The 288,358-nt window shown below is 41.3% G+C and overlaps 3 protein-coding genes, 2 long non-coding RNA genes and 2 other non-coding genes across 13 annotated transcripts in view; 4 read left to right on the top strand and 3 right to left on the bottom strand.

The window, feature by feature from the left end:
• LOC119908198 overlaps window positions 1-32 on the bottom strand; it is a 137-nt gene extending 105 nt beyond the window's left edge. The window contains exon 1 of the small nucleolar RNA XR_005445225.1: window positions 1-32. This exon is cut by the window's left edge and continues 105 nt beyond it. This is a non-coding gene — a small nucleolar RNA (small nucleolar RNA SNORA16B/SNORA16A family).
• LOC119906968 overlaps window positions 1-953 on the bottom strand; it is a 2,113-nt gene extending 1,160 nt beyond the window's left edge. Inside the window, exons 1-2 of the long non-coding RNA XR_005445062.1 lie at window positions 868-953; window positions 83-145 (exon numbers count right to left, since the gene is read on the bottom strand). This is a non-coding gene — a long non-coding RNA (uncharacterized LOC119906968). The remainder of the gene's footprint in view (window positions 1-82; window positions 146-867) is intronic.
• A 212-nt stretch (window positions 954-1,165) lies between these two features.
• rab42a (RAB42, member RAS oncogene family a) lies at window positions 1,166-4,497 on the top strand. The gene is made up of 2 exons (XM_038724452.1): window positions 1,166-1,954; window positions 3,433-4,497. Exons 1-2 carry the CDS (start codon window positions 1,740-1,742, stop codon window positions 3,872-3,874), a joined length of 657 nt encoding a protein of 218 aa, XP_038580380.1. The 5' UTR covers window positions 1,166-1,739; the 3' UTR covers window positions 3,875-4,497.
• A 4,432-nt stretch (window positions 4,498-8,929) lies between these two features.
• On the bottom strand, window positions 8,930-9,790 carry LOC119906969. The gene is made up of 2 exons (XR_005445063.1): window positions 9,688-9,790; window positions 8,930-9,217 (listed from the first exon to the last, which is right to left on the bottom strand). It is a non-coding gene; the product is annotated as an uncharacterized LOC119906969 (long non-coding RNA).
• LOC119908212 lies at window positions 9,076-9,210 on the top strand. Its single transcript, XR_005445239.1, has one exon. It is a non-coding gene; the product is annotated as a U11 spliceosomal RNA (small nuclear RNA).
• On the top strand, window positions 9,742-25,251 carry gmeb1 (glucocorticoid modulatory element binding protein 1). 4 transcript variants are annotated; one of them, XM_038724449.1, is made up of 11 exons: window positions 9,845-9,859; window positions 15,431-15,480; window positions 16,599-16,788; window positions 17,038-17,090; window positions 17,223-17,338; window positions 19,335-19,438; window positions 19,911-20,059; window positions 20,822-20,941; window positions 21,050-21,187; window positions 21,518-21,655; window positions 22,887-25,251. In XM_038724449.1, exons 3-11 carry the CDS (start codon window positions 16,661-16,663, stop codon window positions 23,738-23,740), a joined length of 1,800 nt encoding a protein of 599 aa, XP_038580377.1. In that variant the 5' UTR covers window positions 9,845-9,859; window positions 15,431-15,480; window positions 16,599-16,660; the 3' UTR covers window positions 23,741-25,251. The 4 variants fall into 4 exon arrangements, with proteins under 4 accessions (XP_038580379.1, XP_038580376.1, XP_038580377.1 ...); XM_038724450.1 differs by lacking the exon at window positions 9,845-9,859 and adding an exon at window positions 15,211-15,271; XM_038724451.1 differs by lacking the exon at window positions 15,431-15,480 and having other exon boundaries at window positions 9,742-9,859; window positions 21,533-21,655.
• A 32,201-nt stretch (window positions 25,252-57,452) lies between these two features.
• Window positions 57,453-251,063, top strand: ptprua (protein tyrosine phosphatase receptor type Ua). Of its 4 annotated transcripts, XM_038724915.1 has the most exons (31): window positions 57,453-57,696; window positions 111,582-111,710; window positions 155,128-155,399; window positions 167,522-167,603; window positions 173,834-173,949; window positions 177,119-177,290; window positions 178,988-179,281; window positions 187,977-188,297; window positions 191,076-191,185; window positions 194,132-194,333; window positions 197,128-197,230; window positions 199,041-199,320; window positions 201,865-201,901; window positions 208,664-208,802; window positions 211,059-211,088; window positions 211,522-211,682; window positions 212,009-212,196; window positions 215,999-216,071; window positions 218,160-218,236; window positions 220,576-220,593; window positions 224,088-224,124; window positions 229,287-229,384; window positions 231,452-231,568; window positions 231,736-231,890; window positions 235,092-235,227; window positions 236,596-236,745; window positions 239,156-239,470; window positions 243,772-243,897; window positions 246,914-247,071; window positions 247,782-247,917; window positions 250,046-251,063. In XM_038724915.1, exons 1-31 carry the CDS (start codon window positions 57,627-57,629, stop codon window positions 250,106-250,108), a joined length of 4,365 nt encoding a protein of 1,454 aa, XP_038580843.1. In that variant the 5' UTR covers window positions 57,453-57,626; the 3' UTR covers window positions 250,109-251,063. The 4 variants fall into 4 exon arrangements, with proteins under 4 accessions (XP_038580843.1, XP_038580846.1, XP_038580845.1 ...); XM_038724918.1 differs by lacking the exon at window positions 211,059-211,088; XM_038724917.1 differs by lacking the exon at window positions 220,576-220,593.
• The last annotated feature ends 37,295 nt before the right edge of the window (window positions 251,064-288,358 follow it).

Genomic DNA, 288,358 nt, shown 5'->3' with positions numbered 1-288,358 from the left:
TGAGAGCATGAACGGCTTCGATAGGAGCCGGTTACTTAGACACGATATGAAGTCCTGACAAGAGAAAACAAAAAACCCTGACCTGCAGTCTATACAGATAGCCATGATTAGAGGGGCTGGGCAGAGCTCCAATTATGGGTTGACCCTGTGGAGAAAAGACAAAAGCCAGTCATTGTATATTCTAGTGATATACGATGAAGCCAGCGCAATTAGAAAATCATCGTTATTTTGATGAAGTCATTTAAAATTTTAACACTATAGTATTGACTGTTAGGAGGTAAGGTAACGTTAGCACTATTACGTTGCCTCCATCGCCAGGTTGTGTTTTGTAATTACACGTAAGGTCAGTTACCATCTGAGTAACGTTAGGAGTTAAACGTTTACGCTCATCGGGCTAGGTACACTAATGTACCAGTAAAGTAGTTAACTGTTTTAAGGGAACAAAATTATGAACCAGTTTCTTAAGGACGGGCTGAAAGTTAACCACGTGGTTCACGAGCATTAGCGCTAACATTTAGCTCGGCTAACGTTCGCTTGGGCGAAAAAAAAAGAAAAAAAGACTAACGTTAGGTTATAACGTTAGTCTTTTCTTTTTTTTTTAATAAGACAAGCCCAGCTTGATGCAACTTGGGTTATCGTAAACGCAATTTTACCTTCGTGTGGTTACTCATCCTGAAGCATTACCTGGTCTTATAACTACAGTAGCTAATTCACATAAACTAATGTCAGTTTAACAGTTAACAGCTAGTGTTGATTACTTACGTAGCTTCGGCTAGACAAAACCTTAAGTACATTAAACTCTTCAGTAAGACAAACGCATGCTTGTAGATATAAATTGAGTTAAAGAAACACTAGTTGGGGCCTTACCCGTGTTCTGAGTTTGCGCTACTTTTCCTCTTGGAAGACTTGAAGTGAAAGAGAGCGAGCGAAGGGAGCGTCGCGTTCTTTTATACACACTAGCGCCGAGCAGCAGCCCGTTGATTGGCCCGTATAGCTCACATGGATCCCTTGCATGATGGGATATGTATTTTTACACTCACTTTAGGAACCCTTGCTGTCTTTTTGTTTTATTGTCACGTTATTGACACATTAATACTTATACAAACAGATATTCTGACATTTCGCCAAACACATTTTTCTTTCACAGAGAAAGATAGAACTGAATAAATTGTGTAGGCCTGTAAAGACAAAAATATAGCCTACTGACATGACCGTGCTCAGCTTGAGCTGAAGCCTCATAACCTACTTCAGAACCACGGACAGCAACTGCGACCAACCACTGACCAACAACAACAGTGCAGTGTCAAACTCCCCCCAAAAAAACAGTTACGAAATATTGCCCTGATGTGTCAAGCACGCGGAAAGAATCTGCTAAAATTTCACACTGTAGAAAAACGTCTCCCGGTCATGGGTCTGTTGCTAACTTGCGGCTAAGTCCGAGTGTAAATATGCGGCTATATATATAAAACACTGAATTAGCATATGCTTTCTTACGGCTTAAAATACCACTACGGCTTATCCCTGACTCTTTTATAACGTTTCTGCCCCATTCACGGCTGCAGCAGGGTTATAGTTGTAACATCCCGTGTGGAGGTAAATCTATCACATGATTGCTGAGGTCTCTCTGTGCTCCTCGTCTCCTCCTGAGCAGAAGGCAGCAGCAGGAGCCGCAGCAGCAGCAGGGGCTTCATGTAAACACGCCGCGCACAGGGCTTTGTTTCACACACACTAGTCATGCCATGGATATTTTGTGGCAATACCAGTTCAGGATCATTTTACTCGGGGATTCGACGGTGGGGAAGTCGTCGTTGCTGAAGCGCTTCACGGACGGGATTTACAGCGATGTGGCGGATCCTACGGTCGGGGTAGATTTTTATGCCCGCTCGCTTGATATCGAGCCCGGCGTGAAAATTAAGCTCCAGCTCTGGGACACGGCTGGTCAGGAACGATTCAGGTACTAAACAGAATTTCAAAAAAAAAAAAAACGAGCCTGAATAAAATGTCTCTGAATTAAATGTAACGACCATTCCTCGCAGAATATATTTGTTGTTAAATAATTGAGAGGCCTTGGTTTGCTGTCGCTGTTGGCTGCTAGGTACTATAAAATGCTTAATTTAAATAAAGGCCCTTTCCTCTCTCATTGTGATGTAATGAAGTGAGTGTAGTCAGTGGAGAAAAGGGTCGATTATATAGGCCTCAATCTTATGATGCCCTGGCCTATATAGAAACAGTCAAAATCGAGTTGCATCATTGCATTCATTCACGGATGATGGGCAGCCTCCTCATATTTAGGCCCCAGTTTGATTTCCTGAGATACTGACTCCACAGTCTACAGGGCAACACAAAAGGATGACAACTTTATACCCAAATGTAGTTTTTGCATTCATCTGCCCTGTTGCTTGTGCTGTTTCATGTGTCCCCGCTGTCATAGGTAATTTCCTTCTCTGTCTGGAGAAGCAGCTCTGCTCTTAGATCTGCTTTCCCTTTTGAAGCCCAAGCTTCAGAGGGTGTTTTCCGTCAGGCTTCACCACACTAAAGTCTTTCACTTCTGTTTTAAATGACTGTGAGACATGTTTGGAAAATCAATCAGCAATTTTTAAACCACCATGTGCACAGATTAAGGCTTGTGTAGCCTATATGTATAAATGTGTAAGTGGATCTAGCCTATGTGGTTAATTGATTCATTTCAGTTCAGTACTGTCATTCATCCCCAGCAGGGCAATTAAAGTGCAAATGTGTTTGGTCATATTTAGCACATTTTGAGGCCCTGTCTTTTAAATGTTCCGATACCTTTTTGATTTCAATCAACATAGTGCATACGGAATGCATATGCCTACATTGGACAAGTTGGTTTTGAGGGCGCTGGGAAAAATATAATGAAGGTGCCGTTTGCAGTCTGCAGTGTGCACTGCACATGGTGGGTGCTTAAAGGCGACAGGATATATACAGAAAACATAGATAATGCACAGAGATTGGAACTACTTTGCAACCTGGACGTTCAAACATTTACAAAATTGCAAAAGCAGTGGAAAATTCGATTATCCTTGCAGTGTGTGTGATTTTGAGTTAGTTGTGGTTGCTGTAAATAGAGTGAAGGAGAATATGGATCTTATCAGAGCTGTGGACTTGACTCACAAAAATGAGGACATGAGACTTGACTTGGACTCGACATGGACGTGCTTTGACAAGACTAGGGGTTAGACTTTTCCTCACTGACTTGAGACTTGACTTGGCTTGACTGACTTGAGACTTTCTCCAAAAGACTAAACCGGTCTGGAGCTTCCATACAGTGGTTTCAGGATAGTGGCAGCCTTGCTGACAGGTCGCTGTAGTGTGTCCATCAAAGCTGTCCAAAATGTTCAGAAGTGTTCATTCAAAATTCTTTTGCCTCGAATTACTAACATGTCAATTTACCACATTTCTGCCCCCTAGGTCCATCACAACATCATACTACCGTAACTCTGTGGGCGGGCTACTAGTCTTTGATCTCACCAATCGCAAGACCTTTGACCATGTGAGGGAGTGGCACAAGGAGGTGAGCGAGCACATCCTGCCTCACCACATGGTCTACATCCTCATCGGCCATAAGAGTGACCTCAACAAGGACCGCAAGGTGAGTCGGGACGAGGCGGAGCAGCTGGCGGCCGAGATGGGCATCCGCTACGTGGAGACGTCGGCCAAGTGCAACAGCAATGTGGACCGGGCCTTCGAGCTGCTGACCAGAGACATCTACGAGCTGATGAAGATGGGGGAGATCGCCACCCGCGATGGCTGGGACGGGGTGAAGAGTGGCCTCACAGCCAAGGTCCTCTACCCGGCCGAGGACGAAGAGGAACTTGCTACCGCAACCGCTGAAAAGGGCTGCCACTGCTGACTCAGAACTCTCTGTCCAAACACTGTCCCGTCACACCAAGAGCTCACCTCGTTTCACAGCTGTCCATTGAAACCAAGTCACTCAGGCTCAGCACCCTGTGATATCACCATCCATCACTCCCTCACCTTGTGCTTGTGCCCCCTCTGTGTGTGGGTTCTTCCGACAACTGGGATTCTTTTCTAACAGGGGGCTATTGTACATCCTGATGTGTATCTTATAGGCAAGTTGTATCTCTATATTCATGTGGTGTAGCATGAGCCAACCTGTGTCGGGCCTTGTTAGGCTCTGAAAACACAGAGTGGAGGTGATCAGGTGTTGGGGTTTAGAGTTCAGCCGATACTCCTTTTCACAGCCCTGGAGTTAATGAACTTCTGAGTATACTGACGGTCCAGATAAATCCATGGACTGTGACTTACTGGTCTGGCATTTGTTGTGGGTTTCTACCTGTCAAAGTGTGTGTGATTCTTTGCCTGAAATCTTTTGTGACTGCAAGCTTGTAAATAATAGTGAAATCTATAGAGATGAAAGCTTAAAGGTCACTGAAAGCTCTTTAATTGATAGTGTCAACAGACACAGTGCACTCTTCAATAAGTGTCACCATATTAAATCAATGTGCTCCTCCTGCTACTGTAAGCTGTGTGTGCACTTATGCCAAACTGACTGAAACCTTTCTGTGAATAGATGAGTAACGTTTTTGTAAAAAATATAAAGATTGTTTCTAGTTTAGGTGTATACATAAAGTTAGGCCACTGTAATTAGGGTAGGTGGTCCTATTTAGGTATTTGTATCATAGCATCAACAGGAGCAAGACAAATGCGTCACCTCTCAGTCATCAGACCTTCTAATGATTTTCTCAGCAGTAGATCAGACAGAGATGTGTTTGATTAAGAACAAAAGGGAGTTTGAATTTCACCTGCAGTCGGCAACAGCTTAGACAAACCGCTGTTTCTTTTGTTCAAAGCTCAATTCACAAAAATAATGTTCCATTCAGCTCTCAGCAGATGATGGATGCTAACACATTAAATCCAATGGTGTGGAAATATGTGCTGCTTCTGTGGGCCTATAAATTCTGCTGTGTTCCAGAGTAGGTAGTAGCCTGGAGAAAAACCAGGCTTCAAGTAGAAAACCTGGGCAACATGGTAAATTAGAATTTCTTTCACCGTGGTTATAACAGTCCTTCAAACCCACTACAGGTCAGTTTATCTCCGAGCTCAGAAGTCCAGGCAACATGCCATGGAGCCACCTGCATGACAAAATGCTCAATTTTGCTCGATGCAGTTTGCAAGGCAGGTGGATAGGTCCACATTGTGTGGAATAAATACTACTGATAATGATAATAATAATAGTAATAAATAAGAAAATTGACATCTGTCTCTTTTCTGTGTATTAAATGCAGAGCTGAACCCAAGAGGCGATTAGCCTAGCTTAGCATTAAAACTGAACAGCTAGCTTGGCTCCCTCTGTTGTTTAAAGACAGGCCTACCAGGCAGCAACTCTAAAGCTCAAGAATTCACACATTACAATATAATGCCTCAGAGTGTTGGAAAGCAGTTTGATCCGTACACAAACAGAAATCTAAGTGCCACATAATTAGGCTAGAAGTTGTGCTGACAGACTTTCTACTTTCCTGCGCTAGCCGGAGACACTTGACAGAAGTGACAAAACTGTTGTTCGTTTTTTTTACATTTCTGTTTGGGTACAAATAAAACAAATGGGATCCAGCGTGTTTCTCAGTAAGCTTTAGAGCTGTGTTTTTTTCCCTTTGTACTGAGCTAGGCTAGTTCCCCGGCTCCTGCTTCCAGTCTTCATGCTATGCTATGCTAGTCACCTTCTGACTGGGATCAATCTTCTCATCTAACTCTCATGAAGAAGCGTGAATTTCCAAAATGTTGAAATATGTTCTTAAGCTATAAAAAAAAGCCTGTTCTTACTCGAACAAATCTGGCAGCAATGATCGCCTACATTAGTTAACTTTCAGCCAGGACTTTCACTGAACTTAAAATAAATCTGTGCTTAAAGTTGTTGAAATTCTTTGTTAACATAGTAATAGTGACCCTCCATTGACATAACTAAACTTAAGCTTTCATATGAGTATTTGGGATTTGCCAGCTTGTGACACTAATAATGCCTGCTGTGATGAAGCCTGTGATGGTCAGCTTGCTGTTCTGAGCAGTGAGCTGTATTTACGATGAATGCACGTCCGCGCACACGACTTTCAAACACAGCAGTAACAACCTCTGATCCAGAGGATCATGAATGCTTTCAAGTCTCCAGAAGCTGTTGGCTGCAGACACTATTAATCTGTTGTCTACAGGCCTGGAGCGTACAATAGACTACAGTACACTTTTCCTGGGAACTAAACTCACTGCTAGTTCACCTTTCACCAGCATCTCACCAATATATCCGTTCACACACGCTAAAGATTATGCATTCTACAGTTTTTACTTTGCCTTCATGTGACCTGTATTGGTGATCCAGTAGATATACCATACAGTTTGCGGATGCAGCTTGGTAAGGGATGTATTTTACTACATTTAAACCATCCCTTTATTTTTACATGTCTGTACAGATTCAAACTGTAAGCTTCCTGGTAACCCACCAGATCGGTTTGTTTGACAATCAGATGTTAGCATTTTGTGTTCTTGGTGCAGATGAGGACTTCACCACCGGGGTGCTATGCCTTGAAATTTAACTAAATGTCCTTGCAATGTCCAAAATCACCATTTGACAACCAGTCTGTACTACTAAATACTACAACTACCTTCCTCACTTGTGTCTCTCATCTAAACAGGGTTCAACTGTATGATGTTGTTTGAGTTTGTATGTTAATACTGTGCTGTTAGCAAACCGGTGAGCACGATTCCCATTCCTCAGCACTGCACATCAGAAGGGCCCATTGCACGGCAAGGTGTGATGTGAGGTGTGAAGATGGCAGCCTCAGAAAGCAGTTGGAAAGCAGTGGTTAAATTCAAAGGACAACATTGGAAATATACCAAGAAGAAATGGCACTTCATGGGAAGAAATAAGCTTGTTTCTCATCAGCCATAACTAGAAGCGAACGCTTACATGCTTACGTTAAATCTGAGACTTGAGTGGAAATAATATTACAGCAGGATCTACAATATCTACAATATGACCCATAAAACCGAGGATATTTAAGCCTACAACAAGCTCAGCTGCCTCTGAGTCTGTCAAAACTGCAAAGACAAAAATATTAAACATTCAGACTTAACATGTACGGGCCACTTAACCACTTACTGTGTGTTTTTTTTTTTATTAACACGCTATTGATGATGTATTGTGTTTCAGATACTGCACATTTCCTCCATCGATAGTGGGTTAGTTGCTGTTTTGTGCACACAAGGGGACACTGAGATTCTGTTTCAACAAAATCAGACAAACATTGGATTTAGAGGCGAAAAGCCGCCAGGCTGCGTAAGCACCAGTGGAGATACTGCATAACTGTGTCTGTGGCTGAACAGAGAACGAGCAGCTCATTGTCATTGCTTTCAATTGTCAATTTTAGTTGGTTTTGGACTATTTAAGGTAAAGAAATATGTTATTTTATGTTAATTTCTGCACTATGAATTTGCTGTGACCAGGAAGACACACAGTCAAATCAAGAAAACATCAGGAAGATGTTAATCTTTGAAATTTACCATATTTTTCATAGTTGAACTAAAACAGAATAAAGAAGCCACAAGTAATCATTTTCTCATGCCACTCACAGAAAGAAAATACATAATCAAATTCCCCAAAATGTTGAATTAATGGTGTTTTTATGTTGTCCACAGGAATGATCAAACCAACCCACTGATAGGGCTTCTGTACCAGACATCATCAGTAGCTGTTAGGCCTTGCACATAGCTCAAAACTGTTCCGCTCCTGATCCCCATGGTCACATTTCACAGCTTTATTGAATAAATGTTATTTATTTTATATATTATGTATAATTGCCTTTTATTTGATGTGATTTTATTGATTGGTTAACAAAAATAAATAGATGTCCGATGAATAACGTTTGGACTCATGGTTTGTTGTTTTTCAGCAAGGGTTTGGCGCCCTCTTCTGACAGACTGAGGGAGGATCATCATGACCTAGTTACTCTGATAAAAATTTAGATTTGGACAAGAGATGTAGAGGACCCGATGGAGATATTGCTACAATCAGTTAAAAGAGGAAAAAAGCAAAAAAATAAAAATAAAATAGAAATAAAATAGATTATTTATTAACAGGGAGCTCTGGTTTGGCAGTGGATGTAATCTAAAATAAACATGTTTTATTTATCTGGTGTCAGTTGTCTATATAAAAAAAAAACAATAGTCTATGATGCCTATAATCTTTGTATTGCCTCTAAAAGAACTTGGCAATACCAAGTGTTTTTTCTTTTTAGCAACATGAATTCCTTGCTGCTTTATGCCTCCAAAGTATCAGCATCGTAGCCACTAGATATTCCACTGAGGTCATGTCCTCAGTATTGTGTCTGGGGATATGAACATGAAACGAAGCTTATATTTACAACTGCACACAAATTACAGATTGTCGCCTGTTAAGGGTAATTCTGTAAAATTGTAAATTTAATCAATATGTAGAAACGGCATTTGCCCCACAGAATGATATCCTGACAGTGTTAGGAAGACTTAAAAACAGCATTTAGGGGAACAGAAGGTATAGGCCATATAATGGAACAGAATAAAATGTTAATACAAACATATTATATATTATTTATTTCGGCCCTGTACGTGATTTTTCTTTTTCATTGTCTTTAATATGGACTAACTATGTACGGCGTACTGAGAGAGAGAGAGAAAGAGACGAATTTCCAAAAGCGAAATCCCCACTGTAAGACTTTTGTTTTTCTAGGTGCCCGTCGATTTCCCCACATTCTTGAACGCAGCACTAGTCGAAGTGCGCAAAGCAACCAATATGAAAGCCAACGCTGTTAGTTTACCCCGCCCCTTTTTTCCCATCATGCTCTTCGGCTGTCAAACATGCACGTCCAAATATGCTCAAGTGTCGACGATTACTGACTAATGACTGCATACTTCAATATAATGCTTGTTGACGTATATTTATTATCATTTGCACTATGCCACGCACAGTAGAAGACGCAAACACAGAGGCACTTTCACAGCTCCCAAACCTCTGAGTGAGGAACATGTTGCCACCGGTCAGGAGGTGGGATGTTCAGAGTCATCGTTAAAAAGGGCTTCTGCTATGTTTGGCACAGGAGGGGTGGGGATAAACCACCCTTCTTGCGGAATCGCCATCAAGAGATTTCGGAAGCACAATTTTTAAAGCAGGGGCTGCTGGTGATCATTTCTCCTGGCGCCCCGTCCTTACCTGTACAAAGAAAAACAAAAATTAACGGAAGCTTCGGGAGGACATGTGTTGATACTCCCAGGCCCCCATAGTGTTTGCAAACCCGTCATAAACGAACTGCAACTTTCCATGACCTCAGTGATTTCACAAAATGTTAAATAGGTATGAAACGAAATGACCACCTCGCTTAAAATGTTGAAAACGAATGAATCTATAATGTATAATTCAACAAACAACAAGTACCCTACCCTGGTAGATTTATGGCAGAAATTAAGCCTTCAGTTGGATGGTCGGTGCTTTACCCGCACTGCTCTATGCTTCACTATTCATAAATGTCATAGAATTTATTCAAATACGACATTATAATGCCACTTTTCCCACCAATGAACGCAAATTGGGATACAAGCTGGATATACGATAATCTTTAAATATACACACACAAAACCCTGAAGGTGTCACCGAATACGACATACTATTATATGACATCCTACTCTTGTCTCTCTTCCATATGATAAAGTTACTTTGGTCACAGTTGAAAGTCAGTGTTTACAGGAGCGTGATAACAAGGCGAGCGCTGTTCAGCAGGAAGTCAAGCTATACCAGCCAAGTGCGCATGCGCCGCAGCTCACCACAATCTAGGGCTGCGTTTCTCATCATAAAACGGTAAGGACAAGCTAATTCTTTACTATGTGATTTTAAATAGACTTGGCTGTAAAATATCAACCGCTCTTACGACACAAACGGTAGTTTTAGCCGGAGGTTTCGGGTATATTGCGGAGGGGGTTCAGCCAGCCTGGCTCGTACAGAATGGAGGGGCAACGCCGTCGCCGTGCCGTTGTTTGCTGTACGTGCCGCCGCACAGGGAGACGTCATTTTGAGGGGGAGCGGAGAGTTAAAATGCAGAGTTACGAAGGGACGTACGGTTCAGAGACAAGCGGCACGTAACCGTCACACTGTAAATGCACAGCTTTACCAGTCTCGGACTGTATAGTTCACAATATTGTCCAGTTTCCCACACATCAAGTTACGCCCTTGCGTTAGCCATAATGGCTACCACCGAGCCTAGTCTGAGTAGCTGTGTGGTTCTCAAAAGAGAAAAACAGTCAGCTGCCCACTGCAGCCGTGATAACCCACCGAAATTTGGGAAATAGGAGTGATTTATCGGCAACATAAAGGATGGATTTAGCTCTAGTAACTGAATGGTCTACTGACCCCACGTTAGTTAGCGCCCTCCTAAATCACGCAAACCGCGGTTTCTATTCCACAATACGCGGGGGAAACACTAACGTTGCGTTCTGCTCGAAAGATCTGACAGTTTACAAACACTGGGGCTGCATCATTGGGCTGTATCGGTTTAGTACAGATAAATACCCGACAGAACACGGTTTATTACAATTTATCAATCGTTATGGTCTTGTGAGAAATGTAGTCCCAATGTGCACACCACGAATTAGTTAATTTAAAAAAAGACTTATTAACGCATTTAATAATGCAGTTAGACAATTTAATAAGACAGTGTCTGACGAAATGTTAGTGAAACAAGTACGTTAAGTTAGCCCAGTGTTAGGTACAAATGAGTAACGTTACCGGTTGATAGAAGTTAACGTAATATTGTAGATTCCTACTGATAAATTCACATATTTGCTCTATTAGTGGTTGTTACTCTTTCTCAGTTGACAAGAGAACGTTAACATTAAAATGACACATTTCTTAACGAGGTTTGGTTTATGGTTTTGTATGCTAATGTGGAGTGAAACATATTTAGCTGACAACTTTTACAGCATTTAGTATCATTTGCTTCCCCAACCGAACTAATTGGGTTACAACATGTGAACTAAACACTTTGTCTTGGTACAGTAACGTTAGGTCAGTTACATGTTTTTAAAAAGCATTACTGTGTTGCATTTTTTATTTCAAAATGTTAGGGCGCCGTTCTGACTTCATAACTTGGGATAAATAAATAGTTGATTTACCTATATTTGAATCTTCTATTATATAAAGGACATATCGAGCTTGCTGAAAAACATATTGGTCTAGCACCTAAATCTTATTACATTTAGATATTTTAACAACATGTGGCACCATGGCCATCCTGTTAAAAACTTAAACATTACTGTTTAAATGTCTTTTCAGTGCATGATTGCTACTAAAATTACATTTATAGGAATCATCTGTCCCTCACTCTAATCAGATATTTGTTTTATGAAATCATTTAATAGCATGTATTGATATATATACTTGATATTTGGTAATTTCATTAAACTATGATAGAAAAATGTGTAACAGGGTGGACAAAACACCAACAAATGACAACACCTGATGTGATTTAATGGATTTTATTAATTCTAACATGAATAAGTCCTTTGGATGAGGGACGAAACTTCTTCCAGTATCTTCAACCAAGTCCAGTTGCCCTTGACTTTAACCTTCGTTGGATAACTATGACCTGGATGACTGAGAATCTTCATAAACCACATGAATAAACTTGGCATATTATGGACCAAGGAAGAACTGTAAGAACACAAAGAGGAAAATAACTTAAGGGTGCATTTCAAGTGTTCTTATTGTACCCCAAGTAGTCTTGTAGATATTTCCATTTGGACAGAGCGCTTGTGAGTGCCTGTCTCTGGTATAAGACACAGAAGTTGCTCATCTGCATACCAGCGGACATCTCTGGGTGGTGTTGGCCAGAAGTTCAACCCATTGCTTGAATTATAAGCTCCTACTTGTTCATGATAATGCCGGGGTACACGTCATCCTTATAACTGACAACACACCACTCTCCACTGTACTTCCTGTCAACTGCCTCTGGTGGCCACGGCGTGTCTCTGTTCTCCATTTACGGTGTCACTGGAACTCCATCCAGAGTAGCTACTTTCAGCTCAAGGTGGGCACAATCCAGACTATCATGCTGCCTCTGACAGAAACAACTGATGCCCCTGTACTTGATTTGCCCTGGTCAGAGACTGATTACTTGTGCATCCTCATTGGGCCCTTAACAGGAGTCTAAGCAGGGACCTGAGGTGAGAAGAGATGATATACAGTAGTACGAGATAATATTAAAAATATTCTACCAATCTCAACAGCAGTAAATGTATGAGAGCCACATAAACTGACAACAAAGCAGGCTGTGTGTGTGCTCGTATTAGAGCGAGAGACAGACAGACAGAGAGAGAGAGGGAGGTACTTGACTACTTGTGAATGTTTTTGCAGGGGTGAGCTACATCTTTACCTCTGTCTTTGCTTGAACTTCATCTTCACAGACAAAGAAGAGCTTCACTGTCGATTCCAGTCCCCTCAGTTGTTTAAATAGAGTTAAGGAATCCGGAACATCTTTCTCCAAGCGCACAATCTGGTCAGCTGACCACGTCAGTGACCCATCTGATGCTATCTGGAGCTCCTTTGCCATGGCTGGCCTCAAAGAAATTCAATGACAGGTCTTACAAACCCTGACTTTAATGGCTCAGTGGACAGAGGGTGGACGTTAGGGGTGGGAATCACCAGAGGCCCCTCGATACGATATTATCACGATACTTATGTCACGATACGATATTATTGAGATTTTAAACATATTGCAGTTTATAGCAATATTTTACCTTTTTCCCAACTTCAAATTGTGTCCCCAAAGGAAAACTCTTTTTCTAGTGGAATGAAAAAGCAATTTTAGTAGTGTCAAAAAACAAACTTCTCATGTACAATTTATATAATAAAAGATCGATACTTGACGTTCGTGTTACGATACGATATTGCCTTGCAAAATATTGCGATACTATGCTGTATCGATTTTTTCCACCCACCCCTAGTAGACGTTGCTATAGGGTTGTACTGTGTTTCTGGCCCATCACTGAAGAAATGAAGCCTCTCCACCTTTGGGTACTTGGTCTTCACCATCTTCAGGACAGGCTCCAGGTGGGACCAGATTGCCAGTGGGTCATGTTGTCGTGAGGACAAGATAGAACAGAATGATACTGGTGTCTGTTCAGTGGTGTACAGTGCCGCTATCCCCCAAAAGTGCACAGACTGGATCTCATTGTCTCTGCACCTCCTTTTTAAGGGTTACAGTCTTCCTCTCTCCCTCATCCGTCCTTTCAACAGACCATTGTACAACTTGTACAATTTTCTCTGTTGGTGCTTTCAAACTCGGGTAAGTGATGAGACAGCACTCAGTCACCATAAGTGCAGGCTTTGATTCCCGTGGCACAAACAACACAGTCAACCATCTCGTTAAGGTTCTTGGAGTCCACAAACACATGGCTGTAGAGGGTGTCAGCCATGAACTGAAGGTTTTTGTGCGTTTTGCACTGGCACGTGACCCTATCAGCGTCGGAAGGGGCCACAACTCAAAAAGGGCAGACGTTTACAAATCAGACAGTATGAGACATTGTCTGAGTTTTCAGATGCAAATCTCCTCTGAAGATCCTTCAATGTGTAAGTAAGCAGTCACTTCTGCGTCCTCTTCTTCCTCACAGTTGTGGTCTGCTTGCGCCCAGTTGCCATACCACTCACATCGTTGCGAAGAAAGAAGGTATGGATACAGGCTTTACTCTCCGCTCTCCTTAAACTCTTCTTTCTCTGAAAAGTGGTCAGGTCTGCGTCCCAGTTCAACTTCACCCTCTTCTTGGAGAATCCAAGAGCACTACAGATGAATGACTGGAGTCTGTATTTTTAAGTAGCCGTTTGTTTCACCCTTTCTTTTCATGAGGCTTGTAGGACTCAGCAGTGTCCGCAAAACCCCCGGAAAAATAAGGGTCTTGCGTACATGTGGAGTGATCTTCTGATTGCGTACATGTGGAGTGATCTTCTGATTCTGTAGCATCCCATTCACCACTTCCCGTGGAGACGAGTAGCTGGTCTTCCACCTTGAGTATCTTTTTTTTAGTACTTTTAATTGTCTCTTATCTCTCTCTCCAGTTGGGCCTCCTGTTGGAGCTTTCTCCTCCCATTTCTTTCCCTCTTTTCACCTTGAAGATGTTGCCTAAAACACACCCACGCCCCCCACACACACAGAGGAAACAAATGATAATAAATCCTGACTTATATTAAATACCACAAAGCTGTTTACAAAAAGTCTTAAAAACAGCAGTGTAATGTTTTCTCAATGTAAAGGATACTGTATTTCCTATTACAAGCTCTAACCTTGGCTCTGGCTGACTATCTGGAGGTGCAGAGCTCTGTGATTCCCTGACTCTGGATACTTTAGCCCTTGGCTGCTCCCTCCATTTCTTCCTCCTTGACCTTTTCTCTCTCTCACAGACCTCACTGATACAAGTCTTTATGACTTTCTCTCTGTCCCTTCTCCATTTTCTTTCTTTTTCTCAAGGTTTTGCTGCCTTTTCTTTGGGTCAGCATTACGGTGTGCTCTGTAATGCCGTCATTCAGCCGCACTTAGTGGGGGTGCTATTTCTAAACAAAAGCATGTATTTCTTTTAGTATACATATATCTTATACATAATAATATACAACATAATATTCACATATCATTGTTAACCAAAGTCCTTATAGGCAAGTCCCGTCACTCAGCAGCCACTTGGTAAAGTCTCTAGGAAGTTGTTTTGGACCAACAAGATCAGGCCTCTATCTAAATGAATGGGTACAGAGCCATTGAAACTGCATGTAGGGCCTATAGAATCACCAGTAAAATATGATAAAATGCTGAAAAAGTTTGATGACTTTGCCAAGGACTTTGTTCAAGGACAAATGTGTGCAACGGTGTTCACCATTCAGCTTGGATTGATTCAGGAATCATCTCTGCGGGGAAAAGCCGGCAGCAATCCTTCCTCCAGCGCACGATCATGTTTGGATTCAGATCGTGCACGAAGAAGAGGGGCTATTCTCAAATGCGTCTATGTCAATAGCCTCTTTCCTACAGAGATCCCGCAATAAACACGGAAAGAATATCTGGCAATAGGCCGCATTCGCACATTCATACTAAACCGAGGATTGTGGCATAATCCCGCAGCCATGTGTGCTTTCACATTCCAGAACCAGCGGCGTAGACCGGTAGGCTACGTGTTATAGCCAACTTGCTTGCTGGTGGTCCATCGAGTCCGATGATGACATCCCTCCTCAATACCGGTGTGTTGTTTGATGACTATAGTCCAATTCTTGATCCACAGGTTTTATTGCACGTTGGGCTTATAAAGTCTGTGTTAGTGGGGGCAGGCATAGCAGTGTCTTTTCTGTTGGTTTCTCACATTACGCTCCATTTCCAGCTGTTTTCTGCCTTTGTTGCAGAGCTCCCGCCAGCTGGAACGGTGGATGGCAGCTGGTTCCAGTCTTAAGAGGTCAATACAACATTTCTTCAGTGATGTTTTTTAGCTGGTCTTTGTACCGCTTCTTCTCACCACCTGCAGACCGGCGACCCAGATGAAGCTGTCCATACAGGACTTAACGTGGCAGGAGTTGTTGAGGCATTCTGATAACGTGCCCAAGCCAGCGCAGTTGAAGTTCAGTGACTGTGGCCTCTATGCTCTTGCAGTTTGTCCTCGCAAGAATTAGAACATGAGGATTCTGTTGTGAATTTCGTGGTCAATGTTGCAGCCCTCAGTCAGGATGCTGCCCAGGTATTTGAGAGTGGTAGATGTGCTATGGTAAAGACGGGCGTAGTGTGTAAGGGGTTTATAGCCTTCAACACCGGCATGACAGCAGCACAGTTGATTTTCCCTCCACTGATGTGATTTTGATTAAATAGATTTTGACCAGGAAAATTATTTAATAACATACACGGCAAAATTCTTGAACCAAAGCTTTTAAAATGTAAAAAAAAAAAAAAAAAACTTAGAAGCCTATTGCAGTGTGTTCATAATAAACAAAAATCATGCCCTTACATGAAAAAACAAATGGAACCAGTATTTGTCCACATTTAGAAACAATATGATCTGTACTGGGGACGCAAATGGCACCACAGCGTATGTCTGTGGAAAAATGTCAGGCTTCCTTATGTCCAAACTAACAATAAATTGCTTTTTTATTGACAGGCACTTTGCAGCTTGTGTAGACAACTGATTATAGAGTATAAATATACTAGAATTAACCAGAAAGAGGACAAAACCTAGACGATCAAACAAAAAGGAACAACTAAATGAAAAGGGGCATTTAGCTACGGTAATCCAATAGCCTAGCGACCACTTCTTTTACAGTCAACACTATGAATGTAATGAAGTAACACTGGGGCAGACAACATGTATAGACAAAACAAAATGCATAACGGCTGCAGCCCACAAACAAACATACTCAAATATGCTCATTTACTCTCAGCTGTGAGTTTGTGAAGTGAAAGCTGAGTGCAGTGTCGCCTCACTGGACACGGTGCGCTGCCTTCCTGCAGCTGCAGACACACCAGTAGCTGTCATGGTATGTTTTCTTTTGTTTTAAAAAAAAAAATGTATTCATCCTTTTTCAGATGAACAAACTGGATAGCTGTTATATGAAAGCGGCCCTCCTCTGTAGTCTACTCTGAGTGTGATGGCGACCCCTGAGGAGGTCACAGTGTCCATGGGGGAGGTAGTAATGGTGAAGGGTGAGGGCGAAGAAGACCCCGATGACCCTAATAAGACTCAGGTCATCCTCCAGCTCCAGCCAATTACCACTGGGTATGTACTGAAGCCAAGTGTGACCTGACTGAGACTAGGCTAGGTCAAACTACAGTTCAGGGTGCAGTTCAGAACATTGTAACACAGCAAACAAAGATAATGGGATTCCAGATGATAGGCCACTCTTAGGTTTTAATTACAGTGGGATAAAGGGTTACTACTCATAAGTAGATACTTAGATACAAGACAAACCGTATCCTCAATACCACCAAGAAGAAATGTGAAAATACAAACTGTTTTTCTTTTCAGAGACGAATCCGCCGAAACAGATGCTGCTGTGATGGCTGTTGAAGCACATCCAGGTAAAAGATGAGAGATCTAGTCATAATGATGTTTGGACATTACGTTTGTTTTTGCAGATGACATTACAAAAAGCACATTTTCCTCCAGTCTCCTCATGTTTAAATGTTGTCTGCACCTTTTCATTCTTTCAGAGCAAACGGAGGGAGATGACGTCGAAATTGGCTTACCCATAACATGCGGCGACAGTAAAGCTGTGTTGCTAGTGAAGAAATTTGTGTGCCCGGGAATCAATGTAAAATGTGTGAAGGTTGGTATTCCACAGTGAAGCAAAATGGCAGCAGCAGAGGCAGCAGGGTTTCACTATTGGTCTTTTGAGTCTCGTCTTCCACATGCAGTTACATTTTGAGTGGAAATGAGTCACAAGACCCATAAACTCTAATATTAAAACACAAACAGATGGTGAGGAAACTATAACACATGGCTGTTGCCAAATATGACTGTACTTAGCTAAATGGCAACTAGGTCATTCAGTAGTCAGTCACTCTGCAGGAAATAAACATGCACTACTTCTGGAGTCCCAGAATAACGATCGATCAAGCTGAACCTGTAAAGAGCAGCCTAGCATAACCAATGTTCAGAACTAAAAGAAAAATTGAGCACCAAGACCCATATAAGAAAATACGAAACGGTAAGAAATAATTTAGGCTGCTGTCACTATTGCATACATTGCGTATTCAAACTAAGAGGATATAGGACAGGGCTATTCAATTTCACATTCTATTGGGCTGGATTTTAAAACTAGGACACAGAGATGGGCCAGACATTTTATCACGGGTGTGGGTCGGTATCATTAGGATTTTATTGACACACTTGTATTCCTTACTGGTTCAGTTTTTTATTGATACCCTTATCAGTCCTATTTATAATTAAATAATTGCCTTTAAAATATATATTATTTGAAACAAGAATTTAATATTTTATTAAGTAAATGTTTCTAGAGCAGCAGCAGGATTTACAACAGCAAAGTCACTAATATCTCACAGGAAACAAATCTAACATGCCAGTAATATAAATCACGTTCCTGACAACAGGATGCTGAGTGAAGTTTAGAAAGAATGAACAACTCAGTCCCTCCTGTCCTCCTCTTCCTCCCTCTGCTGCTGCTGGTAGAGAGGAGGGTCTGTCTCAGCCACCAGCTGAGTTTATAATGTGCCATATTTTTATGTACGTGGCAAACTAAGCTGAACAGTTACTGAAGACAGGCCGCTTTGACTTTAGCTTGTTTGTAACAATAAGCTATTAGCCGAACTAGCGCTGTGCCTGTGTAAAACACACAGCTGCGGTGGTTGAGAGACTGAGCAGATTAAAATGCTTATTAAACAGGTGTGTTGGTAAAGTATTAACGGACGTAGTTATTGTCAACGTCGGTAATGTCCACCGATCAGCTGGCTGACCTCGCTCCGTGTGCGCGCGTGTGGAGTGGAGGCGCTCTGCAGAGACACAGAGGAGGGGAGAGAGAATGCAGGTCATGCAGTCGTTATTGTTGAGCCCTAGATTGGCGGTGATCGACCTGTGAAACTCAACAAAGATGAGAAGGAAACGATATAGCTCAGTCTTTGGCTACTTCCAAACACTGTATGTAGTTTACTTTTTTGTCATTTATCAGATTATGTATGCTGGGCCACATGGAGGTTGCTTCAGGGCCGGATTGGGCCCACGGGCTGCCAATTGAGTAGGGCTGATGTAGGATATTCACACAGGTGCAATTGTGTAAGTAATGTAAGTATATTTGTAATGACACTAAAATAAATTGATAGTGACAGTATACAGAGGAGAAATGCAGGGAGAGAGAGGGGTATGACATGGAAATGAACCGGGGATGTTGCAGTTACATGGTATCATTCAGCCACTGGACTCACTCACCGACATCACATGGTTTTTACTTGTGGTCTTGATGGACACCACATGTCCCCACAATTTAACACACAGCAGATATGTAGGTCGACTGATTGTCCGACAGCAATGATGTAATTAACGGCCCCGAGATAATGATCGGATTAGTGTCCAAAAGTGCTTTCATTTTGTGGGTGAGCTCACTATATAGTTCTCTACTATAACTCTCTAGATAGAGAGCAGGGAGTAGTGAATGAGTGGTGATTTCGGACACAGCCCATTACTTTTTTTAATTGTTTTATTGAAGGCCAATATGAGTACACCAATATCATTTATCATCTCTGCTGTGACAGTCGACATTGCACTCAATGAACTCAACGTGGTCCCTTAAGTAATACTCTCTCCACTAGTATGAAGACCAGCTGATCAGCCCGAAGCAGTTTGTGCACATTTCTGGGAAAGCCACTCTGAAAGACTGGAAGAGAGCCATCAGGATGGGTGGCATCATGCTAAGGTGAGGGGACTTATATTTGGGTTAGTGAGCTAAAAGCAATATTTGAATTTTCTGACTGCTGGTTGGTTGCACTACACAACATTATAATTAGTCACGCAAACTCTTACATATGTACTGATGCTGACATAACGAGCAGAGATGTGACTGATAGAGCCTGAATAAAAATCCAAAACATAGACAAGATCAAATATTCTGTGTAGCTTTACATGAGCAAACAAACTAGACATTAAAAGTATCATATTAGGGATTCAATGAATATTGTAACTGCTCCTGCATACTTATTGACGCTGTGGTGACAAGCTGTTTAACCAAGTTTTACTTTAGTTTACAGCTGCACTAATCAATAGTTCTATATTAACAGTGTATAAAATGACTGGATGTATTGTGAAAGGTGTTGCTTGTAGTGATGAATGGCCATTTCTCCTCTTCCACTGACTAACTGTTTGATGCCCTTCCTAACTCTGCTCTCCAGAAAAATGATGGATTCGGGTCAGCTGGACTTCTACCAGCACAGCACGCTGTGTACCAATACATGTCGGAGCACCAAGTTTGACCTTTTAATCAACAACACAAGGTTCCCTCCTGACGGCACTGGACTCACCACACCCACGTCCTCTCAAGGTAAGAACATGGCAAGGTCAGGGCTTGACAAATGCCAGTTTAGTAAAAAACAATCTGATATCAGCCAGTAGGGCTATGTAATGTTTTTTGTTTTTTTAGTGATTCAGATTTTGCATTATTAATCTTTTGTCAGATTATGTCATATTATATGAGTAACGCTAAACATTTGTCATAAAGGATCGGGTATTTTATGATTCTTGGTTAAAAGGCAAAATCCAAAGTTGTCTTTGTTGTTCTAGACATGCAGGGCTAGCATTAGCTGATGGGGCATTATGACTATGACTGGGGAATTCTTATGCACCAGATGCAGGAAATGCTTCATGTCAGAAAGACTTCCTTGCATGACAGTATTTCGACACATTGGTTACATTTTGATCTGTCACTTCTGTCTCTTTTTAAGGTAAGCTTGGAAGCATGTAAGCCATATTGTAAACACTATACAAGTGTGGAAGACTCTCCAGGGGCCACTAGGACCTGTAAGGCGAGGGTCACAGTAGGGCTGAGCTTGCTTGCACGTTAATGTCAGCTCACCAGTATTGGCCATATGAGTTATAATTACAGTGTTGTTTTGTAGACCACAATGGCTGAGGCTATATAGCATATAGTTACATATTCTGTAAGCTACAGGTGGCATGCCTGTTACACTTTTACATCATTTGATAGTGACAGATAGACAGGAGGAAAGAGCTAGCCTATTACATGATCTTCATATGTTTTTCTCATGTCCAATCTTAATGTGTGTTTGCTTTTGTAAATTTGCAGCTCAGGTGATGCTGGGTAATGGCGGGACAGTGGGCGAGGACAGAGCAGAGGTTCTGACCGGGAAGGCGGACTGGAGCTCACTGGAGTCCGCAGACAAGAAGGAATCGAATGAGATCTCAGGTCTGAGAGAGCACACAGATTATTCCTTTCCCTGTAAAGATAACTTCTGTTAGTGATCACACGCACAGTGTGCATTAATGACTCTGGGATTTGTCTGTGTGTCCACAGAGGACACGCTGAACTTCTGGAAGGGCATCGCTGATGTGGGTTTGCTGGGTGAAGTGGTGACAAACATCAGTACAGAGCTGCTGGAGCTGCTGAACGGCGTGCAGCAGCGCCGGGAGTCGGCTGCCTTACAGGACACAGGTACGGAACGAAGCTAATGTGTACTGGCGGCTGGGAACTGCATCATCAGAACAGACCACTTGTGTAGGACTTAGGGCCCGCTTGAATGTGCATAAACAAGAAACAAATGGAAGGAAAGAACAAATTCAGCTGCTGTTGGAAGCTGATGGATGAAAAACCAAGATCAGGAAGCTTTTAGAATGGCTACTGTTGGTTTCTGGAACTGTAATGATTGACTACTTTATGATAGATTGTTTACAACAGCTTGACTGAGTGTTTACAACAGCTGAATTTGTTCCTCCTTTCTGACTGACCAAGTGACCCTTTGATTGATTGCCGCACTGATCCCAGATTCCTGTCTGGTAGAGGTGGCGGTGCTCAGTAACCTTGCCCAAGTGTTCGGCCTGCTCGACTCAGTCAAGAAGATCCTGGAGAGGAGGAAGCAGCAGACGGATCCCAGCCAGGAGCAGATCCTCAGCACGCTCGCCAGTGAGTACAGCACGAAGGTCCACTCTGGTTAGAAGCATCAGAGGAATCAGATCAGCCCCCAACAAGCAGAACTAAAAATAATAGAGTGTTAACACACCTGAGGAATGAGACAGACTAATACATACAACCTCTTGCATGGTAAAGCAAGCTCTGTATTCCACAGAGTGTATTTGAGGCAGAGATACATAGAAGGGTTAGTTAACAATGCTGCCAACATGTTTTTTATTGTTATACGTGCGCCCCAAACTACAGCTTTGACAGTCCACACGACAGATACAGTATCGCTGCCAGGTCACAGCGGATTAGGAGGAAACTCGCCTAAAGTTTAACAGCACACTTTGTTTTTCGTTCAGTTTCGCTTCCCATGTAATTGCACACAATTATTCTTTTTTTTTTTTGCCGCTTGGAATGAAAATGACACATGTACGTGTTTCCCCTGTAATAGCCCTGCACTCATCAGCTCTTCGCCGAAACATCACCTTCTGTCAACACTAATTAGACTAATTCTAAGGCACAAGCCCGTGTACATAAATACTCCAACTCCCAATGTGTATTTCGGCTAGAAACATCCAAGTTTAAAATTAGGTTTTGTGGACCAGTATCAGCAGAAAGAAGCTGAAGATGTGTTGAGAAAACTGACTCTCTAGCCTGCAGCCTAAAAAATGATAATAATAATAAGTTACTTTAGACAATAAGGTACAGTGTTTGCATCTGACTAGCTTCTTTGAGGCTTGACGGTATATAAGTGTTTGTAGTATTATTATTGTTTAGAGTTGTCTGACGTGCCAAACTGATGGATGTGATTTCTATGTTAAGCAACATTGAGGATATCATTAAAAGAGCCTGCCTCGCGACTCTATTCATATTTTGAGTATACTGAACAATAACCTCTCCTTAAATTTGGGATGGATAGTTTTAAGGATTCTGCAAAACATTATGCATTTTGGATACTCTATGCAGTATTCATCATACATGTATACAGTACATACATTTTGCAGTGAAATGCTTACAAATGTCTTAGAGCTTACGAATGCATTGAGACAAAAACTAGTATCAATATTGAAATTCCTGCTAAACAGTCATCAACAAGACCTGAAATGACTCTTAAAGGTATGAAACATTACTAAAAAGTCAGGTGTTTGTGTGAGTTTGGACGCATGGCGTTTTTTGGGTGCTCAGTCGTTGATTTTACTCAACCCTCACTGTCCATACTGTTGTGTGTTCTGCGTAGACCTGGAGGTGCAGTTGGAAGAACAGAGGAAGCAGCAGCAGGTGCGAGCTCTCCTGTCCTGCCCACAGCCTGCCAAAAACAAAACTCCCACCAAGCGCCAGACCAAGCGGCCTCGCCTCCAGAGGCCCGCCTCCACCACCACCCTCCTGACCTCCCCCATCAACCAGCAGGCCGCTCTGCAGCCCCAGCAGTTCACCGTTCTTTCCCCCATCTCGCTGTCCTCCGTGGGTCAGCCGTTCACCATGGCAGGCCTGCCCATCGCCACCCTGGCCCAGTCCTCCAACACGGTCACCTTGCTCCCCGCCGGCTCACAGCTCTTCACCCGCTACATGGTGACCGGAGACGGGAAGACGGACACCATCACCTTGCACCCGTCGTCGGGCCTCACGCTGGTGGGCACCACCGCCATGCAAGACTCCAGCCAGCTGGGCACGATGATGAGCCCCTTAGAGCTGGTGCACCTGAGCCAACAAGCGGGCGGCGCAGAGGTGGTGCCCATAGAAGGCCAGGTGGTGGACGGCACCATGCTGGTGCAGCAGGAGGTGATGCAGGGCGAGGGGGAGGCCAGCCAGGAGCACACGGTCATCGAGATCAACCCGGCTCCGATGGAGCAGGCGGTGGGAGTGATGGAGCTGCAGCTGACCGGGGAGTCGGGCAGAGGCGAGGACGCCATGGTGGTCCAGAGCGGCATGGAGGTGACGATGGCTGCAGGGGGGGAGGAGACACAGTGCCAAATGCAGGAGGCGCAGACTGAAGGGGTTCAGGGGCTGCAGCTGGATGCCAGTGGACAGCTATCAGGTGTACAGATAGTGGTGATAGAAGAAAATACTCAGGAAGAAAACAAGGTCAAATGAGACTCACCTATTTAATCCAGCAGAGCAGGTATGGACTTGTTGAATGACAGATTGTGAAACTGTAACTACACAGAATTTCCAAATCCACAAATTGCCTTGGCCTAAGACCAAGCACTAGGGTAGCCATTCTTTCTTTTTTTGGTGTGTGTGTGTGTGTGTACATGCTCCTCTCAACCCTTTTGTTGATTTGTATTGAAACAAAGAGGCACCACAACAAAGAATATACTGTATGCTTCTGTTTGTTTTGTATGTAAAGGATAATTCTGGTTTATTACTTGGGTCTAATATTTGTAATTTTGGCTATAATTTCTTGCTCTAACATGACACTGTACTCAGCAAATGAATTACTGGGATGTGAGAACGTGTCAATGTTTTTAAAATGAAGTCAGATGGGGCAAGGAATACACGACAGACAGATTTTTAACAAATCTCCACGTTAGGCGCACTTTTGGAAGGAAAACGTCCATTGTCATCCATTGAAGTTTTTTGAGTTAGGGACCCCTGGTTCAGGTAATCTGGCTAAACTGTTGGCTAGTTTACAAACCGGTCTGATCGTCTGACTGCTTGCGTTTCATGCTCTGTCTCACCTTAGTAAAGATGATATAGCTGGATTCCCCGATCTCAGCAATGACCTTGGTCAGAATAATGTCATCAAAACCTATAAATATGATGGCCAAAATTACAGAAATACCTGGTAAGTGGTTACCTGAATTATCCTTCAGGCCTCTGCGAACAACCCGTGGATACGAGAATGCACTGTAACTGAAAAGTCTACAGTTTAATGGTGCAGTCAGTTCACATCCTCTTTACACTGACTCAGTAGCAGCAGGCTGCAAGTCACGGCCGTCTTCTCTTGAACAGACTTATTACCAAGAACAGTGTTGGTGTCGCTTGAGGTTGGGATTAATTGCACTGTTGTGTTGTAATGTTGCATCCAAGCTGTATTGTTTTTTGCACTGTACGTCGTCCTGTTAGGACTACAGGAAGATGTTTGCAACAACACCTGCTCTCTAAACATTTCTTTAGAATCTGAACCCACTTTTGGGTGGTTTTTTTGTGCGTAGTTAAATGGAAACAGACTGAACTCCTCTCACTGGAATTGCATTGTTTGTGCACCTAACTCTCTCAGTGGTTTTTCACAGACTCCATTTACTTTCTTTATTGTGATCATCTATTGTTTTATCTCAGTATGATAGGTAGTGTGAGCTACTGGGCTGATTGTTTAAGTCAATATATAAAAATATATATATACTTAATGTCAAACTTGGTATGCCTGTATTTTACACCTGTGAAGTAGTGTCATATTTATTAATTTACAAAGTGAAGAAAATGGCCTCCCTGTTTAAGGTGCAAACTTGGGTTAATTTATGCTCTTGGCTTGTAGTTCACACCAACAAAGACCTGTTCAAGACTTGTGCATTTCCAATAATTTAATTTAACAAATGAGGGTATTTGCATACTGACTTTGTAATGTGTTTTAATATCAGATTAAAACAGAAAAACAAGTGTGACAGGGTGTGTCAGTGTTTCACCACCAGAGAGCGCTGTGTGCTCACTCCACAACGGGCTGAAACTGGAGATGAGGGTACCAGCTGCGTTAATAGCAGGGGAAAATAGTCTGCTGGTTCTGTAATCTCTGACTTCTCCATGTGTCGGGCTTATTGCAGTATACAGTGTAATCTGCACCGTGGTGGCTGCTGTCCGTGATGGGCAGGCCTCTCTGGAGGCTGAGCCGTGCTGACAGGGCACCAGAGCTTGGTGGTTATTACATTTCCATCTTCTTGTAGCCCCTAATGCTCCCAGACAGGGGAAGGCAGGAGGATTTAGGTTATACAAGCACAAGAACAGGCACACACACACACACACACAAAGCAGAGGGGCTGAAATGGAGACCTGGTTGGAGGTGCAGGTTGGAGTACAAAAAGGACACATCCCGACATTAGCAGCTGAGTGGGAAGCCGCCGGGGTCGGGTGAGGGTTAAGAGGTTGAGAAACCGAACCGCAGGGGTCATTGTGGTGTAGGAGGGATTTGGGGATATGCTGTCAGAGTAAATTACAGAGGTGTTCCATAGGCTGTAGATTGGGCTTCCTCACATGTCGCACCAGACAAAGACAACAAGCCCAACAGGAGCATCAGTTACATGTAACAAAGGTCTCAAAGACTGCTGGGGGTTTGAGAGGCTGTTGAAAGAGAGGCCAGCACGGCTGACATTTTGGAAGAATCACTTCGGCTTTAGCAGGTTCAGCTGAGAATAGATACACGCGCGTGACATCTTGTAGTCTGTAGATGTTAAAGGCAGGACGGCTTCGAGGTCTATCTATAGCACCGGAGGAAGACAGGCTCATAAACAAGCTCTGTCATCATATCCCAGCAGATCAAAAACAAACGCTTGACAAAAATGAAGTGACATACAGGTGTGTTAAGTTGGGGAAGGGTTTTAGTTGGTTTTGAATCCTGTTCATTAATTCATTAAAAGTTTCAGGATCTTTTTTTTTTTTTTTAAGATCACTTTTAAATCTGCACATTTATTCTGGGGTTTAACCCAGTTCACTACCAGGCTAGTTTAGAAGGGTTAGGCTCCTTCTACGCTAGCCTGGTAGTGAACTGGGATTGTTACTAGGGCTTCACTTATTAAATTTCAAATTTGTAATCGCAATCCACATTCACACACAGTGATATAAATATATGTTTGAAGAATTAGTTGGTTTTTTTTTTAAGCTTTAATATTTTTGGATTGATGATACCAGTAGCTTTAATACTGTACTTTGCTGATGCTAACCAGTCCCAAAAGACACTCGGCAACTGTATTCTTGTTAGGATGGAAGTCTGTGGAACAGCATTTAAACTTCAACTTAAACTAATAAATTAATCAGCAAAGAAAGAAAGAAAAGGACTCCACAGCAATTCTGTCCCCATGAAATCACAATCGACGTCTGAGTGTTTTTATATGTGTTGTGCTTGCGTTATGCCAGTATCAGTCCCAACAATGTCATTTCCTGGGAAAACACCTGTTCAGTTTCTCATTAATGCAATTATCTAATCAACCAATCACATGGCAGTTGCTTCAATGCATTTAGGGGTGTGGTCCTGGTCAAGACAATCTCCTGAACTCCAAACTGAATGTCAGAATGGGAAAGAAAGGTGATTTAAGCAATTTTGAGCGTGGCATTATTGTTGGTGCCAGACGGGCCGGTCTGAGTATTTCACAATCTGCTCAGTTACTGGGATTTTCACGCACAACCATTTCTAGGGTTTACAAAGAATGGTGTAAAAGGGAAAAACATCCAGTATGCGGCAGTCCTGTGGGCGAAAATGCCTCGTTGATGCTAGAGGTCAGAGGAGAATGGGCCGACTGATTCAAGCTGATAGAAGAGCAACTTTGACTGAAATAACCACTCGTTACAACCGAGGTATGCAGCAAAGCATTTGTGAAGCCACAACACGCACAACCTTGAGGCGGATGGGCTACAACAGCAGAAGACCCCACCGGGTACCACTCATCTCCACTACAAATAGGAAAAAGAGGCTACAATTTGCAAGAGCTCACCAAAATTGGACAGTTGAAGACTGGAAAAATGTTGCCTGGTCTGATGAGTCTCGATTTCTGTTGAGACATTCAGATGGTAGAGTCAGAATTTGGCGTAAACAGAATGAGAACATGGATCCATCATGCCTTGTTACCACTGTGCAGGCTGCTGCTGGTGGTGTAATGGTGTGGGGGATGTTTTCTTGGCACACTTTAGGCTCCTTAGTGCCAATTGGGCATGGTTTAAATGCCACGGCCTACCTGAGCATTGTTTCTGACCATGTCCATCCCTTTATGGCCACCATGTACCCATCCTCTGATGGCTACTTCCAGCAGGATAAGGCACCATGTCACAAAGCTCCAATCATTTCAAATTGGTTTCTAACATGACAATGAGTTCACTGTACTAAAATGGCCCCCACAGTCACCAGATCTCAACCCAATAGAGCATCTTTGGGATGTGGTGGAACGGGAGCTTCGTGCCCTGGATGTGCATCCCACAAATCTCCATCAACTGCAAGATGCTATCCATCAATATGGGCCAACATTTCTAAAGAATGCTTTCAGCACCTTGTTGAATCAATGCCACGTAGAATTAAGGCAGTTCTGAAGGCGAAAGGGGGACAAACACAGTATTAGTATGGTGTTCCTAATAATCCTTTAGGTGAGTGTAGATGACTCATCCTGCACTTGGGGGTGTATTTTGATTTAGCGTCCAATGAAACTTTCTAAATTTTATTATTTATTTATTATTTATTATTATAATTTTTATGGATAGTTATTTTCTGGTTCTCCCTCTGATGTCCTCTGGCTGCTCTGCCTCAACCTTTGATGATTTACAGAATTTCCTGATGGTAACTTTGTATCGAGTGAATGAGCAGCTCTTTAAGACTCAACTAAGCAGGATTTAAACCTTTCTTATCAGTCTTAAGTGCCAATTATAGAGAAGCAGTGATGGCTGGAGCTGCTGCCAATAGATTTAATAGACCATCTTCACCCTTACTTTTATTCCCTGTAGTATACAGTTTACTGATGTAACACTACACAATTTCTGGGTAACAAAAAAAATGTAGACAGCAGTTCCTCACTGCCTCTTGGGGTTGCCAGATCACAAGGTTGCCAGGTGCAGCTGTAGGGCAGAGTGAGGCAGGTACCACTGGAATTTGAAGAGTAAAAACATTTGCCACTGTCAAGTGAAAAAACACAAAGCCCCGCTGGTGGCCCCAAGAGGATGAAATGTTCCTTACATTCTACGGTTCAAAAATATACTGTAGATGAAATTATTCTCAGAGCCTTACCGGTAGTGAGTCTAAATGTAAATGTTAAAGGTTAATTCCAGTTACTTACAACTTGGGTGTTAGTTTTGTAGTTTTGACCATATTTCCATCAGTTGTGTTGACGCTGTACTCATCGTAATGATGTCAGAGATTCGGGAACATGCTGACATTGCTATAACGAACAGGACAAACACAGAGACAGGACAAAACAAGCCATCAGTTTATCAAGATTATCTAAACCAATAAACAAGCCGTCATTGTACAGGTGGCAATTACTTCGGTAAGTACAATGTAATTATAATTACAGAAAAACATAAAAGCGTAATTATCCTTGTTTTTCCTGAAATTTACATTGTAAGAAAGTGGAGTAAGTCATGCAAAGTCCAAAATGAAAAAGGTTCATCCTCTGGGGATCAATGTGATTGTTTGATATTTCATCAACAGAAGTGGACCTTTTTGCCTGATGGTTGTGCCAGAGGAAAGATAAGTATATTTCATGGCGCTTTGCTCATTATGTTTTAATATCCCTTAAGAACAAATTAAAATTTTGTCCTTATTCATAATCCAAAACCGAATTATTTCTCTGGGGACCATGAATATGCACAGCACATGTAATGTGTCCAGGCCATGAAGTATGATTTTAAGTAAGCTAACAAAGGCTAAATTGTTGGTCAAGGGGACCCAATGGTGGTCCTTAACAAGAGGAAAAATAGTCACCACTATCATCAGAAAGATTCACCCAGTGAGGAACATGAACTCACATTTGTCCATGTTATTCTGCTCTGAAGTTAATACAACAGACCGACTCTCCTCTGTAAATCCAGTTATCATTTCCAAACTAAAACATCTAATGAAGTATTGATATTTCTTTAGCAAACATCTAGAGGAAGATTTAGATGCTCTAATCCTGGAACACTTAGTCATTCCTTCTGACAGCAACACAAAAGACAGCCAACTGAAAGTAACGCAATACAGCCACATCCACAGCACTTGACGTTATATTAGCTTACCATAGCATTGTAACATTATGTAAATATTGTATATATCCACATTTTATATCTTGTTTGTATTTTATATTTTTAATCTGATATTTATATACTTCTATATATACAACTTTCTATTATTACTTAAAGTATTTCTGATTCTGATTATAAATGTTGGCGGGCCAGCCTGCATGTTTTTGTAGTTTTGTTGACGAAATGAGCACTGATGCAGCGTCTTCTGCATTGGCCAATCACAGATTTTGAAGTGCATTTTTGATACATTACTCTGTAACATGAGATGTAAAATCAAACACAGTTGAATAATCTGCTGTGCCGTGTGTGCTGTGCCGTGTGTTTTCATCTAATCAGCCTTCAAACTCATGGATCTGTTACTCAAACCGGCCTTCTTGGACTGCATCTGAAGTCTCAATGGTACTGAAATAACATGCCCTAACGCATTACTGTTTTCAGGCTGAACACTTGTTATGAATATGATATTAAGGTGATGTGGGAATAAAATAATAATAATAACTGTTGAATCTGAAACAAAAGAGTCAAAACATCTACATGAATATAAAAAACATGGAAAACACTTTTAAATCAAATGCTAATACACATTTGAAAAAGGACCTGCAGTATCAGTCTGACACTACTAAAACTACTGACACAAGAAGAGGAGCTGCTGGTGGGCTGTTAATCCAAGCTACTGTATCATCCCAAACACTCCACTCTGTCTTGCTTGAAGGGATTTCTGGCTCTGAGGACAGCTGTGTTTACAGTGCAGACAAAGAGGATTGTCGACCTTGTCTGATTTTTTTGGGTAACTGAGGCTGTGAAGAGAACTAATAAAACTCTGGCAGCCTGTGCCACCATGTGCCACCCCATCTCCTCACTGTGCCAGCCATGTTGGCTTGCGCCAGCAACAGAAGGTGCGACTTCCCTTCTCCCGGGCCTCGACAAGCAGGCAGAGAGAGAGGAGGGCCCCGTGAGCGATGACGGGCGCCCGGCTGATGGACAGAGGTGTTAACCCCATCATCAGGCGGGGAGAGATAGCTGCGCTCTTGTTTACACACACTGAGGCCGGATTGTCACCTTGTCTGTCAGGGAAACATCCTATCTGCAGCCTCTTATCTCGCCGTGAGACAGCCAGCTACTCTGCTGGAGAGACCTGCTGCAGCTTCACATCACCATAAATCATTTCCCTCAGCCATACCATTGTTGCTTTTCATGTTATTTTTCCCTTCACTCCTCCAGATACTATAAACTCTTCCTCTGTCCTCATATAACTTCCTCTCATTTGCACATTCCAAACTCTCCAGTATTAGTTGTCAGTGACCCTGTGCCCTAATACGCCCGTGAGGCACTGAAGTGTATACATTTCCATAAAATCTGCTCTGTGAGATGAAATCTTATCATGACGACACTGGTTATAAGCATATTGGTCCTTTTGGAAGTGTGCAGCCTATTCATTAAACAATGTTGTAAATGTCATCTCTGCTTTTAAATTGTGCCGTTTGTAAATCTTTACGTAGTATTCAGACTGTTTAAAGTGGTTCTTGAGCGTTCGACTGAAGTTCTGAAGGACTACTGAACACTACAATTCGCAATATTCGCTTTTGTTGCATTTATTTGTTAGCCTAAACTTGAGCACTTGAGGAAAAACATCAGGCTCCAAAAAAATACACCAGGCGGGTTCAAATGAATTAAAATAACGCTCTGCAGGAAGGAGGCACGCAGGAGTAAATGAAGCACGCACTGCAGTGCAGTTTAAAGAGCCTCAGGCAGTGTGGCTGTGCTGCTGTGGTGATGGACAGTTATTCTGGATATAGATTTCAAGGACCGAGGGGGCGAGAGCAGCAGAGAGAGGAGTCCCAGGAGCTGAACATTTTCATAAATTGATGACTACTATTGTAGGAAGCCTAAGTGTAGAAACAAATTGATGAGCGGGGAAGATGAGGATTTCGAAAAGAGCTGAGGCTTGACTGCCTCTCATTCTCTCGTTAAAATGCTGGAGATAAAATGTTATCAACTGCAGAGTGGGACTTCCCACATACAATTAAATAAGACCAATTTGTGTGTAGAGTGGTGTCAGACAGATAAGACTGAAACAGCAGATAGAGAGCAGAGGAGAAGAAGAGAAGTTATTGAAGTCATGGTGTTGTGGCCAGTTAGAGGAGCCGGGAAGGTCTATTCCTGTATGCATGAATGCCTGTATGAGTGCACATTTCTGGATGCATTTTTGTGCACATATGTTTTTCGCTTCTTAGTCACAATGAACCTGCTCAAGCACAGAAGCATGTGATGCCCTTAAATAATTGAGCAAACAAAAGTGTTGGCTGTCACCTGAAAAATATTTCAAAGCATCAACAAAGCTTTGGACAGTCAGTCCTGTATGTCTTGTCAAATTACTAAGCCTCAGTAAAAAACAATTTTATATATTTTCCAAAACATAAACTGTATTGATTCTCATGGTGTTAAGGGGCACACTGAAATAGCAACTACTCCAGAATACAGTACAGAAAAAAAGGAGAGTGAGATCCACTATAGGCTGCCATAGAAAATTAAACACAAGTGACAAACATGCAAGAAGCATAAAATGTAAAGAAAAATCTCCAGACACACTATTGGCTCAGTGAGGTTTCACTTACAGACACAGTGGTGCTTTGAGCTTAATACAACCTGATATTCATTTAGTATATCTGATATTCATTTAGTATATTATGGTATTATATTATAGTTAGCATGATAACATCCTCACCACGACGATGTTTAGCAGGTACAATGTTTACCATCCAGCGCCATCTTAGTTAAGCGCGTCAGTATGCTAACATTTGCTAAGCCGCACTAAACACAAAGTGCAGCTGAGGATGATGGGAATGCTTTGCAGGTATTTGGCCATAAACCAAAGTACTTGAGAAACTGAAGCCTTAACTTAGCTTTTCATCTAGCGCTGATGACAGCGCTAGATGAAAAGTTAAGGCTCGATCAGTTCATCTCAAGAGGATTATGACTGTATCAAATTGCATGGCAATCCATTCAAAAGTTGGGACATTTCACTCAAAACTACAAATGAAAGAAAGGTCAGGCAATCACCAAAGCGAGATGTTAAGACTTTTAACACCTATTCGTGCAAGCTGACAACAGGACTGTTTGTGCAGTCTGTTTATTTGTCACAATGACAGATACTATACGCATGTTGGCTGTAGCTAGTTAGCAACATGCATACATTGCTAGCTAGTGTGCTATGTTTCTGTGACAGCTCAGCCTTTGAATTATATCAAGACTGACGAGGAAGCCCAGCTTTCCTCCAGACCCATTTCCTTTTCTTCTGATTCCCATGTGTACATGAACTGAAGTCATAAGGTTCAGAAATGATTAGCAAGAGATGAGAGAACACTCTTAAACTGCACAAGTAGCAAAAAGCAACAACATGCTGCTTTAGTTGTAGACTCATAAGCACCATAGCTGTTTTCCTCCAAGCTTTTTCTCATTTAAATCTTACAGATGGGAAGTTTCTCTACCTCATAATTCTCTCTTCATCCATGTTTTTAAAAGTCAAGAAAATTTAATTTAGATAGCTCAATTTCATAAATCACAATTTGCCTTTAGGGCTTTATAATCTGTACAGCATACTACACGGTCTGTCCTTAGACACTTGATTCAAACGAGAAAAAACCCTTTTAACAAGGGGAAAAATGGATGAAACCTCAGGAAGAGCAACAAACTCCCAAGACCGACAAAAAAGAAATAGGTGTCGTGTCCAGAACAACAGAAAATCAGTTATGATGACAAAATGTAGATTGTGAAAGAGGTAAAAGTGAAGATGGGGGATACGGGAGGACGCAGTTTGGTGGCTCTTAAAAATATTAAATTATAAACTCCCAGACCTCCTAGCACGTCACCTCGAAAGCAGAAAATGTGCATCAGTCAAAACCTGATCGAAGCGAGCGCCAACGTCAATCATTTGACGGAGGCGGGTGGTGTGAAACGATGTGCTGTTTCAAGTGGAAAAGATGTGATTTACAGCCTGTCGCCCTGACGTGACGTGTGATGTTTGAGCACGATGAGTGGAGATCACAAAATGGGGGTGCAGCAGAGAATCCAATCCACTCTATTCATCACTCTATTTAGTGAAATTTTGGTGTTGGCTATGGTTATAAGTGGAAACCCCCCTTCTCAAACAGAATGTGACACATCAAAAGCTGAAAAACCAAATGTCTCCTGGACAGCAGTGAGTTGAAGTTCCTGCCAAGGAAAGCTTGTCTCGCCAACCATGGCTGAGCTTATTTTCACCACCACCCAAATACTTCCTGCTGTGTTCAAAGTCAGAGCTCACTCCTCCCAAACTATGAAAAATAAAATAAAACAGAGGTCCTAGTTGCGAGGTAGGGTTTGAAGTCAAATAAAGGGCTGATGCCCACACAGCCAACAGACTTTCCAACATTACTTTCAGAAGATTGTATGGTTTCAGTCGGACCCAGCATGGTATGTGGGCATGTTGAATGTTCAGACAGGTGCCATGAAAAGAGTATGGGGATTGTCAACAGCCAAACTAACATGTTCCCATCTTGGTAGCTAAAATGCACTGAGGAAGGTAATGAAGAATAACCAAAATTTTGACTTCACACAAGAGAATAGAGCATAAGGAACTGCAAAACAAAAAAAATGTAATTTTAGTAAGGAAGGAGAGAAGGCACATTTGTTTCCTGTCACAAGCTGATCCAGCCTCATCTCACGACTGAACTTTGACCTCTGAAGTCTGTCTGGCCACTTTTAGAGAGAGTGTGATTGACCCATTGCTAAGGAACTATTGATTGTTTATATCCGTATGAGTGCGAGGGCAGGGATAGGGGGCAACACCAATAAAGTATTTTAGAAAAGCGTTCTAGTCATACTAGCTCCTGCATGCAACCCTGTACATTACTTTGTGGCTCGGCTGTTTTTCCACCACAGGGTAAAAGTAAAATTGACCTTGCCAGATCTGGTCAGACCATATCCTAAAGGTGCTTTCAACATTGGTGTTCTGTATTTTAGATGGATGATAAGGCATTCAGGCAAGCTTCTGCTCCACTAGCTTCTATAACACAATGCAATCTCTCATTCATCTCTTGTCTCTTTCATCTGTCTTTCTGAAAAAGTGAAGTTGTTCCTGGGGTCCCCGCGACCCTGTACGCCAGATAAGCGGTTGATGACGGATGGATGGTTCCTGGGGTTTACTTTCCATATTCCAGGACAAATCGCCATCCACTACAGTACCTGCTATTAGAAATGAAAACCTTTGTGGCTTTAACAAAGTTAAACAATGTTTACTTTGAGAGCACAGAAAACAACATTCATGAAAATCTTTTGTCGAGACTTTTTTTAGCCAGTGGAGTGCCTCCCTGCTGTCCATTAGTAAAAAATGCAGGTTCAAGTCATTTCCGCATTGACTTCACTTCTTTTAGACTGTGTACATATATATATACATTTATAGACTGTAAAGCCTAAATGCTTTTTTTATTATTATGCTTTATTATATATATATATATATATATATATATATATATAGAGAGAGAGAGAGAGAGAGAGAGAGAGAGATTGAGAGAGAGAGAGAGAGAGAGAAAGAGACTGTGAAGACTGTTATTATGCCAAAAAATAATTTTTTTTAAATAGTTATTCAATCGGTGATGTCCGATTGTAAATACAAAAGAAAATTTGAAAGTGAATGCATTAGTATTACATAAAAATACCCTCACCATACACACACTGCCATGAGGGACTGATATTCTTAATGCTATTCGATCAACCTGGTTGGCCACTATAATGAGGCAAGGGAGATGGAGGCCGGTTCCTTTCACAGGTCAGCGGACTGACAAAGCCCAGTGTCCTGGTCTGGTACAGGGGTGCTGTCTGCTTGCTGGGGTTTGTCTGGGCTTCATGTGCCTGTGTGGGAGTGATCTGTATTCACCTTCACTGCGCTGTGGCCCTCCACTGTTTAATATGGGCCCGCTGTAGCCTCCCCGCCATCACCTGGCACTGCAGAGTTCATTCTCAGCGTGTGTTTTTATCAGCACCCCTGGGGGCATATGTAATTGCTCAGTGCTGATGAGAACAGCCCCAGCTCAAAGTACCATCTCATACTGCAATTACTCCCATGGAAGTGCAGGGAAAAAACAGGTGAAAATAAAGAAACAACCCAGTGCCACGTTGCAGGTGAAAGACTACATCCCTACCTCCCCCTGCTGAGCCAAGCCAGGGCTGATGAAGGACCAAAAGTCAGCCATCTCCTTGGGGATAAAGAGTTTTTAAGCTGTTAATCCTCCGTCTGTGGATGATTGAGGTGAACATCTGTCATTAGAAGCCTTTTATTTTAAAGTTTCCAAAGCTAACGGTTGTCTGTGTTTGTGTGTGGGTGTGTGTGGGGGGCAGCGTAGCCGTGGCAAGACAATAAAGGTGATAGACTTTAGAGGAACTTCCTGTGTCCTGTGTGTGAGTTGTACACACAAAAAGGGGAATCTGAGTGATGCTCTTGCCCAGAGTATGACAGCTCGCCGCTCCTCCGCTTATGAAAATAAATGCTGACGAGTGGTGAACTGGCTGAGGTGCTCGGGTGTCAGCCAGGGTAGAGAGATGGCTCCATGCTGACAGGCTGACGCGCCTGGTTTGCATTAAGATGCATGACGCAGGCCTTCGTCCTCGGCCCCCCTATCCAGCTTCTGTGGCCCCTTGGTTGCTGGTGGGGGGTAGGTGGAGGGGGGACTGAGCCGAGGCTCATAACCAAGGCAACATGTCCCTATCAGTATTCCACTGTGACAGGTGCTGATGCTGCCCTGATGTTACCCTTATACTGCAAGACTTGAGCCTGTCTTTGTTAGTCTGTCATTGCACTTTTCTTCTGACATCCATAACTTTTGCTTTGAGGCTGTCTTTGCGTGTGTGATTTTTTTTTTCATTCTAAGTGACTCAGCATGAATGTTGCTGAATATTTAAAGTGGCCCGCTGCCAGCTGCTTTTGTCCACATGCCCTTAAAGTCTAATAACTTGACCTATGCTTATGTTAGGAGATTTCCTAGGCACAAAACCTATTATACAACTAATTCAAAATATGCCAACACCAATTTTGATGCATTTCCTGTCAGTTTCTAGCCAGTGAGAAATAACCAGTAATGATAAAAAACAGGACTAAGAATCTACCGACATGCTAGCAGCTTTGTGAGGATATACTTAAAGGCTACACAGCGGTGCTCTGAGCTAAATGCTAATGTTAGCATGATCACAGTGAGAACACTAAGATACGTATGTTCACAAGGGAAAATGTTTACCATGTTCACCATCTTAGGATAGCACGGGAGAGAAATATTACAGGTTAGACTATTAAGGCAGGGCGATTTGTACGAGATAGAATGAAACCCTCCTGCTCTGTTATCCCTCAGCCTGTCTGTCATGTTATGTTCCACTACCCAAACAGAAAATGTGAGTGGCAGCGTTGCTACGATACGCCTGACAGCGGCTTTCAACGGCTCTGACAGAGCGCGGGATCTGTCATTGCGTTTGCCTATTGTTCATTGACGTGACTACACATTGTAGAGCCAGAATTTGTCTGGTAAATGTAGCTGGTTCCTTGATTTGATTGTGTATGGTATGGATAGGACTTCTTCTCACAACCAAGTATGTGGGCATTCTTGCGTTCTATCTTTAGATAAGATGGTTATTTAGTTCACAATGCAATAGCCACATAAAGCTGGGTACATGGGTGATGTTCTATGGTGGGTTAGGAATATATGTATATTTTTTGCTATCTAAGTTAGATAGCGTGCTTATACTCATACTTATGTTGTTATTTTTCAAAAATAGGTTTGGCTACTCAGTAAGGCCATCAACTGATATATAATTGGTACTGTAGAAAATGCAACCAATAATATTATTGGCAGTTATTAATGATCATATGCTCTGCTGTTTTAAAACTAGTTATTTCTTACAGTTTTGATCTGATAAGGTTACCATACTGCCAGAACCACATAGTTTTCTGTGCTTCTGCTGTTCTTGTTACAGTCATCTGTTCATCAGCTCTGGTCTGGACCTGAAATGCACTGGAGAAAGAGTGTTCCAAAGGCTGTGAACATGTCCTGTAAATGTCCCCCATCCTCAGATGTAAAAGTAGTGGAACGTTATCATTCCAGGTCACAATTCCAAGACGGGAATGTCAATTAATATTGGAAATAGTGATTACAAGCTGTACAGTAAGAGTGATGCAGTGGTGCGATGCTAAATATAATAATCATATGTGCAATGTATCTTCAATAGAACTGAACGGGAGAAGGAGCAAATGTGAAAGTGTAATGTGACCATACCTTTAGCTGTGGGTTGTGGATGGATTTACAGGCTTTTACAGTGAATCGACATTTGAGATGCCACCATCACTGGAGAGGAGAGACATTTTGTCAGATTCAAAGTGTTAATGTCTTCTACCAGCTGCACAACAAACTGCTATGCTATCTCAAGCTATTTAAGATTCTACAATGCCAGCAAGAATATTTTTGTCACACATACAAGAGGTTGGCCATGATAGTTCAAATCTATACATAACAGCATCTACATTGAGGGAGCGCTACTCTGCCTCTGGCTGACTATTACTAGACCATCTGACCTGAATTTGGCTCACGATGAACACATCTTTTGCCAAAGGAAAAACAACTCTCCGTCTTACAAGTTTTTTCGTCAGCATTGTGGCAGTTTCACGTAGCCCTTTTCTTTTCTTTTCTGACAGGCAATATTACTGGGCTGCAGGGACGCCCTGTCACCACAATTTTAGACAAACATTTTTAGGCTGGTTAAAGTTATAAACTTAATAGGTGCTGGGGGATTTTTAGTGTGCAGTGTAGATGGACAAGCAGTACATTTTTGTTGGCATCCACCTGCTGCTTAAACCTTACTCTGCTGCTTGAAAATACTATTTTAACACTGTCGCGTTGAAGATATAACTTAAAAAAGCACTGGCATCAGAATGACTCATTATGCAGAATTCTCCATTTCAAAATAATGTACAGTGTATTATATTATTGGATTATAATAACTTATCCGTTAATGTGTAATTACTTTAATGTTGCAGCTGGTAAAAGTGAGGATAATTTCTATTACTTTATATACTACAGCGTAGCTTGTGAATTTCCCTACAGGGATCAATAAAGCCTTATCTTATCAGATTTTAACCTATAATATGACATCATAGTTTATTTGTATTTTGTATTATTAATCTGAATCTGGAAAGTAACTATAACTAAAGTTAGTAAATAAATATAGTGCAGTAGAATATTTTCCTTTGAATTGTAGTGGAGTGCAAATGTAAAGCAGCTAAAAGTGGAAATACTCAAGTAAAGAACAAGTTCCTCAAAACTGATTTACCTTTGCCTAGTTGGATAAGAAGAGTTCAGTATATGAAAATGACACACCGTGAGCCTATATCATATTTGTTTCTTCAGCCATTTGTAAATCTTGAAGATCCCTCGGAAACAGTTGAATGTCAACAAGCATTAGGAGTGACATCATATCTGAATCATTCACATCTGGCCCCCAAAAATGACATATACCAGCTTTTCTATTCTATTCTATAGAAACAGTCATTCCATCAAGCTGGAGCAGGAGGTTGTTCAGTGTGTCTCACCGAAAGTGCTTTTACGGTTATTAAGGAAAGGTAAATATTTTCTGGTTTTCCCTCTAATGTCCTCTGGCTGCTCTGCCTCAACTCTGTGATTTATGAAGTTTCGTGGTGTACAGATAGCTGTACTTGCATGTAAGCTTCTGTAATAATGTTAGAGGTGTAAACACCATTACACCCCCGTAGTACCACGCCTCCAGTCCGGGCAAAATCAGCAATAGGATGGCTAGCTGCACAGCTAATTGAGCCGCTAGTGGCAGCTGCTGTTAGCAGTAAAGTTAGTGGCTAAAGTAACTTGTAACATACAAACTAAGTGTGACAATATCTTCCCCATTAAATAAGATTCAGTTTCACCAAAACCAGTGTATAAAGTTGTGTTTTTGTACAGTAATCAGCGAGGCCTAGTATTGCATAGCAGGCTTTATTTCCACATCGATTCAGCGCTGTGCAGCTAGTAGGGATGGGTATCACTACTCAATACCTTTATGGTATCGAGCGAAACAGCCTAGTATCGAGTAGTATCAAAACGTCTCCAGTCAAACCAGTACTTCATTTGATACTTTTTGTAACCAGACTGCAGCCAAACACGTAAGTGCCTGCACCCAGTGCTTACTTTGTAAATTATTAGGTGCCTTCAATTTCTTTAATCTTTAATTTCTGTAATGTAATTTATTTGCTTTTAAATCATGACTGTCCTCAATCAGTAACAAGTTAGCGTTCCTTGCCTCAAATGTGAACCTCAAAAAAAAAGTGTGAACCTCACTTTTCTAATCATATTGCATGGGGAAATATGGTGACGTCACATCTCTTACTTACTTGCTCTACTGCCATTAGAAGTGGTTATGCTCTTTTAAGGCTAGAGACTGTTACGTTGGTGTAGGTGTAGGTGTAGGTTTGTTGTGGTTTACAGGTTTGGAGGGACTCTGATTGTCATCCGTGCATATATTAGGAGCTAACACTACAAGACTCAGGAGGTCACCAAGGTCATAAAGTATCCTATTACATTTTTTGGTAGTTTTAATGCATACATGTGTGACAGTTTCTCCATTACCATGAAAAGTTTAATCGAGGGGGCCACACCTCCCTAGGACGCTACAAGTTTAGAGATATTAAGGGGGGTGAGCAGAGAGAGGTGAGGTGAAAATGGTGACAAGGTACATGAAGGTGTTCTTAAAGCAACGGGAAGTTACTCTGTAGTTTGCTTATCAGCACAATCACCAGTAACAGAAGCAGCGTAAGCCCTTGGCTGAGCGGTCATAACTCACTCAAATCTGAATGACAGACATGATACACTTAGTTTTGCATTCAGACTTTTACACACATATGATTGTTTGCGAATAAACATCCAAAATAAGCTTAGAAATCACGGAAAAACTTTAGAACTTGCCCTCACATTTTTAGGTTTTCCTCAGTATCAAAGTAAACCAGTGACAATTGTCTGTACATCCACTGCTGCTGCATACTGTGCTACTTTTATCTGTGTCACATTGTAAACAAATACAGGCAAAAATACAGTCTGACTGTCCCACCCACATGCTCACCTGTTCCCCCTTTGCTCATTATCCCTGCATGTACTATATATACTGGCCCATTTCCACCTGTCCACAACACATCTCCTTATGTGTTGTTCACAAAGCTTTCCAGCCACTTCCTCTGCCTGCTTGTTACCTGTTTGCATGATCTTCTGCCTGTACCTTGGATCTTTGTTTGCCTGCCTGTTTCCCTGACTCCTTCCTGCCTTTTGATTTTGAGTAAAGACTTCAATCCCTGTCTGCTTGGTTTTTGAATTGTGCTTTGGGGTGTTACACCACAGGTAGATTGCAAATAGCATAGTGCTGCCTTAACTAATGAAATGAATCTCAAACAACATAGTCTTATCTCTTCTCTTAGTGTCATCACTTTACAGGTCTTTTAAAACTAAATGTATTCTGTAAATCATTTACTGCATGTCCCCAGCCAGATGTTGCCACCCCCAGTCTGCTTCTCTTCCCTGCTACCAGAAGAATGTACTCTGCTGACTAGGCCTAATGTCATTAAACTCCATTAAAAGTGATAAGTAGCTGTGTAATACTGCTATGTTAGGACAACTGCAGCTCACATGCTGCTCTGTTTGATATATAAGGGCAGTAGCCTGTGTCTCTGTATCCATTACACACACCAACCACAATGGTCCTGTGGCCAATATTTTCAAGTGAAGTGTTCTTTGAGGGATTGTGCATGGACATTCATCATAAGAGCTGGCTTGTACTTGATGTGGATATGCATGCAGCAGAGAGTACACAGTTGGAAAGATGCAGCCAAAACAACAGGGTGTATTTGATTTGTACAACACTGTGTACTATCTGAAAACTGAAAAAACAACAACAGAGAAACGCAGGTGGTGTTTCTGCACTACATTTTAGGACTTGCTGTGAAAAGAGGACCCAGAAACACTGGCTGATTCAAATTCTATTTGCATTAGAATATGTTAGTGATGAACAAGCTAGTAACGTTTGTTTTGTGACATTTATTGGGTTCCTGATCACAGGTGTGTTACACAGTAATTTCGTCAGTAAAACAAAACGCATAATGCAGATTGCAGTATCTTAGATTATCATATAACATTATTGATCCCCAGAGGATAAACTAGTTTGGTCACCCTTGCACAGTCACAAACAAAAAAAGAAACACAAATAAGACAAGTCTCAGTAGACAAGGTCATACTGGCACAACAACAGTAATAACACTGACACACAGATTAATAAATATTATGAGAGGACATTAGTGTAGCTCAGGAGCCTGCTAAACCACTACATTAAAAAATGATATATTAATACAATAAATCAATAAAGTGTTGCATCTAAAGATGGGACCAAGATAACAGACAATAAACATGAAGTTAAACCTGCAATAACTTTTTGATTGATTTATTGATTTATTTTAAGCCACTTGGGGAAGTTGAAACAAGTTGTAAACACAACACTGACATCCTTACCTCCACAAATTATACACATCAAAGTCTATTTCCAGTTATTGGCGTGTCCCAGTGCTTAATTTGTAAATTATTAAGTGCCGGTTCGCGTGAAATGTTCCGCCCGCCGAAAATGATTAACTAATAATTTATGATCAAATAATTAATTAGGCTATTTAAAACGCATGGTTAACCTGCACATTGTTTTAAAAGGCGAACAGAAACCAATATTTGCTACCAAATCAAATAATAAATAAGGAAATCCATTACCCTATTAGGCTGGATGAAATCTGTGATTTTGTTTGTGCCGCTACTAGCATAACAAACCAGAATCTCCGAACAAACTTTCACAGACTGAGTTGCATTGTGGGTAATGTAGGCGCCAGGTTTTGAGAAGAAAAATCTCAATCTTACATCAGACAGTTCTCAGGTCTGTTCCATTTCAACACTTATGTGATATGGTGGAATGACCTTTGGCACCAATTCTTGCATTATCTACGTGAACCATCTGTCTGACGGCACATGACGCCATTTGAGCTGATGTTTTATATTCTGTTGTTAAATGACCATCACCACTAAATGAGTAATTTGAAAGTACTATGAATTGCTTTAAATACTAAGTAACTAGTTTGCATACAGGTATGGTCTGCTGGTGTCTAGGTTGGTGCACTCAGTTCTTATTAAAATGATTAATTTACTGGTTTTATTCAGGGTTTAAAAGTATGTCACATCACTAATCATTCCTACATAAGGTATATGTAATGTTTCATGTTCTATAAGCATTAGTACACTTATAAGAATCACTGTCTATAGCACTTAATTACCACCCTCATCCTTCCATCCCTAACACACCAGTTTTATTTTCCCTTTTGACACTGATTAAATTCCCCCACAAACCTAATTCAGGTTTATTGGAAAATGAATGTGTGGGAATGAAAACATTGTCCACAAAATGCTCTGTAATTACAGTGCTCGCTCAATACAACAGACTACTGAGTGGGCTTTTTGCCACGCTAACTGAGCTACAAATGTCTGTATGCTTTAGATTGTGTCACACTCTGCTCACTCAGGAAAATGTACCACTTATTTTTAAAATCCACATTTAATTGGTCATGATCTTAACAAGAGACTGTGCGAGAAAGGTCAGCTCAGAAATGTCAGTTGTGTTTGGAGCTTTTTGTGCTTTGCTTGAGAAAAACATTAATAGATGGAATAAAAGTTCTCGATGCCATTTGATTTTGTCTAGTGTGAGTGGAAATGTTCAGCATAATTCATGCAGTCTAACAGCTGAAGTAGATTGTGAGGAAACTGCGTATATTTGACTATTTTGTATTTAAGTAAGCCAAACCATCCAGTAATACATCATTTGGTTCAATCAATACATTCCACTTGTATTTAGTGAATGTATGTATTTATCCTGTTTTAACTGACAACAATTTAAAACACGTACTTTCACAAATTGCCTTACTTGCTCTTTATTTCTAAAACTAACTTCAAAATGGACAAAAGCTCATCAATACAAAGTTCATCGACCCTAAAAAGCTAGGTCAATTTCTATGTAAGGAAGGAATATGGCTGAACGTAAATAATTGGATTATATAACAGGTTTAAAGCTTTATAGCTGACTCCTACACATTGACTTTTGACTTGTGTCCTGTTGATGTAAGCCCACTTACCTTGGCATTTGGACACCAGCAGCCATGTGGAAAGGTATTGTAAGCTGCAATATGGAACATTTATCCACAAATTTAATGAATAAAACATTTTATTCATGAGTCCCAATGTCCCTCTGACCCTGCGTTTTAAAGCCCAAACTTGCTTTTCAGTGATATTATAACATTTTGGGGCATGCTGTGGTGTGTCCATGGACAGTTGTGCATTACAACACTGTTTTCTAAATGAAGAGAATGACATTTAAACCCATTTTTAACAAATAACTATGACTGATAGGCCTCTACTGAACAGTGGTTGTACATATGACAATGGTCCAGGATCAAGGCTAAGCTTTTACCTGCATTAAAAAGTGGTCCCTGTTATACCACTGGTCATCGCCATTGTGAAGTTGACTCAATGTAATTTTAATAAATTGAGTTTTAATAAATTGGTTAATTAAGCAATAGCTCATGACAGGCCATGGTATACGCATATTATATCACAGTTAAGGGGGGTTGATCAGGCCGACGTGAAGGTTGCCAAGTATGGCAAAAAGAAAGTAGGCAAATAGAAGAACTACAATTTGACTTTTGACATTTCTTTTTGAATACAAAAAGTAGTTCCACCAGGCTGCCGGTGATGGTTGCTAAGCAACATACATCAAAGGCTAGAATTATTAGAACCTTTTATTTATATGTATGTACGTTGATGTTTGATGTGCAGCCACTAAAAACTGTCCAGCGTCAATAGATTGACTTTGGTAACTTGAATTTATATGATAATATGCTTAATTGCTACTGTGTGCCGGCGGCCAGCAGTGCATAAAATAATAACAATTTAATATTATACCTACCATAAAGGGCGGAATTGCGTCTCTCCTTGAGCAATAGTCTTTGAACAGGCTATTGAAACTTAAACTTTGTTTGTTCAAATATCACAGACATCTGGGACAAATCCACTAACAAGGACCACGCCAATGTTAGATTTTATAGTAGTTTATTTTGATGAATAGTTATAAAAGGAGGGGTCGAGAGGGGAGGGGGATGAACAGGGGTCTAGAGAAGAGGGATGAACGGGGTCGAGGCGAGAAGGGGTCGAGGATTGAGGAATGAAGGGGTCGAGGAGAGAAGGGATCGGGAGAAGAGGGATGAAGGGGTCGAGAAAAGAGGGATAAAGGGGTTGAGGAGGTTGTTTAGGGTTTGGTGGCCAGAGCGACAAGGAACCCGAGGGGTCGAGATTCAGGGTGGGGGCTTGTCTCGATAAGCAGCTTGGTCTTATGAACCCCCCTCTGGTTCCTGTTGTAGAAGAAGACGAAATGATTACTTGGCAGAATTATGGATTTTAGCGGTGGTAGGAAGTCTTTCATGGTGGGATGAAGCCGAAGCGCCCAGGGGACACCCACTCAAACGCGGGGAGAACATGCAAACTCTGTGCAGAAAGGCCTGGGCTGAGCGAGGTCTAACTCAGAACCTTCTGCTGCACGACCGAAGTGCTGGCCGCTGGGCCACCGTGCTGCCCATTAAAAGAGGTGAACAAGCAGGGTTTGGGTGGGAGGGATGTGAGAACTGAGAAACGAGAGAGAAAACGGGTTAGACAGCTTATATACGTGAGCGCATGTGACTGGATTTGAGAAGCTCAGGTGGACGGAATGAATGAAGTACGGGTGGTTGATTAGAGGAATTGAAGGAAGCGCAGGTGTTAGAATAAGTGAGAGAGGCGTGGTCCTGTTCCTGAACCTCAGTTTACATAACTCCATTAGTGGACTGCTGTGTGGGTGTATTTGTGCGTTTTCGTGTGTGTGAGAGAGGGAAATGTTTAATCACGTAATAAGCAATGATTTCTCTCCGTATCTCTCTCCATTATTTTTTTATTTATTATTCTGTATCAGATCAATTTTAACCAGGTGTAAATGGGGCGTGAGACCCCCATGGAGCTCAGATTATTATTAACTTGAACCCTGTTTGTCGCCGCGTGATACGGATCTGTGCAAAGGAATTCGACGTCATACCCGTTGTATGCGCTGTGGGTCTGTTTGAGTCGTTCATTTGTCACGTGACAGATCGGCTACAGGACTGTGGTAAGCAGGCAGCACAGGAAACAGAACTGATTAGTTCACGACTCATAGCAACTGTGGGTCTCTAGGTTTGAGTCGTTCATTTGTCACATTATAGTTTTAACACAGCCGTATCTTAACTTTAGTCCTGCTAGTATTTACAACAGCAACAGCTTGGGAGAGTTGTTCTGGGTCCGCTCCACTTCAGAGCCCTGACAGGGTTCTACCGGGAGCCGAATAACCTCCGAGGTCGTCTCCTCTCCAAAACAAACTGACCCAGTCATTAAAACATAGCCGCATAGCAACGTTAACGTTGGCTCTGTGGTGTGTTACAGCTAACAGCTGATCCAGGTCCGCCAGAGAATGCAGTGTACCGCCGGAGTAGCGGTGATTGCATATAGACAACATATATTCTGTTGTTTACATGGTTTGAATTTAGCTGTGGGCCCAGGGTTTATATAATGATGATATACAGTAAGCAAGAGGTGAATTTGTGCATTATACTTCAAATAAAGCAAGCCAGGAAGCCTTCCGTGTTTGAGAACGACTCAAAAAAGATTAGTTCATTTTAGTGAACGAGATTTGAAGATTCGAGTCTGTCAAAAGAGTTAAACTTGCCATCACTACTATGAACCAATCCGATTGTATACCTACCTGTTTTATAAAATGGTGATGTATCATTATATTTGTTTTGTGATCCTTATTGTCAGATACTCCTCTAGTAAGGCATTCAGTGAAAGTCGGGGTCACATGCAGATATCAAATAATTTGAAGGGAAAAAATGTGATCAAAATCAGGCCTTTTTTTATACGGAAGCCTATTTGATTTTTCAAACAGGAAAAGCACAGGTGTAACTAACAGCACAAACAATGGTTCTATCTCACACGGGCTCCGCCCTCTACTGGACATCAACTTTATTGCCAGGTATGTGTACACATACAAGGAATTTGACTCAGGTTTGTACATTGCTCATGATGTGCTCACTAAACAAAATTACCATAACACAATAATAAAATAATAATAAAATAAAATCAGACACAAACTACAGTATAGACAACACTAATATACACACTATGAACAAAACAATATAGACATATTGACAAATATTGCAGTGATCAGAGTGCAAAGGATGCAAGAGTAAACTATTATTCTCATTATGTACATGTTGAATGTGGATATGATATACAGGTACACATACATGCATCCATGTACACATGTACACAGTGTGATGGAGCATAGTGCAAAGGATGCTGGAAAAAATAAATAAGACCTATGACCTTATGACCTGAGGTAGGTGTATTGGTATACAGTATATATTCAATATGACATGGTATGAACAGCCCTGAAATAGAGAATGGTGAATAAATAAATTATAAGTGGAAACCAGTAAACAGGTGCTGATTGTTCCTGACGCTGTGAGTCAGAAATCAGCTGTTCATCAGAGTGATGGCTTGTGGGAGGAAACTGTTCCTGAGTCTGATGGTTTGGGAGTACAGTGCTCTGTAGCGCCTACCAGAGGGGAGAAGCTGGAACAGATTTTGTCTGGGGTGAGATGGATCTGCAGTGATGTTTCCTTCCCGTTTCCTGACTCTGGAAATGTATAAGTCCTGAATGGAGGGCAGGTTGGCACCAATTATTTTTTCTGCAGTCCTGACTGTCCGTTGTAGTCTGCTCCAGTCCTTTTTGGTGGCAGATCCAAACCAGACAGTGATGGAGGTGCAGAGAACAGACTGGATGATGGCTGTGCAGAACTGGATCAGCAAGTCCTTAGGCAGGTTGAACTTCCTGAGCTGAAAGTACATCCTCTGCTGGGCCTTCTTCATGATGGTGTCAGTGTTGGGCTCCCACTTCAGGTCCTGGGATATTGTGGACAGCAGACACAAGGCTGTTGAGTATGGTGATGGGGGGCAGAGTAGGGGGGGATCCTCCTGAAGTCCACGGTCATCTCTTCAGTTTTGAGCGTGTTAAGCTCCAGGTTGTTCTGACCGCACCAGAGAGCCAGCTGATCAACCTCCCGTCTGTAGGCCGACTACACTGACGCAGTGTCGTTGGCTGCAAAGTTGTTATTTAGCTTTTCAGCATAGCACCTCTTTGCAGCTTTGATCTCTTTAGTCAGCGTGTTCCTGGCCTGGTTGTACAAGACTCTGTCCCCGCTTCTGAAGACCTCCTCTTTGGTCTGACGAAGCTGTGAACCAGGGTTTTTGGTTATTGTGTGTGCGGAAGGTTTTAGTCGGCACACACGTCCTCACAAAAACTGATGTCAGATGTCACAGTGTCAGTTAGTTCGTCCAGGTCAGTGCAGTCAAAGCAGGCCTGTAACTCCAGCTTTGACTCGTTGGTCCATCTTTTAACAGTCTTTACAACAGGTTTAGCAGATTTCACTTTTTGCCTGTGTGTCGGGAGAAGATGAACCAGACAGTGATCAGAGAGTCCCAAGGCTGCACGGGGAACAGAGCGATAGGCGTCCTTTAATGTTGTGTAGCAGTGGTCCAGTGTTACACACTCGTCAGAACACCTGCTGTCTCTGAAAGCCCACCACGTCCCAGGCTTGGAGAACGGCGGTGGCTGACCTCATGTTGAGGGCTGGCCCCCAACAGAGCGGGTGGAGACTGCACAACAATGTGGTTCAGCAGATCTGAGCTCGCTTCGGGAGAGCGGAGGTGGATCCGTTTTGCCAACACCCGCTGCCCGCTGTGGTTCTCAATTCAGCCACAGGACAGCCCACCCTTGGGGATGGACACATTACACACACGTCATTGCCAGAAGGGCTGTTGTTTGTGTTCCCCTCCACCCCATCTCATCCCTCCAGTTAGGTGAGGCGGGAACGGTCATTTCGTCATTCTGGTAGAAGCCCTGGCCTTGCTGTAAAGACGGATCTGCCTACCTGTTCGGTGGGAGACGTTTTCTCTTTCCTGCAAGGTCTGATGGAGAAGGGTCTGTCGCGCTGCAGCTATCTCTCCTGTCACAGGGGGTTTGGTGACAGAACAGTCTTCACCCACTCCCTCGTGATGCGCTTTCTGCAGGGTGTGAGAAGGCAGCGACCAGTGTCGTGTCTCTCAGCGCCTCAGTAGGACTTGCTGCTTGTGTTGGTGCCTCTAATATCTGCACCTTATGAGCCCCTAGAGCAGTCCTCATTAAAAATGCTATCTCTTGAACAACCCTGCGCCTTGCTCTCACCTCTGTTATGAAGGTGAGTGAGCTGTGTGCCTGTCGGTTCACCCCAGCTGCATGCTGGTTCTTGGTGTCCACAGTGCAGCCAGATTGAGACAACACACCTCCTTTGTTCTTAAGAGTATAAGGAGCATGTTCAGGTCCAGGACAATAAATCTGGATGCTTTCTACCCCCCTACCCAACTTAGGGTGCAGGGAGGTGAGAGTGCATCTATTGTCCATGTGTGCTAGGCTAACGTCCTATGTAAAGCACACAGCCCCCATTCGATGCACTAGTCAGCTGTTTGTCTGTTTCAGTGATAGTGAGGTCAGTAAAACCCTGTCCAAGAAGAGCCTGGCCAGCTGGCTTTGTGAGGGAATCTCCCAAGCCTGTCCATGGGTTGAAGCAGACCCATCCTTAGCGGTGCGTGCACATTCCACTCGGAAGTGTGGAAGTGTCTGCGACCCTTTTTCAGCGGGGTGTGTGTCGAAGAGATCTGCACAATGGCACCTTGGCCTTTACTGTGCCCGATTGTGCGTTTCTATCTCTTGGATATGTCGGGCTCCTTCTCAGGATCCAGCTAGCAAGTGCGACCTAGGATCTGAAAAAATGAGGATCTGGTGACTACTGGGTGTAGAGGTGGAACATACTCTGGCAGTGCCTGAAGTTTTAGTGAGAAGTCAGAGCAGTGCAGGTATTAATGGTCAGGCCAAGCCCCTATCGGTCCAGCGACCTTCTCAGGGGTGTCCCACCATTCTGTCACTAGGTGATGTGGTGGTCGGGGCTTTGGCTGGCCTGTGGCAGACCGGGTTGGTGTGGTGGACTTTGGCTTGTCAAGCCTAGGGCGGACAGTCATCGGGCTCCACCCACTGTACCCATAGAGTCCAGTAGAGGGCAGAGCCTGTGTGAGATAGAACAAAAAAATTACGATATGGTAACCCTAGTTCTATAAGCACAGGCGGAGCCCTCCACCGATGAGCCCTGCCGCTGTCTGCTGAAGAGGCGATCAGATGCTGAGGCAGTAGGGACACTATTTAGGCAGTATTTATACCTCACACACGTATCAGTAGTGACGTCCTATTGGTCGGCTACGTGCACGATAAAATTTCAGTGGGCTAGTGCGTGTGTGTGATTGGAGGAGGTAGCTCCGCCTGTGCTTATAGAACTAGGGATTCCATATCGTAACCTTCGTTCTGTTCCATTTATCTATCCCTGTAAGACATCCAAGTTAGCTAGCCTGAATAATAGCAGGGCCTTGAAACTGGAACCCCTCAGTGGAATGCATTATTAATGTTATTAAGTACATCTGTGCTTTGTCTGCTGTATAAAAAGACCTATCTCTGTGATTTTCTAAATTATTTCTTGAGTTAATTAACACAGCCTCCTTTGTCTTTTTGTTAAGTATATGATGCAGCCTTGATGAAGAACACTTGCACCATGGAACTATTTAATGCCTTGTCTATTTTTATTTTTTTAGGACACATTTCATGCATTATAGCTTATATAACAAGCACATTATCTTTGTATTAAACCTTTACTGTGATTCCCTGTAAACATGTTAAGTTATTCAGACTGTAAATGAACAGATGTGCCAAACACGTCAGTCAGACGTAAGGGCAGAGAAGGGTTTTCTGGCACAACTTCACCTACTTCTAAAGTGCATGGACAAGGCTAAGTTTTTACAGAAGAGGCCTTAAAGGTGGTGTAAGAATTTCTAATTCAATGCACGTCTTTTTGTCAGATTCAGTGAAGATCTCCTCACGGTTCGCTAGCTGTCCGTTCTGTGTGCACACTGAAAATAAATCTGGTGTGTGAACTCACACACATCACTATTCCAGCAGTTCCAGCCATGATTTGTGTGTCAGGTAACATTAAATGACTTGCCCTTACATTCTAGTTTGTCAAGATATATTTTTATTGTTGTTAGCTAACCCACAAATTTCTTTAAATTTTCTTATTTTTTTTATGAAGTGTTATTTAAAGAAAGAGTAGGAAGAGCAACATCAAAATGACTAAACCACATAATTGAGAGATATTTAATTACAACTATAAAAACTCATTAATTGAGAAGTCCTATAAGAAGTCATATAGTCAGTCTAGTAAGGGCAAATTTAATCCTCCCCCACAGAAAACAGCAAATACAAAGGCAATGTCAGACTGAAAATATAATAAAATATATAGTACTGGAGTGATAGCAAAATGGACATTCAGATGAATATTAGATGGTGCTTACCTCATCCTCAGGCTGGATGGTGATTCAAGGACAACTCAAGATGAGTGACAAAGACAGACTGGAAATGCAACCGCCTGAAGCTCACAATACTACAGAAGAGATTTAACTATTTGGAATTATGGGACACCCAGTACATAACAATTGTTGTCATCTGTCTTGTCTCTTTCAGACACTGAAGGCCGATAGTCGCTGCAGTTGAAAGCCACCCTGCACAATTTGTAAAAGAATCACCACCACACTGCTGACCAACTTTAGAACTGCTGCTCAAACAGCAATCATACAAGTCTTTTGACCAGCCACTTGTTTTCTGTGCTGAGGGGGGAAAAAGTTTTCTGTGCTGAGGGGGGAAAAAGTGGAGAGCGTTTTGTACACTTTCAAGAGCAAACTTGGAGTGAGCAACATTGCAGTCTTAACCAAGACCCCTTCTAACTTGTGTGTCTGTGTTTGTGATTGGTAAGGAGTGGCACTGCATGAAAATTGATGAGTGAATCACTGTTTGTAATGCATAATAATGTAAAGAGTCCGGTCTAGACCTGCTCTATATGAAAAGTGCCTTGAGAAAACTTATGTTATGACTTGACGCTACATAAATAAAATTTAATTGAATTGTTTATTTATACTCTGTATAAGCAATTGCAGTCTACTATGCAGTTATTTAAGTCTTAGCTGTCATTGGCTTTTGACAGTGTCCATCTTAAGTTCATTTCAAGTGAAGCGAAGCGAACGCGGAAGTCCCTTAAAACTGCATTCTATCGAACAGCCTCTGGTTGTAAAAAGAAGTCAGGCTCCATTAGAAATGATGGTAAAATGACCCTACTTTTCAGCTGATTTATTACCTCAGTAAACACTTTCCTAATGAGTTTATGGTCTCAGTCGCTAGTTTCAAGTCTTCTTTAATACAATATGATGTTCATTTAGTAAAGTATGGTCTGTTTAGAGGAAAATAGACCTTAAAGCAGAGTATGCTTCAGGGTGGGACTATCTGTGCTAGAGTGACTTATAGAAAAAGCTTATTAGGAGTTGGCTGTTCATTTTCTCTGCTGAGTACATTTAATTAGGCCTGTTTTTGCCAGACAAAATTATCAGCCCCTGTTAGTGGGGTTTGACAGAGCTAAAGTTAGCGACTAGCTGTTGAACATAGTGGAGCATTTAACATCTATTAATCAATTAATACCGCTTTAAAAGTATCATCACTAATGTCATGTAGCACTAATTAAGGTTTTATGCTTTTGTTACCAATCAATAATTTAAAAAAAAAACATTTAAATGGACAAAAAAATCCCCTATCTTTATAACAGTGCAGTAATAAATAGCTTAAGTACCCTACCTGGCCCCATGGAGACTCTATATTTTTAAGGTCCCAGTTGCACATGACAGCTGTGCATTATGATGATTCATTTTTGTGACAGGGCTATTCTTTTAATGACCACAAGAGCTAAAAATGCAAGAGTCAAATCTATCAACAATAGACTACATGTATCACAATACTGGCAGTCTGTAAAAGGTGCACACAGTGCTAATGTCCCGCTGGCGGAACAGTGGTCGGTAAAAGGTCAAAATCTCCATCAGCCTATGAATGTTTTTGTCCGCTCATCATTAACAGGGTAGAGATGTGAATGTAGCAGCAATATGAAAAGACTGTTACTGTACAAACAGTGCTGTTGGGGCGACTGCAGTTAACTCACCAAACTTTACTTCCCTGCATTCTCAAAACCCCGGGCATTTGCATTATTTCAACCCACCAACACTACTCCCTAAAAACAGGTGCATGCACAACTGCGCTGAATGCCCAGTGCTTGCATAATTGAGACCATCTTTTCTCACTGCGCACTATAATAGCTGGGGAAAATGAGCAACCAAAACACATTCATGAGAAAGGTACTGTTTATGTGGAGTTCTCAGTGCCAGTTCAGATTTGTCAAGACAAAGTCTTTGCAGACTCTGCAAGGCAGATTTTAAATACAAATCTCTGGGTTGTTGAGGAAAGCACATTCCAGTGTGACTGTTTTAGCATGCGGTGGATTAAAGTGAGACCACTTTAACATGAAAAATAGTGTTGATACTAAAATACCAACAGATCCGATCTATGCATGACTATTCATCAGTAACAAGGGAAAACGGAGGCTAGCTATGCTGCTGCCCTGATGAATTATGAAACAGCCTAGACCTTTAGTTGACCTGTGACTTATATCTACTGAGCTGCTTGTATACAGAACATATTGTGGATAACAAAACCATTGCTAAAGGCCTGACTCAAGCACTGCATGCAAAAAATGCCACTACAGCAGCCAGGCATCCGCTTGCTTAAAACCTTCCTCTGCAACCCTTCATTTACCTTTCCGCTCATATTAAATCACTCCAAATGTAACACATACACCAAAACAACTGTAGCAGTGGACTTCTGTTAGGTTGACCTCAGCTGTGTGCATTCAAGGGAGAAGACAGCGCCGAAACCAAAGCATAATACTCTGCAGTGCACCAATATGTGACATAGTGCAGGGAATATCTGCCTTTGTATTCATGGACTAGATAGGCTAATATTAAAGTAAAATATATATATTTTTTTTACATTTTTTAAAATTAATATTATAATTATAAATTCTAAGGGGCAATTAATTAGTGATTAATGAGCTAATTAATGACAAAAAATGATTTATGATGTTGTTAGCCAATTATAGTTAGTTAGTTAGACAAATATCTGATTTGAGTACTGGTTGTGTTACGTATTATTATTCAGATCATGGGGTAATGTACAAAGTGCTGAGGTCACAGGACTACCTGTTACTGAGAGTTTTCAAAGTGTGATCATTGTCCATGACCAAAACTGGACCCATTAAACAGTGACAGCTAAAGGCAGGGCTAGCAGGAAAAGAACTAGTTCCTAGGACGTGTTGTCCAACCATGTTAGAAGGCAAGTGTTTATAAGTTTTCCACATTAATTAGCCACATTCATCTTTTAAATGTGGGGATTTTGGCACATGCTTTGGGCAACGTTTAATGGAAGACACTGATACTGTTGCAAAAAGTGCCAGAAATAGTGTAAATTGTGTAAAGAATGAAAAAATTGAGCTAGAGAGAGGAGTTCACACCCTACTTACCTTCTCACACCCACAAACCTGGCAAATTGCTGCTTTAAATGAGTATTCTTGTTGCATTGGCAATTTAGGAAGGTTACAGAAATGTCTAACATAGCCCCACCTCTGATTCCAACAACAGGAACGTGTGTGGACAGATTTAACAACGGTTTAACATTCAACCATTTGACAAGCATCCCAACTCCTTAGCCAAACCCCCATGCTTTGTAAAATGCAGGACAAACACAGCTTCCAAGTGGAAGAGACACAGCTTAAATGGCCAGAATTAACAGTGAATTAACAGTCAGTGACTCAGTGTTTGTTTAGTCTAAACGGTATGACATTCTGTAGTCAGTTGTGCACCACAGAACTTGATGTCAGTCAAGTCACCTCAATAGTTACAGTCTAGTAGGCAGAGTCTGAATAATATAAACCCTACAAATCCAGTATTTTAAGCCTGGAAAAGAATAAAATTATGCTTCCCTGCAGATATAATTTCTATATCTTAATATATATATAACTTATATTTCTGTTTCTACTTGTGGGTGTTGATGATGATCACCAGCTAGACCTTACCACCTTTTATAGTTTCCAGCTGGTGTCATAGCTGACATGAAATACAGCTGAATTAATATGAGCAAATTAACAGGATATATAACATGTAATATAAGCACTTTATGAGCAAGCTGTTAACATAAGCGCGTAGGAAGTTATTAGATTTGAAGGGCATGTGGACCACTATATTGCTGACACCAATATATCAACCTCTCCCAATAGTTTAGAAATTCACATTGAATTATTACAGCCTGGCAAATGAAGCAAGCTCACAATATGCCCCCCGCTACCATCCTCTGAGAAATAAATATCTCCAGGACACAAGTTAAAAGCCCTGAAGCTACAAGATCAATATTTCATAGGCAGGAGGTGATAAAGAGTCTTGATCCAGCTCTTCCTGTCTTTGAAGCAGCCAGTAGTCCAGCAGTGAGCTCCAGGATGGCTCGATGCCATTTGAAGCCACAGCCAAGTGGATTTGGGCCACTGCACAAATTTAACAGGTACTATATAGGAAAGAGTTGGCTGCGCTTCACGCTGCAGAGTGTTGATAATTTTGGAAATAAAAGCCTGGGTGACCATCACAGGATGTATGCGGAGCTATTTATCCACCGACTATCAAAGTGTGGCCCTATCACTTTGAAACGACCCTGTGGAGAATTGAAGGCCAGGGGATAAAAGTACCCTGCACAGGCTGGGTCATTACATTACTGTTCAGCCATTTTAACTGCCAAGGCTGCTCAGGCCCAAGTTGCTGGAGTCCAAATCAATACCAAGTCCAGCAGTTCAAGTTTCAAATCCAAACATCATTATCTAGTATGTTGTATATTGGCATTCATTTGTTGCTACAAACTTCACTAAATAATTATAGTGGGTTTTATACCTGGTTTATTCCTCTTTTGTGTAGTTGCCCCAGACTAACAGTGTTAACATTCCTCATTTACTTTCAGATATAGAGTGACAGTTGGCTGCACACATCCACTTATGATGTTGTTTTGCCATGCCATAGCTATGTGTGTGTGTGTGTGTGTGTGTGTGTGTGTGTGTGTGTGTTCCATAGAGATAAAATGGTAAAGGTAAAGTAAAATGGCAGTGGTAATAATATTAATCAAAATCAGAAAGAGCTTTATAGTTGGAGATGGAGAGAGCAGCCCAGAGACTGGAAAACATTTACATAACAGCAGTTTGGAATTTTTTTTTTTAGCATATTTCATAATTTTGCAACAAAAACGTGTGTAATGTATTATGCCTGGCCAAAGCGCACTTTTTTATTGCGTCACCTGTTGACCTGGTGATCATTTTCTATTTATCTGAGGTGTGTCTCTAGGTGTGTGCAGCAGGATGGACCTTCCCTGTGAATTTCACTTTCACTATAACTTATATAGTGTAGGCTTCAGTATCACTTTTACCAACCTAAAAATTTTAATCTAATACTGGTACTGGGAGACCCACTGCCTTGCAAGCATGCTTTGCATGCGTGGTCCCCAACCCCCTTGGACTTGGACCCTAATTGGAGTAGCAGGTGCTGAGTGTGTGGCCCAAAGGCTGCTTTAAATGAGTTTATGTTGGTATGTGGTAGTCTGATTGTTTGCAAATGTTTTAATATTGTATGCACTACTAAAGCACACGATGAGAGCCTGCCACTCTTGCATTGTTACTTAATCCTGAGTTAAAATGTAGTTTTAAGGACCTTTTTATTTTAGTTTATCTTGTGCTGTGTATTTTTCTTCTCAAAATGTTTTGTTTCCTTGTTTAACCTGGTAACCTGGTACTATTCTTCCACAGACCACTGGTTAGGACCAGATCAAATCAAATCCCAGTTAAGTGAAGATCAAAATAGACAATAAGCAGAAATCAGTGCTTCAGAATAGAAAGAAATATAGAACAAACTTTCCTTTCTGAATACACTTTTAAACAAGGTGACACCTGTTTAATAAACATTAATTAAAGCGAACCCAGTGGGCAAGATCAGAGGTCGGGGTCAGCTGCGGGACAAGACTGCTGTGCTGGAGCTGTAAAAAGGGATTCAGCAGCCAACTTTGCTAAAGGCATTTCATCTGTGGCTTGAAACCAAGCTGTCCAGGTACGCCACTCTGCTGTCACCAAACAGCGTGTTAAATACTGAAAACAGTGAGAGTAAACAGCTACTGCTCTATCATAATAATAAAAAAAAAACTGCCATCAAGCATGGACTCTGATTTAGTAGCCTTTGGCAAGGTGTTACTCCATTATACTCCAGCACAAGTGAGTCAGACTTTAATCAGGTGGTTTTAGCACAATAGTGGGGGAAACTGCCAAAAAAGGAGTCTGTGTGGAAGCCAGAAATGCACTTAAAGGGAACATTGAGGGAAAAAGTCCCCTCTTATGTGACAGTGTGGTGTCCTGCTGTATGTCTAATATTTCGACGACTCGATTTAATAGCTTAAGCAAGGGTTTTGTGAGTGTATGGGAGTGTGATCCACCCCCCTGCCACATGGAGGCGCCGCAGACCCGCATTCTCGCGTCCCACCTGCTGGCTTGTCCGTGCAAAAAGTAGCGGAGCCGTTACAGGAAAAGTGGGTGGGGTGGGGGGAGGGGGGGGGGCGGCTCTTTTTGAACGCTTTAGCTCGAGATCAGATGCTCCCTGTGCGGGCTGTGGAGAGAGCAGGCAGGCAACGCTTCTGCAGTGGGATTCAGCGATGAACGCAGCTGAGCGCGCAACTTCTCTCCGGTCCTGCTGTTGCTGCCACCGCTGCTGGAGTTTTCTTTAGGATTTTCTCCCTGTCACAAAACGAGCTGGACTTTACTTCTCCTGCCAACATGTATTCAGCAGCACTGCTACTGGTGCTGGCCGTCAGGATCTACGCAGACAGTATGGAGGGACCAACAGGTAAAAGAAGGAAAAAATAATTGTTTGTCAGTGTGGATCTGTGGAGACCCACAGCGCGCACCAGTAAATCTCACTTGCTGTTCCAAAGTTATTCGTCAGGGTCTGAAGTCGCTCTTTCCCCACAGCCTAGACACATATTGTGGGTTTTCACAACTTAAAAAGTTGTCTCAGAGTGTGTGTTCGGCTGCATTTAGTGGTGTGAACTTTCTCCTTTGCGCATGCAGTGAAACGTTAATATTCCAGGGGGCATGGAAAATGGAAATTGCCTGCACCCTCAGTATAATCATAGCATCATTTCATTACACGACTCATTGGTATTCGTGGTTACTAGATTTTCTGAGGACATTCAGTTCCTCAAGATCAAATCTGCAAAGTTAAGAAAAACTAAGCTTCATAAGGAAAGTGGATTCGTTATTTGCACCCTGAACACTCTCTCCCCCTCTTTCACTCTGTGCCTCTCCATCTCTGTCCAGTGCACTCAGCATCATGACGTTTACTGTCATGTTTTTATTGTTCATGCATCAGTACGTGGCAACACCATTCTCTACTCCAATGTGTCATCCCAGAAAATGTAAATTACATCCTAGTAATTAAGTCATCCATCTTTGAGTTTTTTATTGCTGATGTATATGAAATGGGCTGCTAACTGCATGTGTATGTTAATAGTATTGATGGAACATCTTGCATAATTGTGTTGCTGATGCGGGGGAAGATTTGGTTGACTGGTTCAGTATAAAAATCAGCCATCAGAGGCGTTTGGGAGCAACATTTGGAGTGAACAAATCAAGAGAAGTGTGTTTTCTGCTGCTACAAAGCAATACAGTGGAGATGAATTAGTAATGTCAGTGTTGTGCCCCAAATAAAAGCACTGGCAGCTGATCCAAATATTCTCTGTGTGTGTGTCAATCAAACTCTGATAGACAGAAGTAGAAGTGTTGGCAGGGAGGACAACTGAGATTTTAAGCCATAATACCTGAACTCCACAGAGCCTACTGTATCTGAGTTCAAATCCTTTTAACTTGGCCTGTGGCCAGTTCAACATTTGAATGGCTCAAGCAGTTTCTGAAGATTTCTGAGGCCTCTGAACCTCATCGTTTGTGGAATACAGTAGAACAAAATACCTCTAGTCACATGTGCCAAGTTGTCTGAAGTGAAAGTGCCAGTTGGTTTGTCTCAAGAATGCTTTGCAACTCGTGTAAGCTCTGTAGCTACGGTATAAATACTCTGGTGCATGGGTATCAGTTACACAGCTACCAAAACCAGTTGCTGAACAGACGTACACTGAGCCCCTCCCTGCTCTTCAGGATCAAGTTGGTTCTGCAGGCAAGATTTAATGTAACAAGCCAACTGTCTTATCAGATTACACAGAACAACGACGGTCTCATCACCAGTTGGCATACATTCAGCTTGTTTGTTGGAAATGAATTCTGTTGTCAAGAATGGACACTGCTGTGAAATAATTTCCACATAGTCAAGACAAAGATGGTCTCAACTACTTATGTTTTGGGCTGTGGATAAAACCTCAGTATTTTTTTCAGTAGCAACTGAAATATGTTTGAAGCATGTAGAAAAGTACAGAAAGTTGGTATGAAATGTCTGGTCAGATTCTTGTTTCCTGATTTTAAATCAAAATCTTGCCAGTTTTTGACTAATCTATTTCATTTCCACAAAGATCTTGTATGGCTGCTTTTTGTAGTAAAGTATCATAAGTAGCCATTATTAGTTGTAACGTATTCAGATGTCTTGTTTTATCTTGTAAGTGCTACTGATTTTACTTTATATTAACAGTCAAAAGTCCAAATATGTTCTATCTACCATTGCAGAAGACTAAGGAAACTACTATAAAATATTCACATTGAGAGCTGGAACCAGAGAATTTTGACATTAATACCAAAATAGTTGTTGATTAATTTTCAGTCCATTGACTAATGGATTAATTAATTCATTTTTGCAGTTCAAACTAGTAGTAAAAACTTCAACCACACCGAGGCCTGCCTGTGTCAGATCTGTAGTCTCTGCTATTGCATTGGTATCATTAGGTACACATGGTTTGTCTACAGTTTCTTTGGCCTAATGCTTTACCTTAGTTTGAGGAATCTAAACTTCTTTTAACAAAGTTTTAAATTTAAAGAAATATGCAATCCATCAGAAATAATAATAAGAGCTTTGACTAAATAAAATATACCTTTACAGTTAGAAAAGATGCCTGGTTTAGAGCAGAGAGTTCTGATTAAAGAATAAGTTAACAAGCCCAAAGTTTATGCACGGCTGCGTTGTGGAAAGTTGCATCATTTGATGCGCGTGAACTGATGAAGCCAGGTTGTGGTAATCCACGGAGCCTGTATGACAAAATTCAGATTTTCTTTTTGAAAAGTACATTTTCAAGGGAATTGTAAGGCATTATTAGATGATAGGAAATGAGGGACGAATAACATACAACACTGGTCCCTTGGGACATTCATGGCCTACAGTGCACCTCAGGATGCTGTTTTTGAAAGGGTTGACATGCGTGGATGCTTAGAAATTGGACCGTGGTGTATCCTGATGAGCGGTCAACCCTTGTTATCACGCGTCAAGACACCGCCAGTCTGCGGGCTTTCACATAAAACAATGGATACAGTTAATTTGACGTGCATCATATGCCTCATGTGTTGCATTTCAGAATGAGACCAAGCATTGGTTGAAAGCTTTCAATAGTACTTTTGCGTTACTTGTTGCTACTTGATGCTACGGACACATTTTGGTTGGTACTTTAGGTTTAGGCTCTAGGTATTCTTCAAAGACTAAGCCTTGCAGTTTAGTGACATTGTGTGGCAGGACCTGTGGGTATTGATGATAAAAGATTTCCCTTTGCTGCCTTTTGGGGCTGCCAAGAAGTAGTGTCGTGCAGCTTTAATGCTGAGAGGGGAAAAAAGAGAAGGCATTGTGCTACCCTTCACTTTAAATTCCCTTGTATTAAGGCAAATGATCCAGTATCAACGTGGAGTTGATCCTGCCTGTTAATTCAGCTCTATGGTTTCACCTACAGAATGGGTGATTGTTGAGGTGAGGTGAAACCGGCTGTCTTGTTTAAGTGCACCTGGCCTCTTGGGTACACGTGGGTACCGAGGAGTAAGAGGAAGAAGGTAATTTAATCATAGAATGAAACCATGTGACCGAACCTAAATACTGAGTGTCACTGACACGCAACTCCAAACACTCGGAGATGGGAGGGTAGCCACACTGAAATAGGCGCTGACACGAGAAGGTGGGCTGTCACAGGCTGCTGGGACTATGCAGAGAGGATCCTCGGTGTGTATCCGGCTCGGTGTTAATCTAACAGAAAATAGCCCGTCACACACAGCTCTCCTGGGGCAAATGTGGAGGCTGTAAATGGAGAAAATGGAGCGTATGCTCACACAAAAGGCAATGATGAAATGCGGTTGTACTGGAGGCAATAACACAAGATTCTTTAAAAGAACAATGGTGAATTGTATAATGGCTACACGTTGTTCAAGAAAATGAGTACGCTCTGTAATTATCGTTCATGATAATGAGATGGCAGAGGAACAAGGGTTGTTTCGACACCCATTTTATAAAGGACGTAAAATCGCAGAAATGTATCAATATAACCCAGTCCACATTGTTTACCAGACAGTTACAAGCCCTCATAGCTTTCAGACTAAATTTCAGAAGCAACAGACTAGACAACCTACTTTTAATAGTCTGCTTAGCTGAAGAAAAATTGGTGCAATTACTGTAAGCTTGAAATTGATAAAAATGATCAATGTGAAATGATAAAGCTAGGCCCACATTGCATTCCTCGCCTTTCTGATGCAGGACTAGATTGACTGCATGTTAAAAACATTCTAAATGAGCCTGTTTTTCTTCAGTTTTAATGGATGGGTCAAGCATATGGGCCCGTATGCATAGACATATTCAGTCAGCCAAAGCAGCCTGACAGACGGAGCCAGTGAGAGCAAAGCAGCCTGGCTGAGGTGGAAGTCGGTGAGGCCTTTGGAGAAATTTGAATTGCTTCTGCTGTTTGTCATTCTGTTCGTCTCAGATCGTTTTAGTGGCATTGTGGCTAAAGCAAACTTACAAAGGTGTTCAACAGAATTACAATTTTTACTTTTAACCATCACTCCTGAAGACTTCATGGGATTTTAGAAGTTCTGAGGCCTGTTAATAGCTGTGAGATTTGGCAAACTTAAGCCTTTTGTGTAACTGCTGTGTGATCACTTCTGCTTATCTAAAAATGGTTTCCTCTTATCATTGAGGGAAGAGTCAGGGCAGCTGTTGTTCAACTGAAGTCAATCTTCTCCAAGAGAGTTAAGTTGGTGAAATGTTGCCTCCAACAGACCCTGTGCCTCTCTAAGCTGAATTCTTGCTCCTCCTATGCCATCTATTTACAAGACTTCAGTAGTCATCATTTGTCAGTGTATTGGGCAATAACATCAGCATTATATGTTACAAATTTGATTGATTACTTGTAAACCCATACCCAGCAGTGTATGGCTTTACAATTTGAAATTTACTGTCAAGGTCCGGGACATGCTAGCATGACGCAGGGACTGGAGGTGGGTGGGTGGGATGTCATATTATGATCAACCACATTGGAAAAGCTGCCCACATCATTGGTAATTTCAAATCAAAAATTTGTGAAAAATATCTCCAAGTTTGTGTAAAGAACTGAGTCAAAAAACTGCTGGAAAAGTTGGCTGCAAAGCCACCATCACTGGCAGTTATATCTAATGTAAAATAAACTCCAATGCTAACACTCATAACTGATTCAGCTATTTTAAAAGGAGCTATTCACAGTTTCTCTATATTTGGTTTAACTCCAAATATGTAACACCAGAGAGTAAGCTTAGCCTATTTAAATGATGTAACTACAAGGCTAGCAGTGGGGGTAACCATGCGTGAACACCCCCAAGCTGGAACAACAGGAGTTTTTTTTTTTGTTCTTCCCATTACCAACATTACCTGAATACAGCGCTAGCCTCTACAAAACAAGGTGAAATACGGCTCCTGGGACCAAAGTTGTATTAAACACATTAGGGATAAAGCGATTGCCTGATTTTACTATTAACCGTGCTGTTGTTGTGGTTAATTAATCGTAAAGTGTTTCTGTTGCACGGAACGAAACTGCACAAAACGAAAATAAAAAGTTACATGAGTGGTGCACCAGCTTAAAGTGCCGCGCTTATGAGAGACATGGAGGCTACTGCTGTACACTGGCTAAACTCTGGCAGATGGACCAAACCAGGGCATTATTTAAGAGGTGACGGATCACTTGTTCAAAAACTTGCCGTTAAAAGGTTGCTGCTATAGGAGCGAATACCTACACCAAATTTGATTCAGCACCTGTGGGATCACCACCCAGCTTTGCACGCCCAAGTTAAGGTAATACATAATAAGTGAGTTAAATAACGTGGCAAGTTGGTTGGGAATCAAATCAAAAATTACAATCAATGCCGGAGTAGTGAGAGTCGAGCTTTCAGTGCAGTGTAAACAAACAGCAGCATGTAACCTTTCAAACCCACCGCAACGACAGCACTGCCATGAGGCCCATTAATTTCAATGGCTTGTGCCACGCCACGGAGGTTTGTTGCTGCGTCGAGCAACACACACCGCATCGCTTGGCAAGCTTGCGTACACACCGCTGTCAGCATAGTTGAACCTTTGCACTGAATCCAGCTTCCAGCCAGAAGAACGTAGTCCTCTCAAGACCTTCAGTCACTGAAAATTCAACGCCAGGTTTAAAACACTAACATAACATCAGGAGCTTATAAACTTCCAGGACTACCAATTAACTGCATTTCAGTTATTAATAATATAATTTTCACTAAAACTTATACGTATGGATGAGAGTTGATGGCAACAGTTTATTCCCCTCCTTAATAATAATTTCCCCTGGGGGATAAGTGAAGTTAATATTAGTCTTATATTAATAATAATACTTAAATGTTATAGACTGTAATGTAATTAAATATTAAAAAATGAACTTAAGCAATCACTAGTGTTGTTAAATTAATTAATGCATAATAATCGTGATAATCGTGAAACTGTGATTATTTCTCTGACTATATATCGTACCAACAAAATCTATAATCGTTGCATCCCTTATACTTTTCGTTTTCTTAGCTGGCTTGCTAACATGTGTGTGAACCCTGCATCTTTACTGTGCATAAAGTGCTGCTGGGTTTAACCACCAGGGTAGCTCACTAGCTAAGCTAACAACTAAACTAGCTGTTCATAGTAAATATCCAAACTCTGGGCCGTCTGCTTGTTAAACCACGTCTTCTTCATGTCTGTCTGTTTTTCTTTGTTAACATATCTTAATATAGAAGATAAGAAATGATGCAGGCTTTGGAATGGTTTAAAAACACCTTTGACTGATATTTGTTACATTTGATTTTTCTGACTACTTCAGGTAATTGTTCAGCAGGGCCTGTGTTGGAAACCAGATGTTGGTCATTCACGGTGGTAGGATTCCAACCGTTCCCGACCATTATCGCCCTGTGCAATATGCTTGTGACGTCGATCTACCTGTGCTGCTGCTGCTCACACATGCCTGTCACCACCATGTGTTGTTAATGGAGCTGACAGTGCTGCCAGACTACCTTGGCCTCGACCCACGAGGCTTCTTTGTGGAGAGAACCAGGACCGGCTTCGCCTCTCCAGGTGTTAGAAATGTGTTTTATCCCCCACCCACCCATCAACAACAAATCATTATTGAGCAGATGGAGGAGTGCCAGCAGGCGCCGCACTGCCTGTCAAGCTGATCGCTAAACGTGTTTAAACAATAAAGCTAATTTGCTCACTTTAAACATCCTCACGTGTTGGTGAAAGCCCGTTGGGATTCAATTTAGATTATTTTAAAGGAAGCTGCTGGGTTTGTGATTGCTGTTGTTCACTCTTCCTTCAGTGACTTATTCCTTTGCTTACACAGCTTTTATTACAACAAGTTCCATACTGATCTGACGTATGAAATGCTTCATGAAACTAGTAAAATGGCTGGAGAGAATAAACGCACATAGCATGAATGCATCATCTGCTGGTGGAATTTGGATGTTGGAATCTGCTGTCTGCTGCAGGTATACAGAGTGCTGCTAATTGTGTGATTATAGAGTCTCAGAGAACTGACCTGCTGCCAGGGCAACAAAAGCAAATGGGTTTAAAGCATCCATACTTTTCAACTACTCTGACATCAGCTTACATTTTATCAAATGTTCCAAGTGCCCGAGATCCCTCTCTGCACTCCTCCAACCTTCCTTCTTCTGCATAAGAGCTCACCGTCTGCCACAGATCATGTCTAAAAATGTCCACAGAGCAATGAGAGTGTGACGATTGTGCTTTGAAAGCAGCCACATAGGCAGCTTACCCGATTGCAAGTAATTGCACTGACAACAGTATCTGGCTCTGAAAACTTGACTACAACCTCTTAATTCCTCAGCCTCAAGAAAGCAAATATCATCAAGCCAGTCAGGAACACTTGTCTCGTCAAATCTGAAGGAATGAATCTTGAATAATTTCACCTTAAAACACTCAAACATCGTTCGGTAACGGTGGTGATTTGCCTTGCATTCTGGGCCGTTTTTTTTTTTTTTTTTTTGCTTTGGTGGTGTATATTGATTTTCACTAAGTGAGAACACTTGAGCTGTGTCTCAATTATAAAAACAACACAGTAATTCTAAGCAGGTTTTGAGTATGAAGAGCATTTACACTACAAAAGTGACGAAACTAAGCATAAGCATACCCCCCCAAAAAAGCCAGTATGCATTATAAATCTGTTAAATTTTTATGTGTGCCTTTGATAGACACAATTGTCCCACAATTGATAGCACAAAGAATACAGAGGTGCTGTCCAGAGCTGCAACACATTAAAACACATTACAGAGGTGAGACAAGGGCAAGAAAGATTTTAGCGCAACAACAACTGTCTCTATGAATTAATTTAAAATTAAGTTTCATTCACATGTATTTTTGGCATTGTATCAGTGTAGAATATTGGATAAGGATAGACATGGCATCATTCATCATCTTTACCTCGAAACAATTGAAATGATAAACATATGGAATAAATTTGATGTAAATTATAAAGCAAAACAGAAATATAACGTAAATTTAAAGACAAAGTTCAGAAACAAAGTAAAAGAAAGCAGAAATGCCTCATCACAAGTGTACAGTTTTTGTTTTTTATTGTTTATTATTTTCAGGGATTTAAAATACGATTTAACTAATTTACAATAAATCTATGGGATAAGTTTGAAATTTACATAAAATTTAGTTAACTAGCCCTACTTAGAGGAAGTAGACAAAGTGGTTGAGGGAAAGTGGGTAACCAGAACGTAAATTAGCACTTCATCAAAATTTAAAACCCTGGAATGCACTCAACATCACAGATTGATGATGGATAACGGTGTGGAGTGTTTGAGGGGGGATTTTTCCTTTCAAGGATAATTTAATCTGTGGTATTGAAATTACTGCTTGGCCAACGGGTTGCAAATGGCAGGTGAGATTGACGATGTAGAATCCGGTTGGTTGTAGCCACGACTGCGTGCTGGTATTAATGATGAGTTGAGATATGCAGGAGCGTGACTGTTCTGCAGTGATGGCTGCCTGTCCATTTAGTCCAGTCCCGCTCTCTGTCAGATTTGGATCCTGGTGCCATTACGTCCTAGATTTGTCACCGCCGCTGACAACCAGCCGTGAATAATCTTTATGAATATTCATCTATCGCTTGTGCTGCCTAGCCGACGGTGTTTTTACACTCTGCAGCCGAACCAATTGTCCAAGCTATTCCCCGGCCATGAAACCTGTGGTTGGACCTGTCACGACTGATGACAGGTTGATGCGAGTCGTGACGCTGGCAGCAGACAGGAGACTGTCGCTCGGTTATCGCTGCAGCGTGAGATGACCGAGCAGCAGATTCAGCAAACGGGTTCAGAGTTCAGCCGCAGGATGATTTTTGTGGCAGCGCTGTCAGCAAATGTCGCTTTAGATTGAGATGACATCTGGGGCCAAATTGCAGGAATAGCATTCCTCTCGCTTCCTTTCCTCTCTGCTGTTTTCAGCTCTGCTACCTCCCCCTCAACTCTTTATCTCCCAGAGTTTTCTCTCTTGGGCTCACAAGCTCAGTCCCCCGTGTCATTAATGAAGAAGACCACAGTGCTGATAGACTCGAGTTAGATTAACTGCCAAACTACAAACCTGCTACTTCTTATATCTTACCCTTCATTTTCTTAAGATAGAAAAAAATCTGTGATATGGAGCAAGACCCGGGGTGTGTAGGTCCCAAGGTAGCAGTAGATATTACACTTTAAAAAGTAGGCGTTTAAAGTTATCAAACCTGTGGGCCTCCGAGTGTCCCTGTGGCGCACAGAAGATATTAAAAGTTGAAGGGAAACTTGGAAGGAAAAAAAGAGTCAAATTATTAAATAAATAATATGACATGTCCCTCAACGGAGCGAACAAGGGCACTGCGGCAGCGCCTGTTCACCCCTGTCAAGGTTAGCAGTGACCCTCCTGTGCACAGCAGGGGAGGTAATGCAGCATGAGCAGCGACACCTGTGTTCCTGCAATCACTGCGGGGCGTCTTCCTCACCGGCTTCTTCACTTCCTCCCTCTGTAAGTAAATCTGGATCGATGCCAGGTTTTGTGGCTCAATGTGTGCCCGTTTCCGGAGCATCTTACTGAATGAAGTGTATGAGCTCCAGAGTGCAGGCTGAGGCAGTGGGGAGATCTGAGACGACTCCAGAGGTGCACATAACCCCGACCTTTCCTGTGCAGCTGCTCTGTGGTAGGTATTTCATAGACATGTTGTTCGACCACATCAGAAGGCGAAAGTGTTTATAGCTGCCCTGTTCAGCTATCCAAAAAAACTGGTGTCATAGCGAGGGGCAATAACCATTCAAATGCACTGATCCAACCTTTTCTCTCCTGATACCAATTCAAATACCTCAACTCAGGGTATCTGCTTATACCGAGTGCCAATCCTGTACCCGAATTAAAAATCTTCATACCTCACCTACCTCAGCAGGAACTAATAATAATGTGCGGTAACATGGGATCGAAAAGCTGTTGGCAGGTGAAGGGCTTCACAATCTGTAAGCACTTCTGCTGAAGTGTACGTTTACACCAAGCAGTTCCCACTTTGATTGGGAAGAACTGTGTCAGTTTGTAGCAGGATGTGTGGAAGAAGCTGACTTTCCCTGGATAAATATGTTTGAAAACAAAATTAATAAACACTGACGGCGTTGGCGTCCCCACCGGGAATCAAACCTTTAACTCCGGCAGCGTTAATGCTTTCACTTGTTGGCCGTCTTGCGTCTCAATCCATCTGGCCATCCTCTGCTTCTTTTAGAAAGGACTTGGCATGCAGAGTTTTGTTAGTTCCATTTCTTTTCTTCTTTTCCGCTTTCCCTCTTGACTTTTATGTGCAGGGGCCACCTTGGCAATGATTCAGACGATGGTGCTATTTTGGCAGTTCTAAGATTCAATAGCACCTGGGCCTGCATCTGCTGTGTTTGTTTGCCAAACTCCATCTGCATCAGTAGCGAGTACGGGGGTTTCAGCCCCTGTGGCCTCTGAACTCAGACAGATAAACGTAAAGGATTACATTCATGAGCAAGGAGCTGGGGGATCATGCCCTGCATGGGAATGAGCGAGCTGTAGCATCTTTGCATTCACAGAGGAAACCGTTAGCCTAGCCAAGAATGATTGGAGGCATATAGCGCTAAAATCCTCATTCTGTTTTATGAGATGTGTTGCTGTCGGTGCCCAAAGCACGATGTTGTGGATTTTATAAGCTTGCTGTTACAGGAGGAATTGAATCATTGATTCAGTAAACAAGAGCCTCAAGTTTAGGTGCAGCATTTCAGGTGGAGGGGGAGAAAAAGAGGCAAAGAGTGAAGTGAAGGGAGGAGTGTGTGGAGTACTGAGGGGTGTGTGTGTGGGAGGGGTTATTGATTACATCAGTGAAAGCTGTTGGAAAACAGCATGGAAATCAGCTGGTGGTCAGCTTTCTGTCTGTCTTGCAACTTCGAGCACCGCCTTTCATCTTTCCCTCTGCTGTCTGATCTAGCAGGCCCAGCCCGAAGTGGAAGTGACTCGGGGGATGCGTCTCCAGATTGGCCACCGAACATGTGTGTCTCTGTGCTCTCTTGGCCTACACCCCTAATCTCGGCATCAATAGAGTCTGAGCAGATGGAACTGTGGCCTGGGTCGTTGAGCTCCATACACAATAATACTAGGGCATGAAAGGATGATGAGGCTGGCCCAGACAGTGGAGGGATGATGCAGGGATGACCTGCCTAAAACAGATCTACTTTGTTTGCCCTTACATGAGGCATCACTTGACATATGTTGTTTGTGAGTTGGTTTAACCACAGCCTCCTGTATATTGACCTAGAAAAGTGACAAGAGCAGCAGAAAGCTTTCCATCAAAAGGCTGCACTGGTTGATCTTCTTGTTGGTGTTTATGTATCATGAAACTAAAGAAAATTCTAGAAAATAGGTTACTTGTTAAACTGAGTTTTTGAAGATGACGTCACCCATATTTTAGGATAGATGTGGTTTTGTTCAACATTCAGGCTCAGTTCATGCCAAAACAATTCACTTAAGGTAGTTACAATTGGGCGACTGGACTTGGTTGAAGATACTTGAAGACGTACCCTTCCCCTTGATTTTAACCCTCCTTGGAGTACTATGACCTGGATGACTGAGAATCTTCACAGACAAAACAATTTAGGGTTTGAAGTAGGGTTTAGCTTCTGCAGATCATTTTAATGCAAGAACTGTTCCCACAATATTGAGTCTTGAGTTTTATTGATTTTTATGGCCATGGCCTATAGCATGTGTTTGATAAAAGGGAAAAATCTCCGGACTGCAGATACTACAAGCAGCAACTGTAGAAAAACATAATCAGGATATAAATAAAAGTCAGACTCACTGACTTCAGTTACCCAGCAATATTTAGCTAAAATTAGCCAGCATGAGCTAACATTAGTTATTAGTGTCTTGAATTGAGCAAATGTGTGTTTCATTGGTTATTTGTATATATTTTCCTTCATACAAAATCTACATATTGGCTTGTTTTAAGTGCCATACACTGAGTTAACATAACTTTAGTTATTCTCTGAGTTGGTGAAAGTTCTGAGCCATCTAGGAATTGATGTCCTGAGGACAGGTCTGTTAATTTATTGTGCTTACAGGGCTGTAAGTGTAGGTTAAGCTCGGTGTTGTCAGCATAACTGTAAAAAGAAATATTGTACTTATGGATAATTTGGCCTAAAGGGAACATGTAAATGTTGAGGAGACTGGGACCAACTATCAAACCTTGGGGACATGGCAGGAAAAGGCTGTGCTTCAGCAACAGTTTCCTGACTCAGCTGCCAGAGGAAGGTCATTTTTCACTTTTAGTTATGCAAATGTGCTACCTGACATCCCAATTCTGTTCCACCTCCTTTCATATCACATATCATGTACTTAGCAACTAGTTAACATGAACTTGTCAATGGCCTGGAATGCATATGTAGAACGAGGCATGGCATGTTCATCATTGTCACTCCTAAGGGACGGTTTGCACATAAATTGCTTCTGCCTGAATCTGTACAGCCACGCCCTCACCGCTCTGTAGCGAGTCCCAGACATCTCTAATTATATGCACACAAAAGTAGGCTATGTATTGTTTTCATATCTCCACATTCACCCCCCCCCCCCCCCCCCCCCCCCCCCCCCCCCCCCCCCCCCCCCCCCTCCACTCTCATCCCCCTACCACTCGCCAACTCTGTCACCCACTTTCTGCCAGGCCGGAAGACCTGTTGTTAATTAAACCTGCCAATCACAAAAAGAGAATGGGGGAGGGAGAGGAGGAGGAGAGAGAGAGAGAGAGAGAGAGAGAGAGAGTTCTTTACTTTCCAGAAAGTGATTTACGGCGGTGCTTACTTTATGGTAATCGAGTCAGTCACATCTTCATTTTAGAGGCTGCAGCCAAGGACAGTAACAGTTGACTTAAACCGTGTTTGTGTGTGAATGTGTGTATGCGTGCCTTACCCTCAGTCTGTGTACGCATGAGTGCATTTAGGGAGGGTGGAGCAATAAACAGGGGGCGCAGATTAGGAATCCTGTCAAAAGTGACAGCTCATTTTTTATATTGTGTTCAGAGAAAGGAAGCGAGGTTGAGTAACCAGGTCTCCAAAACGAGTGGGAGCCTCCTTTTGCCGACGCGTCCTTGCCGCCTGGGCGACGTCTTTGACCCAATGTGTTGTCCATGTTTAATTAAGAATCCGCTGGAGAGGGATTACAGTACAAGGCAGGGTGAATCTGCAGAGGCAAAGAAGTGAGAGCATAAGTAGAATCACTAATAGAAGGTTTAGTGTGGCCGGTTGGCTGGGCACAGTAGGGGTGGAGTGAGGGTTGAGGGTTCTTGAAAACATCGGCCACCGTGTGAGTGAAGGCTAACAAGTTTGTCATATCCAGGGACTGCCAGCATGTTCTGGGGTAGTTTCCTAGAAATCCTTAGCTAAGCAGTCTCCTGCCTAATTAAGTTGATTTGTTTGTGCTTAATTGGGCTAGAGACTGCTAACCTACTGGACTGCTTACTGCAGCAGACATGTAAGAATGTCCCGCAACAAAACTTACCTTGCAGCCATGTGAGAAAGTGCACACTGACACACAAACACTGACAGACATGCAAAAATAGCTCACTCCACACAGTGTTGAGTGTAAACATTTTTTTTCTCAGATTTGTGTTACTGAAAGGTTTTTCATGTACGCTTGATCTATATACCACCACCACCACCATTACTGAGCCATCATCCACATCACTGCTACTGCTGCTACTATTACTAATACTGTACAAATGTTTTTGCTTATAATAATTCAACTAAAACTACTGATAAGTGCCAATGCTGCTGCTTCTACTACTACTAATTATTCTAATACTTCTACTTCTTATGATGCTAAAGTTGCAAAGCACTGTTGCTGTTGTTGCTACTGCTGATACTCTATCAAATGAATTCTGCTACTACAGCTAATGCTTCTGCTGCTGCTTGCTACTAATCCTACTGTGACTACTACCACAGCACTAATGCTTCCAGTATTACTAATACCACTGCTTGTGTTACTTTTGTTATTAGTACTGCTGTTACTACTATCACAACTAGTGCTCCAAATACCACTTCTGCTATACTACTAATAATCTCCTAATAATACTAATGCTGCTGCCATTACCAATATCATACTTACAGCTACTAACAAGAACCTGCTGCTTTGTGTCATCTGACGGCCGTAGCTCATACTGTCTACGGCAGAAACAATATGTTTCATTTATCGGTAGGTTTGTTGACAGAATCAACTATTTTGATAATCGATTAATTGTCAAAGAAATTTTTCATGCTGGAATGCCACCATTCCTTCTGCCAGTCTCCTAATTGTGAGGATTTTCTGCTTTTCTTTGTCTTATGTGAAAGTAAACTGAATATCTTTGAGTTCTGGACAAATCAAGCAATTTGGAGATGATACCTTGGACTGTGGGAGCTACTGATAGGTGACCAGATGAATTTTCTGACGTTTTTAAGAACAAAAGATTAAACAATGATTTGAAAATATTAGGGTTGGGCCGATAGACGATGCCATCGGCGATGGCTGACAGATGGTCGATGGTATCGGCAGATAAAGTAAAAGTAAAACCCCGCGCCACGGCAAAAATATAATCAAAATTTTTCACGTAATACCGCCATGTGAAAGCAGGTTTTAATCATCACGAACATTATTATTATAAATTTTAAATATGCTTCGTACCTTCCTCGGAATCCCAGACACACAGATACACAAGAGGCCTACACTTCAGGTAAACACACCGGCTTGCCCCGCCTCTCTCTGTCCCCCACCATGCCTGTCTACTCCACTTTCTCCATCAGCAGTACATTTTATAAAGTCGCCTAAAAGACACAGAACTCATCTTTTTTCCATATTTTTCCACTCGCGATCCGTAATCACGGCAGTAGGTGAGCCACTTGTGGGCATGTTAATGACGCAGCCTATCAAACAACCGAAACCAACATCGGCCCCCTGTGCGGTCACTGCTTACGGTCACTTACCTGGTCCGTGCTTGTAAAATATCCACCGCAACTTGTTCTGCCCTACAAAGGCAAAGCGCAGTAACTACACATTTGGTCAAAATTGAGTTAAGACTTGAAATGGGATTTATGACATCTGTTCTGTTTTGTGACAAAGTCTCCTACTTTAATTTTGCCCCGTTTCAGAGAAATGAGAGTGTCAAAATTGCAGTAACTAATTACTAATAACGCTCTGAATGGCTTTGTTTGTTTTCCAAAGGGGACTGTAACATTGTTTGCCCCGATTGTAACGCTCCTTCACACAGAACCAACAAGCCAACCAGCTAATGTTAGCTTACTATAGAGAAACACCATAACACAAACCTGCAGTAAAATCATTGTTGAAACTTGCATTAAAACGCAAATATCCAAAGTGTAAGGAGGATAGCAAAATGTAAACATCTAACGTTAGCAAGGCAAATGACAGCTTTATAATCAGTTAACATTAGCTAACTGAGTTGGTTAGCCAGCCACTTGCAAATCAGACAAACATTTTAGCCTACTGTTACCTGCTCCCTTGAAGGCATTTACTCTGACAGCGTAATCATAATCTGATTTAATCTGATAACATTTATTTATTGTGTAAAATGCTAATGATGGTTGGGGAAATGAAGACAATGAAGATGACATTTTCTTCAAAGTCAATTTCTAAAGAGCAAAACACTTTGGTAAAGGGCCATTGCCATAAAAAACAACTTAATTATGAGGCTTACTACTGAGCAATTTCAACATTAAAAATTGCAAACATGAATAAAACTTTTAAAGCTATTAAAAACAATCAATATGTAGTAAGAAACACAACAAGAAAGTTGAATGAACACATTTAGTTTGTAGATACTGCACTTTGCCTTTGCAATACTGTTTTAGTTGGTGAAGGTCATCCAAATGCAGAGTGCAATATCTGCTATTTGAGGGTCAAAGGGCACATCAGTGGTCCTGGTTTTTATCTATAAAAAATGTCTTCCTAAGAAGGTATGACATGAATGCATTACCACTGATCTAACCACAGCATGTTTGACTGGCTAGTCTCAAAACTTTAAAGGCATTTTTCTCAGTTTCAGTGTTTGCGTAGTCACTGCACTTAGCCTTTGTAGGGCAGCACAGGCCACCAAGTTTTTAACCGAGTGAAGTCTGTGCGCGTTAACACATGCACATAAGTGCCCCCTCTCCCCCGATATCATTGTCCATCCCGATGTTTCAATGTAGACATCGTCTGATGGAAATTTTGTAGACATCGACCAACCCTAGAAAATATATATATATAATGAAAATTGTGCATCCCTAATGTAGGCAGACAAAGTAGTCAAGGTACGGTAGCCCAGACGTGCCAAGTAAATGTGATAAAATGATGCACGTTATATGCCACTTGTGTGTGTTGCTCTTAGTTCATCTACAAGTGCTACCACCACTGCTGCAGCTAGCAATGATACTGCTACTACTATTGCAGATACTCTCTCTTCTAAAGCTTGTGCTACAAGTGTGACTTCCACTACTACCACTAGAACTAATGCCATCGCTGCTAGTGCTGCTAACGCTGCTGCTGATACCACTACTGCTAGTTATCAGTTAAGAATAAGGGCTTCCCATGGACAGATGTTTTTAGTATTGATAAAGTCTACAATTAATTATAGGCAATCAACTTCATCATATATCTGGATCTGTCTAACCATAGCTTGAACACATAAACACCATTAGCAGTGTGTGCTGCTGTGTTGGCCCCCTCCCCTCCGCAGCTTGTCCAGCATTGAACCTGGGATGTGAAGCCCAGGCTCTGCAGTGATGACAGGACCACTGGACACTTGACTTGAACCTCCCACCCTTTTCCTGGTGCATGGCCCCGGGGCTTCGAGGGGATTTTGGCGGTGGGGCTCACCAGAGGGCATCGAGCCTGTTTCCTCTGCCCAAACTCTGATTAGGTGTCTACTGGTGGGGAGAGGCAAAAAAGAAAAAAGGCGAGCATGTGGGTGTATGTGGTTGTGTGAGTTTTGACCTAGCCCGGGGCATGAATAAAAATGGCCGGTAATTGCCTGACTCTGTCACTGAGATCATTACCACAGGTGTTTGAGCCCTTGCGGATGTAGGCGGGGGATGTACGCCTGGAGAGCTTTGACAGGAAAAACAACCTTTTTCCCCAGATTTTTAAAGACTTGGCACGATGTTATAATGATTAGGTAGGTAGGGGTCCTTTCACTGTCACTAAATTTGACAGTTGGTCTTAATGATGCTGACATTTCAAATATGCTTGGGAGAAAATGTTGTTCGGCGCAATTGCCCTCTCCCTTCATGTTTTGAAAAACAAAATCACTGGCATGTGAAATGTGTGTGGTGGAGGAGGAGGAGATGTGGTTGTAGCAGGAACTGGGAGGAGGGCACATGTTTTTTTTTTTCTTTTCTTTTTTTTCTAGTTGATTAGACAGCTGAAATCATCCTTTGTGAAGGCAGTGCAGGCAAGGGAGGGAGGGGAGAAGCTAAACCTCCCAAAGGAAGGCCTTTTGGGTTCATTGCTGCTGGATTGATGGGGGGGTTGTTCTGGGCTCGCTTTCAGGGGCGTGGGCCCATTCAGAGGCGAGACTGAAGGCTCCTGGATTTATTCCGGCCCAGTGGGTAGCTGCAGTGGTGCTGGCGGGCTGTGCTGGAGGATTTAAACCCCTATCGCAACGGCAAAGCAGCATGCTACTCACAAAGAAAACGAGAGCAGGGAAGCAAAACCGTGTACTCTCATTATCAGAGTCTACAGGAGACTGAAACGAAGGAATGGACAGAGAAAGATTGCTGCAGAAAGAGAAGCAGAATTAGCTGAAGGAACAAAGAGTCACCGTGATGGAAAAAGTACAAGATGGAAGAAGAAATAACAGAGCAGAAACTTTGTAATTCCACAGTAACAATATATGTCTTTAGCTGCAGAATGAAGGAAGAGTGAAGAAGAGACAGAGATTAGGAGAGGAGGAAGATGAGAGGGCTACTTGGTGACTGTGTGAGCATAGAGAGCCTGTTGTCCACTGTTTGAACACAGCAGAGACACTGTCTGCAGCTGCATGGTCCCTGTGGCGGAGCTCCATCTGTGGGACTATGTGTAGCAGAATAAACACACATAGGAGTCGCACTAAAGGGAGGGTTCTCATTAATGTGCACAACAGCATAAGGCTCATTTCAGAGACCATTACATCCTGGTAAGAACTGCTCGTTTGTCAAGATAGTGAAGGAATCACGTCTGATTTGTCTTCTTTATTGTGGCGCTACAGTTAATGCGAAGTCGAACCAGTCCACAGAAACTGGGACCACATCATTTCCCCTGTGGAAAATAGTGTCTTTACATACAGAGGGGCAGAGAGAAAGAGAGCGCATTCTATTTATTCTCCAGGCCCTCTGCTGTCTTGGCCTTCTTTCAAGACTTCCAATCACCCAAGGGAGACTCTTCAAGACACTTCATTTTTGTAAAACCAGGTGCGGGAGGCAGGAAGCAGTTTGTGGGTACGCTGTAACTGTGTCTGTCTATATATAAGAGTTCAGTTAGAAATGCCCCTTTCGACTTGGGGATGAGCTCAGCAAGTTTTCTGGGGCATCCTCCCTAAAGTGTTGCCCTCCAAGTAGCACAGTGTACCAGAAGTCCTTTTTAAACGTAGACCTGATGCGGCTGTGGGGCTTTTTCACGGGGGAACGGCTGAATGGGCCTGTCTGCCGGCTTGCTCCAGGGTTACTGATGATAAATGGACAAACTCAAGGACTGTGTCCTGGAGTGACGAGTTTCCCAGGACTGTACAGCGTGACCTTGGAGCAAACGTAAGGAAGATTCACAACTCTGGTCTGATTGATGATCTGTGGACCTGATCTCTCACCTCCAGGCTCAGCGGCTGCAGTAGTAGGACGGCATGTCTCGACTATTAGGCTGATGAATTGGTTTCGCTGATACAGGCCTTTTATTATGAATAAAAATATCCAACGTGTCGTCCACCTGTGCTGCTGTATGTTGGACATGATGCATATTTATTGTGGCATTTATCACTTCACCTGTCAGATGTCTCTATCTTGATTCTATGCAAGCTTATTGTGACATGCCATTCAAGTATGCATTTATATGAATTTGTATCGTTACTACAATGTTGAATCTTATCGAATCTCAGTCCTTTTCAGATACGTTCATCTTTCCACTCTTCTAAGGAATTCAAGCTATTAATAAGTACATATTATCACGTTAACGCATTACTTAATTCTTAAGATAATTCTTATCTCACTGGCTCTACACATACAGTCAATCCATGTGTCACAGGAGGGGCGGGATGTTGATCATCCTGCAAATCACTCACCCAGACAAGCAGCGGAGGGAGGCTTCTGCAGACTACGCTGGATGCAGCGTGTGGGAGAAGTAAGACAGCGCTCCGCGAGTAAGCGGCAGGCGCTCTATTTAACTTAAATTATAATTATAGCTACATTACTTTACCTGACAGGCCTACATCTAGTTTTAGTTGTTGGTGTCCTATTTAGTAAACAGTAGCCTAATAGATTCTGGAAACTCACAAACAGCGAGGATCAGTCTCTCCAATTTCCAATGATTTGCGCTGCGCGTCGCGTACAAAAAGTTCAAGACAATTCAACTTCGGCAGCGGGCGGGCGTGTCCATGAGGCGAGCAGAACCGCAGAACAGTTTCAGGGGAATGCACCCGCTTGTCAGTACACCTTGCTCGACCACTTCACCTCACTCTAACAGGGACACTTCCTACTGAACATAGACTGTTTTTGCTGCTCCCTGACAAAATAAAAATATTTCTGCTGATACCTGTTCAGAAAACCCCCCAAGAAAACTGGTAACTTGTTTTAACAAGCTAGATAAAAGGTAATGCCCTGGCAGTGCAGTGGCAAATAGCTTTGGTTTAATATTTTATTTGATGTTTTGATATTTCATTAATGTTTAAGTTGAGATTTACTACAATACTGCTGGTGAAAAGCACCTTATTTGTTTAAAGTGTTTGCAAACCACGTTATTGCACTTTTGTGTATATAGCAGTACATTTAAATTAAAAGTGCGCAATACACTACTTTAGAATTCCATCCATCCATCATCAACCGTTTATCCTGCTCACAGGGTCGCGGGGGCTGGAGCCAATCCCCGCTGACACCGGGCGAAAGTCGGGGTACACGCTGGACAGATGCGATTAATTGCGGTTAAAAATTTTAATCGTTGCCCAGCACTACTTTACTTATATAAAGGATTGAGGAGAGATAAAAAGTTCGTTAAAAGATTTGCTGGCATCAGAGTTTAATAATCATAGGAATTCAGCCAACCAGGAACAGGATCCAAAAACTGGACTGGCCATTAAACCCAATCTAATCCCTAACCCTAGTTACTATCGCTGGTATCATTGAAGAGAGAGGCTGGGTGTCAAACCGCAATACGTTTATAGTACCTACTGAATACTGAAGTATTGAAAACTGTCAACTTTTTAAAAGCTGGCATCAAATATCTAGTCAGCTTTATAATCTTTACTTTTTTTGATGAGAAAGCTCCTGATTTAAATCACAATTTTGCCCTTTGTTGTCTATTTTCTTCAGACAGTAAATAATAATAATAATAAATAATGTATTGCGGATCAATAATCCATATCCAATCAAATCCTGTTTCAGTTGTGTCTTTTGTGTCACTCTGTGTCCAGAAGGATAAATGTAAGCTGTCATCACTGACAGACCCTTCACAAACAAGAGTGGTGCCCCTGATGTGAGCAGGGGGCTGTAAATATATCAATCAGGTTTATGTTGCATTCATGTCACATCAGATTTACCGAAAATACCGTACGAGCTGCCAAGTGGGATGCTGGGATTATGGTGACATATGCTATGTGAACGCTTCCACATTATAGATCCCAATATCCAACTTTCTATTATCCAGTAATTTCAGCGTCCACTTCACAGGTTTTGTTCTACTTCTCTTGGCCACTGCGCTATTTTCTTTTCTAACTATGTATTTTCCACCTCACTTGCACCTGTGCTGTGTTTGTCATGTCCCAGTCTCCAAACCTGACTCTACGGCTCATGCTGGAATGGGCTTGATTTCTTCAGCCAATGACACAAGTAGACCTGATTGCAAAGACCCTCTGCCATGAATAAGATTGATTTTCACAAATGTTGGGGTATGGGTTTATCGTAGAATGTCACACTATATAATGTATGGTTGTAATGTTTCATGTCCTGTAGTGCTGATTGCCAAGTTTCGAGACTATTGTTGAAATGGATGATAATTATAGTCCTGCTCTGGCAGATCACAGACTTCACTTTATTGAGTGGTGAGTGGAAAATGAGAAAATTTGTGGTGTTTTGTCCCGAACAGCAGCTTTTCTGCCCCCGGAAATACTGAAAGAAAAAAAAAAATGCACCAGCAATCATTGATGCTTCATTAACAAACCGATGATCAGTGCTTCTATTAACGGAGGACGGAGGAAAAAGAGCTGCTGGCCGATAGCTGGCATATCATCCTTCTTGAAAACAAATTACTTTCTCTATGACTCATATACAACATACTCTAATTATAATTATTCTCAAGGGTTCATAGTAATGTGTTATGTTGCTAAGTAGGCTGCCCATTCTGAGAGAGATCCCAAGACTCTGCAACAGTGAACGCTGCCTGTTGCTTTTGAGGCACTGTGGGTTTATTCTAGTCAGTGCTCTAAAGTAAAGACCGGTTTATGAGGGTGGTTATTGCTCCCCCTCTTCCCCATCCCCTCTGATGTTCTAGTAAATTCGACTGACTATCTATAGAGAAGCATCTTCTCTGAGGATTGTGCTCCTCCACAGGGGACCGGGTGTATTTGTAGAAGCGATCTGTCTACTTGAGGAATGTGTCTCCTGAGTGTCTTAACTCTCAATTCTTCTCTTACTGCCAAAATGAAAGAAGACACATAGCGCCGTCTGCCCATTATCCTCAGGGCTTAGTCTCTCCTGTCTTCTTAGATGAGACTTAGGATGTGTGTGCCGATGTGTGTGTACATGTCTGTATCTGTTTATATCTGCATTCAGTGCATGTTTCTGCTTCCGAGGTGACATTCACACCTTGTGTAGCTCTCATAGAGAGCCCCCCACCACCACCTCTGAGATTCAGACATTTAGTGGAAATGTGATCCATTGAGTAACATTAAAAATCTAAGATGTACACTACAAAAATCCCCATTTTGTCAAGTACTTTTTGTCATATTAAACCCCCCAAATCTCACTTTTTAAAAACCTGTTCAATGTAACTCCCAAGCAGTTTTTTGCCTTTATTTGAGAGACCAGCCAAAAAGAGACTGGAAATGTGGGAGAGAGAGGGGGGTGACATGCGGCAAAGGGCTCCGGGGCTGGAATCCAACCTGTTTTAAATGCAAATGAACTTGTTTCAAGAATTTTGTGAAGTTGAGTTTGATTTTGATCTTGATTCCACTGCAGCATTATACCTTATTCTGTGCTCTTTCAAAATACCGACACTCATTTGTAGAACATTTTTGAAAAGTTTTTTGTATTACAAAAGTTTTTTGTACGTGTAAGCATAACATAATAATAAAAAATCTGCTTGCAAGAAACACCAGGTGCACTCATACAGAAACGCTAACTAGACACACATACAAGTGTTGTAGTATTGTTAACAGGATCATTATATAGTGTAAATGCAGTCGTGTAAAACACTTAACCAGACTTCTGCTGCTCTGTTCACAGGCAGCAGTGGCACAGACAGAGAAGGGGAGTGATTATTTGCACATAAGCTGTAGGTATTATAAGGAAATAATGTTTTCCACTAATCTAATGTACGGTCAATTGGCTTGCAACTGTAATGACACCTATTATCTATTTAGAGTCTCCAGTTCATCCAACTTGCCTAATTATGGAGTGTGGGAGAACCAAAGCAGCGGGAGAAAGCCCACACAGCCATGAGGAGACCAATCAAACTCCAATTAAACTCTGAGGCTTTTTGATGTGAAGTGACAGTGCTAACAACAGAGGTGGCACAGTAGAGTATGTGTTTCTAACATGCTAAGACTACGCTTTATGTATTATTTATTTAATCTACCACTTATTTTACTCAAAGAAAATTACGTAAGTCCAAGAATAACAGGGGCACAAGGCCCGCCATAAATAGGGTTGATAATTAATACCAGTGACTCAGCAGTTTCTGAGCGAGGTTCTGAGATTTCTGACTTTCAGAACTCACTTTCAGTCCCGCCTTCTATTGTGAAACAGCCCCACCCCCCCCCCTCCACTCCGCCAGCTACTGGCATTTTCAGCTCGCTGATGGATGGTGCAATGAGTGAGTTTCAGCCACAAAAGCTAAAACGCCTCGTTCGCAAACCAGAAAAGGACAGTGACTAAGCAGCGTTTTATTACAGTATTCATCACAGTATTTTGCATGGTGACATATTACCTCTTAACCTCACATTTCTCTTTGATCTCAGCTACAGTTAGCCAGTGACATTATTGTTTCTATACCATCTGCAGTATATGCAACTTGTGTCAGCAGGGCCTCAGGTCTTACTTTTTGCAAATAGTGGTCAATAGTAGTTAGCTGCTTAATGCAACTTCAAAGCCTAATCTATACAGTGGATCTTTGGGAAACAAAAATTTCACTGACACAAAGTTGGCAACCCTGCAGTGCCGGTGCCCTGTCTGTATGAATAACACATGAAGCCAGAGATGGCTGGTGGCTGTGCTGTTTCCCACGCAAAGCTCACTGCCGCTGGCTTCGCTCAAGGATCAGCTGCTCATTAGAAGTGTCTTGTCGCTAATTGATCAGCGGTGTTGGGCTTGGATGACCACCCCCACCTCAAACCTGGGTCATTTTTCTCCTTTTGGAAAAACTGACTGAAGCGCCAGCACCATCCAAGCAGCACGAAGCCTCAGAACTACAAGCCATAGAAGCAGATAAACAGGAATAGCTGAAGGCGTCTCTTTCTTCCTCCCTTACATGCATGCACATTCTCATTCACTGCACCTCCCCGCAGTCGCACTTTTTTTTTTCTGCCTCCCTATGCTTTCTAATGCTCACAAACACACACACTCTCTCACACACACACACACATGTTTTTTTTTTTACTTTGCCGCTACCCACCCACCAGCCTGCACCTCTTCCCTGTCCTGGTCATCAGTCAGCCTTCCCACCGTGCTGCCGATGTGACAGAGGAGCCGTCAGAGCATCTCAGTCAGAGGCTCTGATGCTGAGCCAGAGTGACAGAGCGACAGGGGGAAATGCGCCAAACAAACAGCCAGTAATATTGCCCTGTCCTTTCACTTACAGCTCTCTGTCAAACCAGAGTGCTGACAGAGTGGGAAAACCTACAGACACCTTTAAACATGCATACACCCAAGCGTGCGCTCACACACATACATAAATAAATACTGTACACAGACAGCTGTTTGCATTATAATTGGATCATTTCAGAGAAGCTTTCATGCTGATGCACATTGAGTGATTTCCTGTAGCTTTTTGCTGCAAAGCTCCATCAGCCGAACGCAAGGATCTATGAATGCCAAAACTGGATCCCTCGCATTCGGTATGTGACTTTGCCATCGTAACCCCCCTCTGAGCCGTACCCAGTTATTTACACAGCTTCGGGTGAGGATTATGTCCACGGGCTCTGATTGTTTCCCATGCATGGCTGGCATTAATGTGTCTGGGTAGCTAAACAGGATGGGTGATGCACAGAGAGGCACAGGCTCTTACCTCAATCAGGGCCTGGATGATCCGGGATTACTGGAGATCGCATCCATTCATTCCCTATGGGCTGCAGCTTGGTCTGTCTCCAAGACGCCCGCCTAGTACTACATGCTAATCACTGCTGAGATGCAGCATCTGGAAACTGACTGTACTAGGAGACTGGGAATGCTTTGGAATGGAGAGTTTTTGCATATAGTTGCCATTTGGGGTTATAACAATGAGGAAAGATGTGCATGTTCAGATTTGGTGACTGGACGCAGTATTCTTGTTGCGGGCAAAATCCGAAAGCCTTGGCCATGTTTCATAAATGGTAGATCAATGAGAGATATGCCTATTTACGTTGTAACTTGGAAGTTTTATAAGCATAGGCTGCAGGAATTGTGAGAACTTCTTGTGCTTCTGCGCCATGAGACATTGCCAATTTTGACAGTGGCTGATTTTTCTGTTATTTAGGGTACAAAATAATTAAACCATGAAGTGCCATTATTGATTTTAATGCGGAAAATCAGTCCCATTCATTTCTAAAATTGTCATTGTCTCCTGGCTGAGTTCTGCCGAACAGTGACAAAAGAGATTAAGAGGCCCTAATTCTCCTCAGAAATCCACTTCAGCCCTACTAGAGAATCTAGCCTGAGGGGTGGAGAAAGCTTTATATCCCTATCACCAGACTGAGCTCCTCTCAGCTTTATGTGTCCCCTGTCTCCCTCCCATTCTGCAATGACAGGTGCATCTGATAGTGTTCACCTGGGGCAAATGACTGAGATTACTTCCTGGACGCCAACTCGGAAGACCTTCTGACCTCCAGACGGGCTCAGTGGGTTCTAAGACATCTGACTGCCTATGAAAGATCCAACCATTTCCATACTAATGTGGGATGTAACTGCATAATTCAACAGAATACACTCCTCTTGGTCCACTGGTAGGTGACCTTTGACCAGGGTGCCCAAGCCGATCTAGCCCCCCACACTTTGGCATCATATTCATGCACAAAGCATTGACTAAGCACAACCTCCACACCAACGTTTTATGACAGAAATCGTTTGTTTCTCTAAGCATTGTCAGTCTTGATTACACTCAAAGCACAAACAGGCCTGTCCAGCAGCATGACTGCAGGCTACAGAGACAAAGATCTGGCTGCTTTCAAAGGTGACATTCATGTTCGTTGAGTCTGCGATGAATTATTCTCCCCTTAGTTAGAACAGAAAATATGCTGTCCGTCTTTAAGTGGGCTGCACGGCTCGTGTCACCAGCATCGGGAATCGTCATAAATCACCTCTCAGATTTGCAAGTATGAATCACAGTGCACAACTCTTTGGATCTCCATACTTTTGGGGTCTCGTGGCCAGATGGAGCAGTTAGCAGGTAGGTAATTTACCCTTCGGCTTGAAGTAACTACTGGGCAGCCTGCATCTAAATTCATCTCCCTTCACCCCCCCCCCCCCTTTATCCCAGAACCTATGGATTTCAAGATTGTGACCAAACAGAGTAATCCCATTTTGACCACCCCATTTGGTCCTGATGTATTTATGTTTTTCATCTCTCTGAGAGTGAGTGATTTGTTTTGTTGTGTCGTGGCTCTGTGCCTGAATAAAGCATTAGCAGGCAGGTTAGCCTAATGCAATGCTCCCTTCTGGAACTTCACTCTGTGATAGCCTAAGGGCACAAACATACGTGAATTAGAAAACACACACACACACACACACAGAATCCAGAGTCTGTTTTAGAAAAGCTGCACGTCTTGCCATCTCTAGCTCTCCCCTCCTTCTCTTTCCTTAATACACACCAAAGCACTTGCAAACAAGCACATGCATAAGCATGAAAAGACTCGCAATGCTGGAACATTATTCTGGGGTGATACATGGACGGTGGCTTTGCGCAGAGCATCTCAACCTCTTGCTCCTGTCTAGCTGTGATGCTAACACGAAGCGAAGTGTTATCTGCCACGCCCCGATCACGAGGCTCCGCCGTCTGCGGGGTGGCATAGCACCAACTGTGCAACCGCGGACAGTGGGTGCAACCTCGAGCAAGGCAGCAGGAGAGAGCCAGACCCAGAAATAATGATGCAGTGCATGTTGCTTCCATTTTTTATTTCTTTTTTCGACATCATTATGCTGCCTGCCTCATGGCCTTTTCCACAGGCAGGCCATTAGTGGGACGTGATGGTGTCCAAATCTTTCTTCAAGTGACAAACATGATTTAATTCTACCGGGTGTTGTATCTCCATTTGAAAAAAAGGATGTGGTCTGGCGCCCAGCACTGGGATACATCATTACAGAGCGAAATGTCTTGTTTCTCCTTCACAGTTTCCAGCGAGGTCCCAAGGTTCCTTGTGTTGTCTGCATAAGATAACAGATACAGTATGCCTTTCACATACACAAAGAAAAACATTCATTACTTCACTATCTACACTGTGTACTGTAAGGCCCGTGAGTGTATTAATATGTGAGGGGGTGGGGTTGGCTTGTTTTTGTTCAGGCATGGCCTGTGCAGAATGTCATCAGACAGCATTAGACAATGTGGGCATGACAGGGGCTTCACTTAATTCCTTGACCCCATTCCTTGATCTTGTTTATTTGTGTTCTTCTGGCTGCTTAGCGGGCCGCTACTGCTGCACAGCAGCTCGAGCTAATGCCGCTCCGTGGGTGTACGTGCCTGCTTTGAGATGCAGAGCGATGAAGAGAAGGAGGTGTCGGGTTATTAAATTATTTCAAACATTATTCCAGCTCGCCTTCTCATCTTTGACGAAGACTGCACAGAAAAGTATGGGAGTAATACACTTTTAAACTCACTCCTGGAATGGAGGATTTAATGCCTGTATTTCAGAACACTAAATCAATACTTCGCCCCACCTTCAAGCTCGGCACAGCAGCTCCTATAGGATATCCATAAATTGAGTGCATAAAGGCGACGAAGTCAAAGCCACCTACTCCCATTAAACCCCATCATGAGGAGGGACAGGTATAGGTCACATTGTCCAAGGGCTGACAGAGATTAATTGAGGCTGCGTGACTTTGTGCACCCGCAGGGCCTCAAGGGGCATCACTGCCCCTGCCCTTAAATAACCTCGCGGTGCCCAGCCACCTTGCCGACAGTAACAGGTGAATATTTTATGAACCGCAGGGATTTGAAAGAAACCGCTAACGATTTCTTTAGGTGGCAGCTAATGGCCTCAGATGTGAGATAGGAGGATTGGAGTTTACTTTCTCTCAAATCAATTTGAAGATTTGGCCATCTATCCCACAGACAGACCGAGGCTGTCTCGATTGCTTGGGCAAACTGAGCATTATGTCAGTCTGCCCTGGTACTTGAGTTTTCCAAACTTCTGAGAATGCAGCTACAGTAAACTCTGTAGGGAAGTGTGGATTTTAAGAAAGGCACAGATGGCTATGCTGGAAGGAAATGCAACGACAAACTGTAATGGAGGCTTGTCATTTGTTTTTCAAGCCTTCAGACTTAGTATCCGTCTGCTAACGTCAACCTGTCTGGCTATGACAAACGCCTGAGTGAAAGCATTTTTTTATGCCTGGGCCTCTTTTATTGTCTGTGGGTACAAAGCATGCAGGGCTTTCATAATTGGACAGGTGATTTTCAGTTACCAGCTTATTTCTGAATCCTTCCCCCTACACACACATAAACTGCGCTGTTACACGTTTGAAGATATACAGCACACCTCTTAAAGAAGTAATAATTTTTTTGTCTCCATCATGTCAGATTTCTCACAGATCACCTGTAAATCTGTGGGGTGGCTTAATAATGATTTCTTAGATTGACCCTCTTGGATTTTCTGTAGGTGACGTGAAAGTTTTGTAGTTTTGACTGAGAACAGGGCAGCATTGCTAAAAAGAAGTTTGAAAGGGCAAGAAACACAAGCAGTCAGTTCATCAATTTTGAACAAACCTGCAGGTTATCCAAACCGGTTTAAAGAGAAGAAATTACTACCCAAATTATATTACTTAATGTAGTTCTGGTCTCACATTTACCTCAAAAGAAAGTGGTTTAGATTTTTTTTTTAAGTTTGGAGGCGGCCTAAACATGCTCAAAAACTCACCACACTTTGCACACACGTCAGACGGCTCAGAATTTTGTATTTTATGGTTCTCACGCATGGGTGTGTCAAAATGGCTCGCTAGCGCCCTCTACAGAGCAGCCCCCGGCCAAAGTTTCACCTATGTGGTACGTGTATCATCTCCAGATGTACAAAAAGCCTCTTGGAACCATTGCCTAAACCCAACAGGAAGTCAGCTATTTTGGATTTTAGGGTCATTTTTGGCGATTTACACACTTTGTACTTTAATGAACTCCTCCTAGGGATTTAGTCCGATCGACCTCAGATTTTTGCTGTGCAGTCTAAACCCATTGACCATTAAAAGTTGTACAAACGGTTATTACCAGTCAGACAGTTTGCCCGTGGCGTGTCGTCGAAAATCGATCATTCGCCATGAAACAGGAAGTTGTCAACTTATACATGCTATACATGACCCGTTTTACACTTTAATTTACTAGTCCTAGCAGGTTGGACATATCATCTTCAAAACTGTCCCAGGAAACCCTGATTACTCTATGTTGTAAAACTATGTGTTCCACTCTTGATCTTGATGTGGTGAGACCACGTCACCATATCGGGTGCTCTGTAGCGCAACATAGGGGACACAGGAAGTGACGTATAAGTCATCCGTGCAGCGTTCGAAGCGTGTGGCAATTCAGAGCTGAACCAGCAGAGCGGCGGAATATACAGCGCGACTGCGTCACACCCCGATGCGCTACACATACGAGGGCCCGCCCAACGCTGCTTGTAGCTTTAATTGGTCTTGAATTGGACCTCTTGGTCTCGTCTCTGGGCTTGTTGCTCTTAACTTTAGACATGTTGGTATTTAACTTGAGGCTTGACAGTGAACTTATTGGTCTTGACTTGGGAATTGATTTGAGTGAAAATAAGACCAGAAACCAGAATTATCTTTGCTCAGGAGAATTACAAAGTTGTTTTTATTTCAAACAAACTCCAAAAAAACTCAAAGGCATCACTTTCTCTGTAACACAATATTTTTCCCAGGAAAAAGCAACCAGATGCAGAGTTTTTAGAGAGCAGCATTGTTAGCTTAATGAACCCGCTGTGAGCAATCTAAGCCCTTCTTGATTTGGCTCACACAGGTTTTATTGAACTATAAATGTTTGGACAGAGGCTGCTCTTTTCCTTTTTCGCCTCTGTGCTACTATTTCAGACTGGCAGACACTGTTGTATAATTTTTCCATTGCAAAGAACAATGTATGCATAAGGAAGAAACTGTGGATTATGATGTGGATTCATGTGTGGATTTGCTGCTGAGTATTTTCACATCTCTCTGATGAACGTGTAGGTTTATGCACTCGTCTAGGTGACGATGTGTGCATATGTGCCACCAAATGGTGTGTGTGTTCGCACATTCTTGTGGTTGTGTGTGTGATTCCATCTGTCTCTGTGTTTGAATAAATGCATGCTTTTTCAAATTGCTCTCCATAAACGTCAGAGCAGAGTACATCAAAAGGCCCATTGCCTCCCCCCAGGCCATTTCACCTACCTGGTGAAATTGCGTACCCCCTAAATCTCAGCGCCTGCTGCTCCATTCAGAGTAAATTACCTTTTGTACACAAAGATGTGGCACGTTGTTGCATGAAAAACATCTTAGGTTTCATCACTCTTTCCGACATCTGAGACGCTCGTCCTTGCTTCTCTCTTTTCCTGTTTTTTTTTTCAACTCTCATTTCCGATCTGATAAGCGGGGTGACGAAACCCGGGAGAGGAAGAGGAAGAGGGGGTGGTTGTCGTCTAGACGCAATGCTTTACAGCTGAGATGGGAGAGGGTGGAGTTGGAATAATTCGGGCACTGTGGGGGGTACAAGGGGAGGAAGGCTCTGTTGGGTTTTCTGAGGTTTGTGGGTGGTAAATGGAGATAATTAGAGACATTTTGGAGGCACAGAGGGGGGCTGAATCAACGGAGGCCGCACCTCCTCTTCTCCATCTTTCCATCCCTTCACACATATGATGAGATGGGGTGTTTGCTGCAGAGAATTGCAGTTTAAATGACAGCAATGCAAATGCAAATAACCTTCTGAAACAAACACCTGCATCCTCGTGTGGCTGCTGTTGTTTTTTGCCCCCATCCACTTCACGTATGGCTAATCACCACTTTTGACTGAGAAGAATGCTGCAGTGATGATAAGCAGTTGGCAAGGGCGCCTCTCCTCCACTAGGGGCAATGTGTGCTCCTGGGAAAATACAGAGCAAGTTTGCTCTTTGAAAAAATTAGAGAAAGACAGGAGAAAGACACTGATGCTGCATTTAGAGGACACTGTAAACAGCAGCTTCTTAATTGTAAACACTTTATTTCAGCTTTCACGCTGGTGCAAATTACTTTTGAACACTGTCCCACTTTCTGGTTGGTGTCACCAAAAAGAGTACTGTGTGGTGTTGAGAATAATATATATCAAATTATTTTTCTAATCAAACCCACCTGCTTTTTGGCTGACTGTTGGTTGACTAATGGAAGTCACGTTTTACTCATACACACTTGCGCCCATGTCAAGTCAACTAACTAAAACAACGGCAAGCCTGCAAATAATGTGTCTAGATAAACCTGTTTCTTATTCATCGTAGATCCTTTTTTGTCAAAAGAAAATGTTCAAAAATAGTGAAAATGTCCATCACAGTTTCCCAGATGCCAAGGTGATGTCTTCAGGTGGCGTGGTATTTCCTACCAACAGTTCAATATCCAAAATGTGAATTAAATTTTTAATTATATACAGTCCCCTCCAAAAGTATTGGAACGGTAAGGCAAATTCCTTTGTTTTTGTAGTTCACTGAAGACATTTTGGTTTAAGATCAAAAGATGAGTATGAGACAAGAGTTCAGAATTTCAGAAAAAGCAGAGTATCCTCACATTTGAGAGGGTTGAGACCATGAATACTGATAAATGACATTGTCTCTTGTTAAGGTCTCTTGTCTCTTGACAGGAAGCCTGTGAGCAACAAAGGGCATGGTCATATTTTCTGGACCTTGATTTTGACAGATGCACAGATGATAGTGATTGATCGTTAAAGCACTGTGTTTAGCGTCCCATTGGAAACAGATTCATCCGATTTTAGTTCCTCTTACAACTAACAATTATTTTCGTTATTGATTAAATTAAAAGTATTTTTTTGATTCATCTTTTTTTTATGTCATATGAGAAATAGTGAAAAAATGCCAAACTGAAGGATCATGTTTAACTTTTATTTGATTTAGTTTATTATCATGCAAGAAGAAATCCTCACATCTTCCCTTACAAAATGATGATTCAATGATTAACTTTTTTCCATTAATTTGATCATCTAATTTTTATTGCTGTAGTTATGATTCACATTTTCTATTCCTGGTCGTTGCACCTTTACCCTTGTTATCGACAAATCATTGCAGCCCTATTTAAAACTATATTAGGCAAGGCATGATTATTTGTACAGCACATTTCAACAACAAGGAAAATCAAAGTGATTTACATGAAGCATAAAAGCAACATAGGGAAATATAAAAAATATTAAGACGTAATATGACTACTTATGACAGAGGGGAAACCATCCATCCATTGTCAACCGCTTATCCTGCGTACAGGGGGGCTGGATCCAATCCCAGCTGACATCGGGCGAAAGACAGGGTACACCCTGGACAGGTCGCCAGAACCCACGTAGACACGGGGAGAACATGCAAACTCCACACAGAAAGGCCGGGGCAACTGGGGTTTGAACCCACCACCGTCTTGCTGTGAGAAAACAGTGCTAACCACTGCATAACCGTGCCACCAGAGGGGAAACCAGTTACATTTAAAATGCATGGAATATCAGATTTTCTTTTTCACGTTACAACGTATATATAATTATCTAATACGTTTCCTCAAATCTACCACAAATCTTCTGTTTAAAAAAAGCTGTTTTGACTTTCCTAGTGAAAGAAGCATTTTCATGTGCAACATGGCTTACCACAGTGCTGTGTTGCATGTGACAGAGTTGCTCTAAAACCTGAACTTATACTCAGACATGTCACTTCAGAAGTTCATGTGGCGTAAGTGTTAAAAACTGAGAAAACCAAACCCTACAGAACCCTTCTCTTGTGGTGGCTCTAGCGCACTACAAACATTCTTAAACACAGCTTAGTTGTCTTTCCGACAGATATTCCCACGTGACTTTCTTTCTTCTTCACTTCCCCTCTTCTCCTGTGTCTTGTTTCTCACTTTAGACATTCTTGACTCTTAAGCTCACTTGAGACTTCCTGTCGCAGCTCTCTTTAGCACATACCCAGTCTGTCATACCTTCATACACCACTCTGTGTGTGTGTGTGTGTGTGTGTGTGTGTGTGTGTGTGATGGACTGAGGTAGTTTTGATCATCGGCGCAGATGATACATCCGTCATCTGTTTGTCTTCTTCTTGCTCCAAGGTGTTTTGCATCACATGGCGGCATATATTGACACACTTTCATATTGTCAATTTCCTGTACATCAGAGTCCTCCATCCGGAGTTTGGATCATGGGAACTTCATAAACAGATCTGCATTTCCTTTACCTTAAACCAACATGGTCTCAAGTGAATTTCTGTGAAGGTTCAGCTGTATATGATAGACCGAATAGTGCTTTTCTTGTTTAGTTTTGGCCTGGCAGAGGTTTGTTTGTTTCTTATGTTCTATTTATTCACATCCCATTTTTTCTTACATGCTCACAAGTTCTGAGACATGGATTCCAGATATGGGTATAAATATGTGTATTATGTACAATGCCCAGGATTAAATAGTAAGCTATTTTTACTTTATGTTAAATAAAAGTCTAGTTTACAGGCCTTAGTTTCCTAGAAAGTAACTGATATCTAACGCTACTTTCTCAACAGGCTTACTACAAAAGAATATGTAATTTAGTTCATAATTGTAGGAGACACTGTTCACTTGGTGTATCATACATGTCTGTATCTGTATATATGAGAGAGAGAGAGAGAGAGAGAGATCACATCTTTCATAATCTCACCTTCGTCATTTTTTCCCAGTTATTTTGTGGCCGATGTCCGTTTATCTCATCACAGCCTGATAATGGAGTAGTATTTTTTTATCATATGTTTTGGTCATACCTTAACTCATAACACATTGGGATTTTTGGCTGCATTATGATAAAATCTTCCGTCTGTTCTATTTACGGAGATCTACGGAATTCTATTTCATTATATTGTGTTCTGTTTTGTGTTTTCGTCCTTTGGTACGTTGTTGCTGCAACAGTTCAATTTCCTCAGGGCGATCATGAATGTTTCATTTTGTCTCATTTCATCCTCCTCTCTCTTTTTCCCTCCAAGTATAAAGTAAAGCTGCATTCTTTTACTCTCCTACGGACTGAGCAGTAGTGGTACAGTGCTTCTGCATCACAGCCGGCACCTGCTGTGCTCTCAGATCATCACACGATGCTGGGGTTTTGCCTGACAAAGCAAGGAGTTTGGGCTGGAAGACTCAATGATCCTAAGGGGAAAATATTTTCAGAGCTAAATATTAATGGACTACAGCAAAGCGAAAAGCATTTACTTGTAAATCTGTAGCATATAAACAAGCTCAAACAACAATTACAAGAAAAGCTTTGTTGTCCATCCAAGATGTTGAAATGGAACTAGCTAAATAGGGAGCACCAGAGCTTATTAAGACAGAGACTATTTGTATGTCATGAAATATTTAACCTTAAATGAGCACTGATTTTTACACATGAAGATCAGTTTACTTGTCATGTTACTGCTACTTTGCCTGTGAAAACAGTTGTATAATGATGATGATGATGATGTCATAGTGATGTCATCATGGTGATCTCAACTTGGGCTTGAGACTTCCATTTCATTACAACAAGCCCACGTTATAAACTGGTAGTTTAAGAGACAGGTGTTTACCAGTACGAGTGAGAGGAGGGGCTGAGCTAATCTCTGCACTGTGCACAGCTCTGCGGTGAAATACGAGTTTACCCATTTCAAATAGTACAAAAATCGAAAATCATTACGTGGCGGTCAGCGTTGATACTGTGGTGGTCCGCCACAAATAAATCATGGTAAACAGAAACACTGAAAACTCATCTGCTATTGCACATTAACAGATGTTCGAATATATATCAAATAAATTCAGTATATCGCCCAGCCCTACTTCATTTTGTCATTGAGGTGCAGAGAGCTGCAGATCTCATCATGTGACATTTAACCCTGACATGACAAATGCAACATTTGAAAAACATGATGCCAGCTCGTGCAAAGTGAGCGCTGGGTTGAAAGGAACAAAATTGGGTTATCATTTAAAAACATAATGAAGTACAGAGCGATTTGCCGTTAATGGGACCAAGTGAACAGATACATATGAAAGGAAATCAAATTAACTTAATGGTTCCCAAGTAATTGCTCCTTCTCTGGGAAATGCTCAATAATGTCTAGAACAACATTGGATGTGATGCAGGCCGAAATCCATTTGTGTATTTATATTTGTAGCAGGTACAACTGCTTGCATTGTCTCTGTGTCTGTTGTACTCATTACATTTGCTATTTCATGTCATTTAATAAGAGCCCAGGGAGAAAAACACCTCATGATTGTTTCTGAAAACAATTTACAAACGACAGATTGTCCTGATACCAGAAAGCATATTTATCCCCAATATGTAAAAAACATCCCCGAGGCTCATGTTTATCTCGCTCCGTGCATTATGTTACTGCTGCTTTTCCAGCAGAATGAGAGTACAAAGTAGTTTCACTTGAGTCAGATGTGAGAGGCGTGAAGAAAGCCTGATAGAGTAAACACTTCCTTGTTCTCCTTTCATGCTCATTTGTACATACTCCAGCTTTACAAAACCACCTTTTTTTCCAAATCGTTTCCTTTTGAATGAAGCCAAGAAACTGGTCAGTAGCTTCAGTAGAACCAGCGTGGGGGGTGGGGGTCTCATTATCCCCTGGGAAACTTTGTGCTAATGCTCTTTTTCATCACTCTCCAAGTGATCAAAAGCTACTCTCCACCAAGCACACTTGTTTCTTCTCTGTTGTGTCTCGTGTTCACTTTACAAATACAAAAAGAGCTCTCTCTACATAGGGTGGACACAAACAACACAGGCACACACACACACACACACACACACACACACACACACACACGTGTTGACTAGCTTTTTCAGTTAGCACCCAGAGATGAAAGAGGCCGAGGCAGAAGGAGAGCTTGGCTGATAAGGCAGATGAAAGCTATGGAAGAACAGACGAAACGAAGGAATAAACTGCTCTTGAAGGAAAATGTTAAGATCAGTAATGTGCCGCCATGCAGTGATTAAGAGGACCCAGGGGTGGTCGGGGTTGTTGGAGGCCAAGGGGTTAGTTTTGTAGGAGCCAGGATCAAGGCCCGACTGACAGCTCCCCAATTCCCCCTCACCCCAACTCATTTCCTCAGTGGTTGGGCACTCCTGGCTCTCTCTCTCTCCCCTCCCTATGATATGCACTTGCAGACACACTCTACTACACAGGGAGCTGATTGTCATTATCATCCACGATCACTCTGCGGGGTTTCAAGGGTCCTTTCTACCCGTCTCCATGCTCCAGTGTCTTGAGTGAAGCCATCTGCTCATGGCTCCTCCGGCTCTGTAGCTGCCTGGTGCTTCTCTGATGCTGTTGAGCTCTTACTGGAAGAAAGGGAAAATGGGGCGACATCCTGTCGCTGCAACTCACACATGTTCAGGTGGTTTGATAGCTGGGACCAGGCCTGGAATTTCCTCGTTTTAGGGGCAAGGCCACTTGTTGTGTTATGAATTGCTTGAGCGTAAAAGGGCCAAATGCCAGGGCAGCAGAGCCATTAAATAAAACAATGATTTTACACCGAAATTATGAATTTAACTTGAGCGTGATGATTTGAAAAATGTGTTTTCAATATTCATAACCATTCATCAGGGACTAAACGGTGCTACTAAATGGTGTGCAATATTCAAGTTTTTTTTTGTTAGTTAGGTTTCATTTGACTGGCCAAGATAACTTACCTAACAGTTTTTGAGCAATTTACAATAATTGGACATAGTCTTACACTACAGCAGCAGTTTTACACTACAGTGGCATTAAGGCCAAACTGAGGGCCATGGCCCCCATAATTTTCCTGCCCTGGCTGGGACAACAAGATGTGATGGCTCAGGTAGGTATGGATAAAGGAGGTCAAATCTAGAATCTTCAATGGATCAGTAATTAAGATCAAGAGTAAGTTGATGGTTATTTCCCCTAAATCACAAAAAAACACAGTTTTTGTAAACTTATCCTTTGCGGTATTTGGTAGTTTCTGTAGCTGGTTTTGAATAGTTTTTGAGACATTTTAAGTTTATCTTCTCCTCACACCGCAATACAAGTCAAATGGCATTCTGTTTCCTCCGCTCAAAGCATTGAAAAAGTTCATTAGATAAATAAAATTAATATTTTTCCAGAAACAATGTCCCGATTAACCAAGATAATCCACAGACGTCAGTTTTTATAGTTTTTATTGTAACAATTTCTCTCGTAGAAAGTCTCCAGGATCCCTCTGGACAGTTAATCCAGCCCTGGCATTATCAACAGAATATCCATACGCTACAAAAGCCTTCTGCACGCCGTTCTTGTAATTACCACTATATGGCTAATGTGTTTCTCCCATTCGCTAGCTTGATATATTGTTAACACTCCATGAGGCGTAAGAGGCAATCTGATCCCCCGTTAAGAGGTTGGATGTTTAATGGGAGGTCACTCTCTCTGTTCTGCCCACCCACACAGACAACCTGAGCAATGGAAGATATATTTTCTTACACTACCTGCAAAGGGCTAGGTGTCGGCAAGATGCCCACTACCTCACCTTGAAAGCACACAGCGTCTCCGAATACACACAAATACACATCAGGGTTAGCTCTGATAAAACTGTGTAGTGCCAGTGTGGGACTATTTTAACAGGGTTTTTTTTTGTCATTCTTTTTGTCTTAATGTAAGAAATGTTCTACCTTTAAAAAGTCTTACTGCCAGCTGCCAACTGTGCTTCAGTCCCATGAAGGTCCAAAAACACCTTAAAAACCAAAAACATTGTCATTTAGATGCTTGAACCGTATAGCCCAGTCACTTACAAACACATAATGACTCACCCTGGAACCAAAGGTTATGTGGTTTGACTTGACGAACGTGTCCTGATTGAGGATCAGTTTAAGGTTACACTTTATTTCCTTCCGTTGGCCCACCTTGTTATTCGGGTGTATCCTACGTTAAAAAAGGGCAGATGCCAAGTGGTGCTAAATGAAGAACAAACTGATATGTTTGCTCTGCGGCCCAGCCTGGATGCTGCTCCTTGGAAAATATTGGCAGCTGTTTGAGAGTGTGAATGTGAAATGAGGATGGACTGTCACGGGTGAGGGGGTGGGGGGGGGGGGGGGGCCTCAGAGGTCCAGCCCAAGTGATGGATAGAGAGCTTTAAAATATTATCTGAACAGAGGCTTAAGTGTCATAATGGATATTACCACGTCATAAACTTTCATTCCTTGCTTAATGCGCCGAACACAGACGCTCTGCGCATGCTTGCACATATTCTCATGTGGATGGGCGCTGCATGCCCATACACACACTTGCACACACAGACTGTCATAAAAGCAGACATACACTCACAGAGGCTCTAGTTAACCTCTACAGAGTCCCACTTGCTCTCTAACTCAGCCCAGATGGCCATGTGGGCTGTGGGCACTGGCCTCTGTATTGGCTTCAATTAATATGCTGCACAAATTCCCAGGCCTTGTAATTCTTTACCTTGCTCTACAGTTTTTTTAACTCCTCCCCAGTGACTCGACAGGCCTGCATATCAGATCTGAACTTCTGTATAAGCACAGCTAAGCACCTAATTATCAGCTTATACTGCCCCGTGAAGGAGGTTATCGTCCGTCGTCAGGGCAGGCGGCGCAGTATGTCGGGGGGCAGGGCTGACATTGGCGTTGCCGTTGTGGTTTCTGAGGGCCCCTGTGAAGGTGTCAAGGCTGGCCAACTGACCACACGAGTGCAAGTCGAGCCGGCCCCTGGCTGTGGAAATTATAGGCTCTGCCATAGAGCCTATGTCTCAGACACACTGGTCTCGCCTCTCTGCCCTTGCTTGTTTTTGATACAATATGTCATGAGCCGCTGTCCATGCCGGGCTGAGTTATACTATATATACTACTGAAGGGCTGCAATCTTTGAAGCACCAAAAAGTTGTTTACAAAGCTGTCTGGAATTGGAACAAGAGAGTCAAAAATATTGAGTAATTTAGCTGGAACGAGTGTGCGATAAATCCGATTAACGTGTTACTTCATTTGAAACATTTACACATAGTGACATTTACACATTTACACACTAAATACTGGCAAGGTAAACCATATTTGTGGTCCCGTTAAATATGTGTGCTGCACTGTTTCCCCAAACCACTACAAAGCTGAATAGTAAGTGCCGTGGACAAGTGGACCAGTGGACTTACACGCTCTTTACTGATGCCCTGGTGATCAGAGGTGGTTGTTGAGTACACAATATCCATACTCAAGGAGGTATCAAGTAATTGCCAAAGAGCTCTGCTAGAAGTTGAAGTGAAGTATTATTTCAAATGATGAATGAATAAAACGGAAGTACACAAATAACAGTTATAATCTATAGCCTTTGTCTGCATCAGGGCAACCATTAGCCTAATCATTTTAATGATATTATGATATGATATGGACTCACTGCTTAGCTAACGCTAACATTGGCTAGTCAACGTTAGAATGGTCAGCCAAAGTTGCTACAGCATTAGGGAACTATGCTAGGCTACATTCTCAATGCCAACTGAGTGATCACGATTATGTTAACTTATCTTATTATTTTTGTCGTTAATTGAATTAGAGGACAGAGGGGGAGGATGGGATTTGCAATAATGTTGGCCCACCTGGTTAACGCCAGAGTGCCAGTTGAGTGCTGCCTAGAGACAGAGAGAATGCATCATGAGGTTATTAAAGTACACACAGCACTCATGTAAACCAACATAATGGGATGTGTTGCTTTTTATGAAAAGATACCAAAGGGATCAGATAGCCTCATGTTTTTATTTTTCTTCTGAACGTGATTCAGATAATAATTTTCCTGTGAAGGATTCATTGAGACTGCATGGGTTTGTACGGGCAAACGTCTTGTTTTCTGTCTTCGTCTCACCAAATCATGAACTGAAAACAATATTTCCCTGAAATGTTTATATATTGGATGCAAAATATTAATACTATAGCGTACTTTCTATTAGTGTAATGGTGTATTAATAGTGAAATTAGCTGCTAAGGTTCTGCAGTGCATGTGTCACAGTTTTACCAGTATATGACGCCACCATTGGTTCGTCTGGATGAATTCATGGAGACAGTATGTTTGTGGCATCCGTGTAGAATAGTTTTTATGTGAAAAGGTTTAAAATAGATTCATTTCCAAATTAGCTACACAGCTGTGAAGAAGTGTCATTCAAAATGTAATTTATCCAAGATAAAGAAGCCAACTGCTAGATATGTTAGCAGCTGTGTGATTAGATGTGTTTACAACACAGTGGTGTACAGATGGGCTAATAGTTGGACAAAAATGTTTGAATTTTCCCCCACAAAACTCTATTAGTGGTAAAATGATGTGCTCCGTGTCAGACACAGCAGAGGGATGAACCTGTTTCCTCAGCTGTGTTGAGACAAATGTTTGGAAGCCTTTCTACTGAGCCACAGCAGCAGCAGACGCTGTATCACATTCTGATGAAATATTGTGTTATCTGGCAGTTATTACATCAGTTGCTACAATCCGGTTAGAGTGGATTTGATATTTTCCAGTTGTGGAAATTGCATTAGGTCATTGAGCCATCAGACCTACGACAGCAGGGCGTTATTATTTGGCTGTCCCTGAGTGGATCCTGTCCACATGGGTCCTGTCCTGACCATTTTTCATTCAGGGAATGCTGTCCTGAAAACACATGAGGGGACTGTTTTCCCCAGTTGCTAGACAGATTTTACGTGGCGCTGCTGTTGTGCGAGAATACCTTTTTATGTCAAAGAGAGGTGTTTTACCTTGGTGAAATCTCTACATTTTCCTCTAATGTCAAAAGAAGAAAAAGCAAGCAATAAATGGCGCTCTTTCTCAGTTCCATTCAGTCAGGTTTTGCTGATACCACATAGTCTGGTATGACCCGTAGCTTATGGTGTCTAATGTTAGATAATAATAGCAAATTGTAGATGGATATTGCTGTGTGTTACTTGATTTCTCTTCTCTGCTAGGCTATTATTGTGCCGCACTTACCATATTCCATAAAAAGGCTGGGGTTATTCATCGCCGTGCGCCCCGTCAAGCTGCAGCTGAAAAACCTTGCCTACCCTTATGGTCATCTGAAGTTTGGGAGTGTTTTAGACAGAGACTCAACAATGTGGTGCTCTGTATGCTCTGCAAATTAGAAATGGCTTATCACATCAGTGCAACTGCTGCACACCAACACTTGCAAAGCGATATCATCCGCTTTGTCATACCGGCAGCAAGACAGCAAAGCAGATCCTGTTGACTTTTTGTCCCCACACAAGCGTGATATATTAGGATTATCAACACAAGGAAGGTGTTTCTGCTAGAAGTAGTCACTTTAATTTGATTTCCTCCCCATGTTAAAACATTATTTCTGCACTGTTGCTGTTATGGAAACATGTGTCACCTAACATTTGGCCGTTTGCAATAGCCAGTGATTATATTACTGTGCATTACTCCAGAGATGAAATAAATCCATGTCATAACCATTTTAAGTTTTAAGTATTTAAATAAAAATACAGATTCTCCAGTTCAGGAAAGGGTTGACGTACAGTGATTGCATTAATCTGTGTCACAGAAATTGTTCTAAATATGAGGTCCAGTATTTTTCTGATCCGGCATCTGACAAATGCCGGATGTATGTCTGTTATTATTATTATTATTATATATAACACAGCACTGATTTTTAAAAACGGCAGTTAGTTATCATTATTCTGACGTGCTTTATGTGTTTCTTTTTCAGGATGATGACTGAATAAAATATTGAAATGTTAATGAGACAAGTTTATGATATTTGTTTTGGATAAATGAATTGCCATGTTAATTGACAGTTATTTATTTTTTTTAAATAATCGCTGGTGCAGCCCTGTTCCAAAAGAGTCTCTTCTTTTCAGCAAATGTAACATAGTCTCGTTACGTGCTTAACAAGACTAAAATAACTCACGCAGCAGCTTGATTGAGCGACATTTGTTCCTAATTTAGCTCAACAGTTACAGATGTTTTAGCTTTTTAAAAATACGAGGTGTATCAATATTCAGTCAAAGGGTAAATTTACTTGTCGCTTCTCATTTTCTACTACTCTTTCTTTCCTTCTTTCTACCACCGTCCCTTTGTTTCCTTCCAAAAATGGAGGTTTCTCTAAATAACTGCAGCTATTTGCCTGCGTGCTGGAATTAAGCAGCTCACAAAAGTCTAGCAACACACTGGAGAGCAATTTCGTCTGCATCTTGGACATTTGGGTAATATTTCTTTATCATAATAAAGGACAGCACTCTCACAACTAAGCCTCTTATTACGAGAGCTCATTTAAATGTATATGGTGCTGAAGGAAGTGCTGCTTATAATGTGATGTAAAGCCTCTTGTTACCGAATACCACTTTGTATTTCCATGTCTGACAGTTCTTACATGTGCGGCTGAATGGTGTAACCTTGTGCTGCTACTCGGCACAAGTGGGGGGGAATAAAAAGTGAGAGCAGAAGACAGAACGGCTTAGAAAAGGGAGTAAACGATGCCACCGGAAGGAAAGGATCAAGTGTTCCACAGGGCATCTGAATCAAAGCCCTCTCTTCTCTGCTCTGCGGAGTGAGAGGGGAGGTGTGAGCAGTAATTAAGTCGAAGCAAAGACAGTGCGACTCTCTCCGAGGAGCACTGATCTCTTTCAAAAAGGGGCTCTCGTCGCTGTGGTTACAGTGCCCTATTGTGAGTTTAGCATATTGTTTGTGCGTGCAAATGTGAGTATGTGCTTGCATACTTTTGCTGAGTGCTACTGTGGTAACAGCTGCTTTTGGGCTTGTGTATATAGTTAAACTTTTTGACATTTGGCTCTCAGAGTGGAGGCATTTCTGCATACGCTCAGTGCCTTAAAATTAAGCACCAGGTGGTACTCTGCTTCGCCTGCAGAGAAGGCTTAATTAAATGTCCTGGATGCAACAAGGTGATCAAAACACAAACCCTCCTCTATGGTGACTTGATAGCATCACACAGTTCCTTGATACTTTTTAGTAGCACATCCACTGCTGGGTAGGTTTTTTAAAACGACTGCCAAACAGTACCTTAGTTACCTAATCAATTAGGTTAATGTTGGTTAACCTATCAATCAATTAGGTTAATGTTGGTTGATATTTGGTTGGTTGATATTTGCTCATCAAGGATATAGAGATAAAAATGCTAACAATTGGATGGTTCCAGCTTCTTAAATGTGATGATTTCTCTCTTTTCCTTGTCTTAATATTTTATTAAGTTGGGTTTGGGACTAGGGGTGGGAATCACCAGAGGCCCCACGATACTTATGTCACGATACGATATTATTGCAATTTTAAACATATTGCAATTTATAGCAATATTTTATTTTATTTTATTTACTTTTTCCCAACTTCAAATTGTGTCCCCAAAGGAAAACTCTTTTTCTAGAGGACTGAAAAAGCAATTTTTGTAGTACCAAAAAACAAACTTCTCATGTACAATTTATATAATAAAATATCGATACTTGACGTTCGTGTTACGATACGATATCGCCTTGCAAAATATCGCGATACTATGCTGTATCGATTTTTTCGATTTCGGACTGTTAGTTGGACAAATTGAGCATCCAAGATCAGTTTGGAAATTGCAATGGTCCTTTTTTTCAACGTGTTATAGAATAAATGATTCCCTGAGAATATAATGGTCAGGTTCATCAGTTATGAAAGTATTCTGTAGTTGTAGTCCAACATTTGCTCCTCCTTAACCAGCTACAACATTAAAATGCTGCACGAGTACTTTTACTTTTGATACAGGACTTGCAGTGGAGCATTTTTTATATTGCTGCTTTTGCTTCGCTAAAGGATCTGAATGCTTCCTCCACCACTGATCACCTTAAAGAACTGTAACTGGTTGGGGTCTAACATAAAAATCACATCAGATTTTTGTAACACTAAAATGCTCTGAGAGGATCCTCTCAGAAAGTTAAGAGGTTTTAACACTCTTTGGACCTGGTCTGGGAAATAACTTGTGGGAGCACACTGTTTGCATAAACGGGTAGTTTTGCTAGAGTGTATTGTCTGGCCATGAGCCCGGTGGGATAGGGTCGGCAGGGAGACTGTGCAGTAAGGGCCCTGTCTCAGTAATGGAGGTCAGGGCCCTGCAGCTGCCTGAAGCACCCAAGGGATGAGCTGCAGCATCAGCGGTGTTGGGGCGTGTGGAGCAATGAAGACAGAGGAGGGGAGGGAGCGCTGTCATCTGAACCTCTGCATCTTTTCGCTTGGTATTCTGGGCACGTTCCCTTTCCCTAGTTGATTTTTTTGTGTATACAGTGTGTAAAAATAAATACTAAAATCTTATGAGTGGCTTACTGAGCGTTCTGTTCCTGTGGCTGACCACCCGCGGTGAATACCAGGACTGAGTGCATAATATATTCTGCAACCAACATAAGCCAATAAATACAATCAGTCTTGCCGCAGTAGAGAGTTGTTTCCTCGTTTGTGGTTTCACATGACTGAGTTCAGTCTGCTCGGCGTGTTTCTAAGCATTTATTTTTACCATTTGATTGTATGGAAATCAACATCAAAGCCACCGGGCAGTTGGTTGTCGTGACATCATGCAATCATGCACGTTGTGTAAATCTATGCACGCCATTACCATAACTGCAAATAACATCCAGCAGATGGATGCAAGCTATTTTTGAGGCTTCTGTATTTTTTGTATGAAGTGTTCGGGACCGGATGGGTTTGACTTCAAGTCGAGCCACACCTTCTCTGAAAATTGTCACATTTTTGAAAGACCATTCATTAATATGTAGCTTCTAATTGGCAAGGAAGGCTTTAATTTCCAAGATGAATACATCATCACTAAACAGAGATATAAAGCTTTCAACTAATGCATTTAGGTCAGTCCTGAAATGAATATTTCTCTGTTGCATGAGACAAAAAAAAAAAATTGACATAACCAGTTAAATCAGCTTTCCACATGAAGGGGAGAGTGTCTCCTCCAGCGCTCTTGATTAAATTTTAAATGTAACTGTAGTTGAGTGTATCTGTCATTTTCCCTCCTTTCTCTGTCAGTGAAGAGGCCCAGCGCTGTAATGCAGGTGCAGAGGAAAAAACCTCCATCTTCTTAATTAGTGTGATTTGAGATTCATCGGACAAGGTCTGTTTTTATTCATCAACCGCTATTCATACGACCCTCTCCTCATGACATCTCCAACAATAGCATTAACTGGCTAAGCGGTTGGAGCGCAGAGCTTCAGATTGCGGGAGATGGAGCCCTGTAATTGATGTCTCTCTGGAGTGTGTGTGTGTGGGGGGGGGGTGATGGAAAGAATAAATGAGAGATGAAAGGAGAGAGCCTGCCCTAATGAAAAGTATCTACTTTGTCCACAGTGGGTGCTTTGTGACTCTCTTCTCCTTCCTAAATAAACAGCTGTCAGAGAATTTATAAACCGTCTCCATGCTGACAAAGGCTGAAGTACATCTCTTAGCAAGAACCTTTTCTCTCTGCCGGTATCTATCTATTTTTCTATCTCACTCGCAGGTAGATCATGTAGCCGCCCTTTTAATCTCGCTGTACACGGACCAGTTCGTCTGTGCCGCAGTGTCGGGTCAGGTTAGTCTGATACTTCAGGAACAAAACTGTGGAAACACGTTTTTTTTTTTTTCTTCTTTTCCTAAACAGGAAACTACTTCAATTTAAAGCACATTAGGTAATCAATGACCTTTATCAACCTCTAATAGGAACTATAGCAAATTCTTTTCCAATTCTTTGGTGCAACTCATTTAGCTGCGTGGATCAGCAACCCTATCAGGTCAGCTGTGGTGACTTTGTGCTATGGGGCAGTAAAAGTCTATCCATTACCCTCTCAAAGATACTGAAAGATGTTAAAGAGCGTTATCGACCTCGGAGAGTACTGGCCTCGGCCTGACCCGGCTACTGGGATTTTCCCGAATTGCAGTTAGGGAGTGGAACCATAGTGGAGAAGTAATGAAACAATTTCACACAGCAGCGTATGCCCTACGGTGCCAATGTTACCATCCCCTCCCAACCCGAGCGGGAGAAGTGCAGCAATCAGTTAGAGGGAAATTTGATTTTAGATATACAGATAGATGTTCACCTTTTGATGCATTTTGTGTTCATAGTGACTTCTGCCCAGTCTGGTCAATCAGAATATGGTACCAAGAAAGCTGCGATAGGAGGGGAACAGAAAGAAAGCGGGATGTGGATAAGAAATGCAGCTTATAGGAGCAGTAGTTGATCATAATTTAATGGAGACTTATGGCCAGGTTCGTCTCAGGTTGGACAGCCATATAGCCATCACCAGACCAATTACTCTACATTTACTGTCTTGTAAAGGTCACAGGAGCACAGTGGTAGAGGCTATCAGTCATAACATGCTTGGATATCTCCAGTCAAATCCCCATAAGATGAAAAATTATGATAAATGACTGCAGCTCTAGCTCCACCGAGTACATTTTGATCTATCTCTCCTCACATACACAGTCTGTTTACTCAGGCAGGTTATCACAGTTGGCAGTGTCAATAAAATCAACCACCATGTTAGCGGGTGGAAACATATGGGAAAAAGACGAGTTCTACATCACGATGCCGGCTCTACGTGGTGGTGTCTGTCAGCCATCGCCGATGGACGATGGCATTGGCCCAACCCTACTCTGATGTACTAATCTAACATTCGGGACCAGATGCATAAGACTTTGAAGGTTCACAAATAAAACTGTGTGCACGCACAAAGACATATGGATACATGCTAGGGATACACCGAATGTTCGGCCACAGAAATTAATTGGATGAAAATAGCAAAAAAAGCACTTTCGGTGTTTGGTCTAATACGTCAAAAGACTGAATAGATTTTACCAAACAATTACATTGACATGTCTGCAGCGTGGAAGCAAGTGTCAGAAAAAGACGCACAAATCGCCATTTGCAGAAACTGAACTGAAACTGAATTGTCTCCTAGCACATCCACCATCTGTGGCTGACTACTTAGAAAAGGCAACAAACGGTCTGAACCGCTTTGAGTGTTTGTGTCACTCGTTTCTGAGAAGGCGATTAAGCTAGCCCCACCGAAATTTGGAGTGCACACATATTTAAGCCTTTATGGTAACTGAAACGGACTAGTGTGAGCTGACAGGCAGTTTAGCGGCTTTATCCTGTCAGTTTCTCTCTTTACAAAGACAAGTGTTGCAGTATGAGAGTCCTACCTGAAGAGAGGCCATTAAAGGTAATGTAATTTACTTTACCGGACCCTCTCGGGCCTCGGACCCACCCACCATAGTCTCTCCCAAATCCTGTGAGAAACTGAGTAAAAAGCACATTTCGACTATTTAATTTATGCAATGGTAAAAAAAAAAAGGCAAAATAAATGGAAAAAAATGTATATGTACTTGTTCAGTGTTCGGCAAATTTCTTCATTATTTGGTTTCGGCTTCGGGAAAGAATTTTCATTTCAGGGCATCCCTAATACACGCTCTTTTCGTCAGATTTATAAAACCATGAGTATTGATGGTTTTGTTTTATATAACATAAATAAACAAGGACATACAAGTCAAACATGCATATCAATACTCCACCAGTGTTTAGACCTGTCAGTGAAAAGAAAGGCAAAGAGATGCGCACTTTCACTAATTGCCCATGTTGCATTGGTGAGGTTCTCCTTATGCACAACTATTATTACACAGTATAACTTACAGAACTCGTGTCATTCATTAATTCATCACAAGTACGTACAAACCATCATTGGTAAGGATCACTCAGTTCAATCATTATCATCAGAAAGATAATTAATGATTTAGTTGATGTCAAACCTTTTTAGATTTTGTATATCAGACATATTGAAAACAGGAAAGAGAAAAAAATAAATAGGTAATAATACATAGGAAAAAAATCCATAATAAATGAGCAAAAGGAACTAAATTAAACAGAATGATGAAAAAAGTCATAAACACATAAGGAAATGATCAGTAATGCATAGTTTATTCATAAATTACATTTTTATTAACCAAAAGAGCAATTCTGTTTCTGAGTATATGTTGTGTTAGATTATGTTTTCAGAAAATCCACGAATGAACATCTTTTCAAGGTCCTTTTATTGCAAATGTTTATTTTTTCATAAACAGCGAGCTTGTCAGTCTTTTATATTAAAAGCACTGGTCTTGGACATGTAAAGTAAAGGTTCTCATTATCCACTATTTTGTAAAGAAAATATTTTATATAGTTTATAGCACTCATATGCAAATAGTCTTTACAATAATGGATAAAATGAAACTTTAACTAGCTGTCTAGTGACCTAATTAAACAATGTTTTAGTACATTATTCCATCTCTCACATACATTGTATTTACTGCTCACAGTCATTATGATCTCAAAAGCGATGGGTATGCATGTTGTATGTCGGACGTACTCTTGAGATGCAGATACTTTCTATTTAAATATTTAGATAGATATATATTAGATAGATATATATTAGGTAGATATTTCAGTTGTTAAAGGTACTCTGTTATGAGTGAGTCTCCGTTTTTTGTTGGTGTCACCTGTGGGAACACACAGGCTGCTTGATTCACAGTCGGTGGTGATAATGTAACAAGGTGCTAATAAAGGCATCGGTTTGTTAGACCTTGAGGATACATTTGGTGTAACACCTAATGTAAACATGACTTTTGTTTGTTCAAAAGTAAACTGCACAGAGCACCTTTAATGTGGCTGAGACATGGTTTTCGTGCGCATGTTCTTGTTGGTTTAATGATGATCTCAATGCAGTTTCAGACTGGGAAGAATAAAATTCACTGAATATTTTATGGCATGATAGACGTCCAAATATTGGCTCTCTGGGACTTTGGTCTGAATGCTGCATATTGCTTTCGGTATTGTCAATCAAAAACCTATATTGGCTGAACTCTACAGTCTACCATGAGTGTTGTTCCTCTTCTACTCCTTGGCAAGGCATCTGAAAATGCAGTTGCTGTTATTAATGGTCTGTGAAGACGTGGTGTATGGGTTATTCTGCTGCTGCCTCACTGTTGATGAGCTATACAGCTGCCCCCCCCCCACCCCCAAGTAAACTTGTCAGGTCTGATGCATTGCCTGCACGCGCTCAAATGCAAATCACGCAGCAGCGGAGCTTTATCTCAAACCAAACAAGAGAAGCGGCAGAACATCCTGGATCCTCAGTCCCAACAGGGCTGCTGTATCTGAGAGGCTCTGATTAAAGTGCCTGCAGAGCGCTGCTGCTGGTTACACAATGTTAGGTGGTGTGCCTGTATGCCTTTTCTTTAATGCAATGCGAAATTAGCTTAGCAGATAGAGCTGCTTTATGAGCAAAGGATGAGATTTTTGGTCAGGTTTCACCCAGTCAAGTTCAAGTCGAGAGAAGATTAGTGACAAGAATGGCACTCTATGTCAAAAGGAAAGATCTGCATTTAACAGGCGTGGTACTCCTGGAGTTTTCCCCTGAGACATGAGGAAAAAAGAGCAGCAAAGGACGTGATAATGAGAGAGGAAGTCCAAGAATATGTTTTTAATCGGGGTTTCAATAGCATTTACAGTTCATGTTCTCCAAATGAGCAGCGAAAGGCAATCTTTCAGACTGGCAGCCATCCATACCAGCTGGGATTTATATCTGTGAGAATCAGTCGCCATTCTGCCCTGCACTATGTAATCACTGTAATAAGATTGAGTGTCCTTGTTAAATGTGTATATACAGATGATTTAAGCCCATCTGAGAACTGCACTGGAGCAGTGTGATCAATAGAAACCCAACCTCAGCCCAGACTTCTTTGATTTCCTCTCGGTGTTTTATAATGTAGAGTTTTGGGTGACGAAGAAAAAAAAATCTTGTTTTCCCCAAATCCTCCTGTCACACATCTGTGATTTGTTTTCATTATTTCCGCCCCTCTTTGGCTTTGCTCTTTCTCTCTCCTTGTCTTTGAGGGCTCTTCACCCAGCCCACTGTTTCTGTCTCGCCCCTCTAATTTATTTCTCCCTCTCCAAGATAAATGCTATGTAAGAGGCTAGTGTTTTCCTCCCTCTCCATCACAATGTATTTATGATGTGCCTGCTGTGCGTGTTGTTATTCAGGGTTGTGGTATTCACTGTAGAAGTGGGCTACGCTGGACAGCAGTACCCCGGGTCCATCACAAGCACTTCAGGCTGGTCTAAACCTTCTCCCATTAATCTCCCCCCAGGGCCTCTTCTAGCTGCCTCACAGCCACTTTGTGCAGCAGACTTATGCTCTTCCTGCTACTTCCTGACTTTGATCTTACACAACCACTGCTAATAGGATTCAATTAACTCCTTCTGTGGCTCTAGAAGGTATCAGACTCCTGACTGGCTTTGAAAAGGCATCTCTTAAAGGGTTGATGCACCCAAAAAACAAAAGCAAAACCCATTTTCTCACTTACTTCCTGTGGTGTCTACATGTTTTGGCACCACAATACAATGGATGGCACCACAATACAATGGATGTCTCTAACCTCTAACAGTATTAAATGACATTACAAATGTTCCCAGGAACAGTTTTCAGTGGAACTACTTTCTGCCGAAGCCCAGTCCCTAAGAAAACAAACCAAATTAAATTCCTAATAAGCGGACTTCTCGGAATCTCTGTGAACACAACCACGCGACCATGGGTCAATTGTTTTTAGGGTCCGTCTTGTTGCCTTAATAATCTACGGCGCATACTGTGTGGATTCTGGCTTGTTACATGTCATACCCCCTGTCCTCTCCTCATGTTTTGAGTCTGTCTCAACTTAACTTAACTATCATAAAAATGCGGAATGGCCAAAATGTAATTAAAAAGGACAATACCTTTGGACAATTTTTTGTAATTTGGATGTACTGACCCATTAATAGCTTAAAGCCACGTACAAACTGGCCTTTTAAGCATTTGCTGAAATCTATTTTGCTACTTTTGCTTCTGAGTAGTTTTAGCTAAGTCTACTGCAAGGTAGGGTAAAGCTGCTTCAACAACACACTGTAGTTTATTTTGACTCGGTCCCACATACACCGTCCTGCTGCCCCAAATCTGTATTTTTTTCCACCTGACCAGCTGTTGTTGCCTCTGAAGAGGCTTCAGTAAGAAAGAATGCACTTGAGATTATTGATAATAAGGACAAATATAGAATAGAAGTTAGAGAAGTGACCTGTTTAATTTAAAAAAAGAAAAAGTTTCCTCTCAGAATTTCTGACATATCGTGTGGGAGCCTCTGAAACAGCATATAAGACTGAAAGCCGTAATGAGATCCTTAGCTGCCTCTTGCAGGCTTTGCCGGCTGTTGAGTAAAATCCCCCCACACCACACAGAGGATTTCTCTGATCAGTGGTATCATATAAAATTTGTGATAAGAAAAACATTTTATGGCTTGCTTATGTGGAATCTGATGACAGATTTCGGATCAGAGCTTTAAAGGGGGGATGTGAACCTCTGGCATTTTAACTGGGTTAAACCGGACACAGTAACCGTAGGAAGGTACAAGTTAGCTGTCTGCTGAGGAACAGAGAAAGCCTCACTGTAACTTTAAACTGTAAATAAATTTGCTGCGCCAGGTAGAAAAAAAGAGCTGAGAATGTGTTGAAGCTAAGACAGGAGGACAAGCCAAACACAGATAACACATTCGAGGCATGCTGTCTAACGACAAGCTCTGGTCTTGTTTGGCAAATTATGTCTCCTACCTTTCAAACGGGAACCTGCCCCGTTCTTGCACCTTTTATTTATTTCTCCCTCTTTGTTCTCTTCCTGAGAAACTTGTCAGCTGTGACAGAGGCTCAGTAAAGTTATCTCGGGCGCTGCCGGCCACGTCTCCAGGTGTTATTGCTGCCCTGCGTGGCGGCGCATTTCTCGGGGACTGTGCCGAACGCCGCTGCTCTATCGCCTCTGATAAGCAATTAAGCATTCTCAAAGCTGAACCTCTCTCACATTCAAGTTATTATTATGTGGAAATCTGAGCAATCTTAGTCCCATGTTGGCCAGATTCCCCGTTGTTGTGATGAACACTAATAATTCTTTCCCACAGTCGTTACCGCTTTAGCCTGTGTGACACTGACAGATTCATTTTAATTTTATTCATTTTTAAGTAAACATCAAAACAGCAAATAACATCAGCTAACCACACACACACTTTTTGCGTACACATTCGAAGAAATGCGCACGCGCACACACACACACACACACACACATATCAGTGAGAATTCAGCAGAATGCATGTGGCTTTTCTAATTACATGGGCTTGCCCTCCTGCTGCCAGAGAAGCTCATTTGGGCACTGAGAGGAACGTGTGCGCTAAAAGCAAAGGAGGCTGGGAAGGATGAGTCTTAATGAGGGGAATCAGTGGAACGTGTCTGATGGTGACATTTCTTCCTGGAACTGGAGGGCTCTCGATGAAAGGCAGGCCTTCACCGCGGGGCCTGCTCCACCGCTCAGCCCTCTCATCCTCAGCTAACCGGGCACGGCGCAGCACAACAAGCAGCCCTCACACAGGAGGCAATTAAAAACTCTGATCTGCTTACACACCCGGAAACACTTGGGTGGCCGCAGGCGGAGGGGAAGCGGGCTGGGGCGGTGGGGACGTTCACTGGAGGTGGGGTGGTGATATTTGTTTGTCAGCAGGAAAGGCGAAAACAGGGGTCCAAAATTAGCAGTCTTAGCGGGTTAACTGCAACATACTAAATATCTTCAGACTCAAAACGTATACATTAATAAAGAAAACAGATGGAGCTTCTAAACAAAACACAAAAAGCAACATTTGGGTAGTAGGCCGAGCGGGATACCGTTAAGTAGAAGCTGGCACTGAGTCAGAGTAGCTCTTTAACAACAGCAGCACTGCTGCCAAGCCGTAATAGGATCTGTTAGTGAAGAGGGTCCTGGGACTGCAGGGGGCTCAGGGTGTTTGGACTTAAACAGGAGTTAGTTTGGGGTTTGACTGTATAAGCTGCAAAAGCATTGACACTAGTGCTAAAACTATAGGACAAATGTCCTAAAGGAAAACTACAAACTTGTATTTTATGTGTGTTGCTCCCTCAATCGGATCCATCAACTGGGATGTCACTGTACACATGAAAGGTTTGCACTGTTTGGACAAGACAAGCCATTTAGAGGGGGCTCTGGGAATGTGATGGGTACGCTTCACTATTTTGTAGTTGGGAGATTATTCAATAAAAATGATCAAAATATTCATCAATGAAGATATAAGCGCTAAAAGGCATATTGTGTCTAAACCAATCAAAAAGAAACATGGATGACAGAGCCAGGCATGACCACAGATTGGTTCTCCCAAATCCAGACTATTCATTTTAAAATTTTCTGAAGTGCACCTGCATTTTCTGACCAATTAAACAAGAACGCACCATTCTTTCCCCTACTTTGACAACCGAGCTGGTGGCTTTAAAAGCCTGTGGTTTGTGTGATAATGGCAGAGTAGTGAATGGAACCATTATAGGCCGGGCTGGGTCACCTTCACAGGCTAAGAGCCAGGCTGTTGTTGTCCTCCATCAGCTGAAGAACCCCCGTCACTGCTCTGGCACTGCTGCCCATTATTTCCGGCTATCTGGGTGACCTGTGGCTGCTGTGTCATTTTCACAGCACAGGGCTAATTGCGCCAAATGGCGGTAGATTTTGAGGGAATAGATGGAGATAGGCAGTCCATCCTGACCGCCCGGTGCCAACCATTAGCTGTAATTTAGTTTATAGCTGCAGAGATTCTCTAGTAGTTTACATTTACAGTGAGCTTGTGGTGATAACTGTCGTACTGAGTGATCATTTCTCCAGTTTTCTCTTATTAGCATGTAACAAATAAAATTTACCTGTAGCTTCAAAAGCTAATAACACTTTTTCTTCTTTCCTCGCTGTAGCTGGCTGTACCTTTGATGAGGACTCAGACCCTGGCTTGTGTGAGTACCGACAGGGCCAAGATGACGACTTTGACTGGCAGCTGATCAGGACCTACAATTGGCCACACCCGACCCCGGATCTTCTACGAGGTAGAATTCAAAGTGTGTCGCAGTTAAGGCTTCTAATGAGCCAGAACGCACCACCTTGGTGGTCTGGTAGCATAAATGCAGCATCAGACTGAGGTCACTGTAAAATGTCACACAAGAATTTACCAGAAATCAACTGATCTTTTGTCATTAACATAACGTGAATATATAGGGGGCTTTTAATTACTAGTTTTTTATTTTCAGACCACTTCAGAACTTACAAATATGAGTTGCTCTGACTTGAAGTGTCATGACTTGAAATGATGAGTTGAATGAAATTAGTATATTAGGAGACGTCCCAGCATGCATTGTTTGAGAGTTAAAACTCTCCAGAGACCCCTCTGTTTTGTAGTTTGACGAAAACCTGATGGAAACCTGCTGTGGGTATTTATTACATGTTAATAGTGTTTTTTTCTTCTCATAATAATGAAAACAGTGGGAACCGTGGTGAAGGTTAATATCATAATTACTCCCAGCGCCTGGCTTTTCAAACCGACAGAATGGAAATGGAAAGCAAATTCTGAGTTTGTCAGTGGAACAAAACCGCTGTTTACTAAACCTGTTTTCTCCAGTTCAGTGAACTTAGCTTGTTTTAGGTTTTCACAACATGTGTGGCAGCTTTGAACTAACTATTCAACTTTAGTTCAGATATATGGAGCTGCAGGGTGTTTAAGATTCAATAAATTATCACATGAATAAAAGTGATATTGTGAAATAAAACTTGAAATGACGTGTTAGAACAACTCAAAGTTCTTTACAAAAGGCATAAAAGGCATTAAGGCAAGATACAAAAGAAACACAAGGCAGTGGGAAAAGGCCCATTTAAATAGGATATTAAAGAGAAAAATAAGCTAAAACAGATATAACAGGAGAACTACAGCACAGTGTGTCAGGAATGAATGAAAAGTCCCAAATGTAATTTAATAAAAGGCAGTGGCAAACATAAGTCTTTTGCTTTGATTTAAAAGAACCCGAGAGTTGGAGTAGACCGAAGTTTTCTGGCAGCGTGTTCCAAAAGCTGAACGCTGCTTCTCTGTGTTGAGTTTTGCCCCTCGGGACAGTAAGCAGACCGGTGCTAGAGAGGTCTGGGGCGGTTCAAAACGTAGCAGCAGAATCAGAAATGTATTTGCACTGTAAACCATTCATTCAGTCCTTTCTAAACCAACAGAAGTCTTTGAACACAGTGGTTCCTCCTGTTCCTTTTAATAGCAGCAAACTCCCAACGCTGATGTGTTTAACTGTTACTGGAGTGAGGATGTACGGTGTCTTAAGTGCACATCTACAATAAAAACAAAGGCTTGTGATATATATCTCCTTTAACATTTAAGAGGCTAGGATGCGTCGCCAAAGTGCCTGCCCTACACCTTTCCAATGTCTAAACAGAGGATGCTGCGTTTCTTAATTTCTGAGACTGAGAAAGTGCTTATCAAGCGAGCACGCCACCTTTCCGCAGTGTTTGGCCTGGTGTGCGGAGGTGTGAAGCAAGCAAAGCAGGCATCATTTCAACATCTATCGCAAGCTTTTTTGTTTTTTTTTTACTTCACACTACTTCTGTCAATTTTTTTGTAGACAAGCAAGTTCAACGCCATTGGACTAGCGTGCATTGTTTTTCGCACCTCGCTCACTGTGACAGCAGGCTTTTGCCCCCGCCTTTGATTGTCTATTAACTCTTTTGCCTTCTGCCTTGCCGGAAGACCCATCGTACAAACTACCCTGTGCCTGAGGAAAATGCCACTCTGTGTTATTTGACCACACAAATATGGAGCCCTTAGACTTGTGAGTCATGATTATGTGAGGAATATAATGGATCTGGACATGTTACCAAGGGAACAGGTGTAAGTAGAGTAAGAAGGTTTACTTGCATTTAATAAGCCAGCCTGATGGCAGTCGTCAGCCCGCGCCCTTTGTTTTGCAGTCGGGTTCCTGCAGCAGGTACTTGGGAATATATATTTTGTAAAAACAAACATGAACCAGAGAAGTGCCGAGTGTCTGAAGATATGTACTATCTAGTCTAGAAATGGAGTTATAAACAATGCTGTTTTGGTACAAACACAACCCACCAGTCTATAAAGCGGGCTTGCGGCAGCTTTTATGTGCTTGTGCTGTTTTTTCAGCGGTTCGTTATGGGAGCTCTGTGAATGTTCAGGATAAAATAATGACACATTTAATGAAAACAAATTTTCTGCAAACTGACTGGGACTGTTTGTGCAGCATTCTGTCAATAACCAGAGGGGAACTGCAAGCCTAAACATCAAGTCTAAAATAATTCCAGAGCAATCAAGCCAGGATAATTGTTTGGTTCTGAATGAAGAGAGTCCAAAGGACTTGCTTTATCAGTGTTTGTGCTGTGAAAGTTACCTTCAGAAGTTACTTGTTTTTGACTAAATTTCTGCCTGGTAACACTGATTGAACCTCTTCATTTTTAAAGGGGGTGAAATCCTTGGTAATAATTTCTGTTTTTGATTTGGATGATTAAAACACTGATCACTTCACAGACATATACTGTAGCCAATTACAGAACATGGGATTAAATTCCTAGGTATTAAAATTAAAATTTTCATTAGAGCAGTATCACAGTTTACAAAATCTTTGGATATGTCGCTATGCTCAAAGTTTGATGTTAACAAATAAGCAGATAGAGAAGACGGAAGAGGAGTGATCAGGAGGGGACAGGGGTTAACACATTTTTGAACTGTCCATTAGACCCTGTTCTGATTTAGCCTGCATCAAGATAGATCCAGATTTGACCCAGCTGAGACTGACTGCAGTCCACTTCCCCCTCACCTAGCATCAGAATGCATCTCAAGAGATGCATTTCCAATCGGATTTTGCCTCCCGACTCACTTTTGATTTATAAGCAATACAAAAAAAAAAAAAAAAAACACACACACTTGCTTAGCTATGCAGCTAGAGAAGAGAGTCATGGTGACTGTTGCCTCAGGGCGGCAACGAACTTCATCACCTTGTGCTGAGTTGTTTGGCAAATAAACTGTGTTTTGGGGTTTGTTTTTCTGTATGCACAGTACAAAATGGACTATGTGGCCCTTCAGTCCAGCCAGAGATGCATTTGTGTTTACTATATCCCCTCCAAATGTGGCGTGAGCAGTCGACACCCAATTGATGCCTGTATTTTGGCTGCTTTCACACAGTTGTTGTGAGCTGTTTACTTGTGAAAGAATCACCCAAGATGCCCTGTGGTGCAAAGAATAAAAGAGTTCATAGATATACAGCAGAACACTGTACGAGCCTTTCTGTCTGCCTCTGTCACTCAAAACTGAAGGTGACCTTACCCAGTGCTGAACTGATTGAGGCTTTGTTGATCTTAAAGCTGCACTAATCAATATTTTTAACCTTAAAAATGGGTCCAGTGTATTCTAGAAATTTCTCTCGTAGTGATGAGCCCATAAATTAAAAAAAAATACATTAGGGTTATTATTATTATATGTATGGCCGCTGGCCCCAGTTTATGTGCTGAAGCCCATCAGACCAAACAGGTTCAGATGATGTTGAGTAAGAACAAAGTGAGCATTAGTAAAGCTGGAGAAACACAGAGAAAGTCACGTTAGCTCGCAGGCTAACGGCGATGTTATGTTATCCGATCGCTTTCCACATTAATTCACCAACTATCGCGACCCATGTTACTATCCTGTGTACCACTGTTGATTTAGCCTGCAAGAAAGGATGTAATGGTAAAAAAGCAAATGTGTAGCGATTTGTTTACTAATGTCTGTACTAAAGCCTATAGTGATGCAGCCAGGAGCAGCCAGCTAACGCTACAGTAGCTCGGACCTGCTGCTTTTTTCTTTGTAACGTTCAGTTTATGTTTATTGTGGTTTTACCAATACTCAGGTACACAGCTTCTCCACCTCTCAGTCACTGTAACTAACGTGACCCACATAACATAAAACACTGCAACAAAACGGTCACAACAAGCCAGAGGAAGAGCCATCCACTATCACTAGTTACTGCGGTCTAAGTGTTCTCATCACAATCTCATCATAATATCCATTCCAGCTAACTAACCGTTTCATTATCATCCAATACATGTAGCTGTGCTGACACTGCTGAGCCTCCCGTGACAGATTCACAGATAGTAAAGATGGTTAACGTTACCGAAAAGCAGCAGGCGAGCTAAAGATGTAGCACGTCGGCTAAATGCAGTAAATGTACCGTGATCATGTAACGAGCATGGATTAGTTCAACCTGCAGTTGATAAAACTATCACTGTAACGTTGCAGTGGGAGTTTCCAGCTCTGTCTGTTCTCCCTGTCTGTCTATAGCTGCTGTCACCCTTTTTGTGGGAGTATTGAGCCGATATGCGGCTGGCTGCACTGAATGAAAGGTACGGCGCCGGTGTTGATCTGCCTCTGATACAGGAACATCGAAGTAACAGAGCCTGAAGATGTCTGGAGAAAAGCCACAGCCTGCATGCTGGTGTTTCTGCGTTTATTGTGGTATTTCTGTATGAAGGCAGTAGTGTTTCGGATTATGCTCATGAGTTCAAGCGAGCACGCTTACGAGCACACACCTGGTTGCAATCTTAGAACCGCACCGCTATTGGCCGCTGGAAACTTCGTAATGCCCCTTTAATTACCTTTTTTGTCTCCTTGGTTTAAGTTTACCAATTAATTACTCAGTTGAGGGCTGTGGCTAACGTTTGATTTCATTATCTATCAATCTGCCAAACATCATCTCAAATAAGTGATCAATCGTTTTGTTTAGAAAATAATCGTCATCCTTGTTCTATCCGTCCATCAGTCCAACACTTTCCCGCGAAGAAACCAGAAAGTAATTACGCCGCTCTCCCTCCTATTTCAACAGCCTCTTGTAGCCGTACTACAATTAGAAGATGATGCAACAAATACTTAAAACAAGATCAACCTGGTAAAAAAATTAAAGAGATGCTGACAAATAGTGCACTTGCTGACCCGCTGTGAAATCTGGCTTTTCTCACAGCAGTCTCTCACTCGAGTGTCTTGAAGAAAGTGTGAACATGCTTTATTTCCACTCTGGTTGAATGTTAATGGATGCTGAAATGGACTTACAGCCTATGTCTGTGTGCTCACCAGGTTCCCTAGAGTGATTTATGTCAAACAACCTCATTACCTTGGACTCTGTTCCAATCACCGAGCTACAGACAGCTTGTGTTCCCACATTCACTCCCTTGCTGCTTTTCTATTTAAGTTCGTCATGCACCTACTACACAAGTGGCCTGCTTCCAATCTGCGCTGACATTTTACATATATGTTTATTTAAAGCAGTCTGTTTTTCTTGGGAAATGCTGTGCACACATCCGAGAGGAAAACATCCAAGTGTGAATGGTGCTGGTTATAGGCCGCTGGCTTGGGTGAATTGTGGTGATAGGTGGAAGGAGCTGGCAGATGTTTGGGATTTCATAATCCATCCGCAGTTACCAAGTGCTTGTTCCGCTGTTCCAGGCACAGCTCCCCCCGGGGCAGGCTGGGTATGTTAAGGAACCTGGGATTGCTGGAGTCTAGCATGGGTCATTGCTGATTACACTTCCTGGTGGTCCTCAGGGGACAGCAGCGCCATGAAAGCAGTTTCCATCTTCTTTTCATCCATTAGAGAAGGTCAATTTCAGCCGGGATGAGCACACGCACGGGTGACTTGGATGCTGCTGGATAAGAGATGAAGCTTTGATGAACAGCTGTGTGAGACCTCATCATCAGAGGAACCTGTTGTGAGCCCACTTATAGATGTCATACATAAACCATAGGCTGTGTTAGGGACTAGTAGCAAGTGCTGTAAAGACATTATCTCCTCCCCTCCGGCATCTAACAAGAACAAAGCTATTCATGGGAACAAAGCTTTTTCTAACCAATCATATGGCAGTCATTTTCTTTCTTGTTTTGGTGTCAGAATAAGACGCCTCCAGAGGAATCTGGAGTGTAGGCAAACAAAACAACACCTTTCAACACGAAGACTGTTTAATGAGATATAACTAGACACCAGGTGGTGTGGAGATTCTTTGACTACTTAGCCAAATGTAATGTTAGCCTAGCTCCGCTAATGCCACTTGAAATTCCACTTGAAACTGATTGCTGATGTTTGTTGTTAACTCTGAAAATGCCACAAACTAATCAACTATAGTATGTGAACAGCAAGCACTTAGGGATGGAAACGCTATAATTTAACTAAGTCTGCTCACTCAAGTACACATTTGACTTGTACTCTAATTACGTAGTAAATTTCAGACACCTTTATACTCAAAACAAATGAAAACCTTATTTAACAATTTAACATTTTCAATGCAGGACTTTTACTTGCCATGCAACCCCATGTACAAAGGGTGGATGGATGGGCTTTTGCTGTGTGGTATTGCTACTTATTTTTAATAAGGGTCACTGAACACAAGCAAGTAAACCCAGTCATTGGTATAAGCAGTGTTAATAGAGACACATATATTGAATCATATTGTGATATGTACTAATATCAACTGAAAAATCATGGTGCAATATTTTGCCCATCCCTACTGTAAAATATTCAATAGTATGGCGTTGGAATATAGATTTTTATCTGTACTGCATAAATGGGGCTCAAGTCTATCTAGTAAAGTGATAAAATTGACCCTGTTGTAAAGTCTCCACATTTGTTTTTCTTCAACATTGCATACATATGTAGTACATTGAATTGATTTGCTGTCAGGTTGCACATGAGCACATCATCTTTGTTAGAGTGTTCATCCCAAGTGTGAAGTCAGATTGTTTTCATACAGCAATGAAAATAGATCTTCGGGTTTACCCTGCAGCTCAGGCAGAATATGGAAGGTCGGAGTTTTCCAAGAGGACCACTGAAGTAACGTTGCAAATATACGTTTTACCTCAAGTTTTTCCAAGGGCTTTAAATTCTTTCAGACGCTAAAGAGACTGCAATTGAGACAACAACTTAGTTTATTGGGCACTAGCAACTCAATAGTATTGATCTGCACCCACCAGCCAGCGGAATACCAATGACATGAAACATTGCAGCTAAAAAGGAACATGTTACGCCCTTCAGCTTTCAGGCTTTTTTTCCCCAGGCTGAATCTCTCAGCCCGCTTGTCAGCATTGTAATGTGGGATGTGAGATACCAAGGCGCAGTGTCTGGAGTGGGAAAGCACACATGATTGCTGTGCATAATAGCCACTGTTTCTGCTGTTCTTGTAATAATAAAATCGAACAGGTTTATGTTTTGCTGGATCCTACGAAGGAGATTCAGAGGCCCTTGAAGGAGATTTTATTGGAGTTAAAATAAATTCAATCCACAGAGTACACCTGAAAAAAAGTGACTATGTTTAAGTCAATATCACCAATAGGGTCCCTTTGAGAACTGGGATCATCTAGAAAGGTTGGTCTAGGTGAAATTCTAAAATGTCATGCATAAAAATGTATCTTAAATATTTCATAGATAGTACTGAAACACATTTGCAATTGATGGATTTTATGCATGTTCTGTTTAGCATATGCACTTTGTTTTCTAAATTAAAATTGGCTGTCGGTTTATTTTACCACAGTTTTATTAAGCACACAAAGTCAATAGCTGGTGTTTGGTTATTAGCAATATGCTAAATTACCTAATTTTGTGTGGACAATCATTTTCAGCTTGAGAATATACCTGTAAATCAATGTGAAATACGACACACTGCTAATAAGAGAGGCCGGTCTAGAAAATTGGGGTAATTATCACTGCAGTGGAAGAATCCTTTAAAAGGCTGCACATTAGGAGCATTTTGACAGCCAAATGGTTACTATACATGCCACATAGCCGCAACACTGGTTCGATTCCAGACAGTGACCTCTGTTGCACACCCAATATGTATTCAAATCTAATGTGAAAAAGGAAATGCTTATGGATTTTTTCATTTCAAAATGTAGGTTGAAAAACATATTCTCGTGGTGAGGAGAACAAACCCTTTCACATTTACAGCAGCGGCGTCGTGCATAGACGTGATGTCTTCAAACACTCAAATTTGCCATTTCAAACAGAGACAGAATGCAAATATCATGTGGCTCCCAGACAGAAAGTCACCATTAATGGCGGCTTTGGTTCGGCATAAATCACCTTTGAGCTATGAATGCTATTGCAAGTCTGGTCCAGTAAAGTTCAGTAAAGCTAAGCAGACTTCTGAGGCTCTTTGCTCTTCAGACTTCCCTCTTGGGGCTTGAACATAATGGTCATTTGCTGAGCAGAACTTCCAACCATTTATGGTTTGTTGCCTCCTCTGTCTGCCCTCTCGCCTGCCCCCACTCTGCTGAGGTTTATTCTGAACAGTGCTAGCTTTGAAGATCCAGGGCCCAGAGTAGAAAAACTAACTAGAGGAGGCACATTAACAGAGCAGTTTCTTTTGATCACGGGACTTGTTTGAATTTGTTAGCATTGTACAGTAGGTCTGTGTTCTGCTGAAGGGCCTATTCACAAATGCAGGTGCCAATCATGTAGGTAGACAATTTCTTATGGTAAAAAATATTTTTTTGTTTTACCCTAACAAAAATCTTTGTCTAACCTTAAGGAAGCTGTTTTACACTATGGGAAATGAATGAATGAATTGCTTTCTTGCCAAGAGTTAAATTAGAAGATCATTACCACTCTCAGGTTGATGTGCTAAATATAGAGCAAAAAGAATGAAAAAACCTGCTTCCAATCTATGCTAAACTAAGCTAAGCTAATCTCGGCCTTGCTCCAGCTCCATACTTAATGCACGGACATGAAGGATTGATCTCACTCTCTGCAAGCAGAAACCTAACCAAATCATATTTAGTAGCAAATCAGAAAACGGTCATTTTTTAGAGCTATATGTATTCAGTACGCATTCTGGAATGAACTGGCAAAGTCATTCTGCCTTCAGAGAGACCAGATCAGAAAATGCTAATAATGGTCATTTTGGAAAATATGTAAATGTTTGAACCATTAGTGTCCCACTTCCTGTCATCTGCAATTAGAAGTCACTAAGATGGAGCCTGGACAGAGCTAAAGTGCTACAAACAACTAGCCATTTTATAATAAGGTACATTGTTAGACACTTTGCATTGGTTTGAACATTCAGGCACATTGGTTAAAATAATCTGAAAGACAATGGTCAATGGACTTTGGCAACAACTGAAGTGATAATTGGTCTTTGGTTTGGTGTTTTGAACTCAATACATGTATTGTACCAACATACTGTAATGTTACACAGTGACTGTAGACTTTTCTTCTACCTTCTTTTTACTGAGTCAATAAATGTGTTGCTGCTTCTTTAAAAGAGAATTTCATCGTGTTTAGAACAGCAAAATGTGCTTTCATGAACTGGATGTTTGCGTCAGACTTTGATTGGCATTAATTGCTGTCACAGACATCAGCAGAATGGACTTTTTTTTCTGGTGAAAAATGTTGTTGACTATTCAGTGTAATACCATGAATTGGGACCCTTTTTTCTTTTCTTTTTTAAAACAGTTCCACTTGTCATTTCAAGTGTTACTTCCTCTGAGGTTCTAAAATCACTTTCCTTTATCAGTCTCTTGGGAAAGTTAAGGGGAGGACATAAACCATGTGTGTGTCTTGAGCCCACTAAATACCACAAACAGACTATAGACAGACTCGAGAAATGAAAACAGGATGGAGAAAATATATACTGGAGGAGAAAAGTCGATGTGTTGTGGGGAGATTTGAGAGTGATAGGCGGAAGGCAAGTGATAGAGCTTTTTTATCAAAGTAGCCAGATTTTTCCATGTGAGACTTTTACCTTCCTGTTGCTTTTCATTCTCTTGTGGCACGTTGAACGATAAAGCCTCAGGACAAACACTGAAATTGCACTACGCGGTTGAAAAAAAAAACAGATGATAAGAAAGTCATCTAAAACTCCTGTCCTCTGTTTCTAAGGCTCGACCCTGATCACCACACATTGTGTGAATCATATGTCATCAAGGAGTAAAAGCACGTTTTTATCGTTGTGAATCAACCGCATCAGTATGATGCGATAGAAATCATGTTGACAGCACATGTTGATTGGCTTATTATGCAGCTAGACATAAATGTGATTAGGCGAGCTCCATCTGATTCACTATTGTCTTTGGAGAACTGCTCCTGACCACTATAATCAGTTTTCAGCAAGATTTCTCAATTCTGCTTTTCATAAAACAACTACATTTTTTGATATATTAAAATGCGAGTGGAAAAAGTAATCATTTGTATGCTTTGACAGGGCAATTATTAGCAGTTGAATCGTCTTCCCCCAAGTGTGCCATTTTTCTAAATGTGTATACTTAATGGGGAAGAACGTTACGTTGTAATGCCACAATAACAGAGGTTCATTTCATTCTAAATCCTAAATTGGTCTACCACATCTGTACACCTTTTAACAGTTCTGTCTCAACTTTGACAACTCCTAACTGCACGCTTTCAATATGTCATGTTCAATCACAGGCATGGTTTGGTATTTTAATTTAAGGTTCCCATTTTGTCCTCACACTTGCAGGGAATTACTCTGTCTCAGCAGCAGGTATAACTATAATGTTTCCGGTTCTTCTGTAATTAACACGAGTTTAATGAAAGGCCTGAAAATAGACAGCAATATTTTGTCTGTGACAGGACTCACTCCTTTGGGACTAGGATGGCAGCTCTCACCCATCTGACTCGCCCTGTTAAGATGGAGCAGGCTGTCATATTGACACCCTTTTTGTACGGTACCTTGATTTGTGAGGTAAAATACACTTAGTCCTAAATCATGTCTCAAATGATTTTCCAGAAAATGTATTATCTTTGTGAAATTTATCAATCATGTCATATAAAATAACATATATGCAATAGCATATATATTTAGAGGATTATCCAAATTGCATTCCTTAATCATCCAATGAGCTAGCTATAGCTTAAAACAGCTGGTTTTGGCTTTTGTTAGCTATGCACTTTTGTTTTTTTTATTTTACGGTTAACTAACCCGCTGGCTAAATTGACATTTGGTGATTTGCTTTCATAGTTTTGTGTAGTTCTGGTTGAAACAGAATGCTTTTGCAGTATGCCACAAAAACTTCCGTTCCATGCCCTTCAGCAGATAAAATCAACTATTATGCATATTACATAGCTTTTAAAATTCGGGACAGCCAAAACACAGCATGATGTCTCTATTTTTACTACTTATTTGAGTTTAATCCCAAGATTCCCAAGCTAACATGTGGCTAGCTAGCTACAATATTATACATTACACACAAAAGCACATGCATTTTTCCCCCTTTTGCATCATTCATTAAATATTCAGTTTGCAATCAAAAATACCAATTCTGTTGAAGTAGTTGATTATGTTAAGCCTACAGTACTAACAGCGGTTCACTTCGAGTTGTTCACAAGCTCAGGACCTGCAAAATAGCTGCCAGCGTGTATGTTAATGTAACCTAAAACCCACTCCTCGTGTCCTCAGAAAACTCATTCTTGCTTGAGTTTTTGAGACTGCAAATGTGGCTCTTGGGTCCGATGCTCACAAGGGGGTCAATCACAGCGCCCTCTCTAAGCTCTCTCCAGTTTATGAAAGGCATTTAGAGTGGATTTGCATTATTTATTAGCTTTGCCTATGCCCTTCAATGTTTGCTTGAGCTTTTAATACCTGGTATTAACAGCAGGCTGCACCACAAGTGACTCTTCCTACAAATAGGTCCCACCGCTCCAAAACGGCCTCTGCTCTCTGTTACTATCACTGATTATTATAATAATGCTCATACTCACTGTTTACTTCTTTCTCGGACCGCCTTATCTCCCGTCTCACACATCAGTTCACACGCTATGCATACACCCACAGACACATAACAAATCTACCACTGACTATTTGTACTTCTATTTTTGAATGTAAACAGCCTAGACAGACACACATAAAATACATTTAACGGTAGTACGGGCTAAGAATAATTAAAAATAGATTTGTATATAAATCCAAATATACAAACTAGATGTCTTTTGTTTGCTGTTGATCTAAATATATACGTGACTTGGCATGGATGCAGGAGCAGGCTTTGATTGGTTTCCACAGACATGTTTTCACATTCTGCATCCCTCCAGGTGTATTTATGGTAACAATGTTCTGGAGTAAAGTGTAAAATATAAGTGCAAACGGATCTCTGTGTGAAATAAGTCACGGTTTTGGGGGAGGACAATGAGTAAGAGGGCCTTCCTCTACTTATAATAAGTGTATAGCACAGTGTTGTGGCTAATAGCTCATCTTCTGATTAAGGTCTTACTCAGGTTAAGCTGCTTACTTGCATTTTCATATCTATACCCCAAATATCCCTGCATACCTAAAATAATTCAAACATCACTGTAGATATACTACTTACTAAGACAGCTAAAAACATGATACGGTGTCTTAGTATTTGAGCTTATATATTTAGGTTTGTAATAACTGGGATTAGGGCAACACTGAGGATGAAGAAATTAATATTTTGAGCTCCTATGTTTGACTTTTTGTTATTAACTGTTATTATTTTATCACTATTTCTTCTGAGAAAATGGCGGCTATGGTATCTCGTACATGAGATGAGGTTATCCTTCCTATCCAAGTCTTCACTATCGTTTTTGTCCCACTTTGACTTTGAAAAATATAAATATAATAATTAAATTAGTGATAAAAGATGAATAAGCATTCAGGCTTTTAGTTGTGTTAAACTGAGAACGTCTTTTTTTTTTCTAATGACACTGCCAGAGCAACAAATAGTTATCTTTGCGGTCATATTAGTGTCCATTGTAGTTTAATTACTTTTGGATTTAATGGCTGTCCTCTACATCTGTCCACTCTAAGGCTGACCTCTGTGTCTTCCTTTTAGTCCAGCTCTTTCCCTCTTACCTCTTCTTCTTCTTCTGCTGCCTGCTTTTGTCTGCCAATTGTTTCTGATATCTCTTTCTCCTCTTTTTTTTTTTTACCCCTTTCTTCATTCTTTCTCTCATTCCTCATCTTCTCCCTTCCCTCAGGTGATGGCAGGCTATCTTTAGGAAATATTTCCATATCCCCTCGCTGCCTCACTGTCTCACTGTCAGTGTAATTGATATATTATATATTATAGGTTTCAGAGCTAGGATGAGACATTTGCATATAATGGGCTGATAACTGATGTAATAATGAAAGCCTAGAGCCATGTGCACGAAGGATGAGGCTTGCGAGACTAATGACCATTTAAATAATGCACAATAAGTGATATTTTCCAGCCAGATCAAAACCTCCAGAGCGCTGTAGTGATCAAAAGGAGAATACACAGAGAATCTACAGTTTGACTGAACTCCAGAACAAAGTCAAAATCCTACTAAAAACTTTGTCGACTCCTTAACTCCTTTAACTGGCACCTGCTGAGACCACAGGATCTCTGACCCCTGGACCTGAAAGACCCAGCACAAACATTTCAAAACTACCAAAACTGAGTTTCTTTTTGAAGCCCAAAGGTCTCAGAGAGTCAAGAGTTCTGTCACTAACGGAAATAAACTGCTTTGTGAACCCTGTCAACCTAAACATGACTGAAACTGCTACAAGTAATCTGGTGACAGAGGCAACCCCTTGCATTAAGGATAGTATTTTTGGCCTACATCAGCTGTCATGGATGTGCTACTTGAAACTATGTTTGTTCATGCCGCTGGTTTATATTTTTTACTTACTAACTAAAGTGAGCCAGAAAGTGTTAATGTTTTTTTTTGCACAACAGGTTTTGGATTCAATATGTTTGCCAGATTCTAACAAAGCAGTGGTGTCAGTCGCCCACTGTTCATATCACACTGTGTGTTTGTAACTGAAATTTAATTAGACAAAAAAACAAATGTGGTGAATGCTTTCACAGTTAACTGCACTGAAGGGCTGTGGCATTTAATTCTCCGTAAAAGTCTTGTTTTAGCACTGCTAGCACGGAGTTTGTGACATTGCACATGGGCTAATTACCACCAACCCTCCCAAGATGGTAAAGCAGCTATGTCTGGTGGGTGGGAGGGTGTGTGATGTTAATGTTGGTACTGCTTTACTGACGAGCAACTTTCCTTAACCCTGCCTCAGTCGACTCAGCTGTTCCCTCACTGCGTGAACAAGCCCCCTCTGGTCTGTCGGCCAACTAAACTTTAGTTTTGCCTTGCTCTTCTGCCTTTTCATTCTGAGGCCTCCAGTGGGCCGTTCCACAAAATGGTTCATGCTGCCTAGGTGAGTTCAGTGACTTGTGGGGTTTCAGTCAGAACCATCAGACCTGTAGCAAACTCACTAATGTAATCTACAGTAACTAGGTAGCTCATTGTACAATAATGTGCTGACGTGTTGATGAACAAAAACTTCATTGAAGTTAAATAGATCATGGATCATATCATGTTTCTTTGCATTTTCTGACACTTCTCCAAGTCCAGGTCGTGTTAATTATATTATACATAATACATTATAATATAATGATGAATAATTCAAGGCCATATCATCCCTACTGATTTTCCATCATGTTTTTATACTTTGGCCGATATGACTATGAAACAGGTATTAAATTGCATTATAGGTGGTATTAAAAATGTCTTTTAAGGTCTTTGTGCTAAGAGAAGAAAGCGTCTAGCCATTGCGACATTATATGGCAGGCAATATTCCAAGCACAGACACTGTATATATACATTTTATATGCATGCATTTTAAAATAAACCATATGAAGACTCAGCTTTAGTTTCACAGCCACCAATATACTGGAATGATTTATCGAGGTAAATAGTCAACTCAAGCTGATAATATTGTTGAGCTAAGAAATCCTCTTCTCTGTCTTCACTTGCCTTTTGTCTGGAGCAGCAAACCGAGAGAAAACTATAATTGGTTTGGTTCACTTCATCCAAAAATACATCAGGAGCAGACATAGAGATATTGTGTTATTTCATTCTGCAGGTTTTGAACTGACTTTGACTGTGAAGTTTGTGAAGTTCAGTGCGGATCATTTCTGATTTGGGCTTCCATTAGCTGATATTTTAAACGTTGTCGTGTTCAGACAAAGGATCTTAGACCAGCATAGGCCTGTATGTCACTTCAGAAGAACAGTAATGGTAGATGTAAGACCAATATATATATATATTTATATAAATATATTGCTGTAGCCCAACTTTTTAATGCCTGTAATGTAATGCCTCTGTGTGTATTAGTATTTCCCTCTACTCCATTACCTTTCAGCTCATGTGTTGCATATCAGTTGCCCTGTAGTTGCCTGACTCTCTTAATTCTCGTCTCCGTCTGTGGCTTGTGGCTCTCTGTGGCTGCAGGTTTTTATTGTTGTTGCTGCCTATGTGGCGGCTGTCTCTTCCCTCCAAGCCGCAGATAAAATTCTGGTTGACACAGAGGGATGACACTGAAGGGTTATCGGACTCAGAACAGGCAGCCCCGGCACAACGCTTCCCCACGGTCGGCTTCCCCACATAGTTAATTGGCTTCTTCTTCTGCTGCTTCGTCTTCGTCTTCTCGCCTGCTGCCGAGTGCTTGTCGCTATCTCTCGTTTTCATTCATTCTCACCAGCTCTTTCTTGCTCATCTCAAGAACGGTGAAATTGAAAGTTCGTAGGATTAAAATTTGAAATGGCGCTGCTAAACATCCTCTACAGTCCGCTTGACGTTTGAAAAAGCTGAGGCAACGTGGGAAATAAGGCTGCATGTGAAGATGATGATGTTGTCAAAAGGAAATATTTTCTCTCTCAGCCGCTCGCATCCAAATGTGAAAGTTCTGTCTGGGGATGGAAAGACATCATTTACACTGCCCGGCCGGTGACCTTTTTACTTTCTGCACTGAGTTTACTGTAAATTGTCAAGAAGTGGCCAATTTTTATTTACTCCAACTGCTTTCCTGTTTTCTGATGTGCTTCTATTTTATTTTGATGTTGATAAAGTAAGCTGTTAATGCAAACTTGACATGCTTAACTGTTGTTGTCATGACAAATTAATTTTAATGTACATTCTTAAAGCACTAATTCCAATGGTACAACAGTCGTGTTATACTTACCAATGGTTTGCTGTTTTTATTCGCTAATTAGCTCCAGTCACCTCCACTTTGCCGCTTTTGGATCGCAGCTGATAAGCGACCGTTAATGAAACTCAACATTTCCAGCACATATGTGGCAGCTTTCTGGCAGCGGCAGAGAGTGCACATAATCCTTTTAAAACATCCTTTGGTGGTATTTGGGTGATTTAACATGTATAAACCCAGTTGAGGTGAGCACAAACATCCTCCTTTAGTATTTTCAACACAAACATGTTAACTTACAATTAACATAAAAATGGAATGATTTAAGACAAAACAGCCTCTGCAGACAAATGCTGCTAAATGACAAACACTGGCAGAGGGGTGGTGATGTACTGATGGAATCATCTGAAATTTAGTCGACATACTTGAACACACTATGGTTGAGGCTGTGGGATTTTATTGATAGGGATAATTTGACGATATTTAGCATTCTACAGAATTTTGTTTGTAAGAGTCTAATATTAAAACTGAAGCATTCAATTAAACACAATATAAAACACTGTAATTACAGGTGCAAGTATTTTTGACATAAAACAGTAAACCATTTCATATGTTGCATTTCATATTCAGTGTTATATTTAGTTTGAAGTAAACAATATTTTAAACAATACTTGTAATAAAGACTTAGGGCTGTGCAAATAATCAAATGTTAATCACGATTTGGATTTTGGCTTCCAACGAGTCTAAAAAACAAGTTAAAAAATTTAAAAAAAATTTGTTTTCGTAATCATAATTAAGAGCCCAAACTCACTCTCGTACAGGCTGTTGCACGTTTAGTTCAGCTCGAGCCAAGATGACATTATTAGCCTACACCTATGGCATTTTACACTGTATAAATTAGCCTAGCGGTTAGCTGACTTTTCCTCTACTCATAGCTTAAAAAACCCGGTGTGTTAAGCCTTGCTTTACCTGGTCGATGCTTGTATAATATTCACCGTGTCCCCGTCTGTATTACCGCATTCATACATTTCTCACCGTTAGTTTAAAGGAGACGTATTATACTGCTTTTCCAGTTGTATATTGTAGTTCTGTGACTCCTGTATGGCAGGTTTGCATGATTCAAAGTAAAAAAAAATTATTTTCTATCTTATACTGTCCCTTCATGTAGGCATTCATTTCAGCCTCTGTCTGAAACAAGCTGTACATGTTCCTGTCTCTTTAAGGCCCCCCATCTCAAAGCCCACTGTCTTCTGATTGGCCAAGACCCAAAGCATGTGTTACCAGGCTGTTGTTGTCGCTGAGTGGTACAGCAAATGACCATATATGGAACACCGGCTCCTTCTGGCTCTGTATGTTGTAGAACAGATCCAGAAAAAGCTGTTAAAAACAGAGCATTCAGAACAGGAGGAAATCTGGGGTTTTTGCTCACAGGAATTTCTTTTAAATACTTTAACCTCATTATTTGAAGCTTTGGCCATGTTTAACATTAACATCCAACATTGTAACATCGAAGATAAGTCATAAAATATAGAAAAGCATAATAGGTAACGGCATCTTCCGATGGAATGCCACGGTTGAATTTCAGCATTGTAACGTAACGTGTTGTCGTCAACTCAAGTATTTCACCTGCCACCTGCATGCTGCTGTCGTCCTCTCTAGATGCTGTTTAAAGTTAATAACATTCGAGTACTATTTCTTATTTAATGGGCTACTTGAGAAAATGCGTAATCATCATCGTCAACAAGTAATCGTGATAATTATCGTGATTTCAGTTATGACCAAAATAATCGTGATTGTGATTTTTGCCATAATCGAGCAGCCCTATAAAGAATAAATATATTTGTCCTCTGATGAGGCGTTTGTAGGTGGGAAAGTAACTAATTAATAAATAAAATCCTATTTTGTATTTTTGGGATAGCTGGTGAGCTACACTTTACACTTTATATACTTATAGGTGAATCTCAACAAGTCCTTTCTTATAAATCCAGAACTTTTACGCAGTCTTATGACAAGTTGGCAATTACTTCTGGTTTCTGTCTTTGCACTTGTTTGCCTTCTTGTCTTTTGATTTCCAACATAGTTCCCACGCTGCTGTGTTTAAGTCAAGCAACTGAGAGGCTGTCGACCACTCGGAGCGATGCTGGGAGGTGCACCCATGGGTACCTCATGGTTCCTATGCTGTGCTTTCAACAGCGGATGGGGGTTGTCTTGGCTTTCCCCCTGGCTCATCTTTATGTTGAGATGAACTGACATGCTCTTCTGGAGCAGCCGTCGGAGGAGGAGAGAGAGAAAGCGAGGGAATCTGCACTTGGCAGGGCTAATCCAGACTTCAGGATGTGCTGTTCCAGGCTGCTATCTTTAACCGGGGGCTGCAGCTCCCACAGAGAAGAATGCAAGACTTTGATTGGGCCGCCCACACTGGTGCAATGTTTTGGCCAGAGCTGGAGGCTTACTTGTAGCATAGTTGTTGCTGTGTACTTTTTTACTTCAGGCCAGAGCGAGACAACGAATAGAGGGTTGCGACCTTCAGAATTGCCCTCGGCTTAGATAAGCATAGACTTTTGCTTTCCTGCTCTCACTCTGCTCCACAAGGAGAACAAAGACCTCAAAGAGATGTTGCTACAAAAAGAAAACCCCCAAAATCTCAAACAGAAAAACAGTGGACTGGCACACCACTACACTATATTGTAGAGATGGTCAAGAAAGTTTTTTAAAAGTCCTCAGAAAACTAATTAAGTCTGTGTTTTCATTTCTTTGCAGTGGCTTAGATGAGATGGGCAGTTTATTCTGTCAAGTTTTAATTGGATGTGGAACAATCTTCCTGATTAGACAAAGTTTGAGTTGGTGGAGGGGTTTTCAGTTTGCTCTCTCCGGAGTTGGATTCTAAACCCCCCAACCATCAGACAGGGTACCGAGTTGCGATGGTACCGGAAGATAAGGAGAGTTTATTTCCCCAAACAGGCGAATAATTAATTGGACAAGAGAGGGCTGTGTAATCCTTTTTTCAACGGTCCGTGACCACCCTTGTCCTGGGACTGCAGACCCAGGCGTTTCAGAGCCCGGGTGTAGAGACCTGACATAGGAGTCTTGAAGTCCACATCTCAACAGTACATCGCCTCCAACCCCCTCTCTTTCTCTCTTTCGCCGTCTAGCCCTTGCTCTATCTCCCTTCCTTTTCTCTGGTTCACACTACAATACTGTAAAGATAGAGAAAATGAGAGCGATAAAGTAATTAAAAGTCAGGAAAGTTTCTCTCTGCACTGCACATCAAATTAGTTTTTTGAGTAATTTTTGCCTTCAAGTGGTCTTTGAATGCTGTATTAGCCGGATCTCTAAAGAAGCTGTAATGAATTAGTATTAAATTTGCGCAGGTCCTCATTTTCTTTTCTTCTCCCTTTCTTCTAAATGGGTCGAGGGCTATAAAAGACCATAGCACTATGTAGGGGAAGGTAAAAAGTTCCACTTGAGCAAAGGGCCATCCAGAAATGCCTAAGTAATAATTCTTTTGGGGGTGGGGGTACAAAATTCTCCTCTGAAAACAAAATGTGTGATCCCCATCGCCTGCAGGTACATCTCCACAGCTGTGATAACAGACCGTTTGTGTCTCACACCTGTCAGCTAGAAGCACAGATGAAGAACCTCCGCTGCGACAAGAGGGAAAATGGCCAAAACAACAACAACCAAAAAAAAAAAAAGGAGAGCAGTCTGTTACAGGCACTGTTCGGAGACGTAATCATCAGGTGTGTGTGTGCGTGTGTGTGGTATGCAGGGTAAGGGGCTGAGTTTATCCTATTAAAAAATGTAATATTGTTCAGATGATCGTCTTCTCTCATGTATTGGATATGAATCATTTTTGAGAGGCTTTTTCCATCTTTGCAAGGATATTATGTTGAAACTATCATATTTAGTAGCACTAGACCATCGTGGCCACTGGTAACGTTAGTTGAAGATTATTAGTAGTGCGCTTTAGAAGCTTATATTGGTCCGCCACTTACAAGTTTCAAGATTTTTGTGTGTCATGTCGTCCAAACACATGTAACCCTCCCATCTGGCTGCATCCCACTGCACCCTCTACCCTCACCCACCCGCTGGGCTAAGGTGCAAAAGTTCAATAGAAACAGACTTAAGGGGCATGGCTCGCTCAGTTGGTAGAATGCGCGCGCCATGGACGAAGCTGAGTCCTTATTGCAGCGGCCCAGATTCCAGTCCAGCCCGCCGCCCTTTGCTGCATGTCATCCCCTCTTTCACTCCATCATTTCGTGCTTCTGTCCTCTTTGAAATAAAAATAAATCATGAGGTAAATGAAGCATGTGAGTTAAACGTCACTCAAGCTTCTGTGTGGAGCGATAAGGAGGCTGTAACGTTCCTCAGAGACATACATGACGGACATGAATGCTAGCTTTCCGCATCGTGATCATGTGTTTGAGGTTAGACTGAGCTCTTTTAATTATGTCATCTCGTTGTGTGCTCTTCTTTTGTAACCGTTTGATCACACCCGCCTGTAGAATTTGCACCTCCAGCTGTAAATTTTAGTCACCCAACTCCTGCTGTCGCATTATGTAATAGAGTGTAATTTATTCATTGATTGGAAACTTGGCTATTTTTAAATAATCTAACTTTTTTTACAGCAGGTGTATATGTACAGTGGGGTATTTATTTGTAAAAAATTGGTGGGGCACCAACCCTTTCAAAAGATAGGATACATACCAGTAAAACTACAATTCTCTCTCTTACAATACTCTCTCTTGCTGCTGATCTGTTCTTTAAACAAATCAACAAACAGCATGGCCCCACAACACACTTTTACGGACAGAGCGGCAGTAAGTAAGTAACCTAGCACGAGGTGTTTTACACAAAGGGAGAGCGAGAGAGAGAGAACGCAAATACACAAGTTACACATCCCACTGTCACAAACCAAAAACAAGAATGCAATATTTAAGCCGACCCAACCAAGCTCAGAACAAATTAGCCTACAGCGTCATACACATCAATGAGCTCAACACCACTGAATGCCACGGCGAAGCACACTGACAACATTTGACACCGACCCAATCGATGACAACAGCATTATGACAACAACCTAAATAGATAAGCATGGACACATTGACACCCATCTCCATCAACTGATCCAGCAAAACAACCAGCAGCACAAAGGCAGGATGATAAAATATGCTTTCACTCGCCACAGCTGAGGGCTCACTTGAGGAGAAAGGCGACACGGCGGTTTTTCCTCTGGACAAACCTCTGAATGAAGTCGTGTAGCTGCTGTATCAGCTGACTTTCGATGGACAGCATGGCATGTGTGTTGAGTCGCGGCTGTCCCATTGTGTACGAGTGAAAGTTTTTATCCTCTTCAAGGTCTAAAAAGTTCCTCTCCGACTCGGCAAGAACCAGAACACGTTTTGGAGCGCCAGAGGAAAAAGGTGGCAAAAGCGGTTAAATCTGCAAAAAACAAGGTCAGGTTCAGCTGGTGGGCGTAGCAGTGAACAGACTGGGCATGTGAATAAATCTCTTTCATTAGTGTCTGTACCCCTCGGACGTTCCCACTCGTTACAGCCGCACCGTCATAAGTCTGAGTGATCAGCTTGTCTCCCAGCTTCAGTGGTTCCAGCACAGCCTTGATGCTATTAGAGAGGCCGAGTCCAGTCTTGTCCTTGACTTCAATAAACTCCAAAAAACCTCTCTGTCACTGTATTGTCAGGCAATATGTATCGCAACACAGCCACCATTTGTGGTCTACAAAAGACATCATTTGCCTCATCTGCCTGTATGGTACCAAAGGATGTCTCCTCCACTTGCTTTGCTATTTCCTCCATGTACACTTCGTACATACAGTCCAACAGTTTGCTCTGTACAGTGCTGGATGTCCCTTTGAAGAGGGGCTGAGTGTGAGCCTTGATGGGGCGGTGATGATGCAGTGGATAAGACACATGCCTTTGGTGGGAGAGACCTGGGTTCGATTCCATTGTGAGACATCAATGTGTCCCTGAGCAAGACACTTAACTCCTAGCTGCTCCAGAGGCGTGCGACCTCTGACGTATAACAGTTGTAAGTCGCTTTGGATAAAAGTGTCAGCTAAATGAAGAAATGAAATGGAAATGTAATGAATCACCTTCACACATAGTCTCAAAAATACATCTGAAAATTTCCGGGTTCAGAGAGTCCGCCAACTCGTCGTGGCCCCACAGTGCTGTCTCACATTTTCTACAAAGTTTAATGCAAGTTATGATCCAACTGAGCACGTACCTGTTTTCCTCCACCTGTTTATTGTGCTGCTCAATGGAGCGCCGGCATGCGCTGTCAATTTGGGCAGTTTACCCTTCCAGGTAAACCCAATTTCACGGCATTGTCCTGATGATTCCCGCTGCTCCCATGTTTTGCAATCCTCTCTGTTTCCAATCCTTGTAACCTGTCCTCGACCACGTACCATCTCTGCCAAATAGCACACATGGAAAACAGAAGAGCGCCTTCTTTTGTATGCTAACCGTAACCATTTCTTCTTTGAAAACCACTCTATATTAAATCCCAGTGACTTTTACCTCGTGATGACAATATCCCATATCTGGTGGGCACCAAGGCGCTTAAATTCTAGTTCTTCCTCCAAATTAAGGGTTTCAAACCTGTGCTCTAGCATGAAATACCACTTCTTTCATTTTCTCAAGTTTGCTGGCGTATGTAAAATTAAAACAATCTTCCCCCGCTCTTCTTGCCTTCAAATGTTGGCGCCAGACAGACAGATAGCCAATCAACTATGGGCCGTTAGCCCCAACTGCCATTAACTTTTGTGATCTACATTGAATACAAAACATTACGAGCGTGCGCATTAATATTTTGCTACGTAACATGTATATTGCATTGTGAGAGAGGGGCTAGCCCCACATTCATGCTAGCCTATGGACACCAAACAGGAGAACACAGTCTTAATTTGCAAAGCAGGGAGGGACCTAAGAACATGAAATAAAACACAAATGATAGCAATTTAGGAATGTGCTTTATTCAGAAATTATTGCAGATAATAATCTTTTTTTTATTACAAATAACCTCATTTGTTTGCACAGTTCTTTCTGTCTAGTAGGTGGGGCCAAACCTTTAGCACTGATTTTCGAAAAACTGTCGAGTACCGAAAGGTGGCATTAACTGTGTCTGTCTGACGGAATGTTTTATTTTGGCAGTTCTTGCTTTTGTGGAGACAGTATTTAACATTTGAGAACTGTAGCTTCTTTTGTTAAATGGAAATGGACATCTTATCAGAGTAAGGGATCAAGAAAGGTGTTGGCACTGAAGCTTGGAAATAAGAAGAACTAATAATACCCAGCTCTAGTATGTGGTAGATGTGGCAGCATTAGCATCATTCATGTGAAGGACAATTCAGGGCAAAAATCACTCTCAGAGGATTCTCAACACCTTTGTGGAAATGTGTGTAAAAAGTCTCCAGAAAGTTCCCTTTTTGTTGTGTTTATTCCACTGTCCTATGTCATTCTCTGTAATTGAAAAACATGTAACCCATTTTTGTGTGAGTGTGCATTCACGTTCTCTGTATTTAATTAAGTGTGCAGGAGTAGTAAAATAACCAGTAAATCCAAAGCAGTCCTCTTAAATTGATCCACCCGGGTCTCAAAATGTTCAGTCTCTGGAAGATCAGAATCAGCCTGTTTTTGTTTTCCATCCAGCTTCGCTGTGGCGGCAGTTTTTCATCTCAGTATGAGCTTTGTCATTGTTCAGAGTGCAGAACATGGTTGTGATTAATAGTCTATAATGCAGCCAGAGTATATACCGCTATCCTTCAGTACACACTGCCATAAATAAAAAGAAAGATAAAAATAATACATGTAAGTGGCGAGTGGATGGATAGGTTTCATTGTGAGGAAAAATAAAACAAAATGCTGCTTCCCCGGACTAAACCACTGCAAATGTCAAACTAAGACAGGACGATAAATTAGTATATAAAGTTACAGAGGGCTTCAAACAGCAAGTATTTTCTCTTTCAGTATTGATGTACTCTTCTGATTGCCCTATTTCCTGGATTGTCATTTAACTGTCCTACTCACCAGGAATACTGCTTGAACATTCACCTACTTTCAGTTAAGGTTTACATAAACTAGAGAAATTACATTGCACAGTAGCCTTAATCAAAATAGCTCACAACAGAGACTGAGTAGTATTTTGATAGAGGCCATGATCAGGCCTGGATTCACCCACTAGGGTATCATGGGGCAAAAATTAGTTAGTTTGATTAAACTTTGATGAAATGGAAATTTATTAAAGAACATGCACAATGTAAGCCTAATGTCAACTGAAATATTAAATGTTTTAAAACTACATGTTGACAAAGGGCCCTACTCTACACGCCAGGGCCCTCAAAATTAGGCATAAGTCTGAGTCTACAGCCCTGCTGGTGATTCTAGGCGTCTATCGTGATGTTTCATTGTAGATATTGCCCAACCGTAGTCTGAATGCGACCATGCTGTTTTTCTGCTGGTATAAGGTTTACAGTGTTCACCTTAGTTTTGCATGTTAGAATGCTAACATTTGCTAATTTGCACTTAATACAAAGTACTGTGCATCTGAGGCTAATGAGTATGTCAATTCTGCAGGTACTTGTTGATAAACCCAAGTATTAGACAATATAAAAATCTGCCCTGATGATGGCATTACATTAAAAGTGAAGGGCTCACTAATGCCAGGAATCCACTGACTCTGGTTACGGCACGTTATGGCTGGGCAGTGGTTTTGATGCATCCATAGCCCGGCATCAAAGTCCACTGGAAGAGTTTCAGAAGGGTTTCAGCAGCGGAGCGTGCAGCCTGCCCCACATTGTTTACTTGTTATTAATTTGTCCTTTTGTGCTTCTACTACCTTCTTCGCAGCTCTATGTTCCATCAACTTCAAGCTGTATTTCCCACCAGGAGCATTTCAGAATCAGAGCGTTTTGCCTGCCCTATTTTGCTGATTTGGTAATCAGTGTTTGATTTTGTGCTTCTACTATGATTAAGTAGGCTCTGTGATTAAATGATGTCTTTTGTGTATGTTTTAACCATGATCACGATCGGGAGTCCCAACAGGGTGTTTTATTTTGAAAATTGACCTTCTGTGTCTGACTTCCTGCATGGTTTAACCTGCTCTGTGCTGCTTTACGTGGCTAGCTGCAAAAATAGACCTGCTACCTATTCTATGCGGCCCCATCTGGTGGACTCAAAAGCATTGACTATAATGGCTGCGATTAGCCCTGGCAACCGCGAAGCAGCCGTAACGCGCCGTAGCTGGAGTCAGTGGATTTTAGCTGTCAAGTTATTACAATCCATCCTGAGGGGAACATGGATGTCTGCACAAAATTTCATGGAAATGGTTCCAATGATTGTGGAAACATTTTACTCAAAACCACAAATGTCAACCCCATGTTGACATGAAAAGTCAGAGGATCAACAAGGTCATCAGGGTTCATCCTCTGGGCACCATGAATATCAGTACCATGTGTGTATTGACAATCCAACAGGTGTCAAGACATTTCACTAAAAATGTCAACCTCATGGTTTTGCTTGACGAAACATTGTCGATCCAAAAGTGGTGGACTGACCAGCATCGCCATCCCTAGAGCGTCCCAGCTAGCATGACTAAAAATGCTCATGGGTCACTGTGTGCTTTAGTGGCGTATATAACCAAACAAATGAGCCGTGATTGACATTACCACAAAGCAGCTTTATCTCCTGAAGGTCTGTGTTACTCCAGGCAGCTGCTCACTTTGCTGGGTTGGCGATGCCTTGGTTTGACCTTGGTTTTGGGCAGGATGGCAACTTTTCAGGTGTGTATGTATTTCACAGTTGCCGTGTTGTGCATTAAATCTTCCTTTTCCCCTCCCACTCGTTCTGCTGCTGAGGAGTTGTGCTTGTTTTCAGACCTTGTCGGGTGTCTGCAAAACTAGAGTGGGATGTTATGAGAGAGTTTCTTCTCACCAACTGGATCTCATTATTTTCAAGGTGTCATGGTTTACTGAAGCAGTAAGGGAAGAGCAGCACTTGTTCTGCTTCGCAGGGGACAAAGGGAAATGCCCTCGCAAGAGTATTCCCAGAGAAAAGTTAAAATGTATCCTGTCACCTCAACTTGAGAGGCTTTAAATGATCCCATATTTACCTAAATAATGTTACGTTTTCCATGTTTTTGGTAAGAAAGCTGCAAAAAGTAAAGTACAAATTGAAACTCAAGCTTGTCTTTGAAATACCAATGTTTTCAAAGAGTTTATGTACATCTGGGGAAACCTGATAGAAATAGGTTGATGTAAGTTGAAAGAAGAGAAAACTGAACTCAGAGGGGGGAAGAAGGGGGAACAAAGTGAGATGAGATCATGCGACAGTTTATTATGCAGATGAGTCGATTCCTAAACTGTCTGAGCGTTTCCTAATTCATCACTGTCGCTTTCGGTGCGTGCGCATGTGTTAGTTACGGTACAGCAGAGCATCTGCGTTGCGGCCACCAGATCTGATTGATCACCCTTCTGCAGACTACAGGAGCCCATTCCCGGGGCCACGCTGTACCCACGGGTGCCTCAGAGCCTTGATTAAGGCAGAGACGACCCCAGAAATGAGTGCCACCAGAGGGTTCGCCCTCTCATGCATTGTTCTTTCAACCTTTCAGATTAATCTATCTGCCCCCCCCCCCCTTCACCCATCTGCTCATTTCTTTCTGTCTTTTTTCGTTTTCTCTTTTCGCACTCTCTTCTTTTGTCCAACCCATTCTCCTAAATCAACTTCCCTGTCTTTTATTTGTGTCCTGCTTTCTCTACTACTTAATTATCAGATTTATTTAATCAATGTTAAAGTTTTTTGTTCCTGGTTAACTTTGTAACTTATTTTTAAAAGGGAAGTATAAATAAAGATATTAGTATTAATAATATTATTATTATTGTTGTTGTTTATTTATTTATTTCCAGTCAAGTGTTTTTGTATCTACATTTCTTCAGCTGACAGGCTTCACTATCTTTAAGGGATTATTGGTAGTTTTTTTTGTATTTACTACATCTACTTATAATTTAGGTTTTACATTTCACTAATACACATTAGTGAGAGTAGCTTGGCTCCTGTATAGCACTTGCAAACCAACAGTTTTAAATCGACCATTCAACACAGTTTTAGAAGTACACAATTTGAACTCGCTGGCACCAATGCATGAATAAATATATTACTAACATTCAGTCACTGTTCTGTGTTCATGCTTTCTCCAGAAACAGCACAGCCAAAGGACTGCCCCAGAGGGATCTGAAGGCCTAGTTTACTCAAAAATGTAGCCCTTTTCAGCTTTGGCCATTGGGGGGAAAAAAGCATACTTTGAAAGAAAACATCTGTCGCAATAGTTCAATGTGTTGAACCATCCAAACAATCAGCATTTTCAATAAAGTCAAGGCCATTAGTTCCACAGAAAATCTTATCTGGGAATTTCACAATTTTATAGTATAGATATAGAATTAACACTTAGACTTAAGAAAAACACTGAAAGAATGATTAGCCTGACTACGGCTAGTTTTCAGCTCATTCTCTACAAACCACAGACAAACACAGATAGTGCCCTGTCCCACTGCACCAAGCTCGGAGTGCTGTGCTTAAAATTCTTACAGTGCTGAAAGAAACATGATCAGAACTGTCTCAGCCAAAGAAAATTCAGAATTGCCCAATATTAAACAAACCCATCTCAGTTATTACAAGAACAAAACATTGGCTCTTATTATTTTAGTTGTAACCAAATCATTGCATGTTAAACAGTGAGCATCTATCGGTAACAGGTGCGAGACTGCAAGTTGACTGAGTGACTGAAGTTGACTGGGGAGTGGCGGGTGACAAGCTTCTTTGTGACAGCTGACAAAATAATACCACAACGGAGACGCTAAAGTCATCATATTTCAAATTGGGCTGCTCATAGGTTTTAAGATGTCCAGATATTTTGACTTTGACAGCTGATGGACAACACCTGCTGTGACAGCACTGATTGGGGAGTGACCAGAAACACAGCCCGCTTGAAAGTTGTGTTTTGTTGAGTTTTCTCTTCTTTGATTTAGTGAGGATTTACTCTGTAAAGGGCAAACCAACAGCTTGATAGAGCAATCTACCAAACTTTGGTGTGTTGCTTTAGTTTTCTATTCCCCATCCTGTTTCCTTTTCCTTTCCCCTCCCTTTCTGCTGGGCTGCTGACTGGAAGCAGCGGCTGATGGCTGTGAATTTGTCTTCCATTAGAATGGAGCATTCCCCGGGAGTGTCACCAGCTCGAATCATATGGCTGCTATTACATCCTAAAGGCATTACATTATTTATCTTCCCAGCTGACACCTATCACCCAGAGTGACTGTTCCGCAGCCCCGCTGACATCCCTGCTGTTACCACAACCCCGCAGCCCATTTGCCCCACATTAACATCTCCAGATCCACGGGATGCCCAAAAAATGCACTTTTCCCGGTTGCACTCAGTTGCAAAAATCCCCCCCCCCCCCCCCCCCCCCCCACTGCTGAGGTAGGAGAAATAATACTCCTCAGTTCTTTGATTTCACTAAAATAGAACATAGAACAACACAATAGAAAGTCAGAGGTGCTTTTTATGTTTACAGTTTGGCAACTTAGCAGTCCAAGTGCATTAGCTCCAGTTCTAGCACTTCTGCATAACAAACAGCCTGACCTTGATCCAAAGTGAATGCACTCGCCACGTAACAACACACACCTCTCTCTCCCTCACACAGGTCAAGGGACAGCGGTGTATTGTTGCCTATCTCTTGTGGTTTCCCTGCACCGTCTCACTGAGTGTCTCCCAAACCCTCTCTTCTGTCATGGATTAATTGGATTTTTGACCCAGTTCCAGTTTGTTCCCCTCTTACTCCTCTTGGGAGCCGTCATGAGAATTGTGTATAATGTTTGAGTATGTGTGCGGGTCATCAAAATAGAGGGTTTAGTGAGTCGTTGGCTACCTCGTTTCCAGCCTGCTGGGACCCTTTGTCTCCCTGCCACCCCCCATGTCACTCCCCCAATGGCCGGGTAACAGCCGGCGCACAAACTGGACTCCCTCTTTGAACCCCTCTATGCACATACAATGACGTATTCCCCCTCCTTCCACTCTCAATTCCAGCCACTTGCTGCCTTGTCACAACTAAAACAGCCACTGCTATTGTTCTCCTGGCATTTTGGGACCACGCTAGGGGGCTGTTGCCGTTAAGTTCATCTGTAGTGCACTGCACAGAGAGCCAGTAAAGGAGAAGAGACAAGGAATTACCCCGACTGCATGTCTGAAAACTCGTGTCTCTCTCTTTTATTTGTTGTTCTACCTCTGTCGCCTTAAATCAAGCCCTTGCTCTCTGTAATAAAGCTGAAAAGACGATCATCTTGGGATGCCTCCGCTGCCTCTTCTGTGCCTGATCATGCATTTTTGTTGAACTATTCCTTTTGTCTGCAGTCATTGATTCGCGCCGAAGCACATTTCACAATAGAGTGCGTGACCTTGCGCCGAACATGCTCCGGTCTTTGCAGGGAGAAAAAAATGAATGTAATTGCTGCAACTTTGTGTGGATATTTCCCTGTGGGCCCTCATCAGGATTTTTCATCTCTGTGTTTGCTTGTAATTACAGACCTGAGGCTGCTGCAGGTGTAGGGTCAGCTTTCGCAGCGCCTTTATGGACATTCGTCTGCTCTCCTGCCATGATTTATAGTCAGCCGGATGGCTCTGCTCCCACTGTTAGCGGATCCGAGGATTAAGAGTTCCTCTCATAAATGTCAAATGATAGATTTGGGAACAGCGGGCATTTTCCCTCCAACTTCAGCTGAGATGCTTATTATGCTGATTTATTACTATTGATTTCAATTTCCAAGGCTTTATTTGCTGGAAGCTGTAACATTAAAACTGCAGCCTCACAGGATATGAATTAAGATCCCGGGGATTACAAATGCCTTTCAATTGTGTCTGGCAGAGCAATGACTTTTGAATGAGCAACACTGTGTGTGTGCATCTGTGAAAGTAAATTAACTCAACGTAATGCCTGCTCTTTTGGTTGGCCCGTTTGAATCCCGCAGTCAGGCTATTGGCTGGTTTTGTGTCTCCACGCAGCCAATTGGGTTGAAGCGTGGGTGAGTTTGAATAACTCACAGCCACAACGTTGTGTGTGGTACGCTAAGCCGTTAGTCTGTTGCTTTGGTCCCAAAAGGGATTTGAAAGGCCCCCTGTCAGTTAACGGTCCGCCTTTCAATGACACATTTAAAATTTAAACCACCCTGCCTTTTTAATTCAACAGGGTGCCATGTGTTTTGGCTTGAGATTACGAACGTATACAGGTTCATTGTCACTTGAAGGGCCTCAGTGAATGTTGCAGGCCAGCATTAGTGTGCCCCCTGCTGCCAGACTGAGGCCCCTGACCATGTCTGAACACAAACTGAGGGCTATTCTTTTACATTTGAAATTCAAAAATGTATCTTGTCATATTAATATTTAGTCACTTGATGATTTGGAATGAAGGCCCTCTCAAGGCGGCTTAAAGGGATAATGCGGTTCATATTGACATGTAAAAAGAGCTGTCAGCCAGTAAAGATTCTTCTACCTCTGATGAATATACAATATTGTAGAACTAATTATTTTTAGTTTTCATTTTTAAGTATTTTTATTTATTATTAATTAATACTTTTTACTGGGGTTCAATTGAAACAAAAAAAGAGTATGGATACTCAAAGCATTCAAATTCAGTGTATAAATAATACATTACTAAATAGATAATTATTTGAATAACTGTAGGCAAAGGGGATCATATATTTGTATTTTATGAAATTGTGAAATAATATTTTATAAACTCTTTATTTTTTGTTATTTCAAATATTTTGACTGTATTTTGGCCTAACTGGCTCTGCCCTGATTGTCTTGAATGCAGGCTTTAAATATGAAATAAAATGGTTGAATGTAACATAAAAGCCAACTTTGGAAAAAGGTCCTTTTTAAAACATAATGCTGCAGTACAAAAAAAAAAGACCTGCCTCCTGCAATGTTAAAAGCAGGATAAAATAATAATCATATTGAGCTGGAGTTTATTGGATTACTTCACAATTGTTGTATTTATTTTCCCGTCCTTAAGCCACAGTTGGGGCAGCTGAAGCGGGTTGTCCACTAATCAGAAGACTGGCTTGATCCCCGGCTCCCTGTATGTCAAAGTGACCTTGGGCAAGATACTGAACCCAAAATAGCTCCTGTATTTCTAAATATGACTATTTACTTCATACTGTCACGTGTGTTTATTTAATTCTGAACTCTTTGTGTCTGTTTTATTTTATTTTGTGAAGTGAAAGGATTTGGAATTTTGGCACAAACTCGCAGATGTCAGCAGCTTCAGTCAGAAAATATTTGTATCTCTGCTCGCCTTCAAAGCCCTGTATCAGGCAAAAACACTAACTGTTCCTGTCATACTCACAGGCATTGGTGCTGTTGTTTCAGATTCCATATCCAGCAAATTCAGCATTTTCTTGCCCACGCTAACTCTGGCTGACAATATGTTCCTGGGGTCAGGGCTTCGTGGCTGGGCTACGGAAGGAACTGGTGGAGGGAAAGAAGTGCAGGTCTTTGCAGCATGAAGGTGATCTGGACCAGATGGTCGCCTCTCTCCTCCAGATGCACTTTACCTTTTCATATCTGCCGCTGGCACACAGTAGGACTGTAACAGATAGGGCCTTATCACAGCCGCTCTGTGTGTGGAGGGGGTAGGTGGGAGTGGGACCTGCAGTGGGCCTTGATCCAGCCTGGCGGATCCAATACCCCAACCCCCCATGACACACTCACATACACAGATGCTGCAGCTCTGCACTGCACCAAATTTTAAATATCTGATCTTAGGCTACTGGCTTCAAACTTCCCACCCACTTGCCTTCTCATGGTCCCTAACAGGGAAGGGCAAATACAGCCAAGAAACAGACTTATCTTGAGAGGAGATGGATTTAGGGAATGGAAGACTTTGTTTGTTTTTGCCAAGCAACACAGAAGCCAGGGACTCCTCTGCTGCTTCCTCCTCTTAGCTCAGGTTACTCTACCTGAGCACTTGTTCTCGTGTTGCCTTGCACCTACAGGATATAAGTCTCTCCTTTCCCTCACCTCTTTGTATGACTTGATGTCTGAGAGATTTCAGGGTCTCATCTGTGATCGAGTCCCCTCAGGCCATGTCTATTTTCAGCACAGCCATTAAGAGTTATTGAGATAATGATAGTATATCTGTCTGAAATAGATGCATTTTCTCTTAAGGATATGTTTTTTCTCACCCTGAAGGAAACCTCACATCCATTAGTCAGTATCAGGAAAGCAGTTATGTGGCATTTCAAGGCAGACAGAAACAAAATGTAATTTTTTCTATTTTTCACTTTTTAGTTTCTAGTCTACTTGTCATTAATGGACAGTTTGGTGGTGAGAGAGACAGTGTGGCAACCATATTTACTCCATCCATCACTGAATCCTAAGCAAAACACCCAGAAAATCACTCCCTGTATTGCATATAAATCAACATATGTATTGCAATGTTAATGAAAAGTACCACTGACTGGTATCAGTGGTAATAGTAAAATGGTGTATCAAGTGAGATGTAGAAACTGAAAAATATAGCTTAAATAAATAGGACAAATCTGTGGGAAAAACATTTTGCATACTCATTATATACATAGGTATACATTTACCAGTACTTTATTTAAACATGAATTGATTTTTGGCCACTTGGAGTCAGCGCATCAAGCTGTAAGCACAACATTCTCATATTATGACCTTATAAAGTTGATATACTGCACACGCTGGCAAACCGCAGACACAGAGCAACATTAGCATTCATTGGGAGTTGGGTTTCAGGCCACCTGTCGAATGCAAGTCCAGTTTTCACTCTCCTTTTAGCTCTGGTTTTGTCTGAGAAAAATATCTGGGTCTATCTCCAGTGAATCTGGAGCCAAACAGTGAAGTTTTGAGCCATAAAACCAAAACAGAGAGCTGAGGGGAAATGCAGAGTTGGGAGATGATTCATCACAGTGTCACCTTTTACATTACGCATCGGCCTTTTATCCATTGTTAACATAAAATAATTGATGAGTGCAGCCATAAGCACATTTATCTGATGTTACATATGTGGATAGTACTTTACTTGCTATGGAATATATTTTACATTGTCATTCCTTTAACTAGAAAATAAACAACAGCGTATTTTTTGTTCCATCGAGGCTTTGCAGATTTATATTCTGAATCACTGGTTCCCAACCATCGTGTGTGACCCCTCATAGCCAAGCAAAGGATATTTGTAAACCCTCAAAAGAAGACTTTTTGAGTGTTTCATAAGAAAGAAGCAGAGATATGATGAAAAAATAAATAAATAAATAAATACATATACCCAGAAATGTTTTTTCCCCTATACATCACTCCCTTCAGAGGAGGAGGCTTCTCAGGGGAGAGCTCCCGGCTACTGTACCTGTTAGTCCAGGATATCCCTGCAAAAGCCCTGACCCTCTACATCAAGAAAGGGCAGAGGAAAGGAGCAAAGCCTGGGAAATGACATGCTCTGTTTACTAAGCTAGCAGAGAAACCTAGAAGAAATAGAGCAGAGAGAGCGAGGAATACTGGCATGAAGAGCATAGAGAGCACCAGCTCCCCAAAAGGCCTCCGGGATGGCGAGATGAAACAAACAGTAGATCACAGGAGTTAGATGAAGAGGCTGAGGGCGGGTGGTATATATCACGATGCAGCAGAAGGGAGGAGAGCCAGTAGTGGTATGAGGGAGCCCACACGTTGTCACTAATGCACTATTGATTTCTGCCACTGAAAAGATTCGCCCGCATCCTGAGTCCTCTTCCATACACTCATGGCTGCCAGCTGGCCTGGACTCTGACTTAGGACCAACGTTTAGGGTTGAGGTTAGGATCAGGATTAGATTTATTTTTGGGGAACCCTGAATCCATGCTTCAAGCAACAGTATGAAATCCATCTTTTATTACGAATCCCCGCTTCTAGCTACACTGTGCTGAAGTCAGGGCAGTCAACAATCTTGTCATTGAGAAAAGTTGGCCTATTTCTCCCGCTGAATCAATTGTGTCAAACACTTGCTGAAACCAAAACTTCTCATGGGAGGACAGTCTGAAATAAAACATTACCAAAGTTAAAGTTCTGTCTTTTATTAATGTAAGAATTACGTAAGCGTAATACAGTTGACTGCAGATGTGTGATCTAATGTTGAATAAGTCTATAATAGCATTAGTTCTACAACAGCAAATCATTATATGTATCAATGAAGCTGGCACCACAGAACTGAACAGACTCCGGCAGATACAGTATTTTATGTGCTAATATTTAAGGATCTCTCTGGGATAAGCATTCAGGGTGAGGGAATGAATCAGGTCCTCTGTAGTACAGTAATAATGTGTGTTATCCTGTAGGGGTGGGGGTGGGGAATCAATACAGCATAGTATCGCGTATTTTACGTGACAATATTGTATCGATACACGCTAAGTATCGACCTTTTATGATATAAATTGTGCATAACAATTTTACTTTTTGGTACCTTAATAATAGAATCAATTAATTTGAAATCAATTCACTAGAAAAAGAGTTTTCCTTTAGGGACACAATTTGAAGTTGGAAAAAAGGTAATAAATCGCAAAATATCGAAATATGTTTAAAATCACAATAATATCGTATCGTGACACGATGATTCTCACCCCTATTATCCTGCAGCCTCAACAGAACAGTAGCTCAGGTGTTACCGCTACATATGATGCAGCATTTGCAGACAATGAAAAGGCGCATTGTTGGCACATTTCACTTTGTATGTGGTTCTAATCGGTGCATCTTGGAAGTGTCAGTATAGAAACACAGTAATGACTCTGTTGTTGTCAGTGGTCTCCAGTTTGTCTGCTGGGCTCTGGAGTTTCACCTGGGGAATTCATTAGCTCGAGTTGTCAGCTGCAGTCAGACTTGTATTGTTTGTGGGGCGTTTAGGCTCTGTCAGTGTCGCATTCATGACCAGCTGCTGTTGGTTTGCAGATTTCCCATTTGCACGGTGTAAGCACTATGTCACTTTGTAAATGGCAAAATCTGCATTGCCTTTTTGGCTCCAGTAAACAAGCCCCAGCCCCGGTGTTCCTGCCAGCTGAGCAGATCACACACTACAGCCAGAGATACAAGAGGAGCAATAAGTGAGACCAATCTGTGCCCTCCCAATCATCTACTCTCGCCGCACTTCACTTCTCTTGTACGTGCAATATCATCTGAGGTCACCATGGCTCCAGGTTGCAATATCAGAAAAAAAAGAATAAAAGACAGAAAGCAAATGAAGATCTGAAAGACTGAATTCAGAGACCAAATTGAAAATCTTGGATGACCTTCTCCAGATGCCCTGGAGGAGGAGGGTCGTGGAAAATAGTCTAGTTCGCTCTCACCGATCGCGCAATCTTGATCAACATCACCAGAAAGCAGACTGTTAACCGTTATTCACAGCGAGTGGAGGTGGAGGCGGTGGTGGGAGGCAGAAAATGTTAGATACAAATTTGATTAAAATGCATCAGGTTTTGCCTTGGCCTTTTCCAGGGAAAGATGGTGTTATCATTTTGTAGAATAGGACCGCCTGAGTTATACAAAGCATTATTGATGGCACTGGAAGAAAGCTAACGAAAAATGACAGAGACAAACATAAAGATAAAAGCCCTACTATCTCTCCCTCCTTCTCTGCTGCACTTCCCCACCCCTCCTTTCCACTTTGGACTCCTCTCCGTTTTTTCTTGAGTGTGATAAAAGCGGGCAGACCTATGACTCAGGTTCCCACCTCACATTCTGATATGAATTCAGGGAGCTGAGGCCGTCCCCTAATCTCTTAATGCATGTTCCCTCGCCCTTGGCAGGGTCATGGGAGAAATAGATGGAGCCTTATCAGCTTTTATGGATTTATGGAGAATTTCTCTGCATTGGGGGATCTTTTTTTTTTTTACACCAACTGTGTGTGTGCGTATACAGTATGTGTTTCCATGCACGTGTCTGTCCTCAAGGATGTTGAGTAAGGTTATCAGAGCCGGTAATATCTTTATGAATTTGATCAAGTTTCTAATTACTGCATCAATCATGTTGACTTTCTCCATCAAGCTAAAGTGAAAAGAGATGCTGGGCCTGTTTTGACAAATCTGTGCCAGTGTGCTAACCTTCAGCAGCTGATCTCTCTTCTCTTACTGTCTTAAACCATACTTTATGGCTTAATGTTTGGCAAAACTGTTTGTTTTGTACTTAATTACATTACAAGTCCTATGCTTGCCTGAGAACAACTTTGTGTAATGTGAAAGGTGTCACACATAGTGACAAACCCATAGAGAATTTCTACCCCAACCTCAGCTTTACAAAGACCTTTAGCATCTTTCAGCTTATTATTTAGGTTTTCTGGCCCTCGACTTTACTGTTCAGTCACTTAGCTTTTGTCAAGCTCGTTTACAGGAAGCTTGTCAGCAACACAAGCTCCAATAACAAACTGTGCATTACCTGCTGAGCACCAGCAGACAGACGCAGTAAGTGGCTAGCTAGTTAACTTAGCGGAGCGTTTAGCGGCTTAAGAGCCAGATATTTTTTGCAGAGGCCAAAACAGAGCAAGTAAAGAGAGTGAATATCAGACATACATTCATCAGGTGGCTATTAACACAACTCAAACAACACGTTATTGCTCTGAATCTGCTGGATGTTTAAATAGGCAACAGTATGCTAACAGACTTTATTAGGCATGTACATTAAACGTGTATGATGTTCAGCCTTTTGTGAAGTTCTGCTCCCAGCTGACTGAAATTATTAACACTGCTTTAAAGACATAATGAAAGTGACCATTTTATACTTTTCGGTACACTTTCTGTGACTGAAGAACATTGAATCTTTACTCTTATTTGAAATTAAATCCGCCTAGAAGAGAGCAGACGGCTGTAGTCAGTGGAAGTGACAATAAGCTGCACTCAACTCTAAAGGATTAAATTGTTATTTAGTAACCTAATCGGTCCAGCTTTTACTCACAGCTTTTACTTCCAATAATGGTTCAAATAATTTTCCATGTGATAACTCAAATTCCATATACACACATTGCCGGTGTATCAGGTCCACCTAGCTTAAACTAATAGAACAGTGCTGCAGTAAATCCTACATGATACATGGTTATAATGTTTTCATGGTTTTTGTTTTAGAGAGGTGTTGTTTCAACTGTACGGTAATTTTAGAAGCACCTGTCAGGCTACACAAACTGAACATTATAAACTGCATGAAAGTATAAGTTACTGCAGGGCTTTTGGATTAGACTGCGTTACTTTCACTAGGCGTACCTAATGAAGTGAGTTCATCTTAACATAACATAGTAACCATGAATTTTATAAAAATCAAAATGTCAGTGAAATAAAAAAAAAGTAAAACTGTCTTCACACTTAAAAAAAAGCAAATGTAATGACTGCATTTCCTTCAATGGTCAGCTGTTTGTTTAAGAATCCTCACACTCCAGCTAGCTTATAATACTTTAAATTTATAAATCTATAAAGTTCTGTTATCTTGGTCTGGGGATATTTGGAATGAATTAGAGCTGCAATGATTTTAATTCACATAAAATGTGACAATTTATATTATACTACATTACATTACATTAAACTGAATAATCTGGAGTTTTGGACTGTTGTTTTGGACACAATAAGACATTAAATTACAAACTCTAAAATATTGTGGTTACTGTTACCTGTACAGAATAAAGTAAGTAAAAATAAGACTAATACAGTCAATCTAAATGTATCTTTAAATCTCCATATACACAAAGCTGTGTGTGGATTCTGGGAATCAAAAGCAGACTGGAGTTTACAAAAACAAATATGCTGTAGAGTCTGTATATTTTTGGTTTACCAAACAGGTGAGATGCTTAAAGAAGAATATAATGAGAAAAACAGCATTACTGTAGCTGAGACTATGTTTCTTCACCGTCTCTCCTTCACTCTTCCCTATACAATCCTGTCAGAAGGACATTTGGAGACTTGCCCTCCAACAATGAGGGGGTCCAGCTCTCATAGCTGAAGAAAAAGCAATTTAGCCACAGACCCCCCCCCCCCCCCCCCCCCTCCCCTCCCTCCCCCGAGAACTTGCACATCAAAGAAACAGCGGTGGCGGGGGGGTTGGGGGGGGGAGTGGGGGCTAAGCCAGAGCCTGCCCGGCTTCGCCTGCGAGCAGGTGAGGTAGTGAAAAATATCAGCTTTGTCCAAGAATACGGCAAGATCTCAAAGGACAGCAGCTGCTTGTTATCACAGGATATTCCTGGCAGTTTGACGTCTCATCCATGCTTCTGGGGCAGGGAACAGACAGTGGTCAGGGAGGCTTTGTGACATGATTTTAAATCTCCTTATAACCAGGTTGTCCGTGGATCTGACCTGCCTTTCGAACTGTCTCTTTTTTCCCCCTTTTTTGATTTCTTTAAACCTAGGGACTGATGAAAGATATCAAAAGTCCCTCTGTAATTCTGACAGAGCAGAGTACACAGAGCACATGCCAGGCCTCAAACTAAAACAGACTTCTGGTTGTTTTTTTGAATACCAAATGATGCAACTGTATCACGTGGTGAGACATTACTTGATAACTACACTTCACACTTGTCTTCGCCTGCATAAACAGCTACACTCTGAGGGAAAAGTCTTTTTTCAGAGCACATTAAAGAGCAAAAAGACCGTCTGCAGTTTGTCATCAGCATGCTACACTCTAAAAAAAACCTAAACTAAAATAACAGCGGCAATTACTTCCTGGAACATTTCTTATCCTTGATGAAAATGAGTCCACACATCACCTGTTAATGAAATACCTTCACGGATATTTTTCTTTGATGCATGGTGTTTGCCTGCAGTTGAAAACGGCAAACAGATGGCGAATCTTTGTGTGCAAGTGAATCAACTTGCTGTTTATGCTTGCGTAATGTTGTTTGCATTTTGGACTGTTTGGATGAAAAGGAGCTGGTGGAGGTTCTGCAGAGGATTAGGAGATCGAAGGAGTGTAGGCGAGAAAGGAGGCAGAGCAAATAAGGACAAAAAGAAAGTGAGACGATAGATAGGAGGGGGAGTGATGGGACACTTGAAAGAGGATGCCACTTCTCACTCATGGGAAGGTCAGCAGGACTTGGACCGGAGTCTGCTTTTGGGCCTGTAAACTGTGTGTGTGTGTGTGTGTGTGTGTGTGAAAGGAGAGTGTGTGTGTGTGCTGATATGTGTCCTGCGTGTCAGTGTGCGAGTATTACAGCCATCTCTCTGGTTTAAGCATCCCCTCAGTTGCCATTATGGCCTAATAACCGTGTCAGTATGATTAATGGCAGGAGGCAGGGCTCTGATTGCCCTCTTGCTCAACTACAGCACCTAGGCAACTACACTACCCACGGTCCCGCTGTCTGCACTCGTCCACCACGGCCATCTCAGGCAGCAGCGCCCACCGCACTGGATGCGAAGGTTGTATGTGCAATTCGTCTCTCCTGCTAGCAGCATCAAAGAGTCTATCTGGTGATGATGATTGGAAGATTAGAAGTCAGGGAGGAGACCATGTGATCCCCAAGGCCACGTTAACCAGGCCGAAGTAACAAACACAGACAGCTCACTGCCAGTGGTGTTGTCTCCTAATGTTTGTCTTCATCACTGTTTAACATTTGTTTATATAATGTTACTATGAAAGTTGAGAGCATCTCATTTCCTGAAGTTGATGTATATTGCTAAATGGATGAATTAATGGATTAGCTGTTTTTCCAGTGGATTTAAAATTCCATTTAATTGTTGACTTAGGAAATGTCTAAACTTTTGGCAAAATAGTACCCAATTTGGTGTTCAATTCAATTCAAATTTATTTATATATCGCCAAATATAGCCAACCCTAACTATGAGCTTTATCAAAGAGGAAAGTCTTAAGCCTACTCTTAAATGTGGAGATGGTGTCTGCCTCCTGAACCCAAACTGGAACTTGGTTCCACAGGAGAGGAGCTTGATAGCTGAACGCTCTGGCTCCCATTCTACTTTTGGAGACTCTAGGAACCACAAGTAACCCTGCATTCTGGGAGCGCAGTGCTCTGGTGGGGTAGTAAGGTACTATGAGCTCTTTAAGATAAGATGGTGCCTGACCATTAAGAGCTTTGTAGGTAAGAAGAATGATTTTAAATTCCATTCTGTATTTTACTGGAAGCCAATGCAGAGAAGCTAAGACAGGAGAAATATGATCTCTTTTCCTGGTTCCTGTCAGAACACGTGCTGCAGCATTCTGGATCAGCTGAAGAGTCTTAATGGACTTTTTCGAGCAGCCTGATAATAAGGAATTGCAGTAATCCAGCCTAGAAGTAACAAATGCAAGGACTAGTTTTTCTGCATCATTTTTAGACAGGATGTTCCTGATTTTTGCAATATTACGTAGGTGAAAAAAGGCGGTCCTTGAAATTTGCTTAATGTGAGACTTAAACGACATGTCCTGATCAAAGATAACTCCAAGATTCCTCACAGTGGTGCTGGAGGCCAGGGCGATGCCATCAAGGGAAACTATATCTTTAGATAATGCGTCACAGAGGTGCTTGGGCTCCAGAACAATAACTTCAATTTTATCTGAGTTTAACATTTAGCTAACTGATGAGTTTCATCTGGCTTAATCGATAGATATAACTGAGTATCATCTGCATAACAATGAAAGTTTATGGAATGTTTCCTGATAATATTGCCTAAAGGAAGCATATATAAAATTAACAGGATTGGTCCGAGCACAGATCCTTGTGGAACTCCATGACTAACTTTGGCGTGCATGGAGGACTCATCGTTAACATGTACAAACTGAAATCGATCTGATAAATAGGACTTAAACCTGTTTAGAGTGGTTCCTTTAATGCCAATGAAATGTTCCAGTTTCTGCAATAGGATCTGATGTCCAATGGTATCAAATGCAGCACTAAGATCTAATAAAACCAGTACAGAGACAAGTCCTTTGTCTGATGCAATAAGGAGGTCGTTAGTAATTTTCACCAGTGCTGTCTCTGTGCTATGATGTACTCTAAATCCTGACTGAAAATCCTCAAATAAACTATTGCTCTGTAGAAAGTCACACAGCTGTTTGGCGACTGCTTTCTCAAGGATCTTAGAGAGAAATGGAAGGTTAGATATAGGTCTATAGTTGGCTAAAACATCTGGATCAAGGTTGGACTTTTTCAGAAGAGGTTTAATTACAGCTATTTTAAAGTGCTGTGGTACATAGCCTGTTGATAAAGATAGATTCATCATATCTAGTAGAGAAGTTCTGACTGAGGGTAAAGGGTAAAATTATGATTATGAATGAGAGATAGTGTGTGTCCATATGACATGTGACAAGGTTACATAATTATTCCAGCACAAGTGGAGACATAATTTTATTGCTGCTTTCCATCCAACATGGCATTTGTGTTGATATTTTAATAAATTAATTTGTCTCTTCTAACCCACCTGTGGGGTTTTTTTTATAGAGAAGGACAAGACATGCAATAAGGACAGGGTGTGTTTGAAACAATCTGCTTCCGTCAGCTTTTATCGCCTTGTTTTTGATCTTCTATTTTTTGGATATAGCAACTTATCCACAATCCAGCCGAGCGTTATTGTTTGTTTATGTTTTTTTTCCTCTTCTGTCAGTGTGTATTTTCCCTTTGAGTAGTGTTTCCTGTTGCGCTGCCTCCTGTGTTGAGGGTTAGGACTTTCATTCAAGTTAACGTCAGTTTATGGTTAGGCATTGCAGGAACCTGTTTTACTGAGAGAATCATTAGTTGATAACAACCCTTATGTTAGGATCAGACCACACAATCTGAGCCTGCAAGTGATCTAACAAACAAAATTAAGCACCGCACAGTTTGCTGTTTTATTGGGTGCAGTGTGTCACAGTGGAAGACATTACATTCATTTGGCTGGTACTTTTCTTGAAAGGGACTTGAGATATGTTTCTGCTTGATGCAGTGTTCCCTGCAAAAGGGCTCCCGCTCCAATAAGGACGTTTTAACGTATCTTGCGTTGAGCACATAGACCCTGCAAGTCGTCATGGTGCTTAGTGATGCACCTCCAAATTTTTATATCTATTGCACACTACACTTTTATTTCAAGATGGAAGTGTTCAAAATATAGTTACTCAAGGTCAAAATAAAGTCACTCCAGGTCTATGAGTATGTGCATATCCCTCTAAAGGGCTTTGCTATTGGTTTTGCTCAAACACTGTACAGTACAGTAAACAGATACTGATTCCGGCACATCACTAGCATCACTTTTGTGTTTTCTAGTTGACTTCTAGCTTTTTCACAGAATATTTTGTTAGTACGCCCCATGAAAGAACAATGCACCGTAAATGCCTTTGTGCATGCTTGTTGCTCGTGCACCATCTGTGGAGACCCATGCCACGGTGTCTCGCACGCAAGTATAAAGAAACCATTACAGTAAGTTCAAGCCTCTCTAGGAGCAAGAGTTTTATGTGGTCTAAATTATAATGTCTTGGAGTGTGTTCAGTGCTACAGTAGAAATGCTTAGAAATTTTTATTATTATTATTATTATTATTGACAACTGGTTCAGCCAGCCTGAAAGTCTTTCTCTGGCCCCTCCCGCTCTACAACCTTTGCATGTCAGGCTAGCATGTTGTAATGTGATCCAGAATTTTAAAAAAGCAATGAGTATGGAAGAAAACATTTTATCATCAAGGATCTACAAAAATTAGCATTTCATGTTGAAATAATATGCGTTGTTTTTAGTTTTGAATAGGCATCCACTTATGGCATGCAAAATATGTTTTTGTTCAACTTTAAATTGAGCTTCCTAGTTCTGTGAAGGCCACAGTCAAAGGCAAAGCTCTCCCAGTAATGCCCCTCCCTCCACAGTGGCATTCTTCTCGTGGCCAGGGGATCTCTGCTGTGCTGCCGGATGAGAGAGCCAGCAGTGACTCTCTGAACCTCAGTCCAAAATGAAAGCCCAATCTGACACCCAGCGCTGCTGCTTTGAACACGCCAGATCTGAAGCAGCGCTGCAAAACTGATGGAAACCCTGCAAAAGCGGGAAGCAGGGAGAAGGGGAAGCACAGACCAAATACAGACAAATAGCCAGAGAGGATCACACAGATATTCTGAGTAACAGCATTGAGCCTGTCAACTTTGGCTCTCAGACTCTTTTTCGGGAGTTTAAAAATAAAGAAGAGCCAGTGGTTGAAAACTAACATGACATATATATCCTGGGCTGAGGTGTTACAGGTGAAGCCCACAGAGTTGGATCTTGTTATTTTTTTACATTTCAGGTCACTCAGGGCAGTCTGGCAGGTGGAAATGCTAAAATTGCGGCTATTTGTGAAGTGTATGTAGGTAGAGCAGCTGCTGTTCAGAAGAGAAGAGTCTTTGCTTGGCAAGGTCGTTCCGTTTTGTTAGAACTTAACTGTCAAACTGCTCTCAGAAAGAGGTCTATGAGAGTCTGCCAATAATAATTTAACTGTAAAATGAGCAGTGTTTGAATTGATTGAGTGTTTGGAAAAAAAATATACTCTACCCTTACTTTCCGTCTTCCTCTCCAGGGTCCTTCATGATGGTCAATTCCTCGCAGCATTTCGGGGGTCAGCGGGCCCAGCTGCTCCTGCTCCCGCTCAGCGAAAACGACACCCACTGCATCCAGTTCAGCTACTTCCTGTACAGCCGCGACGGCCACAGCCCCGGGGACCTGCAGGTCCACATCCGGGTCAACGGGGGGCCAAAGGGCAGCGCTGTGTGGAATATCTCGGGCTCCCAGGGACGCCAGTGGCACCAGGTGGAGCTTGCTGTCAGCACTTTCTGGCCAAGTGAATACCAGGTGAGAGCCTTTACACAAAGATATGAGGACAGCATTGCCCTTCAGTGATTACTGCCCCACCCAACACCAAGGTCGAAGTTATGTGTTCATATACTGTACATAATCAGTCACATTTGGTGGAGAAATACAGTATTGCTTAGTTTAAAAAATAGCATTTTCTCAATCACCTTCTCACAATAAGCGATGGCGTCCTACATGCACACAAAATAATCTGCCAGTTTCCCTTTGTGTATTTTGTCCGTGCACTTCTCACTGGTTTGATGTGGGCGGGGCTGCATTGGGAAAATGTGATGTCAAGTACTCCATGGACCAAGCAGGATACAGCAACATTTGAATCAACATGTGATGACAGTTCTCGGGCTGTTATGTTATGTTGCCAAAGCACTGTCAATCAAATCTAATCAAACCACGGCCACATAGCCCTTATGAAGCAGATTAGCTGGGTTGTTTGTGTCGACTCTCAATATATGAAACTTAGGAATTTATTTCAAACTTCAATTTTGATTGCGATCTAAATTAAATAAACCCCCTCAACACATCTTAACAAATGAACAGCTGTAATGCCTCCTCTTCTCTTTCATTCCCTCTTATATAGCTAGCACTTCCCTACTTTCTCTTGTTCAGTGAGAAATGTGAGCTCTAGCTAGGATTGGAGATATATGAGATATTCCGGTTTTGAACTGCCCGTGGGAAGAATGTACATGTGAGAATCTGTACATTCTTGGTTAAAAGCCATGTGTAGTCTCTTTTCTCTTTCGTCTCCTCTCTTCCTCTGTGTATCTCACTGGCGGACCCGACTCGCAATGCTCAGGCCCGTTAACAATGCACAGATTTGACTGACTGAGCAGAATCACATGAGACGATTAGAGTACATGCGATTGGTCTGTGAGTTTCCTGTGCCGCTGAACGAGGACAGTAAATGCTAGAAAAATTGCGCATTTTAAAATAGAAAAGCTCCGTCACGAGGTAGTAATTCTCAATAATAGATCGGCTGTCCGGATCCGGAACGCGGTCCGCCTATCAGTGACCTCTGCAATAGACATTGATAAACTGGATCCAAATAGGGCTGCAACTAATGATTATTTTTATTGTTGATTAAAATTATTAACCGTGATTAATTGGTTATTAAAATATTTGGCAATCAATTTAATTGTTACAACTAATCTATTAACCGTTGCAGCTCTAGACTCAAACAAACAGCGTAGTAACCCACACATACCCCCAACTTGTTGTCCAGAGTCCAAAAATGGCAAACTGGATCTCTCAAAACAACTTGCAACACCGTCAAATGCCCCCATTATTTCAGATTCATTCTTATTACATGAAAGAGGAAGAACATTTGTAGCTTGAAGCCAGTTTGTGAGGGTTGGGTCAGGGTTGCTGTGTTGAACATTTTACCAGAAAGCCTTACTTAGAAACTGGGGTGTAAAGTTTTGAAGACATAGGCATTAACCAAGCAGGAAGGATCTATGGAAAGACGCTATAGAGTTGGATTATGGGAAATGTAGAATCCGGTGTTTTTGGAGCTTGACCTATACTACAGACTGAAAGTCAGATCCCTGTCTCTGCATTAATTTTGACCTTTTTTTTGTCTGTCTCTTGGGAATACCCCTTCAAAAGTCAAACACCGTCTTATCGGGAGTGCTGGCATCATTAGTTGAGTGATAGCTAAGTAATAAGTTGATTGACAGAAATTGTCATTTTAAAAACTGATTTTTCATTTATGAAGTAAAGTTATCACACATTCTGGTCACAGTTTCATTCCTTCTGAATATAAAATGAATAAATTTGATATACTACTCAGACTGAATAAAACATCAGTGTGGTTTCTGAGAAATTGTGATGGACATTTCCATTAAATGTGATATTTTATAGAATGAATGATTAATCAGTAATCAAAAAATGATTCACATATATTATACAGATATATATAAATAATTAACATCTTTCATTAAGTGTTAATCTTTTTAAGTCAGTGTCTACCTGTCATATCATGAATAATGATTCACAGTGATTGATTACAGAGCATACAGTAACATGAGTTGAGATAATCAAGATGATTACTATTGGGGCTGAGCATTAATTCAATAAAACTGTTGGCTCTGTGAGTGAAGTCATCTTGTGATGAAATCGTATCATGTTTCTGTTTTGTAAAATTAGATAAACTAAACAAAATTATTATTCTGTTTTGGTTTTCGTGTATGAAGAGTTTTCAAGTTCAAATTTGTTGTCACTCCCCCAATGTATTAAAAATATACAGAGGTGTGAAATTTTGTTCCTACTCATCCCACGGTGCTACATATATGACAGACATGACACAGACAGTAACTACAGACTATAACTATTACTACTACAAGTTCGAGAAAATTTAATATAAAGAAAAATATAACTGTTTGTTAATGTTCAAGAGTTTTTCTGATGCCAGCTTCAGCTTCATTACTGTGCACCACGACATTGAAATGAACATTTGATGATATTTTAAGCCATGCTTTTGGCATGGCTTTAGGGACAGCAATGACAGTTGGTCAGTCCTCCACTTTGGTCCAGAAATATCACCATAACAACTACTGGATGGGTTGCTATGACATGGTCCCCAAAGGATGAAGCTCACTGACCTTGATGATCCCTTAACTTCTCATCTTGAGCCATCTTCTGGTCTAGAGATCAATTTGTCCAATACTTTCGTCTATGATCTCCTGTGTAGCTTCCACATTGTGTGATAAAATTATTCAATCATGTGCTTCTTTTAGACTTCCCGAATGTTATCAGACTGAATGAATCAAATTCTGATGCTGAAACGAGTCATTTTGCAGGGGTTGTGACAAAAATAAATTAATCATTCACTGTTTTACTGCCACTTCTTTCCCAGTGTAGGTCTCTGTTGAAAAGTCTTTTGGGGCCAGTGTGCATCATGAGACAGACCCAGAAGTTGTAATTCCAAGTTTTGGCCACTATGTCAAATTAGCTTCAAATCACAGCGCACGCCCTGGGGGCTTGATATTAGCGCTCTACCAGCTAGTTGCTGCCCCACGACAGGCTTCTGGAAGTTGGCCAATCAGATGAAAGGGTGATTTTAGGAAGGGGGGCATTAAAAACACAGGAGCTTAAATGGAGTGTTCAGATAGAGGGTGAACAGAGGTGCTGAAGCAGTGTTTTTTATTTAACATTAAAGCACGTAAACTTTATCTAGAAGACACCCAAAAGTACCCAAAGTATGAGCCTAAAAATGAGCATAGTATGGGGCCTTTAAAAAAGTTCAGGCGTCACACGGTAAAGCACTAAACTACTAGCTGCCCTTTTGAGCTGCTCAGTGTTCACCCAATACTGACCACATGCAAGAACTGCATGTTGCAGCTGTGCCATATATCACAGTGGCTCAATAGCTGTATAATTACAGTGGCCGTGTGTTTGCATTGTGTCTTTATTTATTGGTCGATTTAGCTGCATGCTGCAGTGTAATCAATAGCTCAGTTTGATGCCTGTATTGTCGGTGCTGCATTATTAGCGCTGCTGTGTAGCTTGTAAGATTCTGATGACTGGATGCAGCCCTGCATCACCTCATTATGGCCAATAATTTATCCCCTAATGGTCTCTTTCTTCCCACAGAGCCTGCCGCCTACAACCCCCCCCCCCCCCCCTCCCCCAACACACACACACACACACACACACACACACAACATAACACACAACGTCGTTAATGAGAAGGCAATGGCTGGTGTAAGGGATTGTAGAAGCGTGGGTCCACCAACAGTCAATTGACCTCAATTCCATGCGACCCTCACTGCGGGGGAGCGGGCCTGGTATTTGCTTCCATAACCTTGGCGCACCCTGGGCCCCATCTCAATAAATCAAGAGCCAGTTAATGAGATTAGAGGGCTGCACAGATCAATGAGGACTGCCCGCGCTTTACCATCCTCAGGTCTCCTGTCCTGAGCGGCTCTCACAAACAGCCAAACTGATTTAAAGTAATGATTTTCTTCCCTTCTGTATGGACACAAGAAGTTTGTCTGCACCGTAGCAGAGGAGGAGGTGGAGGCAGGGGGGTGGACGCTGTCAGAGGGGGAAGCTGAGTTGTACAATCAGACACGTCAGCCGAGGTGGGGAGTTTGCTTTGCGCCGCAGTGTTTACCATTTGGACAGGCGTGCATAAGCAATGTAATCTACTACTCTGGTGATGTATGTCCAAGGTGCCTGAGTGATGAGAAGGCGCTGTTCGCTAAAGTCCTCCCGCCAAGCATGTAGACACAGAACAGATTGCTTTATTTGTCCTATAAACCTGGATGATCTCAGCACGTAATGAAGCAGGTATAGCCATGCAGATGAGTGAAGAGGCTTTAACATAGGCCTGATGGAACAAAGTGTGTCTATCTGCTGTGTAAAGAGGGACAGGAGTTGGCCCAGAGTGAGGCTTGCTGTCTCTTTTGAGTGTTTTTTGCCCTGGGAACAGTTCCCCTCTCCTTGCCAGCTCCCACCGCTATGGCTCGAAGCTCAGCGCAGGCCCCACAGGGCTCCACTCGTCTATCCAGTCCCATTGATAAAGATCACTGTCCAGCACTCCCAGCAAACAGAGCAGCCCCTGCAGGCCGCAGAGTAGCAGCTCCAAACTGTGAGAGGACTACCACTTCAGAGAGCTTGGAGGAGAAAGTGTGTGTGTGTGTGTGTGTGTGTGTGTGTGTGTGTGTGGGTGGGTGGCTGCTGGTGGTAGTGGTGGTGGTTGAGATTAAATTTAAAAAAAGAAAATCTAGTACCCAGCGAGCATCAACACCCCCTCAGGGAAGACAGACTGCTACAGAGATATGTTGGACTGTAATCAGAGGTGTTTGTTGGCCTTTTGCGTTTAGGGTTTCACTGATATGAGATTTTAAAATTCAATGCCAATATTTCTGGGTTTCACAAGTCGATTGTTGATCATGTATTTTGTGCTCTAAATGAGAACATTTTCTCAATCATACAATATAGACAGATAGATAGAGAGATAGATAGATAGATAGAAACTTTATTGATCCCTGAGGGAAAATCACGGGAAAAAGCGATCTCAGAAAGACAGTTTTGCAGTTGCATTATGCATTTGAAGGTTGTATTCAGGCTGTCAAACTGACTCAAACGGACACGAATAAAATGAAAAATTGAAGCTGAAGCCTACCGATCACACAGTAGAAGTGAACCACCACATCCCCCGACGACTGAGACAAAAGACAACAAGCTAGAAAGCGACTCCTTTTGCATTAGAGTCAATGGAGCGCAGCCATGAAACTGTTGGACCTCAGTTAGAGCAAGACCTATACTGCGCTGTGATTGGCCAGCTGTGTATTCGGGGTGTGGCTTAGCAATGGGTCAGTTGGTCAGAATGGTTAAATGGCCATTAAAGATGCACTCCTGTGATTTAGTATTGCACGTCCATAAAGTTGGGTGGACTCACAAGAGACAGATTTAAAAAGAAGAAGAAGCTAAAATTGATGCAGCAGACTCAAACCCACAAAATGCTGGATCCTGTGTTTCCCATAATGCAATGATTATCATCTCTTCCTCATACTCTCTCTGCCTTTTTTATATGACCACAGCTTCCAAACTCCATGCCCCCAATTTGAACAGTTTTTCTTTGTAAATGTTGTTTTCTAAGCCCAGAGAACCCTGATGACATCCCCAGACTTGGGATAGCCTCTCTAGAGCCACAGAAGAAATTGTACAACTGTATTTACAGGCTAAATGGTAGTTTCCATGAAGAGAAAGCTGACCTTTATGTCTAAAATTTATAAAATAAAAGAGAGTGAATAGTAGACTTGCACTTGCTGGGTGGGCATCAACATGATTTAATGATACTGCTGCTAACTGCTAGATGTGTAAATAAGCCACTGCTTGCCATCAACCTAAAAGGTGTTGGGTTCACAGCTTGTTTCTGCTGCCTCCAAGTGTCCAGAAAAAGAAGTTATAGAAGGTTGTAAGACATATAATAGTATATGTTCTAAAGCATGGACAGTGGAGCCAACAAACTACCTAGGAGACATGGTTGATTATAAATCATCCCCACACAATATTTTCAAGCATGTTTGATAGTTTGACCCAAAACAACAACAAATAAAATCATCATGATGGAGAGACCTCCCAGATAAGGATGAGCACTCTGAATGCAACTTAAGGGCCCCAACTCTGGCACAGCCAGGGGCAGCACATGGACCCTTCCGGCAGAGATATCTATCACCAATAAGTATCCATTGTTTTCCTCTTTTGCCTCTATTGTTTTGTACTAAGTGAATATTATGTTGACTCTATTTAACATGATTGTATCGCCTAATTCGCGTTACAGTTAGTTGTTACAAAGGTAAACATATATATTGAAATATGTGAGTGGTTTGGCTTGTTTGAACTCATACTATATATACTGCATATGTATATCTGTAGTTTGTATCCCTTGCACAGACAAATCTTGCTAAGAAAACACACACAGCATGCAAGCTTGAGCTATACTTTGCATTTGGAAGAGTTTGCAGCACTGATACCTATTAGGCTGTTTAAACGTGCACTGACGGACAATCTGATTCAATCCGCATGTGTCATCTGACCCAGGACCTAACCCCGGGTGATCATGGGTCAGACACTGCTTGACTTGGGTAAACAGGCTTTTCTATTGGAGACTGGACTTTGGACTGTCATGACCTTGAAGGACAGAGGAGAAAATGGATCAGACTGGCTCACTCTCTCCCTGTCAGCTTGGTTTTGGGAAGTACAGTATGTGTTAAAGAGGTGCTCTTTTGGAAACACTGCTTCTATCCTTTTTTTTTACTCTTCCTGGGTTCTTCACTCCGTGACCGCTTTGTCCTCCTTATCTCACCATCTTAATTCCCAGTGCATCCCCCTTCTTTCTTATCGTTCCTATCTATCTCTCTTTTCTACTAACCCATCACCTTATTTCACCCTGGCACTGAAGTAGTGTGGCAAAAATAAGGTTAGGTAATCTAATACTTTTGGTCTTCATAAGGCAACCAGCCCCCCAAAAAACAGCCCATACAAGCAGTCTGGCTCGTAGCTACAGAGGTCAGGGTGTTTTTTCCTGGAAATTTTGCTGACTGTAAAGTTGAAATTCTTAATATATTCATGAACTCAAGCCCTATTTCGGATACTATTTAGGGTGAGCATATTTTCTTCAATAGCCATTGTACTGTATTTACTTACAGTAATGACCTCTCTATATAGAATGTTTTATTTGTTCTGGAGGAGTCAGCCGTTCCTGCACTGGACTCAGATTGTCTACCTAAGCATGAGGGATTCAGAGGAAACTATGTGTGCAGGTGATCCAGCACAGCTTTATCTCATTTATGTCGGCCTCTGTGTTTACAGTTCAGCCTGTGTCAGAGCTGTATTAAGTAACTGCTAACGCAAACAGAACATCCTACTGCATAGAAAGTATTCAACTGACAAACCCGGGGTGGCTTTTAGTGGCACCAGCGATGCTAGATTTAAGCTTCACACATTCTCAACCATCAAGGTAGCAAACAGTATGCTGTACATACATTTACTACACAGTTGGAATGATAGCAGAACTACATTCATAAGAATAATTCAGTTGGCTTTTTTTTTTTTTATCCCTGCTAGAACGTGAATGACACTCTATGCTATCTAAAATGGAACTTGTGTCATTATGTGCTGGTGAACACTAAGTGTACATTTTTACATTTAGTAAATGTATGTTTTCAAAATGGTTGAAGTCCTGTGTTATATGCCTGTCACACTAAGTATGATTGGGGGAAAATGGCTTCTGAGTGAGCAGTTAAAATCCCAGCTCCAGCCTGCAGGGGCAGTGCTGAGTATGAGTTTTAACCTGCAGGCCTCTTGGCTGAAATTCAAATACACACACCAGAGGTTTTTAGATTTTTTACATGTTTTAAAGCATGACCTACAGTGGTCCCGTTTGCTTGCTGGTTCACTGACTGATGAAACAGAGGTCCACTTTGATGTAGTGTAAAAGCGCTTTGAGTGATCGGAAAACACTAGAAAGGCGCTATACAAGTACAGACCATTTACCATCCACTGTTAGGTATGCAACTGCTCACACGCACACGCTCACGCTCACAAAAAGAAAAACATTCAGCACATGCTCTGTTGTCCTCCAGCAGCACACAGCAGTGGAACTAGTGTACGCCTCACTTGATTTCTTTAGCCTGAAGAGAAGATGGCAGGCACAACTGCATGTCATATATTTCAATGTTTTACCGCCACATTGCCAATATGGATCAATAGTGTTGGCCTCATTCTAGCTCAAGAAATCAATTAACAGAACATTGTTTCAATTTTTGTTCACCACATTCTGCATCTAAAGACTGCATGTAAGTCATTAAAATTAATCAAAGTCCTTGTGAAGATGGATGGCCTCCACATATCAATTGAGCGCATTATCATTAGTGCACACATAAATAAATTCCGCAGAGCTGTAATGAAAACTAAAAGATTAAAATATTAATTACTGTGCAAATCTTGTTTTTAATACAATCCCTGTTACTGCCACCACTGATTTTATGTATTCACTGCGAGGCCCCTCGGATACAGTATGGATTTTGTTACTTTACAATATCAATCCTCTGGCATTGAATTTTATGAGCCAAACACCAGGCTGGGGGGCGCATATTAAAATGATGCATGCTTTTTACAAAGTGACTGTCCAGCTGCTTAACTGTCTACATTTGCTGCTCTTGTGTCACGGCTTGCTGCCTGATGTGGGTCTGTTTCTCGTGTCATTTCGTTTGGTTTCTGACGATGACACAGCGCTCCGTCTTGGGAGATGGCACCCTGCTGCTTCCAGTAAACTAAACCTTGATTCACACTTCACAGATTGTGGCTCCTGCAGTGCTACAGGCCTCCTTCTTGTTGCCCATTTTTGTTACAACAAAAGCCTGAAAGAGGCTGAAAGAAAGCTGGAGAATGGCATCACCTTGAACTGGATATTCTCAAACCCATCTCTAATATTTGTTGCAGAAATAGATTTTCCTCTGTGCCCACTTGTGTAAGTATTGGAAAAGGGGGAAACTTTCCTATCAAATATTAAAGATGATATCAGGCCCCATCATGACAAGCAATATCAGTGTGGCTTAAGCTTCCGCCCTCAACTTTCTATCTCCTCCTATGCAAGGTGTTCCACCACTATCTTTTCCTGTTTTTCTCTCTACATATCTTTTTTATATCTCCTTGCTATGGTGGCCCTGACAGCTCAACACACATACACTTGCAAATAGACTTTTAGAAAACAGACTGGTCGCAAAGTAAATACGGCAATATGCATAGTACAAGTGTAGGTTATAAGGGTTATTTGCACGGTACAATATATTTTAATAAAAATACCAAGTCAAAAGCTCTGTCAGTAGCATCCTGTTTCTGCTTTGCATGACTTATGAGACCCAATCAGAGAGCCAATCGTGATTGTCTGCGTCATCGTTTCTAAAGTCCTTCCGCACTAAAATGCTACCCGGAGTTTTAAAATGAAAAATAGGGTCAGCAGTGTTTTTTTAAACTTTCGTTTTAGTCTGGATGGGAGATGCGAACGTAGCAAAAGGTCTCCGTTTTAAAACCAAAATTTAATAGTGTGTATGGGGCCCTAGTGTATAGCATACACAACCTTTAATATGCTAAGTCAACGACGCTCCATGAGCCAAAACCATGGCAACAAATCACATGCCCAGGCATGATCAACACTTTTTGTGTCCCCTGGAAACTTTGTTTTTATAATTATAACTAATAAACTTTTTTGCCTTTATTTGCAGTGCATTTTGTTATACTACATACAGCATATGTTGTCAAATTGGTGACACTGTTTTCTTCATTTTGCTGTGCTTTATAAATGGGTTTTCTTTAGCTGCAGTGCACTGAGCTCTCAGGGCCACCACTCCAGCTTCACTCCACTCTTCATACACTGAGTACATTGTCTCATTTGCATTGTCCTGGTTTGTGTACGAACTGCAAGGGGATTCTACTGTAGCCATTTATATAATAGCTTGTGTCTGCATACGTATGTGCGCAGCCATTGGATGCCAAGGTTATTCCTCAGTGCCTGGCACAGTCATACTCAAACGCACTTTAAGTGAGGGCAGATGTGGAGGAGCTTAATGATGGCTCAAAGCGCGGAGCTGAGTGAATCGATGGTGGTGGGTGCGTTGACGCGTGATGAATTGAAGAGTTAATCGGTCAGACGTCTCTAATGGCCCGACATAGGAATGAAAAATAAAAATAAATAAATTAGTGGAAAGAAAGCCTTAGTCTGTATCCATCTGCCAAGGCCGTTTGTGGTATTGATTGGCCCTAGGCACTTAAAGCCTGATGTATTGTCAACATTGTAATCTATTGCCCGTCTGAGTGCACAGTCACAGTCGGACTTCCACTGGGCTTTGGCATAAATAACTAGAGTTAGTGTGAGTTGGTGAAACACTTTGGTCACCAGAAATACACACACACACACAGGTCCGATGTAGTATGCAGTTACTCCTTTCTCTGTTAATGCACCCAACCCTCAAGTTTAGAGTTTGTTGCGCTGCGGTGAAAAGTGAGGAGTTCCTTGTAGAGGAAATGTGCTGTGCTCTGCTGACTGTAATTACTGCTCAGATATCCAGAATGACATTGTGGCACTCTGGGAGGCCTCCCGATTCACTTTGAGGCTCTGCGTGTGTCCGGCTCATTTGGATGAGTGAATGAATATTTAGGATGTGTTTAAGTGCTCCTGCAGCTGCCGGATGGATTGATAAAAAGAACAGTAGAGAAGGCGAGAGTTATTTGTTCATGTTTTGTGCACTGTATGGCTTGATAAGATCTCTGAAAAAAGAGCAGCCAACCCAAACTGCTTCCATGTTTCAAACTGGGAATATATTATGAAATATAAATATTATTATGTCAGGGGTCCACTTGAGCTATATATACGTATATATATATTCATTTTCTCTTAACACATCTATTTGTGTAGTTTTTGACACGACCTGTCCACTACCAGACTGTCTAAGAAAAGGAATGGATTGTAATAAGAGTTATAATGCCTAAAACTAATACTATGGAAAATGCCATGGGTGTATGTGAAATTAGCTGAGTATTCTGGGTTTTAATTTTGCCATCTGGTGCACTATATAGGCTAGTCTTCTACCTAGAATCCCCTATATAGTATGCATATACTGCGCAGTGAATGGTTTTCAGATGTTTGATGTGTTGAGTAATTGTTCTCTCAGTGGTTTTAATCATACAATTGGTTCCCTGTTGGAAAAGAACACATATTGTTTTGAGGAATTCTAGGTGTTTGTTTGTTAGGTTAGACCTAAGGTAAGAGTGTTCATGCTCATCCATTAGGCAAGAGATTATAAAGTCAAGTCAAATTAATTTATATATACATATAACAAATCAAAAATTTGCCTCAAGGGGGTTCACAATCTATAAAACATAAGAGCACCCTCTTTCCTTAGACTTTGTTTCGGAAAAGGATCCCCCCATAGTTTGGTTAAGGTCTGTTTAATGATCAGGGTAGGGCAAATAACAACTGAGATTTGCATTTAGACCAGCTATGTGTTTTATTGTTGAAAACTGGATTGCAAATGTTAATTCCCATGTCTACGATGGGAACAAAGGTTTAACCATATAGTATATCTAGCAATCTATAAACATTACGAAAACCAATGTGATCACTACACACAACTGAAATGAAGTGTCACGTGGCTGCCTTGCAATCCGATCTGTTCAGGCCTGTCAGGTGTTGGTGCACAAATTGGTTTTTGTGCGCCTCTATGATAGTTTTCCCTCTAAGGTCCATGACTTTTTACTAGAAAATAGTGTCTCTAGAGTGGTCTTATTTTTTTCTTCTGAGGAGCCTAAACCAAATCCTGATATTTCCCTGTTGGTGGTTTAAAGAGATGGCCATGTTTTGCTAATACATACTGTTATAGTTGTGATTAAAATAGAAACATTCCTGATTACTGTTTTAATGACAAAATCAAGTTTTACAGTGGAGCTTTTATTTTAAATGGAATTAATGAAATATCTGTGCATTACTGTTGTTGACAGCCGTTTGGACTCCCATCCCCCTAATTTCCTACTTTGGCAATCTTCTTGCCACTCAAGATCTAATGGTCTGTACTCATTTCATTTATCCATTGTCTCCACAGGTCATCTTTGAAGCGACCATTTCCGAAGAGAGACAGGGCTACATTGCCTTGGACGACATTGTGCTGCTCAATTACCCCTGTTGTAAGTACCCATTCCGCACTGCTGGTAGACTACCTGTTGACCTTTACTGAAGCCCTGGGAAAGGGTCCGGCAGAACAACGAAAGCCGGAAACTGTTGAGCTTCCTGGAGCTCAATAGTTTCCCGGAGGTGACTGAAGGCTATGATGCAATCCTGCTGACAGGGGGGCAACTGAGGTGCATATAACTGGTACCTGTCCGAGTGTCACAGCCACAATAGCATAGCAGGAGGCTTCTCTTTTGTCCTGGCAGAATGCCTGACCTTTACCTGTGATCGCTATGCTCCCAGCCGGGCGCTTTTAAAGCTAATGTGATGTTACTGGCAGGAAAAGGACAGCTAGTGGTTGTTCTTTGATCCTCTCTGGGAGTTATTCTTTGTCATTACTGGGATATCAGGCAGTTGAAGCTTTATGAGTGCATTATGTTCTGTTCTCTTACGGTTACCATTATACCCCCCACTGTCCTTTGGTACTAAGGCTCTGTGTAGATGTAACACCCATCATAATAGACCCTTTTCTTTCACCGCTGTGCTGTTTCCAAGATGATTAGCTCTATTAGATGCCATAGACAGAAGCTAAATCTGATCTGATTGGTCTGCCGGACCATCATTGTAAATGCTACGTTGACCCATGCTGACTTCCAAAAAGAGATAACATGTTGCCAGAACAGAAAATAATATGATTCAATTGAAAATGGGATAATTATTGGTCTTTTTTTAAATACTAGGTTCATCCATTTAACAGTTATCAGTTTGGCCAATTATTGTTTCCCAACTGTGATATAAACAGAGTGTTAGATTACATAATTAGTCTATAATTGGTCAGTTGGTCTACACTGGTTGTTAATGTCATTAACCTAAATCGAGTATAAGGCAAGGCTTTAATTAGATTCCACACATATATAGATTATTATGTTTTTGCTAGAGTCTGAAATATATGTATGCTGAGTTCACTGAGGGTGTTATGGCATCATAGTGGTCTCATTTCAGTTTCAGAGGCAGAAATGAAATGAAAAGCTGAAATCTTGTGATGTTTTAATAGTCTTGTGGCACATATAGTAATTGCTCAAATTTATATATTTAAGCTGCACTAATCAGTGTTTTTATATTAACAGTGGATAAGATGACTACAACATCTTTCACATGACCAATAGTCATGTGTACAGATGCTGCTTGTAGTAATAAACCTACAAAGGGTTATCTGCAAACTCTACTTAAACTACTTAATTGTTTTGGCTTTAGGGCCCACAGAGGGTTTTTCAGCGAGAAAGCCCACTGCCCTGCACCAAATGGTAGGCAGGAAAAGTTTGAGACTGTCTGGTGGAAATAGTAGAGATTTAGCAACATGTGACAAAAATCTTTTTCTCAGGAGAAGGTGAAAACTTAAACAAAGCTAAAAGGAGAGCATATAGTCTTAAGTTAGTCACATTGCCTTCACTCCAAGTGAATGCTAATGTTGTTCCGTTGCTGCTGTAAAAAGGCAATTGTTTGCTAGCACATCAGCCCATAACAACTTTCAAAATGTCATATGTTGTGTTTTTTGTAACTTTTCTGCTCCCCCAATGTGGCCAAAAAGAAATCAATAGATATCCGTATTGCTGTTGTTCTGAAACCTAGTATGTCTGTTAAACATTGCTGCTTAGATCCACGCTGGCCCTGTGAGAACACTAATATTGTTTTTTAGCTGCAAAAATGTGGGAAAATGTTAGTGAATGAGCTCATGAAATTCAGATATCCTTTTTCTGGCTCTACTGAAAAACCAGGCAGGCTGCATGTTATAAATCATTGACTCCTCTTTGGGAAACCGACGAAAGAACTGAAATAACCCTTTCTAAACACAGAGAGAATCTATTATTTATTCATTTATTTGTTTTTCTTACCCACGCTTATCTCAAAGTTTGCCACTTGCCCTCTGTCACCCTATCATCAGTGGAGAAGGATGTGTGGCTTTTGGGTAGGTACCTTTGCCAGGACCCCTTGATACGTGATGGCTGAGTTTAGCCTTGGAGCAGATGGTGGCGTTTGGACCCTCAACTTGCCTTTTAGCTCACATTAGGGGGCAGTGTCCCTGCCAGGCGCTGTGTGATATATGTATACCATAAATACTTCACTCGCAGAGCACAATTGATGTGTACATGTGCACAATCACGTATTCTTTTGTACCAGAGCAAGAGCAGTCAACCTTAAAAACACACACAGCCACACAAAGATGTAAGTAAACATTAGTAAGCTGGCATATATTTCCCAAAAGGCAACACGAATAATAGTATGGCCCCTTAGGAAAGATTCAAGTCAAAGGTAACTGCTATTCAGATTGTTTGACATTTGTGTTGTTTCCCTCTGGAGTCCATGTCTTTATTCTAAACACGTGTTGTTTCAGTCAAGCCCAATCCCTCCTGCATCAAGAATAAGAAGCCGCATTACTAATTTAGAGAACTAACATCTCAGACAGTCGGAATACATTTGAGACGCAAATTACCTTGCCTCTTTTTATGTTTAGCAGTATTAATTAAGCTAAACAGGTCATACATCCACACTACCGGGCTTTTAGATTTTAAATTAAAATTTTTCAGTAACGATTAATGCAACTGCCTCATCCTCAAATGACTTCTCCTATAATTGGTAGATGACTTGAAGGTTTATGCTTGTTTCCTCCAAACAAAATACCCTGACAGGCACTATAACGAACATCTACAGGGTGGTACACTATTCTAGTTTTCACTATTCACTCGTAACGTACAAGGTTTATACATGTGAAATGAGTTAGCTGTTGTTAGATGCACCTGAGGAAATGTATTACTGTAGAACCCTCTCACTCTGCTTATTGGATGGATAGAGCATGGAAAGGACAGCAGAGAGGAAGGAGAAAAATGGGCAATAGGTAAAATGTGAGATGCAATTTCTATCATCCCATCCTCAGCCAGATGTTGCTGTTGGTTACTGTGGAAACCAAGCTTGAAAGTGTGTTACGTGAATAGTGCCGGCCACTGCATCACAATTTAATTTTGTCCATCACATTGGTGTCCAGTAGAAACAATTTGCCCAGAACATATGCTGTTTACACCACAGCAGGATTTCTAGTTGTTGTGATCGATCTATTATATGATGGAGGTTATAATTTTGTCACTATATTGTTATTATTTTGTTTTATGGCCTGCGAAATCCTTCCACTGTGATGTAGGGGGGCATAAGTCACCATGTAAATCAATAGTGTTAGCTTACAATAGTTTCATTAGTATGGTTTTTAGATTAATTTATTTAGGGTGGCCATGGTCCCTTTGTTTAAAAGCTGTTCAGACAAATAATGTTCAGTGATAAAATTGGAAACAGAGAATAAATGAATGGGTTTTTGGACAAAAATTATACCTGTGTATAGCAAATTTTTATTCACTATAATGGGGAGATGGCTGTTAACTTTCCACCTGTCACATTAGAGAATTTATTTTATCCTCAAACTTTATATTTAGTGCAGTTAAGGAGTTATTTTTTTAAGGAAGAATTGCACTTGCAGAGAAAGGTTAATATTACAAAAGTAAAGTTGTATTTACTTGTGAATATTTTACACAATAGCTCACGACTATAACAAATGCCAGAAATATCCAATATTTGTACAGTACAGGCGTATTCCTCTGAGGGTGGAAAGGTAAGTAAGCTAGCTATCCACTATTTGATATTAGCCTATATGAAGCTAAATTTCTTGGTTTTTAGCTACATTTGGTGAAAATAATCAGCAAGTTGAGAAAAGCAGGTGCTTACCAGGGACTAATAGCCTAGAGTAAACACTTTATGTAAAAGGCAGACATCACAAAAATAAAATTTTCTGCTTCTTTAGTACAAGCATCAGTTCGTGCGTCTGCTAGGTAGCGTTAGCATGAAATTATTTTAGCTAGTACCTAAATAGCATCTGTTAGAATTTGATTTTAACCCCTTAAACACATTATTGAATAACCTTTATCACCATTTTACACTTAGAACTTAGTATTTTTGCAGTTCTGTTCATATGCAGATTAAATATATAAATAGAGTTAACTTGGAGGACAGGGCTCATGTTGGTTTAGCTGTTTTCTTCTGCCTGCCAAAAATACAACTAATTATATTGAGAAACAGGGACTAACGTTATTTTCAGTTTTTGGCATGAAAACTATCAAATTCGGTTCAAATATACAGTAATTACAGTAAAGTCAGCTGTTGTCCAAAAGTATCAGCATTATATTATTTTAAAAACTTGTTTCACTTAAACCGTTTTGGATATACTTACATGGGTATCGTTGATATTATGTGTCAGCTTTAACTTAATGCAATCCACTGAAGACCATGATGTTTTAGTTAAAGTAATGAATTGTGGAACTTGACGCATAGCCAAGCAAAGCATTAGTGAAATTGCTACGTCTCTCTTCAAAATAGGTGCACGCAGTTAATGACACTTTTTGTGCGGGAAATACGTTTTGACAGCTCACCGTCAGAAAAACACAGGTGTAAATAATAAAATGAGTCATGGCCGAGTTCCATTTAGCTGCTTCACTTTCAGGGTTCTGGTATTGTGCATGCTTGCTCACTGTCACACTGTCATGGCAGAGTCTTTGTTAATGTTATTAGTAAGAAATGTGCTTTTATTACTATGAGAAGTCAAAATGTCTGCTTTTGAAAAGGTCTGTTGTTGTCTAATGAGCTGCCGTCAGTTAAAATATTTGTTATAATCTCACATTTTTTTGAAGAATGAGCTGAATCCAAAACCTCTGAAGTTATTATCATTAGTGATCCTGCTAGTCAGAAGCAGAGGAATGTTTTTTGTCTGCCTTGCTGTAACACAAAATCACAATGTCAGACTGATGTATTAATTATAAAAACACATACTGTATAGCTTCTTTGTGCTCTGATACTTACTTATTGATCAGAACAGAGCTGAAAATGACAACATGTAAATGTGATGATCCTTGCCTTTTGATCGGTAACAAAACATCAGAAATCAGAATCAATGGAACTGATGAGAGAGAATCACTGCACTGGAAGACAAGAATACACAAATGGTACTTCTTGTATACAATATAAGATTTTGAAATGAGTACATGATTTAAAAAATCTGTAAAAGTATTTGGAGGACAATTTTCCAAAAACTAGCTAATGTGACTCCACGTTAAATGTACCCTTGGAGTTTTTGACCACTATATGCACAATGGGACAAGAGACTGTTCCATGCCGTGCGACAGTTTCCAGTTGGTGGTGGTAATGCACCAAGAAAAATTTCAATGTGCTAACACAAGGTGGGGAACAAGGTGACTTCTCGCTAGCATACATGGTTTTAAGTAAAGTAGGCTTTAAAATATATTTTAAAAAAAGTGTTAATGTTTTATGAGGATGGAAAAATGTGTTTTGGTGAGAAATAACAAATGTATATTGAAATGTGGTTGTTTACAAGAAAATTCCACAGGATATCTTGAAACCTGAAAATATGGTCCACTGTATTAAATGGTAATATTGGCAGATGAATAGTGGGGTATATCACTGGATAAACATAATACACAAGCATTTCAACAGACATTTGTTATGCATGTCTTTATCCAAGCATGCAAACAGCAGTGTTCAGGAGAGTCATTTGCTAAAATTCACTTCTTTTGCATCTTTTAGCTAGTTCAGATTTTAATGACATGCAATATAGATTAATAACAAGCAGTATTCTTTAGCTGCCATAGAAACACAGAATAAGGATTCACTTGTAGTTCTATTCTAACTCCAGACTCAGAAGATTCCTGATAAATGCCAGGAGCCAGTATATGATGCTACGGAAAAATAATAATAAAATAATCTCTGTCTCTGTTGAACTGAATGGAGAATGTATGTGTAAGCTTAAAAAGATGTCTGTCTTAATAAGTTATTGAGTCTCATATGCAGCCGTATGATCCGTATTCTCTTAATTTCTTGCTAATGGGCGTTACATGATTCAACTTAAATATGGTAAGATATTTTAAAATCCATAAAGTAAGTCCATTTGAGGTTTAATTACTTATTTAGAAGAGTTTATATATTGTATGTTGTTATGTTCATTTTACATGAATGTGCTACATGTATGCATTCATGTTTGTGAGGTTGTATCTAGCCCTGGGTGTGTAGTTATTCTAACGAAATTATAGTTCACATCTGTGTGTCTAATATATTTAGACAGTGATGCTCGGCTCCAGATGTGCCACTTTTATCACTGTGTGTGTGTGTGTGTGTCTTGTGTGTCCTCCTTCCACAGACAAGGTGCCTCATTTCTCTCGGCTGGGTGACGTAGAGGTGAATGCCGGGCAGAATGCCTCATTCCAGTGTGTCGCCACGGGCAAAGTTTCTGAGACTGAGCCCTTCCTCCTGGAGGTGAGAACAAGCTGTTTTTCTTTTTCTGTTCTTTTTCCTTTTTATTATCCTTGCTCAAACAGTCAAGCCAGCATCTCAGATAATAGAATGGGATTGGAGATTGAACAGTAGGAAGAAGGAGCAACACAAAGGATAAAGAGAAGCTGACAGTCTTATCCAGATCAGCTTACAGTTGTTAACATTTGGATGCGCGGCTGCTGGCCAAACAGTTATTAAAGTCTTTTTCGGTCTGCTGTTTACATGAGCTTTTCATACACTGACTCGAAACCAGTTAAGAGAATATTCATGTCTGCAGATGTGTCCCACAAGCCATACAGTCTGAAAAAAATTTAGTTACTAGTGACCATCCTCTTTGACAGACAAAAAAGGTCCCGGTAGTAATTCCATCTGTAAGTGCTTTTCACTGCACTGCTTTAGGACAAAACAAAATACGTTGGTAATGCCAGGCACACTTTGAGTGTGTGCTTACTTTGATAATCGTTTTCAGGAAAATAGGCATTTAGGGGTTAGGGGTTTAAGTGTGTCCTTACCCTTACCATGGCCACGTGTGTGCGGGATCCATGTCAGATTGAATTTAAGCTCCTCCGCCTCACAACGAGAGATGGAGCTGAGTTAAATTTCAGTGTGTTGGGTGCTGCTCCAGGTGCTGTCTCTTTTGAGGGACAGTCGAAGAAGGTGTTAACTGGGTGCTTCCTCCTCAAACCAGACGCCCAAAGAGGCCTCCTGACATCTTCCCTCACTGCCAGAAAACATCAAGACTCCCTCAGTGAGCTATTACAGCTATTCTTTTCTGGAGTCACCACCGCTGACCTTGTGATGAACTGTATATTGGTGGTTAAAGGAAATGGGAGCCATCATCTTAACCGTCAGCATTTTTACCAGTAATAATATTGTAATTTGATAATGTTAAATAATGCAGTAAGTTTGTGACTCTGAGTTGGTCTTTTAATGGTTGTGTTGTTGCAGGGAAATGAGTCATTTGAGGGTTTGGAAGATTATTACGTTTGTGCCTCTCCTTTTGTAGCTTTTTGATTGTTATGGCATTTAGTTTACTAAAGCCCCTAAAGTCATTTCTCTCATGCACCAACTGAAAATACTTTCAATTTTCTTAGTGTGAATATGAGCTAATATTAGTCTTCAAAAATCCATCCCTGAATGCCTCCACTCTTCCTCTGGCCTTGAAGCCTGCACATCTAAGTGCTTTTGAAATGATGGCAGCAGGGAGAAGGCGCTTTGCAAATGAGATCTCGGTATACTTGGTGATCCATCCCTTGTGTTTCCGCCTGATTTTATTTCCACCCCTCCACCGTCCCCTCCCCTCCCCTCTCTTCTCTGAATTGAAGCCTTTGAAGATCATCGGCATGTGAAAGAGCCATTTTTATCAGTTACAGAGTTTACGTCTTTGTTGACAGCGCTGCATACACACTCTCACAGGAAGATGCAAACAAACAATGCGAGGCTTGTCTTTCGTAATTTGACAGTAGGCTGCAGTGTGCTTCTCTGCATAAGTCAACACTCGCTTCAGCTCCTCCCTACTTTTCTCATTAAGAAAAAAAAAAAAAACTGGTAACAGCAGAAAATAGAGATATATCACAAACCATTACTGCCTTCTGTTCCTCCATTTGTTGTTCGGGCCCCGTTTGATCATCAATGCTGAGTCTGCTAATTGCTGCTTTCTCTTTGATCTCCCTGGCGCAGTGGAGGTCTCCTCTGGACCACTCTGTCGCTGCTCTCTTCCACTCTTTCTTCTATTTAGGTAGTCCAACCAAATTGTTGGCATAATGTTTCTTAATCAGTTAGCATCATATCTCCTCCACTGTCCTCTGGCCCGACTTGCAGATGGCTGTTGCAGACCGAGTCCAAACCGGGACTCGTTGCCAGAAGCAATGGCAGCAGATGTGGCAAATGGAAGCATTTATTTTCGTCAAAGGCCTGCATGTGGACTTTAAAGCTGGATGCAGTTTTTAGGTGACTGATGTGTAGGGCTGGGCAATAACATAATAATTATCGCGATATAATTAAGATCAATATTCAATAAATGTTTGATTTTCATACATAGAATCATATAAATGTTTATTAAGATGTTTATCTTGTTAAAGAAAAAGGACTGAAAAAAGCTTTCACTTCACACAATTTACTCATGCATATTTGTTAACAAAGATTTTATCATAATAGTTTGGAATGTTCTACCTCTGATTTGTGAAGTGATCCACTGTTTGGACTCAGGTGTTGACCATAAAGAAGAGATTAAAACACAATTAACCATCAGGTTTTTTCAACTTTCACTCAGGAGCGAAAATCAGCCTTTAAACTCCAAAGAAATAACGATTTGATACTTATCGTGATAATTATCAACATCACATGATATGAAACTTTTTATTGTGATAACATTTTTGGCCATATCGTCCAGCCCTACTGATGTGTCAAAAGTCAGAAATGTGCATGCTGTACACTGAAGAGTCACTTCAAACAGAGTGTTAAATACAATACAAGTAGCAAACAAATTAAAAAAGTCTGTGGGGCTTTTCTAAAAGTAGAGACAGATTCTAATGATACCAAAGCTAAAGTTTAAATGAGTTATAATCTGTTGCTTTAAGCAGTAGTACCCAGCCACAATACATCTAATTTCATATTTTCTAACAGCGCTGCATTTTCCCCCTATCCTCCTAAACCAATTCATACAGGCGGATGTCAAACCCACTTACTTGTGAAAAGCGTGAGCAGGCGACATTTTACATAATAATCTGCTTATTCTGTGAGAGAGCTGCATATATTGTAGCAGCACCTGGAACAGCTCATTGCGAGTGTTGTCCTCTGATTTCCAGTTCCGCTGGTTGAGCCAATTGCCAGTGTGCCTGGAGCGCTGACACATTAGCATGGCGAGAGACGAGGAGATGTCAGTTCGAGGCCCTGTGCTGGAAACAGCCCCCGGGGAGGCCTGTGTCACCAGCCTCACGAGCAGAAACACTGTTGTTACCAGTGACATTTATCACGTATTTATTATCTTGCCCTCCCATGTAGCTAATTCCAACCCTCCTTTGTCTTACTGTCTGCTTCTCCGCCTGTCACCCGTTTTTAATCACTTGAATAGACTTCAGGTAATCATGTGTGCTTGGGTTGATGTGCTCACGGCTAATTTCTCTCTGTGTGGTCTTTGTCTGGCTGTCAGCGGAGGAACGGCATGGTGCTGGACACTGCCTTCCTCTCTCGGCTGAGCCACAAACGGCTGATGGCGACTTTCCAGGTGGCGGCGCAACGTGGGGAGCAGGACCTCTACCGCTGCATCACCCTGTCCCCCAGGGGCGCCACCGTCTCCAACTTTGGAGAACTCATTGTCAGAGGTGAGTTAGATTTAGGAACATGTGGCTAATTTAACCAGTATTTGGCAAGTAAATCAAAGAGGTTATATTATGCTTTTTGGCGTTTCCCCTCTACTTTATTGAGTTATATGCCTTTTTTTTGTGCGTGTAACAGGTTTGCAAAGTGAAAAAGCCCAAAGTCCAGCCCAAAGGGAGTTCCCATCTCCCATAGAAAACACCGCTTGGAACCGCTTGAAAACAGCTCGTTTGTAGTCTAGCCCTTTCTACCTTTTTGCTGAGACGTAAAACACCGGTGGAAAAACCCTCAGAGCTGCAGCAGGCAGTGACAAGACGTCCGCCTGCTGCCTCTCCTCTCCCTTCCAAACACTAGCTACCCTCCAGGCAGTCAGTGGACATAAAGTTGTTCCTGTGATGTAGAGACAGAGCTCAGTTAAAACTTTATGGATGAAAGATACTTTTGTTACAGATTAATAACTCACCACTCTGAAACTCTTGCTCCAGTCCATGATGCTAAGCTGCTAAGGGGAACATATACAGCTGAACCGAAGCAGTTTTTTACCAGCTTCTCACGACCCACCCTACTCACCTTCTGATTGGTTAGTAGTTCTTACCTAGGAACTGCACATGTGCAACTCCCAACAAAGATCTTGTAGAGGGAAGATGTATCACTCCATAGCTAAAACGAAGCCTTCAACACACAGGGTGAAAAAAAAGGAGCTGCAGCAATGTGCAGTATGAAAAAAAATATGGTGTTTTTTGAAAATGAAACCATGTAAACCTGTTCTGGTACAACCCCTAAATAGGATTTTGAACCTGAAAATGAGCATAATATGACCTCTTTAAGAATGTAAAATTACTTTTTGCTAGTTACCATCAACAGATAGCTTAGTCACTGCAGATAGCACTTTAGAAGTCCTCAGAATTACAGTGGCTTCACGCACAGTACCTAATGACCCAGCTAAGAAGACACTCCAATAATGACAAAGAGACAATACTCATATCTACTGTTTATCTAACCCCCAAAATGCAGTAAGTTGTTGAAAAACCACCCACCAAAGTCTGGCAACCAGAGACACTGCACAGAAGATGTAAAAATATTTCAAAAATACTAAACTACTACTTTCAGTAAACAAACAAGCATTCACAATGTCTCACATTGTCAACACACTGTAGGCAGGTGTATCAGTCAACAACCCCCCCTTCCTCCACACACTCACTCTCCACACAACATCATGTGATGAATTAATTTGGTGTTCGCCAGGTTGATAAGGGTCATATTATCCATCAAGGCTGGGTTTGTTTATGTGCAGAGAGGACAGCATTAGTTATACAATTATTCATGCAAATAAGCTCTTATTCAGCGTCATTAGAGTGAGAATTAAGAATTTACAGCATTCAAGAGCCTCTCTCACCCTCTCTCTGTCTCCCTCCCCTAGTTCTGATGTGATTAAAAGGTTTTTATGACTCAACGCTCTAGCAGAGCAGAAATAATGTTATTGAAACTGTAAAACAAAAAAGAGAAAATCAGTGACAGAAATCCTTGACTTCTTTGATGGCATTGACATTTTTGTGCTGAAAATGTCTGACTGTCTTTTATCAAAGTTTTTGAGGGCGAATTTTTTTTTTATATATTTTTCTGTGGTTTCGAGTCATAAATATTAACGAAAACTATGATTATATTTTTAGATATACATATAATAAGATATTCTTTCTTGCAGTGCCCCCAACTCCTATTGCTCCCCCCCAGCTCCTGCGGGCAGGCCCCACCTATCTGATCATCCAGCTTAACACCAACTCCATTGTGGGGGATGGACCAGTTATTCGGCGGGAAATCCAGTACCGGGCCAGCCAGTCCATGTGGACAGAGACTCATGGTGTAGGTTCACTTACCTATAAGGTTTGGCATCTGGAGCCAGACACAGAGTATCGCATCAGTGTCCTGCTCACCAGGCCCGGGGAGGGGGGTACGGGAGCACCTGGACCCCCTCTGATCAGCAGGACAAAGTGTGCAGGTAAGCCAGATCAGGCATTGAATCACCCTCCACAACTCAACATAACATCCATGGCCATGTAGTAAATTAGAGTTCTATTTACAAACACAGAGACAGACCTGCTCCGGCTCTACACATGAGTTCATTGTTAGGGATAAACCTCAGTGGGCAGGGCTTCTTTTTTTTTTAAGATTAAAACCAAAAAAAGCAAGGGCGGTAGCTTATATTAGGAAGCATTCAATTCTATTTTTATCCATACTAATCTCTACCTCTGCACTAAGGTTTACATCAATCACTGACAGCATTTTTGCCTCTAGACAACCGTGCCTCTAAGAATATACCTACAACATCTCATTAGAGAAGGAGCTAATGATTACTTTCATAGCTGATTGATCTGTTGATCATTTTTTTGATTAATCAATTCATTGTTTACTCTAGAAAATGTCAAGAAAGTAGAGAAAAATGCTTATTACAAGTTCTCCGCGCCCAAGGTGACATCTTTAAATGGCTTGTTTTGTCCAAAACACAAATCAAGAAATTCCATTTACAATATAAACCAGAGAAAAGCAGCAAATCTTCACATTTGAGGAAGACGGAATATTTGGCATTTTTGCTGGATTCATTACTTAACCGTTTGAATTTTCCATCAAAATGCTGCTTTTTCTAACACTCTCAACTCAGTCAAAAGTAAGCATTCAGACCTCTTCCACACAGTACTCTGAATCAGCGCTACTTCATCTTTCTGAATAGCTGTGTCTGCAGTGAAACAGGAACTGCTCATAGCTAATGCTGCGTGACTATGGTGAAGGTTTGTATATATAAATATATAAATACATATACAGTTGGTTAAACCAGTGGTTCTCTTTCTGTCATGCCCCCTTACAGAAGCCGAAAAAGGTTCATGTGCCCACCCCAGCAAAAGTGAATTTAATTTGTTTTAATCATTAACAATATAGGCGATTGAAATAAACAAGATTCAGGTTAGGAAAATCACCTTGCTAGCATCAGAGCAGAGTTTTGTTTTCATGTCACCTCAACATCCACGACACGGTAACATTTGCATCACTCTGTAGTGTCCAAACTTTATCATGTTTATCCCAGATACAAAAAAGAGAAAGACAAAAACAATAGTACTGATAAAATTCATGCATATTAGCTTGTTTTTAGCCAGCTGCATGGCTCTAGGGACGACGTGTTGGTCTGTTGGTTGGCCTGTCCACCACTTTGTTCCAGACTGACCAAACAACTACTCACTACTCATGACTTTTTGTCCATACTCACTTTCATCCTTTTACTTTTCCTAAGTTTTCACTTATTTTGTGAAATATCTCTCAACATCTACTACATTGATTATAACACATTTTGGTACCGGCATTAATGATCCCCTATAGGACGACTTTCTAATCTGATCCTGAGGTCAACATTTTATTTGTCCAATATTTCTGTTCATGACTAAATACCTACAAAACTAAGTACGTTCTCATCAGCCTCAGCTGCACTTTGTGTTCAGTGCTAATTACTAGAAAAATGTTACAATGCTAACACACTAAACTAAGATGGCGATCATGGTAAACACACTTGCTCAGCATCGGCTTGTTACAATACAAAAAATACAACTCATACTAAAACTTCAGAAGGTGTGTCCTAGCCCTATAGGAAATGTCATTGTAATGTGACTTCTGGTGCGTTGCTATGACACCACTTGTGCATACTGCAAACCGAGGGCTTAACGCATCAGCACAAAACAACAAACAGAAGACCATCTGGTTATTCCTGCCGTTCATAGATACAGAAAACACTGTTTTCAGTCTCTGTTCCTGCTCTGATGCTGAGATTCAGCCGAGCTCTGAGCTGCAGCTGGGAGCTACATCAAACAGTTTTGACGCATCACTTAACAACTTGTAGTTTGCCTGCAGCCACTGAGAACAAAAGGTGCGTATGTTGTCGGTTGGTGTCTCATGCTTTTTATTTATCCCGGGCTTGCCCCTAATAAAAACACATATTTACATGAAGAATCAAGGTATTCTTTTGTCTACAGTCATTTACATTCAAGGCAAGGATTGTGGGAGTTCTGTTAAAAACAACAGATCATTTGTGAAGCTAGTGGAAGGGTTAATGACTGGTCTGAACCTGAAGAAAATTTAGTTCAAGAGCTCGCGTAGCAGGGAGGTTCTCGTGTCATGCAAGCAGAGGACAGGGTCTTCTCGCTACATCTCATCTGTGTTTTAGCCGCATTGCTGCTCAACTGGGTGAAAAAGGCACCCCGCCGCTCTGTCAAGTACACAGCATGACGCCTCTGTCACCTGCCACACTCTTTGATCCACTCTCGTCAGTGTCTTCCACTCGCCCACCTCCTGTCAGCTCCCATTGCTCGGATGTGAAGCTGTATCCCCGGGGAGAAAGCCGCAGACAGCAGAGGCCCCGTGACACAAAACTCTGGATGAATTTGTCTTCCTAATGTGTCACAGAGAGCCGTTTCTTTTAGCACAGTGCCTCCTCTTTTTGGACAGTTGTTGAGTGTGACATTTCATACCTACTGGTGCAGGGGATTGCAATCCCATGGGGCCATTGTTGAGGGTGGCCAGCCACACAGAGGCCCAGTTCAGATGCTTTTTCCCCCCATTGTTAATGCTTTTTGTGTGGCTGCAAATAAGTAATCTCCATGTGAATGCAGATGTGTCATTCATGCATCTTTCTTGATGAAACTATGTGCAGAATTTCTATGTAAAATCAGGATGTTTTGTTAATATGTTATTCTGATGGCCTTTTTGTTTGTAGGAAATTATGCAATCCTGGTAAGTTAGTATGTGTTTTGCTTTCAGCCCGTTCATCTCGAGGCCCCAGTATGCTTAAGACGAAGTGCTTGTTAGATTGTCTGACAGCGCCTAACCCCCTCTCCAACTTCATAAACGGGAGGGCCACTTCTGGGAGGGCCACTTCTGGGAGGGCCCCCCCCCCCTTTGAACCATTAATTGTGTCAAGACAACGAAGACACAAAACAGAGAGGGCCAGATTTACTGAGGCATTTGCGCTGCTGTTTCTTGGAGCAGACGCGATGCATTCTGTTTTGATTAAGCAGACGCTGAAGGCTGGAGTCACAGTTTGTGTGTCAGTTTAGTCAGTGTGTTCAAGGTGCGTCTCTCTCCTCAGTGCATATAGATTTAAGGGAGGACTGCGCGGCTAATACTGGGAGACGCGTTAACGGAAGTTGAATTTGTATTCTGCTGGATTTAGGCCACGCAGTTTTGCAACTCCAAAGACCAAGCGTAACCAAAGCGCAGATGGAATTTATAAGAGCCAGAAGGAGGGTTGTGGAAAAAGAGAAAGTTAGACTGTACAGGCTTGTAAATAGCTACAACTGATTAGTAGAAAGACTAATTAAGCAATTAGGCTTTTAATAATGAACACAATATCAGATTACTGTAACAAAAATAAGAGTGGGTGGGTAGTTTTGGTTCATGTTCATCAATCTTGAATTTTAACGTGACCATCAATGACCTGTAAAATCCCTAAGGACTGCAACTAAACTTGTATCTGTTTTCTTAAGACATTAGGTGGGAGTTTGGCGTCATTTACCACAGTGTTATCAACCACCTGCACCTGCTCCGCTCACAAATGGTCACCAGGCTCTCTCACGTTCTGTCATCATATGATATAATTTCATCTACTTTTTGTTTCCCAATAATGTATTTATCGTCACACGCAACACACTATTGCTCGGAAGTAAAAATGGAAGATACAGAGGTTAGCTAATACTTGCTAACCCTCCCAATTTTCACGGGAGACTCCCATTATTCATTGCGTTCTCCCCGGTTTCCTCCCGGGGTCGCATTTCTCCCAATTTCCTGTATTCCTCCCAACTTTGTATCATTTCATTGCATTCAGTTCATTACAGTTTCTGGCACTGTACATTACGTAGAAGCCCTGCAACGCTCTCACACTACTGTTTCCGCCTGAACAAGTAGCATGCACCACACGTGACACAGAACTGTGACGACGGTTGCTCTAGAGTGACATCAGAGTCGCAGGAATTCCGATCTGACTGTCCAGACTCAGGTCGGATTTTAAAAAAAGTATGACCTGGATCATATTTGGGCCACATATGAAAGTGGGCCAAATCCAAACTGCAAAAGCGAGGTAGAGGAGGAAGGGAGCCACATGTATAATAATGGCTTTTGTGGAGCTATTTTCGTTCACCGCTGCTCTGTCTACAGCAGGACTGTCAAAGTCACATCAATTCCGACCTGAGTGTCCAGAATCAGGTCCCATTTAAAAAGATCTGATCTGTATCGGATTTGGAACACATATGAAAGTGGGCCAAATCCAAACTGGAAAAGATCAGATTCCGTGTGACTTGGCCTGTTCACACTGTCATAAAAAGACCAGATCTGAGTCACATATGGGCATAAAAATCAGATTTGGGTCACTCTGGCCTGCAGTCTGAACGCAGCCTTTGTCTGTGTTTTTTTTTTTTTACTCCTACATTCCAAAAGTATAATTTGTTCTGTAGGGTTGAAGATTCAGTACTGCTTGTTGTTGTCGTTGACTGTTCACATGTCCAGGATAGATGCATGCACGTCAAAAACAAAGGACAGTTCTCTTCTTTGTGCTAGGCCAATCTCTACTCCTTCCACACTTTGAAAACCATGGTAGTAGAATTTCCTAGGTGTCTCATTAAACTGTCATGAAGCTACAAAACATTAACATCATTTAAATATCAGAGGTCAAATGTCAAGATATTGATACCTGCAGAAACTCGTTCGAAATATGCATGTCAGTAGTCCAAACCCCATGTGGTTTCATGGTAAGTATCAGGGTGTGCACTGATAGTCCATCATAATTCCAACATAGCTCCTGGCAGGAGGGACAGACCTCAGAGGCAGCTCACTGAGGCAGCTGTTAAAGATGAGGAGGATGAGATGAAATGCGCAGACCCGTAGGGACTCTCCCTCATTCATCTTTTCCTCTTCCCCTGCTCATCTCCTGTGCGGCCTCCCCATCCCTCCTTCACTCCCCCTGCCTCTGGCTAATCCCTCTGATTAGGCTAATCAAGCTGAATGTCAGTTTGGGGCAGCACTGGCGGAGGACGGGCGGGTGGAGAGGACAGGACAGAGCCTGCTGTGGTGCTGTTGTAATGATGAGTAATGGTGTCTTGCGCAGAAGCGGAACATTCAGCCAGTGGGCCTCTGGTGGCCCGAGGTAGGTAGTAAAGAGTTACATTTACTTCGTTACATATAAAGGAAGTTTTTTGAGTAAATGGTACTTGTCAGAGTAGTTTTAATGCATCTTACTTGAGTAGATTTTTAGTTTTACTTTAACTCCATTACATTTGGAGACATTAATCGCACTACTTAGTCATCTATTATCTTATGCATTCATGATCTGATAGGGGGTCTGGTATGGGTTCAGCTGGTCCCAAGTCTGCTAGTGCTTTGTATTCCTACTGCAGTTGCGCCTCCACATGACTCTGTTCAGAGCAGAATATTTGGCGGAAGCTACAGCATGATAGTCTGGCTTTCAAATAGTGCCATCAGCTAATATTTACAGATGAAAATTTAGTGCGCCGGGCGGCCAGCCTGGACGTCCAATCCCAACGCTTGGCCAGACTTTCTCAAAGCGTCGGTATCTGACGCCCTGGGATGAGGCCGTGTTGGTGCAGCGGGTTTTGGTCGTGAAGTCAGTAACTTTACATCAGAGAACCATGCTGACACTGAGTTGACACAGAGCAGTGTCTGTTGTGTTAATTCCAATATGTTTAATAACAAATAGCTGCACACAGTATATCATGCGTAAAAACTCCTCCTGCTCTCTGCCTTAATGTAAATTTCAACAGTGTACGAGCAGTCTGCATTTAACAAGTCCTGCTCGTTGGTGTAGCCTGATAAAGACAGACCAGATTATGATCACACATAAAAAACTTATTTCCGGTGGATGTGACTGACATAATGTTTCAACCACAGATGATCTCCCTCAGGTAAAAGTGAAGAAGTGAACACACCTGTGTTTAATAGGCGATAAATTATGAAACATCACCACATTATCTCCTAAATTGATTTGTTTACCAAATCATACTTTATTATAAGAGACAACAAGGAAAGAATGTAAATTTCTTGGTGCTTAACAGAATATAATATTAATGTAGTATTTTGTAATCCCACTTGAGAGCTACGAATTGTCTTGGTGTATATGTGGCAGGTTTTCTAATCAGGGGATTGTCATTTCATCACAAATAAATACATGTTTGCTGCCTCAATTTTACCTGCGTAAGACCATCACTAGCGTAAATAATTCCAGTCACATCCACATCAAATAAAGCACAGTGTATTTCTTAGGTTACTCGCTACTCAAGTAATGTTTTCAGTAAAAACTTTTGTACTCTTACTCAATTAGTTATTTGATGACCACTCCCACCTCTACTACTACTACTACTCTACCCACCTCCGCTGGTGGCAGACCTGTTTAGCAGGGTTGCTATACAGGGCTGATATTGCTACAAATCTGACATCAATGCATACGGTTTTCTACATTTTTTTTTACTTAACTGATTGATACTATTGCATGGAAAGGTTTTAGTTTGTATATGTGTTGGCTGACCTACATAAGCCAAACTCGTGTCCTCACCCTTTTGGGAAGGAGTCTGATCTTTCAAACTAGCAAGGACTCGTGTCTGTCCCCTCAGAACTGATGTCTCCTCTGTGACATTGCTTTGTCCATTTACGCAGCGGCTTCTGATCTATGTTTAGTGAAGCAACAGGGCAGTAGCTGTTGCTTCCTCAGTCCAGCCCCCCAGCAGTCTGCCAGTCCGTGTCACGCTGAAGGCGTTGCCCTCCTCTTGTTTTATCTGATGCCTCGGCAGTATACTTGAAGATCCAGGCCAGAGTGCATGGCAGAAATAACCCCCTTGTGTGCTTGAAACTGGACATGATGCATGACAGGGGACGTGGAGATCTGCAGTCACAGCTTTCACACATGACAGGAGTAATTAGGCTTCAGCCGTTCACATGTGATTCTCTAACAAGGCCGTGCACTGGTCTCCTACTGAACCTCATTCGTGTTAGTAGAGATATGTAGAATTCTGGGTTGTACCTACTTCTTCAGGGAGTTGTTTTCTGTTGATTCACCCCTCTGTAACCTCGTAGTGTGAGTTTGTAAAGTCATCTGCAACTGTTGCTGTCTCCTTTTCCCCATTGGTATTCCTCTTCTAAGCTGTACTGATTTTAGGTAAAAATACACTTGTCTTGTCAGCATAAATCCCAAATTTGTGCTGCAACAGAGAACAGCATCTCGTCCCATCTAACTAGAAAATAAACTGATCATGGTTTTGCATCCATCCAACTCAACATCCAGCAGCAGCAAAGCAGCCAGACATCTGTCCTCTTGGGAGAGTCCAAGATGCTCTCAGGCTGGATGGGAAAGGTAGTCCCTCCAACATGCTGTGGGTCATCTCTCCTCCCAGTTGGTCCTACCCGGAATACCTTCACAAGCATTCAAGAGGCATCCTGATTAGTGGTTCTACTTCATAATCCTTTCTACACGGCACCAATCAGTCCATCGATCTCATTCTCCGTCTTACTTCACTTGCTATCCCCAAGACCCCCAAACTCTATTTCGTGGGTCAACAACTCTGTCGCCTAACTTCTAGCTGTGAATTCGGATAAGGTTTGTCTGCTGATAACTCCTAAGCAGTCCAGAACATGTGAGCAGGTGTTGAGTAACTATGTGTAATGTGGAAGGTGCGGCGAGTGGAAATGAAACCAAAGAGAATTATCGCCGACTCTGTAGTTCCTCTCAGCATGGTAGAATCTTTTAGTCATTTGTATTGGTTTTACGATCCGTGACTTGTTTGTTTTGTTTCACTCTCACTGCTCTCATCACCCTCATTTCCAGCAGCAGCAGTTCCCACTGTACACTCTCTGCCCAGCACCGAATGGCATACAAAGCTAGCGAGTAGCTGGGGAAGATAGTGAAGCATTTAGCCACCAGGGTTTTTTTCAAAGGCATTGGTGGAGACCAAACGGGAGCTAAAAGGACAATGAAAAATGGGCTTGTTTTCATCAGGTGGCCAGAAAAACTACTCAAAATGAATGCTAATGAATGCAACTACTCACAACAATTTTATAAAATGATAATGTGTTTACAGCTTGGGCTGCTGTCCCCAAGTGACAAAAACAAATCAATAATTCGGTATTAAAAAGCTTATCTAAGCGCTGTGAGATAACTGTTGTTGTGATTTGGCGCTATATAAATAAAATTGAATTGAATTGAATTGAATTGTTAAAATATAGATCACGGACAAATTATACTGACTTTGGAAGTTCACTTTTGACCTTGGGATCAATATGTCTCACAAAATATGGTCCACGTACTAGCCTTTTCTGATCTTTTAACCACATCTCACATTCTTCATTAACAGACGGAATATGTATAATTTGGAATAACTAATTTTGTGTAAGCAGTGTGGCTGTTCACAGTTTTGTACATTCACAATGTACAAAATTAAAGAAAAATCCTAATTAACTATAAAACATAAACCTTAACTAATAGAGCTCTGGTTTTGAGTATTGTCACTTCTTTACTTACAAGACCTGGCAAACTAAATGCTTCGGTGAGCTTCTTCCTCACAGTGTTTGACATTTTTTCTTCTCTTATCCCTTGCTGGTAAACAGCTCGCTGTTTGCACTTTATTAATGTCATTTCTGCCTCCTGTTCCTCTCAGAGCCCATGCGTGCCTTGCGGGGTCTGACAGCTACAGAGATCCAGCCCCGGCAGCTGGCCCTTCAGTGGGAGCCGCTGGGCTACAACCTCACCCGCTGTCACACCTACTCCTTGTCCCTGTGCTACCGCTACTCCATGCCTACAGGGGGCAGCGGTGGGAACAACGCCACTGTCAGAGAGTGTCTGTCCGTGGAGCGGAACACGTCTCACTTCACCCTGAGAGACCTGCCACCCTTCCGATCGGTCCACGTCCGACTGGCACTGGCCAACCCCGAAGGCAAGAAGGAGAGCAGAGAGGTCACCTTCCAGACTGAGGAGGACAGTGAGTGGGCGGTTTTATTCTACCCTGTGAACAGTTAACAGGATAAAAGATTCAAGGCCTTGCTGAAATAAGGCATGTAAATGTTTCCTCTGAGCAACTCTAACACCATTATGGAGAACAGGGATGTTTTTTTTTTTTATGTATGCAGTGAAGCTCTTTAGTGTCATAGTTACTCAGCTCTGGCTTTCTACTTTCTGTGCATGCTCCTTCATGCTCAGATAATTATTGCGCACTGCTTACACAAATCCACGCCTTTAGTCATCCAGTACCAGCAAAAACAAAATAAAAAAAACAACACAAATATTGACTCACAAAATAAGCTGGATCAGCGTAACTAAATGGAAGATCAGCCTTTTAAATGGGGACCAGTGGAACATTAATCAGCTCGGGCCATGGCCGCTAGCAAAATGGTAAAATGATTTTGCTTATCTTTGTATTAATATTTTCCTGTGTACATCAGCAGATTAGGCACATTCTAATGCAAATGCTCAGAAAGTGGAAGTACAGAAGGTCAAACACTTATTGTTATGTAGAATAGCAAGACTTTTCACTGTAATTGAATGCCACACAGGAATATTGTTGACCCAGTGGAGAGAGTGAGATGGAATGACGGCTATGATATGAAATAGGGAGCATTTCTTTTATTGCATCTTGAAAATGCATTTTAGTATCTACTGAAAAGTAGAAAATTGTTTTACATTCAATTTTACACTTAAAAACACTTAAAAATACCAAGCATTGGAGGAGATATGGAGAAACAGACAGCGCTCTTAATTATCTACACCTACACATTGCTGTCTTGTAGGCTGGAAGAAATTAATTTACATAAACGGAATAACATCCAGAATGTAGCGTGGCTTTGTAATTTTAGTCATTAGATTTGACTGGTTAGGAAGTGACAAGTTAAAACGCACGTGTCAAAAAACATGCCGTGATTGTTCCTTCCCTTCCCCCCTTCCCTTTACTTGATATTTTGAATGTCAGCACCAATGGAAAGTTTTGCTTTTGAGCCACTGAATGCCAGTCTGACAGTCTGACAGTCCCCAATCCCCCTGTCACAGGGAGAGCCGCCATCACCCTCACAACTACAGTAATTGAGCCGCAGCTGGTGACAGTTCCTCCTGCCTGTTTCCTATTGGGCTCAACAATCAAACACTGGTGTAGCGCTTTGCTTACGCTGTGTCTCTGCTGCTTGGAGGAAGCTGATTCGGCTGTCAGGGATTCATGGAAACGGCAAGATTTTCTGCTTGTGTGCTTTGCCTAACTCAGGCTCAGCTTCCGAGGCAACAGACAGTGTAGCGTTGTCACAACTAAAACACAAACATGGAGACCTCCAATACCTTTTTAGAGATAAAGAGTGTCTGGTAGTTAATTTGTCAGGCTTTAGAAACATTGTTATTTCAACATTCAGTGATGTTTTTTTCCCTTTCTGTATGTACAGTAGTATCAAGTAAATTCCCAAAACAATGAACCACAAAAAAAAGAAAAACAACAAAAGACATTCAAAAACTAAATAACAAAAAGAAAAGCACAATTTCAACAAGGTGTATAAGCAAGAACGCGATTTTGGTAAAAGAAAAGAAACAATGAAACAAATTATTCTTATTCAAATATCCTATTGAATCAAACCTGACCATCATAATCATACAGGTTGTAAACTAAACATCCATTGCAGTTTACAGATTAATTCAAATAAGATGAGTACAATGTTATCATAACTTGGACAGGTTGTAATAACCCGAAAATGACCAATAAATGTGAGAAAATCATTATTATTTTTTCAGTTTGACATAACACCTTTATTAGGAATATAATAGAATAAAACATGCAATTTTTATTTTTACTTGAGTGGGTATTGAAATGCATAATTTGGCTTCTTTACTGGAAAAGGAGCATTGTACAAAGGTAGTTGTATGAGAGTAACGCTGTGTTCAGGGCATTATTCTGCTCGAGATTTCACATCCTGAATGTTCCTGCATTTTATAATGGAAATAGGATTCACTCACATATAATTAACATAGTTGTAGCAAGGTTACTTCTGGAACCCTTTCAGGTTTAATCCATGGCCTCTCATGATCCAGCTGAACTTCATTTACCATGGAAACAGGGAGCACAGTGACTGCTACTTCGAAGTTCAAAATTTGATTTGAATAGTTATAACTTTTAACTCCTGTACAATACTATCCTTAGTAACACATTATTTAAGATTACTCTGTCAGCTTTAGAGTCCTCTTTATTCTCAATTTAGGTCATGTTAATGCCAGAAGGCTGTTATCACCAAGTGTTTCCACAGAGCCAACAATCCACTGTGAATGATTATTTATTCTCAGAACTTAGTAAACTGTCCAGCACTTCAGGCACAAAAAAGTAGGTGTAGTCCTTTAAGGAGATGCATCTCATTAAGCCTAAATACGCAGAGAGGTACTCAAACAGTTCACCAGGTCGGGATACTTTGCTTTTTTTCTGTCAGTAAGGTGCTAAAGAAGAAAAATCGACTGTCATCCTCCAAGACACGGTGCTCTGTTATCAGACAGTGGAAGCCAGAATCTCAATTCATCCTGAGGGCTGGGAGCAAGCTGGGCCACACTTTCCTTTCATCACCTCCCTTCTGCTCTGTCTCTCTGTTCCCTCTTTCTCGTCCATCCCTCCTTGGCCCTGTGCCTTTTCGCTCTGTCAAAGGTGTTTTTACCCCATAGCATGCCTGCGCAGGAGTCCATTAACTTGAGACCCGGGTGGAGTGTTTGTTTCAGGGAAGGTTGTTTTTCTCTCCTGCTGTAGTTCCTGGCGGCATCGCTCCGGAGTCCCTGACCTTCACCCCGCTCGATGACATGATCTTCCTCAAGTGGGAGGAGCCCGTAGAGCCCAATGGGCTGATCACACAGTACGAGGTAGGATACCTTTGTAAGTCATTTGAGAGAAAAAATATCCACAATCCTCAATGACACGGCTGCCTTCACATCACACACTAATCCTCTTCAGGTGTAGGATGTTATTTTCCCCATGCCAATATCTATTTTATTCATCCTCCTTCGGTGTAATGACTCAAACCAAGGAACAGTCTCCTCTGCTCATTTTAAAGACTATACTGCTCCCCCTCTTCGATTTCCCCCAGGCTTGTTTTTTCTGTTGCTTGCCCATACGCCCGTAGCACACATGAGCCTGAGCCACTAGAGTGGGGAGGACCCACTTTTCACAGTTCATAGGATTTACTGTACATGTTCATATGGTAATGAAGCTGAGGCCCAGACTTCAGGCTGTAATTACATAGGGGACAACCACTCTAATTACTTATTTGCCTAAGAGATGCCTCCACAAGGGGGCAACTTTAAATGTTTCTAATTAATTATTGATGGCCCCATATTAACCAGTAGACCTTTGTAGTATGGGCTTTGGAGCGTTTTTGTGCAAGTAGATGTGAAGATCGACCCACTATGGCTTACCACGTGGCCGCTGATGTGGGGAGAACATATTTTCCATTCACAACAGAAGTTTGGAAAGTAAGGAACAAGGTAACCTAACTCCATATACATACAGATAAGGTGGCCCCTGACCTCCAAACTACTACCGCTCTGGATGTACAATGCTGTAGACCAGTACCATTATTAGTGTAAAAGAGTCAGTATCTGTTTGCTACCAGGGGGTTTGTTACTGCATACGGGATGGCACCTGGTTGATCCTCACACAACTTTGACAAGCAAAATAGATCCTTTGAAAAAAGATAAAGTTGCATATTTGTGTAACAGGAGTGCATGCAAAGCTCAGCAGCACCTCCTTACCTTTTCCATTGTCTGTAATGGCCTATACTTGTTGAATCTCTATAACCTCGACACCATTTCCCTGGAGTCCAATAAACACTTCAAAAAACCTCAAGTCTTTACTTTTAAATTCTCTTCTGCCATCTCCGTGGCTGTGTTTGTTTCTTTGCATGAACATTGAACGTATATGGTATTTTATAGCTCTGATGACTCATAATATAATTACAGAGTGTCCTTCGCGCGTCTGCTTAGACAAAACCTCACAAAGAAACAATCACAAATCATCGTTTTTAGTGTTACTGTCACTACATTTGTCCAGCCTTGTGGGTATGGTTCTGTTGTGTTTCTAAGCTGACCAATTGACACATATGTCCATAAAAAAATTGTGCTTCCGTAAATGCCATTTGCCTCAGTATCCTATACTCTAATACATATATATATATATATATATATATATATATATATCTATAAGCTAAAATCGGTCAGTCAGTCAGCTTTATTTATATAGCACATTTAAAAACAACAGGAGTTAACCCAATGTGCTTTCCAAGAACACAATACACACAAATACAAGTATAAATGAACAAAAGAACAAAGAGGATATACAACTGTGTATCCAAATACACAATAAAACTAGTGCACCAATACACATCAATAAAAGGAATATGGAGTACTCGTTTAAATTAAATTCAAAGAAGCTAAAAGGAAATAAATAAGAACAACATCATATTAAAATGGTGAGAGAGAACAATTAAAAATAAGGGACAGAATCAGGTAAAAGCCAGAGAAATCCAAAGCCTGGTGGCAGCAACAGAAAAGGCCCGGTCACCTTTAGTTTTAAGGTGTAAGAAGGTAGTACTAAGAGGAGTTGGGTTAGGGGGAGGAGTAGTGAAGATGACCTAAGTGACCTAGGCGCAGAATATGGAATTAGCCTATCAGTAATATATTGTGGGGCCAAGCTTTTGAGGGCAAATAATAGAATTTTACCGGTAACCAATGCAAGTCGATAATATCGACCATGCTGAAATGTCCGTTGGGCTCTAATGTACAATACTTACAAGGGGACTTGTGAAACATAAAGGGAGAGGGAGAAAGAGACTGAGTTACATTATTAAACAAAGAAACTGCAATCTTGTATGCCATCAACAACATCATCTTGTGCCCCAGAAGTCATGTCCTGTATTCCCTCTATGGATTAATAAGAGAGCTGTCGAACTGAACTGACCTGTCATTTTATTGCCACCCACGGACCATCGCCTAGCCTTTGCTTTATCAACAAATCCAGAAAACTGTATTAATCAGGCCAACAGTGCTACAGAACAAGGATATGACACAGAGTCAGATTATCAGTGGCTAACTGCAGCATAAGATTTATTAGATCTGCGCTGTGAGACGACATCGTTTTTGCAGGTGTCCTAAGATTAATTGAGAGGTGTTTCTCATGAGAGAGCCTTTAAATAAAATGCCATCTAAATCCAATCTTTCAGTTAGTGTGAGTAACAAGCTATAGGCTGTGTGAAGCATATTACAGGTAGTATACAGACTTATACAGTAAGATTTGTTTTGACCTACTAATGGTATAAATAGGGGAATACTTACCATGACCTAATTTGAACATATGCTAAAGTGAAACACTAAAATCTAACTTTTATATTTTTGAAAGTTTGGTCATTAACATAGCTTGGTACAAGAGCTATGGGGATGGCAATGTTAGTATGTTGGTCAGTCCACCACTTAACCACTCAGCTATTGAGTGGCTTGCCGTGAAATTTGATGCAGATATTCATGTTCTCCTCTAGTAACCGCTAAACGAATGACATTCCCAACATCCTCAGCTGTAATTGCTTCTGTAGTGCTAATATGCAAAACGTTAGCATACTAACACCATACTAAGATGGTGAACATCCTAATCTAGCATCTTATCTGCTTGTTAGCATTGTCACAGTGAGCACGTTACCATGCTGACATTAGCATGTATCTCAAAGCATCATTGAGCAGTAGAATTGAAACCTCGCAGAGCTGCCAGCAGGGCCGTGAACTCGTCTTTTAATCCAGTGGCATCTTTTTTTCTGTTTCCAGATCAGCTACCAGAGTATCGAGTCGTCAGACCCAGGCATTAACGTGCCAGGTCCTCGCCGCACAGTGTCCAAGCTGAGGAACGAGACCTACCACATGTTCTCTGGCCTGCATCCTGGAACCACCTACCTGGTGTCAGTCCGGGCCCGAACCGCCAAGGGGTTCGGGCAGACAGCGCTCACCGAGATCACCACCAACATCTCTGGTGAGGCCTTGTGCTGACTCCCTTTACCTGTGGTGGCTGGTTTTGGCACATAAGTGTGTGTGTGTGGGGGGAGGGGGTAATGATGGCAAAGAAGAATATATAATGACGTGTAATTGCCCTCTTTTGAATAGCTTTTCATTAAATTGTGCCTATACTTTTAAATTGTACAAATTATCTTCATTTTCCCTCAGCCAAACAGCTTTCAGACATGCATTGCCTTCATCGTTGAAAGAACGGCAGACCTGAATTATACTGAAACTACAAATGTTCCGATAGAATGGTTTGGAGGAAAACTGTTTTGTTCAGCCGACAACAACGCAACCAGTGTCTGTGTTTATCACTCAAAGGAGACGCTATGGCTCCGAAATTAAGAGACGCTGTGTCTGTGAGTGAATAGGTTGCTGGTATGGAACTTGAAATCGGTCTGTGAGAGAGAAAAAAATGTGTCTCTGGGGAATGTGAAACACTCATCTGCAAATGGGTATCTGCAAGCTCTTTTTCTAATTGTGTTTACTCAGATGAAACATCACATGCTATTGTTATATTTCCACATTTAAAAAGCCTGTGGGATTAAGTGTGTGGAGGATTTGGATTTTTCCAGGAATCTTTAAAGAAATCTTTTTAGAAAAAGTCAAAAGTAGACTTCCCAAACAGGTCAGCGGATAGAACTTGCTTCTTTTTTCTTATTTCTGGAGTGCATCAATATAAACCTTTTGATGCTGTCTTGAAACCCGTTGAAACCTGAGTAGCAGCTATTCAGGGCCTTTTTTGTGTTGTTAAAATGCCTAAAACAACCCACGTTTACGGTAATCTGTCAAGAATCTCTAATATAGATTCATGTGGCATGAATCGAGAGTTTTGTGTCACAGAAAGCTAAGGCTGAAGTAGTGTGTCATTCTTCTTTTATTATGAACCAATGCAAATATTCATTTTGTGAGAAAGCTCTTAAAATTAATCATTTGTGTGCACAAGTTACCAGAAAGCAAAACTGAACAATGTTGTTGACATTTTAACATGCTTTAACATACTTATTTTGTCATAAGTGTAAGTGTATTTTTTTGCAGATTGTCAGGGTTGAGATTGGGGAAGACAACGTTGTTTGAGAGTCAAACATCCATCTAAGTACATCCATGGACCTCTGTCCAAAGTCAAAGCAAAAGTGCCTTCCATTAAATCCAAGCCAACACTGAGTGTTAGCTTTGCACCTTTGTTTGCTCTGCAAAACTGCAATGCAGTCGTGATGCTACATTGGAGTAAAGTGCTTCAAGTTGTGAGACTATAAACAATGTATTATTAATGAGCCACCTTGGTGCAGTTTCATGTTGATTTTGGATAGAGATGTGTGGATACACACATTTAGCCTAGAATGTCAACTATTGTTAAGGTTATGTTGTGCTAATTAGTGCTCCTGAACAAAAATTGTTTTGATTTTAGAAGCATGATTTATTCATTTGTATGGAGCCCCCAGAAGGTCATGGGCGGGCACACTAGTTTGTTTGTTTTCTGTCTCTGTTGCACCTGCTTTATATAGATCAGGTCATATGAATTGTTTTTAAAACATTTATTCTAATGACAAATGCTATTGTTGTAGTGCATTTAAGCATCCCACTCAACCTCCAACTGCACAGGTGCAGCGCCACGCAACAGAAGAAGTGTACCGGGCTGTACAGCAATTACATGACTGAATCATGATGCTGCCGATGCAAAACATGGAGCTCGGTGGACTTTTACTGCATAAGTAAAGGTTATTGTTGGGGAAAAAAACAAATAAAATTGATTGAATTAAAATACTTTTGTGCCTCGCTGGATCAAAACACCATGAATTTTACTAGAAAGGTTGATCTTGAGTCCTTCATTGTCATGACCTCACACTGTAAATAATGCAGCCTGTTCGCCATCCCTTCGTATTATCTGTACCAGTTCCATCTGGTTTCGAAGCTGGCGTATGTGTGCTCACAGCCGTCAAGGTATACAGTTCAACCTACAGTATCACATGCTCTCTGGCTGCGCTTTCAGGAAAGCTCAGTGGGAAGCCGGGACCTACGCCGGTGTGATAGCAAGCGTGAACGTGTGAAGTCTTTTCATAATTTATGCTGGATTTAACCACCTAACATGCACCGGCTCGAACTCTCCTCAACACCACGATGTAAAATGCAGACCTCAGCTGTTGTGTGCGAGCTAGAGTGTGTGTTTTTCAGGATGACAGGTTACACAAGCAGATTTTTACAACAAGCATTAATGCCCTGCCTCAGAAGCAGAAACATTACCATTTTGGAGCCTTTTTGTTTCAGCTTATCTGCTGTACCAGGGTAGCCATTTGCTTCACTACATACTCCAGTTAATTCACTCCCTGTAGTAAACAGAGATGGGAACACTCAACCTCATTGTCCCCGGAGCTTTGCTGAGGTTGTGTAGCTTTGAGATCTGTCCTAATTATATTATAAGGGCCTCTTGTTTTCTCTGTAGTTGGCTGCTGTTTCTAGTCATCATCAGTCAATGGCACTGTGTGGGAGGCCTCCCCACACTATAGTACACAGGGGACGTAATGAATAAAGATAGCACACTCTGTCTTTTCATGCAGGGGTGGAAGAATTACTAAAAAATCCTACAGAAGTGCAGCTACATGTCTTTTTAAACTCTTATATCTAAACAAAACATGTTTGATCTTTCTCAGGAAGTGCAAAAATGAAATACTTAAAATGATTCTGGCTTTCTTCCCCAGTCTTTCAACTTTTTTTGACTCTGCCTTAACTCCTACTCTGTGTGGTTTTCCCCGCTGCATTTCTTTTCTCAGCCCCAGTGTTTGACTATGAAGACATCCCCTCTCCGCTGAGTGAGTCTGAGAATACCATCACTGTGCTGCTGCGCCCTGCGCTGGCGAGAGGGGCTCCTGTCAGGTACAACTAATACACTGTTCACTCCTACGCCAGCATTCATTGAGTGCTCCTTCCGCAACGTGATATTTATATCTGCAGTCAAAACGAGCGAAAATAGTTCTCTAGGCTTGTAGCAACCATTTTAAGCACAATGTATAAAGAACCAGAGAGGTTTTCTTCTAGGATTTTGTTCAGAATGTATGACGTGTTTCAAGTTATTTACCAGGAATCTGTTCCTCAAACTGATCTGTATCACATCAGGAGGCTCGATCTAACAGCTGACTGCAGCGATTGGTCTAGCATTGAAACAGCCACCAAGAAAAAAAAGACAAATCACTCTCTCTATCCTGAAAGCAGACTGACCATGTCTGACAGGTGTTATGGAATGACAGCACATGTCAACCAATCACACTGTATGTTGACTGGTTGACACTCTAAAGAGCGCCACACTTTCACACAATTTCAGTCAGGCATCAGGGTTGAGAAAAATGGAAGCACTAGGCTTTGAGAAAAACTGAAAAAGAAACTCCACTCCTTCTTAGGAGAATATAGGAATAGAACACAAAAAAATGTCTAATGGGCTTTAGTTTATAAAGGCATATGGTATGTTTCCAAAGTATATAAAGTGTAATATAATTTACATATGGAAATTCCTTTGGTATTTTGCATCAAACAGAAACACTATAACTGTGATTATGTTCCCTTTTTTCCTTCAAATTCTTATTTGTTTCTTTAAAAAAAAAAAATAATAATAATAATAATTGTAGTTGCTTCCATAAACACAAAATATAATCTTGCAAACATTAAGGTGACCAGATTTCTGAAATAAAAACCGGGGACATTTTTGGTTTGGTAGTCAGTATGTCGTTAAAAAATATAATATTATATATGAAATAAAAATGGGGACATTTTCGGTTTTATAATCTGTCAAATATAACTCTTCTGAATGAAATCAAGTCATTTTGAGGCAGAAACTACCTTTCAGTGAATAAGTACAGGCTGCAATCACTTTCTGGCAAGTGGAAAGTGGAATACTGCATTACATGGGTTGTATTTGCCATTAAAGGTAAAAAGGACAGGGTTGGTTGGTACACAGCAAGTTAAATAATGTAGAGTTGTAAGGACAATTGCAAAAGAGATCATGTCTTTTATATATACTCAGCAGTAAGTCATGTCAATTATAGGCTACAGTCTGTTTTCCAAATATATATATATATTATATATATATATATAAGGATATTAGACATATGGCTACCAAACATATAATCCATCGGCAAGTCTTCTATTATAGTCTATACTCATGTCATGGCTGATTACGCTACAAACTGCAAACACTTATTTTGCCACAATCGTGATTATTCCATTAAAAGAAACGTTAAAGTATCACAAAGACATACCTTTGCTATTACCTTAATGACATTAAGTGATGTTGTGAAGTGATGTTTATTTGCACGTTGTGTCTGTTTGATCCAGATAAAAGCAGCTGTAGTCATAAAGAGACTGGACGATAACGTTACATGCTGCGCGCTGCCGCGGACGGCAGTCAGTTTTCGGCGGACAATCACTTTTCAGCACGGCCCCTGTATGCCCTGCTGTCCAGTCTTTCTGGCCACGTAAAATCTGATTTCTACAGTCTATGATTAACACACAATTAAAAACGGGGGCATTTCTGGGGACAGCTCCAGACGGGGACAGAACACCAAAACCAGGGACTGTCCCTGTAAAACAGGGACGTCTGGACACCATAGCAAACATACACTACAGTGTATATTTATGTGTCTGTTTTGAATGATGACAATAATTTGTTTTGCTCCACGCTGTCGTCCTCCAGTGCCTACCAGGTGGTGGTGGTGGAAGAGGATGGTTCCCGTCAGGTGAAGAGGAGGGAGCTGGGCACCGTCGACTGTTTCCCCACACCAAACTCCCACAACGAGGCGCAGGCCAAAGGGGCCCCTCATTACTACACAGCTGAGCTGGCTCCCAGCAGTCTGCCCGAGGCCACGCCCTTCACCGTGGGTGACAACCACACCTACAACGGCTACTGGAACAGCCCTTTAGACCCCACCAAGAACTACCTCATCTACTTTCAGGCCACCAGCAACTTCAGAGGGGTAAGAGCAATTGAGATGCCTGACGAGGCTTTTCTTTCTGGAGTTCAGACATGCTGCTTTTATGTTTTAGCAACCTTGACAGTCAATTTAGATTTGTGTCGAGCAAGTATGCTGGAGGTGCTACGAGAGAGGAAGCAGTCCACTGCATAAACAAGGCTTTGTTTATTACTAAAAGGGGTGATGTCTTTAATGCATTTTTAGAATAGCTTTCGGTAGATTTTTTCCCAAATGGTAAATCTTTGACTTTTTAATGTTGCATCATTTCTCAATGAATTACTCAAGCAAAGTGGCCAAATTAATCTTAATACCTTTCAGACGATGATTACATGCAGAACAGACTGTGTGCTCCTGCATTTTGTTAAGAATCCAGTTGTCAGATTCCCTCATATTCAAGCTCTTTCAAAACTTCTAAGAATCTTTTATTCAGCTTGGAAAATCAAACTCTGCCTCTCAGGCTTAACCTGTTGAAAAGACTTCTTTGAGCAAATGAAAAAGTGACTGAAGCTTGAATAAGGAGTGTGCTGGCACAGAAGCAGTGGAAGTATATGCTGTTTAAGCCGTTAGGCCCATATGGAGCTTAAGTGCACCTGTCTGGCTGCAGCTTCTCACCGAGATGTTGGTGTCTGACTCCTCTGATGATGCAGCCAGTTTTCCCCTGGGTGTTGATAGATGGGCCTTCAGAGCTGGGAAGACCACAATCAGCCTCTGGTCTGGGTCAGAGCCAACACACCGTGTCACTGTCATCCTTTGATCTGAAATCAGTAGCAAGCTTTTTCCATTATGGATCGCCATTTTTAATGATTCTCCCTCAAAACCAAAATAAAAAGCTCTGTTGGCAGAGCAGCTCTTGGGCCGAAATCAACCAACACAACAAACTGAATATTATAATTCATGTTGATGATTTTCCTTTTTTGTCCTGCAAACATTTTCATCTCCAATCTATTTTCTAAACTATAGTCGTGTTTCAGGAGAGATGGGCTGCTCAGGGAGAAAGAAAAAAAAATTATTTTGACAATTACCCAGGATAAATTAGATGTACGGGGCTTACTGTGGACCACGAGCTGCCATTGAATTGAAACAGTAATTGCTTTGGCAGATACGCCTTCAGTGGGGCTTGAGAGGTGCATGATTGTTGCTCCCAGTTTCGTTGGAAGCACACATGCAGGAAACAAACTCACACTTTTCTAAGCATAATTTCTCTCTATCAAGTCTGTAGGAGTCTGTATCTAGATTGCTGCTATCTATTACACTAAAAATGAAAACACCAGCATTCTGATATTTCATTTCCAACCCTGTGTTGTGTTTAACGTTACTTATCACCTGGGGCCGCTGTTCTGTCGATTTACGCTGCCTATCTAGATGGGCTACTTTGCGGTTCTGCGCATGACCCACAAGCGTGGTCTGTTTCCACGCCCATAAATCTGTGCAACCTTGCTGTTGGGCATGCCGTCGAGATAGTGGCTGATCGTCAGAATATGCTACCCGTGATATCTTAAATAAAGATGGCATAATATAGTATCTCAAATGGAGATGGTAGCAGTTTCAGCTCTAGCTAATTAACATTAATTCTTTATGTAGGTAACTTGTTAAAACACCAATGGGACTTGTTTGCAAGCCTGTGCTCACCTCTCAAATATGTGACGTTTGTGTGCTCTCAGACAACAAAAAGTGATTATATCTCAACTGAATCTCTGAGTTTGTTGATGTTGAAAGCAGAACCTCAATGGATTCTGTGAGGGATTAGAAAGGATTCAGATTTAATATGCCCATCAGATGCTGAAATCAAATTTTCTAAAATGCTATTGAAATACACCCCGCGGATGAAGATTCTTCACTATACTGTACATTATATATTTCTATCCCTAACAGGATTGTGGGCTCAGTTACATTAAATTGCTGCTTTGACAAGCGCTGGTGTTTGTGTTCCAAAAGGCTAAAAGCCCACCTTGACAGAGGACAGGGTGACACATGGCATACTACCTTCCGCTGCATTAATAACCCCTGGGTGGGAGTACATATGACTTATCTGTCACAGTTTCAGATGAGAGGAGATGAGAATCCACTTGAAACAGATTTGCAATTAAAAAAGGTAATTTGGCAAGCGTTTTAGGTGAAAGGGTTTTGACTCCGATCTCAGAGCAGAGATTAGCATAATTGCCCATAAAGGCTGATTTAACTTCCTTAAATCTTAATTTGGTAACATGCCCCTCTGTCTCTGGGATGGAGGTAGCTGTTTGGGGTGTGGGAAGGGGCAGAGCCAATCAGTGGACCCGGGTGAGGGACCTCTCATGGTGGAGGGGAGCATAGGTCTCTTATATCACAATGAGATGTCATCCGCTCGGAAATTTCTCTTTTGTCCTCCGCAGCAAAGGTCTGGGTGACTTTGACACACGCCTATGTTGCAAGTTTTAGACAAGGTTGTGGATTTTGACAGACTGACTGATAATTAACCTTCGCTTAGGGTGGCTTTTTGTCCCGCGAGTCATTGTGTCTTCATGGTACCAAGCCAAATGAATTAACTAAGGCTTTTCTTTTTACTCACAGGAGACCAGAATAAACTGCATTCGGATTGCTCGCAAAGGTAACACTTTTCAAACTTTCATATCAATAAATCCATATCGCATTCATTATGATCCAGTATAATCCAGTATACCTTAAACATGGCTATCATGAAGGCTATTTTCTTCGTCCCTTTTACATTGTAAGCTACCTAATTGGATTGTTTCATAGCTTTATGGCACACAGAGAGGTGGTTTCCAGCACAAGATAAGATGATGCTTTTTAGGGCAGGTGGATCCTCGGGCTTATGGCAATTAGAAATATCAACAATTTATAGGGAACCGAAGTGAAACCAGAACCTCCAGGTTCTGTTCCAGAAGTAAGAAAACCTTAATCAAATTGACATTTGTAATAACGCAATAAATAAATGAATACAGCCCTAATTCAGCCCTAAAACATAGCTTTATTCAACAGTACGTTGTGCAGTTCTTTTTTTTTTCTTTAGACAGCAATTTAATGTTTTTAGTGGCATTTAACAAACATCATTTCCCAGAAGCCATACATCATTGTGAGTTAAATGAATGGCCACAGTTAGTTCAGACATGGCTGCAATAAGGGCAGTACAGAGAGGACCAGACAGTGTAGATGTTTTTGCCCGGAGAGATCACAGCTACAAATGTGGAGAAAGGAATTTAGAGGAGAGGAAGCTTTAATGGAAATGGAAGAATCCATGTGATGATAACCCATGTGCCACACTGACCACATTATTTACTGTTTTTCTTTAGTCATCTTTATTAAAGCCTGCGGTTTGTTGATGTGTGCTGTAAACTGATCCTGGATGGATGATAAGAACTGGATACCGGAATTCCAGGACGGTGCCCAGTCACTTGAATAAAGCCACAGGTGTCGCTAAATAAACCAAGGCATGTAACTTTAAGGGCCCTATTTTAACAATCTAAGCGCACGGCTCCGTTGCGTTTGGGGTGTGTCCAACTGCGATTATGCTAGTTTATCGGCATAAAAAATAGTCACTGTGCCAGGCGCATGGTTCAAAAGAGTTGTACTTACTCTGTGAATTAGTCCTGGGTGTGTTTTGAGCGTAACATGCAATAAATCAATCAGAGTGTCATCTCCCATTCCATTTAAATCCAGATGCGCTTGTACCTCAGCACATTGCTATTATATCTGTGGATGAATGGCGCATTATAAAAACCATCAATGGACTGATTGAATTGCAGACTCACAGCAGCGGGGGGGTATGGACAGAAGAGTGGATGTGAGATTAAAACCGTCTCTGATCATGAAGCCTGTGCCAGCTCTGTGGTTTATCAGTGAAGTGTCTGAACCCCACTGCAGACTGGAGTCTCTTAACAGACAGATAGACGCTGTCTCCTCAATGAAACTTCTAGATCCTCACCGTGCTGCTTTATTAGAAACTATGATGACCCAGTCGTGGGCCACATCTCTCTCTTACAGTGTTTTTTTTATTTCGTGTTTCACTGATGTGTGAGTGTTTTCCTTAGATTCCTTAGATTCTGGTGATTCTCTGATTAGAGAGGCTGCTGTCAGTCACAAATATTTTGGGGCATTTAAGCAGCAAAACCAAAAAAAAACTGTATTTATAAACTTGACATGTAAGAGAGGAAACTCTCCAGAGGAAACAGAATTCAACTTTTAGCTTCTGAAAGAATTTAGACCCTCTGATGGAGCCCAGGATGAATCAGTGTCTCTCTTTTCGAGCATTTTCCAGCATTGATCGAATACTGCGGCATTGACTTTAGAGCTGTTTTTTCTTTTTCTTTTTGGGTCAATGCTACAAGCAAGTTCTGCTGCCTCGATGAGCCAACAATTTGCCTGACCGCACCTCATTTTAAGCCCAACACTCCCATGGTCGCACAGACGGGTGCAAGTGCATTTGCTATTTAAACAACGTGGGCGCTGACCATGAACATGACAAATGCGTTGGTTGGAAACTAGCATTGACACTTGATAAATATTATTATTTCACTCATAAGCTTCATGGTTGAGATGTGGGATTGCGGGGTTCTTAGTGACTGTGGTCCTGGGGCAAATACTGTAGCAATCAGACTGGTGTTTAACAAGCGCCTATTATCTTAACCACATGTTCTTTACAGTTTACTAGTTACAGATAAATCTGCAAAATGAGTGTTAAATTTACTGTAGCATTTAACTTGCACAGATTCCAAAACATGTTGTACCAACTAGTCATTTCAACACCAAGATCTGGTTATATTGAGGACATGTCTTGCCTGCTCCTGTGGTTGCCCCATGAACTCCTTTGTAAAACTGTGTCTTGCAGTGTTGTCTCAGCAATTAAGCTGCTGAATGAAATGTTATTGTTCTCTATTGTGTTAAGGTGATGAAAATAGGAAGCAGGTTTTTAAACACTGTAATTCTCAAAATGCTACCACAATAGCAGAGGGATGATACACAGGCCACAAGGTTGTCACTTCCTGGCTAACATAATGTTAAAAAGGTGAAATTGTTATTCTCCAGGTGAAACACTCTAGTTTTTCGAGTGGTTTCAGCTGTGGCACAGGGTGCATGTCAGATACCTCGACAGTTATCCTGGATCAGGCTGCTTTTAGGGGATTTGACACAGACTTAGTGTTGTTTTGGGTGCTGCAGGAGGGAAGCCCCCGTGCCAATATCCCCTCAGCAGAGACACCGAAGGAAAGGTGAAAGCAAACATTCATCCGTGCTCCTACTCTGTTCCTCTTGAATCACTGACACTGACATTTTGGCAAACCCCTCTTGGGCTCTGATGGCTTTGAAATCCAGAATGCGGCAACATATCCTTTTTTCTCCCTGAGAGAGGAAGCGGCCAGGAGTGTTTGCTTGAGAGACAGTCACAGATAGAAGGCTCTCAGTTCAAACAATAGGGGAGAGGGAGAGAGGCAGAGGGTGAAATGGAGTTGTTCCCCACTTCCTCCCCACTGAATTATGTCTGAAGTTTGCTGTACTCTTGAGAAAGGTGGCAGTTAAATTGGATTCCTCTCCCTGAACTCTTTCTTATCTGAAGTGAGATGACATTAGAGAATTCTGTCTTACTATTGTCTGCCGGTTTGTCACGTAAGCGCAGGAAGTGGGTTGCAGTGAAATTTATAGAAGCTGTGTTTTACAATAGGTGTGTATATATATTACGGTGGCAGATATGTGGATGTTACTTCAGTTCCCTCCGACGTGGCACAGACGTTCTGCTTGGAACGTTCCTGGCTGCTTTTTATTTCCTCTCACCAGCTTCCCACACACAGATGCTGCCAGCTGCTGAGGGCCTGGCCACACCACCGCAGTGGTGGGCGAGAGGTGGCTTTTTTTTGTTTTGTTTTTTTCGCCTCACTGGACCTTTTTCTTTGCTTTGTTTTTTTTTGTCGTCAGTATTAGCTGAGAAGGTATTCATTACAAACCAAATCACCTTGAAATATTCACCATTCTGCTCCAAGAGGAGGCTTTTATTCATGTCTGCTCAGCCAGTAGAAAGGCGTCAAATTCACATTTAGCTTTTGCAGCATTTGAACATTTTGCTTAAAATCTATGTGACAGCTGAATGGAATGGTGTCATACTATAAATTCTTAAATAATTTGTCTATACTTCATTTACCTCAACTGTAGAGAGACACAGAAACCGGCTTATATTAGTAGCACATTGTGGTGAATTGTTCTCTGATCTGCTCCCCTTTCAGTTTCGTAAAAAAGAAAAATTTCAAAACAACATACGTATGCCATACTCACACTCTGCTTCTTTTTTTTTTTAACAGATACTGTTTTTTATTCATTAATTGATTGCCTTTGATTTCACAGTAAATTAACTGCCGATGAAACATTAGAAGCTTTCTAGAGAGCATAGCTCTTTGATTTAAGTTAAAACCTTTCAACATTACTCAGAATGTAAAGACAGAAAAGCGGAGTGAAAATCTTACAGCTGTATTTTCCTCTGCTGTTGTTGCTGGAGTCTCTGCTGCGTCGGCTGCACTGGTCTGTGGGACTTTGGGACCAGAGGGCTCTGTGAGCGGGTGGCCGGCCTCACGAGCTACTCCCTCGGGTTGCTGCGAGCTTCCCCCGCCGCCACTCCTCCACTCTGAAAATGTTCAAGCACATTTTTGATCCACCATCCCTTTTCGTAAAACTGTCAGTATTCAAAATCTACACAGTTGATTTCTCACCTCAAAACTTTGATGGATTTAGTGATGAAATAACGTACATAAAATATAAAATATAAACTTTCTTTCTCAATAATGAATGCAGTGAATAGTAACAATTCTCTCTGACCAATCTGCAGCCTGCTGTGTGTTTTCACGTCACGTCACGTTTAGTATCGCCTCAGCTCACTTGGAATCTCGACGGAGGTGAGATGAAAAAAACTACCAGGGAGCAGGTACAGGTACAACATTTCCACGATGGAAAAACAAAAAAGGCGAGGCGAGTTGAGCTGGTACCATGCAAGGGAAAAGCGGCAAATCTATGTTTATGTCTTCTCTCTCCTTAATGACAAGAATAATATGATGTATCTTTCGTTGACAGTACCTTTTAATACGATCAAAGCAATGGCAAAGTAGCGATTGCAAATAGAGAATGAGAACCGGGTTTCTCTTAAAGTGCAACTCAGAGTGTGACGTCATTCTGTTGTTGTACTTACAGTACATTATACTGCATTTAGCTACACGAGGTACAGGTAATTCCAGCTTCCTGTAAGGCCTTTATTAGGGACCAGCCCTTATTTGTTCTTGCTGGATGGCTTTTTTTTAATTGAAAATATATGTTAAATGTGTTTGTCTTTTTTCAAACTCATTCCTAAGAAATTATGAATAATGTAGTGTTTACGTGTATTGACAGTACCGTAACACTGATCCAAAAAATGGCAAAGTAGAAGCAATTGGAATTATTTGTGGAAGGAGAACAGTGTTTTTGTTAAAAAACTCATAGCAGGAGAGTGGTGAATGTGCCGTGATTCTGTTGGTGCACTAATGGAATAAGTGCTGTGGTACTCTACACTGAATTTACCTAAGTGAACCAATATAACACAGTTAATCCCAGCCTCCTTCAAGGCCTTCATTAGTGTACAGCCTGTATTTGTTTATGCTGCCCACATTCTTTTGAGGATTTACATTCTGCGTATGCTCGTGTCCTCTGTCCTCTCAGACACAAAATAACACGCTGTGTCTTGATAAATTGCTGACCAATACAAGGAAATGACAAATTATGATGACACACGCGTCCCATTATCTTAAAGCTCTCCTATCCCTGTGGATTTCCCTGCTTGACCACGGCAGGATGTTTTGGTGCAAGGAAATTTACCGTGATAGCCAGTTTCTAATCATGGCCCCAAAGGCAGAATGACTCACCCAGAATGATTTGTGTGATTATGGCAAGTCTGTCAGGCTGTATTGTCTGCCAGGAGCTATAGTCCCCACCAATCCACAGCTTATCAAGCCAAACTGAGCATTCTGCCTCACTGTAAAGCCCCCCCCCCCTTTTCAGTCACAGACAAAAGGCAATAACTCCCCGGTGGAGCATCATTGCTTTGTCAAAATACAGAGATGTTGTCCAACTCAGTTGTCCTGCTTCCATCTCTCTGCATTTTGTTTTGTTCCCCACCTTATTTGTTTTCCCATCAATGAGATGGTTTGTTAATGAAGTGCATGCTGCCGAGAGTGTAATAATACTGCTTCAATTCATTCGTACTTAATAGCAATTTTTCACCTTTGGATGAAACACAACAGGGTGCCCAGATGATTCATAGAGAGGGGGATTTCATGCACTTGGCTAGCTGAGATGGCAACGCAGAAAGAAATTCACTGAGACTGTGACATATGGGTAGGCGGGAAATAGCTGCCTGAATGAGAGCATGCATCATTTCGGTAAGATAACCAGTCTCACCCAAGCCAAACATTTTTAGCTCCTCTTTGTAGACACTCACGTTGCTGATATCAGTGCACTGAAAAAGTGTTCAGGCCCTCTCTGATGCTGTCTGGTGAGCTCTTTATTCCATTGCAGCCTCGAGCGATTATTTCAGCACAGCTGTTGCTAGCTCGCGGACTACTTTAGCTGCAAACTCACTGCTGTTAAAGCCCCAGCTGGGTTTTGCGGTGACCTCGAACACCCTCCCCGGCTTGTTTGAATCGGCCTGGTGGATGTAACACTACAGAGTGAGGATCCTTATCCTCACTGTGCCCAACCTGTTTGGATCCATGACTGAGTGTATTATAGAAATTAAAGTTGAAAGTGAGCTGCAGCCTTTGAAATGTTACTGTGACAGGTTCAATGAAGATATTATCACCAGGCAGTTTAACGCATGATAATTTGGACAACAACAAGGAAGCCCATCTCAATGTGGGGGAGCCTATTTCTTGGTAATGTATGCATACACCAGGTTAAAAACACAACATGTGGGCTGTGTCCAAAAAGAGTGAATTTATAATTTTTATTAATATGTGGATTTGTTTTAAAATGGGTAAATAAAACCAAAACAATTTGCTTAGCTACATAGAAATCTCCACTATTTGTGAGTGAGAAAATATGTTTCTTCAGCCATTTGGATGAACTCACATTTCAGGCTCTCTCTGTGGTAAAAGAACAGCACACGTTTCTTGTTTTGTGCCATAAATCAGTCAGGAAATCCAGCAGATTTCCCACCAAACCAGACCTGTCTTGAGACCAGCAGACGCTGCCAATTTTCTTGGCAATCGTAATATTTGTTTATGATATTGTGCTAAAATGAATGTGATAAAACCACCACATGTAGCATCTTGTTTTTGCAATTATTACTGAATACCCATTTGCAGTGGCCTTCTCCTCTTTCTTACCTCTCTGTCATGATGCGCAGCTGCCTGCAAGGATTCTAAGCGGGCCCTGGAGGTATCCCAGCATGCCGAAGACATGGGACTGATCCTTGGGGCATGCGCCGGTGGTCTGGTGGTCCTCATTCTGCTTCTCGGGGCCATCGTCATCATAGTCAAGAAGGGGTGAGTGGCTGTGAAAATGTTTGTGTGTCTGCTGGCCAGTTGACGTGAGGTGGGTCAGACCTTTTCAGAGTCAAACATTAAAAGTCCTTCTGTTCCTGTGTAGCCTATCCAAAGGAGTAAATTTATCTCTATCCCACTTGGCTGCTAGGGTCTATTGAGGAAAGCATTTGGCAATGAGAGTGAATTACAACCAGAGTTAGTGGAATGGTAGAGCATTAATCCTAAACTCTCCCACTGCTGCCTCAGCCAAGCTTTTGTGTTTCATCTCGTCTTTTAATTTCAAGGTCTGCGTGTTGGCTGAGCACATTCAAATGTAGCCTGCTCGCACTGGAATCATTGGCTGCTTTCCACCTGCAAATTACCTCTGTCGTCAATCGCACCTGCAGTGTATTCTTCCTTCGCTTGCTGGGCAATGGTGGAACACTCATCTGAGTGTGAAATATTTCATCAAGGGGCATGTTATTCCATTGCCCACTCAATTACATGAAGCGAGCAGCTGTGAGGTGCCAGTGGATGGCCTAGTAATTGGTTAGGAAGGTTGTTTTGGCATTTATTTTTATTTATTTATTTTTTTTTTGAGAGGAACTCTGCCCTGAGGAATTTTCTCACAGAGAATGTAGGGAGAATGAATGGGATGTCTGGAAGAAGGCAGTGACTGATAAGATTCAGTGGACCAATCTCACCGGCACAAAATTAACTAGACAGCCACATGGGGGCAACAGGAGCAGACGTGTTTATATTTAGCCTTAAGATGTGTGATGCATGTACATAGTTAGACTGTATGTAAATATGGTAAGGTTTCCTTTAATTAAGGAGTCAAATCCTCCTACCTTGAACACAATATCTGAACAATGCCTGCTACATACATATTACCTAAGAGACTATACACATTCCTACTTTTTAGATCAATTGATATTTGCATCTTGTACTATATGTCATATGACACGTGCCTTTTTACCATGTCTACGTGCTAAACAAATTAATTTTTTATGATAACATTAGCGTCAACAGCAGTTTTTACTTTATAATATCCTGTAACCTAATCTCATGGTTGTTGGACACTGTAAACACAAGGGACGCTTATAGAAATAAGTCCAGGACGTTATCATTCTGTCCCTGACAAACTCTGAAATGCTATATTTTAAAACAATATTTGACTGTTGTCAATAAACCAAACCAAAGGTAAAAACACGGACGCCACCTTAGGGATATTTGCATTTCAGTCATTGCCAAACAAAGTGCATTTAATCTGTAAGTCTGTAATCTGTAAGTATTTAATGTCTACGTCTAAATGTATGCCATGAAGGAACCATGAAATCCTGCATTCTGTCGACCACCTGTACTAATGTCAAACCATCAGGTAAAATTTATGGAATTCATGTCAAATCTAGTTACTGATGAAGGTGTGCGGACCCAAATTAGTAAAGAAAGTGATTACAAGTGATCCTGTGCAGGAATTTTTGGTTCTTTCACAGTTAGAGTTTATAATCATCCAAAGATAAAAGTGTAATCCACTGTGAACCTTGGAAAGAAAATGTGAATTCCACACTGCCAAATATACTGTACATTTCAGAAATCAAAAATAGGCCTACCCTAAATAGTTGTAAAGAGTTGTAAGGTCACCCAGACAAACAAAGTCACAATACCGCTTCATATTATTGGTTGAAGGTTTACTATACAAAAGGACGCCCTGGTACACTGCTCACTGATTGCCCCGCAAAATGTTAGTGCTTAGACATCAACCTGAAGTTTGTTACACTTGTGGACGAGAAGTGCAGGAACCAGAAAATAACTTATATATATAATTCATATTTAAGTAGGTTTACTACAATGCGTTTTTATTTGTACAACTGATGGTACAAATGTCTTCAACTTACGCCAGTGGTCATGGTTCTGTGATGTTTACATGAGACGTTATTAAGCATTGAATTGAGAGTAAAATCAGTTGGAAATGGGCCCAAAGCTGTGGGAGGATAAGAAATGACAATAACAACCAAAATACAGCAACATAAGTGCAAATATAACCTGAGGTAGAAAACATAAAACATAAAACCTTGAGTTTTGGTGTGCAGCAGGCGCTTTCTTCATTCTTTTTGCTTTGATCCTGCTTCATGATTGCTTGCTTGGAACATTCCAAACGCACTGAGCATCTTCATTTATCTTTCTGATGGCCATCTTGGTAAACCATAGTCACCTCTCTTTTTGTTTCTCCTCACTCTCTGTCTCTCTCCTTTCCTCCTCCTTCATGCTAATCAGAAGGGACTTCTATTCTTACCCTTACTACCCGTAAGTTACTCCTTTCTCCACCTTCCAGCCTGACACCCTGACGCCATCTTCCCCTTGCTTGCCCTTCGTAGCCCCAGGGTTACTAGAGTGGAAATCAGCATTGCTATCTCCACGCCATCCTCCAGTATAGACTCCCCTTCCCTCCTCCTCCTTCTCCTTTCGCCCCTCCACCTCCACCACAACCCCACCGCCACCCCAGCACTCTCTTGCTATCACCAAATCGCACTTTCCCCCTCGTGCAGTTTCAATCTCGTAGCCCTTATGTTTCCCCCACAGTCCAATTTCTCATCTCCTCACCCACCCTCCTTTCCTTTCTTCCTTATCTCTTTGCTTGCCTTTCTCTTATTCTGCCCCTTCTCTGCTGTCCTCTGTCTATTATTGCTCCCCCCCCCCCCACCCCCTATCCTTCTGCACTCTCTCTGCATCTCTACAGTAGGAAGAAGGTGGCCATAAACAAGGCAGCCATGTCCTACAGGCAGGAGAAGAGTCGGAAGCTGAGCTCTTTAGACTGCAGCATGACAGAGCAGAGCACTCTCCAGCAGGATGAGAGGATGGCCCACTCTTTCATGGATGCCCACGGCTGCAACGCTCGAAGTAAGACAGCGAGGAACATATGGGTACTCTTGAGAAATTGTCTAGAGAGAGGAAGCTCCCTCCTTCCCGACCTTCAGCCACATTTATTTTCGAGCATGTATCCGATCTGTTCTGCCAGACCATAAGGTGTTCTCAACAGAGAACTCTCCTGCAAGTCTCTTGTCTGTTTGAATATTCTGCTGTGCCAGTCAGTCAGGCCTTTTTGTCCTTGAGCTGCCCCCTAGACTTTTCAGCTGAGTTTACATGAATGAAAAAATTTTTAAAAAGAACCGTGTCATGCATAATGTCAGCGGTATGCCTTGAACTGTATGTGTCCATGTTCCCAGATGAGCAACGAAGCTCCGTCAACGAGTCCAGCAGCTTATTGGGAGGCTCGCCCCACCGTCACTGTCGGAGGAAGAGCTCGCCTTATCACACGGGTCAGCTCCACCCTGCTGTAAGGGTGGCTGACCTCCTCCAGCACATCAACCAGATGAAGACAGCAGAGGGATACGGCTTCAAACAAGAATATGAGGTAAGACGTGAAGAAAGAGACACACACTATAGGCGAGCTGAGCCCCCTGAGTTCCAATTAAGGGAAATCATGCTACAACAAATACTGATATTGTGCTTCCCTCTTTGTGGCAACAGTTTGCACAAAGCCAGGTCAAAAAAAAAGGTTTCCTCAGTTTGCTGCGGAGGGACCTGACTTGCCTGCGCAGAGCCCGGCGGGCTTTCGCGGTTAATACTGCATGTGTAAGCTCAAACATATTATTTTGAAAGTAGTGTGGGAGTTAGGCTATAACATAGCAAAATAAAAATGGAGACCGTGCTCCCAAGGAAAACGACATCATCAGTCATTTCAGCAAGTGCCCCATAGCGACGGATGTTTAAGTTCAAGTGACAATGATGTCGTCCTGCTGATAGGGCTGTCAGAGGGGAAGAGGCTTCTATGTGTCGTTCTGGAGTGGTTGGGAAAAGGGTGTATTTTGTCATTTAATCTGGAGGACGTGTTATTAAATGGGTGTCACTATAAAATTTACTTAGGTGCAAGCAGTTGTAAGTCAGCTCCTGTTTTCTGTTGATGTAGTGGAACAGCAAGCGAAGAGGGAGAAACTACTGAAATCTTTCTATATTTACACTGGGAGCACATTTCCGGTGACATCATTTAATTTTAGACAATAGTTTAGAATAAAGCTTATACACACGACATGCACCTTCAGCACTGTGTTGGTTTTTTATACTTGAATTCGACAATTGCACAAAAGTGATTTAATGCTGCATTCACTTCAAATGGGAATTGCTGCTGGCACTTCTGCAGAATCTGCAGAAAAGGACATTTTCCACAAAGGTTTTTTGGTCCATTGTTATTATGTTTTACCGTATTTATGTGTGGTGCAGCCATGGTACACATTAGTAAAAACAATTAAACTAAAGCAATCGATAAATGATCGTTGAATTATTATTCACTCTTGTATGATGTTATTTAGTTCACAGGTGCTCACATACATTACTTCTATACATTACTTTTTTTTACATTTAAATGTTTTTTGTTGAACAGTCCCCCCTATTACCTGAATGATGCTCTGGGACAATGTTTTGAATACAGGCTGCACATCTCTGCCCAATCCAACACCTTCAGAATGAACTGGAAAGCCCTGCGAGCCAGAACTTATCACCCAACATCAGTGTTGGACCTGTGCTTCCAAACTCTGGTGGAAAGCCTGAAACTAGAAGAGTGGAAGCTGGTATAGCAGCACATTAATTCCCAGAGTTTGGCGTGTAATGTTTAGGTGTCCACATGCAGCCCTTTATCATTGCAAGAAATGAAGAAGCCGTGGCCCTCTTACTTGGATTTCCATTGTCTTTTCAAAAGCAGGATGTTTCAGAGTTTCTGTTAAAATGGCTACAATAATTTTTTGGTGTGTTGTCTGGTAGGCAAGTAAAGTAAGAAGTTGTAAGACCATAATAAGAACAGAGGCACTGATACTTTCTTTCATGTTCTTGTGAAAGTGAGAGATGCACAGTACAGACAGTACGGACAGCTAAGAGGCCCAAACCTGTGAGGTTTTTATTTACAGGATGCTTTTTGTAACACCTAGACCACCCGGTCTCCTGCTGCGAAGGAAAAAGGAGTGAGATCAATTTTACAGATGGTATCATTTAGAAATTCCTGATATTTTTCAGGTGTAGTTAGTGCACTGAGTCTGTCTGTGTGTTACTGCCAGCTACTGTCTACTTTGAAAAGGCTTAAATGCAGTGTTTAATATTCATGAGCCGGCAGTAAAATGCTGTTTTACTTCATTTGCATTACAGAGACAATGCAGATATACTGAACTTTCTGGTGCTCTGTGGACTAATTATGCTTTTCAAAGTTACTTTCTTTTTACTTTACTATGAAGTCCTCCACATCAACCAGTGGTGATAAGTGTTTTTTGCACATCTACCTGCAGGAGGCCTGATGCACTTTTAGCGATTCATTAAGATCCCTGAGGGTTTGACAAGTACCCCCACACCCCCCCCACCCCCACACCCCCCAAAATCAATATATGGGTCGCTTTTTCACTCCTCAGTCTGGCTCCCCATCGCCTGGAGAAATAAACAAGATGAAGGGGATCAGCGTGCACACTGCTGTCAGACTTCATAACCCTTATTTCCCACAGGGTCATGCTGCTGTCATTGATCAGACATGTTGCAAGGCATTGTGGGGTGTTGTGAATGAGTCACGCCCTCTGTGTGGGTAGGATACTGTATGTGTTGTGTTTGGAAACCAACATCTGGAACCAGAGCCAGTGAATAAAGGCAGTGACAGACATCAGGTCATCCTCCATGACTGATGCAGCCCTCTGTGCTTTAATGTAAAAGCAGGATTTTACTGTTATAATTGTTGAAGGGGAGCTCATTTTTAACTATTTTGCATTGGAGTGCAACTAATGATTATTTTGTTTCTGGATTAATCTGATGATTATTTTCTCCATTAATCAATTTTTGAAATTCTGAAAATAGTGAGAAATGCCGTCACGTTTACCCAGAGCCCAAAGTGACACCTTCACAATGCTTGCTTTGTCTAACCAACAGTACAAAGCTCAAAATGATTACAAGTAAATTGAAATAATTAAAAGGAAACGCTGCAAATCTTCACATCTGTGAAAATTTTTCACATGAAGAATATCTTAAACCATCAAAGTTGTTGCCAGTTAGTTTCAATGTCAATCTAGTAATCGTGTCAGCTGTACTTATAAAACATGGCAGTCAGATAAATGTAGTGAAGTAAAAAGTTCCCCCTGAGAAGTAGTGGAGTAGAAGTAGAAAGGGGCATGAAAAGAAAATACTCAAGTAAAGTACAAGTACCTCAAGTTTGTACTTGAGTAAATGCAACCAATGTTGGATATGTCAGGCCAGTAAGGAGCTGGAATTTGGTCATGTATTGATGAATATTAAATGTTACAGAGAAATACTGAAATATGAAACCAAATCACTTTAAACATTGAGCGTATTGAATTTAGCTGGTGAGTTAATAGAGAAGAAATAAATAATGTAAAGCTTTCTGAAGGTGAACTGAATGTTATTGAGGCTCCAAAAATACAGGGTTCTGGACAAAGGCAGGTTTGTTAAGCAGGATTACCTGTACAGGATGCAGAAGCAGATGTAAGATCCTGATCAGCTTGCTTTGTGCGGCTCGGCCGGGGTCTTGGGCGGTCCCACTTTGCCCCTCAGGGGGATTGGTCGGCTGCAGATGAGAGACAGCGTGCCTCAGTACAAGAGCCTGGATGTGATTACCAATACAGCAAGGAGATCAGGCTGTGACTTCAAATTCAAAAGAATATGACACGATTCGCGCCAGGCTCCTCAGTGTTCATTTTTGTTAGTTTTTTTTTCCCTCCTGCTCTTCTTAAATTTATAGTATTGATTTAGATTCTGTGACACATCTCGCCGCACCAGCAGATTTAGTGGATGGGTGTCGTAAACAGCTGTCACAGATTTAGCAGTTTAACACTGAGGTATTATCGAGAAATGGCTTCTTCACGCAGCAAGCTCTACACTATGTCTAGAATGAGAATGACTCCAGTGGGCCGCCTCCTCCCTTCTGAAGGCCGGGTATCATCTCTCAGCTTCAGTCTGTCCCCTCTATGTTGTGGCAGATGTCTGTTGATGACTTGGCAAGATGCTAATGCTTAAGATGCTAAATGCTAAATATGCTTGGTGGAGTTATTCAGGCAACCTTAGGGTAACATTTGCATTGGCAAAGAAATTTCTATTGTGAGTTTCAAGATGTGTCAAAGACACATCTGCCCCTGTTTTTTTTTTTTTTTTAATTCTCTAACTTTACTTTGCAGAGTTTTTTTGATGGCTGGGACGTCACGAAAAAGAAGGACAAGACCAAAGGAAGGCAGGATAGCTTGCTTAGCCGTAAGTACTTTGGGGTACCACGAAAGAAATCACTTGGCTCTGATTCAGTTTCAGTTTTACTGTGGGCTACAGCACACCTTAACATTAATAGCTTTTCATACTTACACTGTAAAGTGGTGTACCATTTAACAAGATAACTGCCGTGTCTTACTAGTCTGCCAAAGCCACCCAATAATTATTTTTACTCCCAGTTGAATGGTTGTTAATTCAACATAAAAGAACAACTTGTTACAATGTAATTAAGGTTTGATTAATTAAAAATGTTAGTGTCGATTTCCAGAATGGCCCTTCAGAGTGTGTAAATCTTAAAATATTGCATTGGCGTTACTGTGTGTATGGGGTAAACAGAGCTTTAGTAAAACGATGACGTAAGCCGGGCCAGTGAGGGTCGTTAAAAAGAACTTCTTACTCAAACTTCCTCTGTGATTGTTCATTTGAAATGCCAATATAGTTGTTAAGCAGGAGCTTGGGAACGGGGTGTTTATGTGCCGCAATTCAGTTGCCGTTTCATACGCATTCAGTTGCCGGACAATAAAAACAAACAAACATATAAATAAGAATACATAGGGGGTGAATTTGGTTGTTAGAAAAACAAAAAATAGGTGACAACAGAGAGCAGGAGAGGGTTGAATGGAGGGCAAACGCAGCTGTGTACTTGGTCAGCTGGCTGTCCCCACTGCTTACCAGATGTTGGCTGGGATGCACAGGTTTTGCTAACTGAAAAGATAGAGAAGACGGTGTTTCTGTGGACAGTGGGCTCCGCAAAAATGTCCTGGAAACACTAATGTAGACACAACTGCCCTTTGCAGGATCATTCTATAGTATTAACACTCTGGTCCTACTTTCATAGCTTTGGCAATCCTTCCTATTGGTTAGAATTCTACTCACCAAAGTGTTTGCTGAGATTTGAGAACACAAGCAATAGTTAATAACTAATAGCTTAACCTTATTATCTGAGATCACTTTATCTGGAGCGAAACCGAAAGTAATCTCACCAACAAATGTCAGTAATTAGGGATGCGCCGATACAATAGCGCAGGTCAGTACGCATTGGTATTGACACCAATACTGACCTTATGAAGCGGAACTGGGAAAAGCGCTTCAGTGTTCGATTTGCATCAAATACAGTTTCTTTGTCAATGTCCCAGTCCTCATGCTACCTTCCAATGAGTTCTACGCTGTGAGGTTTACAGATTATGCAACTTTAAAAAAGAGGGCAGTGGTATCAGATCAGTTCTCGGTATAACCACTTCGGCAGGAGTTGGTATTAAGAGAAAATTTGGATCAGTGTGTCTCTGCTCTGTGTGATCATCTGACTGCTTGTGTTTCTTGGCCGTCAGACTTTATACCAAAGTCGTTGCATTCTCAGATCTCTGCAGTTATTTGGAGGCAATGTAATTGTTATTGACAGAAATGATGATTAAAACTAGATAGGCTGAGTGAGTACTCTGTTGAAACGAGTATACAGTACAGGTAATGTACTTTTTACGAGTACAGGTATCATCAGACTAAAATAAACTATAAATATAGGAACCTTTAAAAAAAATAGTACTATAGCTATTGTAATCAACAGCATTGCTCTGAAGCTCAAATCTGAGGCTGCTATGTCAATAGATTTCTAATAAATATAGCAACTTCTGATTGATGAATTTCAGGCTTTAATAACTACTTATATCTAGCCCCGCCCACATCCATGTTAAGCCCCGCCCCATCCGAGTACGGATCTAGATCCAGATCATTTAATTTGTTAGATTACATAGTATAGATACTCCTTCATCCCTAATAACAACTGTTCTAATGCACATGAATGATCTTTTAAATTGATGAGGAACAGCTGAAACAGTTAATAAACAATCCGAGCATTTACTGGTTGATGGGACGCTTACCATATAACCATAATGTCCCTGCTTGGATTCCGGTCATGGACCTTTGCTGTCTATCTCACTCTCCACATCCTAACCTCCATCTAATGTGAATTTGTTGAGACAAACAACCCTGAGATCTTTTATTAAGCATTTATTATTTGCCAATATATTGAATGATACGGTAAATGTGTCTTTTACTTAAATCCTTTTTTGTGCATTTCAGATGATCGCCATCGAGTCAAGCTCCACTCTCTGCTTGCAGACCCCAGCTCTGATTATGTCAATGCGAACTACATAGATGTAAGTCTCCTTCAGTCTTGTTTTCCCTCCTCCTTCCCCTCCTACTCCTTTATCTCTGTCTTTGCTGATCCCACAGCTCCACCTTAACTGCTCGTACTAGTCGCCTTTTATCGTTGCGGCCGACCCACTCGTGCTTGATCTCCACCTACTGTGTGAGGTTGTGGGAGCTCTCTGTTCCTGACTGAACCATTTAGTGACTACAACCACAACATAGCATTACATCTATGCGTGCTAGTACATGCAGGCTTTGAGGCGAGATGTTATCGAAACTCCAGAGATCCTACAAGAGCCCATAAGCTCAGAGCACCGGGCCTCATGACTCACCCAAATGCTTTTGTAAGGCGACATTGCATCGCAATTGGACCCAATATAGCACGGCTGATCCTTTCATCTACTTTGAGATATTTTCATCTCACATACAGTTCGGCTCAAGTGAGTATCTCAGGGAGCCTCTTCAGCCCCAGCAGTAGTACACGCTCCTGCCAGATCCTATCTCAGCAGCTTTGCATTAGATGGACCGACACTATCTGAAGGACAGTCACTTTTTCCTTCAGTACAGGCCAGGGCGTGAGCTCTGCTGCTCGCTCATAATGGAAAGGTAACTTGAGGGTGACAGGGAAAAAACAGGTTTGCCTCATTTTTTGGCCCTACCTACTGGAGCACTCATTGCAGGATTTATGTTGTTATGGTCGTCTGAATGCTGTGTTACGTACTTTGTTTCTGCTATTGTGTGCTAAACAAAAGGCAATGTAAAGTGGACAGAAGGGGCCAGATCAGTAGTGGATGCCTGACTCAGCGTATGTGGGTGTCACCGGTTAAAGCGAAACGTCAAAGCTCACAGTGCTGTGTGTGGCCACATTATCCCCCTTTAGTGCTCCGTGAGGGCTCCATTAGGACAAACGCTCCAAGGGCCTTTGTGTCATTAACTGTGCCGTCTACAGCACCGCCATGTCATGCCAAGACCCCTGGCTCACAACACTGCAGTGAAATGATTCCAGATGATTCATAGAAGACGCCAAGGTTGGAATAAATGGAACAGTGCTTTTTTTAAAGGTTAAACTGAAAAGTTGCACCGCCTTCTCCTCTCATTCACATGCAGGTTTACATAATTTGTCTTTAGCATGGGTAGATGACACTTTTGTGTCAAATCTTTAGCTGTTCCTTTTGTTGCCGCCTATTTACACCCACTGTCAGGTCATCTTTTCTTTCTCTGGTGCTCAGGAAAGGATGCCTGCAGTGCACACGTTAATTTGTACATGTTAGGTTCATAGTCAGTATTTTAGGTCGGCTCATTTTTGTTTTTTACAGCTTTTTAGCAATGTTTTAGCAAACATGTTTCCCGGAGTTCAATGTTTTCATAACTGATGGAAATGAGTGCTAAAACCTAAATAATAAAACCCGGGTGAATTGGAATCTTTCTTCATGTAAGTTAACTGAACTGTGAGCTCAATCTATTTGCCAAGCAAGAGCATCAGTATTAGACATTTATTAGACATGCAAAACCACAGATTACATTCATTGACGACATGCTTGTGTACACTCACGTTTTTTAAAATGTTTTGCTTTCTAAAAATGCATTGCAAATATGGTATGGTTAAGTGTTAGCGATAGATGATGTTTATGGTTCATAAAAAGGCAAACATTAATCATAGATGTGTGATGTGCTACACACCTATCCGCCATCCTGACCTCCAGAATCTTACTTACCACAAATGCACACTGCTCCTTACTCCTGAACATCGGGTACATGACATAAATCGTGAGGTGCGGAATCATCGAATGTGGGTGTAATTCCTAGGCATATTGGGCTGGTCAAGTGCTGCAGAAGACACTCCAACTTTTGAAGCAGACGTTCACCTTCAGCAATTCATAGACTGAATTCAGTTACTAGTTTTATTTTTAAGGCATTGTCCCTACCATGCCCTCTTTTATTACAGAACTTACTGAAGCGTCATCTGTGTTATTAATGCCAAGGACAACTGGAATCACTGAGATCAAAACCTGCCCCAGCACTCTTTTCTCCCTCTGTGCCTCTTGACTTGGAATAATCTAAATAAATGTAAAACAAATGTAGCATGCCAAAGGTGAGTGTGTTAAGAGGAAATAATTACTATTACAAAGACTGTGGTTAATATTAAACAAAAGTTGGCCTTCAGTATAGAAACATTGGAATTTGAGGCTTTTGAACATTATTCTCTCCCCAGGTCCTCAAGGCAAGCTGCTCTCTAACTATTTCATTACCCTCTTTTCCTGGTCTTTAATCACAATAACTAGCTCTTGTTTGTTCCCCTACGTTCCTTCTTTCTCTCTCCTTGTTTTCAACCTTTGGCATCTCTTAGATTCGGATAAACAGGGAAGTAAGTACCTTGCTTCTCTTCTCTTTCCATCTGCTCCTTCCTTTCACTCTGCCCCAGCTCATTGTCCCTGCAAGCCCTGCCATGGCTTCCCTCCAACAGCAGATCTTGCTTTCCTTTTCCGCTTTGAGCTGCTGAGCCTATCCGCCTTTAGCCATCATCTTTTCCCCTGAGTTCATTTTTTTTGCCAAACTGAGGGCAGCAGTTTTTCTGTCATCTTTCATCCATAGTCAGATGCTCACCTGGAGTTCTTGCTTAACATCCAGATGTCCTATAAAAGGCCTGATAGTATGCCAGAGAGGAGAGTAGACTAGGTCAGATCAAGCAACTCAGATGAAAGTTCATAGACACCATGACACACAAGCATTGGAAAGATATGCAGTGACAGTGAACTGCAGAAACTGATACAAAGTTCAGTGCAAAGACGTTTGGGATTTATTTTAGAGACAGAGTTAAAACCCAAGATCAGACTTTTTCTCATTGCCCAAATTCATCAAGCATCTCAGAGAGGAGTAATTGTGGCCAGTGATCGTTTAATTGGTCAGCCGATCAATCGGGTCGATATCTGGATTTTTGAGATAATAGGCATTGACCGATACCTGCATTCATAAAGCTGATATACATAAAATGTCTGCAGGCAGCCTTGTCAGTGTGGCTGCTGTAGAACTGTGTTAGCATGTCAGTTGGTGGTGAAAATGTTAGTTTTGAGCCATAAATTTCCTCAGTCACCATTGACTATACAATATGTTAACCTGTTTCTCCCATTCTAAATGACAGCAAATCTAAAATAAAACTGTTACTGGCTAATGTTTAATATATATTTTTATACTGTCGAGAATAATGTCACATTCCGAAATCTACACCATAATGCATAAATGTATTTTTTTATTTCATTAATTAATAAAATTTCCAATACACAATACGTCACTGGCTAATTTAATCTTCTAAGTTAGATTGTGCCTACTCTGAATACGTGACTTTCCTTTGTTTTGAAAAACCCATATCAGTCTACTACTAATTGTGGCACTAGATTCATTTACTTGTTATTGTTGTTGGAAGTTTGGTGACTTGGTGACTTATTGCAGGGCTACTTGGTGAGGTATTGTGGCCAGCTAACTGACCAGTAACATGCTAGTTAGCCAGAAACATGCTAGTATTAGCCAGCCCCAAAAGCCAGCAAAGCTAGCTGGCTAAACTGACAGTTAGCAAGTAAGAGAAATTGTTAACTGCCGGCAAGCAAGCCAGCTAGTTTAGTAGTTAACAGAGTTCAACCATTAACTCCTTTCAAACAAACATTTTCGTGGAGCAGTTCAAACTCGTGCAGAGCTGCATTAAATAATATCAGATGGTGCGACACAGCTAATACACAGCTGTTCCCTCTAACGTCCACACTGTTAAGGTGGTATATATAGCTCTGCATGGATTTACTTTGCCTCCATGATTTTGGTTCAGAACGTTACTGTCGTAAATACTGGGGGACTCCGGTCCTAAATGTCAAAGTAGAAACTGGTTCTAACTGACCACAAAGTGAGTCATACACATACGCGTGCCACTACGAAATCTGATTAGAGAAAAAAACTAATAATATACATTCTCAATCTAGGAAATTTATCCTGTCTCTGGTGGCAGCAGGTGTGAACATATTAAAAGTAAAAGTCTTAAGTTGAAATAAAATGTTCCATCTAAGATATTAAGAGGATATAAACAAATTTATATAACAGCTTTTGCTTGGGATACAGTAATTGCTCCACCCACCCAAATAACTCCACAGGAAATGAATTTCTTGCAAATATTTGGCAACAAGGAAGTGCAGCTACAACAGCGATAATTTGGAAGCTAAAATGCTATGGCATCAGCTATCATCTGTTTATTTTGAAATTGTTGTCAGATGTGGCAAAAAACTGTGTATTTTCTCCTTAAGTTGTGCTTAACAAACTTGTTGTACGCACACGTAATGACACTCTGTCTCATCATACTCATACTACGTCTTATTTCATTTATCATGCAGCTTACATTCAAATGCAGGCTGAAAGTAATTTTAATTTGTTAATCCCACCGTTTGGCTAGATAAAAACACAAATCAAATTGCTTGGTGTTGCAAAAGTCCAATTATTTGTGGAAGCCACAGAACTCCCTTTAATGTCCTGCAGTACTCACATGGAGGATGGTTTCTGTTAATGTTTAAAGCCGGATTCCTGAGATGCATGATCAATTTGAGCTCTGGTTTTCACTTACTTGCATACACCAAGGCCAGATTTTGAGTAACTTGTCACAAGTTGTACTTAGAGTGAGCTAAACTTGTCAAAGAAAAACAAATTGAAAGTTGTTTTTCTCTCTTTTTTAATAGGATTGATAAGCTTTCCACGTCTCCAACGACTCTGCATGTTTTCGTTTTTTGTTTTTTTTTCTCTCCGAACCATTGTGAATTCACATTGCTTGATGTTTTTCTGCTCGCCTGCTGTTGGAAAATGTGGTTGCCAAGGTGACAGACAGGAAACTGGTCGGCCCAGAGCAACTGAGGCTCATGGGAATGAGGGTCTCTGCACTCTTTCATAGCGAAGGCCATCCATCTCAACTTCCCTCTGTGGCATGACAGTTATGCAATGTAATTTGTGTGTCTGAATGGCGCGTACATGTATTTCAGTGCGTGTGGGGAGGCGTTGTTGTTTGTGTCGGGGCATCTATACAGTATTTGTACAAATGTTTACCGTATACAGCAATTGGAATTACTTTACCAATGAGTGATGAGAGGGCGCACTAATCTTAATTTTTGGTATCTATCATGCGTGGCTGCTTTGCATTCAGCACACGGGGTTAGCCTGGTGGAGGGCCAGGACGCCAGAAGCCTTCCAGATCATCCACACTGGATCATAATTTCGCTCATGTCAAGCTGAGCAGAAAGGAGACAGCCAGATCAGTCAGTGTCACTCAGGTAGAATTACTCCCAGAGCTGAAGATCCCTCACTCGTCAATCTACCTTTGATCAGCAGCTCTGGCTGCATGCAAAGCACCACACGCCTGGCCGCCTTTGAAATGCAGCGCCCTCACTCTGCATACAATGACCTGGCTCAGAGACAGACAGAGAAAAACTTGAATTAATGCCATTTCTCTATGCATTATAATTCAAGTGCGATCCTTCACCCAAACTCGGAGCCTAAACAGTGCAAAGAATTTTGCCAGTCAAACATTATAATGTATTTTAAGCAGAGCGTCGTCAGCCGACCGCACAGCGCAGATTAGTTTTCTCGGGCCGCTGAAATATCTTCAGCCAAAAGCAGAGCACAAATTTAGCAGAGCGCTGACATCAAACCCAGCTCCGAGATGAATAAGAGATGACTTGATGCTGAAAATGGAGAAAGAGAATGGATGGGAGGGGTGAAATGAGAGTTCGAGGTCCCTGAGTCTCGCTTCATCATGTGCTCTTGTAATTATTAACTCTCTCCCATCTCTTTTTCCTTCTTCTCTCCACTATGTTTCCTGCTCTCTCTGTCACACAGGGCTACCAGCGATCGAACCACTTCATCGCCACTCAAGGTGAGTGCAAAATACAGAGCAGCGGCTGTTGACTGCTAATATTGTCGTTGTTTTGTGGCGTTCTTCACCCAGCAGCCCAGCTGACAATGTTGAAATTGCTTTAATGAATTATTAATGTGTAAACAACAAGGAGCCTGTGTTGCCTCATGCTCACATCTGGATTTCCACCATAAAGCCTCACTTTCCAGCGTCTGAGAAACACTCCCATAACAATCGACTGTAACTGTCAGTCAGTCTGCACTGTAACACTACTGACTGTCGCTCTCTGTGAAGTTCTGCTTTTGTGTCTCTCCTCCCTGCCATCTGCATGTGTGGTGCACCATCTCTCTGATGTCGGTTTGATACACTATATAGGCTGCATTCCCCAAGTGGCACGCACACACACTCACAGAGAGAGAGAGAGAAAGACAGAAAGAAGGAGAGAAAGAGACTGAGAGAAAAAGAGAGCAAGACATTCTCTTTATTCTCTCCCGGCTCTGATCCTATTTATTCAGTGAATATGTTTTTCACTTCGTAATCCCCCTCTGATTTCTTTCCATCTTTCACTTTGGTCTCAGTTCTATCACTTCACAAAAGTAACCTCCGAAATCTCTCTCTCTCTCTCTCTCTCTCACTATATTTTTTTTTTCATGGAGTCGTTCTGCATACAAGGGAGCAGGCAGGGGTTGAAACAGTGCCACAACGTGCCATTCAAGTTGGCGTACGTGGTGAAATTTTAATTGTAGTTCAACTAAAGTTGCTTATTTAAAGAATCAAAAATGTTAAGTTTCTTAAAATAGAATACTGCTGATTAATTATTGAAAAAAAATAATTTTACATATTTACCAGTTTAATGTAAGTATTTGTATTTTTAGTAAGATTTTATTCTGTTACCAAATTGAATACATAACTTGCAAAAGTATACTATGCACAAAGACACTGAGTGGACAGTAGGATTAAATGTACATACAAAATTGGAAAATAGCATGATCTTCTAATAAAAGTGGAATACAGAAAGTCACTATACTGTATAAGAAATAGACTTGAAGCATAAAAGTACTCTTTGGGTAGTGTTAGAAGCATAGGGTATCTGTTCTGTCAGACGAGTGGGAGAGGGGCGACTGAAAAATGCGGCTGAAACGCAGCAAGGCTATTTTTTTCAGTTTTACACATGTAATCACAGTGATTGTGTGTTGGGCTCTGAGCGCTGACAAAAAGCGGGTGACCTACACTCAACACTCAACCTGTGTAGACACTGCTCTGAAGCATGATATGCACATTCTGATATCCATCCTTAGAGTAGTTCATAGTGGTCCTTGAGTGGCTCAGTCTCATACCAGCAGCTTCTTACATTGCTTATATTGCGTGTTACTGGGACATTTTTTTCATATCTTGTCCCCTTAACATGTCCCTTGCATCTCTCAATCTTTTTGGACCCTGATTTGATGTTTTCTCTGTGATCTGGCTGTTAAGTGTGTGATGTCAGTACACTGTAAAAATCTAGGCCCTCAACCACCAAGCGCTCTCTTTGAGCCCAGACCAAGGTCATGTGGGAAAAAAGCTAAAGTTGGATAAAAAAGATAAACATGGTTCGTATGGTTTTATCAGAGTGCTTAGAGACTGTGAGAAGCGCCTGCAGTGGGTTTCTGCAGTGGAAGGGTAGTAAGGTGAGTGATATGTATTTTTCTCTGGTAGTTGGTTAGTCAGCAAACAGTCACTAACATTAGCATTAAAAAATGTAAAACAAGATACGTGACGTGAGATAGTTTACTGAATTTCTCTACATTTTAGAATTTAATAAATGATTCTGTCTTTTATTGATTTATAGGCAAGTGTGGGCATTTTGGTGGTTAATTCTACATATTTGCTTGGTTGCTAGGGAGTATAATACATCTGAATTTAAATTTTAAAAAAGTCTAATCTCCTAGTCTAACCTGAAATAAGACCCAGGTTGTAAAACATATTACAGTTTGTTATAATTGCCAAACTAATTGGAATCCACTCTTAGACACAGGGAGTGTCTACACGTACACTGACTTATACACACACACTCCATACAATACATACACTGCATCATTAAAGCTATCACTAGGCCCTCACACTTTGCATGCACTGAACAACATGCTCGGCATACTTGTATACCCATGGTGAGCCCCGGGTGGTCGGCTGTCGTGGCAGGCTGAGGTTGATTTTTTGTATCTTATGAGTCTTAAGGCAGCTGTGCATGTGCAGCAGGCAGCAGGTGCTCTGGGCTAACTTTCTATTATGTTCAGAGACGAGGGAGAGGGGGAGGCGGACAGGGAGGAGAAATGCCAAGCGCACTCTGAAAGCCCGAGACCAAAGCGGCAGCATGTTATGCTATGCATACAGATTCACCCAACCGCTGGGATCCCACATCATCTGTCTCTAAACTGACTGCACCGTCCCTCTGGTGATGCATTAGTGGGCTTCTCCTGCTGCTGCTGAAAAATTAACATCTCGTATCAGTAATACACATAGAAACCAGTGCAGTGATTGCTTAAAGGGGACAAAGCTGTAGGAAGGAAAACAGTGGTTAAAGTAGCTGCCTGTGTGTGTGTGTGTGTGTGTGTGTGTGTGTGTGTGTTAAAACGTACGCAGGGCAGCGTCGGCTCACCTCGGTACAGTAAAGACAAGTATCTTGCTGTTATGAAAGGGGAATGCGTTGTCAGGCTCTGCACATTTGGTTGTTACCCCTTCCTCCTTTTGTGTTTCTCAACCTTCAGAGCATGTTTGCTCTGGGGTGTGTAGTCAAATGCATATCTATTGATTCCTCTCGTTAGGAAAACTGTGGAAGAAAAAGCTGTGAGAACAAGCACCACTATATTGTATTTATCTTTGGAGACAAAAAAAAAAACTACAGGCTTATTTGTTCCTTTCTGTATCTTTTTTTACTTAATTCAGGGGTAATGTTTTTCAGTCCCAGTCAGATTGTGAAAGATTTGTCCGTGCCTTTGTCATCAGTGGGCTGTATTACAGTAACGCCCCTTTTGCTAGCCTTCCTATTAAAGCCATTCAGCGGTTTCAGTTCTTTCCAATTATTTCTTGATCCAAAAATTGAATCCTATCACTCTGATTCTCAAACATCTCCATGGAGTGTTTATTACAGAGTTGAGTCTAAAGGATAAGGCTGGTGTTAGCCTATTCAGTCTCAAGGTACTTTTACAGGTGGCTAGGAGATCACAGCGAAACAGGAAACACATGCTTGAATTTGTATCCAGGCTTTGATTGTAGTAACTGGGAGATGTAGTAAATATTGGTAAGATGCAAGTGTAAAACATGCACTAAGCCCAACATAGGATGTACAAGGTACAAATACAAGGTTTGTCATTACACAGCACAAGGCTGCATAACCAAATGAAATTTGTAGTTCCTTCATGCTAAACACACAACATATAATTAAGTGTATTTTAAAATATGGTAACATACAAGATATACTAATATATGCTGTTATTAATATACATAAAGACATACATATGATATGTGATGTCACAGTTTTAATAAAGGAGCAACACAAATAGCTCATTGCCTCTGTGTTTCTATTGGTTGATCATGTAAATCAGCTGATTGTGCGCGGTGAATCTATCAGAACTGACTGGGTGATCACATCAAAACAGACCCGACAAGTCCCGGCTTTTGATGCTCACCGAAGGTCAAGAATGAACATCCTTGCCCAAAGTTTTACTTTGAAGTTGAGTTTCAAGTTTTTATTGTTTTATCACTCTATAAAGCACTTTGAATTGCTTATGAATGAGATTATGCTTGACAAACCTGAAATAAATAATTAAATAAAAACAGAGATGTGTAATAAAGTATAAAATATATTCACTGAACAAAAGTATAAACGCAGCACTTTTGGTTTTGCCCCCATTCATCATGAGCTGAACTTGCTGAGATGATCCATCCACCTCACAGGTGTGGTATATCAAGATGCTGATCAGACAGCATGGGTATTGCACAGGTGTGCCTTAGGCTGGCCACAATAAAAGGCCACTTGAAAATGTGCAGTTCCATCACACAGCACAATGCCACAGATGTTGCAAGTTATGAGGGAGCGTGCAATTGGCATGCTGACTGCAGGAATGTCCAGAGCTGTTGCCCGTGAATGGAATGTTAATTTCTTACCAAAAGCCATCCACATAGGCGTTTCAGAGAATTTGGAAGTACATCCAATGGGCCTCACAACCGCAGACCACGTGTAACCACACCAGCCCAGGACCTCCACATCCAGCAACTTCACCTCAATGGCCCATTGTTGTGCCATTCATCCAGGACCATCACCTCATGTTGCAGCATGATAATGCACAGCCCTATGTTGCAAGGATCTGTACACAGTCCCCCCCCCGGCAACCACCCTATACAGTGAAACTACACATTTTCAAGTGGACTTTCTTTGTGGCCAGCCTAAGGCACACCTGTGCAATACCCATGTTGTCTGATCAGTATCTTGATATGCCACACCTAGAGAAAGTCTTAGATCTTTGCGTTAAGCTCATGATGAATGGGGGCAAAAACAAAAGTGTTGCGTTCATAATTTCGATCAGTGTATATACCCCTCTCCTGACACACAAACATGGGGGGATGATAAGGTCCAACCATCTCTTAAAAAGTCATCTAGGTCTGTTACAGGTGACAAGATAATGTTTCTATTAAACTAAATGAGTGGGTGGAAATGAATAGACATCTTGTTCACTAAATAAGTGTGTAGTGTGTTTGGCAGAAGAGGCAGCATGAAGGAGGACCTTGTGATATTATCAACGCCACACTGTAATGAAATCAATGAAAGTGTCATCTTCTCCAGGGGGCTGCGATTTGTGTCAGCCACTGGTGCCTGGGAAAGGCAATACATAATACAGGAGCTTGTTTGTACAATGGCTGAGGATTTGTGGGTGTATTGAAATGACATTTCTCTGTAGTATTAGGAGAACACAGAGCGGGCAATAGTTCATGAATGACACATTGTTACTCTATTCCCAGGCATGGATTACACAGCGCCTCTACATTGATGGTTATTGCTGCTATTTTCTATGACTTATGTCTTATCTCTCCACCCTCCTTATCCTGCTCTCTTTCTCTTCCTCCACTTTCTCACCTCGCTTTCTCAACCCCTACACCAATACTCCCTACTCCTACACCACCTCTACTGCATATCTCCTTCTTTGCAGGCCCAAAGCAGGAGATGATCTATGACTTCTGGCGGATGGTTTGGCAGGAGAACTGCTTCAGTATTGTCATGATCACCAAGCTGGTGGAAGTGGGCAGGGTAGGTTTCCCTTCCCTTTGTCCTGTTACCTCTCCAGCCGCCTGTGAAGATGGATGGAGGGAATGTATTTGTGGAGCTCCCTTTATCATTCACTATATATCAGAGGAGCTAGTGCGTTCCTGTGTTGTGGAAGGAAATGGCTGCCGCTGTCTGATCATAAGTCATTTCCTTTTGCTTTGGTGTCTGTGCTCCAAGGTCAAAGCTTTGATGTATATGAAGGCCCATGGAGGAACATTGTGTACTAACTCTTGCTGCCTCTGTTGATTACAGTAGGCTACGGATAGTATTCAAAATACATATGACAAAAGTATTATATATGAGTTTTTGAGCTTATAGTGAACACATCATTAATAATAAGAATCAATGTAGGCACCGCTGTCAGCCAGAAATGTTTAGTATTGAGCACAAGTGTTTACTGTTTAAATGAGAAATTAAAGGGGAACTCCACCAATTTTACACACCAAGCTTAGTTTACTCATCACATAAAGTACTACTCAGCGTCTGAAAAGAACTTTATAATGCCTTTGTTTGTGCGTGAAGTCCTTCCTGAGCTCATAGTAACTGCTAGCTAGTTTCAGAGTAGTGATTTCCAAGATTGAGTTGTTGAATGTCTAAGCTAGTAAAGATTTTAGTAATATTTAAATCATTTCCTAGGAAACATTTGCACCACCGTTCCATCGAAAGCAATTGGTGTGAACAGGAAGCCACCTTAGCAACACAGGCTGTAGCATAATGGACAAAAATAAGCGGCCCAAAAAATATATTAAATGTTACTGCCAGTACTTTGTAAATGTTGGTATAACTTTCATTTACGGAATAATATTTTCAAGTTAACACAGCTATTGCAGAATGAGTGGGAAATATCCGATTATGCTAACCTAACCAACTCTACCAAAGTTGCACAATGTTTTTTCAGCCCAAATTAACTTGCATGTGTCTGCTTAGATTTAAATGTTTTCTCTTTCTTCCCTAACATAACATTGGCAAGACTACACGGCCTGTTTTGTACATTGATCAAGTATAGATAGTGAAACCCTGGCTGACTCCGGCCCCAGTGCCTCTCACACATAGCTGCTGGTAGCATTAGCATTAGCAAGCCCAATCAGCGACGACAACCGGACAGCATCGTACCTCTTTAGTGGCAGAAAACACAAGACGGGGCCTGCTGATAGCTGTGCTATATTCAGAGTTTAACAACATATTTAGGGCTGACAAAGTAATGTTCACTGCGATAAACAGCAGGGCTACGGCTATGCACCCCCCCACAGGCACATAGCAGAATTTGTTTAACTTACAAATAGCTGGTACTTCCGGCTACAGAGGGGCAAATGATGTTGTTTTACACTTAAATGCAATACTGAATATCACTGCAGTAACCAATTAACCAGACTTTCTGTGAAATTGAAACAACAAACAAAAGTAGCCATATAAGTGTTAGCCGGGGTCTTAAATTACCAGGGAAATCAAGGAAAATGTGAAAATAGGAAATGTAAAAATAAAGAATATAATTAGGAGTGCCCTTTTAGCCTTTCATCCTCTCCCAGGCTTTGTAGGTGAGAGAAATATAGCATTTTTGGGGCCTGAAAATGAGACCACAGCCTAAAGCAGTAGAGAATGTTGACACCACATAGTCAAGTGTAGAAGAAAATGTCGACGCCACAGAAAACACTTCATCAACGGAAAAATAAAACAGCAATTCACCTAAAAACTGTGGAGGCTGCAGGGCTGTCTGGTTGGGGACCGAGAGAGGAAAATAACATCGTCACCGATAGTGAGTTATATTTCCAAGGGTGGGAAATGCCCCTAGAAATTGTATCAAAAAAATGTCTTATCTAACCTCGGCGTCAACACTTTTAAGTCTCAAATCTGATGGAGGAAATGATTGGAACAACTGTAGTAAATCCAAATATGTAGCAAAGGTCACACCTGGATTTGAGCATTTCAATATGTCTGCTTGTTAAAATCCCAGTGTCTAATGGCGTTAATGTTTGTTTACTAGTGTTGAGATAAATCCGCTGTATGTGTGTGTAAATCTTTCTGAACTTTAGCTGTTTGTTGTGTATCCAGATGAAGTGCTGTAAGTATTGGCCTGATGACACTGAGCTCTACGGTGACATTAAGATAACACTACTGAAGACTGAAACACTAGCAGAGTACACTGTGCGCACCTTCGCCATGGAGAGGGTGAGTCATTATTTTTACCTCAACTCTGTCAGTATAGCCTCTGTGTCATGTATTACATTTCTCATTCAGACACAGGTTTAATTTGTTTACTATTTGTTAAGTCCTCTAAACATTTCCGCTCTTCTAATAATAGCATCTCATTAAATCGGCCTGGTTGTTTCTTCTAGAGAGGTTACCCTGCCAAACATGAGGTGTGCCAGTTCCACTTCACCTCCTGGCCTGAGCATGGCGTGCCGTACCATGCTACCGGCCTGCTGGCTTTCCTGCGCCGGGTCAAAGCCTCAACACCTCCTGACGCTGGGCCTGTGGTGGTGCACTGCAGGTAATTCATCACTTCCTGATGATGACCTAACAGCTGACACCCAACAGCTGTAGGGGCGTTAAATAATTCCCACCTCGGATATTCTTCTACTCTTTAATATCATATTGTTTTGATGTTCAACACACTCCAACATATTTGATTGACCCTGTTTATTTCTACTTCAGTTTGTATTTTCCCACATTTCCCAAAATAACTTTGAGCTTCTTCGTGCTCTATACGTGTAGGTAGGGAGCACAATAGTGACAACAACAAATACCAAAAATAGAATAAGATGTTGTATTTCACACATAACCAACAAGAAATTCACAAAAACAGCAGTTGAATTTTTGACAATCAAGGACTGTGTTGGCTTAGTCTCTGTTTGAATGTTGGACATTGGTGTTAATCCTGCAAAAGACGCAGGTACACTTCCACCACCTGTTAACATGTGCATTTTAGGTTTTGCATAAAAAAGAAACCTGAGTGGAAATGCCAGAAATATTGAAAATTTGTCAATTCTCAAAAGAGGCGATGTGGTCAAAGCTAATGAGAGTTTTCTAAAGCACCTTGACATTTGTGGTCATAGATATGTGATTTTAGCATGAATTTAAAAACCAACCAGCAGTTAAATCCATCTGCAGATTGTAAACCGTTCAGGAAACGATCTTATAATGAGCAATCTTTACAAGCGATGTAGTTTATATTCCTGTAAATTATCTGGTAACCATGGTAACAAATATACACATCAGCATGTGAGTGCTTAAAACTGCTGTGTGTTGTAGTTGTAGCATCCTATCCTATTTATTTTATCAGTTCATTAAGTCCATTAAGTAAATGCCTCTTTTTCGTCCTGTCTCTACCTGCGTCGCGCTTGCAGCTCTTGGTTTGTTTGTAAAAAGCCAGTGTGAACATGAACCGTACTGGCACTAAAAAGACAACAATTTAACTTTTTGTCTCCTTGGTCCATACCAAGTTGATCAAACTACAGGTGTGAAAGCTCCCTAATTCAATCATGGCAAAAGAAAACAAGTTAAAACACAAATGGCCTATGTGAGAAGCAGCAATGAAGTTCTGTGATGCACTTTGCTTTGCTAGAATTTTTCTGTGTGAATAGTAATTGAACCAAGGCCAAATGGTTCAGACTAAACAGACAATAGATTTGACTCCCCGTAGAGACCCAACACTTTAGGCGGTCTCAGTCCGGTTGTTTAGTCTGCACCAGAGTTTGATTGACAGCTTTCACACCAGCCTAAATTAACCAAGTTCTTTTGAATTAAACCAAGTGATTAGGTACAGCATGAAAGCATTATATTTTGCCAAGATTTTAAGACATGGACAACATCTAATAGAATCGCACTGTTTGATTTTGACGGAATGACGTCTGTCTATTGTCCTGTAGCTGGATTACAGGTTCTAACAGCTCATAAGTCACCCACTTCATTTATTTTTGCACATTCTACCTTTCATAAGCTGATTGCATGGTACATGATGTGCCACCAAGTCAACACAATAAATGAATATAGTGCTGTCAAAAACCTCAGCATTATAAGTCAAACAGGCATGAGCTATATGAACATGGGCAAAAATCAGAGGGAAGGTTTTAAAAAGGCGGTGAAATTTATTGTTGAGTTCTGTATTTATTTTAAACCAGGCTGCCCTTGTCCACCAGCTATTTCACTATGGGTTCTAAATCTGATTTAGCACCAGTGCTTTTGCATCTTATCATAAATGATGTGCTTGTTTAACAACATTGATCTACTGCAGGAAATTTTTTTTCTATTTAGCAGAAAAACTAGGGAAATTCAATGAAGACAAATGTGTTCCTGAGGCATAAAACATCCCAGTGCAGACATAAACCAAGCCTTACCTGGAGAGGGCCGAGGCATTCACAAACACCCGCACGTGCCTTCATCGCAGTGTTAGATGGCTTAAGGATGGTACATAGTAGGGCTGGCCGATATGGCCAAAAATGTTATCAGGATAAAAAAAAATGATGTCATTCGATATCGATAATTATCACGATAAATGTCAAATCATTATTATTTTTAAGTTTAAAGGCTGAGTGAAAATTTAAGAAACCAGTGGCCATATTACAGAAACTTCTTAACTGCTTAGTAACCATGGTAATAAGGGTTAGGAACTGATTCAAGAATAAGGCCATTACAGATTAACAGTCAATGTTCCTTTCCTAATTTAAGATAGGAAAAGTGTATTACAGAGGCATCCTAACCTCCTAAAATCTTAAATAAACTCTTTACTCTTTACTTTTCCACCAGGTAGTGTTTAACAACTCGTTTAATCCACAAGGCTGCTCCTTTATTGCTTTTATAAAATCAGCAAAATGTCAACAGGCGGAACTTATTCATTGATTCTAGCGATGTGTTTGATGACAAAACCCTCTTTAGTAGAAAGGCTGTGGGCGATGTAACGCTAGATAATGCAAGATGTAAAAGTAGGCTATCCTAATGCAAGTCTTTGAAAGAAGGGGATATGCGGCGGCGACTCTGTTCGCTGTTTTAGCCCACTCTATCTAATCTCCCGAGTTAAGCGTTACGTGAATTTGGATTTCTCAACAGAGGTTACCAACACCTCTAAGCCATCTGACTTGAAACCCAGTGATAGTTGTTGTTTCTGCTCCATTTTTCAGTGTATGTCTCAATAAAAAAACGACCAAAAAACAGCGATTAAAAGCCGTTTAGCTCGGCGAGATAAGAAAGCGGCATCGGTTGCTAAGTAACAGATATAAAAGTTGATAACCGATGTTGGATTGAGTATTTAGGATTTCCTAAACTGAGATAAGATAGGATTCCTAAAGTTAGTTTGGATTTGCTTCTGTAATACCAAATTGGGAAAAATCCTATCTTAGACTCTTCCTGTCTGAACTTCAGACTTAAGAGAAGAACTTGTTATATTGTTTTTGAAGAAAATTATAATGCAATAATTATCATTATTGTTTTTTTTACCCAGCCCTAGTACATTAGGGCATTTTTTAAATGTTAACTAAAAGGTTTTTCACTTTCTAACCTTGACTAAAAAAGAAATTGTGATGCCAGAACATAATGGTCACTGTATTTCCTCTCTTTCTTCCCAGAACAAAGCCCATTATTATACTTGACTTTGGGCAGGGTATCTCGATTATTACAAAAGGCTCCCTGCTGAGACTTTTTTATTTCAGTGGTGTATTCAGGCTTGCTGATCCTTCTCCTCTCTCCTCCGCACCAGTATGGGGGCAGGCAGGACCGGCTGCTACATTGTGCTGGATGTCATGCTGGATATGGCTGAGTGTGAAGGAGTGGTGGACATCTACAACTGTGTCAAGACCCTCTGCTCCCGACGCATCAACATGATCCAGACTGAAGTGAGTGGGAGGGCAGCGAGGAGATTAGAGGGGCTGCAACTGTTAACCAGAGGCTCACAGGTTTGATCTTCACAATATGAAGACGCTGGTAGCCTACATTTTTCATCACTTTTATATTTGACCATTATCGTACATGTTTGCACTAGAATTAGGTTCTTTTCAGGCTTGTACAACCTCTGAAATTGCAATTTGTACAGCCGTGGGCAGTGGTGGAGGAAGTGATACATTACTGAAGTAAAAGTATTGTTCATAACAAGTTCAACTTCTGCATTCAAAATTCTGTACAAAGTACTAATATTAACTGCAAACCTTCATGAAGCTCACTTAGAGGAGTTAAATGATTATATTATTTCCCTCTGAAATGTAGTGAAATAACAGAATTAAGTAACATAAAATACCACAATATTAACTTAAGCATTGAAATACTTAAAATTGTACAGTGTAAATGAATGTACTTAGTTACATGCCTTCAACAACTCTCCAGTGGAAGCCAAAACTATTTGATGTTTGTTTTAAAGGCCATTTAGTATAATAGTTATTCAACACTCTTAAAAATGCTAATTATGTTAAAACATTCACTTCTAAAGAATAAGTCATATTGGGGTAGTGCAATGCTTATTAAGTATCATCTCTTCACATACTGCTCTCTTTAATTGAGGAAAAAACACAGACTTGCACATCGTTTTATTTAAAGTGCAAAATCCTGATCTTGAAATAAACAAACCAGAGAAAGACAGTCATTATTAGAGTAAGTAAAACTATTTAAAGTTGGAAAATATTTTTAAAATGTTGTCTTATTAACAAGTCTGGAATTGGAGAGGCTGCGGTAAAAATACCAGAACAATGGTATTATCTTCCTTTTAACTATATCTTTTCACCTTTCTGCTAGAGCTCATCTCCCAGTTGAATACATACTGTATTTCTGCAATTACAGAACACATTAAAAATGACAAATAAGTTGGAAGAGGGACAGTTTTATGCCTGTCATTTCGAATGTATCCTCGCCTTTTTGATCTTTTGTTTGGTTGGATGTCAAAACAAATTTCCTAGTTTCCTCGTTAATTGCACAGCTCACGATGGTATTTAAATATTGTGTGTGGGCAGTGTCTTCCTCCTCTGATGTGTGATTTCTGCACTTTTTACCCCAATTTATAGACAATTATCTGCTTGAAAACAATGCTTGGGAGTGGGCACGGCAATGCGACGAATGTTTGACAGTTTTGACTATTAGTCAACATTCAACAGCAGTAATTAAATTGTGCATTGTTCTTCACAAGTGGGCAATTAACAGTTGGAAGGCTCATAAGTGCAGCTAGGCTTCCGTGTGACTTAAATTTGTGAATGTTTCCACCGCCGTCCGTCTCTTAGGAGCAGTATGTGTTCATCCACGATGCCATCCTGGAGGCTTGTCTGTGTGGGGAGACTGCCATCCCTGTTAATGAGTTTGCGCTCACCTATAAGGAGATGCTGAAGGTTGACTCCCAGAGCAATACCTCGCAGCTCAGAGAGGAGTTTCAGGTAATTCACGCAAACACGCCATTTGTGTTTAAGTTTGAACGTTTGTATGTTGAAATGAAATGTTGTTCAAACCACAGCAGAACTATACTTACGGTACAGCTGCAGTTTAGTCTTTATGCTTCCACACAGTGTGCAAAATACTCTCATTTGCCAGTTTATTAGATACACCTAACTAAAGCTAATGTATTTGAGTACGGCGGTCCTAATATAAATCCTACCTTCATGATGGTTATAGGGCAGTATTTTACAATCTAAGCGCACGGTGTGAATCTCGTGGCACAGTTGCGTTTGGGGGCGTGTCTAACTCCAATTTTGCTAGTTTAACGGGGGGAAAATGGTCAGTGCGCCAGTTGTATCTTTCAAAACTTAACATGCAATAAACCAATCAGAGTGTCATCGCCCATCATCACATTTAAATCCTGGTGTGATTGTACCTCAGCACATTGCTATTATATCGATGAATGAATGCAATATACTGTAAAAACAAGCAATTGACTGCAGACTCACAGGAGAGGGGGGTATGGACAGAAGTGTGGACGTGATATGAAAACCGTCTCTGATCATTAAGCCTAATACTTTCATGATTAGAGATGCTGCTGTCAGTCATCTTAAACGTTTCCATGTGCACAGTAAAGTCACAGCAAATATCGTGGGGCATTTAAGCAAAAAAACAAAAAACTGTAGTTCTAAACGTGACACAGAGGAAACAGAATTCAACTTTTACCAATATAATTTAGACGCTCTGATGGAGCTCAGGATTGGTCAGAGGACAGCAGCTTTACTCCACAGTTTCACTGGATGAAGATGGACTGTGTGTGAGACCTTTCGAATGTGGAGAAGAACCCAGAACATGAATTAACATTAGATCCTGACTGATCCTGTCGGTAAGTTATTAGATTTTAATAATAAATGAAGTTACGCTGCTGTGTCTTCTGCATAAATGCGCACAGGGTCTCCATTACCATTGGAGGAACGCACCCCTAAAATAATAAACAAACAATAAAATACAGCGCCGCTAATTTTAGATCTGTTTTTCTTTGGTCAATGGCGCAATCACTTTCTGCTGCCTCAAGACAGCAATGCGCCAATAATTTGCCTGACCACACCACATTTTAGACCAACACTCCCATGGGCGCACAGATGAATTAGCTATTCGAAGAACGTGGGCGCTGGGAGTGAAAATGACAACTGCATCGGTTGGAAATTAGCCATGACACTTGCGCTGCACTTTAGATACGGCCCAATGTGTCTATAATCCACAATGCAGACAATATCTGACATTTGAACTAAGATCAGCTCAGATTTAAACATGCTCCACTCAGCTTTCACTACTGTAGGCTGTAAATCTGAAAGTCACTCTGCTCGGCCCTTCAAAGTCAGACAACAAATAATGAAATGTCCTTGCTCCAGTTCTGTTATTTTGTTCTGCACAAGCCTTGGCACTTGGCTTTTCTCATTTAAGTAAATGTCCATTTTACTACAGCTCTCTGACACAACTCTGATTCAGTCTATAGCCACTTCATGAGAGCTTTTACATTTGCCCTGTCTACTGCTGCAGGTCTTTCATGAGAAAAATCCTCTGGTTGTTAAAAATAAAAGGGAGTTAGCATGAGAGCGATAGTCAGCTAAGCTGAAGCTGCTCTTCTTATCGGTATACATTAAATATAAGAAAACATTTTGCTCCGCAGGAAAGTTTTAGACGCAACTAAGAACATGTATTCGTCTTTTATGTAATGGTATTTCCTTGATCTGTTAATGCCACTTATAATGATGTTTTGATTGGTGACCTTTGGCCAGAATAATTAGAATTTTTCCTTTCCACATGCAGCACATTACCCTCTCTCAGCGCTGCTCATATGAGTCGTCCAATAAGACAGCCTCTCATAATTGCAACTTGTAGGCGAGATGCAATATTCCAGTTATGAGCTGCAATGTTCTATTCATTTTGTCTAAACCAATAGGGAGTCATTCACAATATGAAGCAAGTTAGATAATCAGTTCATTTCAATTTCCATTGCTTCGTAATATGCTTATTCATAATGTATGAGATTGTGCTAAATGTGTTTTTATCCATTAAGCCTAGTGGGGGTTTTGACTGATAATTAATGTGTTTTAAAGTTTCCAGGAGATGATTGGAGATAGTTGCGCTTGTCAAGTATTGACAGTCAGGCTGTTTGAGTGGGGAATATTTTCATTGCCTCTGTCCATCTCTCTTTGATCCCATTTCTGTTCCGCTGCGTCTGTCTCCTCCTATCACAATCTTCATTCTCAGTCTTTTATTTTATCTCCGCATCTCAAATGTGAACACATTCTCAAACACACACATGCCAACCTTTTTTAATTATCTTCTCCGCACACTCCCTTCTCCTCCACTTTGCCGCTAATCCTCTTCCCCCTACTCCTCCCACAGACTCTGAACTCGGTGACTCCTCACCTGGATGTGGAGGAGTGCAGCATTTCTCTGATGCCTAGGAACCGCGAGAAGAACCGCAGCATGGACGTCCTGCCGCCGGACCGCTCCCTCGCCTTCCTCGTCACCACCGAGGGAGAAAGCTGCAACTATATCAACGCAGCGCTCGCCGACAGCTTCCTCCGGCCTGCCGCCTTTGTGGTGACGCCGCACCCGCTGCCCGGCACCACCACTGACTTCTGGAGGCTCGTGTATGACTATGGCTGCACCTCGGTGGTGATGCTCAACCAGCTCAACCAATCCAACTCTGCCTGGGTAAGAGGAGAGGGGCTCTTAAACCAGCTGGAGATTAAGTTGTCTGCACACATAACTTCATAAATTTATTTATTTTTATTACTAATCTCATTAGGTTGAGCTCTAACGTCTAAATTGCCACTTATAATTTAGCAACGGGTGACTTTAAAGCCCGGTGTGACGGCATCTGCATCACAGCTGGACTTTGATTAGTGCCATACAGTGCATTTACATACACTCTAATAATACAGATATTACCATAATATTACGGCAGGGTTTCTTAACATTTTATCGCCTATGACCCCATTTTTAGGGTCACAAATTTCTCAATTTGTGCTTTGTTTTCAACCGCGTGAGTGGGGCACCAAAATGATCATATAGAAATTATGCATTTCAAGTCTACTTAATGTATTCTTCCCTTTTCTTTTTCATTCAACTTACTGAGGTTTAACTTCTTCCATCAGAACAGCTTTCCCTCTGAGAAATATACAGCATGTATTACCTAAAGAAGATACGGGGATTGTAGAGTGTCAGGGCATTAACAGCAAAAGTACAGAAACAAAAAGCCGTCTGCAGTCGTTACTGCAAAGAGCAATTTCTCCTCCCTGAGAAATCAAAGAACTGCCTTGTAAGTCTGGATGCTCTGAAAGATGCAGGCTCTTTCATTTCTGTGTAGAAGGCAATATACCCTTGTATTCCATCTCCTGCAAGACTCAAACTCCACTCTGACACAGACCTTATTGAGCTTTACTTTTCTTACTTCAATAAGTGTGAAAAAACAATCATCATGTGTAGTTGAAAAACAGTACTTATTACATTGACAGTTTGTAATGAGAAAAGTTTTTTGTGTACCATAAAGTCACCTAATATGAGGTTCTGCACTAACATAAGTTGTCTTATCTTACCACTCTGACTCCTGAGCTCCCACCCCGCAGCTATGGATGGCATGTTTCATAATTGAACCTACCTCATACTGTAGGTCTACAGTGATTGGCTGACAGGTGACCAGTCTGCGTCAGTGAATGTGAATGGGCAAGGGGAACAAATTCAATGATATTACTGTGAACAAAATTATAAATGCAGTTGAACTCAAAGATCTAAGACTTTCTCTATGTACACAACATATATCTCTCAAATATTATTCACAAATTTGTCAAAATCTGTGTTAGTGAGCACTTCTCCTTTGCCGAGATGATCCATCCACCTCACAGGCGTGGCATTTCAAGATGCTGATCAGACAGCATGGGTATTGCACAGGTGTGCCTTAGGCTGGCCACAATAAAAGGCCACTTGAAAATGAGAATTTGGCAGTACATCCAAACGGCCTCACAACCGCAGACCACGTGTAACCACACCAGCCCAGGACCTCCACATCTAGCATCTTCACTTCCAAGATCGGTTTGCACAACCAAAGAATTTCTGCACAAACTGTCAGGAAGCGTCTCAGGGAAGCTCATCTGCATGCTCGTCGTCCTTATCGGGGTCTCTACCTGACTGCAACTTCACACAGCCATCGAAGAGAAGTGGACCGACATTCCACAGGCAACTCTATGTGAGATGTGTTGCACTGCGTGAGGCAAATGGTGGTCACACCAGATACTGACTGGTTTCTGGACCCCCAATACAGTGAAACTGCCCATTTTCGAGTGGCCTTTTATTGTGGCCAGACTACGGCACAATACCCATGCTGTCTGATCAGCCTCTTGATATGCCACACCTGTCAACGGATTATCTCGGCAAAGGAGAAGTGTTCACTAACACAGATTTTGACGGATTTGTGAACAATATTTGAGAGAAATAGGCCTTTTGTGTACATAGAGAAAGTCTTAGATCTTTGAGTTCAGCTCATGATGAATGGGGGCAAAAACAAAGTGTCGCATTTATAATTTTGTTCAGTGCATATTTGATGGATAGATGATAGAGAGAGAGAGGAGAGATAGATGTTTTCTACCCCCTCAATTTGTTTTTTTGTATGTAGAAACCCAACTATAAAAGTCAAATCTATTTTGTGGGGCACAGTAATCTCTGTTGTGTGTGCCCCATGTACAAGGCTGAGTCTTGACTGCAGCAGCCCGGGTTCGAATCCAGCCTGCAGCCCTTTGCTGCGTGTCACCCCCTATCTCTCTCCCTCTTTCCTCTTGCTATCCCCTGTCCTATCAAATAAAGGCAAAAAATATCTTCAAAAAATCTATTTTATAGGTTTAAGTTTGTAAAAGTCAGAAAATAATGAAAATGCGAAATACATTTTCTTTACAATTCGATCATTAGATTGTTTGTTTTTTCCAGCCGAAGGTTCAAAACCCCAAACATACGGTACTAAAACTACAATCATTGCAGTTTTTTACTATCGCTACGACAATTTTCTAAACTCTTAACAGACTCCACAGCTTGGGAGCCAGAAACATCTGCAGAGAGTGATAGGAAGAGAGAGGAGAGGGACGAGAAAGAACAAGACTACGGGAAAGGGAAAATTCCACTTGGTAACATACATTAATTTGATGAGGTTGCATATAGAGGGAGAGAGAGAGAGGAGCTCAGTGCATTGTGGGAAGTCCCCCGGCAGTCTAGGCCTATAGCAGCATAACTAAGGGATGGTTCAGGACTACCTGAGCCAGCCCTAACTATAAGCTTTATCAAAGAGGAAAGTCTTAAGCCTACTCTTAAATGTGGAGATGGTGTCTGCCTCCTGAACCCAAACTGGAACCTGGTTCCACAGGAGAGGAGCTTGATAGCTGAACGCTCTGGCTCCTAGTCTACTTTTGGAGACTCTAGGAACCACAAGTAACCGTGCATTCTGGGAGCGCAGTGCTCTGGTGGGGTAGTAAGGTACTATGAGCTCTTTAAGATAAGATGGAACCAGTCACTATGTTAGTTTACAATAATGTCCGGGTAGAAAAAACCTGCGTCATGTACATAAAATCTAATGGCAGCAACATGTTATTTCAAAGTGTACACATCTCATTCACCTAAAATGCATATTTTACACGTTTATATCTCATTAATAAAACTTTACAGTTACAGCTGAATGTGACAACAGAAATTTGCAGATTTTACTCATCAAATCAACTGCTAGTTGTCTCCCCGGAAGTGACTGCATGATGTCACGGTGATTAGATTTATACTGTGTACTGTCCGCTGTCAATGACACAAAAAAAATCTTAGCATAAACATATGTTGTTGATTAATTGTTGCTCAATTAAGTAATTGCCTCAGTGCTTATTATCCGTTAGAACCCTGTTTTTGAATGTTTAAAAATATCTGCTGATTTAAAGAGTTATCATAAATGTTACCATTCCTCGTGGTGAAAGTTCTACATGTAACATGTGGAGTAATGACAACGTGTCATCCGTGTCGCCCCGTCCTTCAGATAAGATGTGAGTGTGACACGCAGTGCAAGTGAGGATGATCACGTCTGGCCATTAACTGGTGCTCTGCCACAAAGCTTCAATCCTGCATTCAGGCTGTCCGTTTAATTAGCATGGGCTGTCGTGGCATTAGCACATTCTTATCGTTTCGCCCGTGTTCGCCGATGCGTGGGTTTGTTCTGCCGTCCCCCTATCGTCGCTCTGTCACCGTGTCATGTTGGATTCCCGACCAACATTTCCACCATGCCTGTCAGCTGCAACCTGTCCTTCTTCCCCTGTCACTCCCTTCTTCTTCGTCACCTTCATTGTCTCTCACTGCCAGTGGAATAACAGTTCACCCCTCAACACACACACACTCACACTCAGTTCGCCCTCCTGAGTTGGAGCTGCCTGTCTCCTGTCTGAATGTATAATTATTTACCTCCCCTCCTGCCCAATGTCACCTGTAAATACCCTTCTGTCATTGTGAAATGCCATTATCACTTCCTACTCCAGGGGTCCCCTCAACCACAAAGTCACAGTGGAAAAACGTCAGCGTGTCAACACCCCTCCCATGTGTTTTTTCTCCGCCGGGGGTGTCTTTGAAGCAACAGCGACAGGAGACCTTGGCTTTTGCGTGTACCAACCTCTGGGCTAACTTCCTGTTTATCTCTCCCAGGCACAGCCAAGGTCTCCTACTCCATTAATTTATTATGTGCTAATGGTAATGATTTACACTCATAAATAATTCAAGCTAGGTGACCGCGGCTTATGTGAAGGATTGTTCCTGGCGACAGGCGGGCTGTTTTTTTTGCTCATTTAATTTACGGTTTCTATTTGCGGATAATCATTGTCATTTAGGCTAATTGTCTCTGCTGTCAATACTCAGGTGTCTTGTTACTGGGCTTCACCGTCACTGGCAGCTGACACAGTGATGAGTGTAGGCTAATGACCTGTTCCCTCCTTTCCTCTCCTCAGCCTTGTCTGCAGTATTGGCCTGAACCAGGCCTGCAGCAGTTTGGGCCAATGACGGTGGAGCTTCTGTCCAGGACAGCCGACGATGACGTTATCATCCGTCTCTTTCGGGTTCAGAACATCACTCGGGTAGGTGGAGTCCCCTGGACTTATTTATGCAGATAAGGTATACACCCAATTAATTAGATTTTAGAATGGCTTTTCAAAATACAATCAAATTTACACTTTTTTTACAATCCAAAACATTGGATTTATGCCACACCAGCTGAATTTGTATCAAATTGCTTTGTATGCAGTGCTTCACATTCTATCTGAACACACACTTAGACAGCAATTGTTGTGAAGCAGCCTGGCTGTGTCATTGGCTGCACATGCGTCACGTTTTCTTTGCTTCCCTTAAGAAACATATTTATTTTCTCCACATTCTCTACCCTTTTTAAGACCTTTTTTAATTTAATTAAAGGCTGTAATTGCCTCCATCTTGCTAAAAAAAACAAACATAAAGATCAAAGTGTAAACTCTGAATCACTCTGAGTTCCCTTGATATGTCAGTTCGACAGTTAATGGTGTAATTGCTGTTGAAACGTTTAATTTTCTTATCAAATGACATGTTTTTGCTCTAATGTTTGATACGGAACAAAAACAAAAAGTCCTGCCTCGGCAAAGAACTGTTGCAGCTCTGTGTTGCTGTGGGAGGCATTTACTGGCACTGAATCAATTCATTTATTTTTAAGAGGGTTAATGAAGCCTGATACTAATATAATGGTTCTAAATGGTGACCTAGGTCCCCGTTGGCATTAGTTGTTCCCAGTGGTCGGAATGATTTGCAGCTTCATAATCCTACTGTCTGTATCAACAGCATGTTGTTAATACCAAGACTTGTTAAGTAAGCAGATATGTTCCTATTTGGGGAATTATGGGAAACTTACGCAAACAAAACTTATTTTGTAAAACTCCCTGTTTTCTTGATTTTAACAATATCCAAAATGTTTCTATGGCTTTTGTGTTACTGAATGTTTTTGTGTGGTGTGAGTGTGTACACGCAGGTCTGGATGTTGTCTGAGTAATGTAGCTTAGCCCCAGCTCCCACTTCACATGCAACAATTCCAACTCCCATCCTTTGACCTCAGTAGGTGCCCAGCAGTCTCCTGTACATCTTTTCAGCAGCTAGTTGATCCGATTCTACCCACTCCTACCCAGCCCCTCATATATCTTGACACCATGTCTGAAACTATTCCCACAATGCCTCTCTGCAGGATCCACAGGAGACAGACACCCCAGAGCAAGACAGCGATAGCCTATGTCCCAAGAAGGTACTCCATTGTCCAGTAGATACAGAAAAGGTGCAACACATAGCGTTGTTGCCAGCAATAATAAACTGTGATAACTGGCTATGATAAGCGAAACAAGTGGCGCCATGTTGAGATGATTGACAGCTTCTGCTTCAAACCAGTGGTATTGTTAGTGCTTTTGTTCCTCCAAAGTAAAGGTACCCTGTGGAGTTTTTGGCCACTCGTAGTACTATGGAACAATGTTTTTATGGGCCGGTCCCTGTATTTGTTTGTATCCTGTCCGCATGCACCAGGACACACACATACACTTTCTGTGCCCAGAAAAGTAGTAATGTGCCACCAACAGTAAGCTAGCTGATGTAAACAACACAGGCTGGCTGTCTTTGCCTTATTGAGAGTTGTAAACAAATCCAGAAATCCTTTTCTGCATGTGCTGGGAGAACAAATTTAGCCATTTTAGCTCCCAGGCTGTAGAAAAGGAGACTGTAGAGGGCATGAGCATGTGCGTTCTCTGACATTACAGTAGTTTTTTGGGACATTTTGAAGCATTTGGGTTAACTAGTCTGTGGCGTTTTAGAGCCAAAAAGGTATTATTTTGCAGGCCTGGGCCCTGCAGAGGTTGCAAACAAGCAGCAACCAGTATTGTAGACCATGATAGGCTGATTAACTTTTCTTGAAAGCTGCTCTATTTAACATTTTTATATTAAGAATAGATCAAGTGACTAGGTGTAATGTGAAAGAGTCATAGTGGCCATAGTGACGAATTCACAGAGAATTATAACCCAACTGTTTGGATTTCAGGGTCCACAACTTAACTTTTTCGGTTCACTCTCACCGCTGTCATCGACCTTGTTTCCAGCTGCAGGAGACAGCTTGTTTTCAGCAAAAAAGGTCTGATACAGCCATTGTACGCTACATGCCTAGCACCGATAGCACACAGATAAAGTTAGCAACTAACCTTTTCTATTAAGAAATGTATTTCGTTCAGGAAAAGGGACTGAAAAACATTTTGCTCATGCATATTTGTTAAAAAATTTTTTTTATCATAATAGTTTTGAATGTTTCAACTCAGATTGGTGAAATGATCCACTGTTCGGCACCAAGTGTTTGTTCTGACCAGAAAGAAAAGTTTAAAACACAATTAACCGTCTGTTTTCTTCAACTTTCGCTCAGGAGCAAAAAACAGCCTTTAAACTTGAAAGAAATAATGATTCGACATTTATCCTGATAATTATCGATATCGAATTACAGGACATCTTTTATCGTGATAACATTTTTATACCACCCAGCCCTACAACTGACTAGTAAGCATAATGGAGTGTTTAGCATGGCCAAAACAATCTACTAATGTATACTTTAAGTATTAATATGGAAAAATTGTGAGAAACACCTTAAAGAATGACATGAAGAAGATTATTACATTTATGTAAAAATAAGATTTTAACTTGTAAAATGCATGTAATTTATATCTCAAAAGATCACGGAGGACCGCTATATAGACTTTAATATAAAAGGGATTGTCTTGGCTCCACAGTCATTGACACTTAAAACCTAAAGATGATTTTGATGATAAGGTGGTCTCTATGGTGAGTTACAGTACACTGCTACACACTGCACCTTTAACAGCCAATTAGAAGTTAGGAACAAGAGCTCCGCAGTTAAACTTGAGCAGGTTTGAAGTGTTGACAGAATCCCTTCTGGCTGATAACCAGATAGATGTTTGAATGAGTCTGTGATGTGTGACGCATGTGCAATGGCTGCAGTGCGTATATGAGGGCTTATATTGGAAAAGAAATCTCTGACTTTTTCCTCTCTGTCTCTCTCTCTCTCTCCGCAACTCTTGGTCTCTATAGCTCCAGGAAGGCCAACTTGTGCTGCGTCATTTCCAGTTCCTGCGCTGGTCCCCGTACCGCGACGTGCCCGACTCCAAGAAAGCCTTCCTTAGCCTTTTGGCTCAGGTTCATAACTGGCAGATGGAGTGTGGAGAGGGACGCACCATCGTCCACTGTCTGTGAGTCAGACACCATATATATGTGTTTAAAACGGCCATTGTCTGTATCAGCCTTTTTAGCCTTAAGCTGCAAGCTATGTTCATGTGATGTCCAACATGTTTTAATTTGACATTTAAAACTCATTTTAAATCAACATCTCCTCATTAATTTTATTCTCGTCTGAATGGAGATTTGAGGCTAAACCTTTGTGTTTCTGGACCTCCAATAAGATGCCACACTGCATTCATATTATTGACCTCACTGCCTCACTTGCCATTACCACGCTTAAGAAAATGTGTATACTTTTCAGAGTTGTTAAATCTCATTAACTCTGAGTTACAGAGGAAAGATGAATCATTAAGTGTTTGTGTCTTTACATTATCTGCTTGAGTGGAGGTGCCTGTCTTCCATTACATTTGTCCCACATTTCCATGTCAGGGCCCTTTGATCTCCCGAGGTCAGGCTGTGTGTTAGACATCTCATATCTGATTAAGTCCCCGCTCCTGTATTTTAATGAGAACTTTACTCAGATATTCATCTTGAAAGTCTGCCAGTTGGCCTTTTTCTGACAGCGTGCTTGATCTGTGCTCAGTCAAACTGTGACATTTCACTCTGTAGCTCCCCCTCTGAGAGGCTGTCTGAGCGGCTGTACCACATCTTTATTAGGTCACTCATGTCTTTATGCTTCTGTTCTGTATGTGTGTGTCTATGTTCATTCTTTCTGGAGCAGGAATGGCGGCGGTCGAAGTGGTACTTTCTGTGCCAGCACCATGATCCTGGAAATGATTCGTCACCACAGCATGGTGGACGTGTTCTTTGCCGCGAAAACGCTTCGCAACTCTAAGCCAAACATGGTGGAGACGATGGTGAGCAAGCAGGGGTCTTTATCTCTCTTTACTGCAACATATTATATGAGACTGCGTCAGCCTCAGACAGGGAACGTCAGGGAAGAGGGAAAACTTCTCTGCAGGATGACAGCAAAATTAAATGAGACACTTTTCCGAAATAAATCCAACGTTTTTTACTACTTGCTTCACTTATTCAATATATAATTACATTTTAGAAAGTGCATATTGCATACAAACTGAAATGAAAGCAGCAAGTGGGCGCAGATCAATACAAATTATCTCTAGGTAGCGCAAATTTAGGCAAACACGTGATGATGATGTATCAAATTAAGCGATACATTTGCAACAGTGTGGCTTGTTGGTGTGTTTTTAACAGTTTTTGGACAACACTGGAGCTCTCAGGCACAGAGGAATAAGACATATCAGGCTTTTGATACACAAACAGTACGTGCTACAGTGTATCTGCTGTTGTCAAATTCAGTTTCCTCATTAAAGGCCTCAGAAGTCTTGAATCTAATTTACAAGTCTTAAAATTTTTGTGTTGCCTGTTGTAGGCAGTGTTGTGTTCTGAATGTTTTTGTATGTGATTGCATCTCTAGTTGTTACACACATGTAGGCACTGCCACTACTGCAAGCTACAGTAGTTAGGAAGCTCATTGTCTCATAATGGGCAAGTGTTAATGAAACAGAGAGGTTCCACCAGAATCCTATCATTAAGATTATTCTTATAATAATAATAATAATAATGCATTACATTTATATAGCGCTTTATCATTGAAACTCAAAGCGCTTCACAGTGAAGTGGGGGGGCCTCACCTCAACCACCACCAATGTGTAGCACCCACCTGGGTGATGCACGGCAGCCATTTAGTGCCAGAACTCTCACCACACATCAGCTTGAGGCAGAGAGGGAGGGAAACATTGAGCCAATTACTACGGGGGATGATTAGATGGCCAGATGGAGAAAGCAATCATTATCTCGCTGGGAAGTACTAAAAAAATATAAAAATAATAATTAAGAAAGATATATCATCCCTAGTGGTTTTCCATCATCCTTTCATACTTGAAACAAATATTACGTTCTATGTTGTAATAAAAAATCTTAAATTATTATGGTATTTGGCTTTTTCCCTCTCCTTTATTGAGTGACATATCTTCTTTGTGCATGTAACAGGTTTGTAAAGTGAAAAAGCCTAAAGTCCACCCCAAAGGGAGTTCCCATCTCCCACAGAAAATTCTGCTCTGAACTGCCTGAAAAAAGGTTGTTTGTTGTCCAACCTTTTCCTTTTGTTCTCTGTGACGTCACAAGAAAACACGCGTCATAATGCTCGCCTAGCAACTAGTCACACACACCCTCAAAAGCCCTCTGAGCTGCAGCAGACAGTGACAAGACGTCCGCCTGCTGCCTCTCCTCTCCCTTCCAAACACTAGCTACCCTCCAGGCAGTCAGTGGACATAAAGTTGTTCCTGTGATGTAGAGACAGAGCTCAGTTAAAACTTTATGGATGAAAGATACTTTTACAGATTAATAACTCACCACTCTGAAACTCTTGCTCCAGTCTATGTTGCTAAGCTGGTCGGCAACATGTACTGCTGAACCAAAGCAGTGTTTACCTGCTTTTCTGGACCCACCCTACTCTGCTTCTGATTGGCTTGTAGTCCTTAACTAGGAACTGCGCATGTGCAACTCCCAACAAAATATCTTGGAGAGATAAGATGTATCACTCCATAGCTAAAACGAAGCCTTCAACACAGGGTGAAAAGATGGTGTGAAAAATAAGGTGTTTTTTTGAAAATGAAACCATGTAAACCTGTTCTGGTACAGCCCCTAAATAAAACGATGAACCTGAACATGAGCATAATATGACCTCTTTAAATTTAACTTGAGCCCTGCAGAAACCCTGTGTTCGAACTAGTAGGGCCAATTTTGTTATATTTCAAATAAAAAAAATAGAGAAACTAACTAGATTGTTCCTTTCACTGAGATATACAAAGCAGCCAAGAACTAAATTACGACATATGATCACTAAGTTGCTTCTGGAACGCACTGAATCGTACAACAGATGATTTCTAACAACACCCAAGGGAGAATTTATTTACTGTTGATGTGGAAAATAACCTTGGTCAATGTCTGTGCTTGTTTAAGGAGCAGTACCGGTTCTGCTATGACCTGGCCCAGGAGTACCTGGACTGCTTGGAAGTCAGATAGCACCAATCCCTCACTTCTCGTCCGTCTTCAAAGAGAAGGTCTGCGTCCCGGATCTCTGCTCCTGCCTCCTTAGTCCATGTATACAGCTCTGGTTGTCTCCTTCGCCATGCCTGGATGAAACGTTGTCGTAAAAGACTGATTGAGAAAGCTCACTGGACCACTTGTAACATACTACTGACACCCTTTTTGCTTTTTTTCCTCTGCGCTCTGATCCAACCTGTACTCTTTTGTGCCACTTGACATCTGCCAACCCAGAGGACACTTAACAGGAGTGGAGTTCATTTTATACACGACCACTGTCAAGGCAGCCCGACTACCTGTCGTATACCTCGATGACAGGATTCAAAGAGCTCAGCTGTGTCCTGCCTTATTATGAACAAACACTGAAAGGGAACTACAGTTGTTGCCACCCACTGGGTGATTTTGTGTTTGTTTGTAACACTGTAAATGGTGCAATCTGCTGTTGGTGAACATCCCATGTCGTACTGTACTATATTTGAACATTATCGTGGGTGAGGCTGACAATTGAAGGTTAACTGAGGGCGAATCTGGTCACATCTGATGGACATATCTGTACAGTAGAGTTACCTTGGACCTAATTTCTCTTTATTTATTTTCCGTGTATATAGATGTTTTTTTCCTCCTTCCGGGTGTTTCTAGATGTTCTCAACGTCTTATCAATGTGCCAATCCATTCTCTTTGTGTCAGTAAATGGGGACCACTTCAGCATCTGCATGCCCAGTCTTAAGTGTTTCATCGCAGTGTGTGGCCCAAGTCTGCTTCAGGGTGGATTCTGCAACGCGAATCCCTCCGCTAGTCCCGAGAGAGCTCCGTAAGAATAACCACGTGTTGCTGTGAGAATCCGGCGAAAATCTGTCGCTTTCTAAATTTGTATTTATTCAATGTGTTTTATTTTCTAAATAGTGTATAAAACAGGAAAATAAATAAAATATGTTGTTGCTAAACAACCACGTTTTTTTTTTCTTTTTGTTGAGATTTTTATTTATTTTTTACACCTCACAGAAGGGTGGGGCCAGAGGGGTGGTGCGCTCACTACAAGAGCCAGAAGGTGATTGGTAGTTGGCTTGTTAGCATCATGGATCGATTGCTGAACGAGCCTGCTGGATACAGGCCCACGGCCCTGTACCAGAAACCTCTGCCTGTATGACTTCTCAGAAAGTCAATCAAACCCCCACAAAGAGACTTAAAACGACCACAAAGACAAAAAATGAAGTAGAAAAGACACAAACTTAATAAAAAAGTGATGCAATAGGAGGTGTCTTGCTTCTTTTAACTGTCATTTACCATTATATTATTTATTCATATCATATTATTTCATATCAGAATATTTAAAGTTAAACACTGAATAAATAATGTAACTATTAACTAATAATGTACAGTTTATTAGTGTCAAGAATCCAAGCTTTAATTTTGAGTCTTAACACTTTTGCTCATTTTATAAATGAGTAAAAACATCTCCCCGACCACTAGCACCACCAGCCCAGCCACTTGCAACCAGCAGATATTGCTGCTTGAAAATCTCACAGTTCATTCACTTGACCTGTGTTTTAATTTACGCTTATCATTTAATTAGCAACTTTAATGGACTTTTTTATCATTAGCACCAAACGGAGCCTCCAGGATTCAGGCACCTCTTTAATTGGCGAGTCGTGATGATCAATTGATCGAGGGCCCGACGTACTTAATCTGCATGTGGCGCTTTACAAGCGATGTCACATCTTGTTACTGTGTTTTATGAGTGGCTGATAAGCTCTGGTGATTCACTGCTTGACCCTTTCCTGCACCCTGTTTCTTATCAATACACTGTACTCCCTCTGCTGCCTGTGCACTTTTTACATGAGCGACGGGGCACTGACGGATGATTTTCTAGCAAATGCAGAGGAGAGTGTGTAGACAGCAGAACAAATGAACTCCAGAAATAGTCGCGTGATGAAGGTCAAAGGCCACGTCAGAGTGTGTTGTTTGCCTGTCAGTGTTGTTACCCAGGTTCAATTGCATTCTCTCATTGTGTTTCCGAGGCAATAGATCTCCCTTTACTGCATTTAAAAGATGATGAAAAGCCGCATTATGCACGTTGGATAAAAAAAAAACACAATTGCTATTGTGTACAGCGCACAAAAGGACGGGGACGACGCTCTCCTCAAAGCACTGGTTTATGTCAGATTACACAAACCTGGAACTGTGCTTTTTTTTTCTTCATATGTTGCTGGAAACAAAACACAGGTCTTCAGATTTGCTGCCACCGCTGCTTATTTTGGAGGCTGATCTGAATGCTTAAAAGTACAGTGTGAGTCTCATTGTCACAGCGGCGGTGTTTGTAATTACTGTAGAAGCCATTGTTTCACACTGAAAGGCTGCATTCAAGCGCCGGAACTGAGACTTTCTAGCAGACTGAATGCCATGAAAAACAGAAAGAGGGCTTGTGGGTATCTGGGGGCGCTTATCTTGATGATTTCATTAATCACAGGACATTTTCTGCACACACACACACACACACACACACACTTGCAGAGAAATTGTATTCATTCCAGGCAATCAACAGGAACATAGAGATTATCTAATTAGAATATAAAGGTGCTAATAAAGCTCGGTAATCTTAAAAGTTGTGGCAGTGTTTCAATCCCAGGCTACCTGCCGTCACGGCTCTTACTTTAGCTCTGAACATGAATAGTTTATTATTTGCTCTTTTGTTTCATTTTTCATTGTCACACCCTCCTACTAAGAGAGTAATCACAACCGATTTAAGCGTGCCTTTTGACTGTTCAAATTCTCACTCATACGTTATTAATATCCACATAAAAGAGCAGACACGCTGAGCTGTTTGAGCAGACTAAGCCACTGATAAACAACACCGGGCTGGTTTCCATGACAGATTTTCTGACGGCGGGTCAGAGTTTCTCCTTAGTTGAGTCCAGCAGCCTCTGCAGGACTTTTTCTTTCCCCTGTCATGTAAATCCATAGCTTTTTAACTTCTGTAATCAGTCAGTAACTTGTTTGTAGTGTTCAGAACGCTGGAGCCAAATGGGCTGATGGGATGTACGAGCACATAATATAAATGTACAATATTTCTAAATTAAGATGATGTACTACTGCTTCCTTTTAAGCTCAGTGATCTCACCTTCTGAAACTGGAACATTTTTTATTAATTAATGTTATTAGTGTTTAGGCAGAAGCCAGTGAAAACATACTTTATTTATTTTTTATCACTTCACAAACTACACCTTTAGCAGATCCTTAATTTCGCTTGAAACTATAAAAAACACCTTAATCTACATTAGCATTTACATGTGTAAATTATTGTATATTGTATTTAGTCCTTTTTTAATTACACAACAAGTGCTGTAATAAAAAAAACTTTTCTAGAGCATTTCTGTTTGGATATATTTTTAAGTCTTGTCACGGCTATTTTAAAACCATAAACTACATTACGGTGTTTGGGTTTGCATGGTAGCCAAAATCCTTTAATTGTTCTTTGAAGAGGTGGTATTATGCTTTTTGGCTTTTCCCCTCTCCTTTATTGAGTTAAATCTCTTTTTTGTGCGTGTAACAGGTTTGCAAAGTGAAAAAGCCCAAAGTCCAGCCCAAAGGGAGTTCCCATCTCCCACAGAAAACTCTGCTCTGAACTGCCTGAAAACAGCTCGTTTCTAGTCCAGCCTTTTCTTCCGCTTTCTGGTGACGTCACAGTAAAACACGCATCATAATGCTCGCCTAGCGGCTAATCTGACACACCCTCAAAAACACCAGTGGGAAAACCCTCTGAGCTGCAGAACACAGTGACAAGACGTCCGCCTGCTGCCTCTCCTCTCCCTTCCAAACACTAGCTACCCTCCAGGCAGTCAGTGGACATGAAGTTGTTCCTGTGATGTAGAGACAGAGCTCAGTTAAAACTTTATGGATGAAAGATACTTTTGTTACAGATTAATAACCCACCACTCTGAAACTCTAAGCCATGTTTAAAGGCTTCTCAAGACCCGCCCTACTCTGCTTCTGGGCTAGTGGTCCTTACCTAGGTACTGCACATGTGCTACTCCCAACAAAGATTTTGTAGAAGTGAGATGCATCACGCCAAAGCTAAAACGAAGCATTCAACACACAGGGTGAAAAGAGAGAAAAATAATTTCTTTAGTAATCTCTCTTTAGTCAAGTCCAGCAGGCTCTGCAGGACTTTTTTCTTATCTCTGTCGTGTAAGTCCACAGCTTTTTAACTTCTGCAATCAATCAGTAGCTTATTTTTTGTGTTCAGAACGCTGGAGCCAAATGGGCTGATGGGATGTATGAGCATGCTGGAGCAGGCACTGTCACCCTGGCATCACAAGCCTGCAGAAGAAAAGCTGTGCAAACACAAATACAAAGATGCATCTCTTTCCCCCTGCTTGTGTTGAGACTAAGCCATGTGGTGGGTAGCCACATGAATCAATTAATATCTCCTTCATTTTGACACAAATTCACCGTGGGAGGTGGACTGCAGCCCGGCTGGTGAATAGAGATGTACCTGTGTGTCTGCCCCGACTGATGGCAGATTCAATTTGAGCTCACTTTATCTCTGCGCGGATTCATCTTATCTCTGACATGACTTTACATTGCATTAAATTAGATTGCTCTTAACGGGTACGTGGACCGGAAGCTTCTCTCATCTCTTTACACGGTCAAATTGAATAATGTCGCACCAGGTCTGCAAAACCTATTTGAAGATGGTCGGGCTGCTTGCGATAAAAGCCGATGTTTTTTAAGAAAATGTCTCATTCAGTATGGCAATCACCATTGATCATGTCAGGCCCGGCTGATAGAACATCCATGAAGTCGGCAGCTAATGGCAAATATGTCATTTGGTAAGAAGGCAGCATATCAGCCGGGGTGGCCTGTGGCAGTGCTGAAAACGGTGGACAGGAAAAAACTGATGAGAGTGTCCTCCCACCCACGGCATAATCTATTGAGGCGGGAGGGAAGATGGGAGGCGATGGCCGAGGGCAAGTCAATAATGACCCTGCTTTATCCCAGTGGCTTGCAGTGCACAGGGCCTGCATCTCCATCTTCCACCTCTCTGGGTGACAATAAGCTCGGAGGGAGGCTGAGGGGGTCCGAGGTGGCGTGACCTGCATGGACCTGACTGATGTGAGTAATGCTGTGCACCCTGACCAACACACACCTCACTTTTGATAAATCCAGCTGTCAGAGCTTCACACTCAACTCATACGGATGATGGATGTGACACGGAGTTTACTCAGTTGAAAATGTAATGAAAAGAGGTTTAAATATTTGTTTTATTATTTGGCATTTTCATTTCATTCTCACCTCTTGAATAATAATATAGTATTAAAAAACTTTATTTTCACAGTTACAAATTGCCTTGTTGGATAGCAGATGGCATAGACAGGAGGGCAGAGAGAGAGAGGTGTGACATGTTGTGTGGTATGCACCCTTACCATTCAACTCCTTAAAGAAGTATTTTTGCAGGTGGTTTGGCATGGTGGCCATCATTATTTCTGGAGTATGAACAGGGTCGTAGGCAGGATTTTACTGAGATTATGAACTGAAGAAATAAAATGTGTATCATATCGAAATGTGTTTCATTCAGATCAGTTCCATTTTATTTATATTGCGCCAATTCTGATTCTCTTAGCTTTACAAAGTAAGAGACCCAACAATTCCTACCATGAGCAAGCACTTGGCGACAGTGGCAAGGAAAAACTCCCTTTAACCTAGACTCTGGGTGGGCAGCCGTAAGGTAGAGGGGGAGAGCGAGATAGCAACAAAACTGAAAAGGCGGTAGTAGGGATGTGCAGTATGACACATTTCCTATCCCAATATAAAACATTTTATGTAAATTCTATGAAATACGGCATTTCCAACTGGAACTCGGGATATTCTCTGCATTATAAAGGTGAGGTAAGTGATTCTAGAGAAATCCAATACCATGACAAATACTGTGATATAGTGAACAACAACACAGCAAGTGATGTAACTAATGTGAGGTAGGTTGTGGATTAGCAAACTGACGCTATTTGCAGCTGCAAAGCTAAGATGAGAGGACAAGAAGATCCCAGAGCATCACTGCAACCCCGGCAGGTGTGGAAGAATGGACTGTGGTGAAGTTAGTTTTACGTTGGACGTTCGATAGATGTCGAATTCCATCTTCAAATTAACTTCACCGTGGTGCATAACGCCGTTCCCTCACCAAAATATTACGGTAAAGTGTGGAATTTGCGACATAAGGATAGGAACGATAGAGCATAATTGTAAACGATAGACTTTTCTCTATCGTCAAATGATATCGTCATATCGCAACAGCCTTGGGTGGTAGTGGTACATACATCTAATAATGATAGCAATAGTAATGATAATAAAATATTGATAAAATATAATAAAATAATAAAAAATAGTAATTTTAGCAGCGGGTGTTGAGCAGGAACATGGGGGCAGCAGGCAGCCCACAACCACAGATCCAGACCCCACAACTCCGTAGCCAAAAACACCTGCAGGATTTCATGGAAATTCTTTTGGAAATCAACAATTGCTTATAAAGGCAGCTACCTAAACTCCCCTATAACGTGAATATGCTGAATCGTTTATTTACATATTCCATTTTGTTGCCCTAAAAGCAAGGACCTAATTGTCCCTCTCACTTTCATTGTTTCCGTCTGCTTTTCTTACTGAGGTCTGTCTGAACATTGTTCTTTTACTGCTCAGCCACTACAGTCTAGACGAGCGAAGAGCTTAGTTGATGTAAATGTTCAAACACTCAACTGAGTCATTGTCAGTAAATCCTCAATGCAATAAGCCAAACAAGCAGCAGCCAGTGCTTTGAAAACTCACTTTGCCCTCTGTCCTGTCAGGCTGAAGTTGTTGGGCCATATGCAGTACCTGCAGACTCTACTCAGGGCCAAGGTTATTATCGTTCTTGAAGATGAACGAAATGCAGTGGTTAGCTGATAGACACCTGTTTTTGAGCCATGGGTGTTATGCTTTTATCCTCCGCATGAAGAGCTGGCACGCTGCGTGTCCATCAAGAGAGGCCGGGGTCAGGGCGGCCCCAAGTAACTTAGTCGGGGAGACCCAGGTAGGGATTGGCTGCGTAGTTGGTGGGATTTGAACATGTTTTGTATTAACTTTTATACATACATGTGTAGAAAATTATATGAATGCAACAACTGTATATTACGTTTTGTTTAGTTCGTGTTGCAGGTAGTGAGTCACTGTCTTGGTGGTTCTCTTTCTGTTCTGATCAAGCAGGAAGCTTCAGGTCTGAGACGTGAATCGAATGCGGAAGTCCCATAAACCTGCATTATATTGAACGGCCAGCAGGGGGCGACTCCTCTGGTTGAAAAAAAAAAGTCTGGTTCCATTAGAAATAATGGTAAAATGATCCTTCTCTCACCTGATTTATTACCTCAGTAAACAGTTTCCTAATGAGTTTATGGTCTCAGTCGCTAGTTTGAAGTCTTCTTCAATACAACATGATGTTCACTTAGTATATTATGGTCCCATTTAGAGGAAAATAGACCATAAAGCAGAGTATGCTTCAGGGCGGGATTATCTGTGATTGACAAGTCGTTACCTTGGCGACCTGTCAATCAGGCTAGAGTGACTTGTACCCAGAACACTGTGTAAATTTAACCAGCGCCGTAGGAAAAGCTTATGAGGAGTTGGCTGTTCACTTTCTCTGGTGAGTACATTTAGTTTTAAGACTGTTGTTCGCTTCAACAAACTTGTCAGCCCTGTTAAAATGACAGTTAACGTCAATTACAGATGCACCTAGCTAAGCAAGCTCCACAAACGGCTATTAGCTCCACCGTCTCGTCCAAATATGGTCACTTCCGGGCACTTCCTGGTTGCAAAAAATCAACATGGCGGTGCCCTACCGGCCAAAATCAAGGCTTCAGAACGGCAGTCCACAAACCAACAGGTGACGTCAAAAGCACATCAGTTCCACAAGCCCCTTGATTACAAAATTAAGCAGATTTTAAGGGGTTCATGGGTTTTTTTAAAAATCGTAAATCAACCCATTTAAATACTTGACTTAAATACTGATCATCCCATTTAAATACTTGACTTAATTATGGTTTAAAGGAGACCTATTATACTGCATTTCCAGTCCTATATTGTAGTTCTATAACTCCTGTATGGCAGCTTTGCATGATTCAAAGTTAAAAACTTGTACTGACTCTTCATGTAGGCCTTCATTCCAGCCTCTGTCTGAAACAAGCTGTAGATGCTCCTGCCTCTTTAACCTCATTATTTGAAGCTTTGGCCATGTTTAACATGAACATCCAACATTGTAACATTGTAGATAAGTCATTAAATATGGAAAAGCAGAATAGGTCTCCTTTAAGATGAAACCCCTTAAGCATTGCTTAATTAAAACATTTTTTTAAGGGGTACATTACTATCCCCTAAAGTATGAAAAGTATAATTAAAATGGCTTATATTCATTTGTAAAATCTAAATTCAAATGCTTCCACATTACATAGGAGCACATAGGAGCGGGTGGCCACAGCCAGAAAACAAAACGGAAGTCAGAGAGGATTTCTGGATGGCAAGCAGACTAAAAAGAGATAATCTACAGAAGAAGCAGTGACTCGGTTCCTCTCTAACTCTCTGCCCTGTTCTTTCACTTACTTTTGCTTGGTGGCAGATGAAAGGCCTCTGCGCCTCTCTGGCGCTCTTTTGATTTCTCTGTGTCATTCAAATGGAAAGGAAAGAGAGTCTGTAAAGAACCCAGTTTGTGTGCACACAGCGAATACTAATACCACATCACTATTCATTAAACATATTGGACTCCAGTCTCAACTTGCTTTAGTATGTTTGGTGCTACTGAATAGCCAAGGTATTGTAGCAGTGTACAGCAGGGGCTGTGTCACTGTGTGTAATAGGAAAGCTGCACTACCGTATCACTGGCAATACTGGAGATTGATTCCAGCCAATATCTCCACAGTAATGTGCTACATACCATTATAACACTGAATTGATTATCAGACTGCAACTATTTCATGGACCATGTTTGAACTACCATCCAACAACAGTTGATAAGTTCCACAGTGTTAATGACCTTATATGAAATGGTAAACGAACATAATTCTCTCCTCTGTATGTGCTGGGCAAAGGTCACCGACCAATCTACTACACACGTGAAAAATCAATAGCCAATCACCTAGCAAAGACACGAATTGGTGTACTTGTGTAGTTAACCCCCAGGACAAATGTTTCCATTCAGATTAAGTTACCAAAAATACCAGCCATTTAGTGGAGAGATGCTTTTATTAGTATCTACATTTACAGTGTGCATTTCAAAGAAATCGGAGTGCCCATGAGATGGACCTGAGGGAACGGCAGTGAATAACAGCAAAGCTGAGTGAACACACAGGAGTATGATCAATGGTTTCTTTTACTTTTATGCCAGCTGTATGAAAGCACACGGCTCCTTACTGCTGTAGGCCTCACTTTGAAACTGTGGACTTGGGTTAGCATGGAGATAAAAGGAGGTAAGGAAAAACAAAAGCCTGGCTGTACAAGAACTATCATTACCCTCTCCCAGCGTGTTACACACTGCACCTGTCTCTATGAAGCGGAACAAGGCTATTGAACCTGTTTATATAGGATTATTATTTTCCATCTATTGTGCAAATTAGAAAGAGAAAAAGGTTGAAGCATTGAAGAAAGTTTCCATATCTTGTTATGTTGTTCGCTTACTGGCTGCAGAAGCAAAGCCATTTAGATTAAAAGATAATATTGGTGTTATGAATGTTTTTCCATGAAATTGCTATTGTTATGTGTCGCCAAGGCTTCATCTACTGTATCTGTACCGGTTTGTCATTGCCTTCAAGAACAACCACTACAAAAGTTTATTTAATTCTTTGCCCCTGCTGACAGGATGACAGTAGTCTGTCAGTGTCTTTCAAAATGCACGTCCATTACATAAAAGATTTATATGACTGTTCAGTCATTTGGGTGGTTACGGTTCGGTTTAGTTTACTAAAGTGTTTGGTCATGGTTAAAATGACTAGTTAAAACTAGAGCTGAAACAATCAGTCGATTAATCGAGTTGTCAATTGACAGAAAAAATAATTGATTACAGCCAGTGAAAATAATCGTTAGTTGCAGCACTAAAACATCTCCACTGACTGGAAACAGGACTGTAAACAGTGGTCTCCGTAGTCAATCTCATGAATTTGACCTTTGCCATTTGACCCTACCATCCCCAGCCTCCTGCCTGGGAGGGCTTTTGTGCCACTACAACAGTGTCACGCTACTTCTGCCTTTGCTTTTGAAAGATAGCCGTCTTATTCTCACAACCCTTCATTAAGGCTGAAGTAATGCTGGCCAATGCTGTTGAGGATAGTCTTGAATAAATTACCCTGGCCATGCTGATTGTAATGAAGGAGTGTGCCACCCAGTGCAACAGTATGACTATTATGTTGTGTTTTTGTGGTAACATTGGCAAACCCGCATGCTTGATAGATGAATAAATCCATCATTGATTGTGTCTTTTTCAGTGAAGCCGGGCTGCATTCAGAAAACACAATCTGCATTACCTGATGCAAGGAGCTCGAAGCATTTCTGCCCCCGGTGGGGGAACAGATAGATAGAAAGAAGGGAGGAGAGAGATGGAGATGAAGAGGTTTTCTCATCAGGGGGCTTGTGGATCTTTACCTTGAACACTGAACTTGAGTTGATCCTGGGATGCCATTGGCGATCAAGTGTAGCCAGTGCTCTCAGCAGTCTACTCCAGCACTGTAGGTCTGTATGTGTGCTTTATATTCCCTGGCTGAGGTTTGGGGTAGAACCACTAATGAAAGTGCCTTCAGGATGCACCAACAGAGCTCTGGACGATCAGTCCCACTATATCTTTTAAGAGATCTGTAAGGTTAACATAGAATTCAGTAATTAAAGTAGATTTGGGAGGAAAATAAATTCTAACATTTTCATTTCAAACTAAATACCAAAAGAGCTTGGTTTCCTTATTGGGATCAAAGCTCCCCTCCCCATCACTGTGCCTCAGCAGTCACACCACAGCAACCAGTTGGAAAAATGTTGATGTGCACAAGTGAGCTGCGTGAAACCATGCATGTCTGTCACTCTAATGATAGCAGAGCACACCGAGCACACAGCTCCAGGACACAAACCAGCACAGCATGATAAAAGATAGCTGTTCGAGTTGTAGCATATTGGTTGATGAATAATGCTCCAGTACAACCTCACTCTAAAGTTTTCCCACTTGTTTGTTATAAATCCTTCATAAACTGCATCATTATTTGGTTACCCTCAGCTGTTGATGTATTTGAAGTGGAATGGGCTTTTGGGAGTTTGTCTCTTGTTCGGATGCCGTTATCATAACCTGAAGTAAAAGTTACCTTCTCGTGACCTTGAAAGATTCCAACCCGATTCTCCAAAAATAAATGTGAGGCTTCTGAAAGCACTTAGCTACTCCTGCAACTTGTCAGACTGTAAAGTGCACTAATGTGTGCCAGGGCATCGGGTCTTTGTCCTGCACTCCTAATCATGCACTACACTAGTTCATTAAAACTAAACTTAATGAGTCATACACTACAGACTTGCCCTCAGCAACACCAATTACTTTCTGTTTTGGCTAGTTACAGTCTTCCTGCAGGGCCTGAGGATGTTAGCAAAGATCTGAAGTTTGGTCACACAATAGAGCAATAAACAGAAGGTGAACAGAGGGACAAGCGTGACATTGTTCTATACTCTACCCCTATCAGACACCTAAGAACCCCTTAATGCCCAGAATAAAACATGCATTTTAAATTTGGATTAGATTTTTTGTTTTTTATATAGACATATACAAGACACAAACACACACACACACATGCAGTACATATCATTTAGGGGTTATCGCGAATAGTTTAAGATTCGACGACTGAATAGGAGGAGCCTGATTTGACTCCCATAGATCTACAGGTTTTCTCCCAATAAGTTAATATATAGCCTATTATGATAGAAATATCAACAAATAATGCTGTAAATGAACATGTGAAAAGAAAAGTTTTTAATAAGTATTTTTAAAGTGCGCGAACAAATCTAAAATTGGAACCCTAATCCTTAAGGTAGGGGACCCTAGAGATGGTTGTGCATGAAAATCCCAGTAGATCAGCAGTTTCTGAAGCCAGACCCTCTGGCAGCAACAACCATGCCACGTTCAAAGTCAATTAAATCCCCTTTCTTCATTATTCTGATGCTCTGTGTGAACTTCAGCAAGTTGCCTTGACCGCATCAACGTGCCTAAATGTAACTAATAAAGTGGCTAGTGAGTTTATATATATGCACAACATTCATCTCTGGTCAACAAGGCGCGTGTGATTATATATGAGAAAAGAAGCAGACTGAAATCCATCAGTGCAGTTATGACAGTAATTATCGAAAAATGTACCTGAAAAAGGTAATAAATTAAAAAAACCTTAAGAGGCCACTTTTAGGATTTAGTATTTCACTTCCATAAAGATGGAGGGGGTGTGAGATAGAAGCAAATGCTCAAAATTAAAGCAGCAGATACAGATATTCTCACTTCTGGGACCTAATTAGTGGGACATTAGTTCCTATACTTCACATAATCCAGCTTTACTGCATCTTTTGTCAGACTCTCCCTGCCAGTTAAATGCCAACGTCTTTAAAAGTCTTAAATCGACTGTTATAAGCGCAGATGCAGATATATCTGCAAAACGATAAATCGGTTGGGCTCTAGTGAATTTAACTTTGAACACAAGATTGACATTGAATGCGTGCATACATAGGTCACAGTATGTTATTGCTCCCACTCATATGCAACAGTTAGCTATTGGCTTACTTATGTTCTCTACTAGAGAGTTGCTTGACCCAGTGCAGACAGCTCAATGAGAGACACACCACACAGATGCTGCCAGTTTCTTTAGTTTTTTTGACTCTAATTAACAATGAATTAACCCAAAGGATAAGAGGAACCTGTGCAAACGCAGGACACACTAGCAACTTTTTAGCATTATTTATTATATTTCACAAATGATTGTATATCATAAAGGACTGAAATATGTAAAAATCTGTTGGAACACAAAAAAACATGTGTATTCCAATGTTGAGAGCAGTTAGTGAGAAAACATATTGCTGCAATGTTTACATCCTAAACTGTGTTCATTAACTAGGATGCTGCAGAAATCAGCAGGCTACAGACCCCTAGTCTTCTAGTACAAGTGCTATGAGGAAGGATACTACTGTAGGTCTAGCAGAGACAGGGAGGAGTGTGATAGAGGTAGGAAAAAACAGTCACACACAAATGTGTAAGTTTATTATAAACGAGTGCTATTTAAAAAGTAGTAAGCATTGTTTGCCAGTATCAAACATCAAATTGAACAAACTGCTTATATTAATTTACCATCTGACTACACTGTTTGTGGGTGGGGATGTTTGGAAATTGTAGGCAGGTGTGGCTACAGTGCCAGGGCTGAACTTTTGTCCCAGTCCGCCCCTGGCCTTGAGCTACAGTAACTAATGCGTGGAGCATGCAGGCATGCCCACAAACAGTTCAACTGTGAAAAATGTCAACAGCTTCCAGAAATTATGCTAGTATGCCTGTGGTGTCCTGTTGGCATGCCACAGAATATTTATTTTCCTTTATGCATAGTATAATTGTGTCATCCTAAATTATAAAAAGTTGTGTGCAAGTGCGATGAGGGCAGATAGGGGAGAATGGGGAAAGGACCAACAATGCTACATGGGGAATTGCACCCTAGGAATACTTTAACCTTTAACCCTAAATATTTGGATAATTAATGAAGGCACACAGGCAAGACAGTTGTGTTTTCCCAATAAAACAAACGTTTTATTTAAATAATTAAACCATGGCGCTGTATTCACAAAAACTAATACTGCACTCACTTTGCAGGACAATTTACTGGAGAAAATCGGCATGCAAAAAGTACATAAATATATTACAATATTTTTTTGTTTTTTTAAATATCCAAATGTTTTAAGGAGAAAAAAATCATCAGACAGAAAGGATCTTATCTTCCACCATCACATTTTCTGCTTCAAAAACACCGGTGGAAAAGCCCTGAGCTGCAGCACACAGCTCTCCTCTCCTTTCCAAACACTAGCTGCCCTCCAGGCAGTCAGTGGACATAAAGTTGTTACTGTGATGTAGAGACAGAGCTCAGTTCAAACTTTATGGATGAAAGATACTTTTGTTACAGATTAATAACTCACCACTCTGAAACTCTTGCTCCAGTCCATGTTGCCAAGCTGGTAAGAGGAACATATGTAACAGAACCGAAGCCGTGTTTACCGGCTTCTCACTGACCCGCCCTACTCTGCTTCTGATTGGCTAGTAGTCCTTTACAAGATCTTTGTTGCAGATCCTAGTTGAGGTGAGATGCATCATTCCATAGTTAAAACGGAGCGTTCAACACACAGGGTGAAAAGAGGAGCTGCAGCAATGTGCAGTATGACAAAAATACGGTGTTTTTTGAAAATTAAACCATGTAAACCTGTTCTGGTACAACCCCTAAATAATTTTGAACCTGAAAATTAGCATAATATGACCTCTTTAAAATGTCCTCGCTAGTGCCGGGCAGAGACTATACCAATTAAGCCTGATTTTAGCCCCATGTTGGTCGCCCTCAAAGTTTAAAATCAGGCTGATTTCTGCCTGATGAGTTGTCATTTCACATGCAGTGTGAAGGAGGGTAACAACACCTGATTACCTGCCTGAACAATCAACCATCTGGCCAATTAAAATGTGTTGAGAGAGTTAACACAATCTACAGAATTATAAAAACACACAGTGTCTGCCTGTGTTTCCACTCAGCATCTATTCAAAAAGGTGTTGAGAGCCACAACCTTTAGTGTCAGTCAGTGATTGTGAAATTGATTATTCATCAATACACAATACAGAATTATGAGGAACATTTTCACGTGACCAAACAAACTGAAAAGCAAACAAAAAATGCAGGGGGTCATTTGGTACTAGACCACATGTAGCATGTGTCATATGTTTAATGTGTAAAACTCATGTAAACTCCCATGTGAAACCCATGGGATTCACATGTACTCTACATGGTATTACATGTTGTAACATGTGTAAACATGTTTCCTACATGTCATTACATGTGATCACTGTGGAAAACATGTGAAATTCATCTGGTATTCTGTAAGGGATTTTAATCCAGAAATGGACATGATGTCAGCTGAATTTACTTTGCTGCCTCTGGTGATAATTTAATGTTCACTTAAGGCCTGTCAGACAAATAGGGTTCTGAGTGCATTTTTGCTTGATGAATAATTCTAAAAGACAGATGAGATAGCTCACCAGCACTGCAAACTGCAGCACTTGATCAGTGTCCAACTAGTGGAGAGTTATGCAAATTAGCCTCGGGCAGTATCAAAGTATTACAGGTATACCAGGGTATTTAGAAGTCCCGAAGGTATGACTCAATACTGTCACAAATACAGATGTTCCTCTTTCTATTAAACTGATGCAGAGATGCTGTGCTGAGGTGATGTATTGTAGTGTAAGCCCTCAATGTAGGCGGGCAACGCTGCTTGAATCTGCCTGACATCATCTTTAATACAATAACCCCCTTCACTTTTCCAGCCTTTGGGAAACAACACGCTCACAGGAGCTTTAGCTGCAGCCTTTTTTCACTGACAAACTGTAACCTACACTGTACATTTACTGCTTAACTTCACTGCTCACCTGTTCCTCTGCTCCACTGCACTGGCGCACCGTCTCTCTCGCTCAATCACACACTCACTACACACAGGAAAAGGAGCGACTCGACGGCGACTGTGTGTGGTGGGATAATGTTATGGGACTAGTCAAAAAGAAAAATGCTTCTGCCCCCCGTTTGGGAGTATTTTGGGTTCAGTCCCAATGATAGAAACGTAAATTCATTCTAGGTTATTTCCTATCTCTTCATAATTTGATGGTCCGTAATTATTTAAACCCAGAAAGACTTGTCTATGTAGGCTAATTACATATTAGACACAGTGCATTGTAGGCTAAACAATGGCATACATGCTGCAATTACTTCCATAACCAGCAACTCGGTTTATGTTGTTGTTTTTTTTACACAAATACTGTCATTTACTGATCTCTGTGGAAAGCAACTATAGAAAGGGTCTGGATACCTAAAATGTCTGTGCAAGTCGTTGTTGACTTCAGTGCTGTTTTCTTTTGGCCCTGTAGGCTCATTTGTCCTGAGCTTGGATGTGTCAGCTTAAATATTGCATTCTTAATTTAGGTTTGTACTGTAACTTGTGTCAATTGATGCACTCCTCTCTCTCTCTCTCTCTCTCTCTCTCTCTGTGTGTTTTGTGGAGCCATGTTGTTTGTCGACACAGTAGCAAGAGAGAGTTTTGTAGTTTTATTGGTAACCAGTTGTGAAACCATTTTTATGAAATAGTATGGTTATTAAATAGTTTCACAACTCTGCACAGACACATATTGTATAATTCAAATAAATTATTACATAGTTTAATATGAAAGAAAAATATTTATACTCTGTGATGTCTGTAATCTTGAATAGGTTTGTTCGCAGTAAATGTTTTGCACTCCTACAAATAAAAGCTGTAGTTGTTTTTTTAAGGAAAAGGTCAACTAGTGTATTTGAAGAACAACTGCCTTATACATAACACAATAAAACAGGATTTTTATGGAACTTAAAATGTTAACTGAACTGGTTTTAGTCTATGGACATTAGCCAGTTAGTAACAGTAATGGTAAAATAAGAAACCAAAGCATATAAGTCTTTGATTCCTTAACTCATATTTTTAAGTAGTTTTTATATGGCCTGTACTGCATAATAGAATTCCTGAAATTCACTTATAGCTTTTGGTTTTAGTGTGCCACCCTAGGATTTCCACTGGCCTCATCTGGCCACCCTATAAAAATTTTCTGTGGGCGCCACTACCGGTATTCAATCAGAATCGGCCAGTTTTCAGGTTGATCTTAAATAGTTATATACTTAGATAGTTCACGTCATGCACACGGACGGTAACTGACTAATGGAGCGAGTCAGTGTGTGCGCAGTAAGAGACAGGAGAGGTGTAGGTGTGTACATGTGTACTTTTTTTTGTTTGTTTCATTTGTTTGAACCTGACCTGTTGCCTGGTGCAGTTTTGGAGAAAATGTAAAAGTTTATGTTTTATCATGAACATACAGTTCATGATAAAACATACAGTACAGACACGAGGAAGAATGTCCCATGCTTATGCTGAAGCTTATGGGGATCCTTAAAAAAAGAAAGAAAGAAAGAAAGAATGAACCATTCCATTTCCATTAAAAAAAACTACAAAAATGTTTGTGTATGCTGTAAGTAATAGTTCAAAATCAGATTTGGCAGGTCAAACTTTTAAAAAATGGGATTTGGGAAAGAAAATCGCAATCGGTGCATCTCTAGTTTGGAGCCTCTTTGGTGCTTCCACAACTAAATTTTATTGGCTTTCCTCCATTATCCAATAACAGTGTGATCACCCAGAATGAAAGTTGTTGCAGGTGGAAGGATTTCATCTTCACCTTTTTTACCCTCCTTTAGAGTACAGAACCCATTTACCTTAACAGGCCTCATTTCCTTGTTAAGCTTTGTTACTTTCCACTGGCCGTCTGGCTTTCTGCACAGAAACCTGAACACGATAACTCCTCCTGATTGTAAAGCTAAGGGTCCATGCAGAGCAGCAGCTCTCTCAGCTAACTACTTTTTTATCCTAATTGGGGCTATTGACCAGTCCTCCTGTCCTGTGGTCTACCCAGCCAGAGGAAGCCGACCTCTCTTTAATGTGGTGTACTGTGAAAATAAGTCAAGGAGAATGGAAGCCTAGGCTTCAGTGACTGTCAAATGAAAATCCCTCTACACAGCCTTTTGACACTCTCAGTGGTGCTATAGGCAACTCCCCAGCCTCATTCTGTCAAACAGCGTTTGGCAATTTGGTCACAGTGAAATGATGGAGGAGTTAAGTGACTATTTTCTCACTGAAACACCAGCGGCTCATCTCATTGTGTTGAGATATGGTATGGTAGATTGTGAGGAAAGCAGAGCTCATATCATACAGATGGACAGATACACTGAGAACCACAGATGATAGATACATGCTATATCTGTTTCTGTGGAAACCAGCATTGAGGTTGAAGTGTGCAATATTAAGTATCCTACTGTTATAGACTTCTCTTGGATTTTCTATCTCTGGCCAGGTGGAATGAGCCAGCGGACATCCAACCCAAACAAACCAGCTTTTGGAACCAGACATCACCATTGGGCAGTGAACCGAGGTGAACTCTTACCTCTAATATTTATCAGATTTTTGAACCCAAATCTGCAGACATCCCTCAGCTCTGCATCGCTTTATCAAAGCGCTGACTCTCGGTAGGAGCAGCCGGTAGTCATCTGGCCAGACTGGGTTTGAGTTAGTACATGAAAGCTTGCCTCGAGGCACGATTTCAGACTCATCTGTTGTACTGATTCTGCTGGGCTCATGTTTGTCTGAGCCTGCAGTGACGGCAAGGCATCTCTGCGGAAATACTGGGCTGCAGCATGTGCTCTGAGAGGGAGCCAGTGGTGCCTTTGCTTTTTTTGACTCCCGAGAGTGAAGCTGAGGCCGACTGCCAGTATATCAAGGGAGGGTGTAAAATTGCTCTGAAACATTAGGACTGAGAGTGACCAAAGAGTGAATTAGGCCATGGTGAATCATTTTGTGCCACCCCCAGTCCTACCCACTCATCTGTCCCTTATCATTTGATTCTGCTGAGGGTGTCTTGTGTTGTTCTGAAGAGTAAAAAAAAAACCTCCCTGGGGCCCATCATCATGTATTTCATGTGCTTCCATCAGCACTCTTTTTAACTTGTAGGCTCAATGTGAATGGATTTGATAATGTGACACTGAGGCCAAAAAGACTAAATGTGACAGCATTTGTTTTTTCTGGTTTTGCCGGTGTGTAGTTGTGTGTGTGTGTGTGTGTGTGTGTGTGTGTGTGTGTGTTTATACGTGCACACATTTTGCAGGTCAGGTGAGCAGTCAATCTTGCTGCAATACTTGCTCTAAATCTACTATAAGTACTGTATCACACCAAGGTTAGAGTAGTAATCTGACATTTGCTTATAAATATTTTGCTATTTTCTCTTCTCTTTATTTCCAACTGATACAAGAAACTATAGTCAGAGCTTGTAGTTCTTTCCTGAAAAAATCTCTGCTGCACAGGACATGATGTCTTATTTGTGCTTTTGAAATAGAAGAAGACCTACTGCAGGTAGTTAGCATGACCTTTGATACCTAAAGAGCACTGCCTACAAACAATCTTTAGAAAATAATTCTATGGGAGTGGCCAAATCTAGTTGTATTCGTGAGATAGTGTATAAAATATGACTTTTAACCTGACAAGAAATCATAGCATCAATTATCTATTAACACACCTGAGGTGACACAAGACAAAATCATTTTAGCATACCTCAGAATATTACAAAGTATCAAATACAAAGGTATTCTTGGTACATGTTTGTTATGTTTTTACATGACTGTCAAAAGATAAGAAACATGAAACAACTAATGAAACATAGGAATCTTGTCGGTGCCCATATACAAGCAAGTATAAAGCAATGATATAAAGCATGATGTTACGTACTGCCACATCCAGATTTTATTACCCCTCAGTGTCCAGTCATTGTAATCCTTTCATCCCGCATCCCGATTGAATTTAGAGTTACTAGTCTACTGTGCTGCGGTCGGTTAGTTTGTTTGTGTTATGGTGTGACTTTGGTGTTTTTAAAGGGTTAAAAATACCAAAGTCACACAATAACACAAACTAACCGATTGAAGCAGCAGTGGACCTTCCTCCACCATGTGAAATGTACCTAATAATCATAGCCACCATTCTTGAGTGCACAAATGGTCCAGAGGATCATCACCATTTACTCCAACATCAGTGATGTCGTAGACATAATTAACAAATGATGATGGCATTGTCTAGTCATATCACAGAGGATGCCATCTCCACTGCCTTCTAACACACTGACAAACAACAGTTACATTAGAAAGCTGTTTGTGGATTTAAGCTCAGCATTCAAAACATTCTCCCCCATGAAACTGATCAGCTAAATTAGCTCTCTGAGCTTGAGTGCCGCACTCTGCAACTGGATATTGGACTTCCTCCCAAACAGACTCCAGACAAATTGGATTGGAGGTCACACCACCTCCACTCTAGTGCTCAACACCAGAACCCCCAGGGCTTTGTGCTCAGCCCCCTCATGTTCACGCTCTACACCCACAACTGAAACAACTGACATGGAGAGAACTCTGTTGTGAAGTTTGCGGACGACACCACCATCATCGGCCGGATTTCAAATGATGAGACTTCATATCGGGAGGAAATCAACAATCTTGCATAGTGGTGCTCAGGGAACAACCTACTGCTCAACGTCACAAAACTAAGGAGCTGATCGTTGATTTTAGGAAAAAGGAGGGAAAGACACACACTGTGTGGAGCTGAGGTGGAGCAGGTGGACAGTTTTATGTTCCTGGCAATCAACATCACAGAGAACCTGACATGGTCACCATATATCTCCACTCTGGTAAAGAAAACTCAGAAACAGCTGTGTTTCTGAAGAAAACTTAAGAAGGCAAAATTCCCGTGCCTAATTCTTGTCAACTTTTACAGAGCAATAGAAAGACAAACAAATTATCTACAACACAGTCTGGTGGTTTGAGTGAACAGTGTGTCCTGGGATGGAGTGAAATTTTCAGCATGAATAATTGTGCCAGTCTGCACCTGGCTAAGGGAGTTTACATGGCTTAGATTTAGCAAAAACACCAACACCACGAACTGTATCTACAGCACTAGATGTGGTCCTATATGGGCGATTAATAAAGGTAGATTATATTATGTTATCTTATGTGCATTTCCAAAGCATTTATCAGTAATACAGTTAAAATGGGAAAAATGTAAAACATTGCATTGCAGGTCGTATTAAGGTGTGCGCCCCTAAATTTTCTGACTGTGCCCCTACCATTTACAGTTAGGGGCTAAATGGCTCCTAGTATAAAAGTTAATATCGAGTAGAGCTGGGCGGTATATTGGTATAATGAGGTATGCCGATATAATTTCAAAAGAGAAATATAATTAGACAATACCTTTTATACTGATATAGTTTGATGTTGAGTTAAATAATATGTTTCCGTAAAGTCCTGCCAGTGTCCGCTAGTCTCTCTCCCTCACCGTGCCACCCCGCCCCATCCCTCTGCGTCTGCACGCACTCACAAACTCTCAACAACATGGAGGGAGACTCAGTGCTGGCCGACACTGCTGAAGACCTGGCTTGTAAAAAGAAAAAAAAACAATGGTTCAGTCAGTGTTTCCCACACATACACAGGTTGGGCAACATAATGAAGCATTTATCAAAGAAACACAGTGATTACGTTACAAGTCACGACACGGTGGAAAAAGCAGAACAGGTAAAGAAACAGTGAGTGAAACACACCAGTCAGATGTCATTCGTTAGCTACCACGTTGGTTTTGTTTTGAAAGGCTATGTGGTCAGCACGCCTCCTCAACATGCAGCTCAGCTGCTGCTGTGAACGGAATCTCTGGTGGAGAAGTCCAGAAGACAAGTTTTTTTCCCCGGCAACTTTATACAATGTAGCCCAATACTGATGAAGAAAGTCACTGGAACAGACATACAGGGAGACAGAGACTGAAAGAAGCAAGGCACGCTGATGTGTTTGCAGCAGAGGTACTTTATGTCTTATGAGTTTGAGAAGAACTACATAAGGCGGAATCAATAAGTGCCCCCCCCACGATTATGAGGCTACAATGCGATAGTAAAACGAACAGGATAAAGATGTATTTTTCTTATTGTTTGACTACTTGGTACTTTTAAAGAGTATTTGTAACAATCCAAACAAGAAGGTAGTAATGAAATGCAGCTATTTAATGTTACTTCATATAAATGCAGCTAACACTGCGTAGCATTATTACATTATTACAGCGTTATTACAGACCTCTGCTGCTGCTATTTTCATTTTTGCTGCTGCTGTTATTAGTATAGATTCAGATGGGGGTTGAACTACGCACTTTACAATGCTCCAGCCAAACCACGTTCACTCCACCTTAATATATCTGTTCTTTGTCTCGTTTAGTGTAGTTATATGTTTGTGTCTTGTCTTGTAAGTTGGTTATTGTAATCTTCTATTGAAGCACCATGGGCCTTGAGAAACGGCATTTCGTCCATTTGTGTGCTTGATATGTGGATGAATGACAACAAATGAAATTGAATTAGCAGCCAAAAACGTCCTGCTCAGCTTTGCTAGCACTAACTGCCTTCACTTTTCCAGTAGTTGGAAAGACACAGAACAGACACGCTGTGACCTACACTGTACATTAAAGCCAGACTGAAACGTAGCGCTCATGTTTTCCTCTGCTCCGCTGCATTTACCGTCACGTACTGCCGCCTGTCACATAGCTGTCCTTTGAAGAATGAACAGAGGATGCAAGCTGAGTGCTACCGTGCTGCATAGTGTGCCAGTGAGAATCATTAATGTTAGTTGTATATTGATTTTATTGATCATGTGAAAGTTTCGTAGCTGCTGTCATTCAATAAACAATTGACGGACAGCAGTATCGGTGGTCTTTATTAATTAAATGTTTTTAATTGTGTGTTTGTCTCCAAACTTTGCAAGTCAAGTTTCAACTTAATGCTGCAAGCAGTAGCATAATCCTGGATTTGTCAGGTTTCTGGTTTATGTAGAAATCATAGCAGCAACCACATTTCCACATTTAATATGTGATGTCTGTGAGGTGCATGGCTCTAGCTCTACAGTAATGAAAGCTCAGCTCCAAAGGCTTGTGTCAAAGTAAAACAACAAAAACAGGATTTTGGTCATGATAACAGTCTTGCAATACACCAAAAAAGCTAGCTCATTAGCTTGGTCATTAATGGACAATAACTTCACAGTTGTAAATTTAAGAGATGCGTCTGTACTTGTCTCATAAGTGTCTGCAAATCCTGTCACTTTTGCCGAACAATTACCACTCAGAAAGAGGAGGTTAAATAAAAGTGGATGCTGCAACTCAGCTATGGATAGCTTATCCCTCAAATGTCAGCACTGTCAAGACATTTGTCAGTGGCACAGATTTGAGATTTATTTCACCCCTATGACTGAATATGCTGAAAAGAATTGATTATTCCATTTTAATGTGACAAGGCCTTTTTTGTTGTCAGACTGACTAAAGGTCAGGGGATCAACAAACTATTAAGATTCTTCCTGCAGGAAACATAAGTAGTTTCGGATGTCTTGCTATGTACCAAAGTGTTGGACATTAAGGACAAACCTGCTGATCAGCAGACAGAGAGGCATTGCCTTGGGCTTGCCGCTCATGCACAAAAATACAATTACCTGTCCTATTCATGTCGTTCATAATCCACATTAGCCATGGCAGCCCCTTGTACCCTGGACAGAATCTCTGTTTTTGCATGTGTTTGTGAAACTCACAGTATTGGCTGTGGTTACTGAGGTGGGGTTAGGAAGATGCTGGAATCAAAATCCAAAGCTGTTTGAAGCGTGACGATTGGCCTCAGACATTACTCAGTGACACAGAAGAGGAGCCACCAGTCAGACATGTTGAGGCGGCAGCGAGATTTCTTGAAATGGAAAGTTTTGCTGAAAAGAGGTATGCCGAGAGAGAGAATGAGCCAATTGGAAGGAAATCATCTAGCAACACTGACCTGTTCTAATAGAGGTGGGGAAAATTGCTCCAGTTTTTATACTTCATGACGGCACAATGGACAAAAAAGGGTGTGGGGGAGGGCTGGTGGATACTAATCTTGAGACTTGTTGAAAAGGGAATTATGTGCTTAAGGATCTGACAGTAAAATCTAAAAAGAACAATTACGCGTCTTTAATGAAACATCTCTACAGTGGGCTGTCGAGTCATGGTCACATCCCTTCTGTCCTGTCATAACTGTTATCCTCCCCTCTCTTCGGATCATTAACCAGTGCTCCCTTTTCTCTGCAGGATCCTCTCAACAATCTAATGTAATGACTTAGCTTCTCCCGGGTAGGCAGGGGAAAGATTAACAAACATTTTGAGCGAGCGGATTGCCTGCCATGCTGAGTGAGGTCTTCCTTTCAATTGACCCCTTGTCTTCACAGACATACATTATCCGTCAAATCACTGAGCCTAGACTGTTCACACCAATAAGCATTTCACTCCCAAATACAGCCACTTGCTTAAAAAAACTGCACATACCTCCAATGTGCTGTGTGACAAATCTTTTGTGCTCTGCATTGTGAAGGTGCGATGGGAGGTAATATGTCAAGTGATTTACATATAATTCCCTTCATGAGTCAAGAAGTGCCACGAGTGCCCTGCTTTGCCGATTTCCCCTGCTGACTGGAGGAATTATGGCTTCAGACAATGTTCAGCGACTACAGTAAGAAAGAAAACTCATAAAAGTAGTGATGGGGAAATAATTTAGTGGGTCAGACTCTAAATAGTGTTCTGCTTTCTCAGGCAGTGACTTTTGGGCTGAAATGGCCTACAAAACCTATATGGATTAACCAGAATGTCACTTTAAAGCTGCATTAGGCAAGATTTTCATGGTTGATTTAACAAGTTTAGGCAAATAAAATTTAGGTGGTCATAGTCACATCCATCCCCTCAGGAATCAAAACTTAAACCTGCAATAATGCTTTTGGCAGTGGAAACAAGCTGTGTGTACATGACTGACATCTGTCAAAGTGGATATGGCGAACTTGTTAGCAGTTATATCTTGAAGATATGAAGCAAAATCAGCATTCATTAAAAGTCGTGGTGTCTGGCTATCAGGAGAATGTTAGCGCTTTAGCTGCTAAATACTCCTTTTTAATTTCTAGCTTTGTCTGTTTTTTGTTTTTTGCTGAGCAGTTAGCTTAGTGAGTTTCTCTCTTGTTTTTTTCACCTTGAGCAACATCTTTCACCTAGAAGTAGTTATGTGATCCATGGGTAATATAAAATACTGACCACAGCAGCTTTAAAGTCAAACTGAAATTTTAGTTCTCATCAGTTTTTGTGTAAGAAAATATAAACTATAATGATACTGCAATTGAGAGCATAGAACCGGTGATCGACACATTTGTGGAAGCTTCTGGGTGGGCGTTTCCCATGGCAGCAGTTGACTGTAATTTGAGCACCAGCATTGCTAGGAGGCCCCGTCAACTTCTGGGGAGTCCCACTGACGGGAGCACATCATAGCCCTTTGTAGCTTACAAATGTTGGTACAAAGATTTTTACACAAGGAGACTACAATTAGGTGGTCAGAATGTGATACCTGGTTAAAAGTCAAATGCTGGGAACACCTACATCAGGGCATCATTAGGATGTTATGATAGTCCTTATTCATTCACTTCTTTATGTTTACACTTTTGTTCCTTTTAATTACTAAATAACTGCCTTTTAAAAATATATTAATTTAAAAAATAATAATTATTATTTTATTATAAGGGAGGCGTGGTGGTCAAGTGGTTAGCACTGTTGCCTCACAGCAACATAGGGAACATTTAGGTTAATTTAGCGGGTTTAAAAAATACAGGAGGATTATGGGAAGATATTGAAACAGGATGGTAGACAGGTATGGTCAGCAATTCCACATAGCGTTGGTCATGTAGCATGACTGGTTCAAGATGTCTGTCCCTTTATAACATTCAACATTTGAGAGAACCTAACATGATATAACTTTAGAGGTGGAACCTAGTTAGTATAGATAAAAGATAGTATGTTATTTCATGTTGTCTCATCACCTGATGGCTGCCATCAATGTTTTGCGCGTCAGAGAACGGACTGCCAAAACTCAAAGCAACGAGTAGCTCCTCAGCACTCCATGCACGCAATGTTCATTACACAAAACTTAAGGGGGGTTAAAATGTTATTATTTCACCTTTAATCCAGCAGCAGGTTGTGTCTTCTGGTATTCTCGTGTCTTCTGTCTGCCCTGAATGATAACACATTTGCTGGGACATACAGTCAAGTCCAGTGCACTCTGTGGAAATTTTGGGTAATAAAGTACAGTTTTTCCTGGGCAGCCTTTTTTCTGTGACATACATTTTGAAGCTCGTTGCTGGATACATGCTAAAAAAAGAATTTTATTTTCTTTGTGGTTTGCATAGGATCCACTGTGTAACCAAATCATGGACGTCTGAGGTCACAGATTGTGTTAAGCAACTAGCAGCCCTGTGACCTCAGCAAGGAGTCACATCCAGAATCAGAGTAGTGCTCAGATCACAGATGGACTAGCAACAACTAACAGCATTGGCCATCTAGCTGCTATGTGCATGTTGGAATGAAGAAATATTACAAAGTGTTTTAGTGCCAAACCACAGATATTTTGCGCCAATCACATAACCAATACCGACAACATCAGTCAGAACCAAAGATTCATGCTCCAAGAAGAACAATCAATGTATAGGAGGGGTCACTGCAACTGCAGAAAAATAAATTTCTCATAACATTTCTTAAAGTCAAAATAAAAAAAAATATACTGTACTTTCTTGGCAAAAAAGTATTTCAATTTCAGTTCTAAAATAGAATGTATCTCTTTAACAGTCAGCAGCGATGGGGCTACAGAAATCCAGACTCATGAACCTTAGATTTACCTGCTGATATCCTTTTGGTATCTGATTTCTGGGTAAGTACGTTTAAGTTAAAAGCTTTATGTTTCCACTTCCTGACATGTAAGGCCAACACCTATACCAATGCAAGAAAAAAAACATGAAACAAAACAAAACAATCTAGGCCAACAGGGATGTTATCCAAGGAGACGCTGTATGCTTGCCAGCAATACTAACACAGCTGCTTTAAGGTAAAATTGGTCAATTTGCCTCTATTTCAGCAACAGTTTACAGTTGTGCCACACCTCCTGAAGTGCTGCCATTGCTTGAAAACTGCCTTTAAACTTCTATATTTTTTTCCTTCTGGGGATGATAAGATGCTGTCCATATTCTGTGCTGTGTGAACTATGAAACTCTTTTCTTCTCTGAGGAGGAAATTCTCAGCACAGGAACGGAGAACTATAGAAAGGAGTTTTCACATTAGTTTCACACTATTCTTGTCAGAAAATAATAGGGCTGCTATTTTATTTTAGTACTTGAACAGGGGTGGAAATTAACTTTTGGGCTGACCTGCCAATGGGACTGGTTGATGAAAAAATCCTACGGCCAAGCATATTTTTTACCGGCCAATAATAATAATAACTTGCCTTTTTATGTCACGTAAACATTTGTTTCAGTACTTTTAATTGAGATAAGGTATTCTGTCGAATACAAACTTAAAGAAGACCAGAAATTTGAAGCAAAACAATTTATTGCTATTAAATTATTATTATTTAAGACATAACTGTAAACTGTTTTATAAACATACAAGATGCTTATTAATCAATCATTCAACTTAAATCTTATCACTGCTCACTCTTACTCATGCTTTGTCATTCAACTTAAACCTCCTCATTAATTAATATTTTTTTATGTTCTGCTTCACCCCCACTATATTCATTAAACTTTCATATAAAGTGTATCACTACTATAGGCCTAATATTAATTCTAGGTTCTTTTCATTTATTAAATCTTTGTGCAAGAAAAACAGTCTACATTGGTCTATAATTTATTTATGCTAATTACTAACAAAAAAACATAACATTCATGCACAAAATTCACTGTAGGCTGTAGTTTTTACTCGCACATCATAAATAATTTTTCTGGTTTGCACGTATCTATTTCATGGGCAAATGCATGTGAAATACTCTGCTACTGTTCTACAAGCCGCCACTGGCTTTACCGGAGGGGGACGTAGCAAACAGCGGGTATAAATAAACGCGAGATTTATGGGCAAATATTTTAACAGGAGGACACCGGGAGAGAAGGATAAATTACGGGAGAAGCCCGGGGAAAACGGGAGGGTTGAAAGGTATGCACGTTATGGTGGTAGCTAGCTAGCTAAATGCTAAAAACATTCCAAGTACTCCAAGCATGACTTGCCTACTTCCGACTCCAATCCCGCCCACCCGTTTACATATGTACGCCAATCAAACACAAGAAACCTGAAATGAACAAAAACAACACCCAATGAACATCCCTAATCTGTGTGTTACAAAAACTTGTGACTTGATGAAAGACCGGGTGCTTTCTGATCAGATGCCGTCGTGCTGTTACGGTTGGCGACGTAAGTTTCGTTTTACGGTGGACAGACTGTAACATTACAGAGTTGTTTTCTTTTAGCTTGAAGTAATCCCATACTTTGGACACGTTCTTCTTCGTCCCTCACTATTTTCTCTCTCTTCCTCCACTTTGCAAACAGCGGCATCATAATAACGTTGTGTTCACACAGCGTAAGCGTAAAGTTCGACAGTAATAAATGTCCGTGCGAAAAAGTGCGGTATATGGATTAAACGAAGCATCGATGCAAAGAATTTGCATTGATCATCCCCGTCTGTAGTCTGACGGGGGAAACAGGTGTAGTCAGTCAGCCAGACACATTGTACATATATCCCCAGATTTGTCAAACTTATGTGGAAGAGAAAACAAAAGCAAATGGTAAAATTATTATCCGAGCTGTCTATTTTATATGTCCCTCACAGGAGACTCTTGAGGGACCATAACAACCTGCAAAGCCAGTGTCATGTGATGGATACAGACAGCTGAAGGTGACACTAGGCTACTTTTTGGTAGCCTTGTTACCTTTGTTTACTAATGAGAGTAATCAGTGATGAAGCACATAACACAAAGGCCCTTGTTAGGTTATTGTTATTCTGTTCTGAACATGAAAAGATAAAAATAATGATTCTGAGAGAACAAAATTAAAGATTCTCCTTCATAATACTTTATATGCATGACAAGTTGATCCTAAGTTTAGCATTACAGTTTTGTTATCACATGGTTATTCCTCAAATTTATTCATGTCTGAGCCTGTCACCCAGAAATTTTAATTATGAAGAGGGCACACCTCAATGCCACTGTAACAAGACAACAAACTTCAATTCAATTCAATTTTATTTATATAGCGCCAAATCACAACAACAGTTACCTCATAGCGCTTTTCATAAAAGAGCAGGTCTAGACCATACTCTGTGATGTTATTTACAGCCAACAATTCCCACCAAGAGCAAGCACTAGGCGACAGAGGCAAGGAAAACTTCCTTTTAAGAGGCAGTAACCTCGAGCAGAACCATGGCTCAGGGTGCGCGGCCATCTGCCTCGACCGGTTGGGGGAGAAGGAGAGAGAGAGAGAGAGAGAGAGAGGGATGGAAGGAGAGAGAGAGGGGAGGGAGGCAGCCTACACAATATCTACACACAGAGGTACAGACAGTAAAGGTGATGTTGCTATAGACTAAATGAAAAATGGTACAGATATTTATAGTAGTGTTAATGATAACAATTGTAATGTTAATGATTATAATAACAATAATAACAATTTGACTAGTAACAATAGTCGTTGCAGTAGAGGGTGTCGAGCAGGAACACGGGGGCAGCAGGTGACCCGCAGCCACAAATCCAGACTCCACAGCTCCAGAGCCAGAAAACCTGCAGGAAGTGATAGGAGGAGAGAGGAGAGGGACGAGAAAGCACAAGACTACCGGAAAGGGAAGAAGTCGAGTTAGTTACATGCATTAATGGGATGAGGTTGAATACAGAGGGAGAGAAAGTAGAGGAAAGACGAGCTCAGTGCATCATGGGAAATCCCCCGGCAGTCTAGGCCTATAGCAGCATAACTAAGGGATGGTTCAGGACTCACCTGAGCCAGCCCTAACTATAAGCTTTATCAAAGAGGAAAGTCTTAAGCCTACTCTTAAATGTGGAGATGGTGTCTGCCTCCTGAACCCAAACTGGAACCTGGTTCCACAGGAGAGGAGCTTGATAGCTGAATGCTCTGGCTCCTAGTCTACTTTTAGAGACTCTAGGAACCACAAGTAACCGTGCATTCTGGGAGCGCAGTGCTCTGGTGGGGTAGTAAGGTACTATGAGCTCTTTAAGATAAGATGATTCCTGACCATTAAGAGCTTTGTAGGTAAGAAGAATGATTTTAAATTCTATTCTGGATTTTACTGGAAGCCAATGCAGAGAAGCTAAGACAGGAGAAATGTGATCTCTTTTCCTGGTTCTTGTCAGAACACGTGCTGCAGCATTCTGGATCAGCATTTTTTCGAGCAGCCTGATAATAAGGAATTGCAGTAATCCAGCCTAGAAGTAACAAATGCATGGACTAGTTTTTCTGCATCATTTTTAGACAGGATGTTCCTGATTTTTGCAATATTACGTAGGTGAAAAAAGGCGGTCCTTGAAATTTGCTTAATGTGAGACTGAAACGACATGTCCTGATCAAAGATTACTCCAAGATTCCTCACAGTGGTGCTGGAGGCCAGGGCGATGCCATCAAGGGAAACTATATCTTGAGATAATGTGTCACGGAGGTGCTTGGGCCCCAGAACAATAACTTCAGTTTTATCCATGTATAACATTAGAAAATTACAGGTCATCTAGGTTTTAACCTCCTGAAGGCACATTTGAAGTTTAGCTAAGAGTTTCATCTGGCTTGATCGATAACAGAGTGTCATCTGCATAACAAACGTCATTTTTCATAATCAATAAAAAAAGAGTATTCATAATAAATTAAAACTCTTGAAACAACCTTACGTGCATGTCCATCCACCTGTTTTTATGTGCATTTTCAATGTGTGCATAAAAAGAGTGGAAACACTGAAAATACTACAATACTCACAATACCACAAACACTGCTTGGCTGATGGGGAAAGGTTTATTAGCAGTAAAATGTGCAATTGAAACAACAAACATTAGAGAATAAATCATGAATGTCACTCTCTGACTGAAGAGATGAAAAATGGTAGTGATAGCAATGAGGAGACCGTAACCTCCCTCATATTTATACATGAGACAGACTCAAATCTCATATTTCCATCATGTTTTCCACATGGTTTGCCACAGTTTGATGTTTGACATTATGTCATCTCATTACGCCCTCTTCTTTGCATCTATCACACAAGTAGATGGAAGTGTACTGTGATTGTAGTGTTACTTTATGTAAAGCACACTGTGTTTGCCAGTGTATGAAATGTGCTAGCAGGGCTCGACAGTAACAGTTACCAGGTTGCCATTGACAACCCTTTTAAGAAATTGGCAAACAGTTCTTGGCCTGTAGGTTGCAATCAGTCGCAACCGCTTTTGAACATATAAAAAAGAGGAATAGCAAAATGTGCACCCCAAAATAAATGAATTGGATGCATTAGTTATATTTAAATTTTGATGTTACAGTCAGACCCGTAACAAGACAACAGAGCACATATGTTGGCGTGTTTACTTACATGGGCACAGGCTTCTGTTTTAGAGATAATGGCGAAGCAAATGAAGTTGTTTCACTCTGGGGTGAAAAGTTTGACTAACTTATCAACAATACAAAGGAATGTGCAAATTGATTAAATCAGCAAATAGGTCCAGAAAACCAGAATGTTAAAGGAAGAGAACCAATGAACAAGCAACCAGTGAACTGGCGGATTCATTTTTGAGGGATCTGTGAAGAACATGACAACAGCTTCACTACTGGTATTTTTATACCAGGAATTGAGGATGGACCTTAAGTGTCCATCCTCAATTCCTGGTCAAATTCTGTAATGTATCACACATAAGCTAACTATAAGATAAATGTATAGTACCTTAAAATATAGGGTCACTCAAAATGGCGACCATAGTTCAATTTCAGCAAAACTGTAACTTTAAAAAGTTATTGTTGAGGCCTGGCTATATAACCTTGACCTGACCTGTTCTGCAATGGTTTAACATCACTGACTGTTTATCTCCACAACTCCTAATTTTCACAACAGTAGTGGATGGAAACTAACATTCATTCACATTTGTTTCGCCAAACAATTGACATTTTACCGAATGACAATTCTGTCACAATTTACACTACATATGGATGGAAACCTGGCTGACTTTGTTGTAGCGATGTTGCTGTGTTCCCAGTTCTCAGCGTTTAAAATAAGATCCATGGTTTAATTTCATAGAATTATCTAAATTGTCTCAACAGACGGATAGTACCTCATTCAAAAAAAGTTAACGGGTTAACGGAGAGACAAACAAAGTATTTCAGGCTCTTTTAAATTGACACCATTGTCTCATGTGAACACTTGGGGCTGCAAAATATTCTAGTGCAGCCGTAAAACCACTTAAAACTCTCTTTTTGTTCTTGCAACAGCAGGTCCTTATTGTCGTTTCAACCCTGAGAATGTAGGCAATCAGCTACCCATCTTGTCAAGATGGTCTAAAATAGTAATCACATCAGAGTGTAATCTCAGTCATCAGAGAGCTGCAAGGTGAACCGCTCTACAGATATGGACCACTTGACTGATCCTACACCTGACATTAGGAAACAGAGGAGAATGGCAAAAAGATCAACCAATAACTCGGGCATGTGCATTTGCTTGTAATTTTCCTTAGATCTCCACTGACTGTGGCTGCAAATGGCACATTATGCAGGCTTAAGTGGAATTGATTTGGTAAGAAAATTAATAGCACATTTCAGCACTTGCTGTAGGTATGTTATTGTCTGCCATTGTAGCCTATTCAGAAAATATGACAATATAATATAGGAGTCTGCCATTGGCCTTTGTACTTTATTCTTTATAAAAGACTTCAAAGCATAGCCCCAGCTATATATATGTAACAAAGTCAAGTGGGTGTTACATTCATGTGACGACAAAGATACCAGGTAAAATCTCTGAGGCACAGAAAAATCTAGTCACAAACGAACACACAAGAGACTAGAAATTATAGAGTTTATCACAGAGCTCAAGCATGCACTCTTTAGATGAAGTGTGATGCTGCCTGTGAGGGCCTCTGAGATTTCTTTTGGCTCTGCTGGGCTGTGATGGGGAGTGTGATGTGGCACCACACTATCTGTATTGACAGCACATTTATCACACTTTGTCTCTGATAGCATTCATTTGCATGGGCCCATCTTCAGTCATGTTACTGGAGGTTGGTGTGACAGTATGTTCATTTTTGTCCTAAAGCCACGCAAATATACAAACATTTGTTCAGTGCCAAACAGGATGGCTGTGTCCTGTTATACAACAGTGAAAAAATGCCATCCCTTTATTGCATATTCTAACCATTTATTCTGGGTAAATGTCACATCAGCTTTATATCACGCTTCACAGCACACGACAGAACAACACTTTGATTTTGCTAATGGAATCATAATTTGTATAAAACAAGATTTTTTTATTATTCTAAAAATAAGTAATTGATACAAGCAATAGTAAATATTATTGTTCAGTAAAAATATGGCAACCGTGACAGTGAAAAACTCAATAAATACACCATAGAGAAATATCTAAATAATGTAGAAAGAAATTAAAAGTTAAATGAATACTAAAGGAAATATATGATAAATAATACTACAGGATTATAAATTAATATAAAGTACTATAAGGCAAAGCAAGGCAAATTTATTATTTATATATTTATATAGCACCTTCCAAACTACTACAGTCATTTAAAGTGCTTTACAGACACAAAGATACAAAGGTATAAAGGTAGATAATTAATGAGCAATAGATAATAAGTGCATTACATATGTGAGAAAACAAAAACAAATATAACAAAGAAAAAGAGATAAGTTGAAATACTATAAAAAGAAAGACCCACTGCAACAACAGCCCCGCTGCACTACGAGGCCCATTATTTGCAATGGCTTGCGCTGCGCCAGGGTGGTTTGTTGCTCCATCAAGCAACGCGCATGCCGCGGTCAAAGTAGTTGAACTTTAGCGCTGAGCAGCTTCCACTAACTGCAAATCGCTTCTTTTCTGAAAGCGCCTTTATGGAAGACAGAACATAGTCCTTATAACACCTTCAGTCACTGAACATTTAATGTCACATCATGTTGTCTTCTGTCTGTGCTGAGAAAATGTTGCCAGATGTTAAACACTAACTAATAAATCAGGAGCTTCTAGACTTTCAGGACTATAGGCTAGCAATTAACTGCATCTCAGTTAACACTGCACTCAATCATTTTCACTGAAACATATGTATGGTTGAGAGTTGATGACAGTAACAGTTCAGTTTATTCCCCTCCTTTATAACAATTTCCCCTGGAGGATAAAAGTTAATATTCCTCTTCAATTACAATTAAAAATCCACTTAAGTCATTACTAGTGTTGTGAAATTAATTAATGCATAATAATAGTAATAATCGTGAAACTGCGATTATTTCTCTGATAATAATCGTACCAACAAAATCTGTAATCGTTGCTTCCCTATTGCTGTGTCTCAATTCGGTTACTTCCATGAGTATACTAACACTGTGTACACTACTTGCTTAGTGCGTTAATTTTGACAGGGTAGTGTTGTCTCAAATCAAACACTGCTGTTGTGCACTAACCAGAAATGACTACTGCAAGATTGGCCGCCTGCAGAGCTCCAAAATAACAGCCAGGCTTTATCATCCAAAATAAAATGCTCAGAATCTGGTTTATTGTAATTTACTTTAGTATACTGGTGCATAAATAAGAATTATATAAAATAAAAGCAATAGAAAGCAAGTATTGTAACCACAACTTTACACTAACTGTCTGAAGAAATAATAATAATAATAATAATAATAATAATAATAATAATAATAATGACACTCCCCTTTTCATATTGTTTCTGTTTATTTATTTTTTTTAAATTTCACAAGCCAAGAATTTTATGTACATCACGAGCCAGATGTCAAATTTAATGACAGAATAACAGCGGTACGAACAGTTAAACTGTCTTACAGCTGTGTTTTCCTCTGCCGTTGTTGCTTGAGTCTGTGCTGCATTGGCTGCAGCGGTCTGTGTGACTAGAGGGCTCTGTGAGTGGCCAGCTGGCCGGCCTCGCTAGCTCCACCGGCGAATTTGCGCAAGCTTCCCCCGGCCGCCACTTGCAGAGCTTCTCAACTCTGAAAACGTTCAAGCACATTTTTTATCCACCATCACTTTTTGTAAAAGTCATCTGATTTCTCGCCTCAAAACTTATCAGAAGTGGTTTTAGTGATGAAATAGTGTACAAAACTTTTGTTCTGTTGTTGGCCTCTCTCTCTGCTGCTTCCCACTCTCCTATGTTGTTGGTCCCGCCCCCGTTCCGCTATGTAGCTAAAATGGTGGTCGTTGAGGGTGAGAAGTGTACCACACTCAACTTTTCGGTTATGAGTGCACCATCCGTCTTTTGCGTAGGACTTAAACCACTTTAAAACTGTGCCAGACACACCTACATATTTTTTCAGTCTATCCACAAGTATGTTGTGGTCTGGAATGCAGCGCTAAAGGTCCAGTAGAGCAAGAATTGTTGTTTTTTCTGCAGTCATGGTTAAAACGAATACCATTTAAAATCTGTATTCTTTAGTCTCTGTGCTGTGATGGAAACAAAATCCATATTGGAAGATATCTAAAATATTATTACAGGTTAAAAAGTATTTAGTTTTAGGGAAACAACCTTTTCAGTTATTTTGGATATAAACAGTAGATTTGAAATGGGCCTGTAATTACTCATTACTGCAGGGTCAAGATTATTCTTTTTTAGCAGAGGCTTAATAACTGCAGTTTTCATGGCCTTAGGGAAATCACCTGAAAAGAAAAAAAAGACATGTTAACAATTTGCAGTAAATCCTGGGGCAATACAATCAAGGACACGTTTGAAAAAGTTTGTCAGAAGGCTATCAAGGCAACATGTAGTGGGTTTTAGATGGACCACCGCTTCCTCTAGTGTTTTGTGGTTGAATGGATTAAACTTTAACATGATTGCTAGGTTTGTTTTGTGTAATTACATGAACATTACATGTATTTTTCTTGTCACCTTAGGCTCCAAAGAAAAGTTCTATTAGAGCAGAAACAATCAGTTGATTAGTCAACGACAGAAAATTAACTGGCAGCAATTTTAATAATTTTTTCTAAAACAATCAAGGACTCTGGTTTCTCAAAGGTTTTCTGGTTTTCTTTGTCTCCAATGGTGGTGAATTAAATATCTGTCAAAACAAGTAATTTGAAGATGTGACCTTGGGCTCTGAAAAATTGTGATGGGTACAATTTTTGTCTGTTTGACCAAGTGATCTTTAAAGACAACTGGCATATTAATTGATAAGGAAAGTTGGTTTTTAATGGCAACCCTGGCCACTATTACTGAAAGCTAAAGATAATACATGACATTTGAATGTGAAGTTAGACTCTGTGAGACCTTGACTGATTATTCTGTGGTTAACAACATTCAATTACTTAAAAGGAGACATATTATAATGTAATTATACATTATATATTGTAGTTCTGTGACTCCTGGATGGCAGCTTTGCATGATTCAATACTGTTCTTATACTGTCCCTTCATGTAGGCCTTCATTCAGCCTCTGTCTGAAACAAGCTGTACATGTTCCTGTCTCTTTAAGCGCCCCCCCTCTCAAAGCCCACTGTCTTCTGATTGGCCAAAACCTGAAGCATGTTACCAGGCTGTAGTTGTTGGGCAGTACAGGCAGACTGAGTGTAGCTGTGCCGCTGCTGTGCGGAGCAAATGACCATATATGGAACACCGGCTCCTTCTGGCTCTGTATGTCATAGAACGGAGCCGTTGGTAGAAAATCCTGTTCAATATAGGACGTTCAGAACAGGAGGAAATCTGAGGTTTTCGCTATCGCTATCGCTATCGCTAGAGGAGGATATTTGCAGCAGCGGCCCCTCAGCCCCAGCCAATTCTCTCAAGCATTTACTGGTAGTTAGATTTTACCTACAGTTAATAACTGACCCAAACCAATAGTAAGTATTATAATAGGTAGATCTGATAAAATACTATTTATATATATACAAAAATACAAATGTTTCAAAACTGAAAAGAAATTTGGCCCCAAACGAGCCCACTGAACAGCAGTTCTGTACACATAGGCCTACAGTAGGATTGCAGAACCTACTCATGTATGCCAAGCTGTGTGTGTGAGTAGGCTGCACATTTCAGCTTATGAATGGTGTTTTATGTTGTAATGGTTTGTTGCACATTTCCTTGATGACAGGAGTAGGGGGCTCCTACTTAAAGCACTGTGGCTCAAGGCCAGCCATTTTCACCATCATGATGGATAATAGTTTTCTGTCTGGAGCCAAAATACAGAAAAACATCTCTAGTCCTTTCCTTAGTTTCAGGTAGCCAAAGCTAAGCCCAGTGGTGGACACTAACAAAGTAGTACTGTACTTAAGTACATAAGGTATTTGTACTGAACTTGAGTATTTTCTTTTCATGCCACCTTCTACTTCTACATCACCACATCTCAAAGGGAAATATTGTACTTTTTACTTTATCTGACAACTTCAGTTACTAGTTAAAAGCTTTTTACACAAAAAATTAATGAAGAGTTTAAAAAATAGGATGTTTTGATATAAATTAAATTATTCAACAGTTTACAGGAGTCCAGCTCGTAGAACTACATCAGTTAGGCTAATTGAAAGAAATGTAATTGGCAACTGTTTTGGTATTAGTAATTTTTCATGTAAAAACATTTCACGGTTCCAGTTTCACAAACGTGGAGATTTGCTGCTTTTACTTGATTATTTTAATGTAATTTCAATCATTTTGAGGTCTGGACTGACAAAACAAGCATTGTGAAGGTCTCTCTTAGGGCACTGGGTAACTGTGACAACATTTCTCACTATTTTCAGAATTTATTACAATTGATTAATGGAGAAAATAATCAGCCGATTAAAATAAAAATAATCATTAAATGCAGTCTGATACAAAATAGTTCAGCTTCAACCAACTACATTAATGCATGAGGAATAATAATCTAATGATATAATTACAGACTTTTACTTAACTTTTTCAATGCAGTAGGCTTACTTGCAGAGTATTTTTAAAGTGAGGTATTGGTACTTTTATTTAAATTTTTTAAAGGATCTGAATAGGCCTAAGTTACTTTGGTCACAGAGTTTTTGACTGCATCAATAATAATTTAGCACGCATTTGGCTGTACTTCCCAACATTAGCCGCTCTCACTATCTTTGATTACAGGCTAGTGACCAGGAATCGTGAAATCAAAATGCTAAAAAAAAAAGCTACAGTTACCGCATCCATCGTGTCTTCCAGCTTCCATGCCACACCACGTGCATCCACGTTGCCTGGTAACGGCTCTGGCATTTAGTAGACTACAGAGAAAGGTATGAACACGGCACAATATGATTGTCCATGAATTAAATGAAATTACTATAGCGGGACAACTTCGAGGACGTTAT

This window comes from Micropterus salmoides, unplaced genomic scaffold (genome assembly GCF_014851395.1).
Source record: "Micropterus salmoides isolate LMB-PRFRI ecotype aquatic unplaced genomic scaffold, ASM1485139v1 Ms_hic_scaffold_17, whole genome shotgun sequence".
Lineage (NCBI taxonomy): Eukaryota > Metazoa > Chordata > Actinopteri > Centrarchiformes > Centrarchidae > Micropterus > Micropterus salmoides.
The sequence above is the reverse complement of the archived record's forward strand: the minus strand, read 5'-3'. Positions and strand labels throughout refer to the sequence as shown.

Coding starts and splice junctions, on each gene's coding strand:
- gmeb1 (XM_038724448.1), top strand. CDS start 16,661: ATGGCGACCCCTGAGGAGGTCACAGTGTCCATGGGGGAGGTAGTAATG. Junction 16,789..17,037: donor CTCCAGCCAATTACCACTGG/GTATGTACTGAA, acceptor TTTTCTTTTCAG/AGACGAATCCGCCGAAACAG. Junction 17,091..17,222: donor GGCTGTTGAAGCACATCCAG/GTAAAAGATGAG, acceptor TCATTCTTTCAG/AGCAAACGGAGGGAGATGAC.
- ptprua (XM_038724915.1), top strand. CDS start 57,627: ATGTATTCAGCAGCACTGCTACTGGTGCTGGCCGTCAGGATCTACGCA. Junction 179,282..187,976: donor CAGCAGGACAAAGTGTGCAG/GTAAGCCAGATC, acceptor TGTTCCTCTCAG/AGCCCATGCGTGCCTTGCGG. Junction 211,683..212,008: donor CCACGGCTGCAACGCTCGAA/GTAAGACAGCGA, acceptor CCATGTTCCCAG/ATGAGCAACGAAGCTCCGTC.
- rab42a (XM_038724452.1), top strand. CDS start 1,740: ATGGATATTTTGTGGCAATACCAGTTCAGGATCATTTTACTCGGGGAT. Junction 1,955..3,432: donor GCTGGTCAGGAACGATTCAG/GTACTAAACAGA, acceptor TCTGCCCCCTAG/GTCCATCACAACATCATACT.